Raw genomic sequence first — 246,486 nt, 5'->3', positions numbered from 1 at the left:
CATGGTAACAATATCCACCTACTAGCACCTCCAAAACTCACTTAATAACATATTACATCTTGTTTGTGTAATCTGTACCAGAACTGACAGGAAGTGAACATATTTTCCAAAATGTTTCCAAAATCTTCTTCTGTTCTTGCTAAATGAAATTAATTTGGTGTCACTAAATTCTCAGAGAACACTCACTGGTGTAAAGCTGATTATCATTAAGAAAATAACGTGTAATTCTCAAGAACACTGAGTCTTAAACTGGGGTTGAGGCTCTGGTATCCCAGAGGAAATAAATCAACAAACAACAGTGAGGGATAGCACCTGCAGGCTCTGTCTCCATGGCTGCGTGGGCTGAGTCTACTCACCCTGGAGCCCCTCGGGGATAGGTCTCCTCCTGTGGTCCTCTCTCCATGGCACCAGTCCACATCTTGTTTTCGTCTGGCTGTGCTAAGTCATCCTAGTTCAAAATGTACCACGACCGTCTAGGGACAAGTAGCTGCACATAAAACAGGTTCATCTCTGGCTGATCGGTTCTGGATTAATGGCAGAGCTGACTCCGAGGCTGTTTATTGTGAGCATAATCTGTGCAAATAGAGATAGAGACACCTGATCTCTGCATCAGTGTAGCTTTGAAAACAAACAACAAAAAGCACAACAACAAAAAAAGAGACGGAGAAGTCAAACTACTGGCTGTGTTATTTTTTGCTTTTTTGCTTTGATGTCATTTGAGGTAAATGTTTGTCAACTGTCAGAGTAGTTTTTGTGAATATATGAAACAAATGTACAAAAAAAATAACAAAAATGGAAAGTTTTATGGTTGTGAAAAGCTTTACTGAATTACTTTATCAATGGAAAAGAAAAGCAAGAGATAGAAAAGAGAATTTTACGGAAGCTCCTCCACAGAGCCGCTGTGTGATGGTGTCTGTATTTGTTGGCATTTCTGTTGATGTCCCTTTACGCCGAGGGATCCACCGGAATGGCTCGGAGTTTGTGAAATGTCCTTTGACCCCCCCATGTCCGAATGACCTTTGACCTGACTCTTCTGCCTCTGCACAGTACGAACAGTAATGCAGGAGTGAACTCTGAGGGACTTGTATCAGAGCGCAGAGCTGCTCCTCACAGTTTGTTTCAGCGGTGATGGAGGGTGAAAGAAGAGGACATGAAGCTGGGGATCGTGACTGCGATTTTGTCCCACCTCCGCTCCCAAGAGGCCTTTCTCCATTCAACATCCAGACATCACAGGCCTCCATCACTGGTTTTACTGAACTGCTAGCCTGGGAATGCACTATTGATTGGTAAATGAAGATCATGAATAAAGTTTCAAACTAAGAGCAATGCTGTTGTTGTTGTTGTTGTTGTTGTGTGGTCAGAACAAAGTCAGTTCAAAGGGAGTATGGCTGCATAGAAAGTTGAATAAAGTCTGCTAAAGTGCCTCAGGTGATGTCACTTGAGGCAGCGTCAGTGTGGAGTTAGAGACACGTGAGCTCGTCAGACCTCTGTGGCTCCTCGTCCCTGTTTGAGGCTATGTGAGCCGCTACTAGCATAACTAGGTCGAGTAAACATTTTTGACACTAGTAGCTTTTAAAGTGACACTGATACTAAAAGCGTACTTCATGTGATACCTAATACCCTAACACCGCCTCCTAACCCTGACCCTAACTGTAAATAATAATAAATAATAATAATAAATAAATCAGCGAAGGCATAGGCCTATGCGACCGGGGAACATTGTACCCTTTATGGTAAATCCCCCATGTTCCCCGCTCGTCTGCGAGTAAAACCATAAAAATCTATATTTTTTAATTGATCTGGTACAAGGATCGAATTAAGGTATTGTTTAACTGGATATGTTTCAATATAAGGTACTGAGTTATTTCAGTCGATACCTTAATAGCTATTGAATACGGATGCCCAGTCCTAATTGTGGGTTTGTGAAGGAAACAGAATCTGAAATGTTAAATCTATGTTAAACATTTATCCTTCTATTTTAAAGGCACATTCCTCTGAATTATATACATGAAGATCTTTGCATTTGTCAGTGTTTGAAAACAGTTGTAGGCAATAATGTCGTCTGTGGCCCTGGAGGAGCTGTCTGACAGAAAAGTTTAGATGTTTTTCAGGAGACATTCACTCCTGATATTAAAAACAGCAGATGTTCTCATCACATCACATCACATGATCTTCATCTGCAGATTTAAGTCACTGTATTTGTGGGTGTTCAAATTTTTTTCTGAGCACTTTAAGGACGCCTTGTGCGCGTTGAACACCCTACGTTTCCCATAATGCAACCAAAAACATCTTCGTCTGGACCTTATTGATCATGACCTAATCACTTCTGGACCTTTATTATTCTAAGTCTGTCGACATTTTCTCCAACGTGGGCTCAAGTTATTTTATCCTTAAAATACTTGGACAAAGAGAGTCCTTCCACAGATTGAAGGACAAACCAACTGGCAGACCATCTGGTTGGTTGTTCACTTCAAAACTGAACACACACCAACTTCTATCTGTCTCTTCTTTCATCTTGTGAAGTGACACCAACATTGTCCCCACCTGAATCTTCACATATCCAGAATAGGAAAGGAAAGAAAAGAAAAGTGTTGGAAAAACACTGAAGGGAGAGACGGAGCGAATAAAAAGTCTCTGCTGTTGATGTTTTGTGTGTGTGTGTTTGTGTGTGTGTGTGTGTGTGTGTGTGTGTGTGTGTGTGTGTGTGTGTGTGTGTGTGTGTGTGTGTGTGTGTGTGTGTGTGTGTGTGTGTGTGTGTGCAGCCCTTTAACACCTCTCTCTCTCTCTCTCTTCCTCACTTTGTTTTCAGGACCATCATCCCTTTTTTCTGCCTTTTTCTTTGTTGTTGCTTATAATAGCATCGCCATGGAAGTGAAGAGGGGTTGCTAGGTAACTGGCTGGCGTCTGGAAGGGCCTTTGATTGGCGGTCACACTGACAGACACAACAGTGGAGACTGTGCAGACTTGTGTGTGTGTGTGTGTGTGTTTGCATCATCTGTATACACTGCATGCACACTAGATTTTCATATTCAAAGGTTGTCAGTGTGAAATATCACATTTCGTTTGGCATTTAGAAGATTTATTTCCACTCTAACGCCTCAAAGTGAACTATAAAACCGTTGCTAACCGTGCTGGATGCTTGAGAGCACCTTCATCTGCCTTTCATGGTAACTGCAGAGTCAGAGAGCAACTATAGGAATTCATTACAAGGAGAAAAACAGCAGACCGGGAAATGATATGACATCATAGGCCTCAGTGGTGACACCTTGAGGACTTTGTCTGGTACTGCAGTCTCTTTGTCTGCTGGTGCACACAGGTACCCACCATGTTTAACTGCACTACAGTGACTCTACTCAAGTACTAGTTGATTATTTTGCTCCACAACATTTAAATGAGAGTCATAGTTACCAGTTACTTTTCCAATAAAGATTTCACATTAAAAAAAACACACAGTAAGCTCATGAAATTCAACACATTGTTAAAGATTTAAACGGTTGTTTTAAGTCTTTTTGACTTGTGGTCTGTTATAATAAAGCGGTGCCACGTTTCAGATGTCTGCGAGTTGTTAGCAGAGAATGAGTTCCCCTCAAAGATTATCATTTTAATCTAAATTAATGTTCGGGGTTCAAAAAAGGAACATTAAACATTAGAGAAAAGTCAGAAATATGACACCAAGTTTGTGTTTGTTTTGTTGTTTTTTCCTCCTATGAATCAACTTTAAACACGTCAGATTAATATTGGAGAAGTCTGCCACTTTTTTCAGGTTGGGGACTACCAAACTTTATATAAAGTAATTAAATCTAGCTCCCTCTTTAAAAGCTACAACGGTAAAATACTGAAACACTGATTATTAACGTTATATATAATAACATATCAGCCACAGGGGCAACTTTACTGCAGAACACGTACTTTTACTTTTGATGCTTCAAGTACATCTTACTGATAATTCTTCTGTATTTTGCTTGTGATAATGTATTTTTACATTCTTGTGTTGCTACCAAGCATTTTTTAAGTTATCAAATGATGTATTCTATAATGGATAAAATAAAAGCATAGATGTACTGACACTCAAGCAGCTTTCTTAAGATTTTTATTCGTCTCCCATTCATCACGTTTCACACTTATTCCTCATTGAACCCAGAAATGTCACAGGTTGAGACTGGAGACAACATGGATGTTTCCTAAGGTTTTTTTTTCCTGTTATATTAACAAATATATACAGATATCCCAGGAAGAGCATTATAATAACAATTAATCCTTTCCAATATTAACAATAGATTTAATAAATACTCAGTGTTCTTAACCACACGTGGAGAATGAGTTTGGGCTCACCCTCCTGCCGACGGGATTGTCACCATCCCATACAAATAATTACACACACACACATTCACACTCTCACACACACACAGACACACACTCAAACACACACACACACACACACACACACACACACACACACACACACACACTCACACACACACTCACCTAGAGAAATTTGCACTGTCAAGTAAAATACCACTCACAGCCAGTCAAACTGTGCGAAAACAACTCTGCAGATAAAAGTTGATTTGTCAGCTGCGAGTAGAGTCCACTGGTCTGCAGAGACGGCAGAGGAGAATGTGACGGTCCAACATGAGGTTGACATTGAAATCAGGGAGCATTTTCCCTCAGCCTTTCCTTCTTTTGCGTCCGTCACAGTGGTGTGAACAGGACCTATCCGGAGTGCTACTGGCTGCTAGTGAGGAATGTGAAATGCGTAAAAGAAAAACACAAGGAGATCTTATTTTGAAGAAGTGCAGCGAACCATTTGCGCGTAAAAACATGCACAGAAAAAGCACCAGCACGCAAAACAAACGAACCCATTTGGGTCTTGCACACATGTACGGTAATATACACACATTCACGCAAAGAGAAACACACCTGGTCTGCCAAACCAATAGAAAAACATTTTTGCCAACAGGTTGCGGTTGGGATGGTGCAAGCACTGAGAAAAAAAACTCTGTTTTGTTTGTTTTTTCCTGTCCAAGGCTGAGTAGTCCAACCAGTGCTGTGAGAAAAGGCTTTTCCCCATCCTTGCCTGGGAAGGGAGAGTACGATGACCCCCATGCAGAGAGATGAAACGTTTGAGGATGAAGGCAGAGTTTGTGGGAGATGTGCACTGGCAGAGCAGACAGCGTGCAAAATAAGAACAAAGACACTCTCTATTAAGATTTTTAAAACAGACCAGCTCCTGCTTTGTCGATGAAACACTCCTGAAACGATGGATGTTTAGGTGAAATGTGAATTCATCTTTTGACTTTGGAGTGAGACAGACGAGCAAAAGCAAATGAGTGGGAATGTAGGGTTAGAAAAAAGTCAAAAAAGTTGCTTTTTAAGTGCTTGAATGGCTTTTTGAAGGTTTGAGTGTGTCCTGGTCGTGGGGCACTAAGAAGCAGATAGAGGTGGCTTCTGAGGAGGGCGAGAGTTGTTGGGTAAGGTAGGTGGGTGAACACATTACAAGGCCTCTAGGACTCTTGGTGTCGTGCAGGTTAGAGAGCACTATCAGGGGTTCACACCTTATTAGGACACTAAAAGGACACATGAGAGGAATGGCTTCCAGTAAGTGCCTAAAACAAGACAAGAAGTGTTTTTGCAAACGTCAGTGAGTGCACTTTGCTCGGCTCAGACATCAGTGGGCATTCAGCCCAAGCACTAACAACCCGGAACAGGTTTGAATGCAGAAAAGTAGACTTGTCACTACAAGTACTGCTGTCCACACAGAGTGGCAGGCTGCCGCTTTCCACACAGAGGGACAGTGGGGTCCATATTCTGCCCCTCCACATCCATGTCCATCAGGTTGGGCTTCGTGGTGCTGGCGCCGCTATCCCCCGAGCCTAAGGGGCTGTCACAGCTGCTGCCCGGCGACGAGCTGAGGGTCCGGGAAAGAGAGCCCAGTTTCCAGGGGTCGGCTCTCATCCTGGCCGGGGTGGGCCGCGGCCGGGGAGCAAACTCCAGCGTCTTGGGTCTCTCCAGGGGGCTGATGAGGCAGAGAGGAGCCGGGTCAGGGATCGGTGGAGCGGGGGCTTTACGCCGATGGGGAACTGGGAAGATGGCGGAGGGGTCAGGGAGGCGGGGGATGTCCAGCGTGTCCTGTGTACCTGAGGGAGACAGGAAGAATGTAAAAATAAATGTTTCATTGTCGTTGATCAAGCAAAAAGTACCAAATATCCTCTGATTCTCAAGAATAGTTGCTTTTCTTATATGAAGGTAACATTAATATCTTTTGGTTTTGGATTATTGGTGAATTGATGAAGATGTCACTTTAGACTGTTTTGTAGTTTCTGATATTTTACAGACATTTCGCAGACTAACTGGTGATGAAAATAATCATCCGTTTTAGCTCTGTATCACATAATGACGTTTTAATGGTAAACTGTGACAATAATTATCATTAAAACCGTGTATGATGAACAGATAAAACAGTCTCGCAGGAGCAGCAACGTGAGTTCATTCTGAGTCACTGAAAACATGGCAGAAGGCAGTGACAGCGCTCAGCCCTCTAAGAGAGTCTAAGACTGAAGTGTGGATGTATTTGTTTTTTCTGAGAGTGCTGAGAGAAACTTCATTAAAGATCCTGTCTGCAGAACATGCAGCAAGAAAATCACTGGAAAAGTCTGTTATTATTCTAATGTTACTGTAACAAAAAGTGCTGCTGGTTTTATTTGTGGTTTTCAATATAAGTAAATATCAGTAGCTAATTTTAACAACAATAATACTGATAACCGTGATCATTTCAGTCACTGTAACCTGTATATTATAATCTGTTTCATCTCTAGTTGTGAGTGTCTGTGATGACGTTGTTTGTGCCACACTAAAATCACTATCATTGTTGCAGTAAATGGTTAAAACCTGGAAGACTGTAGTCCTTGCAAATAAGTATTTTTCACATTTACAATCCAGGACCGCAGGTTTTCCCACAAGCCTTGAACACACCACGAGAAAGGAGAGTTCAAAGCAGTCCCTGCGCTCAGCAGCAGCACGAGAGCCAGTGTGTTTTTATATTAAGTATTTGACGCTCCTGTTAAATAAATAATGTCTCTAAATGAGACTTCCTGTCTAAATAAAACATAAAAACTCTAAAATATCTCAACAAATATTGAATGAACTATCATTAAACTGAGTAATATGTCCCTGCAAAAAGCATGTTCTACGTCATATTAGACCTTTACCTTTGTTAGTAGAGAAGTGTGGCGCCCCCGGTGGAGGAGGCATGGGCATGCTTCCATCTGACGGCGTCCTGCGATGTCCCAGAGTTTGAGCTCTGGGTCGTATCGCCCCGTCAGAAGGGGTCCGTCTGTGTCCTCTGTTCAGGGCCATGGCTGCGGACACGTGAGTGGGCGTGAGCGACTGGTTGGGCTCTTTCTTGAAGCTCTCCGCCCGCAGGTCCAAGAGCGGGTTGAGTGCAGGAGCTGGTGGCACCGCCGGGGTTTTGACCCCCGTCATTGGGGTCAGGGGGTACTCGTCTGGGTCGGAGGGAAGAAGGGACTTGGTGGAGTTGCAGTCGGACAGAGAGGACAAAGAGAGGAGGGTAACAGAGGGAGACGGGTCCATGCAGGGGAGTGTAGAGTCGTGGTGTCTGGAGAGGGAGAGGGAAAGGTTTCGGCTGGGTGGAGAGGTGCTGCGGCGAAAACGCCCCGTCCGCTGGAACAGACCCTCCTTCTTCTTACGATGCTCTTCTCTGAGGTCCTGCTCATCCTGGAGCACCTGACGACAACATCAGGTCACATCAACAAGTTGTCGGACCACTGAGCAGCGGTCTCACTCAAACACAGTCAGCAGAAAAACACCACAACACTGAAACAACTGGGTAATCTGACCTGCTGTGATGTGCTTCTTTGAAACATATACTTACTTTATTTCTTTGATAATCACTTCCTCACCTTATAAAGCAAAGGATTGCAACCGAATCATTACTTTCATTAATCCTCTCTGTACACTCTGTATCTACTTGACAGCCGACGGAAATCCTCAAAACACAGAATGAACAAGGCGCTGGAACCCGTCCATGCAGACCTCGGCCCATGCTGACTCAATGTTGTCGCACGGGTAATTTGGCAGCTTGTTTTCTGTTTTTTATCTCATTTCAAAGGTGATCTTTTAGTCGAAGATGAGGAGACGACACCTGCTTTTTGATACACTGTGTTATCCTGTTTGAAACATTTAGTGTATATAAATCTGTCTGCAGGAGGAAGCTGTTTACTGTAAACAGGGCAGGTACCTAAAGGAATAAGGAATGAGTGAATGAGCTTACCCGGTATAAACAATAAAACCTCAAATACTAGCAATAAACAGAGAGAGTTGAGTGGAAATAATGCTCCAGTCAGACGGGAGGAAGACTACACCAGCAACCCTAAACGCTTAAAATTGCAAGTTTTGACAGCAATTTGGATCTACAATAAGGCAGTTGGCCTGCTTGGTTCTTTTGATGAATGATTGTGAAAAAAATTAAAATGAATATCATTCATTCATTCATTCATCTTCAACCGCTTATCCCGGGGTCGCGGGGGTGCTGGAGCCGATCCCAGCTGACATCGGGCATGAGGCGGGGTACACCCTGGACAGGACGCTAGTCTATCACAGGGCACATAGAGACGTACAGAGACAGACAACCATTCACACCTACGGGCAATTTTAGACTCATCAATTAACCTAACACGTGCATGTCTTTGGCCTGTGGGAGGAAACCGGAGTACCCGGAGAAAACCCACGCAGACACGGGGAGAACATGCAAACTCCGCACAGAAAGGCCGAGGTCGGGATGCGAACCTGTGACCTTCTTGCTGTGAGGCGACAGTGCTAACTACTACACCACCGTGTAGCCCTAAAAATGAATATGTATAATATAACTTGTGTGGGGATTTAGCTATGTTAGTGCCATAGCTCCTCCGTCTCCGCATGTGCACGTTTCACCAAAACAAGTCCCAAGACGATTGTGATGGTTTAAAGAAATACAAACAAGCCACAGCGTTTTGTAGGTCTGACTATGTGAGAGTAAGGTTTTGTAGATGAAAGATGTAACAGTTTTCTTTCTGCTGCTTCCTCCTCACCTGCAGTTTTCCCAGCTGCAGCAGGTCTTGCCCGAGGCCGACAGACGCGAGCAGAGAGGCACAACCCAACAGCAACATATCACTCTTCTTCCTCTGGCCGCAGCGACGGACCGAGTCCTGGTAGCCCGCCCCTGTCCCGCTCGTATTAACAATAGCAGGCGAGGCGTTAGGCCCCACGCTGCCCCACAGGGACCCTGAGTCCTCCACAGCCCCGTTACTGCTGGCGTCTGAGGGCAACAGAGACCCGGGCGACTCCTCAAACTCACAGCACTCCTCTGTTGAAGAGAGGGAAATAATTTTTAAAAAAAGAGTCAAGATGATTGATTCTTGTCACTAACTTCCAATGAAAAGTAAGACTCACCCATTTCGTTGAGGCTGGAGAAGCCACCGGTCATGGGTGCATGCTTTGGGGACTTCCCCAGATTTGGTGCACTAGACGACCAAACTTTGGATCCCTCACCGAGCGACTTCAGTCTGTGAAACAGATGCTATGATGTCAACACACCCACATAACAGCCAACCTCTAAAACAATATCTACTGTACACTGGAGATAGAAATTAGAGAACAAATTATAAATACTCGATTTAGTCAGAAATACATTTATTTTTTAGTGTTCAGAATTTGATAAAATACCCGCTGTGGCGATACCACTGTATAACTGTAGTGGGTTTCTTAGCCATTACTTTGTTGCCAAGGATTTCCCAGAGATTCTCTATGGGGTTTAGATCTGGACTCTGGGCTACCTGCCAACATCTGTGTAGGTTTGCGGTGAAAGGTTGGCCTCACAGCTAACCTGCTGCAAATTAGCGAATCGCAGAATTAAACAGACAGATTCATGCTGTATGAAAACAACTCGTGTTTATATTTTCTCAACTTTCAGTGTGTGTGTATGTTATTTTTGTGTTTCTATTGACTTTCTCTTGTGGTCTAAACACATCCACCTAATGACTCAAAATGGGACTTAAAAGTACCAAAAACTAATTTATACACCTAAAAAATAAACTCTTATCAACTTCCTCAGGTAAAACTAATTTTTACATTCATCACTGGTCTCGTAAACACATAGTGCACTTACTTCTCCTCCCCACCGACCCTCTCTTTCTGGAGGGTGGAGCTCGGCCCCCAGGTGCGTCCCTTCTTCTTGCTGGTCGACAGGTCCTCCTTCTTACACACAGCGCTGCGACCCCACGTCTTACTGCCGTCGCTCGGCGTCACTGAGAACAGTAGGATGACATTACACTCCTGCCCTACGTTCACTCTCTCTCACACAGGATGCTTTCTGATATTTGCGTGTTTTGCACTCACATCTTATGGCTCTCAGTCGGGGGATGACGCCAGGGCTGGCGGGCGGGGTGGTGCTCTCGCTTCCTTGAGTCTTCCTCTTGTCCACACTGGGAGACGCCTGTACTGTGATCTTGTGCTCGAAGCCTACAATTGAGCCAGAAGACAGAAGTTAATTCATAAATGTTTTTTTAATTCGTACAGATTTTTTTACATAATTTCTACCTTTGGGAACACACGCAGGGCAAGGTGCAGACTAGAGGAGAGGAGAGGAGAGGAGAGGAGACTAGGATGAGCCACACTGTATCTCTCTTATTACAATTCCCAAAATAATATATTTCAAGTCTTCTTTACTTTGCAACAATTATCCCATGCATGAAATATTGGAGAAATATTTCCATAAAACAGAGATGCTGTCACAGTGTTTTCATTTCACCCGGTCTCTTCTCACTGCCTCACACTCCTGCACTGCTGTTCTCCATCCGTCCACCAGATGGCCTCAAACTCTCACACATGTCCCAGTCACCTCACTCACATCCACCTGCTCACCTGTGTGCACTTCCCCTCATCAGCCCTTCACATATGTAAAGCATCTTTTCCACTCATTAACCGCTCGATTGTCAGTGTTTGTCAGCCTGAATGTGGAGCCTGGACCTGCCTGTATGCTCATGAACCTTCAATCTGACAATCAAACGTTTGCTTGCTACTGTGGATTTAGAACCTGACGCTGAAACAATAAGTCTATTAAACAATTAGCTGAAAGACAAATGGAATGTATAACTTTCCAATTTTGTCAATTAATGTTTTAGCAATTTATTTGTCAAGTAAAACTATGAGACACCTGCAGGTTAGAAAAATCTAAAAGCTTTCTTGTAAAAAAGTACAAATATCTCCTGTTTAGAAGAGAATAAACAGGAAAAAGTTGCTATTTTGAAAACAAGGGACACTCTGAATTTAATTGTATCGCCAAAATTTCGACCATATTTTGGAAAAACAAATGTAAAAGTTGATGATGCACTGAAGTAACTGGATCTTAATGTTTGTGGTTTTCCTCTCTTCGTAATAAAGGAGATTGAAGGGACTTTGCAGTGTATCTGCGTAGATTAACTTTATCACTGTTGTCTAATGTCCTACATTTCCACCGAAAAAACTCCATGTAGCAAGGAGCTCTGCCAGTTTAGTGCACCTGACTCAGATAAAAACAAAGTGAACAGTTCGCACTTCCACCCACCGGAGGGCAGACTGATGCAGTTGCTGTCTCGGCCGAGTTTTATTAATCTGCTCTTCTTGAAGTGTCCTTTTCTTTTCTTCACGCTGGGTTTCTCCTGGTACATCTGGTGGATGATGATGTTCAACTCCCGCTCAACAATGTCGATCTCCCTCTCCGCCAGCTCCTGCTCTCTCCTCCTCAGCTGCTCCTCCTGCTCCCTCTGCTCCTCTGCTGCTCGAGCCAACGCCTCCTCCCAGGACCTCAGCTCCTAAAGGAGAGGAGAGGAGAAGATGATGAAGGAGGAGAGGAGAGGAGAGGAAAGGATGATGAAGGAGAGGAGAGGAGAGGAGAAGATGATGAAGGAGGAGAGGAGAGGAGAGGAAAGGATGATGAAGGAGAGGAGAGGAGAGGAAAGGATGATGAAGGAGAGGAGAGGAGAGGAGAGGAGAGGAGTGGAGGAAGAGGATTAGAATGAGGAGGTTAGGTAAGGGGAGAGAGGACAGAAGAGAGAGGAGTGGAAAGGATGATGAAGGACAGGAGAGAACAGTGAGAGGAAGAGAAGGAAAAGGATAAGAGGAAGAGGATGGGAAAGGAGGAGTGAGAAGGAGAATAGAGAGGAAGAAGAAAAGAGGAAGAGCATAAGGAGAGGAGGTGAAGAGGTTGTCATCACAGCAGCACCTCCTCTGACACCTCTGTCGGCAGTAAGCTGGTTGCTAAGGTGATTGTGATTTGCAGAAACACCTCGAACAGACAGTGATGCGGTGCTCATCTCTCTTTAAATCTATATTTCTCTAAAATGACGGTATTCATCATATAATGAATGATCTCTGATAAGATGTGACTGGATGAGTGTTTTCAGATGCCTCACCTTCTCTTTGGCCCTGAGCTCGTCAAACATCTGCTGGATCTCCAGCCTCCAGTCTTCTTGTAAGGAGTGAAAGGACTCCAGAGGCATCTGAAACATGGCCGACTGCTCGATGGCCAGCAGTCGCCTCAGGATGCTGGTGAAGGAGGGCCTGCTGCGGGGGTTTGGGCTCCAGCACTCTGAGGGGAAAAGTGGACACGGAGGTCATACAGGCGTTATATAATGTTGTACATTATACATTACATTAATCTCACCTCCACATCAACAAAAGCTCACTGTAGTTTTTATGTATAGTCTTTGTTTTGACGCCTGTTATATTATCCAGAAACGCCCCACAAAACACCAAGTTTTACAGCTGACACTGCATTAAAACGCCTTTAACTGCACAGCGGGAGTTTCAGCTGACACTCTTTGTTCAAGGATAAGGCTAATGTTTTATCAATGTCAACAGATCCCATGAAAACACCAACACCGTCTAATCAATCTCTCTGATTCTCCACCCAGGCCTCACTCAGCCACGCCCGTCCGGTACTACTAGGTTTCAAATATATAGTTTCATTTTTCTTAAAACGGCTCAGCAATTTCTATAAACAGCAGTCTTTATCAAAAGTTACTCAAACAGGAGTAAATAGTGCATTAGTTGGGGACTTTTTCCTGCTGTGGATTAATACACAATTGATAATTTATATTAGCAGCAAACTGTAGTTTTCTCATTGTTCTATTCTGTGTCTCCCCATCTCCTCGTCTCCTTGTCTCCTCGCCTCCTTAGTCCTCCTGCCTGTGACACGGAAATCGTTCTCAGCGCACCAACTTGAAGGATATCTCAATTCCTAAAAAGCTTTTTGAGGGAAGAGGAGGCTTGGCAGAGGAAGTCTGCACACATAACTATAAAATAGGCGTGACGCACAGCTGGAATATGCAAACCATGGCAACTGCACCACACATCATATTTAAATGGCGTTTCTTTAAAATGGATGGAACTCTGAGGAATAAGATGTATCAGACTTTGTCCGTTATAAACAATTAAAAAATTATAAAACACTTTTCTTTGCATTAACCATGAATCTGGACATGATTTTAATTTTTTTTCATTTCCGGCAGCAGAGAAGGCAACAACAGAAGTGGAAGAGAACAAGATGGGACAGTATATGGCAGCCACCATGAGCCAAACCCTGAGTGACAGTGTTGCAGAAACAAGGTGCACACCTGCAGTGATCAGCACTAAAACCATCTACCAAGAGACACAATTTGTGCTGAGAAACGCATCAGCCATAGGCCAAGTAAAATGTTATTTAAGAGCTGTTTCCGGGGCTAAAAATATAGTTTATAGCAGGTGACGTTTATTTAATAGGTTGAATAACATAACATAGCGCAGAGAGTATGTGGATAAAAGTTAGAGAGAGAGAGAGATGAGAGTGAGATGATGACAGCAGTAAACAGAGTGTAGGGAGCAGTGAGGGACGAGAAAGGAGAGATTAACGGATGAACGTGGATAAGATAAAGTGAAGTGAGAGAAGACATGATGAGGAAAGGGGCTTTAGGAGCAGAGTGGGAGGGGAGTGAAGTTGTCTGACAGTTTGAGAAACCTCTTTTTAAAACCTGGCCCGCAGCTTACCCATCTGTATTTAAAAATATATATATATATATTAAAAAAGCTTGGGAATAAGCACATTAAGGCAGTTTAGATATACTCAAGTGAGGACCTGAACTGTGAAACAATAGCTGCTTCATTCTCCACCACTGTTAACAGAGTTGACGACAGATTATTGTCAAGGTGAAAAGGAGAAATCCGTCCCACGAGGATGTATGAAAAGGTAACTTAATGAAACATCAGATGGTCTTCATCCATTTTAACTCTTCAGTTTCCCGATGCAGAACAAAAACAAATGTGACCTCCAAACTTTGAGTAAGGTTGCATCACTTTAAAGTCAGTGGATGTGGAAACCCAAAGGGCTTTCTTCAGAGTGAGTTTCTGTCTCATCTGTGACATGTTTAACATCATATTTGATGTACGGTGCGGTTTATTTATTATTTATACTTAATATTCTGCTGCTAATACTCACTTCAAACAGCTGTCAACTCTGTCAACTAAGTTGCTATATTATATTTTATTTTATTTTATATTTTATTTTATTCTATATTTTATTTTATATTTTATTTGTTGTAGATAGTTCTATATCTTGCCTCCTTTTATATTTTATATTTACCTTTTATATTGTATATTTTTTGGTGGTTTCTGGAGCCTTGCAACGGAATTTCGTTTGTATACATGAAAATGTGTGTGAATGACAATAAAGTTTGTCTAAGTCTAAGTCTTCTAAACGATACAGCACCAGGGCACATAAAGCTCCTGGAGGTTTACTTGTCAACAGTGAATGAGTGAATGGGACAAGAGGTCGTATCATTAAAAAAAAAAACTGTCAAGCTGTTTGTCTCAGTTTAAATTGAAAACCCTTTCTCAACAAGGTCAGCAGTATTGACCTCATTTAAGAATCACTCAAGTGTCCGGGGCGGTCGGACTGCTTACCTCCCAGCAGCTGAGCGAAAGGTTCAGGGCACGTTGAGGGGATGGGAAGTGTTAGCTTGTTCATGGCCACCCCATAAGCGACCGCCAGTGCGTCTATCTCCCGGTAGGGAACCTCGCCAGTCAGCAGCTCCCACAGTAACACGCCAAAGCTGTGAGAGACAAACAAGGAGGAGAGTTATGTTTTTATTTATTTTTATGTTTTCATGTCAAAACCTATCCTTGAGAGTGACCACGGATCTGAGCCAACTGTACCCACTGATGAAGGCCATGAGATGCTGCTGAAAGCCTTCCAGTGGAGTCCAGTGTGCATGAAATTATTAAAACTTTGATGACTGAGTTTTTTAGTTACAGGCAGGATGTGAACAAAGGTCCGACGGCAACGTCAAAGTTAAATAAACGCGAGTATTTCTATTTCATTTCACTTTATACCTCTGTTTCACCTCATTTCAAAGAGACTCAGTGTACTTTTTACTCCCTTACATTTATCTGACAGCTGCAGTTACTTTACAGAAAAATATTTTATATGCAAAACACATGATTAATGTATAAACATAAAAATGTGACCTTTTCTGTACCAGGTCCAGCACTATACATACTATATACTGTATATACTGTATATCAATTGTGCTTAAGTAGAAGATCTGGATACTTCCTCAACTACTACCCAGAGTTCCTACAGCTTAAGTTAAATTCAAGACTTTTTAAGACTTTTTAATGCCACCTGGAATGAAATTTAAGACCAATTTCACAGTAAACCAAAATAAAAAAGTGTGCATCTTGTTTGACTGTTTTGTTGGTTCAGCTATTGCGGTGAGAGGCATTGGGTAAAATATTTCAAAAAACAAAATGTTACCAATTATTTGGACATTTCAGATTTTTTACAACATCCGAATAAATTCCCACTTCCCATGTGTTCACATTTTTAAGACCTTTGATTTATTTATTTGTTTTTAGATTAATGAATTCAATGCCTTTAAAGACTTTCCAAGGATCCGCGGGAACCCTGACTAACGCATACATTTACTTATTTGAATACGTTATATCAAGTTATCAAAATCTTTCAAATAGTGACATAGACATAATTAGATTTTATCCGACTTTACTAATATTCACAATTTGAGCTTGACTTTTTTTATTACTATACATTAAGGTTGTAACGACGTATCGGCGTATCAATACTTCAATACCTTTTAGTTCTGCTTGTTTAAAATGGTACTATATCCACATTTGATACTATCAAAGTATCAAAGCTATTAAAAAATGTAGATCTTCATTCAGATTTTCCACCCAGGGAAAAATCTTCTGAACAACTTTGTGTTGTTTTGTGTTCAAAGACTTTTTCTGTACCAGCACTGTGTGTTTCTTTCCTGAAGACCTATAGAGTATATCGTTTTTTATACTAGTATTGTATCGGAGTTTAAAGTTCTGGTTGGCCGACAACCTTACGATCCATACGTCAAAGAGTTTACGTGGTTAGTCTCCCTCCGCAGCCCACGCAAAGACAAACTGTGAATGAGGTGAAGCTCAGACACGAGTGCAGTACCTCCACACGTCGCTGCTCTTGGAGAAGAGGGAGAGCTTGATGACCTCGGGGGCCATCCAGGCATAAGTCCCCGCTGCGCTCATCTTGGTGGTCTGGTGCCACTCTCTGGCCAGACCGAAGTCCGTGATCTTCAGGGTCCTCCCGCCCAAGTCTTCCCGCTCCACCGGCTCCAGGATGAGGACTGAGGAGGAGCGGACAGAGATTTGTGTTAGAAGATGACAGCGCTGTGTAACACAGTACACATCAAACAGCAACATACAAACAAAAAGTGCTTCTTCTCTGAAAATATGTAAATGACAAGAGGTCAAGCTGCACCGACAGCAAAGAGAGCTCAATGAGTCAGGAACTGTTACAGTGCAAATGCTGTCCAAAAATGTACTGGTTTCAAGTTCTTAAATGTGAATATTTGCTGGTTTTCTTGCTTCTTTCTGATGAGGAATTAAATATATTTGAGTTTGGATTGTTAGTAGAATAAAACAGGCAGTTTAAAGCCCTCAGCGTGGCCTCGATGCACTTTTTTGAGTGTTTTCTGACATTTTATGAACAAAATAATCGGTTTATAGGAAAAATAATCAGCAGATAAAAATTAGTTAAACGTGTCTAACAAAAAGGATACTGTTAAATCATCCACACTTTTAACATACAGTCTATATTTAAATCAGTTTAAGTTATTTTGACTTCTGAGAGCAAATAAAAAAAAATTTAATCAAATTTCCGGTCCAGTTTAATACTCCAAATATCAAAATACACTGTGTCACGTTCAAAAACAACATGTAAAAAGTGCATGTTCAATAACAATCATGTTTACAGTACAGGTGTGGTCGGACCAGTGCGCTACAGGTTTCTGTCGAGGGTCACAACTAAAGGCTCGGGCCCAGCAGTGTGTGATGAGTGTATGTGTCCCACACAGTGACAGTCATCTTAATGTATCCTTGTTAACGTGGGAATCGAACCTCATGTCTCTCTCGGCCTCTTTTCTCTCTTCCATGTATGACTTCCTCCTTAATTTCCGTGTAAGGGCTGGCTATGGAAATATTTGGAGTGTACACAGTTCACAGGCACTGCGAGGCAGGTGGGGGCAGCGTCTCTCTGTCTCTCTCACTTATCTAGAGGCGTATGCAAAGGGTGGTGGAAAGAGACTACACACACACACGCACGCACGCACGCACGCACGCACACACACAGTGGTGTCTTTGTTTACACACACACATGCACTCCTGCACACGCACTCGCACTCGCACAAGCTTTCACGCGATAAAGGTGTGCCTCTCTGTGCCCGGCTCTGTCCACAAACTCGCTAAGAGACCATTTTCAGAGATAAAGAATTGATCTGAGACCAGTCTGGACATATTTCCACAGTCAGAGAGACGTTTACACATCCTTTACTTCAATACAAGTATGCCACACTGTGAAAAATACGCCACTACAAGTTAAAGTCCTGCATATCAGAGTGTTACATTATGATAGAGATGATTATTGATGCAATAATGTGTGAGCAGTATTTAAATGTTGTAGCTAGTTAAGGTGAAGGTTTAACTAGTTTATATTATTGCTGAATAAATCGGTTGATTATCAATTATTATAAATAATAATATAATAATATTGTAATCATTGCTTTAACTTGTGTGATTTTCTTTTTAATACATACATCATGAACATTGTTGGAGGGAGAATTGTACTGTTTTTTCACGAGTGCTTCTTGTAATTGTTGAGCACAATAAATAACTTGAAATTTGTTTTAAATTTGAGAAACATTAAAAAAATCATATAATGAATATCATATATTCAATTTAAGATTATTACATATCACATGTATACATTCGATTATTAATATATGTTTTTGATTTTCCTGTAACCCCAGTAATGACATGGTTTACTTAGACATTACTTATGTCAATGTCACTCCCGCTGAAGTTCTTCTTACAGCTTTTCTTTTGGTAACAGCTCTCCTGTTCCTGCATGTGTCAGAGTGTTTGCACACGGCAAAGGAAGGAGCCCATTGGTGCTCTGTTTTATGTGTAAGGACTCATGGAGGATCATGCTACTGCAGAGGTTTGGTGTTATTTTGAGCAATATTAGTGGTTAAAAAAGACATTTAAATGCCTTCACCATACTGCCTTGAGCTAATCAGTGTTAGCCACGTCAAGCTGTTAGCGACTCTCCCTGCTGTCTCTGTTTATAGTACGACAAAAAAACAGTCTCGATGCCTTAATTGATGTATGTAAATGCCGAAAAAGACCATTCAATGATTTTGCGCCAGACTTACACTTTAATTGACTGAGGATGTCTAATATCAGTCACAGTGAGATTACATTTTCACTATTTTCTGAAAGGCCAAAGCCCGAACAATGAATTGATTACTAGAGAAAACAATCAGATGATTCATCCGTAATAAAATTATTCATTCATTGCTGCTCAACTTTCAATAATGTTGGGATTAATGGGGTTTATTCTACAAAAAAGTATGAAGTCTTATTAGTTGATCACTTTTTTGGCATGTACAATTGTACAAATGTACAATCATGTGTGTATGTACACCTTGTGACTGTTAAATGTAGCAGAATAAAAATTTCCTTTAAAATGTAGAGAACTAGAAGTATAATGCAGCATAAAATGGAAATACTGAAGTGAAGAAGTGCTGTCTCCAGTCGTCTTTTCTGTTCTGACGCTGACGTCTCTGTAAGGGACAGCTGCCTCCTCGGGGCTAACTCCTTCTGTCTCTCTCCAGAGAGAAGAAGATGGAGTCCAGACAGACTCAGAGACATGTGAGAACGATGTGTTTGCATGCTTAGATGGGTGTGTCTTTCCTGGTTTGTTTGGTGTGTGAATGAATGTGAAGCGCATCCATACGGGAGACATTGTTGCCTGTAGGTAGAGGGCGGGGTGGGAACAGAGAGAGACAGAAAAAGAAGAGGCTGACGAGGAAAGACAGACACTGAAAGCCCTTCCACCTGCTCCCCAGCTTCCTCTTGATTTAATTAGAACATCACTGTGTTACTTTCACACTCCCTGCGATCATTCATACACTCATCCTGCCACAGGTTTTCACTACCGCCAGCATTTCATCCATACAGCACGTGACACGCCAAACACTAACATGTTTGTATTCCAATGGCAGCACAGAAACCTGAAGTGCAGCGATACACAAATAACACCCGCGAGGGCGTCGGAGGCAGCACGGCACATTTTATCACAGCGAGGGAGGAGGGAAAAAGTCCTCAAGGATAGTGTGGCTTTTACACAATGCAACGCTGCTGGAAATGTTATCTCAAAATAGAGTAAAGTGTACGAACGAGGATAAATAGCTGACAAGCTCCCTGGTTACTACAAAGTCCATAGCAACAAGCATCATGGGGAAAATTACTGGCCTGAATGTGTAATTGATTAATCGCACTATAATAAGTCAATTTTACTTCTAATCAACAAGAATAACTGCTGCTCCGCTGCTCTTAAATGTCATGATCAAATGATGAATTTAACAGTATAATGTTTACCATATACACCATCTTAACATTTTCTACTTAGCACTGAAGTGCAGCTGAAGCTGTTGGGAATGCCATTAGTTTTACAGGTATTTGGTTGTAAAGTATTGAAATTTTGATCTAATGGGAGAAGAAACATCAGGGGATTATTTAATTTATCACAAACCACCAGCAACCAAAACAGATATTCTGTCCCTAGAGCCACCAAAATCCAAAGCTACTCAGTTTATTATCGTATGTCAGAAAGAAAATTATTAAATTCTCACATTTAAAAAGCATGAAAACATCCCTAACATACTTAAATCATTATTCGATTATCAAAATAGTTGCCAATTACTTTTCTGTTGATCGACTTATCAATTATTTGACTAATTGTTGGAGCTCTACTGTTGATATGAAGGCCCTGGTTGGGTGTTTTTATGTCCATGTCCTGGATTGTAAAGGGATTCTACTCAGCAAAGATATCCAGATAATGTTGAAAAAACGCCCCTGGTCTGCTGTGAAAGTATATCGATACCATTTAAACCCATTAAGGACGGCCACACTGTGGGTATGCACCAGTCGGCCATTGAGTGCAGGGTTCAGGACAAACAGTGTGAAACGTTACAGTACGTCACTGTTCTGTCACAGCCAAATATTATTGATCAGCTGTCAGAGACACCTGCTGATTGTCAAACTTACAGCCCCCACAGAGAGTGTGATTAAGTGTTGATTTAACCTTTAAACTGCTCTTTCCTCCATCCTTGGACCCTGACCCCAGCTAAGTGTTGAGAAATGCTCCTGAGTCACTGTTCAAACACTTATGGAGGAGTAACCAGGAAGGATTTAGCCCGACTAATGATCTGCAGGCTGGTTAGTCAGCGCAGTGAGCACAGGTGACACATTAGCTCACAGCCCACTCACATATTTCCCCATAGAGGAATGCAATCAAAGCTCCCCTGAGTGGCAGTATTTCAGTCAGAGCCACTTACATCAAAGTTTATAACACGATAAACAAACATGTTTTGCTTGTGGTGTTTCTAATCCTCCCTGCAGAAGAGAACCTGAGACACGAGGATATGCAGTTAAAGGATACACTTTAGGCTTAGGATGAAAGATTTGATGCAGGTTCTTGCAGGTTTTGAACCCCAGGTGTGTATTTAGGGTTGAGCTAAAAATAGTTTTTGGAGAAACTGACCTTCCCTGGTCTGTTCCTGTTTAAACCAAAGTAATTTATCTCAGTACAGTGGCCTCTAAGTGCCAAAAAAGCAACAAGATTGTCATTCCAAAATCTATCTAATCTAAAAATGAGGCCGTAGGGATGGGAATTGATAAGATTTTGTAGACCAATAACCGATCCTTTATTAATTGCTGATCGATTTCCTGTGTGTGAAAAAAGAGTCGACCTGCACAGATTTTCAGCGTCAGCACGACTGTTTTATCATCTGCATCTGATCACAGTGTAGATTAAAGGAGAGAAGATTTGTACAGCTTTCTGTTTTATTTAGGTTTTCTGGTTTTTCAAAGTAATTCTGCCATATTTCCATTCCATAGTCTTTTTGTGGTTCAATACTTTTCTCCTTGAACTGAACTCCCGTCCATCCGGTAATCAGCTTCTATGGACTGCCTCTCAATATGAACAGAGCCTTCTGCTAAGGCTTGTATCATTGTAAAACACTCTTTTTTAATAAACTCTGGGTTCGCTAACAAAATTGTTGGCGCTTCATTTTATGTATAGGGACTGTTATCATTCTACTGTAGAGGTTTGGTGCTACTTTGAGCAATATTAGCGGTTTTGGATGGTTTAGTGCTCAGTGTTAGCCATTATTGGTGATAAATGGAAAAAACTGTCTCGATGGCTTGTTTGATGTATATCATTTATCATTCATCTTTAACCGCTTGTCCCTGCCGGGGTCGCGGGGGGCTGGAGCCGATCCCAGCTGACATCGGGCGTGAGGTGGTGTACACCCTCAGGACGCTAGTCTATCGCAGGGCACATAGAATCGAACAGAGACAGACAACCATTCACACCTAAGGGCAATTTAGAGTCATCAAATAACCTAACACGTGCAAACTGGAGTACCCGGAGAAAACCCACGCAGACACGGGAAGAACATGCAAACTCCACACAGAAAGGCCCCCAGTCGGGATGCGAACCTGGAACCTTCTTGTTGTGAGGCGACAGTGCAAATGAGCCAGAACTACACTTTACGTCTGCCGGCATGGCACCAATGTAACGCCTCGCTTTCCACCATGACTCCTATTTGATGCGAGTTTCCAGCAGCGTAGTCACAAGTTTGACATCACTGTTTTCTAATGAAAAACACGCTGGCATTGATAAAAGGAACAGATAAGCTCAGACTCATCCAATCCAGTTCATATTCCAATTTGTTACCAGTTCTCAACTGGAACCGATCTTCGACTCCCTACGAGGTAACACAATATGGCCCACTGATGAAAGCCTGGTATTACGAACCGGCTGTCTGTGGTGACATTCCCGAGGTCCCCAACAGCGATAGCGGAGAGGGTCACAACAGACTTGCACTTGAATTCACTTGTGTGTGAAGCAGCATACAGTTTTTGTCTCTGCTAGAACCGTGAGTAAAGCCGAATAAACAAAAAGAAGAGTGACGACTACTGATGATGAAACATCAAAAACAAAGAGACAATGGCCGCTTATCGCCACAGGAGCCGCCACAGAGAACAAAATCTTCAAGATTGTAAGTAAAGATTTTTCAGGACTTGACATTTTGGCTAAGAAATCAAATTCCCCTCCCGTCACATATAAGGGCATTCTGTGTTGCTGGACTTGATCTAGATTTCCTAACATACGGTGTGAGCCCCCTCATGACAGACTTAATGAAGCTATGAAAACAATCTTCAGTCTTTAGTCACCGTGAAAAGTGAATGACACGCAAAGCTCGACTGGTTAACTGTTATTGTTTTGTGTTATTTTGGCTCAGTTCAGTCTGCTGTGTCATTAACTTGTTGTTATGGTAACAAGGGCAGAGTTCACAGACCGAGACTCTGATGCTGGGAAAGAAGAGAAGGAAACCCTCATGCCTCCATGAGGATGCTTTGTTTTTCGTTTTTTTCCTCTCACTTAATTTTTTCTGTTTAAAAAGGGCCACTCCGCTGATTGTACACATCATTATGCAGAGTATTCTGTGAAAACAGCTGTCTAATGCCTTGCAAAATGTCATCAGTGTTATTTCAGACTGGGTTTTGGGATAACTCTGAAACACCTGTGTTATAAACTGACAGATTTGGTAGGGAGGCTCTACACTGCAACGGAAATGTTGGTGTCTTTGTAAACACATGAGGGTTGGGGACTTTATGTGCATGACACGAAAATAAAGAATTCAATCAATAATGCAGCGTCCAGAGCTTTTGGAGTTTGGCACTCGAGACAGTCAGGGTCAGGATATCTCACCATTTATTGCTTTATTTGGCCGTTCTTTCGAAATCTATCTTTTCCAAGTACGGCAACTTTCCAGGGAGTCCATTACTGAAAAGTTGTGAGTGTTCCTTTAAGTTTAGGGCATTCTTTATTGGGGCTAGAGCCTCAAAACAAATATTCAAGCTTCAATGAAGTGTAGCCTTGCAGGTCTCTCAGCCGGTATGTCAAAACTTTGATCCTCAGTATGTGAGGAATAAACACTAAGATACAGAACACAAACGGCTCAATCATCATTAAAACTATTTCTCTGAGTGTATGAGAGCACTTTTGTGCAGACATTTCCCTTTTTCTCTTTCCAACATCCTTCTTCCCTTTCCCCCCTATCAGTCATTTTTTCACCCTCCTCCTTTTCACAGAAACAGGTCTAGCCTGCAGGGTGGAACAGCTGTTGCCGTGGCGCTAAGTCAGCAAATCAGGTCCCGCCAAACTCCCGACAGAGTCTCTGATACCTCCCTCTGCAGCTCACAACACCTTCACAGCTTCTCACCCCCCTGCACGCACAGAGCTGCTGGTTGTTTAGGCACAACACCCCCGCCTCTCAGAGTGACAAATACAGAGCATCAACACAGATGAGATACAGGCCCGTGGGATGCTGAGCAGCCACCCCCCCCCCCCCCCCCCCCGCCCCGCCCCGCCCCGCCCCGCGGGCCCAGCGTCTCTGTTTCTGCTTCGGCGAAAGATCAAAACCATGCCAACAAAAAAAAGTAACCTCCCCCTCCAACCCTACTGCCTCATGACTGTCTCTTCATCTTTGCATCGCCTCTTTTCCCCCCATCATCATCCCCTCTTCCCCTCCCTCCCTCTGTCGTTGCCCACTGCCTGACTGTCTGCTGTTGCAGCTGTCGCCAGCCTGGCTACCATCACAACACACCGGGGAGAAGAAATTGAAGAAGAGACGCAGGGAAAAAGAGTGGAGGGAGTCAAAAAAAACCCCACAGTTACTGAGAGGTGGATTGTGTGTAGTTAATGTGGGGGGTGGGAGTGTGGAGGTAAGAAGATGAGGAGGCAAAGCGGGGTGGCAGTTTGAAGATGATGAATGGGGGAGGGGACACAGAGGATGAGAGGAGGGAAGAGGCAAGACAGGGACAAAAAATGACAAGAGGGAAGAGCTGCAGAAATGAGGGCAAGAGAGGAGAATGAAAAATGTTGAAGAGGCAGCTGAAAGGGGAGGAAGAGCCGGGGCAGGGGAGTAAGAAAAGGCAAGCAACAGAGAGCGAGATGGGGGAGAAAAGGAACAAGCACTGCGAGAAAGAGGGTAATAACGAGCGGATGAAAAGATGCGGGCTGCTAGAGGTAAAGAGAGATGACTGCAGGGAGAGCTTTTGTCATTTTCCTGGCAGCACATACCAGATGTCTTTGTATCTCAATAGGTCTCTCCATTTTCCTTTGGCTTTCACACATCTCGTCTCTCAAGAGATTTCAAGCACAAGACATAAAACATCTCTCTAAAATTACTTTGAGAACTTAAAAATCCTCTTTAGTTTGGATACTGTGTGCAAAAAAAATCAAACACAGACACACATATTAGATTTACAGCTTGATTTTTGAAAACGTTGTGAGGACGTTTAGAGCAACATTCAATTAAGGCAAAAAACTGATGAATGCCAGAGCGAGACGTGCAGGGAATCAGCGGGCGTCTTCTCCGCTCCCCTATGCTTTGATTTGGAGGTTGTAGTGAGTGTGCTCCCATGTCATTGATACCTTGGTTTGGATCCACTTGTACCACCACAGGCCATAGGGGCTCTAATCCTGAGCTGCGCAGTGGCACAGTTTCACCCTTAAGCCATTCACTTTGTCTCCACACAAACACAGCTGCCAGATTCGTGTGACCAGGCAGCTTCTCTCTCAGAAGAGATTGAGGTATTAAATGAGGCGGCCTTTTTTTACATGGAGTGTGTGTGTGTGGCATGAAAGCTGAGGAACTGCTTACTGTGTGGGAATTTTTAGAGGGCTTTTTTAAAACAGATTTTTACTTTTATAAAGCTCCTTTAGTTTGACAAGTTGCACAAACTGCTTTTGTCTGACATATATATATATATATATATATAGGTAAATATTGATCTGTATGTTACAACAGAAATAACAAGAAATATAGCCTTTAAATTTAAGGCTAAATTCAACTATTTCCAATTTACCTGTGGACAAAAGAGGAATCTGGGGTGCAAAAAATAACTACAACTTCGTTTCCTCAAAGAAGCTTCAGAACAAACGTGTTAATAAAAAAAAAGAATCACCTCATGTCTTTATGACATTGGGCATTTTATTAACAACTAACGGACAAAACTCTCATGAAGTCGTCACAACAAGACTCGTCAGTAAAAATCACCAAGATAACAAGACAGTGTTTCGTTTTTTTTATCCAGGAGTGACGCCTGTTTCCTCTATCAAGTTTGGGGAAACAACCTCATTCAAGTGTGTTTCACTTCTTCTTATTATTAATGATGCAAAACATGCACCCACAAACAAACAAACAAACACAGCTTAATTTGACAGTTCTTTTATAGTTCTTTTATAGCTTGAAAAATACTTGAACATTTCTACGACCAGGAGACTAGTTTTTCACTTGTTTTAAGATAAGTAGGACTGAAAATATAACTAAATCACATTTAAATGCAGAATGAGCGGGACATTCAAAGCACGCCCCCTGAATCACGCTGGACCAGCGGGTGAAAGCCAATCCCAATCTTTTTTATAGCTTCCTCTTGTACGCGTGCTCGTGCTTGCATTTTGGGCTACACGTCCGGTGCCCAAAGGCTGACGCCAAGAACATCCGGAGAACAACAAATGAGAAGAAAATCAGAAAATCCAGGCAGAGGGCAGGGTCTCTGCAGATACAGACACCACCACACACCTCTAGTGCGTATAAGTGGGGATTAAGAGGGATTACTTTTGTTCGTTTCGAGTGGATAAATAATTCTTGAGACTTTTAATGCTGATCTTTCTGAACAAGTGAAAAACTGACCAGTCACTGCACTATATTAACTCTCAGTGGGTTGTCCAGGAAAAAGCTCCACTGTACAAACATGATATGTTTACATGTAAAAACTCCTGAACATGAACGCTGAATTAAACATGGCTCTCTAGTATTGACTCTGTACACTTTATGTCTGTTGTCTGACTGAAGTGCCCTTTACTTGACTCCACTGTGAAAGTGGGTGATAGCCGGCTCGGGGGACACCCAGCGCCCTCTCTGCTTGGCCCGACTCCCCACTCTCCGTGCCAGGCTGCTGGCAAACAACAATGACCCTCTAACAGCAGAGTCAACGGCCACTGAACATACAGCAGTTCAAGGTTGGGCCAATGAAAGTGTGAGTGTATGACATTACTGTGTTTATCGCCTTGTCTACTGGAGCGTACAGCTTTGCCCTTTGTAGTGGTGTGAAACACAAAGTCATATTGTGCTTTATATGTAAGAGTGTTATTCTGCTGGAAACTTTGACTTAAAGTGGAATTCCGGTGGTACGAAAACAATACATTTGCGTTTTGCTTTTTTTTTTTTAAATGTTAGCTATCGAGTTATGGTTTCTTAATGAGTAATTCCAGCGCAAAGTCCTCCCGTGGTCTTTTTAGCACTTGCAGACATCAAATTAGCCATTGAGACAGTTTTTTTTGTGTAACAACTATTAACGGAGAAATCTGAGAGTCGCTCTAACACTGATTAGCTCGGGGCAGCACATAGAAGGCATTAAAACGTTTTTTTAACCACTAATAATCAAAATAACACCAAACCATGAGCATGATAAGTATCTTTATACATAAAATGGCTCCCTTCTTATGGATTGCATTTGCTAATCGTCATAAATGGACTTTACTACAAGAGGAGCTGGTAACTGGGCCAATTCAATTAACAGTGTCAAAAAAAAGTTATCTCAGGACACTTTACATAAGGAGTAGGTAAAGACCACACGCTATGACTTATTTTTGATTTACATAGACCCAACAATCCCTCCCCCCATGAGTAGCAACCTTGTGCACACAGTGGCAACGAAGGTCTTTCAAAACACTCTTTTAATAAACTCCGGGTTCACTAACTAGGTTGTATGTGCTTCATTCTAGGGACTCTTATCATGCTACTGCAGAAGTTTGGTGTTATTTTGAGCAGTTTTAGTGGTTAAAAAAGTTTTTTTAATGCGTTCACCGTACTGCCCCGAGCTAATCAGTGTTAGCAAAGTCCGGCTGTTAGCGACTCCCCCAGATTTCTCTGTTAATAGTTGTAACTTATTAGAAGTATGTAACTGCCGAAAAAGACCATGGGATGATTTAAGGCCAGTATTACACTTTAAGAAAAAAAGTAAAAAGCAAATGTTTTTTTTTTTGTACCTCTAGCTGATTGTTTCCCCCTCTGGTTATACTTCTTTGTCATCTTGACCTTAATTTCCGACGACCTCTCGTTCCGTTGCTTCTGAGACGCTCCGTCTGACTGAAGAGGTGAATTAGAGAATTAAATAATGAAGAAAGGCACTGCCTGTGGCGTTCAACGTGGGGTTTACTTCACCACTGTTTGCCTGTCTACTGACTCGGAGTAAAATAAAATACTTTTCAGGCCTGTTTTGCAGGCAGGGATTTAGAAACACTTGAAGCTATGAGCCTTCTGTCTGCTCATGCAAATACACTGCAATAATATAATCCACTGGAGTACAGTATGCCTGCTTGTGTGCATAGATACACTTTCATGATCCAAAATGTGACTAAGTCTTCATTTGAACATTGAACAGTGATCATAAGCAGCAAATCAAGTCACAGCCAATATGCTCTATACATCGATCTGCTGTGTTTATGTCTAAAACTGTTACTCCGCTGTATTATGCAATGCATACTGTAAAACAACATACAGCAGGAGGATGTGTAAATGTGTGTCAGTATGCTTGGCAAGTCCACAGAGAGCCTGAGCCTCACTGCAGTGAAAGAGAGTTAACTGGCCTCAAATCAACTTTTCATCGAGCAGTGGAGAAAATAATTGTGATGTGTGTGGGCGCACGCATGTGTATTCGTTTGCAATCATGCAGCCATTGACTGGGTGTCACTGTTTGGTTTAGTTGTGTCACTGTAACTCGGCTGAGTGAGACAGACTGAAACTCAGCAGTGTTTCCATCTGACAGCGAGCCGATACAAACATCTGTTAGCAGTGTGGCCGAGTCCACGTGGTGCCAGAGAACTGAACACAGTCCAAAGTCCTTCTAACGGTCCTGACACTCTTCACTGTTTGATGCCATCAGCCTGACTTTAGGTTTGTTATACGGTGCTATAATGTTCCCTCACTGTGACTCTTCAGTCCACTAAAATACACTTTTTTTTTAACCCACAATTGATGTTGCAGATGGTTGAAAGTCAACTCCATTGATCTCAACAGGACATTAGATGTCTCATCTGAATGGATATCGCCAACAAAAGACAAATGCAACAATAAATCACTGTCAAAAACAGGAAACCATTTCTGGTGGTCGTAGGTATTTTGGGGCGCTGCTTTTTTGGCTGAATTTGCTGCTTTAATGTAGCCTATAGACACACTAGCTGTGCTGTAAGCTAAAACCTAATGTCAATATGCTATGTTTACTTTGTTCACCAGCTAAGTTTAGGTTGTTAGCATGCTAATATTTGCTAATTAGCACTAAACACAAAGTGCAGGTGATGCTGATGTGAATGCCATTAGTTTTGCTGGAATTTGGACATACACCTCAGTATCAGAACAATTGATGGATGATGCCAGAATATGAAAGTTATGGCATCACCAAAGTAATTATAATTGATCCTCAAGTGGACATTCATTTTTGTACCAAATTTCATTGCAATCCATCCAATACTTCTGGAGATATTTCACTCAAAACCACAAATGTGAGTCTTCTAGTGGCGCTAGAGGGGATAAGTCAGGGGATCACCAAAGTCATTAGGATTCATCGCTGGGGATTATGTATATATCCAAATTTCATAGCAATCCATTTAATATTGTGGAGGGCCACCACTAGCTGCTAACGTGGCTAAAAGGAAACACAATGTAACTCACACTTACTCATTTCTGTGGGTCACAATATCACTGGAACTCATTTAAATTGTAGTATCATTTCAATATATTTACAAATGGTATATTTACATTATGTTTGGATGATTTGGTAAAGCTATGTGATCTACTTCAACTCGGGTTGTCGCTATGAAGAGTTTTGTTTCAGTGGTTACACTATGAGCTGTAAATGCTCAAGTTCATATGTTTGTTATGTGATTTTGACTTGAACTTGAAGTGTATTGATATAATGAAGCCTATAGTACAGACAGACACATTCCATATCATGAAAAACTGCAGTCTACAGTCCATCAAGACCGTTAGCCTTAATCTGTAGATGGCTCACTGAGAGAAAGAAGAATGGTTTGACCTCCTCTCAAACTGGCCTTATACTTTTCCCTATTCCTGCCTACATCTTTCCCTCCCCCATCCATCTCTCTATTTCCTTTCCCTACTGAGCCTCCAGGGGTTTCTCCACAGCCACTGCATTCCTATACCCATCCTGCCTTGCTTCCATCCATCTCTTCGCTCTGTCATTCGAGGCCTACAGTCGCCCCTCGCTGCCACTATCTCCCATCCTTTGCCCCCCATCCCCCCCTGCGGTGACTCCTGCCATTGTGAGCCCAGCTCTGTCTTGGGCTGCTGTGTGAGAATGGGGTCATTGTTGCCCTGTTTCTGCGTGTATGAGAGTGAGTACATGTGTGTGATAGTAGTAGGAGAGTGAGTCCTATGTCCTAGCACCAGCATGTTCTACTGTCCAACCTCCAATGCGCCCACAGGCCTACTTACTCAGCTGCACACACACCAAGCTTGCAGACATGCCAACAGAAATTAAAACAGCCTGTCGTGTAATCATTCTGTCCAAGAGCCTAATTTCCACTAGTGAACAACGTTCTCACTTTTTCAAAACGTGTTCCTAAACTGAACAACAGTTAAGGATGAGGCTGGAAAGAACGGTGAAACTGTAAATATACAAAGCAATCTATAAAGTTTGGGTTGCAGCTCTTCATAAATACAGTTCTTCTTTCTTTTCTAGACTGTACTTGTTTTCATGTTGAAAGATGAGGTGGATGAACTACTAGGTAGATAGGAAGGTTGCCGGGGATGAAGTGGCAGTTACTGTAAGTAGCTAGTTTCAAATTACTATGAAGTTAAAAAGCTGGTAAAGACTTTAGTAACAGGAAAAACACAACATGGAAAACATCTGTAGCCCAATCTTCGACTATCTATGAAGCAAAAAGTTTTAACTTCCAAATATTGATTTTGAAATTTGAGTGCTATTTTTGTGAAATGTCATTTAAAAACGTCTCACTTTACATTATTAACAAATGGCACTTTAATAAAGTACTAGGTCAGATGTGTTGACGGTCCACATCCTTTTACCCCTCACTCTAAGGGCGCACTCACACTGTCCATCCGTACCGTGCCCAAACAGGTTTTACGGGTAAAGCCTAGTTCCTTTGTCTGTTGGTTCAATTAGCTACATAACAGCTATTACCTGACAGTTACCAGGTGTAAATATTTAGCAAAAGTCAAGTAAAACATTTGACAATACCTGATGAAGATCTCTGTTAGATGAAAACATTGATCTGTTAAATAAAATTAGCTTGGAGCCATCAGTACAGTATGCAGATCATTTGTCTGCTTCAGTTTGTTTTTTTAAATAACACCTGTAAAGGTTTTTATTTATTCTCTGTAAATATTTGCAACTACTAATCCTTTGTTATAATAGATAGGCCCTTGTTTTAGCAATATTTATACATGGAGAATGTGTTTGAGTTAGTAGTATTATTGCAGTTTAAAATGAGAGGGAAATATTAGATCATGCTGAAGTTACTAGGCCATTTAACTTTAGACGTAAGTCACTGGCATCACAGTTTAAAATTGGTTTTATGTTGTTTTATTTTTGTGAAATGGGATTTTAAAAAATTCCCAGCTTGGATGATTATTAAACACCATTTTATCAAGTGTCAAGTCTGATGTGTTGACCAAATATTGAAACGGTCTTATTAGCAAGTGTTACCTTTGTCAGTAAGCTACGTAAAAGTTACATCTGGCAGTTATCCTACTAGCTGTGAATATTTAGTGGCGACTAATCTCTACATAAGACCATGTGTTGTTCATCCTGTTAGTATATTGATTCCTAGATCTCCACATATGTTGTTTACATATACATTTGAATGAACAGCCGGTGCAGCAGCTCCAAGTCCCCATCACTAAAACTGATTTTACTGAAACTAGTGCAGTAATAATACAGGCATTTCCCCCCCACCACCTTATCCGAAACTAACCTACAATCTTAATAGGAGCCATATCCACACAAATGCGTATCATTCCTCAAATCCATGCCCATAAAATACTTCAACAACTTAAGCTAAAGGTGGTAAAAGTTTTGTGCTGCAGTCGTATTGCTATAGCTAACACTCCAGTTAGTCACGGTCTCGGACTCCACTGCTCTGTCTCTCTGAGGGATTATCAACCGGCACTGGCCTCTACTCTAATCCTTTTCTCAACAGACTCACTCTTATATTCACACACACACACACACACACACACACACACACACACACACACACACACACACACACACACACACACACACACACACACACACACACACACACACACACACACACACACACACACACACACACACACACACACACACACACACACACACACACACACACACACACACACACACACACACACACACACACACACACACATACACACTAACTAACTAACTAGCTATTACGATTCCATGGTAGTTAGTTTAAAGGACAAAAAAAATGATTACATTCATTTGTCTTTTCTTGCTTTGTAATGTGAATACTCTATGAGCAAACAACATACTTGAAAAGCCGGCTTCAAGACACGGGGCTCCCACTATTCAGATGATTGTTGACTGTGTAAACATGACGGCCATTTGAAGCTACATGAGTCAAAACAACAGGTAATGTCATCGGGCTCTTTACTGAGTGTGCCCATTAGCCTCTGCATTCACAGTAAACTATCACAGAAGCTTCATCTGGGAGGACCATAACATTACAACTCATATTCACATTGGTTTTAATAAGAGTTGAATCAGGGTGTATACATCTTATCTAACAGGTGTTCAAAGGGAAAGGTAAATATTGGCTGTATGTATATAAACGTCCACAGTGAGACAGAGTCCAATTATATGGCGTTTACTGTATGTGAGAGAGCAGGCTGCAGACAGATATGAGCCGACCTGTGTGTGACTGCGACAGGTGATCGGCTCACCTGTATTGTATTACCTGCAGCTGACCCAAAGCCTCTATGGAGCTCTATATAAAGTGTCAGTGACGTGCATGTACCTTATAAAGGAAGCATCACTCAGTGTCATATCCAGGCAACAGATCAACTTAAGGTCCACTTACTCGCTGGTTTTGGAGCGTTTGACCATATCACACATCAGCAGATAGGGTCCTCAATAAAGTTTATGAATAAACTTTAATGAGGACCCTCATAGTATCTGTGTTTGATTTAGTTCTCACAATACCACTTTATTAATAAACAATAGTACTAAAAGAAATCCTTACTTGTTATATGGATAATTATTGCAGATAAGGTGGTGACATTTATCTCATTAAAGTACTACTCACTTAATTTTGGTTAATAACATTATATTAATTAATTGTTATGTAGCCTTACAATTATGAAAAACTAACACTTAGATCATATCAGGATATTATGAAATTTGTTATTTTTACTTTACTATTATTATTTATTTATTACCATGAGTATTATTTATTTAAGTAATTTATTTTTTCCTCTCTCATCCATCTCCTCGGACATACCTGCACGTTCCTCTGGTCACAGTAATCCATATATGACACACTTACACAACACACTTTTATACATGTAAAACAATTCTCCCCCCCTTACAAAAAATAACAAAATGTGCTATATTCAAATTGTGCAATTGTTCATACATCTCATGTTAATAATGTCTATATATTTTAGGTACACCATTGTCCATCTAACTTTTCACCTGTTTGTACTCTGGCACTGTCACACTGACATAAAGAGAATATTATGATAGCCATGACTTAATCTGCAACAACCTTTGAATGCCATAAATGCAGCTTCTTAAATGTCTGTTTTAAATGTCTACTATCTCTGATAGTAAACTGGATATATTTTTCTTTTAGACAGTTGGTCAGTCAAAAAAGACATTTAATGTGTCAAACTGGGCCCTTTTCAGCATTTTAACGACCATACAATTAATTGATTATTCAAAAACAACGGATTAATCGAGGATCTCACACAATAATTCCATAGTGATCAAGAGCACGTTGAATCTTTCCATTGTTTCTACTTTAATCCCACATGTCAGTCGAGCCAATCAGATAGGACTGGTGCCTTATGCTTTGAGAGACTGGAGGCTGATCCAGGATCAGAGTGACAGGTAAGGCGTGACCACAGGGGCCATGACCTGCCAACCCACAAACATGCTGTGACATCACTCTAAGGAGGTCACAGTAATCAGATTATCCCCAATACACAGACTCACTTTGGGCCTTGATTGACCTGCGTACAACACCCAGGTTAAAACATAGAATACACTCTCATGCACGCATCAGGACACGCCTTAAAAATCTTTAACTTGGCTGGGATAAAATTAGATGAAAGCATGTGAGCGAGCCAAAAATAAAATCCCTGAGTTGTGAAATGTTTGTAAAGCTTCAAACACACTCTGAGTCGATGAGCAGTGTCATGTTTTGCCTTGATGAATTCTTCTGAGGGAGGATGAAGATGGTGTGTTTACTCAGGAGAAAGAGCTGGCTAATGGGAGACAGAGGAGAGGCTCGGGGGCCTGAGCTACTCTGTAACCACAGTGATGCCAAGTGGTCGGCGGTTTGAAGAGGACACCTGAGACCGGCGCACCTGGACAATGAGCTGAGGTGTAACTCTAAACTGAGATGAACCGCTGTTTATCCCCCGCGCTCTCCTTCTCTTGTTCTGTCCCGTCAGTCTCCTCTCTTGCTTCATACATCTCCGCTCTCTCTGGTCCCCAAGCTTATTTTCCTTCCATAACCTGATCTATTCTCCCCTGTTATTCTCCCAATCCTTTGACTCTCTACTTCTCTGTATCTCTCTCTCTCCCTTTCACTTTCTCTCCATGCCCTTTTTTCCGGGCATCACCAAGCTAATGCAAACATCCCTCAGTACGGGTGTGAGTCACAGTCTAATCACATACTTAACGATTAGCACCCACACATTTTCAGCCATCATTCGGGGTAGAAAAACCAGGGTTTGAGCCCTTCGTGAGACATTTATGCATTTCTTCAGTTGCTATTTTCACACGGACAATACTCTAAATTGGGGGGCTGACATTTTGCGCAGCAGCTGACAGCGGCTAGCAGCTGTATGACTCAGTGACACAGAAGCGGTGCCCATGTCACCATGGAAAGGGAGTGCTGTAGTGTTGTTGCCAAGGCTCTGCTGTCTAATACGCATCTGATCCAACATCATTACTGTTATGAGCCACACAGGGAGGAGGGAGAGTAATGAGACAGGAACAGGGTTTGAATGTTTAAGAGTGAGACTCAGGAAGATGGAGTGAGGGGTTGAAGATTAGGAAACATTTCTGCAGATCAGCAGCGATGGGGGGTTTAAGCTACATTACTTTCTGCCTGTCTCCCTCTTTAGAAGGCCTTTAGTCAGCATCCTGCACACACTCCACCCATATTCGAACACTCCCTCCCTCTTCACTCATGTCACTTGGGCTAAACACAAACAGTCGGCCTGCATGAATACACACATTTAATGCTCTAAGATGCGCGCTGTGTTATTTCTGTGATGCACCAACAACTGCAACTGCGTCTTTAAACAGCAAGTAGCACAAAGGACCAAAAATAGCTCAGTGAGTTGCAGAGCAGAACTGCTCTCCTTGAAGAGGGGAGGAAAGAGGAGGAGGAGGAAGAGCAAGAGGAGGTGCAGAGAGAGATGACAGGGGAAAGATGGCAGAAGGAGCCCGTCTCTCTAGTATTTAGGCCTCCCTGCTGGGTTCATCTTAAGTTTCTCATCAAGTGTCAGCTCCCACAAACACCTCTTTATGATGATTTGTAAATGTCCACTTATTTGTCCTGGTGGATTTCATACAGGCCAATCAGAGACACTAGTAGATTTAACCACATACAGAAGACTGCAAACATGTCAATATTAGAAGTGGGACAATTAATCAATATAGCAATATATCACAATACACTGTTTATAATGGTTCATTTGGTTCAAGTAGGAGGTATTACGCTTATTTGATATTTCTAAGGTATAGTTTTATGCTTACAAAAACTAAATATAAAGTAATACAAAAGTAATCTGTCTCAATCATAACGTATGACCCATTAGAGGTGTGCGGTGGTGTCTGTATCTGCAGAGACCCTGTCAACTTCCCTCTGCCCGTATTTTCTTATTTTCTTATTTCCTTAGTAATTTGCCCTGGACGGGACGATTCTTGGCGTCTGCAAAGAGCCTTTGGCCCCACATGGATATTCAATGCCCTGCCAATAACAGTATGCAAGGAGTGCAGCATGTTCTCCGCTCTCATTCCCAACTGCTGCTTTGTCACGCCACTCATCCTCAGCGTCTCATACTGACAGGAGACTCAAATAACGAACCAGCTCCATCGGCACAGTGTGAGAACATGTCTGACACAGAGTACCGTATGTTGTGTGTTGCATGTGTGAAAGAGAAACTAGGAGATAGCCTAGCTTTGCTTAGTTTAGCACAAAGCCTGGAAAATCAAATCTTTTACTATAATTTCTAAAGCTCACTTACACATCAAACTCCATAAACTAAAAGCACTCGGACAAGAAATAGTCCAGGAAATAAACCTCTGTAAAACCCCAACATGCCGTTTTCTAAACTAGGTTAACCGCTCTCCTGGCTATAGTTCCATATTTACCGTACAGACATCAAAGTGGTATTGATCTTTTTATCCAGCTCTCGGTATTAAAGAGAATAAGCTAATTTCTCTAAATGACAAACTATTTCTTTAAGGGTTAAACATACATCCTTTAATGTATCACATACAGATACAGTATCCCAGACACCACTGTTACTAGGGGCAACACATTGTGATTACATTAGACTATTATTCCCACCTTGTGTAAATATCACCATCAACCCAACAAAACGCTGTTCCTCTAGTTGGTTTAAAACAGATGAGCTAGGCAACAACAACAAAAAAACTAATTTAAGTCATGTAATTAATCCTGCTTCATGTACGACATAATCTTCAGTTTTTAAAAACTATTTTTAAAAGTTTGACACCAACTCAAGACTATTGTTCTGGAGCTTTCCACCATATTACCGTTCCCATGTTGTAACATTTAGATCATTTTTTTCATAACATAAATGAGGGTTGACCACGTATAAGACACAACATCTGTGTAACTAATTAATCAGCAGCACAAACTACATCCTCCAACATGACCATAAAGAAGAATCAACACCGCTCACAATCAGTTTCAACAAACACTGAACATTATAACCTTTGTGAAGGTAGAATATATTGCGGTTGTATTAGACTGTATTAGTCCACACAGTAGAATGATTATGAGTGTACATATGTGCCTGGTGTTGAGCCTCTCAGCTGTGAGTTGTATTTATTTAAACAGAGGAGTGTCCTTTAAGGATCATTATTGACTTTGGCAATTATTGAACCGTGACAAAGAATATTTTAGTGCAAGGTCTACTTAGTGTAAATATCCTAGTCCGTTTTGGCCACATTTTGGTCATGTGATAACAGTGTTGCAGAGCACCTGTTATCACGTGTCCATTTTAGGTCACATGATAATGACTGAAACATCTCCATGACAACTGAGCAAACTCCATCTACTAATTCTCTCTGAGTGTCTTTGAGGATAAGTCTTACATGTTTGCAATACTTACTATTGCTGGACTTGAGGTCTCTGTGGATGATGGGCACGAATGCCTGGTTGTGCAGGTAGTCCATCCCTGTGGCAATCTGGACCGCCCAGTTCACCAGAACCCTCGGGGGAACCTTCTTTCCAGCAAGCGCTCGGTTCAGAGCCCCCCCTCTGGCGTACTCCATCACCAAGCACAGGTTGGGCTCCCGCAGGCAGACCCCACGTAGAGAGATTATGTTGGGGTGCCTGAGCATCCAGAACAGCCTGGCCTCCTGTCGAACGCTCTCTGCTGTGGCACTAATATCCTCATCTGGGTCTTGCCTGGCGGCCTTAACTGCTACTTCCTCTCTTCGCCATACTCCTTTGTACACTTTCCCAAACCCACCAGCTCCAATAACCTCCTCCAGGAGCAGTTCTGAGAAGTCTATTTCCAAGGGGCATGCGCCCACCCCGCCTGCCACCAGCCCCCCTGCAGTCAGCTGCTGGTAGTTGGCAGTGTCCCCTCTCGTGACATAGTTGCATGGAAAGATACCCACCTTGTCCTGAATTTTGCCTGTCCACCAACCCTCGTCCCCAGACACTTTGGAGTCTTTGGACAGAACCTCAAGGAGGTCCCCGCGCCGCAGGGTTAACTCCTCATCTGCTGTGGCCTCATAATCAAACACTGCCGTCCAATAAGTGTTGGGGTTGTTGGCACCACAGCGGTGCCCAGGGTGGGAGTCTGGGGAGCCAGAGGAGGAGAGGGTGGAGGAGTTCCAGCTGCTGCCATTCTCCACCTGCACTACTGGGGCCGGACACATCGGCGGTGGAGGGGTCATATTTGGGGGAATGGAGGAGGAGGAGGTAGTTGAGAAGGGGGGCCCGGGCGGGATTAGACAAGGGGGAGGCGGGGAGCAGCAGCCCCCACAGCTGGTGCAGGACAGGGGGGCTGCTGCGCTGTTCGCTCTGCCGTATGGGTTCATGGCAGCCTAACTGCTGTTTGACGCTGTAGGCCTGCCCTCGGTCAACTCAGGCACAAAATCCATACAGGGCCCATTGACAGAGACGAGGTGTCCTCGACCACCAGTGGGTGGAGGAAGGGATCAGAGGATCAGAGAGCTCCAACTGCTCTCCCCCATCACCACATCTTGCAGTTGAAACTGTGCCAAATCCTGTCACCAGTTGCTGCTGTGCTGTTGCTATGCAGTGTGTAAGTAACATGTATTCCCAAAGGCAAGTTCATTCAGGGACAATGTACATCAGGTCAAACAATGGCACTAAGCAGAGCAGACCCATGGGTGTAACCCCCCCTGAAACCTAATTGACTGTTTCCACTGTTGTGTCTTTTGGAAAGCTGCCACAGACGTGAATATGTGTTCATCTAAGAAACAGCAGGTCTGAATTCAGAAAGATGCCTTCAGTCTGATGAGCTCCTGATTCAGTGAGTGAATTCTGGTCTCTCAATTATTCCCTACAATGAACAAAACTGTTACATACTTAATAACAATGTCCTACATCACTCTAAACTAAATCTGGGCTCATGATTCATAGTTGTGAATCTTTTGCTTTAATAAACACAACCTCTTCTGAAGTTTCTATCAGCCCATTGAGAACTTGTGTCTTGACTCTGAGGGCTACAGAGACACTCAGGGGTGAGAATAAAACCACAGTTGCTGAATCTAAGTATTGAATTTGGACAGTTTAGGCTGCCAGTAAAAACAGCAGTTTGTGTGTGAGCTGAGTGAAATACTCTGAGCAGGGGTCCTCATTATTTCTCATCCAGCCCAGTGTAGATGCACCTCCCCCGCCAGCCGTCTCCATGACACGGGCTGTTTTCTCTTCTATATGCTGTGTTTGTGAATATCCGCGGATATTCTCCTTACATCCCAAACAAGCCGGCCCAGGCCAAATCCTACATGCATGCCCGACTCATGAGCCGGTTCAAAATCCATGAATAGCTTTTATCAAAAAGGCCCCTTCCATGTTAAGCCAGCTGGGGAATTACAGAAACAAGCCGACGGCAGGGCTGCAGGTAGGTATTCAGCTGTAAAAGTGGCACCATGTTCAGCATCCAGTCAAGTCTGAGCGCAACAAACGCGCGTCCGTCTCTGTGCAGCGGCCTGGTCCAGTCGCCTCTGCCGGCCTTACATTTGTGATGGTGACGAGTCCTCGGTGAGCAAAGAAGCTCTTCTTCACTGGAGACACTAAAGGGATGCCAACATCTATCATTATCCTGCTGCCCCGAGAGCGCGCATGGCAGCCTATAGTTTCAGATCATCAATCAATAGATCTTGTGGCGACGGATTTAAATGTCCACGACTTCTTTAGGAGAGACCGAAACCATCACACGGAGGCAACAAGGTGGCAAATATTGTCAGCGAGGGTTTGCATGGAGGCATTGCAGCTTTACAGTATCTCTGATTCGAGTGGAGGAGATGAAATAAGGCGATGTAGGCTCCATGTTTCCATTATAAATAGATCGACTCCATCTCAATGATAATAACAACAACAATAGCCTTATAATAATAATAACAATAATAATAATAATAATAATAATAATTATTATTATTATTATAGAAACGGCTATTTATTATGCGCGTAAAATGTCTAGTCCAAGCTTGCGTCTTCCGCCCCAAACTCCTTTATTATAAAACGTAAACAATTAGCGTCTACTGTAACCTAACCTGGACACTGAGGGCAGCAACATCCACCGACACCGTCGCATGGGCGTGTGGTTGCATCCGAGCAAAGAGGGACCATCCAGGTCAGTAAGCCAATTTGGCGACTAACTAAAACGCTCCCTTTACGTTCCGCTCATCCAGCCGTCCGGGGGTCCGTCGCATTCAAACAAGCTTTTCCTCCAGAGGGACGTGACATTTCGAGCGCCGATCTGTCAGTCTGTGGGCTGCCTTCGCATCCAAATACACCGGGGCGCAGTCCACATAGGTGGGAACAAGTGCTTCCTCCGTCACAGATCTACAAAACATAGCGATGGTTGAAGCACGCAGGCCGTCCGCGCATTCACTCCCCATCACGTGTGTGTAGATCTGGGCGTGCAGGGCGGAGAGGAGGACGCTTCAGTCTGTCGGAACGAGACCAGACTGTGCTGGTGGTGAGGGCGTGTTGTTGCATTGTGGGTAATGTAGTTCCCGCGGTTGCATCTTCTGACCTACATCACTGTGGCAGCTCATATAACTAAAATAATTAGCAGTGATATAATCATAAGGATAAGGATAAATGTCGTCAAAGATAGAGTTCAGTTATTTAACACTACTGTGCATAACACGCATGGTCATTGATTTGCCATTACCTAGGTCTACACGATTATGCAGGATATGCAACAATTATAGAGTGATTCTTTTCTCACAAAAAGGAGCTTCTTGTTTCCCCCTACATGATTGTTGTAGAGTCATAAGAGTGCCATCAAAATAATTGTGTAAATGGATGAGAACATACTTGTGAAAATATGAAGACAGATAACAATAAGTATAATTATTTGTAGTGTATTTTCACATGTATTTGTTCATTTACTTCATATATGACATATATATTCTTGTTCTTTTGCTTCTCCGTATTGCTTTTGCTTTCTGCCTTTATACTTTTTTTATTTTCTCGTTTCTCTCTGAATATTGAATTAGCACATACCTGAGAAAATCCTCCTCAGGGGGTTTTATTGTAAGCTAGGAGAGGATACAATTTAGACAAATTATGTCATCAGTTTTCTTGACATGCATAATATTTTGTTTCTTTAGGAAAAGACATTACAATGGCATGGTGGCGGGTCTGGGGGCACAAGATTTTGTTGAACATTCAAACAAAGAATACCCGCATAACTGTTGTAATGTGTGTCAGAATTTAGATTCATTTCAGAGCAAACTCAGTATACAGTGGTAGTATTCACACGCATCAATGTTTAAGCTATACTGACCCCTGGTGTCTAATGAGTGTAACACAGATTATTTAGTTGTGTTTCCTCTGCATATTCAAAAAATAGTGGTATCATGAGTTCTCTTCATCCGAGCAGGAGATAAAGTTTCAACTTTTCTTTGCCTTCTTAGTCCACTTGTTCCCATGTAATATCTGCCTGTTTGGTAAACTATCATTGCATTCTGCAGTGTCACAGTTTTACTCGTATGACTGTCATCCAATTATCAGCATCCTCCATTCTGAGACGGCTGAAGTGAGTGGTCCATACATAAAAAATACATTATTTTGCAATGTATAAAACTTGATATAGTACACACATTTGAGTCACGCCCTCATGCTGTCTGTCCATGTTGCAGACCTTCCACCTGCACCCACTCTGCCACAGGATGTCTCGTCGAGCTGCAAGTGGAACTTTAATTACAACATAAAAGAAAGATGAAATAGGTAGAAATGTGAGTGTGTATTGTTTTGTCAAAACCTAATCAATTGTAGCAATCCTGGTTTTAGTAGTAGGATTGAGTCCTGCATGTTGGCGATCTTTAACAATTAAACATCTGAATGTATTGCACAAAAGTTTTTAAAGCTAATTATATCTAGATTTATAGTGTAAACACCATCTTCATATCATACGCTCAGCTGTTTATTTTGTATATATCATCACGCACTATACATTTTAGCCTACTGCAACTGCGGCACATGTCCATACTGTATAACATAGCATATTTATATCATCCCCTACTGTTTATTCTATAGTCTACCTTTATTCTTTATGTTAATCTGTACAGTATTGTGCACTTTTCTGTATTTTTGCGATTCTGTTTAGATGCTAAACTGCATTTTGTTGTATAAGTACTTTTAGTTTGTTTATGTTTAATCTAATCAAATTAATGTGTCAAATACAAACTATCATACTACTATATACAATGTTTGTTAGACATACATTGTCTATTTACAAGTTTGACTTGTATATAAACATTGTATGTTGTTCATTGTTGCTTTATATATATATATATATATACTTTGTATAGCTAAATATTTATATGTTTACACACTTTTGTGTATATAATGTAATAGAATGTTTATGTTTGTTTGTATCTATTTCTGTGTAAGAACGTTGATAACACATTCCTTGTATGTGTAGCCTTGAATGAAGCTGACTGTCATACCAAAGGACTGATTCTATTTAGCAACCACAAGGTTGTGCTATTGACTAATTTGTGTGCAGTGCATGGGCTAACCAAAATGTGACCATGCAGCATGATGAATACAGGAGATAATGCTTCTCTAGTGTTTAATTCCATATATGTTTACACTCAGATGTAGTTTCCCGTTAATAGTTAATTCACCAGGTTTTCATTAAAACTATACTATGTGTGTGTGTGTGTGAGAGGGTGTCCACAGTCCCAGTGGTAGTAGTGTATGGAGAACTAAACATGACCTAAGTCTAAATAAATGTATAAATAAATACATAAATAAATAGAGGAGTAAATAAATTAATGCAGAAATAAGTAAATAAATGAAAAAACAAGTGCTAAAATAAATGAATAAATGCATATACAAATAAAATAATAATAAATAAATGCAAAAGATAAGACAATATAAGATATTCCTTTACTAATCCCACAAAGGGGACATTTCCTTTTTACAGCAGCAGAGTGGATAGCACACATACAAGAAACAATAAATTGTAGAAAATATAGAAAAAATATGAACAATATAAACACATGGAAATATAAATAATAAGAATAACAGGAACAATATATACAATCTTTTTAATATTTTAAATTAAGGCACAGAGGGAACATATTACATATGAATACACCTGAGCTAAGTATTTCACACTGAAGTGAACCCAGTTGGTGAACATAAATGTGCAGTTATTGTCATTATTTATTATTAGTTCTTGGTGTGTGTGGACACATGCATAAACGAATGTGTAAATTAATACAAACTAAATGCTTAACATGTATTTCTACGTTGTTGTTCACCTACATTTAGTTATTTCTGTATTTGTGCCCATGTGTTGATGAGGTAGAAGGTCCTATTTATTCATGCATTTATTTAATCATTCATTGAATCCAGCATGCATTTATTTGTTTATTTCTGTAAGTATGTATTCCTGTATTTTGAATTGATTTATTGACACTTCAGTCATGTTTAGTCCTCCATAGTAATGCACTGCCCCCTGTGTTACTATCAGTAGGTTGCGCCAAGCGGAGTCGCGCATGCGCAGTGAGTGTGCGGGCGCAGCTTCGCCGTGGTTTCGGTTGAGCATTCTTGGCAACGTCTCGCTCGGTCAACAGCCAGTCGACCGTCGGCTACAACGAGTGTTTCTGCAATGTCTGGAGGTTTATGTTAACGGAATAGGAGCCGAGCGGAAACACCGGAGCAGTGTAAGGTAAGGAGTGTGCTCTTTCTTTGGTTTCCTCTCAACAGTTTCAGTTGAACACAGTATTTGAAAGCGGTTAAAAAAGTGCCGAGTGAACTAGTTAAACGTTAGCGAGCAACGGCAAACGCCGAGAGGCAGCCGAGCCGACCAACTTCACTCACTGCATAGAACAGGCTCTTCACTACGGCTCAGTTAGTCTGAGAACCACCGGAAACCGTTTTCACCGGCTCCACGCTTCAGTCCGACCGCTCACCGGAGTAGACAGCCTACAATACGACGCCACCCGCAACAATTCATTAACTACTCAATATTCTACAACCTTCCTGATCATTAAGGCTCCAGTGCGCATGCTCACTGTGCTTCAAAATTGTAGTTTTTCGTACCTTAGTTAATCACAGTTGCGAGGGCCAAGAGAAAACGGCAAAACTACAAGTTCCAGACAATGGGAGCTTTGTTTGGGGGCTAGTCAGCTAGTTAGCCTTGGTTGGACGAGCTTTGAATTTCGAGTAGTTGCGCTGCAAATCGGAAGTTGCCTTGGCTGGAGATTTCAGAATGAGCTGCATGGGAAATATTTTGTCTGGGCGGGTACACACACGTATTTCTTTTTTTATATATAGGCCTGTTGCAGGAGTTGTAAATGCCACTGGTTTTCCCTGTGTAACATGTTTTAAATGTGATCATAAATTGGATAGTTGATCATGGTTTGACCGTGCAGACTCTGCTCAGCTGTCAAAATGCGTGTGCACAGTGCGCAGGATTTGCAAGTGCATAGTGGACAGTTATGTGTGTGTGTGTGTGTGTGTGTGTGTGTGTGTGTGTGTGTGTGTGTTTGTGCAGTCGAGTGTGTGCTCTGAATGGGGAGGTGATGATGTTTCGGCGTGTCTTCTCCCTTTCATAGAGATCCCCCCCGGTTGCTGCTGTATTCCCCCAGCCCTCAGGAAATGACACGTCGAGTATCAGCATGATGGATCTGTCGTGCAAGAGCAGCAGAGCATGGCAGCACTGCACATATTCTGGGCATCATTTACTCTGGCTCGCTCCCATTTGGAACTAATGCAGTAATTATTACTGGGGAAAAATCAGAGAATTATGTTTTAAATGTCTTACCCTGGTTATCCGACTGCTTAACCGCCTGTAAAAGCACCAGTGTTGAGCACAGCGCTGCCACTGTTTGCTGCATAATGGGGGAAATCCTGCATTTCATCATCTGTTTGAGAGGAGATCAGATTTGAATACAGTTCTCCACGTTGAAGTTTATGCGGAATTATAATAATGACACGGTTCTCCATATTGTTAATCCAGTTTCCTTTGATCAAATGCATCAGACTACAGAAGTCAGTTATACTTTGTAATACTAGTTTATAGTTTCCAATAAGAAATTCACATCCTTTTCATGGTTGTCTGAACATGTTCCACATCAACAGAAAAAACAAGTAGATTTGCTACTTATGACCTGTGAACCCATGTGTTTTAGCTGAAAATCCAGAGCATGTTGTGCCAGTAATGAAACTTTGAGAAAAAACAAAAAGCCATGAAATAAATGTTGGGGAAAAAGTGCAGTACACAATTCAGTATGATTTATTGCATCAGTGACTGCATCGGCATGTCCCTGCAAGTTGCTTTGATGGATGTAACTAAAGAAAACAGGACCTTGTGACTTTCAAGAGATGAATCAAACCTGCAGAAAGTATCAGGAAGTTAAGGCTGTGGTGTCAAGCTACTATTATGTGGGCCTTTATACAGTGGGGGGTGATGCTGCTGTAGGTATGGTGTATCCGTCTGTTAAGCTGTGACGTAACGTGCTTTCAAAATATGATATCCAGGTCCATAGAGCCTTGTATTTCTACAACACTACAGTGCTGTTTTCCCAGTTGTTTGAACCTATCTGAGTTTTTAAAAAACAACGTAATTGTCATTTTAGCGCTTTCTTATCGATTAAATAGATGTCAAACTGACGAAAGAGGTGATCGTAATTGTTCACATGTTCGGCAGTTGTTGTCTGTTTTGTTTCAACGGAGCATTTGGACCGGGAAATCGTATTTTGAAAGGTTGTAACGTCAAACTTAACAGCCGGATACACCCTTTTCCAAATGCTGTATTGTTCTCTCTAGGGCTGCCCCCTCGTAACTGTCGACAAAGGTTTCTTTAGTCGATCAGTCATTTTTTATGCCTTTAAAGGGGTGCTTATGCATGACTCTTTGTAGATAATCTCAGTATTACAAATCTGTCGTTAAAATCGAGAGAAGCTAGCAAGCCTGGTGATTGTGGAATTAAAGTCTAAGGTGGTGACAGATTCTAACTGATTAGTTCAGTTAGTTGACTAAGAGTTTCTTTATTGGAGGATAGGCCTATTATTTCACCAGTTGTACAGTTTGGGTCATGTGACTCCTATAAAGTCAATGCAAGACATCTTTAAAATCTCTGTCTTTAACTCCATGCTATTGACAGTAAGATAACTAAACCATGCAATATGTATGAACTCTTACTTTTGGTTTTGGTTGGAAAAAAATGTGTCAAATATGGACAGATTTCACCGTACCAATCAAACATTTTCATAAATATGGTTCATACCCTTGAGATTTAGTCCAAAATAGGCTTTGCTGACATGATTTTGGAATGTCCTGCAAGATCAATAATATCTTTTGTTTTGGTATTTTAACAATATCACTTTTTCCATGCCAATTTCTCTGTAACGTTGCATATTGTAAAGCACCTCTGGTGGTCTGCTTCTAGTTAGTCAGATAACAACTTCTTACAGTCTGTGATCTTGAGGAACATCTGATATTTTGTGCTACTTATTTCAGTGTTTCATTGCTCACAGCTGCAGGAACAAAGGATCCTGTCTTCAAAGAGAGATGAATGTGTGCCACCTGAGTTATTTTACCTGTAAATATAACATTGGATCACTATGTCGTATCTTGGTAGAGGTGACTCAGCATTGATTTTTCCCTGTTCTTTTATTCCCTGACAAGGATTTTAAAGAACTCACACACTCAGGTCATCTGTTGGGTGAACAATACATTTCCAAGCGAGTCTTTTGTGATGTTTTTGAGGTAGCAACGATTCTGTTTTGGCACCACCAGCTCTGGTTAAAGTTCTCCTTACCTAACCGCGACACTTGGCAACCCTCCTGTTGTTTGTAATTTTAGAACGAAAAGCCTCTTTCAAGGTTTCTATTTAATCCTCGGAGGCATCTTTTAGTCAAATAAGGGTTGATAATATCGAACAATTGTGTGTTCTTACAGTGTGCAGAAGAGCACACACACACACACACACACACACACACACACACACACACACACACACACACACACACACACACACACACACACACACACACACACACACACACAACATCCATCATAATCAATGTGTGTGTATCCTGAAAGGTCACAGAGAGGGAGGATGATACCTTAGGCTAAAGATCCCATCTGGTCTGTGTCAGGGTGCACAGTGATGGCTGTGTGGGTGTGCACAAGTGTGTGCTTTTAGTGGGTTGAACACGTAGCATTGTCTTAAACTTGAGCTTATTGATTTCAGCCACTGCTATCTCTCTCTCTTTATTGCTGACTGCTGCTGGTTGTTTATACTTCTTTTAAACACTGGGACACAGGATCAACCCATGTCACTGGTTAATCTGAGTGGTTAATCACCAAACGTCATCACAGCCTCCTCCCAACCAGGATTGAAGGCAGTTGGGTAACTGATTATTTAATAAGAAAGTAATTTATTAACAAATATTTATAACCAGCAGGAAAATCCCACAATGGAAGTGACCAGATCCTCTTTATACCTTACAAAATCTGCAAATAGTTAACGTTGTCACTGTCACATGGTAATCCAACTCGCATACCTAGATGCATAAACAGAATGATATAAAACAAAATATAGGCAAAGCAAGGCAAGTTTCTTTGTATAGCACATTTTCAAATACAGAAGCAATTCAAAGTACTGTAGGTTTTAAAGAAATGCATCACATTTAAAAAACGAAAATTAAAATAAAATCAATTGCAACAACATCAAATTTGATAGTTTTCATGTGAAAGAAAGAAAGAGACAGGGAGAGAGCAGCACAGAAGCAGTGTGGGCGAGAGCCAGCGTGGATGTGGAGAGAAACTGAAATTTTATCTGATAATTACGTAATGTAGTGTAGTTCTATGTTATTCCATGTTTAGCTGTGTGTAACAGGCTGTGACGAGAGTCTGTGTCAACAGGGATGGCCTCAAATAATGGAAAAAAATATCTCTGCACACCTGAATGTGTAACAGATGCATCAGAGGGCAGAACACCTTGAAAAATATTAAAAGCGTGTTTCCAAGTTGTCTTACCTATCGCAGCAGTTGACACAACTTTCATCCTTTAAATGAACACTTATTACAATTGTTCCCTTTTATATATTTCTGTGTAGATGCTGGGTAAATTCCTGGATAATTCACTCAACATCTATACAGAGTAAGGAGCTGATTATTGTTTAAACATCATAAATACACCAGCAGTAACTGAGGGAGTATGCAGGAGATTATTTTACTTCTATCAAGGGATTAGCCTACTTCAGCAGTCTCATGTAAATGTGCGTTCAGTAGACCTGCGTCATAGGTGTATTAGTCAGCGTGCAGGTGTTAAAGTTTAAGATTAAATGGCATCAGACCACCAACAGTATCTCACGTCCCCCCGCCCCCCCATCCCCACTCTCTTTGATGTATTGGCCTCCCTTGAGGGTCTTATCCATAAGTCAGCGTGCATGACAGTGTCAAGAGGTCAGAGATTTACAGAAAGAGGAGCACACCAATGTTTCCTGAAATGAGTCTATGCTTTATGGTCTTCTGCGCAGCTATAAAACATTTGCTAGGTAGGCAGTTGATCTATCAAGCCTCCCTCCTCGTTTCTTCTTCTCACTCCTGCAGAGGTCAGATTCCCTCAAGGTGTTGTTTACCAATCTGTGTCTTCTTCTCAGGGAACAGGACGAATCAGAGAAGCACAGTCCTGCGCATAATTGTCTAAAATGCGCTTGTATTCGGCTGATAGCGCTGACAGTGTGCAGTTTCTGTCTTTTACGGAGCGGCTAGGGTAAATATACAGAGTAGGTGTCTCAGGCGTAGCATAGGCTATGTCCCAGGCTACATCTTTCTTCTCATGACTCCTCTCTCCTTTGGGTATGTTTGACTGAGGTAAATATAGCCTGCTGGTTTTAGCAAGAGGATAAACACAGATGTTGAGGAGGCCTTTCTTGCCACAGGTCGGCCTGCATCCTCCCCCTGGTCAGCCTTGGTAGCAGAGGGAGCGAGTGAGAGGGAATGCCTCACCATCCATCCACACACTTAAACAGGGTCATAGGGCTTAACGCTAGGTTTTTGAAAGGGTTATAGGATGTATACATTTACTACATCCTTTAGACAGCCTGACAAAGTGCTGTACATAAAGAGTGATTTATGCAGGCTGTCCATTTAGCAATTTAAAGTGGAGGTCACTCAGTCTTACAAATGGATGTCCACTTAACAAAGCGCCTGCACTCAGCCTTGTTAGGTGAGGAGTTTAGACTTCAATCTGTGTTTATTGAAATGGAAGAGAATTTGAAGATTTTCACAAGAAAACCAAACATTGACAGTTTGGGTTATTTCTGAATACTCACACTGAATCCAAGGCCTTAAGGGGTAGGAATTTCTGCGATAACTGGCTGTAGGTCTGCTTAGTCCCTGAGCAGTACACATGTGCTCATCTCCATAACATTAAGAACTCTTATCTGTTACCCCCCCCCCCCCCCCCCCCCTTTTATAACGTTTCTCTCCAGCCTATATTCCTCTTTCAGAAGGAATGGATGATGTTGAATGTTTTTTCAGTTTGGCATGAAAAGGTTAAGGATAAACCGTGGTAAAACCCCCTGCTGGTTAGTTTTAATTTGGATTATCATTAAAACCGTGTTTGATTACCGTGCTCTGAAAAAGTCAAGGTAAATAGCATCCAGCATCACCCAACGTTGGCAACAGACTCCCAGAACCAGGCACGGCAACATGGGTTTTATTTTTGGGTCAATGAAAAAAAGGCTATGTTGTTATTTTAATGTGCACGCAAACTAAGTGCTGCTAAATAATTTCCAACATAAAACTTGTTGTGAATATGTACTTCTTTGAACATTTTCCCCACGTTTAACAACACTGCTATAATGCTGATAACCGTGATAATTTTGGTCTCTATAACCGTGATTTTCATACCGTCACATCTCTAGTTTCAGTGCTGTACTGTCAGAGACGGTTGATGATAGAAGCACAAATCATGCATTCAATCTCTGGCGAACTGGCTTTGTTGTAGAGACTTGCAGAGAATTCAGAGAGACATCTATTGATATGAATTGTCATCTTTGTCTCTGTAATGTCTTCATTGCCTTTATCCCCCCCGACTTCTTTTTTCTTGTGTCTTGGGAGTTGCTGCTTTAAGGACAAGAGTGTGTTCCTACACCTGCTTCGTATCTTTGCCTAACTGAGGCTTCACACATAGGGTTGACAGGTGGTGGGTGTGTGTGTGTGTGTGTGTGTACAAAGAGCTCTGTCATACACTGACATAGCAGTGATGTTCTGGAAAGAGGAAATCCTGCATGACGGGATAAAGAAACAGCTGATTCTGTCTCCATCTGTTTTAATGGAGTGTGGAGAAGTCAATTAACCCTAAGTGCCCCGTGTACACATGAGCTCGACCATCACACAACTGTCAAGTCATGAGTTCCCTTGCTATTCCTTATAACCCGAGCGGCACCAAAGAATCTCAAGGCTACGCTGCGGTTATAGTTGATCGATTATTTCAGTGATTATTTGTTTTCCAGCGCAGGGATTTGCTGTTTTTTTGGTCCTGTATGTCACTGTAAACTGAATGTCATTGGGTTCCTAACTGGTGATTGGATAAAACAAGACATTTAAAGACATTAACGGCTCTGAGAAATTGTCATGGGCATTTTCCCACTACTTTCCCCAGCCTCCATTTCTTTCTTCATCATGATCAACAACTGATTATTTTGTTTTCAATGAATCTGATTCTTTATTTAGTCTATTTTATGCCTTAATTACAATTAAATGTAAAATTTCCTCAAGATGGTTTAATAAAGTAGGCCTACTTCTGAAAAAAGGCCCATGACAGAGCCCAATTTGACTTCTTCATATTGGTCCAACCGACAGTCCAAATTGATATTAAGTTATTGGAAAGAAAAGCAGCAGATATGCACATTTGAGACACTGGAATGATGAATAAATGATTATTTGTTTGTAAACATAGTGGTCTACCAATATATATTGCTTATCAAAGATAAAGTTTTTTTTTGTTTTTTAACTGATAGATTTTCATGCTAGAATATAATGACAGGAAGTTTGAGCTTGATCAAGAACGTAATTGTGAATAAGGAAGTTTCAAAGTCCTTCGTGTCAGTAAATGGCCTGAATCACTGGAACACCACAAGGTTGTAATGACCAAGCCCACGATATCTGAACAGTGAGTCAATTCTTCATTGTGAAAGATGTGTGCATGACCACAGTTTTTGTGTCTGTAATAATAAAGCAATACAAGCGTTTTTTGTAGCCCCCAGACACCTCATGTGAAATTCCATCTGTATTTTATTTGGAGGCGCTTGTCGGCCTCTTTGCTCCTTCTGGCTCTCTGTGCAGTCTGTTGGAGGTCAAGCTGTTGAACAGGAAGTGAGTGTGTACTGAGGGGGATGCCAGTGTGTGGTTGAGATGAGTGTTGCTATGAATCAGACAATAGGCATCAAGGAGAGAAGAGGCCGTACACTGTAGAGATCAGTCACAAAGACGAATGACCAGTTCTCAGGACATCGTGAGTAAAAACATTCCTCCCAAGCTCAGAAAAATGTTAACACAATTTGTCTCTGGCATGCAGCTAGTATCCTGGACTTTATCTTGACACATTCATTGTTGGGTTTAGTATCAGCTCATCTCCAACTGCTGTTGAAAAAAAAAACGGTTGGAGAAAAGGGTGTAACACCAAACACCATCAGGAAACGTAGATAGATTTGCATGTTTCCCCCTTCCCCTCAGGATGTTTTGCCTTTAGTAACCTGTTTCAAACACACAGCGCCTCATGTAGGGCTGTACGGTATGGTCCAAAATTTATATCACAATATAATTTGAAGCATAAACAGTAACCGTGTTATATCACGGTATATTCATCTATCTTTTCCTATATAAATGCTCCTGAATTACTGTACACGTACTGTACTAAAGTACAAGTTTGAGGCTCTTGTTTTTTGTTTGAGAATTTCCTTTTAATGTTACTTTATACTTCTACTCCACTATAGTTCAGTGGGAAATCTTCTACTTTTCACTCCACTACATTTATCTGATAACTTCAGTTACTAGATACTTAACCAATTAAATTTTTTTGCTGCAGAGTAAACACAAGGCGTCACAGTGACAGTTATTAATACTGTATATACTTCTCTGTCCATTCGGTGTTGAATTGCCAGTTGTTTCACCCCGATCCTCATGTATGTGTGTGGTTAAGTGTCTGGGTGGGAATGAGTTTTAAAGATGTTTCTATTTTTATTTTTTTAAATTCTGTCCCATTGTAACATGTTTTATGAGACAATATCAAAAGTCAGCGTCTCTTTGTTTTCCCTCATTTTGTGGTATGTGTGTGGAGAGGCATTCATACATACGCAGCCATTCAGAGAGGCATGCGTCTGGTCTCTCTGTCCCACTGCATCTTCACAGCTCAGATCTCAGGCTACGACTGCTGACTGTGGAGCCATTGTTTTAATGCTAATTGAGTATAACGTGATCATTCCAGAAATGCCTCTTGGCCCAGTTTTTATGGTACTGTATCAAAATGTGCTTTTATTTTCTCCTGTTTTCCAAATCAGATTTGATACTGGGATGGGGGCAATTTAGCGGGATATTTCCATACAAGTTCAGTTGGTCTACTCTGCCCGGACAGTGTTAACATGTGTGTGTGTTAGTGTGTGTAGGTGTGTGTAAGTGTGTAAGATGAGAAGATCAAATATGATGCTGGAGGGCCTGTTTGAGTTGTAGATCCATTAGTTTGAAGTCATATTAGATGCCAAAACACTGCACAGCAATAGTAAATAGCTACTAGTCCACATGGTAAATCTTTTTTTGTATATATATGAGTATTTTCTAATTTTATTAGGAACTTTTGCAAAAGATAGTTAGTTTCAAAGTTAATTAATTTCAAGTGCTACATTGAATATTTACATGCATGCATTATACAGTAAATAGTGTAGTCTCTCATCTCCATCCGCATCCGCTTATCCGGGGTCGGGTTGCGGGGGCAGCAGCTTTAGCAGGGGACCCCAAACTTCCTTTTCCCGGGCCACATTAACCAGCTCTAACTAGGGGATCCCGAGGCGTTCCCAGGCCAGTGTGGAGATACAATCTCTCTACCTAGTCCTGGGTCTTCCCCGAGGCCTCCTCCCAGCTGAACGTGCCTGGAACACCTCCCCAAGGAGGCGCCCAGGGGGCATCCTTACTAGATGCCCGAACCACCTCAACTGGCTCCTTTCAACGCAAAGGAGCAGCGGCTCTACTCCGAGTTCCTCACGGATGGCTGAACTTCTCACCCTATCTCTAAGGGAGACTCCAGCCACCCTCCTGAGAAAACCCATTTTGGCCCCTTGTACCCGCGACCTTGTTCTTTCGGTCATGACCCAGCTTTCATGACCATAGGTGAGGGTAGGAACGAAGATTGACCGGTAGATCGAGAGCTCTGCCTTCCGGCTCAGCTCTCTTTTTCGTCTCAAAGGTGCTGTAGAGCGACTGCTGCTCAGACTCTCTGGCCAAACTCACGCTCAATCGTCCCCTCACTCGTGAACATGATCCCGAGGTACTTGAACTCCTTCACTTGGGGTAAGGACTCATTACCTACCTGGAGTAAGAAATCCACCGGTTTCCTGAGAGCCGTGGCCTAAGATTTAGAGGTGCTGATCCTCATTCCAGCCATTTCACACTCAGCTGCGAACCAATCCAGTGAGTGCTGAAGGTCACTGACCGACGATGCCATCAGGACCACATCATCTGCAAAAAGCAGAGACAAGATCCCCAGCCCACCGAACTGCAACCCCTCTCCACCAAGACTGCGCCTTGATATCCTGTCCGTGAAAATCACGAACAGGATTGGTGACAAAGCGCACCCCTGGTGGAGGCCAACCCCAACAGGAACGAATCCGACTTACTGCCGGACACAGCTCTCGCTTTGGGTGTACAGAGATTGGATGGCCCACAGAAGTGACCCCCTCACCCCATACTCCCGCAGCACCTCCCGAGGGACCCGGTCATATGCCTTCTCCAGATCCTAAAAGCACATGTAGACTGGATGGGCATACTTCCAGGCCCCCTCCAGGATCCTTGCGAGGGTGAAGAGCTGGTCCGTTGTTCCACATCCAGGAAGGAATCCACATTGTTCCTCTTCAATCTGAGGTTCGACTATAGGACGAACCCTCCTTTCCAGCACCCTGGAGTAAACTTTACCAGGGAGGCTGAGTAGTGTGATACCCCTGTAATTGGCACACACCCTCTGGTCCCCCTTTTTAAACAGAGGAACCACCACCCCCGTCTGCCACCCCCTTAGCACTGTCCCAGACTTCCATGCAATGTGGAAGAGACGTGTCAACCAAGACAGCCCCTCCCAACCCAAAGCTTTCAACATTTCTGGACGAATCTCATCAATCCCTGTGGCTTTGCCACTGTAGAGTTGTTTGACTACCATAGTGACTTCCGCCAGTGTAGTGTAAAAACAAAACCACAATCTTCAGATGTTCTGAGAAATTTGAGTTGGTTTTAACTCAATTTGTATCAGTTTAGAGCTCATAATTGTATATCACAAGATCACAATATGACTTAATCATGACGTGATAAATTGTCACAATGAATTATCGCACAGCCCTACACAGCAGTTTATAATACTGCAACAAAGGATTTTACAACTCTAGAAAGTTATCACTTTGACAGTAGTTTCATCCTCCTTAGTTTCATCCTTCAACGATCGCAACGTAAAGATTAGAGTTACATAATTAATGTACAAAGTAATATACCAGGAATAAGCACATATTTGAATAGCCAATGCAGTGCATAATTGCTTTTTTGCCATAGCACCCCACCGTGTCAACACAGTGGCCTCCCATAGAAGTAATGAATGGGCCAGGTTTTTTTCCCGGAGTGCTTATGTCCGTCAGAACATGGCCTTAATCCTCAGTTATATTTAAAAGTTCAGCAGACTTTCAGCAGGCTTTCAAATCAGACAAAGTCTTGAGTGTAGCAGGTTATAGAAACACTTCGAAAAAAGAAATGATGTGTTGATAGGTAACCCAAAAACTATAGCAAATAAACCCTAGTATCTTCTGGTTATTTCTGGCTTTCTTTATGAAGCTCAATTTACCAACATTTGAAAATAAAATGACAGTATCCATCTCCACATTAAGTCACGTTTGTAGCATCTCAAAGCAACAGCTGATGCCCGTAGCAGGAGGTAAACTGAGCTACTTCATGTGAGAACTTGTATGTCTTCCAGTGCTGTTAATTTAAGCGATGATTAAATTGTAATTTATTTAGTTTTACGTTTAAATGACTTCTATCTGCACAGTTTGCTGCTGCCCAGTTGTTTTCAGATCATGCACTGCACTGCTGTAAGTGATGGGTGACACTTGTGTATGGTAAATATTCTTTTGTTCCAGTCAAATGCATCAGTTATCAGTGTAATTATTTGCTGTAGCCTTACACAGTGATACCAGCTGTCTTACACACCAGTATGTGAGTGTTTTGTGAGTGCTTTGTTAAGACTGTGATGGCCTTGTTAACTGTCCCATAGGAGTAGGCCAGAGAGCAGCGGAGGGGAGAGGGAAGTGACACAAGTTTGGGTGTTTCTGCACACAACAGTGGAGGCTGTTATCATCGTGGGAGAGGAGGAGACAGATGAGCTGATAACTCAGAGCGAGAGACATGGCTTGACTGGGGAGGAAGGATAGGAGGATACAGACAGAGGGAGAAACTAAAAGGGAGCCCTGTTGGGAGCCCATGTTGTTCCATCTCCTCTTTCGCCTCCTTGATTTTGTCCTCCCTTTTCTTTCTCTGTTTTCCCCCATGACCTCTGCTGCCGAGCTCTGATTAGATAACGGTGTGGTTCAGTGTGTGAAGCGAAGCACTATAATAATGATAATTAAAAAAAAGGCAAAGAAGGAGGACAAAACACCTTGGAAATGATGGGCGTTAAAAAAAAGTGTAAATGTGATACAATTCTTCCTCTGGAGAGAGGGTCTGTTGTTTGGTTGTCTCTTGAGAGGGTGTGTATGTGGAGTGGATCTCCTCTCGCTGTGTGGAGTACGATTTAAGAGATGCAACACAAAAAACAAAAAAGGACAGTGGACATGTTGTCTCTGTGCTGCAGCTACCAGGTGAATGCTTGTGTGTGTACACAAGGTTACTGCTATACAGCTGTCACCACCGACCCCTCAATGAAACTCGCTTGACCCACTTTGTTGCCCGAAGGCACTCAAACACCCACAGCGTCTCCCCTTTCCTCTGCCTCAGACATGCACTTAGGCAACCTCATGAACTCTTGTCACTGCTCTCAGCCCGAACACCTCAGCACACACATGGCTGCGTCCATTAAGCACATTTCTGACATGCAACTACTGCAGACGCTCTTTTTTTCCCCTCCCTTGATGTGCATGTACACACTCACATGAACAGTTGTCTACAGAGGGCTGTTTTTTTCCAGTGGTTCCCACGTCTGAATTTGACAGGAATGTTGGCAGCCCAGTGGGGAGCCTCCAGACTGTGGATTTTTTTTCCTCCTATCACAGTTCATAAATAAATACCCAACATCTTAGGAAACATGCTTATTCACTCTCTCTCTACCAATAGATGAAAAGATCAATACCACTCATGTCTTTCTGTTAAATATGAACCTGAAGCAGGAGGCGTTTAGCTTAGCATAAAGACTGGGAACAGGGGGAAACAGCTAGCCTGGGTCCAAAGTTAAGAAAAACTGTCCTAAACCAATATGTAAAAATGCCGAGGTGTGGTTTCACTGAGAAATTACGTGCCATAGAATTTTTTTTTTTACCAAGCACAATGACCTCCTTGAGCCAGGTTACCTGTTTCCGGTCTTTATGCTAAACAAAACAATCCACTGTTAGCTCAAGCTCCAAGGGTAATGCATAGACACAAACGGTTTTCCCCTATGAAGCCAGGAGAATCAGTGCCAGACTTTGTCCAGAGATGCTCTTTCACACAGCTTACTGACTGAACGTAGTTCCTGAATCTCAATGTCCCTCCGGTTTAACCTTTTCGGTGTTGGTTGCAACGTGATAGAAATGTCATCAACACGCTGATTTTCTATCTGTGAATACAAAGGAGAATGAGCGTCTATACACACTGGCTCACTCTGAGATTAAACCGTGATTGTACTAGGGAGCTGGAAGAGTAAACTCTGTTTGATGCCCGATCCTACTGATTTGGACATTTATGTTCTTATATTTAGTCCCGCCTGGTAAAGTCTGGATAATTTCAGTTTGTAGTGCATGTGTGAAAGAGTGGTATTCATCTTGTGATCTAAATTTTGGCCCAAAAAAGTGAGTATGCATATTTTCCTGAAAGGTCAAATTCTACCTTTTAACTCTCTCTTGTCCTCAAACCTCCTTTTTCTTTCTTTTCCTTTAAGCTTTTTGTCATTAGTCAAATGTTTTCATAGCTGTCTGCGTCCTGAAAACAACTAGGCCAGTGCGTTTTTGTGAGCACATGTGCAGCTCAGTGTGGGTGCACATGCATGCCTGATTGCACGCATGGCTGTAGAACCACACCCTGGACTCAAGCCACGCTTTAAACCAAACACAGAGAGAAAGAGAGGCGACTTCTGGAGGGATTTAGCTTGTTGAGACAGTGCTCCGCACTGGTTTAGGCCCAGGACAGTGATGACTTTGGATCGCAGGATGTAGAATGAGCAAAGTGACAGAATTGCAGGCCTTCACGCCATTCCTGCTCCTGTAAGTTTAAGGAACAAAGTGATGATGGTGATACGCTGGTACAGTCCCTCTGTTGGAGTTTTTTTAGGCTGGTTGGAACAGACACACCTTCCACTTGGCTGTTATTACTGGCCAAATTCCACCTCAGAGATGCTGCTGTCGGTCCAGATGCCTGGGATAGTTTTGAGGGGCTGAGATCACTATTGGCGTGTAAAACTTCCTCTCACCTCCAGTGTTTGAATGATACAGCAACCTGAAACCAACAAGCATACATAAATGATCATTTCTGCTTCAGCATTGGAACCATATGCTGCTTTATTTAAAGTAAGTCTAGGTTGACATCAAGATTCTGAAGGAAAGGTGCGGACAGACTTTCAGCCAGATCCTGTGTCTCTATTTAACTTTACATAATGGGGTTCATATTGGCTATAAGGACACACACACACACACACACACACACACACACACACACACACACACACACACACACACACACAAAGGAGCCACACCTTTCTCCTGTAATCCTCTTTCACTCGGGACAAACCCCTCTTTATAATATCTTCTGAATAGACTGTTCACCTGTGCTCACCACCTGCCTCTCATTTCGTAGAAAGTATATTGTCTGTGTGAAGAACTTATATATGCATGCATGCATTTTTAGGACTTTTTTCTTTGCAGATTTTAATCTTAAAACAAACAATAGGAAACACAGGATGTCAATTATTGCAGTCAAATAAGAAGCCGCAATGCCAGATCGGGCCAGAGGTGTAAAGTGTTGGGGCAATCGCCTCTTCCCTACTCCCTCCCTCCTACTTATGGCTCCCTTTTTCGATCCACACCCATGTTCGACCTCAGCCTTCATATTAATCTCAACTACACACTTCTAACGTTTTGTGACTGTATCTTGTACGATTGTGATGCTATCACGGTGACAAAATCTGCCTGCAGACAAATGGAAATATAAACATTGACAGTTGACAGTGCATGTCCTATATATTGAAGGCTGAGTCCTTACTCTCTCTCCCCTACAGTAGGCTTCTCTACGACCGTGTTTTGTCATGATGACATGACACACGGAGCCTCAGGTGAAAAAAATAGCGCCGCTGTCACGGGTGGTAATAACAAATAAATAGATATGTAGGAAAAGTGATAAGTACATTTTCAAAATTGTGACAGGTTATGATGAATTAATGAAGATATAATGTCAGTTTTTTCTGCACATCTCAACACCATTCACTTCTACACAAGAAAGACCAAACTCAAAGTGAGATATCCAATTTGCAGTTCCTAACAGAGTGATTCTAACCTGTATCTGAGTCCTTATCCGATTAGGATTTCACTTTAGAAGGATTAGTCTTGACCCTGTTTGATTTTTGCTCCAAGCACATAGGTGCATCTCATACATGTGTATGCATTTTTACAAATATACACTATGCAGTTCCTTTGAGATTTACTGCTGGTGCTATTTGCTCTGCTGTAATTCCCTGGCTTGCTGGCCGCATGCTTTGTTTCTCTTTTCTCACAGTTTCTCAGTACTTTGTGCAGCTCTGTTTCAGCTCAGTCTCAATGGACCTACTGTACTGTACTCTGTTTGCTCTCACTAGGCAAAGTCCCACGCAAACAGTGCCCGGTCCCTCTGGGCAGAGCCAGGCCTACAGTTTCACCAAAGACTCACGTTACATGTGTGTGTTTGTGTGTGTGTGTGTGTCACAGTAATGTAAAGTTTTAGCTCTACACAAAGTGAGAATATGTCCTCACAAAAACAGACTGGGGAGGTGGAAACACTCGTTCACACATTACAGTAGGTGTGAGAGGAAGAACATCAGACCCTTGTAAAAGTTTACAGTTGAGTCCAGATGAAGTTGTGTGCATTTTGGTGCACGTCTTTTAGATTTAATCTAACTCCCTCCACCTCTCCAACTTCAAGTATTCTGTGGGCATTAAACTTGCTCCCCTCGGCTGGTGTTGGCAGATGGAGGGAAGAAGGAGGGAGGAGGATGGGAGGCCAGAGCGATTATGAGACTTGGGGTGTGCTTTAACCCACTTAACACACCATCTCAGGGTCTCCTGCCAAAACGGTGAGCTTAGTGCTTTTAATCCTCTTCACAGAGTGAGCTGATAGTTTGTTTCTTGCGGCTGCTCTCTTGTCTTACTACCTAGAAATGTTATCTGCGTGAGTTGTTTTTTATCCTCCCTTTATAATTCATATTATTTGTATCTGTGATGTTTTTACTTGTCTTATAAATGAATGCATATGAGTGTAGATCTGTCCTTCTAGCAGAGAGTTTGTGAGAGTTGTGTGTCTGAGTTGTCAGGCATTTTCTTGGTCATAAACACAACAGTGAAGTAGCCCTGCTGTGGTTTGAAGTGAGCCTCCCTGTTGGCCCTTCCAGCGCTCACAGCCAGTCAGGCAGACTTGTTTATTTGCCCCCCTCCAGACTGGTTTGTGCTGGGCTGCCCTCTGCCCCGGGGATCTGACTACAGTCCAGTTTGAGTCTATCCTCTTCCAGCTCACAGCCAGCATAACATGCCTGTTTTCCCCACACTATGCTGGACTCCCTCTTTTAATAAAACGGGCTCATAACGCCACGTTCCTTGCATTCTTTACATGCAGGCATCTCTCCTTTTTTTCACATGCGTGGGTGGGTTGCACTGTGAAATGCAGACCACAACATTAATGACGCCAATGTGCACAAAGCCTTTAATGGGAATGAATCTTCTTGAGATTTAGAGCTGTCTGTTTGCCAATATAGCGCATTCACAAGATACCAGATATCCACACAACATTCAGAGAAGTTTCCCTCTTTTGTGCAAGTGGAATTGCAAAGTGACTTGTAGAGATGGAGAGAGGAAGAGTAGCACTGGGGCAGAAGCAAGTCAGAGCTGATTCAGTTGTTGGGGGTGCGTTGTTGGAGCAGCAGCCCTGTCACTGTAGGTTTACGTCCAGACTCCCCCCTCCTTCTAGCAGAGTGGAGTCATGGTGGAATCGGGGTCAGCCACCCTTCTCAGTTGCTACTCTGTCCTTTATTCTGTCCCCCTTTCCCTAAAAAAACTCCTCTCTGCATCCCTTCTTACATCTGTCATCTGACCTCTTCTTTCAAATAATTCTGTCACGTCTTTCTCCCTCTCATACCTCTCTTAATATCCCTCCTCATCTCTTTCATTTGCTCTGTTTACTTCCCCCTTGTGCTTGTTAGGGGAAGAGGGCAGGGTGAGATTTATAATTAACAAAGGATGATTCTAGCACTGAAAGGCAGAGCTGTCTGAAGAGGCTGCGTATAGGGAGCACAGGCTGGGGCTGGTGAACAAATTGGACTTTTTATACAGAGTATCAAATGGACGCTGAAGAAGGAAAAATAGCTCATTGATGAGACACAATGAGTGATATGTGATCTAAAAGGGGTTGTTTGTGTTTTTGTATGCAAGTTTCTAGCCAAGTCTAAGCCGCTTAGCCATGGCACAACTCCACCTTAAGAGCAGTCTACAGTACGATGGTATGCAGTCTAACAGTGCATAAAAGCTCTGATGAGCTTGGCAGCCATGAAGACTCATTACCATTTCATGAAAGATCTTTGTCCCCTCAAGACTACATTATCTCTGGGGAAATTGCCACTAGTGCTCTGTGTTGTTGTACGTCCACAATACAATTACACACTGCTATATCTGTTTCTAAAGATCAGAGTTTATGACTTGAGTTTGATTTAACAAATTTCTCCCATAAACGCAGTGGAATTGCAGACTTTACAGGACAATGCTATAGTATTATGTTCGGTTATACATGCCAGGTTACTTAATCAAGGAAGGCAGTTTGAAAAAGGGAAAGCAAATGATATCCAAAACTAACCCTGTGCACCGCTAAAGAAGCAGGCCTGCTCTTAGGCTATAAGGCATGGCCTGGTCTGGCACAGTCTGGTTGGTTAAACAGATGGCACAGTGTAGGCCAGTGTACTGGAGATACACTCTTAACCATCTGCGCTCCAAGTGACACCAGGGCTACTCAGTACAACAGATACCTGCGACTGATGATGAGGTCTTATACCCCAATGGGAATTGAATTGATGAAATGAGCACCTCAGCTCACTAATTAAGATTGTATATTCCATTTATTTACTCTGTATAAAATGTGAGGTGTAATTGACATGGTTTGACTTGGCTCTTGTGCTGAAGGTTAACAGGCGGCTCATGGTGAAACAAGACTCCAGGAAGTCATGTAATAGCTCTGCACCTAAACCACTATAATACCACATTGTTGTCCAGTTATGTTTAACGCACAAATATGAGAGTTGTGTTGATTTTCTCATCCCAAAATATCAAACTATTAAACTTTCCCACCCTGAAAGAAATGTTTAAAAGCCCATAGCCACAGAAAATTGGTAGCACATCATCAGTTTCACTGCCAGTCGGTCCATTTGTCCCCAAAATATAAATTAACTTACAGCATAGCGTAGCCTTTGCAGGATACAGCTACACAAACTTGCAGCATCAGTTTGAACTAACTTGGTTAGTAAAGCATACATCTGCCAAGTCAGAGATCCTGGATTTGAATCCTGTTTGAGTCAAGTTAGAGACAAACTGGTTGGAGCTTATCAGAAATACGAGCTTGTTTGAACTAGTCACTGCTTGAATCACTGCTTTGACCTTCCCCATACGCGACGACAATAAGCCTTTTTTTTTTAGAGAAATGCGGAACAATTTCACCAGGAACAAAAAGAAAAACATATCTAAATTTTGTTTTTGAGTGAGTAAGAGGCTGAAATGAGCGATGTGAGTTTGGACATGTACTGCTGCGAGCCCAAGGTGATGTGGTGGAGCACAGAGAGAGGGCCCAAGCCAGCCCTCAGTCAATATTTGCCTCAGTGAGTGCCTTGCCACTGGCAGGAGAACAAACTAAAATGATCTGGCACATTTCTTAGACAGAGGTACAGAGTTTCTCTCAGAGGACTCAGCTCCTACAGCTGCCACCGAGTATGTGTGACACCTGTTCCCCATGTTCTCCAGGTCTGTGTTTATAAAAAGCATCAGAGCAAAACCACAGCTCTAAGTGGTTAGTGGGTGGCTGCAGCAGAAGCCTTATTAGATGCTCAAATGTGTGTGTGTGTGTGTTGCTTTAGCTTAACTTTTGCATTGTGAGCTGCTGTTGTGACACAGTGTCAGCAAACAGCTTGGACACAGGCCACCCACTGAGAACTGGACGCTCTGCTGTTTGTCACCCACTCTCCCTCTCTTTCTCTCTCTGCTCTGTCCATGTGGCAGCGAAAGAGAGGTAAATATACAGTAATACACAGGTGGTAATATCAGCCAGGATAACAAAAAAGAAATGTGACAAAAACACAGCAGTACATGAGGCAGATGCCAGGAACAATTAGAGGAAAACATCGAGGAGATAAAGAGATACTAATGAGCAGAAATGTGTGGACTGAGGGTAAAAGTGTGTGTGCGATTCTGCAACACATGCTGCACATAAAGATGCCGGCTCGTCTCATTAACCAGACCTCCCAGACGCTTAACATACCCCACCCCAAACAAGTAGATTTAAAGTGTATAGGACGTTGTACTATGGTAAGATCAAGGTTGAGGCCTTTGGTTTCTTCTCAGTATTTAAAAAAAATATTTTTTCCTTTTTTTTATGAGCACTGCACATTGAAAAAGTAAAGTAAAGCTGTCTTACAGTTTCTGTTTGTATTACGTCTGGATGGTATTGTGTTGTATGTAGGCCAACACACTGTCAGCATGACTGCCAAAGAAACAAATTGTTACTCCTTGTTCGTGGAGGTGTGCAGTGACTCATGGCGTAGTGAAACTCGATTGCCTGGTTTGCTCAAAGTCATGCTCGCTGTGCCATGTATACTGCCGCGACAAAGTTGTATTTCCTGTAAGGCCAGGAGTTTCAGCAACCGGCGGCTTTGTTTGGGGGTTGTGGGCTTGGGCTGTTTGAACGTGTTTACATGAAAATATTCCACAGGAGCGACAGGCATGGAGGCACACAGATGCATACACACAAAAATAGCTTGATTTTTCTTCACAGCAATGAGATCACCCTTGTAAAATCTTTCAAGGTCTATGCGAGGACCAGTTCCTCGCTCATAGCTATGTCACTGCCAAGAGGGGAAAATAAACCGCAGACATACCTATTATAGATTAATATTCAGTATGGCCTCACTGAAGAGCAAAATGGAAAGGGAATCAATCACACATCTTGTGGTCTCCATGTGGTATCACCACAGCTGCAGTAGCCTTAATGTCAGTTATATTTTAGAGTTGGTGCACATCAGCTCCAGCAAATCTAAAGAGCCTCTGCATCACCCTAATGTAGAAATTTATGTCTGGTTTAATGCAGAAAATACAAAAACCAATTATGTGTCTGAATATATATTCAGTACTAAGAGACACAGAAGCCCCTTTCACATATGCACTGCAACCCTGGACATGTCAAAACATTACACAAAGGAGCTGTATGTGAGAATGCAGATGTCTGAATCAGTTGGACCCGACATCAAACAGACTTTACCGTTCTAGCTCCCTAGAAAAAAGTCTGTGTACTCTCCAATTGAGTACATGTGAATAGAGGAGACAGGCAGCTCGTCTCTCTTAGAACATGATCACTAGTTTATCATGTTAACAAAACTACTGAGCTGACTGAACACAGCCCTTCGAGACCAGTTTTAGTAGAAAATGAACAAAGCCCCTCACAAAGGTGCTGTTTGGAAGTATTTAGCGTACATGCTAACGACCAAGGAATCATGCATAATATTAAACAGTAACGTTTATGGGGGAGCTAAACAGCTGACATCATCAGCCCTCTCCTAACGTTAGGAGATGCTAATTTAACATTATGACACAATAACGTGTCTGAAAAGTCAACCAGCAACGAGACAGAAACAGTGGCAGACTGATATACCAACTCTATTTAATCAGCAGTGATAATATGGAGCCATGTCAACAGAAACACAGAAGATTAACAGGAGTGTTGCTGAATACATTAGCATGGACCAGATCCCTGTTTACACTGTGGAGAAACCTGACTAACAACAACTTATTCACCTACTGAATCCATAGTTTAATCTTCTTTATGGACTAATTTAATGTTCACAGAAGTCCCTGAGCTATACAACACAATAAAGCAAAAAATATTATGTCATATATACATATACACATATACAGTATATACTGTACATATATACATCCTATAGTTATCTGTTTTCTTTCTTCATTTCATTACATCAGACAACTTTTTAAAAGTGTTATTAATGTTGTTTGTATTTTTTTGTATTGTATTGTGTCTCTATTTTAGAAATTACACCTTCATTTTTAAAAATCATTTTCTCCCTGTGGTATTGAAAATAGTATTGATTATTTTCCTTGGTATCGGTATCAACATTGAAATACTAGTATTGTGTAAACCCTACAGTTTTGTACATTAATGTTGGTTGTTCTAGCCTGCGTTCAGACCTCTGAATCTTCACTCACATCTTTGATGTGTTAGATATTTGTTGCCTTGTTTCCATAAGCTACCTGGCTACAGTCATGAAAAGTAGGCCACTGACAGAAAAAATGGGGTGGATGAGATCGACACATGCTGAAATAAGAAACTTGTAAGTCCACGTATTTTTTTTCCAATCATTATGAAAAATGTCAATTGCTCCTTCCATTTAACACGTTTTAGGTTTGTTACAATGCTCCAGATTGTCAGCAAATGTTCTGTATAGCATAAATCAGTTGAGATGAAAGGCACTCTGCTTGCTAGATTTCAGACTGAGAAATTTCAGTCAACCCTCTAAAATTTGCTTGAGTAGCTGTTAAAACATAGAGGATCATATTTTTGGGGGATTCCCCGATGCATTCCTCCTCCTTGTATTTTCCATGTTCTTCGCCTGTGGATTGTGTTCAGCATTTCCAAGACTCTGAACGTCTTTCTTTGGATAAAATCAAGCTGATCACAGAAATGTCTCACCAACCTTACCACAGAAGAGTCTACAGTGAGAAAAGTGACTCAGAGTATTATATATGTTTGTTCTTGGAGAATGGTTTTAAATTACATTTTAGTAAGTTTGGAGTAAACAGTTGTCCAGACTCGTCCTTTCATAATGTGAGATAGCAGTCCTAAATATAAAAGTTTTGGAACTATGCAGGTAATATTATTTGGCCACACTTAAGATGAGAGAGGAAAAGGGAGGTAGCTGCGTTTTTAATTTCCTCCAGCGGCTCTTAGCCTGCTTCTGCTGTTCTGTTGCCTCTGTCTCGAGTCCCTGTGGTGGATTAAAGGGGTCTGGGTCAGGATCACCTCGGGACAGGGTGGATGTGGTGGCTTTGGCCCGAATGTAGTCAAATAGAGAAGTTGGGGGGCGACAAGAGACGACTTGATTTCTCAAGAGTAGTTTTACAAATGTACACAATCCTGTACTCTTTCCTCCTCTGAACTTCTTTCCTCACATTACAGCAACTGTGAGTTCACTTAGCCTCATGTTGGCTGCTCTTTATGTTTTTTATTTACACCATGGAGTTCTGTTGTTCAGATCAAGCTGTTTTCTTCCTCTCCTGCCAATATTTGAACTTTAAACCGTTCTGCTCTCTGGTAAATCAGCTTTTTGCCAGTTTATAGTTGTTTGACGTGATGACACGTGTATATTCTGTATATTCTGCATTGTGTATCAGATACCATGATATTATGTTATACTACATCATTGTTCGCAACCTATTTTAATTGTATTAAGTCATTCCCTTATGCCGTACCATATGAGAATTAATTACACATGTCACTGGAATTATTGCCCACCTTTTAGTTACAAAAATATTGGTTTAACTTTTTTATTTCAAACAATTACCAGCAAATTACTAAATCTTGCAGCCAGTCAAAAATGCATGTATTTAGCTATGTCCTGTGAGAAACGTATGACTGCCTACGTATTCTGTCACATCTTCATTACGGAAATTGAGGTGAACTTGGGCTAAGTGCACACTTTGAACCTGAGTGTGCGTGAGATGAATTTAAAGCCTTTAACTGTATTACCCAGGCCAGTATATATGACTTCCTTCATTTAGAAAGCTCAAGCAGTCAGCATCAGGTTTTGCTAATAAGAGACTAAGCCTGTAAAACTGCTTCCTCTCTTTACTGTCCCTCATTTCATGGAGGAGAGATTGTACTGAAAAAGTTCCAAATTTGGCAGGGATTAAACCCTTTTACTTGTTCTGAGATTTGTTTTATCCTGCCGTATTACGCCCACAATATGCCAATCCTTTCCCACACTTTGTGTTGGCCTAACCACTGACCATGGTTCAAATCCAGTTACAGTAAATACAGTCTACTTAGAAAACCCCAAAGGAGTCCCTCATTTCGCATACATCAAAGAACAGGCGAGCACTATTATCTCTATCTGTGACCACTATCTCTCAGCCCAGCTACACACTCTCTCCCCACCAGCTGAGCCTATCTAGGCCATACAGCAACACAAATGCTGGGTGGAGGCAGCTGCAGTTGTAGTTTCCGAGCCCAAAATCAGGCAAAAGGCATGGCTCCTCATAAATCACGCCGTTATTACCGCCTTGATATGGGTGACGCTTGTTTATCCAAGTACAAACTCTGACCCCTGGTTTGTCTGTGTGAGTCATTCACTCTGGAGTGACAGTAACTGGAGAAAAATGATCTCCAACAGTCAGATGTGTCTTCTTTGGGAGCTCACAGAGTCTTCATACAATAAGGTCCTAACTGCCTCTTCTTTCAATGGCACCATTCAGGGAGAAAAATCAAATAGTGAGAGGCCAAGTGCAAAAAAGAGGGAGAGACTGGCAGGGCTGTGTCAGACACCCTCTTTGTTTGACTGCACTGTAACCCCATCTTACGCACGCACGCACGCACGCACGCACGCACACACACGCACACTCTCACACCCCTTGACCCTCTTTTGCTATTGTGGATGCATCATGCAGAGTAGGTTGCAGAAACGAGGACAACAGTGTCACTTCTCATTAATCAGCCGTGTTAAAAAACAAAATTGATGGCGATGTCACTCGATTTTACTCTCATCTCTTTTATGCTGCTTCTTTTAAGTGCTACATGAGGTTTTTCTCACATGTTATGCTGTCTGCAGCATTTTTTTAATTGACATCAATATTGTGTCTTCATTGAGCATGATGATGACGACCATGAGACACTGGGAATTAATGCTTATTTCTAGTTCATGTGTGGGATCTAGTTTATTTATTGGTTGGCAAGAGAGCTGTGTCAAAAACGCAGTCAGACCTAATGGCACAAGAAATTGTTGTCAGACTGCAAGGTACATCTAGGGGATGCAACTAATAGGGAATTTCAGGTTTTTTTAAACTCTTTGGACGGTTTCTTCCTCTCCGCCATGACTCCTTTTTGTTGCAAGTTTCCAGCAGCGTAGAGCGAGAGTTTGACTTAATTGTTTTGCAATGCTGTCAGAGAAACATGCCGGCATTGAGTAAAAGTAATTGATAAGCACGGAGACATACCAATTTGTTACCAGTTCTCAGTGGGAACTGGTTTTTGATACCCATCGCTGGTGAATTTGTATTTTGTCTATAAAATGTGAGAAAATAATGAAAAATATCTATCAAAGTCTATCATTGCTTGTTTTCTCCAACCAAAAGTCAAATCCCAAAATCTGCACACAAGGTGGGCTCATTGAGTGATGGCATTTTGCTTAAAAAAACCTGACAAGATTGATGATCAAAATAGTTAAATTGTCTTTATTTTTCTTTATATAAATGTTTGTGATTCATGGGTGTTTTCGTGCCAGAAAATGAGTGAAGATAGAGAGATGGTGAATGACATGCAACAAAGGTCTCTGACCAAACTAACTTAACTTGGTAAAAACTAGAACCCCAAGTTTTTTCAATCAATCGCATAATCGACTAATTGTTTCAGCCCCAAAGTCAGCACATATGCTCATTGCTGGAGTGTCATTGAGCAAGGCGCTTAGGCATCAGAAACCAATTCAGCAGAATCAGTCATCACTGTTTGTTTGTTTCTGACGTCACCGACTGCAGTGGTCTGTATTTGTTTTTGTTTTCAATGTTGCCAGATCCCCTCCTTAGCCTTAAATACCCTTTCTGGCTCCTTTCTGTGCCTGCACTGATTAAATAATCTGTTTTTACTGAGGTGCATGGAGGAATGCGCTTTAGGAATTCTATGATTGAGGCTTACCCCGTGCTTCACCCTCCCTGATCCGGTCACTGGAAGTAGGAAGATGGACTCTTAAGAGTGTTGGCGGTCTGATCAGGGGGGCTGTTGAAGGAGAGCCTACATCTGTATACATCTATAGACTACAGCAGCTTAGTATTATATATATATATATATATATATATATAGTACTTCAAGGAGGCCAAGCTATTAACCTGACCTCTGGCTCCCTTTTGAAGGATGGACTTTCTTATTACAATCAATACGATAACCATTACTTGACTTTCAGACACTTTCTATGTCTAACAGCTCGAACCGTGGCTCCCAGTTCTTATTGTAGATGATGAGAGCAGCTCCTCCCAGCCAGATATGGTGTTTCTATAAATGTAAAGCTTCCGGAGAAGAGCCCACACTCCCTCCCAGCTGTTTGACACATCGTCTCTTCTCCCCGCTGCAGGCCTTCTTTTCCTGAAGTCTCATCATCATTTAGCCTCATTAGTCTGTCACTGCTCTGATTCGGTTACAGGAAGAACCTTGAGATTGACCAGCAGTCCAGGCTCACACACACTTATACGTCGACACACTCCTTCCCCCGCTTCCTCTATGAAGGCGTTATTGTAGAAAACTGCCTACTCGTACAGATAGCCAAATCTTTTTTTGTATCCTTTGTTTAGTTAGTCTTTTTTTATATTCAAGTTAAGCTGTGCTTTGCTTTGCTAAACAAGCAAAATTCTCATTTTAAATCTAATAAAAGAATAAGTGAACAAGACTACAAATCAGCTATAGATGCTTAAAGGAATAGTTTGTAATTTTAGGAAATACACTTGTTTTCTTTCGTGCCGAGGGTTAGAGTAGATCATTAATATTTCACTCATGTCTAACGCTCACTAACACGATATAACAGTTTTCAATACTTTGTACTAAGGACACATTTTGGTTTGTAGCAAAAAAGCTAATGATGTTCAGAACCCAACTCTAAATATGCACGTTGAAATCTAACGTGTGGGAAACCTCGAGTCAGAGAAAAGACTGGCAAAGTAATGTGCAAAACACAACAGCTGCTACATGTCTGCCAGTCCACTGTGTCAGCTTCTTGGTCTTGGCTTAAGAAGAGAACATGATTTGTTACCTGTAGGCACTAAAATGAGTGTGTCCTGGGCAGAACCTCAGCTGATGGATCACGCTCCTTTGTATTTGTGTGAGATTTTGATCCAGTAATAGACCAATGATGACCAACCCTTTTATCACAATCAGATGGCTGATTTTTCAGGGGCATGTATAGTGGCCTCTGAACTCAGAGTGCAATCAAATTTTAGCAAACAGCTTTATAAATGCTAGATATTTCTGATTAATTTGAGAAAATTAGCAGTGAGCAACAAATTGCTTATCTGTTGCTGCCACCACGCCACACAGTTTTCTGATTGCTCCTGTTCTGCCTAGAAGTTGAGTATGAAGGGTCAACAACACCAGCTAATCATCACTATTGTGCTAGACAGATTGAAGATGAGACAGATGAAGGCTTTTACTGTAGCTGAATTGCACTCACGATCCCGCCCTCAGAGCTGTCAACTTCTCGACAGGTGAGCAAACGTATTTTACCATTATTCTCAATTATAAACGCATGTGTCACTGATACAGTGCATGGGCAGGTGTGCCCAGCTGTCGCTTAACAAAGCACTTTTTTACATAGTTCTGTCTGTAATGATTAACTAAAGCAGAGAAGTCTGTTTTCCAACAGCAAGAGGTGAACACCTTTATTGTTCCCTTTTTCAGTCATTCTGACATCAGTGAAATTGCTCTAATATGGATAATAAGCTGGCTGTAATAGCATGCATGTATTTTGCCAAGATGAACAAAAAGTACATGTCTTTCCATTTGGTTTCCAGTTTTGCTGTTTATTGTTTTGAAGCAAAATAGTGAGACGACTAGAAACTGGATTTAAGTTTAGTTTAGTAGCACAGTAATTCAGCCATCTATGCAAAGTGATAAGATACAGCTAATAAATTATTTATTTAGATAATAAATGATTCAAAAGTATAATACAGGAGTAAAAACACACAAAATGAAATCCCAAGACCATTTTCTATTGCTATAGAAGATGAGTACTACTGAATAATTTAATGAACGTTAAACTGAAGCTATACCATAATGGTGCATAATAGTGCCGTTGTAAACAAGCAGGCCTGCTCAGTTTGTGTGTAAATGTGCGTGTGAGCGAGTCCTTTCCTCAATGGTTCACGTGCACACCCTCAGGTTAGTCAGTGTGGAGCAGCAGTAGCAGTAGTTCTCTCTCTGTGGGAGCCGCAACAGCTGTGACGTTGTAAGTCACCCCGAGGACCCATTACCGCTACACACACACACACACACACACACACACACACACACACACACACACACACACACCGAAACACACTCAGTCTCAACACACACACATGAGGATAGAGGTCGCGGGCGCTGTAGCTTCCTTATTCGCTCTCTTCCATGTGTTTTTGTATTATGAGCACTCAGTTTCTTTAATATTATTAATTATGTACTGCTTGTATAGTCTAAGCTGTTTATCAGTGTTTTTAAACAATATAAAGATGGTTATTAATCTGAACCTTTTTTTCACATTTAAAACCAAGGTATAATAACTAGGTGTTTAAGGTGCAACTCATTTTCCTGCTTGTTATATCTCCTTGCCAGCCATGTAAGTTTTTTCAGGAATGTGCCCTCTGGCCTGAGTTTGGATCAGAGAATTACTGACTTACTCATTTTACAGAAAGAAGTCAACTGCTCTTGTGTCTGACCTGCATGTTGTCACTGCACAGGAATGCGTCTGGCAGTTTGTTTGAAAGTCAGATAAAACGTGGGCCTGGAATCCTGCACCCGCAACAGGTAGCCTAGCTAGCTGACAAAATCTAGATGATTATCGGCAGCCACCTGACGCCAGTGATATGCCATGAGCCAGGAGAATGGCCGTGTGTTGAGAAAATGTCTGTGGGGTGATGAACCCCCTCTTTCTGATGTGATGTCTACCAAACAGCACCTAGAGTCTCTAGGAAGTCATTGTAATTTACAGGAACTGTATAATGACAAATAGGGCGGTTTGTGGTTGCTTAATCTATGAACTTCCACTCATAAAGTAACTAAAGTTTACCCTTTAAACTCTACTAATCCTCCTTACTTACTCAGTCACCAAGTTCAGGCTTTGCAAATGTAATTGAAAAGCCTGTCATTACAGCTGGCTCTGGAGTTTAGCATATGGCTGCTTAATTCACCATAGATAGTGTCTAAGACAACCATCTATGGAAAATGCAAGGAATTTGCTAGACTGGATTATGCTATGGAAACAAAAACAAGTAACAGATGCTGGAAGTCTGCTAATGAGTGTACTTTTACGGCCCTGAGCTTTTTCATGTCTTTGAAGAGTTTAGAGTTCATTCTAACATGATTTGATGGTGGCAAGTAGAGAGAAAGCAAAAGGACATGGTCGGACTGATCGAACCAGAGAGGGAGAAGGAACCGATCTGTCGGATGGACGGTTTACAGATATAGAGGTAAAATGCAAGAGTGAAAAAGCTCCACTGCAGCACCTTGAAAGACCAAAGTTTAGAGATCAGAGCATGTGCTGTCTGTGTGTTGTTGTTGTGTGTGTGAGCTTTGCTGCAGTCTGCTGCATCAGACTGCAAAGGGACCAACTGATGGTGGTTATGTGCGTCTTATTATTTTCTGCACCGCTCTTCAGGTTGTATGTCCTGATTGCCCAGGGCCGGGCCGCCTACATTATACATCTTTTCGCCGGTGCACCTTCTCGTTCCTATGGCAACCAGCACCAGCATAGCGATCAAACAGCTACAGCAGCTATTCCGAGTGGTTTTTGGAGAAGGGAGCTCTGTGTATTGCATATGACTTCATCACTGAATTTTCCTCTTATGTTGCCCAGAGTTAAAGCGCACAGCCAGTGGATTCAGTCAAATATTCTTAAATGTCTTATTTTGAGTTTATTGTTGTTATAATGTTGCAATCATCAGTTTATATCAAGTGATATTAGAAACCGTAATAAACAAAGACCTACATACTTCCTGTGTTGATTATTTCTCAAGGGAGATAATTACAGTGTATTTTGATGGTTGGCAGTAAACGTGGTGTGTTTACTGTTTTTTGTTGAATTATTTCAATAGAATAATAATATACTGATTGTTGTGTTCTAGATGCAAACTGTGCACACTTACTTTGCAAGCTCATACTGGAGCATTGCAATAAGCGGATCATCAATCTCATATTTAGAATAAATGTTCACTCATATTGATCAATTACTGATCGATTAAAGGGGACTCTCGGCTTGATTTTCTTAAAGCGCACTCAGGGATATTTTAAAAGCACACTGTCTGGTTACATTCTCCTTTCCGGTGGTTTTCCCTGATGCGACACTCCCACTCCATCCTGATATCATCTTAATGAAGACCTTCACAGCAGGAAGCGGGGCAGCCACATGTCAGGCTTTTTTCTAAACACATCAACTGCTCTATTTCTATTTTGAATAAGACAAGGTGGCGAGAATCATGAGGGAATACGGACGGGCGTGCAGGGAAACAGAGACGTGAAAGGTATGAAAGTGTGGTGGTCTCCACCTCCCAGTGTTGAGTATGAATGGGGCTGCCCACCCCTCTCTGCAGGGGGTTCCCTCCCCCTCCTGCAGCATGTGCTCTCATTATACACTCCAGACTACAGAATAATATGTGAAGAGTATGGAAATGTAGACCCAATATTCAGAGAACACTGAAGTGACTGTTGCTTTATGTCAGACTGTCATAATGAGAAAGATACAGGGGAAAAAAGTTAAATGTTTTGTATTTTTGTAAACAGTGGCATTAAGCTGGATAATTCTTCCTCCATTTCTGCAAGCTTGAGAAGGATAATACTCCAAGATCAAATGCTTGTTGGTAATTGCCATTTTTCTTCAGTCTGTTAGAAGGGGATATATTTAAAATAGGGCTGCAACTAACCATTGTTTTCATTATCTGTGATTAAAAAAAAATCAGACTTTCCCAAGAAACAAGGCTGTCTTTCAAGTGCTTGTTTTGTCCAAAAAAAAACAAATACTATTTTGTACGATATTGATCATATTGATAATAATATAGATAGAATAGATTAGAAAGATGGATGGATATCATCACATGCATTAATCTGATTCCCAGAGCATCACAGACCAAATGAACATTTGGTCTGTGATGCTCTTCTTCAGCACTCAGTATGAGTAAAAACTTCAGTAGGCTGAACTCTGGAGGAGTACTGACAAAGCAAATGCTCTGAAATAATCATGCCTCAAAGTTGTGACGATAATCCCATTTTAATCACAACATCACAGCACTGATGATGAAGGCACAGACACAGATTTGCATGTCTTCTCTGAAACACCGTTAGCAGATGAATTAATTAATGTATAGAATGCTGAACTCATAGTCTTACTGTGCTGGAAACATACTGTATGTGCACAGAAACACACAAGGAGTACGCCAAAGTGCTGTGGCTGTATGACCGTTATTCTTTCTGGCAGGATTCAGAGACTCCATGACTAAATATACAGCAGACTTTGCCAGTCACACAAATGTACTTTCCACCAGGCCAGTGTAGACGTCTGCTCTGAATGCAGCTCTGCTCTCTGCACTAAGGTCCGGTGATGTTTGGATGTGTGGTGTTTGTAGAGGCTGCAGAGGTCACTTGTCTTCATCCTGCTGTTCATGGTTCCTCTGTTACACTTGTTTTGCACTGTGTTTGGAGACCATTACTGCAATATCAGGCAATCGTAGACCCGGTGGACTTAACAATGCTGTGTCAGATCCACAGCCTGCTTTGCTGACTAAAGAAGGGTTAAAATAACCCCCCTGAACTTTGTTTTCAGATACAGGTACTTCAGGAATAATAATAAGAAGAATCTCAGAGGTGATGATTGAACCCTGTGGCAGTTGTTTTGTGGTTTGTGTTTCTGGTTCACCAGATCAGTGTGACACCCTTCACTCTGTAGTCATGGTGTTGTTGATCTTCTGACCACTTTGCCCAAGTGGTTTGTGGCTGTGACTCGTAAGTCAGGTGTTGACTCGGCTGACCTCTGTGGAAACCTGTTAATGCCAAACCACATCCCCCAAAACACTTGCTTATTTTTTATATGAAAGCCAACACACAAGCTGCATCTTAACACATCGACTCGGCAGAGAAGCCGGTTCCACGTCCAATATGTGCCATGGGCATCAGTTAATGTTGTAACATAATGCAGCAGTGTGCTACACCTTCGTTTCTCACTTTGAGTTAAAATGTTTTTTTTTTGTTACTTTAGGTAGAAAACAACTACAAGAATTTGCCAAAGGCAGGAACACTTTCAAATGACGTGCAGAGTAGATTTCCCCCATGAGCTGATGTTTTGGCCTCCATCACAGCTCAGAGGAAAAAGCTTGGCAACATAGTATTCATAGTTTTAGGGGTAAAGTCTTCTGTATACAAAATATTTAGTGAACCCAATCCTAATCATTTGATTTTTAATACTTCCCACATGCTACTAGTACATTAAAGTTGGTATAATTGGGAGTAGGTGCCCTCTGATTGTAATTGATTCAGTTTTCATGAGGCGTTTTTATTAGTTTGCTCCAAATGTGTGTGTGTTTTAGTGTGAGTGTTTGCGTTTGTTGGAGATTTGATTTCAGTAACTTGATTTGTGTCCGTGAGTGTGTGATAACGGCCTCTCACAGTACCTTTTACACAAAAGCTGTAATACAATCACTTTGAGGCTGAGGCTGGGGGGTCTGTGGTGCAACGTCTGCCGTGGTTGGGAAGTTTTCACTTACAGTTTAATTTAATTTTCGGTCAGTGGAGTGAAGCCTGAGCCTTAAATCCATGCTGACGCTGCTGACTCTAAGGACTGGCGCTTTGCTATAGTAAAATAGACACTCACCCCATCACTGACCCCCATCCACCCTTGCCCTCGCCCTCTGCTGAAGACAGTGTTATTATGCTTGCCGTGGCAGGGTAAGTGGGCCCTGATTGATCAAAATTGATTAGAACTATATTTGTCAGACAGTAATGGGCCTCCCCCTCAGGACATTATGTCTGCTGATTCCCACCCACCCCCACCTCAAGCCCGACTTCACCCCTCTCTTTATGTCCTACTTCTATTTGAAGAGCCACCCCCTGCTTTTAGGCCCCTCAACCTCTAATCAAAGTTCACAGCCTCCTTCACTTTGCCCTCACTCTTCCTCATTTCCATCCATGCTCAAGAAGTAGCTGGAAGTCGTGAGGGAATGACGCAGAGGTCGATGGAGATGCAAATCAAACCACATTTTTGTTTCTGTACACTTGTACTACTGTAGTGTGCACCGAAGGAATGAGTTCATCAGATGTTTTATTGTATAATATTTCAGCTACTATTAAAACAGGATGTCTTTGCGGAGGCAAAATGCTGCAAATTCGACACAACATGGTGTTTGTGCGCAAGCCAGTATGTGTGTATGCAAACATGTTTACAGTACAGATGCTGTACAGAGAAACCGCCTCAGGCATCTTTGTTCAGACTCCTCACAAACAATAGGCATGTCTGTGGGGATGACATGATGAGCGTGGAACTGATTACAGCTGCTCTGCAGGAACACACATACACACCCCTCTGTTATAAGGCTACTACCACAAACGGATTATGTGACGAATCAAAGGTTAAAAACAAAACTTCACAATATGGCCGATGGGAGATTAGCATATAAAACAACCCCACTGATTCAAAGCAAAAGCCTTTAATCATCATAATAATAATTGTACCAAAGATTAGCCGTAGAGCAAGCCTCTTCCACGAAGATGTTGAGTTGTGACTTGGATGCATTTTAACAAGATCGAAATTTCTCTCCTTTTCTCCTACAGAGTCAAATTATGAGCCTTCCCTTCCTGCACAGTGACGTCTGACCACACACCTGCTTCACTGGCATACCGTACAGCTGAAGGCAGAACAAGCAAAGGTAACATCTGTACATGTTGCATGTGTATGTGAGTAATTGTTAATTTAGATTGTGTTCATTTTAATGTAAGATTTGGTTATGTAGACATGGCAGACAGTAACATTTATCTTACTTAAAACCAAACATTAGTATCTGTGCTGTGTGATCCGCTTTTCTTGACTTACCTGGATACTCTTAATGTAAGCGTTTTTCTTCTAATCACCGTAATCTGCAAGTTATTGTATTACATTGCCAGTATTTTAGGCTCTGGTTCTGATTTGTGTTTATTTCTCTCTCTCTCTCTCTCTCTCTCTCTCTCTCTCTCTCTCTCTCTCTCTCTCTCTCTCTCTCTCTCTCTCTCTCTCTCTCTCTCTCTCTCTCTCTCTCTCTCTCTCTCTCTCTCTCTCTCTCTCTCTCTCTCTCTCTCTCCTCTCTGTGAAATATTGACCTTTGTCATTGTTTTGACACTTATAGAGGTGCTCTCTTTATTCTGCTTTGATTTAACGTTGAACATAACTCGCTTCACATCACAGGATGTTTGGTTTTAAGAAAAGAGAGACTTGATAAAAGGCTAATTGACTTGATGACCTGGATATTTTTCTGCAGTGTAGGGGTGAGCTGTCTGCTTTTTGTAGATAAAGCGCTTCCTCATCTGCATTTTGTGTGATAATGAGAAGCAGGTCACCTGTTATATACTCTCTTCCATTAACGGCCACAGTCGTGACAAAACATCCAGCTTAATAAGGACTCCCACAATGCATTGTTCTGTGTGTAAAAGTGTAAAATTGCTCATCAGCACTTTCTCCAGATTCTCTCTCGTTGACATGAACTTGTTATCAGCAGCTTCTTCATTTTTTTACAGAACTGTTGTTTATTGTCTTCAGGAAACACTTTGACCCACCTCTTAGCTTTCTGTGCTAATGTTAGCCATCTATAACTTTAGTGTCAACGAAGGTGCTGGCCACAAGATCTGAAATGCTCATTAAGACAGCACACACACCTAGAGCAGTATCCCAAGGTGACTTAATTAAATCTTTTTTTTCCCAATCAACACTCAAAACCCAAATATATGGAATATATGTATTTTACCATGAAACCACACAGAAAAACAGATGCTGGAAGATGATGTCTTCATATTAGTCGGTACAGTTGCTTGTTAAACAGTTAAATTCTTTAGGTTAGAAAGTCTATCCTTGAACAAGACCTCTGAGGTTCATGAACCTTTACAGGCATGTCTTTAACTTGTTGAAGTGTCCTTGAGCAGCACAGTGAGTCCCCTCTAACCTCCTTTTCTCCGCTCAGATGAAATAGATTATTTCTGAAAATTAATTGGCAATCAGACAGATTGAAACATCTTACACGACCACAGCAGTATCTGAATATCTACAAACTCATCTCCACACCACCGCTGTCTGTCCTCTCCACCTCGTTTTCCACCACTCATCTGCTCCTTCTCCTGCAGCTTAACGAGCCAATGATCATGATGAATGTTGATGTGGGCTGCTATTCGTGATCCTCCTACTGGAGGCAAAGCGTTAGACTTGTTACATGAATGTTTGAATGTGTGTGTGAGTGTGTGGTCTTCCTCCTCTTCCTCCTCCTCCTCCTCTCGAACTGTGTCATGGAACAGCAGCCTGACAGACAGGCAAGCAGATAGAAGTGACACTAGCGACATCAGTGAGATTCAGTGAAACAATGTAGACGGCAATCAGCAGGGAAAATGACAGCGGGGTCGGGAGAGACTTAGAGGAAAAGACTGGGGAAGGAAGTTACAGCTTAGTTAAGTTCGAGTCTGAGAGGGAGAGATGTTGCCTCTAGATAAACCAAACACACTTACAAACTCAATATAGACCTGAGTCGGAGGCTTTGACGGTGTATTTCCTTCCAGCACAATGTTCTGATATGTCAGTGTTGTCCTGAGTGTTTCCTGTAGAGTTGTGTTGTTGATGGAGGGCTTCCGTTTGTATGACTCAAAGTTTTGTACTTCCAGGATCGCCGCAGTAAGTGTTGCACGTAAAGAATGTGTTGCATGAACAGTTGTGCCGCTACTGTTAGTATTTAGATGACTTTGCATTTTTCTTGTTTATGAAGGAAGCGACATTCCCTGCTACAGGGAAAGAAAACACTTCTCATACAGCACGCTTCAAGTGTCTCAGAAGTAGATCCCTGTAGCTCCATTTGGCTCGTACCGCGACATTAAATTTGTTAATTAAATCTGTTATTGTAGAAGGAATAGCAGGTTGGCTCTTCAATCACATCAGGGAAATGCAGACAGACACCGGTAGTCATCCTCTAACCGCTCTTCATGAGTCTTTTATAACTGCTCTCCACTCCAGAGCACAATGAAACATCCGGGCCGCTGAACTTCACTCATGAGCCCCGATGTCTTTCCATTTTAGACTATTGCAGAGCTGTTTTTTTGTTTTTTTGGGGTCTTTCATATGCAGCATCTAAGTTATCGGTCATTGCAATCTTTCCACCTGATCCTTTTGTGCCCCGACTACACTGTAAGAAAAGAGAACACAGCATCTGATTTTTTTTTCCTTTCAGAGAATTTATTAAGAGAATTTTAACTAAGACCAAGTCCTTTGCATCGGCCTAATAATTTAGAAGTTCAAGGTGAGTGACCCGGCGAGGCCTATAGAAGGAAGGGCAAGGTCAACGTGTGGAGGGCTTTCTAAATCTACAATTCATCCAGTCCACAGGGGGACTTTCTGCAGACTGATTTAATGACCCTCATTTTGTTTTTTAACCGGCAATTGGAAAGCTATTGTGAATATGTAAAACAATGACTGTATTAAAATAAGACTTGAATCGTGTACGCTAGAGATGATATTCCACCACATCATGGTAAAGAAATATGTAGAAGAACAGGCTATAGAGGTCATCAAGATGCATTTATTATTGCAGCCCCCCAAAACGTTGGTATTTGAACAGGTGGGGGAACGGTCGGTGAGAACAGTGTGGAGGAAACTTTTTTCAGTATTTCGAGTACAGCACCTTTAAGTCTGACTCAAGTTTGAAGCTCTGCTTTTTATTTTCTTTGGTTGATTAAACAGAAACAATGTCTATGTTGCCAACAGTACACGCCTTTCGAATTGTCGCACATGGCCTGAGGTTATTTTTATGTTTAATCTTTTGTCTTCAGTTAAATAATATCTCAAGGCTTTTATTTTTTATTTACCACATCAGCCGGCTCTTAATTCAGTAACGTTTCACATCTAATTGAGTCGATCGTCGTTCAGGCCTGACAGCACACCCTGGTCGCTCTGCAACCTCAGAAGCCATGGTTGCATGAATGCTGGATGTGCTGTCCCTGCCAGCACTGTTGTGTTACAGTGTCGTGCTCTACTCTGCTCCTGTCTGCCATCTGCCAGTCATATGTACCACCATCTGTTCTTCAAACCAGCCCATGATCTAGCTCACTCCCTGGCATCGTTTGCCTAATTTTAACACTTACAATAACTACTGCTGATGTTTGATGTCTGGAGAGTTTTTTCTTGTTTCGAGCTGCCTTTACAAAAATGACAGCAGTTTGTGTTTGTGTGTTTTGTTTTGTTTTTTTATATTTTAGATGCTTGTAGATTTACAGAAGCCTTTTGTCTTTACCTGTACATATTTTCATTTGACTTTTGCTTGCTGCCATACATCCTTGCTTCACTCTCAGATATAATTGGGCTTCTTTGTGTTTTGGCACCAGCACACACAGAAACATATGGCAGGTCTATCTCTATTCATCTCTGATGTTTGTGCATTTGTAGTGAGCTCTCCGTGCAGATCTTAGGTCTGCTGTGCCGGTATGACATACCAACAAGCAGCAACATCAGAGGGCACCCCCTCAACACAGAGTACACTCATTCCTCTGGAAGCTGTACTCTGTTAACTCTGTCATTACTACCATCTAACCAGCGTAATTACCAGCCTCGGTGTGTGTTCGTGGTGCATGGGCCAAGCCTGCATTATGCAGAGCAAGTCGGAGCGGGTGTGTAAAGGAGGAAGAGGGAAGGAGCATGAATGGGTGAGACTAGGAGAGTCAAAACAGAGGAGGTGCTTCCCAGAGCTGAATAATTATTGTGAGTAATTAAAAGGCATTACATGTCTGCACTTTATCTTGTGTAATCTGGGCCAAGTCTACTGTGTTGTATAGAGATACATTTTTTTCTTCTCACATGTTTCTGGGATTTTATATTATATATCACATACTGATACTTTTTTCCGCACACAACAACAATTGGCTGTTGCGTGTCTGCTCCACTGGCTTAAGAAGATTGTTAAATGTGGTCGAAAGCTCCGACAAAACTGAGAATATTTTGCCACACATATTGATAACTTGTCAGACAGACTGCCAGTCTATATTTCCAGTTTCTATCCATCGCTCTTTGGCTGTTAAAGGTAGTCAGGTATATTTCTCTCTGATGGGCTGTGTGCTGACAGAAGTCACTGGTGAAGATCAGACCATGCTCTCTCTCATCAGGACCTCAGACACATAATGAAGCCATTCTGCAGCTCCTGCAGCTGGGGCCGGATAATCTGGGATTGGGTCTGATCGTGGATCACAGGACAGCCCTCCCTGATGAGGAAAGACTCTGTCAAAAAGCATGATCAGAGCGGGAGCCTTTGGCCCGGAAGTGTCTGCGGTTGTCCACAAACAAAGACATGATACATTTGCGTGGCTGTCTGACTATAGGGGGATTTTGTTTGCTCTGAATTGAGTTTTGTGTGCGTCTGAGTGAATGAGTAATGCAGTCTAGAGGCCAAAAATGAATTCAGCGAGGACTCACAAAAGACACTGTGTGTATCATAAAACACACACAAACCACTGTGAGCTGCTTTGACACAATGAAAAGCTCAATCTTATGGAAATTGGACTTCATAACGAGATAGTCCACCAAGGAGTCAACGTTTGTAGAATACACAGAAACTGAGGCCACTGGAGAGAGACAAGCACACATTTGTTCACACAAGAAAAATGGTTTCTAATGCACGTTTTCTGCAACTATGCTCTGCAAGCTTTACTGGAAAGGATCAAATGTGTAGCTCCTCTTTTCAGGCAAGTGTTTTGAAACCCCAGTAAACAGCAGCATAAGTGAAAGGGCTTAGATTTTAATGTGGTTTGATGATTATACAGTTTAACATGGTGTGTGTGTGTGGGTGGGTGTTTTTCTACTTGTGGTTGAATCATCATTTGATTTATCTCCTGAAAGCTTTTGTCTGTGGAGTGAAAGTGTTACTGCTCCGGGCTGATTAATCACAGGAAAAAAGTTGTGAAATTTGAAAGGTCAAGTTATAGCGGTGAAGAAACTGCTTCAATAAGCTACGTGTTACGAAATGTGTGGTCGAATCACATCCGATACAGACAAACAGGTGGAAGAAAGAATGACAGGAAGGTTTGCTAGCTGACAGAAAGCTAAATGAATAAATGAAATTAGCAAGACGGAAACCTAACAATCACATTTTAAGAGGTAGATATGCAGATGATGTGCTTTAGCCCTCTTATGTAGATAAAGGAGCGTAAATCCAGAAATGGAGAGCTAAATAGAGAATGAGATTAAACAGAAACTTCAGAAGAGAACAGAAAAATCAGGGGGAAAGGAATAGTAGCAGTTTGTCTACAGCAGGGGGATGGAGATGAGATGTTTTTGGCATTGTTGCGCAGCTGAATATGCACGTTTTATATTGATAGTATTGTATCGGTAGACATATTATTAAGAAAATATGTCTGCTCGTATTAATTCAACTGTTTATATCATTGGACTTTCTGATACAATGCTTGCAACGACGTATAACATGTGCTAAGAAAATAGTAAGATACTCTGAAATCCCATCATACTTTCATACTTTGGCCGGGATTGGTTGTGAATTATTAAATTGCATTCTACTGTTTGTGGTATTTAAAAGGGTGAGTGGTATTTGAACTTAAACAGTGAACAGTGTGTTGTCGTACAAGGCTGTTGTTCATCTGCTTTGTCTTCACATGCATGTGGACCACTGCCTGCATAGCGTCACTGCTCGCTGTGTTCATAATGATGCCCATCCAGTGGAGTCATTACCACATCGTAATATTCTCCAATATGAATTCCCAGCTGGTCCCTCTGAACAACCACAACATTCACTGCCCAAAAACTTTTTACCATGACTAGAAGCTTTTCTCTGGACTGAGGATGACAGTAAAACAGCTATGAGTGCAACACTAGCATAAGTTTAGCTTTTTAGATCACCAAACACTAAGAAAACAATATAAAACCAAAATGCTCTGACTCTATTCCTGTGCCCGTGCAGTGAAGACACTAATGCCTGTAAAAGTCATTACGTAAAAACCTCCGCAGAGACATGGGATGCTTCTGAGTAAACAAGCGTCTTTACAAGGCTGGTGGGTTTTAGGACTTGATGCGGTGTGACTGTCATATTAAAGCATGCTGTTGCGGTTCACTGAGCAATGTACCGTACTCCTCCTTGCTCTTTCTTGACTCTCCAATCACTCTATTTCTAGATTTACCCCACCTCACCCCTCCAGCTGTTGGGTCACTTTGTGCCTTCGCTAAAGTTGCATTTGTTTGTTGTTTGGCTTCACTCTGTCGAAGAGTACAATAAAATAGGTTCTTTCTTAGCCACATGTAAGCGCTGTCATCTCTCCCCAATGAGAGACAAGGCATGAGTAGTGAATATGCTTCTACATTGATGAAGTGTTTAAATACTCCCCCTGTTTGAATCTGGATTTCTTTATAGTCTGATCATCTTAGCTGAAGTGTTTCAGTGGTTTTAATCTGCAGCAGAGCGGCCACAGCCTTAATGTCCTCCAGGTATATGCGTGTTTGTGTGTGTGAACACACGTGCACTCGAGTGTGTGATAATAATATCCCTTGTCAGCTTCCTGAAGATTAGCCTCAATGGAAGAAATCCTCTGTTACATCCCCTCACCTTATTCTCTCCCTCTCTCTATCTCTCTCTCTCTCTCTCTCTCCCTCTCTCCCTCTCTCACTCTCTCACTCTCTCTCTCTCTCTCTCTCTCTCTCTCTCTCTCTCTCTCTCTCTCTCTCTCTCTCTCTCTCTCTCTCTCTCTCTCTCTCTCTCTCTCTCTCTCTAGCTGTCTTATCAGTCTCACGTTGTTTCACAGTTGAGTGACTCGCTCTTTTCTAAATTCAGCGCTTAGTTTTTCTTTGTGCCTGTGGAGAAAATGTGGGTCACACAAGCTCTGATTTAAAAGATTCTGATTTTCTGAAGCTTATTTGTTGGAATGATTGTTTTTTTTCCTTCTGTTCTCAGATCTGCATTAGACTGAAAATACTCCAAGAGGAATACGACCGGTCCTGCTTCAAACTGGTCCTCGATTGACCAGTAAAATCTTTCCCACCCTGCCAGTTAAAAGCAATGTTTTTGGGAGCTGGAGGCCGTAGCACGGTCAGCAGAGAGTGTGTGGGGCCCCTGCGCTTCCTCTTTCCCAGCACCCCTCCTGACATGGGATGCCTGCCCCCTGCCTCCCTACCCTGAGCTCTCCTGGGGTGCCATGAACAGCTACAGAGACAGAGGGGTCACTTGCACCTCCTCGGACCTCCTGGATGGAGGAGGAGGAGGGTTGCCCCAGCACACTCCGTTTCGTCACACCCCAAATGGCCACCCGGCTCATGGTCCCACAGATCCAGCCATCCAGCCACGCATCTCCATGCCCAAAATGGGTGTTCGGGCTCGGATCGCAGAATGGCCGCCACGCCGCGCACAGTCCAGAGAGTCGCTGCTTGAAAATGGGCAAATTCGCTATGGAGATGACTGCTCATCAGTTTTGTCACCTGACTTTGGGCTCGTGCGGGGAGGAGTTGCCAGGTTGCCACGACGACGGTCCAAGGATGTTGAGTTCAGAGGAGGAGGGTTTGGCGTTGAAAGAAGTTCACCTTTTAGCCTGAGAGTGTTCCCTCCACTGAGGCAGCGCTCGAACAGCGAGGTGACGCTGAGTGAACAGGACGAAAATGAGGTGAGTCTTCAATCTCCAGTCGCTCTCACACCTGTAACGTGGTTTAAGGAAAAATGCCTTTTAGTCTGTAGCATGTTTGTGGTAACACAGACTTGGTACAAATATACCAAGAGACCACAAACAAACCTCTACCAAGTTTTGTCAACAGCTTTCACACCAGTCTAAACTAACCAAACTTTACAGGTAAACTCACCAGAGTTTTGTTTGACATGAAGCAAAAAGGTTACACGTGAAAGCACCCCAACTTTACATTTTTCCCGATATTTGTATTAAAATCAGAATGAATTTTTTTTCAATGATATGTCATCATAAACCGAAAATTCTCTGCCCTCTCTGCTTCAAGGTGGAGGTTCGTGGGGGTGTCGGGATGGGGAACATGTTCAGAGAGTATGGCAGCACGTCCTCCATCGACATCCAGGGTATTCCTGAACAGAGTTTCTTCGACATGCTCAGCCAGTTCCACCAGGAAAGGCCTGACCAGCGCAGCTCGGCACCCACACGCCTCGGAGAGCTGCTGAGCACTCAAGATTTACCACCAAGCGCTCCCCTCCCCTCTGCTCCCTCACCTGGTCCCACAGGTGGGGACGACAGAGGGACAGGAAGGAAAGACGGAGCTGAGAGAGTGAGGAAGAAAAGTGGAGGGACAGAATCGTCACTGGGCACCTCCTCTTTGTTCAGGAAACTTAGGAGCTCTAGTCGGGGCGAGCTGGATGGAGGGAAAGGAGAGACTAGTGAGGACGGAGGCCGGGGTTCAGCGGATGCCTCCTACAAACCGTGGGTGTGCCCTAAGAGCTTTGTCCACTTCGATGCTCAAAGCATCCTGTTTGACCTCCACGAGGCAGCTGCTCAGCGGGGCTATGCTGCCCAGAGGAGGAACACCGCCACTGGGGCATCAGCTGCGTCAGTGTCCCTGTCTGTCTCCAGATCCATGGCTCAGAGTGTGAACGACCCAGTTTACTCCAGCATAGAGGATCTGACCCTGAGCCTCGACCCCGGCACCATGACACCTTCCCTGGGCATGGACCCTCTGGACGGTCCCCCTGGAGCCCACAGCTCGAGCCCGCTGCTCCTCTGTTGCCCTCACTTCCTCAATGAAACCGGAGGCCACGGGGAGCGCAACATCAGCTTCCTCAGCTCTTCAGCGGAGCGAGACGGAGGAGGAGACGGAGCGAGGGGTTGGCTGAGGAGGAGTAACGCCAGCGTCTCAGTGCTGGAGGTGCCTATTGAACAGCAGGTTACGAGACTGGACAGACTGAAACTGTACGGCATAGAGCATGTAGACCTGGGGGCCAGGTACTACAGAGACTACTTCCATGGGAAAGGTAACACTGAGACACATTTACTGTGACGCAGATAAACAGTTTTTATTCCAGTTGGAGTGAAAATACCTGTACAATGAGAGCATACTTCTAGGGTCACATGGCTTTACATAAAACATAAAAAGGCACTAAGACAATATAAGTAGGTGAAATCAAACCCATGCAACAGGTAAACAAGTAATGAACAATAAGGCCACTGTCTATTTTCATTACACTTTAAGAAAAGCAAATCATTCTTTGTTTCCAGCTTCTTCAATGTGAGAATGGGTTCTTTTCTCTGTTATATCATTATATGTTATAGGACTTAGTGTTGGACTTAATCATGGGTAATATTGATGGGCAGATTAATTGATAATGAAAATAATCACCAGTGGTGGTTGTGCTGTTGAGCCCCTCTCTCTCTCTCTCTTGCTCAGAGTGCAAATCACTCTCCCTGCAGCTGAGTTCATTATGGTTGTTGATGAATTATTCCTTGTTCAGCTTGACCCAACATTACATTTCATTTTTAGTCAATAAAAGTGACGTTGTGTGACTCGCATCATGCGGTGCATTCAGTGAGAGGCAGCTTTTTTTCATGATCGAATATTCATTTTCAAAATGAAACGACTTTTTAAAAACATATTTTCAAATTTAGAATATTTGTGCACAGCCTTACAGTTTATACGCACTGATCCTATTTTCTACTCTGATTTGGGCCTGTCACTGTTATATGTCCATATGAATTAGACGTAGATCTCGTTTCTCCAGTGTCGACCCCACGTCACATTTTGTGGCTGTTAATAACCAGCTGTGCCTGAGCAGAGCAGAGTTGGCCAAGCTGGCAATGCTCCCAGAGTTTTTATAACACATTTACCTGCCACTGGACTGGTGGCATACTCTGAGCTGATGATACACCACCTGCCTTTCTACACCAACACAAGTACCACTTAACAATGGTCAGCCAGCTTTGCTTTACATCTGTTTTTTCCCCTGTCGGAAGTAACACCTAACTTCAGAGAGGAAAGATGTGTGTGTGATGTGCGCCTGTTTATACATGTGTCTCTTGGCAATTCTTGTCAACATCACCTCTTTAGACACCGCGGATGAAACTTCCCCCTGGCAAGCATCATCTGGCTGCACCCTAATTAGTGACAGATGCTGTTAGTAGCACATGTGTAAAAGCGAGCATGTGCATGTGTGTGAGACAGGCCTGCAGCCACACAGATAAAGGTTATCCTTCCGAAAATATGTTCATCTGCTGACTCCAGTTTCCAGCTTAGCTGTCCCCCAGAACGCAACTCTGATTGTGTGCGCGCTGTGTTATGTTGTGTCAGAAAACTTCATCAAAAAGCTGACATTTCCACCACAGGACATGGCAGGGAAGTTAAGCAGCCCTGAGTCTCTGAACGTGTACGCCATCCCTGTTCATTCCAGTCAGACGGGGGATAGAGGAGGACTACTTGTCAAGCTAGATTTCTCCCAGAGTGTCTTTTGACTGCTGCACTGCCTGTGGCGTTGGCATTACCACGGCTTAGCTGAGGAGCTCTAGAAGAAGACATGCAAGATGTTTGTGAAATGCTTTGATAGCTTTGTCCTGTCCCCGTAATGGATGAATTTGTTTTGTGCCAACACGGGTTACCATCCACAGAATATTAATTGCCAATTTTTGACATCACATTTTTTTTGTCTCTTGTATTTTTGACAGACAGATTTTTTCTTCTATAGTGTTATTGTTCAACACAGTATCGATTGTATTGTTGTTTATTGAAGTGACGCTCCTTCGCGACATCAAAAACATTTTTCAGCGTCTGTGACGACTACTACAGAATATAGACCTTTAATCATCACTTCTCTTTGGTAGCAGTTATCATTTCCTTTTGGTTATGCCTTGTGTTAGCTAAATTGATTCTGTAATTATGTGAGTATTGATTACTAGATGACGTTGTCTTAGTCCTGTCCTTGACTTAATGCCCCTTCTGCTTACTACACATATTTTAATGTCTTGAATGTTAAACTACTGAGTGTTAGGATTGAATGAGACTATATTTATGTTTCGGTAAAGTCTTTATAGAGCTGCTGGACTCAAAAGAGCATATAATAGTTTTGAAGAAAAGGTTTATGCAGAAATAAAGCCCACTTTAGTTTCCCAAACAGACTGAAAATATTATGATTTTCTTGTCTATAAAAGGTTTATATTATTTTCTAAGAGTCTATGAAATTATATATTTAGTTGTCTTCTTTGGTTCAACCAACAGTCCCAAACCCAGAAACATTTCATTTTATCACTAAAGTGAGAATACATTGATCTTTATCTCTCCTTGTCCTTTACCAGAGCACTCAAACTACTTTGGGACTGATGAAAAGCTGGGCGCTGTGGCCGTGAGCATCCGCAGGGAGAAACTGGATGACACCAAAGACCTGAAAGACCAGTACCAGTACCGCCTCATCGTTAGAACAAGCGAGGTATGAAAGATCTGCTGTTGGTATGTGTCAGGATTTCTGAGTCATGAGACACTATGAGTGTACATGCCTTAAGTGATAGTTTGAACTTTTTAAAATGGGGTTGCATGGGGTAATTATAAATTAGTCAGTGTACACAGTAGATGACGGTCGACCTGCCTCCTTAGACAAAGAAACATAATTTTACCTTGCAGAACAGGGAAGTTTATGGTTGACCGTTGCCTCCATCGTTAGTTTTGTTAGTTCCTAACACTTGAAACCAAAATCGCACAATAATGCAAACAAACTAATCGATAAAGGATCACCTCCCATGTTCTGAGAGGTATAAATACTATTTTTGTCAAAGGAGTTTGGTGGCTTTGAAGAGAGCATAGAACAGCTTTAGTTCCCATTCAGAAAGGGCTGTCTGACAGCAAAGCAGTGAAAACATCCTAAATATAGCGTAAGTTATATTGATTTTGGTGGCTAAAATACCTTTAGCTGCTGCCCCGTCCACAGTAGTGCATGGATTAGCTTCTGTGTCGGTACTCCTGCCTGCTTCTCCAAACTGTGGCGTGCCGATTGCCATCTACTGTAGGTAAAACACTGACTATGGATAAATACCTCATACAACCACACTTAAAAACATCACTATTCCTTTTATGTAAATTACTTATCTACTTTCACTTTGCTTCCCTTTGTGTTCCTACCTGTGACTCTACTCACCACTCTGCCCTGGTTTTAACCTCCCCCCTCACCCGCTCTCTGTTCTCCGCCAGTGGAAAATTCCACCTGCCCGGTCTCAGCCCAGCAAAGACAAACCAAACACTGGCTGCTGTGGCCAAAGCGCTTGGCCTGCTCTCACAGGGAGCACACCCAACCACTTTTCCACTTTGATGGATCAAATACGTGCAATGTTTTAAGTGATGGGCTGGTGGTCATGGAGAATTTAAGATTCTCCCTCAAACTAAGAGATTCTCAGAGATTCTGCTTCCAGAGCATCAAGCAATTTGAGCTCAACAGACAATGTATTTGCATTGTTTGAGTTTCTTTTCAAGCAAAGAATGGCAAATATTCACTGGGATTTGGACTGAAGGTTAAATAAGACAAAACATTTGAGGTCAGTCTGTGGGAAACTGTGATGAGCATCAGTTAATCAGGAATATAGTTGGCAGGTGAATCATTAGCTGCAGCCCTAGTATCAATCACTTAATAACAGTGTTTTACAAATATAATTGTTCTGGTGCTGTATTTTCTTAGGCTGCATTTGAGCGCTCTGAGGTCTGTATGAATAGTTAGTTTGACCTACTCAATATTTAATGAACACCTGTGAAGCATCGTTAAGGTCACTCAAAGAAACAGCAAAGTTTGCTTCTGTCCATTGTGTTCTTGTGGCCCGGCTGTGTTGTTTTTATTATTTCATGGCTGCCTGGACTCATCACCTTAGTTCTGGTCTAACAATGAAGCCTCTCCGCCATCTAAGTACACAGAGCTCAGCTAACAGACACCGCCAGCACACCCAGGCCTACTGTTCCCACACAGAAAAAAAAAAAAAAGAGATTGATTGCTGACTTTATTCTCTCATGCCGCAGCTGCTCTTAAATATCTATCCCCTTAAGTCTGTCATTTAATTCTGTGCAGCAGTGCTGACGCAGCAAGGTTGAGACACCTCCTCTCTCTCCCTCCATCACACATTTTTTCACCCAGCCCTCAGCATGTCGCAGTCACTCACTGCACTGTCGCACAGAATCTGACGAGTTGAAAGGAAACCTCCATAACTTCAGCTGCGTGTCAATCAGGTTTTATTTCTCTGCGGCACACCCAAGTCACCAAAGTTCAACCTTCTCTCCGGCCCCTGGCAGCTCCAGAGTCTGCTATGCATTTTTAATGAAGGTGTGCGTGCGTGCGTGCGTGCGTGCGTGCGTGCGTGCGTGCGTGCGTGCGTGCGTGCGTGCGTGCGTGCGTGAGTGCGTGAGTGCGTGAGTGCGTGAAGGAACAGCCCACTCCTCCCAACTGTATCTGAGGTTATTATAGCCTCACTGTTTTGAAGCAGGTCAATTTCCTGTCACCAGAGAGCAGCACTCTGTGGCAGCATTATACTGTGCAGAATATTAATTCATAGTACAGCTCAACTTAAATTCCCCACACAGACTGAGTAAGCGTGAGAGAAAGAGTGAAACTTCAGGGCAGTAGGACATTATTATGAGTAGTGAGACCATCACACATCGGATGGACCCACTTCAAGCTACCAAGCTGCTAATCATCCACCCATCCATTTCCAGAGTGTGGTTCTGTAGTCGACCTCTCGCAGTATAACTATCTCAGAATCCATAGCATTACTGCGTATGTTCTCCGCTGTCTTTCTTGTGTCACTGTTTGTCTGTTTTGTTTCGGTCAGCCTTCGCTATTTTTATTGTGTTTTTAAGTAACCCTTAAGACAGGAAATAGCTGAACACATAAATAATAAAGATGATTGCAATAATGATTAAAGGGATCTATGAAAGGTAAACATATTCAATCACCATTGTACTCTTTGCCCAAAATACTGCTGTTAAGATTTTAAATTAACACTTAACACACTTATTTTAAAATGTTCGATTTTAAATGTTTATATTCTTTAACTCTGGTAACCTTTTTTCTTTCGCTCCATTAAGCTTGTGACCCTGCGAGGCTCCATTTTAGAGGACGCGGTGGCTTCTACGGGGAGGCATGGTACGGTGCGGGGCCTGCCGCTGAAGGAGGTCCTGGAGCAGGTCGTCCCCGAGCTCAATGTCTCCTGTTTGAGACTGGCGCTCAGCACACCCAAAGTCACCGAGCAGCTCCTTAAACTGGACGAACAGGGGGTGAGTTACACGCCAGCGTCAGTATTTGCATTTTAATTTTGCACCTGTGTGATAAAAGAGATTTGACAGTTGACACCGGAGACCTCCATTGAAGCAGTGACCATAAGTCAGCCTTGACTGACTGCAAAGCAAAAAGAAAAGTGGCTTATGGTACTCTCAGATAGTGTGTATAAAGTGTCTGAAACATGTATACCTGATTAAGTGTTGGTGCAAAGTACAAAATTAGACTTAGGCTTGTGAAAGTGGAGTGGAGCAGGGCGTGGTGTGTTTGAAGTGTGTCACCATAAAAGCTTTAATGTTTAGCCATGTTATCTCATCTTTTATTTAATGGAGGGTGAAGTGTGAGGCGGAGGTGGTTTACTTGCAGTCGACCTGTTTTTGTTTGTGTAGGTGATTTTTACCTTTTAGATGAAGTGGTGCTCAAAGCTTAAGTGCATCCATATTTACATCGAGGTCATATTGTTATCTGTTATATCTGCTTTGACCTCAAGTTGCATTAAAAGCACTACAGGTTCAGACTGTTTCAGCTGTTTGTGATATTAATGTTATCTCTACGCTGCCATGTAGTTGAGTCAGAAGCACAAGGTGGGTGTTCTGCTGTGCCGTGCGGGCCAGAGCACAGAGGAGGAGATGTACAACAACGAGGAGGCGTCACCCGCCTTCTCTGCCTTTCTGGAGCTGCTGGGGGAGCAGGTGCTTCTCAAAGGATTCACCAAATACGCCGCACAGCTCGACACAAAGAGTGAGTCCTCCGAAGAGTCCCTTTCAGACTTAAATGCTGGTCACATGTCTGAATATGCGCCTGCCTCGTTTCTATAAGTCAGGGCAGTAATCTTAGTAATATTTTCACCATGGCACATGTCCAAATTAAATACAGTCAGAACGGCTGTAGCAGAGCAAGGTTAAACATGCACTAATTGTTCGCCATTTTATGTTCACTGTAAGAAATATATCACCAATTATAATCTCCTGTGCTTAGACAAATTAAATCTGTTAAATTCATTTTGAAAGATTGTGAATGAGCCAATTTTTCAATTAGTTTCAGACATTTATTAGGAGATTAATTATGAAGAACAAAAAACAATCTTCCTCCTTTTATCCTAACGACAATTTGCACTCCTGTTCTCCACCAGTGAGACCTTTTCCTCTCACGAGCATTGTGGCTTATTCCTTACACACAAAGAAGTGCCTGGACATAGTTTTATATGTTTGCCAATTCTGAGCTTATTCTTTCAGTCGGTATCAATTGGTTTACATCATGATTCAAGGGAACGTAGCCTTTTTTTCTGGTGCAGTGTTAAGTCACCATCAAACAGTACCTTTGTGTTAGCATACCGTATTTGCTATTAAAAGCAAACAATCCAAACAAACGTCTAGTGAAACAAACTTGTGTTTTGTTGAATAACTCCATTGTCAGCCATATATTTATATTTTGGTCAATATTGGTGGAAAAAAGACGACTCAATCTGATATTTGAAAGACACGCCTTCATGTCTAGCATAGCATCGGTGCTACGCTGGGCTTTTAAGGGTTAACAGTCCTCTCATGACCAAATAAAGCAGCCACAAGGAACATTTACACAAAAGACATCTACAAAGATGGATGAAGCCAGCATTGTTATTGTAATGGCCAGGTCAAGTGACGGTCTTGGCATCCTTATGATTTGAATGATTAAGACACGTTTTGAACATCACCGTGTTATCTGTTGTTAACGTTGTCTGACGTGAAAATTCTAATTTTTTCTCCAGCGGACTCTACTGGCACCCACTCCCTGTATACGACCTACCAGGGCTACGAGGTCATGTTCCACGTGTCCACCATGCTGCCGTACATGCCCAACAACCCACAGCAGGTAAGAGCTGATGAGCACCCTCGTATTATACTGTTGTGTCACATGTTTTTGTTGTGTGCAGCTGTAAAGTACATCCACGACTGTTCTTTCTGTCTGTGTTAGTTAGTTATAGGCTCTTCTGTTTGCTCCGGGTCGTAAACCGCAGCAAGATTTCATAAAGTGGAAACTTGTGACTTGTGTCACCCATTTCATTTCCCTTTTATTCAGCCTCTCATGTTTTATAGTCTTTGTTTTCTGTCTTTTCTGTCCTCTCTTTCTCACTAGCTTTTCCTTTTACCCTCTTTCTCTCTGCTTCTCATTCTTTAACTGGATCAGAGCTGGGTGGGGTTCAGTAGTGAGCAGTTTCTTTATTTTCTCCCTCTTCTTCTTTTTCTTTTTTTTTTCTTTAAATAAAGCTGCAGTCCTACAAGTTCTCCTGGGCACTGTGTATTTACAGCATGGACTGCGAGTGTCCTTGACATGTGTGTAAGATAACATTTTGCGTGTGGGTATTTTTAATAGTTTGCGTGAGAGGATCCCACGGGCAAACACCTGTGCTCAGAGCGGCCAGGATCAGTGTGTAGTGTCAGTGGTAAAGGCAATGGATTAAATAAGACACATTTACATGAATCAGAGGACTCTGCTTTTATTACCATACCCACAGCAATCTATTGTTTGATTTAAACAAGCTTCATCATCGTGTTAAACATCGTTTAAATGTTGAGTAGACAAGAAAAGGGAGAGTTAAACGTCATTTTAGTATCAACTCTTCAATCAGGAAGTGTAATTTTATAAATGGCACAAGAACTCCATCCAGAGGTTGAGAGACTGCAGCAGCAAGGAGGTTTACTTGCTCAGATGAACCTCTAGGTGGCAGCGTCTGACATTAAATCTAAGCTGCAGGGGACGAACGGAGGCAGGAAGAGGAAGATAACGTGGAGGCTCTTACATTCTGGAGAGAGAATAAGGGGAGCACAAGCTCACCTTGAAAGTAATAAAATGTGCAGGAAATACAAGAGGAAGTTTACATATCAACGGTTCCAAGTTGTATTTACAATGATTGCCGAGACAGAAATTAATCTAGATGTCGATAAAGAATACCCCAAACTTCTTTTCTCCAAATTATTATTTGTCTAATTTTTGTAATTACTACATCAAGCAATATTTGCAGTCTAAAGGATGCTCATGTGGCACCATGCTGGAGAATGTGTGTATCTGTGGCCAAATAGTGGGCTGGATTACGTAATTGGTACTTTCACACTTCCCTCTGCAGATGAAGAGAGGATTGGCAAGCACCACAGACACAGCCTGGACACCGTGCCACGTCTCTTACACGAACACAGATAGCGCACACACACACAGACACAAATAGCCCACACAAAATCCGAAAAAACAAATTACATAAAGAGCTGTTGTTGGTTGTCTAGTAGTGAACGTCTCAATCTCTCATTTCCTTTGTCAGACTCTCTATCATTGACTGAGTCAGTCGTGTCAATGCCAGTTATGTTATCCCATCTTGTTAATTTGTCATGTTTTATCTCTCCTCTCTTTGTCCTCAGCTCCTAAGAAAGAGGCACATAGGGAACGACATTGTCACCATAATCTTTCAGGAGCCGGGAGCGTTGCCTTTCACCCCTCAGAATATCCGCTCCCACTTCCAGCACGTCTTTGTTATTGTCCGTGTGCACAACCCCTGCTCTGAAGGCACCTGCTACAGGTTAATTTTTTTATTAGAACAAGTGCATGTTCATACGCGCACAACTGTGATAAAAAAGTATTTCTCACACTTCAACCCTGTTGCACTTTTTCTTTCAGTGTTGCTGTGACAAGGATGAAGGATGTGCCTCCTTTCGGCCCACCCATCCCCAGCAGCGTCACCTTCCGTGACCCAGAAACCTTTCGTAACTTCCTTTTAGCCAAAGTTATCAATGCAGAAACGGCAGCGCACAAGTCCGAGAAGTTCCACACCATGGCGACACGAACGCGGCAGGAGTACCTGCGCGACCTGGCTGAGAACTACGTAAGCAGCACGCCGCTCGACACAGCTGGCAAGCTCAACAACCTCATCTCCCTCGCGTCTAAAAAACGAGAACGCTCTAAGGCGAGAGAGGGAGCGGAGCTGGGAGCTGCCGGGGCTGTCGCCTGGAGGGTCCTGGCTCAGGACTTCAGTGGAGGTGGGACGGAGCTCCCCTGTGCCCTGGGTTTGTCGGCTGAATACATCCTTCTGACAGACTGCTCCACCAAAGAGGTGGTGTTTAACTGTTTCTGTGCGGACGTGATCGGCTGGACACCAGAGCGGCTGGCACTGAAGATCTTCTACGGCAGAGGAGACCACATCGCAGTACGGGTACCAGAGGGCGGTGCACAGGACGTCAGGGAGGTGGTGCAGAGGTTAAAGGTGAGATCTTAGAGCTTTTGCCAGTTCACGTGTAGAGGGATGGGGACCAGGAAAGCAAATCTCTGTGACCTTTTGAAGAACAGAGCTTGTCCTATTTGGGACCACAGTGTGTAGTTGGATGTAAACAAAGTTATATTTACATTCAATGTTGATCACAAAAACACATTCTGTGTATCCTCTGCCAAGGATCCTTTACCAAGTTAATTTGCATCTTTGTCTCTCCTCCATTTCCTTTTGTCTCTTAATCGGTCCTAGTTAATAAAGCATAGTTAACATCCTTTTTGTGACGTAAAATTCAGCCCCTCGGTGCAAAGGTTTATCTTTAGACCAATTAAAAGCCGCAATTATTCTCTGTGTTTTGTTAATAAGGTATTCATTACAGTGTGAACTTGAAAAATGGTCAAATGGGTTTCATTCCTCTGTTGTTCTGTTCTGTTGTTTTGGAGCATCAAACTCAGAGGATTTCAAGAGTTTGGATTGTTTTTTTCTTGGAAGTTTTCCTAAGGAGCAACTGTGAAGATAATTAAGAGACGTAGCGTTTGAAGGATTTTGAATTGCCCTGGACAGCTTGTCAGCTCAAAGATAAGAAAGTATTTCCAGGCCTATAAAACTGATATTTACTTATGAAGTCAAATATTATAGCGCATGAAAACCATATTAGTCACATTTTCACTGAAGTTGTGTTTCACTGGCTGAGAGGCATTTCATAATATGATAATCCCTGTAAAATTCAATGAATTAAATGCTGGGAAAAGGAGATTTCCGGGACTCCAGCGAGCGTTATATTAATCCATCAGAAAACCAAATACTAAAAAAAAGAGGTAATCTTTCTAAAAGTACCAAAAACATGCATAGTCCCCCAGTACTTTGTGTGCATATTGATATTATTGTTGATGGATTTCAGTGTTAAATGCTCTTCCTGCTCATTTAATTCCCCTTTCAGGCTGTTTTCTGATGTTTGCTTTATTGAGACTACATAAGAATGATGATACTGTAAAACAAATATGTATTTACTCACGTCATGTTTTCCCTTTGTCCAGTCGTTAACAGTGGGGTGTGAGACGGTGGATATGACTCTGAGACGAAACGGACTGGGACAACTGGGCTTCCATGTCCGTCTAGACGGCACTGTGGCTGAGGTACCGTCAGATGGCCATCTGCCACACCAGATCTCAGATACTCATCTGTGAAATTTCAAGCTGTGCATAACTGGCTTGTTTGAAGACTTTTTGGGTGTTTTTTTGTTTTTTTACGCAGGTGGAGGAATACGGCTTTGCCTGGCAGGCTGGACTGAGACAGGGCAGTCGTTTAGTGGAGATCTGCAAGGTGGCCGCTGTGACACTGACTCACGAGCAGATGATCGACCTGCTGAGGACGTCGGTCACGGTCAAAGTCGTCATCATTCCTCCGTATGAAGAGGGGAGGCCTCGCAGGTGTGTGAAAATGTCTTTGACGCTAAACTAACGAGAGTGATTCCTTTTCAAACAGCTGTAGTGAATACACATATTGAGACAGTTGGTGGCAGCAGTGGAGGGACGAGAGTGAGCCGGAGTGCAGGACACTCAAACACACAAAAGCATGGGTGAGGCAATGGCCAGACTCCAATGTTCTGAGAGGATTTTGTGTGGGAGTGTGTGAAAAGAGGAAGCGAGCGAACAGAGAGAAAGAACCACGGTGATTGGAGAGGAAATAGGCGGAACGAGGCATGGAGACAAAAAAAAAGAAAGAAGCATTTGTTTAATGGGAATTCACCAAAAAATCTGCCGTTCTTTGTTTATCCCTCCTTCATATCTCATCTCATCTCGCTCAGCTTACTGTCGTCTTGCTTCCCACAAGCTTTTTCTTTTCCCCGCCGTCATCCTTTTCCAACCTTTCATCTACACATACGGCCTTGACAAAGACAGAATAACGAGGCCTGTAGAGATGCTTATGTGGTGTTACAGAGGTGTAGAAATAACCTGTGTGTGTGTGTGTGTGTGTGTGTGTGTGTGTGTGTGTGTGTGTGTGTGTGTGTGTGTGTGTGTGTGTGTGTGTGTGTGTGTGTGTGTGTGTGTGTGTGTGTGTGTGTGTGTGTGTGTGTGTGTGTGTGTGTGTGTGTGTGTGTGTGTGTGTGTGTGTGTGTGTGTGTGTGTGTGTGTGTGTGTGTGTGTGTGTGTGTGTGTGTGTGTGTGTGTGGTTTCTGACTGAGAGTCAGGCCTGTTAAACACAGTAATCGTGGCTGGCTGTGTGATCGTACAGTGGTTAGATATCTTTAATGTTGGAGGCAGTTTAATTACACCAAGTTAAATCCCTTTGACACATGCACACACTCTCAAGTAGCAGCTGATAATTAGAGTATCTCTCTTGCTCTCTCTCGCTCTCTCTCTCTCTCTCGCTCTCTCTGACTCGTTTGCCATTGTGTGCCAGGCAAGCAGATTGCATGAGATTAAGGCCTGGAATCTGCAGGGAGAAAAAAAGGAGACTACAAAAAAAGAAATAAATAAACAAGTGGAATTGATTAATTAAAAATGCATGCCCTGTGCGAATCAAAAGGCCGGAAAAGAGGGAGGAATAGAGAGATGGAGAGAGAGAGCGAGGCACGGTTTGTTGGGTTGGAGAGGCAGAGAAGCACTTGGTGAGTAGGACGTGTGTCAACACCACCGGGAGTGAGGTGGGTGGAGGAGAGAGAGAGAAAGAGAAACTAGAGTTGGAAGTGTTTTTCCTTTCTGCTTTGAATCGCTGCTGCGCTCATGCAAGATGGAGGATTACTGAGGGGAAAAGGTGTTACGCTGTAGTGTGTTTGACCACATGTGCGTGTGTGTTTTGGGGAGCTCCAGTTGTGTTGCCTGCGCCAATGTGATGGAAGAAACGCTTCCTGTCAACACACTTAGGCTCTGCTCTCTCTAAGGTTTGTACTGCTGCTGTGTAACTGTATAGATGTTGTTGGTAGTATTCCTTTAATGATCATGTTGTGTTCATGTTCATTGATTTACAGCGACTTAACAATACTTAAAACAATGTCCCGTTTATTCAGAATGATCCAAGCTGTTTAACTTGTACAATTTGAATTGGAACTATTTTCAGGTGCAAAAATAGTGGTTTGTTGTTGTTCTCGGCTGTTTTTGGTTAGAGCTGAAACAAGTAGTCGATTAATCAGTTAGTCAATAATAAAATTAATCAACAATTTTAATCATCAATCAAAAAGTTTAAGGCAAGGCAGGTTTATTTCATTTAAAAGCACATTTCATAAACCATTCAATGTGCTCTACATGATGCATTAAAACATTAAAATCCAAATTAAAAGAATCAAAACCTTTTTTAATGGTGATGTAAAATGTGAAGAACAGAGACATAAATAAATAAATATATACCGGATAGGAAGACAAGATAGTTTCAGATGAGTTTTCTGGTTCAGTCATTTAAGTCAATTTTGAACAAAAATGCTAAAAGAAAATCCATAGTTTTAACCTCTCAAATATGAATATTTGACGGTAAATGAATATCTTTGGGTTTCATTCTGAGATTCAAAAATCAGGCTGTAATTGTGACAGACATTTTCTATTTTGTACGGCAAAACAATTAATCAAAAAAAGCATTCTGTAGATTGATTTACAGTGAAAATAATTGTTAATTGCAGTCCCAGTTTAAGTGAAAACATCCCACTTCTTCCTCGTTTCACCGCACTGAGAATTTTCGCCATTCTCTACAGTCATGGCCGCTCTTCTCTCTCTCGTCTCCTTCTCTCCTCCTCTCAGCATTTGTCTCGTCTTGAATACATCCTCTATGCATATTTGATGCCTCCTGTCCTCCTGTAATGTGAATGAAATAATGATGATGTGTAAAAGATATCTGCTGGATCCCGGACTCCAGGCTACTATGAGAACATTTTAGCTGTCTGTGTGTACTGAGTTGATCAATAAAGATTTTCTGTGCAGTTTTCACACTGTCAACTCGTTTTACTAAGCTGAAGAAGAAAATTTATGGATGAAGGCTAAGACATTTAAGTGTCAAGCATTTGATTCACTTGTTGTGCTGGATGTCCCTCTGTTTCTTTAGGGGCTGCACAGAGGAGTATGAGATGAAGACCATGGAGCAGAAGCCAGAACCTGAGCCTCTGGCGGTAGGCTACCGACCCTCCCCTCGCTCGACGTGGCGATGGGACAGCCCGCCCATTCCTCCAGGGCTCCACAGTGCCCCTAACCCGCAGCGCTGGGCACACATGGGTCCCCCACCTCCTCCCCTGCCCCGCACACACAAGACCCTGATGCCTGTTCCCTACAGGGAGCCCCAGCACCTCAACTCCAAGAGGTGAGACTCACATTACGTTACAGGGGAGCCCCAGTTGGGTCTACTGGTATTATCAGTCGCATCAATATTAACAACTTATTTATCCAAATGATCTGGTTTTGTTTATCGATTGTAACAAGTGTAATACTGTTTGTATTTTTTACTTTTTATTTAACTTGAACAACTCTCACTAAACAGGGTGCTCCACTGTCAAAACTAAACATTTAAATGTGTCAAAGTAGGTTATAAGTGTGTGGCTTTACAGTGCTTTGTTTAGTAATTACTGCAATCAGATCCTGACAGGGTCGAACTGAATTTTTGCAGCATGTAGTAGAATGGTTTCTTCTTCTAGTAGCAGCGTTACTCATATGCCTAACCTCTCTGTGGTCTGTTTTTTGTGTCCTCCAGGCCAGTGAGCTACCCAGAGAACCACTACAGTCTGTCTCCTGCAGGAGGCGACAGAGTTCTGCCCTACAGAAACCCCTCGGCCAGCTTCTCCTCTCCCTCCTCAGGTCTGGTCGGCCTCTCTACGATGGGTCCGCCTGGAATCACACCAGGCCCCTTTGTACGCTACAAACCCTCCCCCGACAGGTAGGTGTGTGCGTGTGTGCGTGCGTGTGTGTGAGTGTGTGAGTGTGTGAGTGTGTGAGTGTGTGAGTGTGTGAGTGTGTGAGTGTGTGAGTGTGTGAGTGTGTGAGTGAGTGAGTGAGTGAGTGAGTGAGTGCACGTTCTTTTGTTCTCAAAGCTCTCCTCCGTCACTCCTTCGATCTTGATTAAACATGTCCAGTGTTACTCGTAACAACCGCGCTGTGTGCTGAAGGTGGATTTTTTTTGTTCATAAGATGAGGCTGAATAATGTGTTCTGGTGTGCAGTTTGACGTGTATGAACACACTGTCTCCTTGAGGAAGAATCTGTTGTGTGGGCGGCTCTTCCTCACTGCGTGGAGGTTGATAACATCTCGCCCGACCAGAGAAATGTGTTTTATTCAACTGCCATTAGGATGCAAAACAGAAACTGAAATTCAAATCCAAACTCTATATTTTTAGGGCTTTCTTTTAATATTATTTTAGTGTATTATGTTCAGTCCACTTAATGTGTGTCTTAAATGTGTTAAGTATAGGATAACCTGCTGTATAACTACAGCACTTACCCACATATTATAGTTATTTCATATATAACTGATAGTGTCATAGATGTGTTTATTGATCAAATGCATGCCTCTTCCAATGATCCTGTGTTTAGATATGGAGCAGGACAGCGCCCCCTGCTGCCCTACGAGCCTCACCTCAGTGTGGACATCACCTCCAGTGGAGAGTCTTCCTCAGGCTTCACCAGTCAGGAAAGCACCATGGAGCGCTGCAAAACAGGTACACAGCCTTGAAAAAGCTGCATGCAACGGATGTGCAATGAATTGTGCACTCCCAGCATAAAGTTAAACCTCCGACAATCAATATTTTTATGTTCCCAACACCTTTTTTAGCACTTTATTTTAAATTTTCCAGCCACAATGTTATTCTTTCAAATCACTCTCACAGCTGTTATATGTATTTTCGGCAGGAGCAGGCAGCTGTTTTCAGCAAAAAAGCTTGTAAAACCCCACTGTACACTACCTGCTCAGCTGGACTGGCAGACCGACAAAGTTAGCGACTAGCTGGTGAACACACAGTAGTAAATTTAACAGCTAAAGATAGGGATATTCACCTCAGGAGTTTGTAGAGACCAAACACAGAGCTTAAAGAGAGTGAATTATATTTTATATATATATTATATATTCATCGGGTGAACGACTCCAAATGAATAATAATGTTGGACTTGTCTTCTACTACGTTCATGGTCTCTATATTGTGTCAAAGTGTTGCACAGTAATGTGGAGATAAGTGTGATTTCATACATTTGGTGAGTTGAGGTTCAGTGTTTAAATGTGCTATAAGTATTTAATCCTCTTTGCCAGCCATAGAGATTCAGTGTAATTTTCTTTAATCCTGTGAGTGTCTTTGTGTGTTTTCTGTCCAGAACCCCTCTGGCATGTCCCGGTACCGTCGTCTCGGGGACCGGGTGGTGGAGGGGGCCAGAGGAGACTAACCAGACAGGATGTCCCTGGGAAAGACTCTCCCAACAGAAACTCAAAGGTCAGGCTCGTCACTGCCCTGTCTCATTTGTTCTGCTTTGCCTCTCAGAGTGTGTCTAAGTGTCGCCCTCTCGTCCTCTGCAGGGCGAGACGCAGTACTCCAGCCACTCCAGCAGCAACACTCTGTCCAGCAACGCCTCCAGCAGCCACAGCGACGAGCGCTGGTTCGACGGAGGAGCTGGAGGAGAGCGAGGAGGCGGAGGTTGCCTCGGCGACCCAGCCGACCCTGACCCCGACCTTCTCAACAAGGGCGGGTCTAACGACAGCGGCATCGACGCCTCGACCCACTACAACAACACTCGCCACATGTCCAACAGCATTTCTCACAAGCCCATGCACTCCTTTGTGAGCTACAGCGGTGTCCAGGAACTGTCAGTGGGAAGGGGCAGCGGCAGCAGCGGAGAAGCGAAGAGACGAGAGTCTTCGCCCAACATACCAGCCTCAGCCAATCAGAACAAAGGGTACCGAACCAGGACATTCCCACCCCCTGGCTCCAGCGCTGATAAAATGGATGCTTTCAAACCCAGGTAAGAGACCGACTCACTGACAAGACGCGTGTTTCATGAAGCTAATATTAACTGACATTAACCTCAATGGCACGGCAGATCTGTGCTCGCGTTTATGGTGTCGTGAGAGAGTTGCGCTCATAAATCTTGCAGTTTAATGCTGCTTAGCTTAATGGAGAATGCGCATGCTTCGTAATAACTTAAGACCTATAACAAATTTTGAGGACTCTTTAGTGAATAATAACCCAAGCAGCAGATATGTACCACCAGATTCCTTTTTAACAATAGTATGATGCATGACAATCTATCTTTAAAATGTACATTAAGGATTAAAGAAGCCTAATCCTTGTGAAGCATACAGATCATCATGTGATCTTCTGCTGGTGCACTTGCCACCCCCACATCATAAGTGCATTCAGGCACGACACGCACAAACATATACAGGCTGCGACCGCTCTGTGTTGGATTAAAACAATCTGTGTTTAAACCCTGAGTGCCATCGACTGATATTACAGTCTGGGATGTGTTGGACAACCAACATAATAGACCTGAAATAAAAACAGAAGGCTTTAGGACACAGATGCTTCATCACAGGTAGAGTGAACAGTCTGACAGAAAGTTTGGTGCTTTGTTGAGGATTACAGAAGGTGTTATTTGTTGATAGATTATGGTAGTTCATAACTCTTCTGCTGTTAGCCTTTGCTGTTAATTGTGTTGTATCAGCAGTCAGTAGGATATAGTAGTATGTGCTGTGTGATGATAATGACACGACTTTAACGGCATACTCTATCTTCACTGCCTGATCAATGAAGAGGAGGAAAGTAAGATATATGCAACAAGAATGCATGATGCACAGACACATACAAGATTTTTACAAGGTAAAAAGAAAAACCTCTGTAAGCAAAACCAAAATGCTCTGATAACTTATTTCACATGTTTATCGTGTTGCCACTCAATCGCAATGTTTTCTTTCTTCAAGGAATAGTTGGACATTTTGGGAAGTATTCTTTTTCGCTTTCTTGTCAAGAGATAGATGAGATCAGTACCCCTCTCACGTCTGCTGCCACCTGCATATGGTTAGCTTAGCAATAAGACTGGAAACAGGGGGAAACACTTAGCCTGGCTTTGTTTCTGACCTACCAGCAACTCTAAAGCTCACTAATATCCACACTTCAGTAGTCGCCGACAGAAATGGCCTATGTCGATATTTTGAGAGCAGGGCAGCTGATCGCCGAAACATAATTACATTTCATTTAGCTGACGCTTTTATCCGAAGCAACTTCCATTCACACCCATGCACAGCACAGGGAGAAATTTGGGTGTTCAGTGTCTTGCCTGAGAGCACTTCGACATGTGGCCAGGGATCGCACAGCTGATCTTTGGTATGGGGAACACCCTCTCTACCCCCTGAGCCACAGTCGCCATAATGACGATATCATGTTGTTGTTTTTGGCATCTGATAGAATACAACAATTTAATATTAAGAAATGTTCAGTTGCAGGCTATAAATCGCAGCATATCTTTTAAAAATGTGACAATGTGTCGTTTTCAAAACATTCTGTTGTTGTTTGCAGACACCTAAAGGCTCATAGTTAGAGTGTCTTGTACTACAGACTTGGTACGGGTGACCAATCGTTTGTCCTGTCATTTTCTGTTGGGCATTTGTTTCATCAAATGCATGCCCTGTGCGAATCAAAAGGCCGGAAAAGAGGGAGGGATAAGTGTTGAGCAAGTGAACTGATTTCAGTGGCTAACTGTGGAAAATACCTCAGTTTTTCACGTTATTGTTTTACTACATTGTTGATGATTGTGATGCATTAATCACGTGTATTTCTGTGTGTCCTGTCAGAGCCTACACACCGCAGGGTTATAAGACTCCGACAGCTGAGAAAGCCCGGCCCGTCCGTGCCGCTACAACAACACCCACTTCAGCTCAGTTAAGCTCCATGCCTCTGTCCAGCTCCGCCCCCAAGGCCTTTTATGGGAAGAGCAGACAAATGGCCTGGCAGAACGACGACACAAGCCCGTCGCCTTCCTACGCAACCGCCACGTCCCCCTCTGACAATGGCAACAGCAAAAAGTAAGTAGAGTCAGTGACTGAGAGCTTACTTTTAGAAACATTATCTTCCCTAATCAACTCGGGGTTGTTGTTGTCACGTTTCTGACCCTATTTAGTTTTTGGTCTGCACCATTCAGGTACAATCTTACATTCTGTTTCTAAAATGTAAGAGATGTTTAAAATATAATGAGCTTACCGCGCAAAGTTCAAAAGTGCATCTAAATCTCTCCAATGCCTTAATCTTCATTAGTGACTTTAGTGTGAGGCTCAGCCTAAAATCATTATGATAAATATTTATCATAAAAATTGAGTGTTTTTGCTTGTTCTTCCAGTGCAAGAAAATCCCTCTTTATTGATTGATTTTTTTTTTTTTAACTAATTTTGTATAAAACAGTGGTTCCCAACCTGTTTGGCCCTTAAAACTGACCAATTCAACAAACTTGCTTTCAGCTCTAAAGGGTAAAATGATCAATTGGATGGCAAAGTCAATACTGCAACTTAAACAATGACGACAGTGGTGAACGATATTGCTGGGATCAATCTCTGTGCAAATTGATCAGAATCCACCCAAATGTATAGGCTGTAACATTTAAACTCTATATAATAAAATAATAATAAATCAAGTTTAGGCTGCTTACTGAAATCTTGATGTGGACAGCCATTAACTCTGCTCCCTCTGCTCTTCATCATCTCATGACCACTCTCTCTCCCTCTTGTTGGAGTCATGACCCAGAGGTTAGGACCCACTGTTATACGGGTCATTTTAAGTTACTGTAAAAATTGAACACATTAAAAGATATTAATAGAAACGTTGTGTCTTCAGCGACTGTGCTGGAAGTGTAAATGGTTAGTGTCAGTGTGGGGAGAAAAATACGCACTATCCATCGTGTTTTTGGTGCTCATGCCTCGTGTCTCCAGGCAGGTGGATACCAACTCAAAGAACGTCTTTGGACAACCTCGTCTCCGAGCCTCGCTGAGGGACCTGCGCTCTCCACGACGGACGTACAAAAGCACCATCGAAGACGACCTGAAGAAACTGATCATCATGGACAACCCAGGAGAGATGCCACAGAGAGATCCAGTGAGAAACACACCAACGCTGACACCGGACCATTATACCATTATACATGTAGCAGTCAATAGTCCAACCTTGATTAACACACACACGCACACGCACACACACACACACACACACACACACACACACACACACACACACTCTGATGTGTCACCTTTCTCTCTGCAGTCTCCCAGACGAACCTTGCAGCGCACCTTTTCTGATGAGTCACTGTGCAGCGGGCGCAGAGAGGCCAACTTCGCCAACTCTGAGAACCCGACCACGCCCACCGATGTACTTTTCACCTGCACTCTGCCCACACGCAGACATGCTGTCTCCTCCAATCACTTGCAGATCAAGAAGGGTGAGTTTAAACTGCAGCAACTGTCGTCACTATTTCCAGACTGGTGGACAAAAAGTGTATTCACTGCCAACTTTCATTCTGTGGGGATCCAAGTAGCTCAGTGGTGGAAGTAAGCCCATCATGATTGTTATTGTTATGAAGTTATTTGTTGTTCTACGCGCAGAGGTTTTTTTTTTACAGCTATTCTCCTCCTGTCCCTCAGTGCCTCTGTCTGCCTCGGAGTTGTCTCTCACAGAAGTCAGAGACAAAGTTCCCCCCCTGAGGAGGCTCGATCCTGGGCTGATGCCTCTTCCTGACACAGCCTGTGGACTTGAGTGGTCCAGCCTGGTCAACGCTGCTAAAGTCTACGAAGGTGAGGATGGAGACACTTCGCGATTAGGTTTGTTCAACTCAGTGTGAGATTCTAGATGTAATATGTGGGGTTTTCTGTATTTGTCTGTTATGGTTTGGTAGGAACATTTGAAAAAAAAAGAAATCTGTTAAAATGAGCCGAATGTTTCTTACATTAACTGCCTTCATATCAGATTAATGTATGGTTTCATTGGTCAGTTTAATGCTGAACACAATAGCTTCTCTGTTGTAACGATTTATTTGCAAGATAAAAAATGCATGATTCAGTAAATATTAACAGGCATAAAATCTTAAATCCCTGGTGGATGTGAGATATATTGTCTGGATGTTGGAGGTTGATCGGCTCTCTTTTGTCACACGACACTCCTGGGAAAGAGGGAGAAATCTGTGCGTTCATCTACAGCCACTGTTTCTTTTCTGGCTCTCTCCCGTCCCTCGTGTCCCCTGCAACCACAAAGACGATCACAGCGCTGACAAACGGGCTACACTCGAGTCAACACTTGATCCCTAACCTCCAGTGCTGAGGCGTGATTGTGTCGCGTATTTCGATGGACAAAAAAAAAAAGACAAATTTTTGCAACTTTTTATAATATAAATGTGTGTCTGTTGCAGCACAAAGAGCAGTTTCCCTCTTCTCACTGACTGAGACGCCGGTTGGAGGTCCAGACGTGAGACCAGTCAGCAGTCCAGTCCAGTTTCAGACTCCTCAGACGCCACGGACCACACCGACCTTCAGCGGGTAGGTCAACCTCGACCGAGAACTCCGCAACTCTTTGTCACTACCACCACCTTGTGGTAAATGTCAGACTGTGAACTGAATCCTCAGCTTGTTTTCTCACTAGGGCAAACACTTGGTTGTTTGAATTGTTGAATGCATGCACTCGCACAAACACCAGTCAAACCCGTCTACCCTAACCACCTACATAACCCGTGCAGCAGCGTTTTGTTTTGTTGGCTCCGTCTGAGTCATCTGTGCTTTGTGTGTTTCCAGCGACGAGGTGCCCAACGATTTGTCTGGCCGGCTCTACCACCTGGAAGTGATGTTAAAACAGCTGAACAATGATCTGGAGAGAGTGAGAATCTTTCTGTCCTTTATCGAACAGTCAAGAATAGGAAGGGCAAAATGTACACCCTGAACATGATTGTTACGTTGCATGACCAGTTTCTTCTTTTTGATACCCTTTCTATCTCAAGCTGTAGTAAATCAGCTATTTACTCCATTTTCTAGTTTATGTTGATGTTACTGTAATTTAAAGGAATAATTGAACCATAAACAAATCAAATCTTAAAATCTTGTTTAAATTGTACAAAAACAAAGTCTAAAAACAACAAGTTTAAGTTTTACAAGGTTGTCTCGTAGGCAGAATTATAATGCTATTGTACAGATCCAGGCTAGCTGTTTTCTCCTGTTTCCAGCCTTTTGTTAGGCTATGCTAAGCTAACTGTCTTCTGGTTGTAGCGTTATGTTTAGCAGACAAACATGAGAGTGTTATGTAGTTTCTCATCTGAATTAGCAAGAAAGCAAAAAAGAGTATTTACCGCAATGTCTAATTATTCATTTAAAGGTCCCGTATTATGTTGATTAGCAGGTTCATATTTGTATTTTGGGTTTCTGCTAGAACATGTTTACATGCTTTAATGTTCAAAAAACACATTATATATAGTAGAGTTGTGACAACAACCGTAAAGAAGTCCTGACGGCTCATTCAAAGTCACAGTTTCTGAATAACGTCTGCATTTCCTTGTGGATTTTGATATTTTCCCTGTATTTATTTATATAGCACCTCGGTCTGCTTTATCATAAAAAAAGACAATGAAATCTCACTTTTGACAGTATGGGACCTTCAATAAAAGTGAACATTAAAGTTCCATATGCTGTCCAGTTGCACATAATGGAGGAGCCACCATTTCTCTTCTCTCCTCATTTCTCTGTCTCTCCACCAACAGGAGAAGCACGATAAAGTCGTTTTGCTGGCAGAGATGGCCAACCTGAGGGAGAATAACCAGCGCTTGCAGGAGGAGAGCCACACAGCCAGCGAGCAGCTGCGCAAGTTGGGCAGGCTTTTCACCAACAACGACAAGACAGAGAGTGACCACGAGGCTAACTCCTTAACACACGAGACTGACTCAAAGAGGGAGTGATACCTGCAGAGGAAGAAGAAGAAAAGATTCAGGCCACAGAGAGAAGGGCGACGGTGAGAGTGCCTGTGATTCCTTGCACACAGTGGCGGCAGAGGTCACAACGACGTCACCTCACTCAACTTCCACTGGACTGCCTTAAATCGTAGAGCAAGCAAGAAGAAAAAAAGAAGATTGATGTTTAAAATGCAACTATCCCAGAAAGTCTCACGCAGCGTGCGCATAGACAGAGCAGAGACGCACCCTCTCTATACTCTAAGCCCGTTTATTTTTATAAACTCAAGTCAAGAAGTCTTATATACTTGTCATATATATGAATACATATGATGCTGTGCCAGAGGAGCGAGTAGGAGACTGTTTTAGAGAACACTACATCACCTGGAGAGGCCTAATACTGTTCCTGCAGCGAATCAGCCAAAAAAAACACTCATTACAGACTGCATCTCCCAGAATGCACTAGGAGTAATGGAAGCTCTACAGACATGGTACTGTAGATAGATGCTGTGTGGTACATTTCTCATGTATCAATATTACCTATATTGTACTGATATTGTCGTACTAAAGAGGTGTGTGTGCGTGTGTGTTTGTACGAAGCATTATGACACAACTGTGTTTGTGCTCGGGGCAAGATGCATTTTATTACCCTTTGGTGTGTGTGAGAAAGACTGAATGTGACGGTCTGTTATAGGACGTTCTGAGTGATGAACAAACTAGTTTACTGTAATATGAAAACTCGTTGGCCACAATACTTTCCTGTCCTCCGTTTACATGGATGAACCCGTGGCCCTTTAGATGTGAAGCAAGCATCAGCATTTTTCGAGCGAGTGTAAATGGTCGACGTCATGAAGCTCAGTGATTTTAACAGTATCATATCTAATGTAGTGCGTTGTTTTGAAGTTCGTTTTCACTGTTTTTAGCAGTGCCGTATCATCTCAGATCTAACTGTGCTGGATAACTATTGTAACCTTGAGTCGTCAGCCCAGTACGTCTTAAAAATGATCTTTCTTCTGATATCTAAAGCAGTAGTTTGATATTTTGTCTTTGCTTTATGGAGAGGCTTTCCGTTAAATAGAGACTTAAGCCACGCTAGCTTAGCATGAAGACTGGGTACAGGTGACAAACCCGGCGTTGTCCAAAGGTAACAAAATACACCTACCGGCATCTCTAAAGCTTGCTAATCAAAACATTATATCTAATTTGCCTAATCCCAAACCAAAACAGAGTTGTAAAGAGGACAATTCACTGTTCACGGACTATTTTTTTGGCTGAGAAAATATTCACTTCCCGATTTACACTGCGTTGCACTGAAAGTTTTCACACTGGCACAATCATGGCACGTTGCAAAGTGGGCTAACCCCGACTTTGGCCTAGGGCTTGCTGGTCCTGCTCTGGAGAAGGGTCAGACCCGAGTTTGTGAGGTCATAACCTGAAAATAGACGGAACCTGGGGCTAAAAGTGGCCAGTGTGAAATAGGGCTGAATAAGTAAACAATACAATTCAGTATGTTAACATGATTTACATGTTCCATCTAATTGATGACTCTAAAATTGCCCGTAGGTGTGAATGGTTGTCTGTCTCTGTTCGTCTCTATGTGCCCTGTGATAGACTGGCGTCCTGTCCAGGGTGTACCCCGCCTCACACCCGATGTCAGCTGGGATCGGCTCCAGCACCCCCGCGACCCCGGGATAAGCAGTTGAAGATGAATGAATGAATGAATGATCTGTTATCCGTTAACCCGGGCTAGTAGAAGTGCAGAGTGAATCGTATCGCTATTATTTAGATGTTTTTTTTAAAAGATATATTGTAAATTAGTGAGCTTTCGAGGTGTTGCTCGGTGGATTTTGTTACCCGCAGGCTAGCTGTTCCCTCATTTCCTGTCTTTATGCTAAGCTAACCATGTGTTGGCTGTAGCTTCATATTTAACAGACAAGAGTGGTGTCAATCTCCTCATCTAACCATCCAGTAGAAAAACGAGTAATCCTATTCCTTAAAATGTCAAATGTCTTCTGCTATCATTCAAAAATGAAGCTACCAGCAGTAACGTGTGCGTATGGAAAAAATTTACTGTACATGAAACTCACTCGCCAACACTGAAGCTCCTTCATATCAGAACCAGTGTGTCTGTGTGTATGAGAGGATCTGTCCCTGTGTTCTGTGATAACCCAAATGAACACAAACGACACTATTTATACTGCTAGCTTGTCTACTATATCTATTTTTCATACGGAAATAATCTTTGTGTTTTTGGACGCTGGTACTGAATGGACATCCCAGCAGAGGGTGACTCTTAATCTCCTGTGTCAGTTGATACATTGCTGATATAAAGTTGTACTAAACGATCATCTCCTGCTACTTCTCTCTCTCGTCAGGAGGTTTTTTCTTCTTCTTCTTCCCTGGTCTGACTGGAACTGTTGAATTTTAAATCCTCACTCACTCAGGTTCCTCAAGATGCTGTAAATGACATTAAACCATCGGTTAGGAGTGGGCGATGTGACGCAGTGAAGCCTGAGACGATGCAAGTTTGTGTTTAAACCACTGTAGTTATCCCTTTAATATCTCCGGCTGTATTAAAGCAGTTCTTACCTTTCTTTCGTTTCTCAGTTAGCGTCCCGCCCTCTTCCTCCTCCCCTGACACATGCGTTGAGAGAGAAATGCTGCGTTCAAGCGCCATGGGAAGTCCGAAGTTTCGGACCTCCAACTAGGCAAAGTGCACTGGAATCACCTTCAAAGTTGAACCTGCAACTATTTAATTCAGGGTAGATCGACGTGCCCCGAATTCAGGAGTAGGAGGTTCCACTTTGACAGTGAAACAGAGCGACGGATGACAGGCAGGAAGCTCTGCAAATCATTTTATTCTGACCCGATAAAATGATTGGTCCGACTTTTAATATATGAGCATTAAATATTGATGAGTTTTAACACATGGTGGCCATACACTAGCATTTTAGGATTACACAAGAAAAATGTAAAAATGGCAGAAAGGTATGAACGGCTTTAAGTCATTGTAGGCAAGGTTGCAAATCATTGAATTTGCATGATTTAATACTTTTAAAAAAGGTATTCATTCGTCTGAAACAGAGAAATATAAACACATTCTCTTCTTATAAAATGTCGTGCTGTCAGAAAATATTTTATCCGTATCGCCCACTCCTACTATCAAACTGCTTTTCTTTCACTGACACGAGAGGGAACGCGTGTTGTTGACAGAAAACTGCCATTTTCTCCTGCTTTCACGTCATCACTTCCTTTTGTCCTCTGCAGAACAATGGAACTTTGATCCCAGTTGGGTTTACAGAAATACTACTTATACTAGTCTCTCATAAATTCAGGTTATAATGAGGTCCCTTTCCTTCTTCGTTCACACTCCTGTTCCTCCTCCACGCAGCTTCGCAGGTGTAGCTGTGACTTAAGTATCGGCAAGTCTTATTAGTTCGCTTATGTAAAAGGGGCATGGTTTCTTTTTTTATATATATAAAGTGTACATGTTATGTATAATTTTGAGCTATTTATAGCAAACACAACATCCCTGTTGAACAAATTAATAATGCATTATGGTTAATGGTATTATTGTATAACTAGGTTTGTTTTTTTAGATGTTAAAATATTTTGATAATTTATTTTTTAACACATTCCCACTGTTGCAGACAATAGTGAAGATGAGAGGGTACTGTGTTTTTGTGTGTACGCCGTTTTACTTCTGATCTCTGTACAAAACTGATTCGTATGATTCCTTGTTTTTTATTTTCTGGCCTCTTTTCCCGTTGGTGCGCCGGTGCTTTCTGCGTGTGGCAGGGGTACGTGATGCGTAAGGCAAAACGTTTTGGTTGGACATTGTTTTCTTTGGGGTGTAATAACTTGTACATTTAAAAGTGTAAATTATGTTTTCATTATTTTATAAAAAAAAATTATTAAACTATGAGAGCAGTTTGATTTTCATTCTTTCTGAAATGTCAAATTTTCCCTCTGATGTTACAGAAATGGTGCTAAACTAGGGCTGCACCTAATGTTTATTTTCATCAGGCTAAAAATATTATTCCACATTTGTTGTGTATGAAACATCAGGAAGAGCACAATCCTCGAGCCCGAGCTGACACTTCACACTTTGTTCCAGACCCTAAAAGACTCAAGTTTGTTAAAGTCAAACCTCATTAAAAGTTGGACCCAGTGTTTCACATTTTTGCGTGAGCGGCTGATCTACACTAGAGTAGAAACCGTTCTTACTGGACCTTTTTTTTTTTTTTTTTTTTAAATCAACACACTTAAGAAATTGATTTTGTCACTCAACTAATCTGTAAAGTAATTTAAGCACAACAGCTAAATATTTGCTATTAGTTTAGGTCAAATAAGACAATTATCTATTGTGATTTTTCACTTTTAGTTTAATACAAACATGTCGTCCTGAGATTTCTTTTAAACGATTAAAACCTCTTGCAGTAGATCACTTGTTTTTGTCTCTGATAACGTTTCCTTCCCCCAACTCACACAAACACGATAAAACAACTTGCACATAAAAAAACGTTTTATTACAAAGTTATTTAATTTCCAACATAAAAAACATTTCGTTGTAAATACTTGTTATCTTTATATTTGACATAAGCGCGTTGACAGCACACAAAATTCTATACATCAGAGATTCATGTTCTTGAATGTTACAGATGCATTTACACGACAACCGGGCCCAGCAGCAGGTTAACGGAGAGACGGGACACGGTTAAGATCCACACATGAGGCAATCGTCTCGGTTCTCCAGAGAACACACCATGGCAGCCATGTTACGCTCTTTGATCTCCTCCTCTGAGGCCTTGACCGGCTCCTGCACCTCCTTCAGCTTCTCCTTGTTCAGGGTGAACTGGATGGGGTTGGCGGCCGGCTTCGTCCTCAGGTAGTACATCCCTGTCTTCAGACCCTGTGGTGAGAGAAGAGTGGAGTTTGACACGGTGTTGCATTTATAACAGTATAAGTTCTCCCTTCATCCGTCTGTGCTCACTCACTTGTTTCCAGCCGTAGAAGTGCATGCTGGTCAGTTTGCCATAGTTTGGCTCTGCGATGTGGATGTTCAGGGACTGGCTCTGGTCAATGAAGGCGCCGCGATCGGCGGCCATCTTAATTACAGTCTTCTGGGAGATTTCCCAGACGGTTTTATACAGTTGCTTCAGATCATCTGGAATCCCGTCAATCTCCTGTCGAAACAAAACGTTTGCTGGTGAAGTCTGAGCAATCGCAATTCAAGAGCTGCAACTGTCAAAAACCCTTTATTTAAGTTATGAATTACTTTTTAAGCAAAAATGCTGAACATTTGTTGGATCCAGGTCCTCAAAGATTTTCTGCTTCTTCTCCATACAATAGTAAATGGTATATTTGAGGTTTGGGACAAAACAAGCCATTTTAATGTCAGTTTGGGCTCTGTGAATAACGGTGGACAATGTTATCGTTGGTTGCAGCCCAACAATATTGGTACAATTAACTTTAATTCTCTCACCCCATTTCCGGTCTATCATATAATAAAAAGGCTCCAAGTCTTTGGTGCAATAATAATAATAATGGCCAGGGCAGAAACTGACGGAACCGTTTTACTGTCATTTATCACAAAGAAAATAGACTAATTATTGCAGCATCTTCTCCTACATACAAAACAACTGAAATCCGCATCCTAAATACATAAAGAATGTTTGGTTCCTGACAGGTGGCCCGGGTTTTATAATGATGTGGGCGATTACCTGAATGGACCCGTTGTGACCGATCAGCTGGTTCTTCATCTCCTCGCTCCAGAGTCCTCTCTCCGTCAGGTCTTTGAGCAGATGAGGATTGACGATCTGGAACTCTCCGGAGAGGACCCTGCGGGTGTAGATGTTGCTGGTGTAGGCTTCGATGGACTCGTTGTTGCCCAGGATCTGGGCGGTGGAGGCCGTGGGCATCGGGGCCAGCAGCAGACTGTTCCTCACGCCGTGCTTGGCGATCTTCTCCTTCAGCAGCTTCCAGTCCAACAAATCAGTGGGAGTCTTCTGCCACATGTCGTACTGCAGGATGCCCTTGCTGACCGGGGAGCCTTCGTACGTTTCGTAGGGGCCAAGTTCTGCGGCTAGTTCACAGCTCGCCTCCAGGGAAGCGTAGTAGATTGTCTCGAAGATCTGGATGTTCAGCAGCTGCGCCTCGGGGCTTTCAAATGGGTAACGCATGAGGATGAAGGCATCTGCCAGACCTTGGACGCCGATTCCTATTGGCCTGTGGCGCTTGTTGGACTTTTCCGCTTCAGGCACTGGATAGTAGTTAATCTCGATGATCTTGTTCAAGTTTTTGACGATTACTCTGGTCACCTGTGCTAATTTTTTAAAGTCAAAAGTCCGCTCCGGGGTGACGTACATGTTGAGCGCGATGGAGGCCAGGTTACAGACCGCCACCTCGTCGTGGCTGGTGTATTCAACGATTTCTGTGCAGAGGTTGCTGGATTTGATGGTGCCCAGATTCTGATGGTTGCTCTTCCTGTTGCAGGCGTCTTTATACAGCATGTATGGCGTGCCAGTTTCTGTCTGGGACTCAATAATGGCGTGCCACACCTGCTGAGCTTTCACTACACGTTTAACCCTCCCCTCCTTTTCAAAGGCGGTGTAGAGCTTTTCAAACTCCTCCCCCCAGCACTCGTCCAGCCCGGGGCACTCGTTGGGACACATCAGAGACCAGTCTTGGTTGCTCTCCACTCTCTTCATGAACAGGTCTGGGATCCACATGGCGTAGAAAAGGTCCCGGGCTCTCTGCTCCTCCTTTCCAGTGTTCTTCTTCAACTCCAGGAAGTCAAACACATCAAAGTGCCAGGGCTCCAGGTACATGGCGAAGGCCCCAGGTCTCTTGTTGCCGCCCTGGTCGACATAACGTGCGGTGTTGTTGTAAACTCTCAGCATGGGGACTAGCCCGTTGGAGTTGCCGTTGGTGCCTGCGATGTAGCTTCCTGTTGATCTGATGCAGCTGACCGCCACGCCAATTCCTCCAGCTGATTTAGAGATGAGGGCGCATTGTTTCAGCGTGTCATAAATGCCTTCGATGCTGTCGTCTTTCATTGCTAGCAGGAAGCAGCTGGACAGCTGTGGCCTGTTGGTTCCAGCGTTGAAGAGCGTAGGGGAGGCGTGGGTGAACCACTTCTCTGACAGCAGGTTGTAGGTCTCGATGGCCGCGTCGATATCGATTTCGTGGATCCCGACAGACACTCTCATGAGCATGTGCTGCGGACGCTCGGCCACTTTGCCATTGATCTTCAACAGGTAGGACCGCTCCAGAGTCTTGAAGCCAAAGAAGTTATAGGAGAAATCTCTGTCGAAAATGATGGCCGAGTTGAGGCGATCTTTGTTCTCAAGAACGATGTTGAGCGTCTGCTTGGAGATCATAGGGGAGTGGCGTTTATTTAAGGGGTTGACGTAGTTGTACAGGTCCTCCATCACGTCGCTGAACACCTTCTTCGTCTCTTTGTGCAGGTTTGAGACGGCGATCCGCGCGGCGAGGATTGCGTAGTCGGGGTGTTTAGTTGTGAGAGTGGCGGCGATCTCAGCAGCCAGCGTGTCGAGCTCCACGGTGGTGACGCCGTTGTACAAACCCTGGATCACCTTCATCGTGATCTGGGCCGGATCCACAAAGTCAGAGTTCAGTCCGTAGCACAGCTTCTGGATTCGAGAGGTGATTTTATCGAACATGACGCGCTCTTGGCGTCCATCTGAAAAAGACAATAACACTTCCGTTAATTGTTGACCGTGGTGAATGAGCTGCCAGCTAAACTAAACAATCAAACCAGTAAATATGGAACTATGAGCAGATATGCATCAATCAGGATAAATCCAGTCAGGTCTTTAATTTAAAACAGGTGATATTCCCCATTTTACATAACTATTAATGGACGTTTTACTCCAATAATGAAACCTGTCAACTATTATGTTTTCGTTTTTAAATCAAAGGTTTATTGTGCTGTAATGTTTGTGAAATACAGACAATAAATAAATAAATATGCAGAGTGAATTAATACTGGAACAAAAAAACCACAACACTCTTCCCGGCTGACAAGAGCCTCAATTATTTTTAGAGCACCGTTCAACAAGTTAATTCAAAGTACTTTCATAAAACATAAAAAGCACTGAGAGGAAACCCATAAAATTACATCAAGATAAAAATTAGGAATGAAAACAAGAAAATAAAGAAATATAAGCAACAATGCCGTATAAGCAGTTAATCATTTGTTTGCTACTGCCTTTCAGTAAAGAGTGTTTAGTTCTGGGGACACCGCAGACCTGCGCTGGTTCATAGCAAAGCAGAGGATCAGAAATGTATTTTGGCCCAACACCAAATTCATTTTCAGCGCCAAACCACAACAAAAAGTTATCCAAGACACTTTACATGAGTCGGTAAAGACCACACTCCATGACTTATTTGTGGTTTCAAGCCCCCACACTCGTGCACACAGTGGAAACGAAAACCACCCAGTGCTTTAGCAGCATTTCCTCCTCACTGACACTCAGGTAGGCCCGGAAATCTCATGTTTTGGCGCCAACTATGACAAAGGCTTGAACAACACACACAGACACACACACACACAGACAGCAGCCGAAGGGCTCAGAAACCATATTTTCACGAGTTCACGTCCATCATTATTCCGCCCAGCTGACACAATAACATGCGTGTGAACCTTAATGAGGTTAGTTTGGTTGCTAACACGCTGACAGTCTTTAAGCAGCTAAGTGTTAGCTTCAGTGTGGCCGGTGGATCCACAGACAGAGACCGAGGCCGTCACAGAAAACACAGCTCACCTCTCTTGATCACGTGCATGCTGGCAGCGCTTTGGTGTTACTCGTCCCCTGGAAACAGAAACAGCAGCTCTCCGGCCTCAACCGCGTCCTCTGCTCGGTGTCAAAGTGCGCGTCTGAACGGGACTCCCTCCAGACTCACGGGAAGAAAGCGCGAATGAGGAGAAACTCCCGCTAACGCTTCATTTGTACGGAAGAGAACCGCTGTGAGCAGCGACGGACGGGCGTTCTGACCAATCAGCAGCGAGAGGAGGCGGGCCTTCGTGTCCGAAGACCAATCACAACAGTTTGGAATGTCAGTTTCCTTTTCCGTTGCTTTTTTTCCCGGGAACAAAAAAATCTGGCGGGACAGAAGAAGTAGGTCAATAACTGATTTATTTTGTTTTTGTATCAATTTTGTTATTGATTTACAAAATACACTAACAGTGCATCAAACCATATGGTGAGCATCACATGAATAACAACATGATGACAAATAACATAACAAAACAACAACATAAATACATACATAAATAGAGATTAAAAGTATACTGATCATTTAGAAAGTTAAGATACACCAGGGGACATAAGCAAAGGGAATTTAATTGAATTAAATATATTAAAGTTGGAGCACAGATTAATAGTTTTGATAGCTTTCTTGTTATTAGCAGAGGACTTGAAATACTTCTCCAGTTCTGCCATGAAAACACAAAACACGTGTTTTATTTTGGCAAATTTACACTTGTGGGTGTAAAACTTTGCAAAATGAGATTGAATAAAAAATATTCTTTTTCAGCTGGAGCGTCACAGATCAAATAACTTGTTTTGTTCTGACCTGATGCAAGGTGACTGATTATCATTAAGATAAAGCACAACAAAGTATTGAATCTATCAACCTTTTTTTCTGGAATCTGGTACAAATACGCTCCCAGGGCATGCATCAGATTAAATTTACATATTCCTGCAATCTAAAGCAAGCCAGGGAACAAAAAGAGGAAGAACAATCAAAGGTATTTAATGTATATTTGTATTAACCGTTATTTAACCAGGATATTCCCACTGAGATTTCAAATCTCTTTTCCAAGGGAGTCCTGGCCGAGACAGCAGAATAAAAACAACACACAACTAAACATGATAAAACAACATTAAAAATAAATAAATAAACAGACCAGTGCTAAGAGACAGAACAAGTGCAAATTGTATTCAAAAAGTCCTTAATCCTGCTTTTGAATTGGTCCATGTTGATGAGGGATTCCAGTTTGAAATGATCCTGTAGTTTATTCAAAGATAAAGGTGCTAAATATTTAAAAGCACTTTCACCAAACACAGTGTTGGTTCGAGGAACATTGAACATAATAAGGCTGCCTGAGCGGATGGTGCAGGTTCTGGTGTTTCTAGGAGCCAGTAGAGGACACAGATAGGATGGAAGTTGATGTAAAATAGCCTTATAAAGAAACACACACCAATGCTCCATTCTGCGGGTGTGTAATGAAGATAGTCCAACTTTCTCTTACAGAGAATCAGAGATGAATGGTAAAGCAGCATGGTTCACACAATCCAGCATTTTTAAAGATGACGTATTTGCGTGCATGTACAAAATATCACCGTAGTCAATAACAGATAAAAGAATGGCTTTATTTCTATACAAAAAACAACTTCCCCCTTAGTTTTATAAGGCACTCTATGGTTTTTAAAAGACAGATTTTCCTCAAGGAAAAAGCCCAGATATTTATAGGTTGAGACTTTCTCAATCAGCTTATTATTGAGAGGAACAATCTGTAAGTTCTTTACATTTGTCTGACATACTACTGTCTTAAGTCTTGAGAAGCAGATCATTTTAGTTTTATCAACATTTAATACAAGTCTCAATCCACAAATAGGTTATTGAACTACATTAAAGGCAGATTGAAGGTCGGATGCGTTCAATACCATCCAGCCTGCCCTGCTGGGACGTCAACTGACGGTGATGCAGGTGGACCCTCCCCTGGTTTCCTGGATTACGGATGGACGGCCAGTAGGTGGTGGTATCGCCCCACAAAGCTGTTTGCAGACCACTTTAAAACCCTAAAAGAAGTCACTCCATTTCTTCCAGAGCCCACGGAGCTTTTCCGTCATGAGGAGGTTTAACTGTGCACATTATTATTTATATTTATATTATTATTATTATTAAATGGACCACTGCACCAGAAGACCTTTGACACGTTTGCAGCTGTGAGTGGATGACAGTGAGTTTTTAACCTGAACACAGCCGTAAACAGCAGCTGCAGAATGAATCCGTGTCCTGTGTGAATTATTATAATGTGTGCAGCCCTAAAGCAGGAACAACTCCTTCCGAGAACCGGTCTGCTGCAGATGCATTCAAGGTTTGGGCTCATGGGAGACCATTTAAAGGATGGATGTTGAAGCAGGACTGCAGACCGATGTGACAACCGTGTTGACAGACGAACTTCCTGTGTGAATATCCCTCCTACATGCTGCCCGAGCCGGTTGGTTTGGACACGTAGCTGTTAGGACTGCCTGCCTGCCTGCCTGCCTGCCTGCCTGCCTGCTCGACGCCGCAGCTGATCCCAGTCACCATGTCCAGGTCCAGTCGGCGGTACAAGCCCCTGCAGCAGAGCGCCGGCAGCGGCTCGTTCCCCGGCTGTGACCGGGTGCGGATGCCCCGGGCCCGGGTGCTGCTGCTCTGCCTCCTCGGGGTTCTAGTGCTGGCGGTGGTGCTGGGAGTCTACCTGTCAAACGACACCGGCGACGGACACGTGAACCGCATGCCAACCGCGGATCTGACCAAAGACCGGGTAAGAAAGATGCATAAACACAGACTCTTGAACTTTAACCTGTCCTCAAAGTGTCCAAGAGCTGCAACCACATCATGTGAGGTTGTCAAATTCATAGTAACCAGATAGACCTGGTGGTCGTGACTGAACTATGAACTTTGGCGTAAAGATGCATCGATACTCGATACCGATCCGATACATGAATTAACTTGTACCTTGCCATGTGAGTGAAGGCATTAGGCTTGACATAAACAATTAGCCTTGTTATAAAAAGGTAACAATTTACAGATAAAAATGTACTTAATATAATTTATTTACAAATAAAAAAGTGTACATTAGGTGTATTGTGTATGATATTAATAAAAAAAGAAATGACTGGATCTGAATGCTGGATCGGCCTCATTCATCCATATCCATCCCTGCATCTCTACTGTTTATAGCGCATACATTAAAGGACCAATATACGGCAATGTTCGTCCTGTAACTCAAACCTGGATGCTCTGAAAACATGTCCAGTGCTGAAACTAAAAGTTGATCAATCGATTATTTGGGATGGACGGAAAAAATAATCAACCGATTAATCGTCTGGGTCATTTTGGTAATCAACGCCAAATATTTCCTGCTTCCAGTTGTGACTTTTTGCAGCTTTTCTTCATCTCGTCTGATAAAAGTTAGTCTTTAAAAGAGCCCTTTCACAGGTGTTTTAAATATACTGTCTGATGTGTTTTTTACCCACAATAAAGTAAAATGACACCATTAAAAACCCCTAATATGACCTTCTCCCTCAGTGATGTCTTCTGCTTCACTGAAAAGTTGCATATTGAATCGCGCTTACCTTCAAAACAAGTATTGATGTCACAATACACTGAACTCAGATGTCAGCAGATGGGTGCGAAAACACCTTTTTTAATGCACCTACATCCTGGGTCAGACGTCCAAGTGAATCAACAAATACTTTGCTGACTGGAGGAGGACGTTTCCGACACAACAAGAAGTGGAGAACATTATAGTTAACGTTTTATATATACATATATATATACTGAACTTCAAAGTGTATATTTTTTTCACTATGTTCTATCATTTTATGCAGAAAACAGTTCAGAGAGAAAATAATCTGCACATCAATCAACATCAATTGTGATGTCTTGAGGTTAATGTCCCTTCACTGTTATCCCGTACTTTCCATTCAAGCTAAGGAGATTTTAGTCCCAAATGTGCTTCAGTGGCTCTACGCCCTCACTTCAGATAAGGAAACCTTGCACAAAAAGTGGCTTGAGGAATAGCAACAGCGGACAGTGATGCAAGAGGTGCCGTATAATAATTAAAACAACAACTTTTAGCTACCGCCAAGCACCTCCTCTGAACCGTAACGACCCGGAAAGAGGATAGATTGTTATTCGTTCTCTGACTTTTTGCCCACAGAGTACATTGTTTTTCTTGTTTTCATCAACATCATTAAACTTATCTCCCGTCCATCCAGTTGTCCCACAAACCCAGCAAGTGCTCTCCGGCTCAAATCCGCCGCCTGGCCTCTCAGGTGGACGGCACCCGCCTGTGGGAGACTCACCTGAGGCCCATTCTGATAGAGAGGCTCCCGGGGACACAAGGCAGCCTGGCTGTACAGCAGGTGCGTACTCGTATTCATAGTTTCCCCCTCTTTTAACTTTCCGCAGTGTCGTTGCAGTGACAATGAAGGCTATCTTATCTTATCTTCCCTCGCTCGTCTTCAAATCTGCCCTCTCTGATCCTCTTCAGCACATCACCTCCACTCTGTCCTCGCTGTCTGCCGGCTGGGCCGTAGACTTGGACTCCTTCCAGTCTTCGACCCCTCGTGGCCAGGTCACATTCACGAACATTGTCGCCACTCTGGATCCCTCTGCCCCTCGCAGGCTGCTCCTGGCCTGCCACTATGACTCCAAGGCTCTGCCTACGGACCCCCGGGCCCCAGAGAAAGTGTTTCTGGGGGCCAGTGATTCGGCGGTGCCCTGCGCTATGATCCTGGAGCTTGTCACGTCTCTGGACGCACAGCTTTTTTCGTTCAAACAACAGGTGTGTGCTCAGTTGTGGTTTTGTGTGGTGACCTCCTGACAATTTGCAGATGTTGACAGTCGTTTCCTATTTCCCGTGATCCTTGATGACAAAGAGAAAAGAAGAAGATGCTGACAAGAGTGGCTTCTCCGTTTTTTTTCTAATTTTGTCCCTCTGGCTCTGTGCCTGCAGTATAGGATAGAAAATGCTGACTCCAGCTCCTTGTTTTCTTTGCAGCAGTTATCTGCAAATAGCAGAATCTCACCAGAGGCTGTGATTTATGTAGTTAATGTAGGAATACACGCTGAGACATCACTGCAGGAAGAGAAACTGGGCCGCCAGTTGCTGTATTTTACTCTCTTTTTCCTTTTTTTCTCCCTCCTAGAAACTTCCAGTATCTCTTCAGCTGGTGTTTTTCGACGGGGAAGAGTCGTTCGAAGAGTGGACCGCCACAGACTCGCTGTACGGCTCCCGTCACCTGGCCGAGCGCATGGCCAACACGCCTCACCCGGCAGGCTCCACACACACCACCATGCTTCAGGCTGTGGTGAGGAACCGCAAAAATATACACATCCTTCATTGTCTTGCTCGCATCCTGGTCCAGACACACACTCTAAATTATGCATGAGCAGGCTGAATTTAGCAGACTGCGGAAACGTCCGCCTATTTAGAATATCACAATATCAGCAGGTCTGTCGTGCCTGCTCGGACTAGACCTCCTATTAAACGTAGGGATTTAGGATATGTCTGAATTTAAATGGATCAAATTTAGTGTCATTCTCTGTCACCCGTCATATAACTTAAAGGGGAATTTCTGTATTTTTCAATCTTGACCCTATTTTCCTGTGTGTTTCTGTGTGATTGACTAATGGCTACAACTTGTTTTGAAATTGGTCCAGTATTGAGTATGTGAACCGGGCTGCAATATAATCAAACAGGGCACCTCTGCACCATCAATGTACGTCAACCAAAAGTATTTGGTTTTTCTGCTTGAAATTGTTATCATTGTTGAAAGATGGAGAAGTCTCATCTGAAATCTCTTGAGATGACTTGTTGCCAGAAGGCGTCCACATGTGGAACCTTTTTTGGGGGATTTTTGATTTATTTATTTAGCACATGTTGAAAGAACAAGAATAAGAATAAATAAATGAATAAAGATCAGGCAAAGGAAACCCAGAAAACCCACAAGAGGCTCGGTTTGTTGGGATCGCTACAATTATTCAACAAGATTTACCATGATAAGATCTATACGTATACATACATACATATAAATAAAATTGAATAAAAATAAGAACAGGACAGAAAAAATAAACAAACAAATAAGGCGAGTAAATAAAATGTAAAATTATTTTTGTTTTTTGTTTTCTTTTAAATCAGAGAGGTTGCTGGCGGGGAGAGTTTATTAGAAAGATTAAGTTAAAAGAATTTAAATAAAAATAATGGTTCGTGTTTGCACACAAAACGTGGAGCTACAGTTTGAGCAGCTTTTATAGACTAACATTCCTGTTGGAGGCTGAAGCTGTGGTCAGGTGTGCTTCAAATGGATCCTAATAACTCTGAATACACCGAACCTCGCAGACCATCGGGTCTGCAGTTCGACCGCTAAGACACCTCCAAAGTCTTACCTAAAGCACATTTTCTTTAAAAACACAAAAAAGCTTTTTCAGCTGCAGACAGAGCGGACACAGGCTAATGTTATTAGCTAAAGTCACTATGTTGACCTGCACCGGTACCTACACACCAAAGCATGGCAGGATAACGGCAAATTCTCCATCGTTCAACAATGAAGTCCGACACTTATAACAATCTGAACCTGTCAGTGGCAAAAACAAATACTTTTACTGGACGTACATTGTCGATGCACAGGTGTCCCGTTCGATTGCGGCCTGGTTTTCGGTGGCCAGGCTGCAGCGCTTGCTCTCAATACTGGACCAGTTTTATAAAGAAATTTCTACCATTAGTCACTTACACAGAAAAACACAGGGAAATAGAGTCAAGGTTTAAGAATGCAAAAAAATCCCCTTAACACTTGTGTTTACATCTTAGCAACACGTTCTGTACTTTGACTGACAGGGAACGCAATATTCAGCAGCTGTTTTGTCTTTCTCTTGTTCTCTCCAGGACCTCTTTGTGTTGCTGGACCTGCTCGGCGGTCCTGATCCACTAATCGCGAATCACTTTGATAACACGGCACGCTGGTTTGACCGTCTGATTACTGCAGGTAAAGCACCGGCTGTAATGTTTTCATGAATATTTAAAATCCCCTCTGTCTGTTGTGGGCCCTAACTTTGCCTTCGACCCCCCTCCTCGCTCTCAGAGAAGAGACTCCACCGGCAGGGTCTCTTGACGTCTCACCCCTCAGAGCAGACGTATTTTAGGAAGGACGTGTACCTCGGACCTGTGCAGGACGACCACATCCCCTTCCTTCACAAAGGTGAGTAACGGCAGATAAGTCGTAAGTATATAACACATGCGGTCAGCCAGCCTCGCTTTCTCACTCTCGCTCCCTTCCTTCCCTACCTCCACACATAACAGGTGTCCCCGTCCTGCACGTCATCGCCACTCCCTTCCCACAGTTCTGGCACAAACTGGACGACACGGAGGAGAACATGCACCGTCCCACCGTGGTGAACCTGACTAAGATCATGGCTGTGTTTCTGGCAGAATACCTGGGCTTCTGAACACAAAACACGTGCAAATTATTTGTGGTGAAGGTGTTCACTTTCGACCTACATTGTTTGTCGCACTGATGACAAATAATCACTCAACGACCGGCATGAATCGGACCCAAATGCACGAGACAAGAAGCTGAAATGACTGTTCTCTTATGCGTGTATTGGGAAACCAGTTAAAAAAAAAAGACTTTACCAAAGACTTGGCCCCGCTGGACCGATGAACGTCCAAACGTCTGGGCGTGTGATGCGGATAGAAAGAGTCTTTATTAAAATATTAATAGTTTTTGGATCATGGTCGGAGGCAGCAGTTGGGAAAGGATGAATTTGTGAATTCATAGGCACTCTAAATTATTCTTCATTCCTGTGACAAAAAAAGAAAAAAGGAAATCATTGCCTTAAAATGTGTTTCCCCGTACGATGAGATGCACTAATGTCTTCTTAAAGACAGACTCTGTAATGAGTTGAGGCCTCTGAGCTGCTGTGAACACTGGGTCATATCTGTGAATTCACTAAACTGAGGATCCTCTTGGCCTTACAACCTGATGTTATTAATTGCTACCTATGTTATGTGGCTGTACTGCACATTTTGTGTCAGAGTAATTCTGTTATTGGAGTGAAAATCCAACATATGTTCATGTACACCATGTAAAAGGTGTGGTGAAAAGTCTGCAATAAAGTTAAGATGGGTTTTATTCAGTTTCTCTTAGACTTTGATGCCATTTTGGGAAGTCAAAAACACTGGAAAAAGCTGTTAAAAAAAGTCCATATAGGGAGATTTCACCAGTACACTCCCATCTTATCTTCCCTTTTAACAAGTTAAAGAACAATGCATGTTGTGGTGTTTTACTGACTCTAGAAATATAGATTTCAAGATGTTCAAAGAGGGGCAAAATGAATTTTAATGATATCCTATTAAAAAAAGAAACAGCCAAGTAATATAGCCACACATTAAACATTCAAATGAGGCCTCCACACAGGTGATGTAGAGGAGGCGGTGGGTGAGAGAGAGGTGGAGGTGGAGGGCAGTGGTACGGGGTATGTGGACTTCCTGGAGGTGAAAGGTCGTTGTCAGAGGAAGGGAGGACGTGTCCTGAGGTTCCTCCAGAGCTAGAAATTGGGAATGAAGAGGGAAAAATGCATCTGATCAACTCCACACAGTTGCATCTTTTAACCACAAGGGGGCGCTGCTGTTCTATTTAAGAGACTGTATATAAAGATATACATGTAAAATAAATCCTATAAATACATAAAGTACTCTTGATATTTAGGGTTTGATTTAAAAGGAGATCATTTATGTGTGCAGCATAAAGTTAAAATTGCAAACTTTTCACATGATTTGAAATCGCTCTAAAGTTTGGTTCTGTTGTTAATGTTTTGCAGATTTTCATGCGAGACCAAACTTATTGATACAAGAAATCAAAAACACTCCATGCATCAAGATGCGTCAATTCTTATCATTTTACTTTTTAAAAAACAGCTATAACCAGAAAGTGAAGAGAATATCACTCCGCGGTGATATTTCCTTCATGGCACGACATCAAAGGATTGACTTTGGTCATCGTGTATCCATCCGCTCCCTGTGGTTGTGGTGAGTGCAGATCTACTTTACTGGCTTGTAAATTGTTTTGATCCCGTTGGAAAGTTATTTTTTTTGTAAATTAACTTGCTGTTGTTACGCAGGAGGGCACTGAAAAAATACAATTCCCCAGAGAGCCACCTGCTGCCCTGGCCCGTCACTGACCCGGTACCGTCGGTGGTTCGGTCCCTCTGCCGGCGGTTCTTGAACCAGTTGCTGACCTGTGTGGTCGTGAGGCCGGTGGCCGCTGCCAGCTCCCTCTTCTCCCGGGTACAGGGATACGGTTTATGGAGGTACGACTCCCGGAGCACACGCCGGGATTTCTCCTGTTGGTTGATTAAATAAATGAATGCAAAGCCTGAATGTTATTAAAACACATAAGACATAACTGAGATCAATACTAGAGTAAACTGAAATACCCTTTTAAACCATGGTTAATGCAGGTTTTTTGCCATTCAGCAGTCTTTCATGATGAATTGTCATTTAATGTTGAACGTGCATGGACAAAATGTTTCACTTTCACCAGTGTAACTCCCCAATGTTGGAAAAAGTGTTAAGATTAGATGCATTGTATTAAAAACAATGCTCCATTACAAGTAAGTCCTTCATTGAAAATGTTGCTGAAGTTCAAGTTAAGTATCTCCTGCAAAACTATACTTAGTACTCATACTAATCATAGTAAAAGTACTGATCAGCCGCCTCTTATTAATATACTTGAGTCAGTATTTAAGATTTCAAGCTGGTAAATGTGGAGTAATGTTAATAAAGACCAACTTTTAAATCAATAACCCATAATCATGTTTTAGAGTATATCTTGCATGTAAATTCTGACTGCGAAAACTAATTCTAGCCTGATTATAGGTGTCAGATAAATATAGTAGAGCAAAAAATAACATCTATCCTGCAATGTGTCGGAGTAGAAATAAAGTATAATAGAATTCCCACAAAATTGTACTTAAAGTAAGTCGGCCTACAGTACTTGAGTTATGTACCTAGCTACTTTATGTTGTTCTTAGATCGTCTCCTTCACTGACAGTTTCACAGCTAATCAAAATTCAGCACATACCAGAAAGCTAAAGAACAGTTTGGGAGCACATTTAGGGCAAGTTAAGGTACCTTGAAACAGTAGCTGGTCTCCTCTCCGTCCCAGATGGTGTGTGGTAGAGGAAACTTCCTCCTCACACGATACTTCCCCACAGCTCCCAGGGGCCGGCCCCTCTGCCTCTCGGCCTCCATGTAGCGGGCTCTGAGCCAGAGCTGCTGCAGGAGTGGTTGGCTGCGTGGGGAGAAGGGGAAGCCCTCCAGCAGGGTGTAGAGGTCAGTGAAGTGGCCCTGGTGGAAAGCCACTGCGGCTTTAGCCTTCAGCACGCTCTCCAGCTCCCCAGGGCAAGGAGAGGAGGAGGAGGAGGAGAGGGAAGGAGGAGGAAGGGTGCGGAGGAAACCAGCAAGGCGATCCATGCAGCCGCTCTGCAGAAGGACCTCGCACACACAAGCCACCTGCTCAGCTGTGAAGATCATTGCTGCAGGAACAGCTCCCAAAAAAGTCCTGAGATATGTGAGTTGAACCAAAGTGTGTGTGAAGATATCTTCTAACAGCCTCTCTTGAGTTTGCACTGGAGCGAGCTGGAGCCTCTCGTGGTTTGTCTGTGGATGAAGCGAACGTGTGTGTTTATCATTACTCCTCATGCCCCGACAGAATCAAATCACAGGAAACCTGAGACCATCAGGGTTGGAGCAACACACCACACAACCCTCATTCTCTTGTACAAACACATGCTTGCACAGCATCACACACATTTTGGATGTGCTATTGTACTGGCACTCACCCACAGAGAGGATGATGGTTTTGCCCTGCAGTAAAGAAAACTCATTTGAATAAAAATTTTCTTGCCAAATTACAAGCAAAAATCCTCGGACAAGTGCGCTTCAGTGCTAACAATGAGTAGGAATTCCCAACTCTTATAATAAAAGTCAAACTTTTTTTTGTAAATGTAGTTTATTACAATGATATGTAATATAAAAAATAAAATGCATTTGAATACAAAAATGAGAAAACAAGAACTTGAATGACAAACACAAACAATCCCTTTCACAACTATTAAAAAAAAAAGCTGATTGCAATACATTATCTTTGGTTAAATCTGGAGTCATATGTGTCAGGTGGGAGAGAGTAAAAAACATATCCCAGGCTACAAACAAACAAACAAACAAAAACAGGTACAAATGTGCATAAGCCCACAGAGGCTTTAATGTCGACATACTTTGGAAAGAAATGGCTCACGTGAACAAACGCAGGCTACCATATTTTACATTTCCCTTTATCCCTAACTACTAATTCGAATTTCAGGAAGAAAATAAAATCAGACTGAAAATTGATTCGTCCAAGTCATTTAATAATCTACCAAAAGGTCATTGGGAACAAATTACCTAAACCTATATTTACGAGGTGACCTACTGTATTTGAAAGTGACCATCAGAATCAATTTATACCAGTAGACTATGATCGGAAAACCTCAGTCCGCACAACAATGTGACCTTCCCAGTGAAAATGAATATCATTTCCTATCTACGTTGTTCCACCAGGATTCATTTTCTTACTGATTGATACATGCTTTAAATAGATTAAATGTACAAAAAAAGGACAAACAACAAACATACTTATAAAACCAAAAAACAAAGGCCATTATTGTAACTAGATGCAACATTTAAGTGTTTTTTCGTGTACCATAATCGGCCAAAGGTTTTACCGTTACCCGTGTCATGACAGTGGAACGGTCACACGATGATGGACACTTTTTTAGGTTTTAATTAAAGGAGCTGTTCCATCAGGACATCTTTAACCCTTTCTGTAGAGTTTTAAAGTGTAATTCCGGCGCAAAATCCTCCCATGGTCTTTTTCGGCACTTACATACATCAAATAAGCCATGGAGACAGTTTTTTTTCTTGTATAAACTATTAACGGAGAAACCCCAGAGATTTGCTACTAGTCAGACGTGGCTAACACAGATTAGCTCGGGGCAGTACCGTGAACGCATTAAAACGTCTTTTTTAACCACTCATACTGCTCATGATAACACCACACCTCTGCAGCAGCATGAGAAAAGTCCTTAAACATTATACGACGTACCAATGGGCTCCTTCCTTTTGGAGTGACTTTGGTAATTGACTTGAAAGGACTTTACTATGAGAGGAGCTGGTACTGGGGCCAGTAGGTAAGGCTTTCAAAACACTCTTTAAATAAACTCTGGGTTCACTAACTACGTTGATGGTGCTTCAGTTAGTGTGTAGGGACTCTCATGCTACTGCAGAGGTTTGATGTTATTTTAAGCAGAATTAGTGGTTAAAAAAGACGTTTTAATGTGTTCACCGTACTGCCCCGAGCTAATCAGTGTTAGCCGCATTCGGCTGTTAGCGCCTCCCGGATTGCTGCGTTAACAGTTGTTACACGGAAAAATCTGTCTCGATGGCTTATTTGATGTAAGCAAGTGCCGAAAAAGAGCATGGGATGATTTTGCGCCAGAATTACACTTTAAAGTCCAATTTCTAAAAGGGTAGGACATGAGCCCAGCCACTGTCATAACAGCACGGCAGCGCAGCGTAAACATTGTGTGAATAAAAAGGTGCAAAATATACAAATAGAGGAGATCGAGCTATGACTATGCAACAAACACTGTTGCATTATATTGAATTCGAGATCAGACGCATAAATGTGGGATAATCCCAAAATTTGGTCGGGTGTATAGCACTACTTAGTTAAACTAAAAAGTCAAAACATTTCTTTTTTTTCAAAAACATCAAACCTGTAAGCTTTAAAATAAGGCACTTATCCATATCAACAAACAGAGAATGCATGATATGGATGCATTTGACAAACATATCACTAAGTGGGATCACAGCAAACATTTTAGTGTCATGCTTCATTTAAAAACTCAGTATTTAAAAGCCTTTTTTCCTCCCAAATGCACTGGCTTCAAACTCAGCCATTGTGCCACAGTGTCCTATAAAGAACTAAACATGCATTGCATAGAGTATAGACCCTTTTTATTTCCTGTGCTAAAGCTTTACCAATGGAGTCATTTGACTGTTTACTGATCAAATGCAGTTTAGCATCATGTTTCAGCCCAGACTTCAGTAACTTGCAGCAATAAAAAATACTGCTGTGTGGCCCTTAAAGCTATGATGTAATAACAGTTTAACATAAAACTCAGCCACGTTCTGTTCTTCACTGTATTCCTGGAGTGTTTCTCTGAGTTCTGGACAGGCAGACAAAGCTATTTCTAGATTTATGCCTTTGCCAGATAGTCCGCGGTATAGGTATTGTGGTAGCTCCACAACAAACTGTTTCTACTGTCGGCAAACACATCTTTTCCTAAGTACATTTGAACTTGGTCTGTCGTCCACAAAACTGCAAAGAAGGGCTGAGAGAATAGGCAGAGTCCCAACGCCTTACATAATATAGTCTTTTTTTTTTAACACCAGGACCTGTAACTGGGCTGAGCAGACTTAAGCCGAGTAAGTTCTTTCGTCTGCATCTGATAAAACAGATAAGGCACGTACGGATTTTTTGTAAAAAAACAAACTCTGAGACGCGTGAGAACATCCCATGTGACCCTGCCCGTCCATGTGAAAAAGAGCTGCGGAGGATTTATCTCAGAAGTGCCAGCAAAGACGATGACGGTATGAGGCCCTACTGAGAGAGCACCATTGTTGTACGTGTCAGAACCTGAACGTGTTGTAAAAAACATTTGGTTTTAGAGGATGTGGAATAAAGTCTTTCAGCGAGCACAGTCCCCGGTTCCTGTATATTTCATGCTTTTTTTGTTTTAGAGACACAGGGTTGTCCACCAGCAAGGTAAACTACAAGCCCAGGTCATCATCCACAGGGACGGACTGGAGCTGAGTGAGAATCTTGGAGTCCCCGTCCATCTCCCCTGAATTCCCCAGAGCAGAGTTGGTGTCCACATCCTGCTCTGGTGAAGGGCTTCCCAGAAGCAGTGACTCTCCTCCGGGGAGGCCTAACAAAGCCGGGTCTACAGGTAGGTCCCCTTTGCCGCGGACGTCAAACAGACTAGCTACAGCGGAAAGGGGCACAGGGCTCCAGGCGGGCTGGGACAGCTGGGTGTTGGGTGTCACCCCACTGTACATGGGACTGAGGGTAAGCATGCTTTCTGGAGTGAGAATGTTTGGCGTTGTGGTGGTGACTGAATGGTCCAGCACATGAGGGGAAGGGACGGCAGGCGTCCCAATCTCCGGAGCACAGTACGGTGGAGACGAGTTGATGAAGTTTAGGGGAGATGATGCGAGGCCACTGGGGGTCAGGCCCAGGGCGGTTGAGACTACAGGAGTGGTGGACGCGGTGAGAACGGGACCAAATCCATTAGCAGAGATGGGCGAAGCTTCAGGGACTGGTTTCAGGGGCAAACTGGTGAGTTGAATGCCTGCTGGGATGGTCAGAATCAGCTTGCCTTGCTGGACACTCAGGTAGGGGCTTCCACCGAGGAGAAGGTTACCTAGGGCGGCGATACAATAAATGATAAATCGACAGCAATCAGGACCCAGTGACATTCAAACAAGCATCAGTATGAGATGTAGCACCATCAAACATGGACGCAGGAAATGTATTTACAGAGCAATATCTATAATCATTTTTGTTTTAGACAATAAACGTTTGCCGTAATCAGGCATTAATAATGTTCCTTCTCTCTTGGCATTCTGTTTATTTTAATTTAATGAAATTAATGTGTATTACAATCTGTTTTTTAATTAAGTTTCTACAGTAACAGGTGCTCTATTTTGTGTCAGAACATATTTTTACAGTTTTTTGAGGCATTGTTTCTTAAGTGTGTTATGTTACAATGTTGTGCATAAAACAGCCTAGTGCACTAATTAACATTTGACAAACATTAAAGCATTTTTAAAGCTAAATCAATTAGCCTAATTGATAGAAAATGAATTGGCAACTGTTTTGATTATAATACGTTTATTATTATTATTATTAAGCAGAAACACCAGTATTCTGTGGTTCCAGCTCATCAGTGGTGAGAGTTTTCTGCTTTTATTTGATGTGAAAATAAACTGAGTATTAATGTAGATATTGAACTGAAGAAAAAACAAGTAACATGACAATACTGTGGGCATGTAAACGTTGAAGGGCACTTTTGTTATTTTCTTACATTCTATAGACCAAATAAATAATGGATTCATTGAGAAAATAACCAGCAGATTAATTGATCATGAAAAACAATTGTTAGCCCCACTTCTAAAATATTTAATTCTATTGTGTACTATTTCTGTAACTACAGGGTACCTAGCATTTACTCGTATTAAGGGACTCTGCATCAGCTAAACCATGTAATAAAATACGTGTTACTTAGTGGTTAGTTAAAAAACAACAATCAAGTACACCTTCAGTATAAAACACTAATAAAACCTATTAAAGAGTAACTATTCTTTTCATTGTTGATTAATCGGCTCATTGTTATCTCAGTTAGTCACTTAGTGTCTGACTTGTCCCAAAGATATTCAGTTTAACATCATATATAACGAAGAAAAACATCAATTCTCACATTTGAGAAGCTGAAAGCAGCGATTTCATTAAAAAAATGATAAAAAATGCTTAATTATTCTTCGTTTCCAAATCATTTTTCTGTCATTCAGTTGATGGTCTTGGCTCTGACTACTGCATTTACCAACAAATATCCTGTAAACTCATTGTACCTGGAGAAGCCGAGGGCAGCTGAATGATCCCGGAGTTGAGGAGCTGCACGCCAGGGGCCATGCTGGTTGGGGGACCCATACTCTGAATGGGCCTCAGCTGGTTTATCCTGAGAGGACCCTGTGCGACCCCTGCAGGAGCTGAAGTCAGGACCTGTAAGGGCACTCCGGCAGAGGGGATGGAGAGCGAAGGACTGGCAGGTACCACTTGGGGGAAAGAGATGGTGGAGGAAGTTTGGATGGGGGAGACGGGGACCAGCTGAGGCATGGAGAGGGGGACTAGTTGTGCTGGTGTGGTGCCTTTGACCTGGGGGACTGGGACTACCTGTGTCGGGGAAGAGATGGAAATAACTTGTGGGACCTGGATTTTGCTGGGCGTGGAGTTTGTGCTTTGGTCCCCCGGCTGGTGTACCGTTCGCTGCGGGAGCTGGTTGTTGTTGAGCTGCGAGATAGAGACTATGGTCGTGGCACCTTCGGGCAAAGTCGTCAAAGCGTCCTGCTGGTGTTGTTGCACCGGTCTATTGCTTGTGTTCACTGTCTGGTTTTGGAACTGGGGAGCTGGCGAGGTGAGGGGGGACACCGGGACCAACTGAGGGCATTGCGAGACGTGGGATCCCGAGGAGTGCTGGACCAGCTGGGATACAGGGATACCCTGGATGGAAGGCACAACCTGGGGCAGAGAAAAGACCTGAGGGGTGGAGCTGCTGGAGTAAAGCACGGAGCTGGGAGCGTTTAGGTGGGAGCCAGTCGAGGAAAAGACAACATACTCCCCTTGTTGACTGGAGAGAGGCACGGCAGAACTGGAGATTACCATGCCCGCAGACGACATAGAGGCTGGGAGGGTGTTTTGTGCTAAGACTATGGTCGGGGAGGACAGAGTCGGAGAGGAGGGGGATAGAGATGAAGAAGAGGAAGATACTGTCTGGAGGCTGTCCTCTGATTCAGGGACACCGATGAAATCCAATGCATTGTCGCTTTCCGCTTTGGTTTGCAGAGGGAGAGAGATGATGGATGGAGGGTTTGAGACTGGAGTGCAGTTAGTGCTAAAAACAACCCCTGGAAGCTGCTTGGACTCCATGGCCGAAACCTCCTGCTGTGACACAGAAACCACTTGCTGCTGCTGCTGCACGCCGATACCAGGTTTGGTTATTACCTGAGCCCCGTTCAGTAACAAAGGAGAGTTGGTCGCAACAGGACTCAGTGTGACTGTCTGGCAATCGCCCAAGCTTAGCCCGTTAATTATGACACCAGCACCAGTACTGGAGATCAGGGGATTCCCATTGAGCAGTAACGGCTGAGAGGCCGTGAGGAAGCCGCCGGACCCGTTGAGGATGAGCTGGCCACCCGTGCTGCAGGGGACGGCGGAGAGAGAGATGATGGAAGCCGTGGAGACGGAAGCGTCCTCCGGTTTGTCAGGGGTGTCGTCCATGGGGCTCGACTCGTCATCAGTGCTGTGGTTCCCGTCAGACTCACTGGAACGGAGGAAGAATAAATGAGTCAAATATAAAAGGGAAATGTGAGTGGTTTTAGAAAGTTGGGCACCAGAATTTATCAGTGCTCACACTTATTAACACAAGCCATATCTCACACACACACACACGCACACCCTTTGTAATCTTCTAATCCTAATCCTTTAAATGCGTTGATCTTATGACATTAGGTGATCTATGTGATGCCCTGATTTCTGTTCCGACCACATGTTTTCACAACTCTTAATGGATTATGTATTGTTAAATTTCGATTTTTTTCAAATTGTATGCCATAAACCAAGATAAGAGTCTGTTAAATGAACAACAGCACAATGTAGCTCCCAAACTTCATTACCCTGAAAAGGCAACATTTAAACCATAAAAAGTCTTCATCAGGTTTCATCAACATTTTAGAATAAGTAGGATTCAAATTCACAATTGCATTTTTTTCCTAGAAATATTTAAATACTGAATAAAAATGTAATTCACCCAAAGGAATATCTATTTTAAATGAAACATCTCTAGAAAGTACAGTAGAAATAAATAAATAAATGCTCAGATGAATGATAAACGTTTTATTCTAGTTTAGTTTGAGTGTTATACAATACGTGTTTTCAGTGGTTGACTTTGGATACGGCATGGATGAATCAATTAATTGTCAACTATTTAAGTAATTACCAACTATTTTGATAACCGATTAATCCCTTTGAGTATTTTTTTAAAGAAAAAAAGGTTGAAATTCTCTTATTCCAGCTTCTTTAATGTAGCTTAAATATTGTTTGTGGTTTCCTTACTCCTCTATGACAGTAAACAGGATATCTTTGAGTTGTGGACGAAACAAGACTTTTGATGACGTCATCCTGGGCTTTGGGAAACACGGATCAACGTTTTTCACCATTTTGTGAATCAAACAATCACTTAATCAAGAAAATAATGAACAATTCAAATAATCAGTGGTTGCAGTCCAAATACCAACCATCCAGTTACTATTATTATTATTATTGTTATCATTATTTATCCTTTGTGATCTTTTCTTAGAGTTGTTCTGATTCCGATACCAGTATCTGAAATATCTTCGATACTGCCGAAAATGCTGGCATCGGTATCGGCGAGTGCTTGAGTCCAGGTACTGATCCAATACCATGTAATTTATTAGAAATAGGAATCCATTTACTGGTTAGCTCTGTTAGCTCTGACACGGTTCCTCTTAATCTTTAATTAATCAGTTTAATAATTATTAGAAGTTCTTGTTAATAATTATTCTGTAAGTTGCTGTTGCACTTCTATCTTGTACCGTTCTATTTATAAATACATTAAAAAATGGCTTCAATTTTCTGTATTCATTCATGTTTTACAAAGGGTTTAACCTGAGCCAGGCCTTACCACAATAAGAATCAAACCACAGTCATGCAGGCGTAGTAAGATCTATTTTAACCCACTGGGACCACTATCTGTACTCGGTATCGGCCGGTATGTGGAGGTAAAAAATGGTATTGGAACATCTCTATCATTCTGGTCATTTTTACCATCTTATATCTACAAAAAGCGACTTTTTTTTGCAGTGGATCTGTTTAAAACTGGGAACTGAAACTCTGTTAGAGCGTCTACTTGGTTAATGTGTGTTTCAATGTATAGCAGCCTGGTCAACCATACAGATTGTCTTCCAGACCACCACAAACACTGATAAGATAAGTCTGCTGCTCTCTCTTATCTCCTCACACTTTACCTCCCCCCTGCTTGGTGAAATAGTGTCTGTAAAACTGAGATTTCAGCCCGTGTGAAAGCAACCTAAGACCATCTTTTAACCACCCACCTTCCCTGTAGGTAAAGTTTGTGTTACTGAGCCTCTATAACCCTGCAGGCCCTCGGCAGCGGTGCAGGGTTTCAGGAAACTTGAGCCACGTTGGCCGCCTGGATCTCACATTTCATAACAAAGCAACATGCTCCTGGTCTCAGACCTGTGTGGCTTGACTGCTGTCAGAAGTCAGAAGCTCCCCTGATCATCGACTTACTGGATGCAATGGTTTTTATTTTTAGTTGTTAATCTTGTGACTTTGAAGTTGCATGTGTACACACACTGTCTGCGCTGCCCTGTGCAGGCCTGCAGGTCTTTGTTTACCATTAAGGTCTGGTCCGGTTCTCTCACTCACTGTCCTGACTGGCTGTTCACATCTTTAAATACAAAGTAGCGACTCTCCCAGATAAACAAGGGAGAGTTCGAGACAGCTGTCGCCTGTTTAATCGCTTTTGAATCTCACCCAACTCCCCCTATAAGGGTCAGATACATGTAAATGTGCCTCCGGTGTTGCTGCCTACCTCTTGCTGTGGGTCCCGGACGGGGTCCTGTCCCTCTGCCTGCGGTTCTTGAACCAGTTGCTGACCTGCGTGAGGGACAGTCCGGTGACTTTGGCCAGGTTTTTCTTCTCGTCCGGAGTCGGGTACCTGTTGCTCTTGTAGCACTCTTTCAGCGCATTCCGGGACTTCTCTTTGAAACAGTACACGGTCTCCTCGCCGTCCCAGATGGTTTTGGGCAGGGGGAACTTCTTCCTGAGCCGGTACTTGTCCACTGCGCCCAGGCTGCGGCCCCGGGACCTCTCCGCCTCCTTGTAGCGGGCTTTCAGGTACAGGTCCTGCAGGAACCCATGGTTAGACGGGAGGAAGTCGTGGCTCTCCAGGATGGCGTACAGCTCCTTGAACTCTTCCCGGTGGAAAGCCACCAGAGCCTGGGCCTTCAGCAGGGTCTCGTTGCCACGTAGCAGCTCGGACGAAGGAGGTATGGTGGATAGAAATCTCCACAGGCGATCCACATTGCCCGCCTGCAGAAGGGCCTCGCAGAGACATGAGACTTGGTCAGTGGAGAAACTCAGAGCCGACTTTTGGAAACTTTGGAGCAATTGTTCCGAAACTTGCACCGGATCTTTCTCTTTTTTGGTCTCCGTTGCCGTCGGCTCCTCTGGGCTGCTCTCAGATTGTTCTGTAGACTCCAAAGACAAGGAAGCCATTTTTGACTTTAACTTTTTTTTTTTCCTCCACTAGTTCCTCCTCTCTCTCTCTCTCCCTCCCTCTGCAGCGCAGCACTCTCTCCCATTCTCCGCCACCCATGCGTCCACGCCCCTTTTCCAACACCGTCTTTGTTCAGAGTCGCGTTATGATAATTAGACATCTCTATATTCATATGTGCGAATATGATTCATTATGCACGTGTGCTGCTGGATGAAACTTGCTCCATGGCAATAATACGAAAGTCCTGACTGTGTGCAGTGGTGAAAGAGCTTTTACTTCACTAACAGTAGAAATGCATTCAAAATGTTCCTTAAGAAAAAAGTGCAAAAGTATCAGCATCAAAGTAAAGTACAAAAAGTAAAAGTACTCATTATGCAGAATTGCTTTCAGAATAATATATTATCAGATTATAGTTAATGGTAGATTAATGTAAATAGTGTTGCAGCTACTAAAGGTGGGACTCATTTTAATTACTTTATATACTGCTGTGTAACAATATATCCTATTTTATTTGTTGATGATATTTAGTATTAATAATCTGAACCTGTAAAGAAACTTAAGTTGCCAAATAAATGTAGTCAAAAGTACAATATTTCCTCTGAAATGTAGTGGAGTAAAAGAATAAAGTAGCATAAAATGGAATTACTCAAGTACAAATACCTCAAAATTGTGCTTAAGTACTGTATTTGAGTAATTGTAGTTGCTTTCCACCACTGCTAGTGCTGATGGATGAAACAGGTACAGAGATATTTCACTTAAAGAGTAAAAGGATCAACGTTTAAATGTCAAAATAGTCCAAGTAAAAGTCCTGCACTCATGATTTTTAAAGCTAAACAAACCCACAAAACTACTTAAAGAGCTGGACCAATTATTCTATTAATCCACTATTTTCCTTCCTTCAATCCTTTTTAAATGTGCAGCTCATTTTCGTCATGTGATGGTTAAAGAACATCTCTAGTCAGATAAATAATAAAGAAGCCTGGGACTGGGAAATTATGATCAGCGTCTACTGACATTTCATAGAAAAGAAGGATTAATAAACCAGTCGAAAAAATATTATACACTTTATTGTCATTGTACAAACCTCTGTATCAATGCTATAAGATAAATAAATAAGGAAAAGGGACAATAGGCTACATTCTGTTAATAATATCCAGCAGTATTGTTATAGCTGCAGCAGCTGTCCCTCAGATATAATAATAATTATAATAATAATAATTATTATTATTATAATAATAATAATTATAATAATAAGCAGATTAATCAATGATGAGACTTGTTAAGTAAATAAGTATAATAACTAATTGGGTGGCAGAATTGCCCCTGTTATACTGTTATATTATTGGTTACTAATGCATTACTGTGTAGCAGCATGTGAAGGTGAAGTTTATAATAAAAAGAATAATTATTATAATCAAATAATATTAATAATAGTGAAGTATAAAGTACAACTGAGACTTCCATACTGTTCACTGCTCAGTGGACTGGATATAAGTAATAACAGTGTAGGGATGCAACCAACCGTTATTTCCATCTTCATCATCCATCTATATGATGTAAATAATGTAAATGAGTGAAAATGGCCTTCACAAGGTCCCAGAGCTGGAACCAGTGAAGATTTATGAATTGTGGCAATAGATTTGTGACTTAAAAAATAAAGTAGCTTTGATTGATTGTGGGTGTTTTACACATGCAGACAGACATAACCTTTGTGATTAAGAATGACTGGTTCTTTGTCGTGGCAAAGGTTCTTGTAAAATACATGCCACAGTTCAGCGTGTGCGCTCTGACAGCTCCTGTCCAGTTAATAGCATGTAAAAGCGTGTCTCAAAAACTGCATCCTGTACTAGCTTCAACTTAACTTTATTTTCAGGGCATTTGTTGTGTGTACTGAATAAAGCCTTTGAAAGACAGCGTGTCTGTGTTTGTTTAGGTAAGTCTTGTTGTCATCCCAGTTCCCCAACCGGATTCCACATCTCGGTGTGCCTGTGGTGGTTTCCTACTGCAAATACTGTCAGTACAAACAAACACAATTAAGTCTACACTACCTCAAGGTATATCATTTGCATTTGTGAGTTGCAGCTTCATAAAAAGAGAGAACATCCATTTAGACTTCTGCAGTGTGTGGATGTTAAGGTTTCTCTTCATTGAATATATGAATGAAAACTTTAATTCTTTCTGTATGTCAGGCAAGTTAATTCATTGAAATGCAAGTTCAGAAAATAAATGACTTACCTAGATGTTTGCTCTCTGTAATAATGATAAAAACATAAATCGTATGCACAGGCCTGGACCTCAGATCTTAAAGAGAAAATGTGTGTCAGGCACAGAAATCTGAATGTTATTTATGATAGATGCGCCATACACATATGGGCATGACCTTCAGATAAGGTGTGGATGAGGCCAGGCGGGTTCGCAGACCTCCATCTCCATCAACAACCATAGGAATGTAAATCTTCACTGTGGGACTGTGTGCCTGTAGCAGCCCCGCTCTGCTCCTCCCAGTCTGGTGTTTGGTTTTAGCACTCAGCTTACTTTTTACTTCTCTTCTCTGCCCGTACATGCTCTCGTCCGTAGTCTGTTATCTGCCTGACAAATACTTTTGTTCACTGAGATATGTTCACGATTAAAAGAAAAGGCTAGTTTTCCTGTCAGGGTTATTGTTTCCTAATTTCTAAAATGTTCTATAAAACTGGAGCAGGACAAAATGGGATATTTTCAAGGGGTTGTCAAATGACAGATTATTCCTTAAAAACCAGCAGCAATATGATTTCCCATCCTAAACAGACAATATACTTTATTATGTGCGTTAATGTCATGCACAGACATGTAGGCTTAATGTACCGTACAGGTCTACATTCCTTATTAGTCTTTAACTTCTAAACAATAGGGAAAATGTCTAGTTGAATCCGTCATGTTTAAAATAGCCTTCATATAAACTTCATTCATCATGGATTAAACCATAGATGCTTTAAACTGGAGCATAGCGCTGCTGTGTGGCTGTTTCAACGGTCACGTTCAGCGTTAACTGCTGCTGTCTGATGATTGGCTTTCCATCGTGTCAATCTAACAATAAGTGGGCGGAACCCCAACCCCTTTCGTAACGTGATGTAACGTGATTGGTTGGCTTCATTTGCTCCCTGGTGTGATTGGTGTTTTCCAGTCTGGGGGCGGGTGGAACATTCTGGAGCTGTACTCACCAGAGACACCTGCTGGTCACCCTCGGTACTGCTTTATGTAAACGGATGGCCGTTATTACTTGGTTTAATCTGCAGTAATGTAAAGTCACGATACCTTTGAAATAGTTACTTTTTTTGTTTTGCAGCCTGAAATGTTAATACATGAAAAAAAAAAACATTTCAACCTGATTCAAACATTTTACCTTACAACATTCAAGTGAAAATATATATTTTTTTCAAAGTTTCTGAAATTAATTTCAAAAAATGAAAAACAAGCGTCTAGTTTTTAATTCTCTGTTATTTTTCAGTATTTGAAAAAAAACATTCACTTGAATGTTGTAATTCAAAATGTGTAAATCACGCTGGAAATATATATATTTTTAACGTATTATAATTTCAGGCTGCAAAACAAAAAAGTGACTATTTCCAAAGGGTATCATGACTTTACAGTGTCTATAGAGAGGTGCATACATAGATGCATAGATGGAAACTCTTAGTGAGAATGAAAATGGTCGGTTTGCTGACCAACAAAGCTTTAACTGAATTTAAAAAAACAGATACATTTAGAGAGTTTTTTGTTAAATACTGAGGACAAAAATCGGCGCGGGATTGTGACGTAGGCAGACGGGTCGTCACGTGATTTTGGGCGTGACGAAGCGAGGCATCGGTAAACCTCTTTTATTCAGTCTGGTCTCAACATCTCGCTGCTGTCCGTGTGTTTTTGAAAGGTGGACAACGTTACAGCGTCGAGGTCTTTTCTTCCAGCGTAACATCACCAGGAAACACACGTACTTGTGAGTAACCATGGCAGCCGTGCCGTCTGGACGACGGTGTTTGCAACGCAACTCTGCTGTTGCTAGCGTTACCCACACAGCTAGCGCTGTCGCAGCTCATCCAAACTCGCTAAAACACCGACGTTTGAAGTTAAACCGAAATTATTTCATTATTTAACAGGTTACAAAGTCTGTAAACATGAGAGGGAACGATGGTAATTCACCAAGTTAAACAATAAGCATTATCATTTCACTAGAATGTGCTCTGTAGCAAAACAATGTGAGAGAAAATGAGTTTGTGTAGCTCTTCATGGCCTTTACATCAGGTCAGTCGAGTGCTGACTATTATCATTTAAACATAAATATTCATCCATGTATATCTTCTTATAAAGGAAAGACAAGTGGTGGTTAATATATTATCAATAAATATGCTGCCAATAATATTTTTTTATAAAGTAAACATAACAGGTGATTAATATATTATCAAAAAAAGGCTTCCAATTTATATATTTTTACAAAGGAAACATAAATGTGATTAATATATGGTACATTTTTATTAAATATGCTGACAACAATTGATATTTTTTATAAAGTAAACGTAATTGGTGATTAATATACTGTACATTTTTAATTAATATGCTGACAATTATTATTTTTAATAAAGTAAACATTAGTGGTGATTAATCTATTGTAAATTATTAATAAATATACTAAACATAATATATATTTTATAAAGAAAAGGTAAGTGGTGATTAAAATATTATAAATTATAAATATCTTATAAATTATATAATTTATTTATATATTTATTATATATTTATATAATACTAATCATGGAGAAGGGTAGGGATTTAATATCTTTGCTTAAATTATTTTTGTATGTGTTTTTCATTTTGCTTGATCATTATTAGTTTTCTGCTTTAATTTTATTTACATAATATTCAAATTGAACATTTCATTCAATCAAATAAGAGATAAGTCAGATAAATATTTCGGAGCATTGCAACTTGACACCAGGTTGTTACATATTTTCATTGCTTGTGTGCAGCTGTGAGGTGTATCCATTTCAGACCTGTCTGCTAATATGGCACATTGTTTGTCCATTGTTTTTAGTGTTTTACACTACAACCAGCATCATGGACGGTGGAGTGACAATAGTGACCAATCCCACTGTTAATGTGCGCCTGACAAGCACCATCTCCGCCTTTGAGGTGCAGCGCAGGTTCAACAGAGGGATTAGTATAGCAGAACTGAAGGTGAGACGTAGTCATACATTACACATTACACGTCAAAATATGCACACATTGGCTCTACTGTTGATTTTTCCGAGACCTGCATAATACACTTTGTAGTGACATTTTTGGTAAAATGTCTGCATTCCTCATGTTATTAGAAACAATGAATACCTCAAAAATGTCATACTCTTACATGTACTATTATGTTTGTTTTGCCATTAGGGAAAACTGGAGATGGTTTTGGGTGCATCTCCCTCCAGTATGGATCTGGAGTTGTTCAGTGTCTCTGACAAGTTCCTGCAGAAGATGGACGACAATGAAGCTTTGCTGGGTTCTTATCCTGTGGATGATGACTGCAGAATACATGTAAGTGGCTGCTCGGTTCGGAAGCTCTTTAATATAGTGCTCAGACAACTGTCCTGCTGTAGTGAAATACAGGTAGAAACAGGTTTTAAGATTGGTCTTTGATTCCAAATCCAATTCTGTCTTCCTGCAGCCAAAAACAAACTTGCTTAACAGAATAATAACATGCATTTTTAAGTCTCTATCTATCTAAGTTGCATGTTTCCTTGAGACGTGCCTGGAAACTTTTCAAAGTTTGCAGTAAAACATTCAGTGGTTTTAAAATGAGAACATTGCTATGTAGGCAGTGCAGTGGTTAAGGGTTGATAAATTAATGATCCTTTTCATTTGGGTATATGGGTGAGTATTTAAGGTCACCAACAAGTGTGAGTTTCTTTGCAGCTTGCAACTGCATTACTATTCAACGATAATGTGATGTTGACAATAAAAGGTCATAATTGCCTTGCATCTCATCCTGAATCACAGGTCACTGATAGGAGTGGTCAGATGAACGAGTTCACTGATGTTTCCAAAGTGGAGAAGTTTGAACTCTCCGATGAAGCCTATGATAAGAAAACAGGTACAGTCCGACTCTCAAATTCATAATTTTTACAGCATTAAAAATTATTCCTATGCTTTTGGTATTAAAGAAAAACACTATTTCCCAAATTTCATGACCTAATGTGGCTACTGCAGCAGAAAGGGATTACATTAGTTGAACAATAAATACGACTTGTTACTGAAGCTGAAATGAATAGTTGATAAATGAATCCACTGAAAATTAACTACTGACTTCTAAAAAGGGATACAGAGACTAATTAGTAAAACAATCTCAGTCATAGACTAAAAAATGACAATACCTCCATCATACAACACCTGAGCTATTATTTGGAAAACAATATTTGTATGCTAACTTTTGACACATGTTAAGGAATCATCCAAACTTATTTAAAAGAAGATGCATTTAGTACAATGCAGCTTTCTTTCCCTCAGATTCTGCAAGGTATTTCATGAAGAAACATCGTGTTGGTCAGTTCAATGAAGAAGAAGTGGCCAGAAAGAAAGCTCAGAATGCTGCTCAGGAGGAGGAACAGAAAGCAGCTGCTGATGCCATTTCTGTGGGCAGCAGATGCCAAGTGCAGGTCACTGGGCAACCCGCGAAGCTTGGCACAGTCATGTATGTTGGTAAGTGTGGATAGGGTTGGCTGGTTTACTTTCTTTCCTACAGAGCAGCCTTTGTTGTTATTTATGGTGACCTATTACGCAATCTATGCAAGCAAAGTCATGGCACATTGACTTAAAATTTGACCTTACTTAATTGAGATAGGATGTGTCTAGCGGCCTCTTTGGCGGTAAGATGTAATTGTAATTGCAGGCGAGATTGTGTTTTCAGAGCCCTCTATCTTGTCACGTCACTGTGTGCTGACTTTATTTAAACACATTCACCTCTGTACTTCCGGTCCCCTATATATGTTACCTTTTAAATCCATACACACACATGTTCCAATACAAGCCTGACTCAGAAGTTGGAAGTTCCCTATTTCCGATTACACGTGAACGCAACATGACCGATCTTGGCTGACAGACTAACCGCTGTCAGCAGCGCCACTAACATGGTGGCGCATTTACATCTAGCGAGGGAATGTAACCACAGACATTCAGATTGTAATTCTCTGCAAAGAGGCAGGTAGAAGTGCTTTCATTAGTGGGTCATAGTAACTTAAAAGACAATTAAATAGATGGAAATCCTACTGAGTACAACTTTAACAAAGAAAGTGTGTTTTTAAAAGCAGTTAGTGAAGACTGAGAATTTAAAGAATGTTATGTTCAACGCAGGTACAGTAGATTTCAAGCCAGGTTCCTGGGTGGGTGTGAAGTACGATGAGCCCCTTGGAAAGAACAACGGAACGTAAGAGCACTCATTTTTTTTATTTTATAGTCATGCACAATGGTGATCACATTCTTGATTTTGCCTTTGACCCTGTCTTTTATTGAATTGTGTTTCCACAGTGTTAACGGGAGGCAGTACTTTGAATGTGAGAACAAATATGGTGTGTTTGTGAAGCCCTTGAGTGTGACCGTGGGAGACTTTCCTGAGGAGGATTACGGTTTAGATGAGATGTAGGACTGCGATGTGACAAAAGGGTGGAGGTTAGAGATTTTCCACCCTGAAATTTGAGCGTGGACCTCAAGCTGTTATCACTCACTAACCAGAGATGATGGAAAGTCAGTGTCATTGCATCAAATGGAAATCAAGTTTTTTGTTTTGTGCTTCTCTGGAGGGCATGATCCAAAGAGCGGTGTCTAAAGGTCTTTTAAGTTCAAGTTCTCGCTCACAAACGTCAACCTGATAGAGGTGAAGTTCAGGTAGTACATCTCTCGGTGCGTTAAATATTATAATAATAGTTGAGGATAATCACAAGGTTTGATAAAGGAGAGGGTTTTGTTGCATGTAAGGCAGAGCAATGAAGGTCTGTATGTGGTCCCTTCACTTCATTTGCTTTAGTAGTACTTGTTGCTTCCAGGCTTTCTCAACATGGAAATGTTCTATGTGATCTAAAAGTCTATATTGAGAGTTAAGATAACTTAATTTCTCCTCATTTAGTTTGTATCAGTTTGTACAAAGATGACTGTATATAACTATGTATAGTTAACTGTAGTCTTAGTCTTTTTGAATACTGTAAATTGATGAGTGTTTAGAGAAGGACCCCCCCCCCCCCCTAAATGCTGGATTCAAAAGTAGCATTGTACCTTGTATTCCAGACTAACATGGCCTCACATGCATTTGTGAGATAAGATGGAGAAATGCTTTCCAATCAATTAAAATCCATGCTTTAATGGTCAAACTCATTCGACTATTCAACAATACATCTCCACCAACAGTAGTCCCACAAATCTGGTTTGAGCATCGTAGGGGTACAATGTCTGGAATAAGGGTGTGAAAGTATGCAAGGGTAGATATTTCCTCTCTTAACAACTTTAAAGGCATTGCATTTCATTTTGTGTTTGTTTGTAATGTGTAAGACTCAATTGTTAGGTTTCCAAGTGGACATAATACGTAATTCCCCTTTACTTCTCTGTGATTGAATTCCTCTTGTGTGCACTTGAATGTGTTCTTATTTTCAACCAATTAAATAAAAAAAAATGTTTCAAGCTTCACATTTGAAATAGTAAAGCTTAATTTGACTATTTTTTAGATTTAAATTTGTTTGGTCAAATCAAAGTTATGTGTTAATAGAATACATCCAATAATTGTGGAGAGTGTTTACTGGAACACGACCAGTAAAGGTTTGTAGTGCTGGTACTTCAAAAAATTGTCCTTAGAGGTGTCTCAGATAACTCAGTCTGAACTGTGGAATCAATATTAAAATTGTACTCCCTATTTAAAACAATATTAGCTTTTAAGTCGAACTAAATGGGACTTTTTTTCCTGCGCATTTTTGTTTGTTTTGACCTGCAGCTCAATATAAGCACATTGAATTTAATTCGCACTTTCCATTTAAGTCCTTCATTAATCTTATAGTACTAGTGTTTTGTTCTGGTGGGCAGCTTAAGTAATTAATTTAGTGGAAATACTAAATTCTGAAACATACCTGTTTGTTTCCCATCTCTAGCGTTGGGAACTGTACTTACAATTTACCATTCTATGGATATTTGTGATAAGCTAGCAGGTTGGTCATCAAAGTAATCTTTGAAAACACAAGGAACAGCAAAACTAATGTTCACTCTCCAGTTACCGGCCTCTCTGTGTTATAATTACGACACTCAGCTTTTGAAAATGACTGATATGCCTTATTTATGCTTTGTTTTATGTTACTTGTCCGATACTGTCAGTGTGTTCTTTTGATCTAAAGTTCACAGAAGAATTGTTAATTAATTATTCGTGTGGTTTCTTTCCAGTGTAATGTCAACACCGCACCAATACAAATGTAGTCTTCTCTTTTTTTTTTCTTTATAAAAACCTCTGTTCGTCTCTAAGGTGCTGGTGGAACTATGTGCCAAAGGGTAATGCTTATTAATAAAAATGATTTGCCAGTACATGAGTGTATCAGATTGATTTGATGTATCTGCACATGTAATGTGACACAGACCATTTTGCTCTCTGCCACAAACTTCATTACCCTTAATATTGACTTAAAATATATATTTCTGCAATTGATTCGCAATAGTCTTTCTGTGTTTTAACACATTTTCAAGCCACATGAGGCAAATTTGTGTTTTGTAATTTTGCCCTCTGTTGATAGAACTGTCTTTACTAATAAAGAAGGAACGTTATGCCACAGAGGTATAGTTTGAGCATGCAACACATCTTGAAGGGGGAAAAACAACCTTAATTAATGATTTTACATATATTACTTGTTTTGCAGCAAAATCAATGAGAACAAGTTTAAATCCACAGTGACAAAAACTAGAAAAATATACTGGACACAGTGCCTTCAAGACAATGAGAAGCTGCTGTACAGAATACAGTAAGCAGAACACAAGCATTATCAGCAGAGTATACTTAAATGTCAAAAGTTAAACTCCTTATGCAAAATGGCCCTTTCTGATGTGATTATCTTGTTGGATTAATATTACTGATGGATTTACATTTGGGCAGCATTTAATGTTGTCATCTGTTGTTGAGGCAGAGCTGAAGTAGTAGCAGTTCCATTTTTGGTTTTTAGAAAGTTTTACTTTAAGTGACACATGCGAAGATTCATGACTAAGCACAGTGTTTTCATGCAGTTTTACCTTGTCAAAAAGCACCTTGTAATATATCTATATATGTATTTATTAACGGTTTTTAAATGTGCATTCACTTGTCAATTACATTCACATTGTCAAAATGTTGGCATATGAAACAACAGGATTCACAAGCAAAAAAGAACAAGAAATTAAGCCTGTGAATGCTCTCATGCGTCCAGGTCTTCGCTGTCCCCGATACAGGACATTAGTACAATAATACAAAATTATAAAATAAGACATTTAATATATAAACATTATTTGATCACAATCATGAACACACATTTGCCGAATTTGTTATGAAATTATAAGCTATGCATAAATTAATAGTTTTGGTTAGTTTTTCAATTAAATGGTTTTAAATTTGAATCTTATATATGTATCAGCCTCATCATCACTCCGCCTTAAGCCTCACGTCACTGCGATGACGCTTCAACTGTCCTCTCGCGAGGCGGAGCGCAGTTTCCCAGGCAGCAGCAGTGTGGTGTGGTGTGTGCGCGATAGAGACAAGGAAAGATGGCGACGCAGGAGAGCGAAGCGGCCAAAGCTACCGTGAGCAACGGCGAGGTAAAACATGTATGACACTCTTGTTGGCTTATGTACTTCACACGTCCAGGGGAAAGGGGCCGTTATGTCTGTTTGAGCGTTTAGTGTGGGGCCGTTAACCTTTAAACGTGTTACCGTTGGTCACACGAGCCTCAGTGACGTTGTCAGTGCCGGTTGGTTTTTAAAACGACCCCCTCTCTGCCGTTAACGATGACTGTTATTAGCGAGCAGATGAGTGAGAGGAGCGAGAGCGGTGTTTTATTGTGAAATTACACCCTGGAGACATGAAAGGACACAAAAGTGACCAGATAAAGAATTTCCTCCATGTGTGTCGGTGTGAGACAGCAGACTGCTGCAGTGTGACAGCGAGCTACCAGAAGGCCTGAACCTGAACAACGCAGCTGAGCGGTGCTCACCAGGCCACTCTGAAGAAACACACACACACACACACACACACACACACACACACACACACACACACACACACACACACACACGCACACACACGTCATATTTAAAGTTAAACGCGGTTATCTGCCTTTAGCTACAGTCATTGCATGGGAAACTTTAGGCACAATGTACATTTTGTATCTGGCTCATTTAGGTAACATTGTCCAGTTGGATGAGTCATATTCGGCTAACCCCGTAAAATCCTCTTTAAATTGCCATAATACCCGTTACTGGAGGCAATTAGGACGGTCTCTAGGCAACTAGCAATTATTTCCAGAGTGACAAATGTCACAAGTTACCAGAGGTCACAAGTTAACAGAGTGAATCATCTCTCCAGAGGCAAACCACTGGTCCCCCTTCAGAGTTTGTCTTTGGCCAAACAAACATTTTTGATGCATAATATGGATAGGATCAAACAAGCGTATTGTAAAGCTGTAGCAAATGTAACGACCAAGACAGACCATTCATTTTATCATGGGAGTTATGATGGATCAGTGATCTTAGCCCAAGTTCACACCTATCATGTCATTATCATTACAAACCCAACACGTCAAGACAGGTGGCTGACCTTCTCCATAGAGCTGGGTCTGTTCGAGGTTCCTGCCTGTTTACTGTATACGATAGATAATATCGTTATTGTGACTTGCTGCTGCTCACAGGGGAATTGTTGGGTCTCTGTAAATCATGAATAAGTAAGAGTGTGGTCTAGACCTACTCTATATGTAAAATGTCTTGAACTTTTGTTATGTTTTGGTACTATATATAAAAATTTAAGTGAATTATCACAACATTGAAGTCCCAGATCTGAGCATAGATATAGCAAAGATAAATCTGAGAATCACAGAAAAAAGGTTGAAACACATGTACTTTTTAAAGGCATTTTCAGACAAGCATCTGCATAAGACAATACTAATAGCAATTTGAGCAATCAGGTTACAAATCTTTTATTCTCATTCAGATTAAAAAATATGTATATGTCTCTTTTAGTATGTTGGAAATGCCTTCAAAACAGCAGTTACATGTTCCTAATCAATCAGGCCATCTTCCAGAATAACAGATGTCAGCTCTGTGATTAAAATCAAATTATAATAATACACAAGTAGCAGAAACTAGGTCAAGGGTACAACAGGCGCATAGTGTCTCTTTCTGTAATAAAATTGGTCTGTCAGGATGAATGTGTTATTAGTTTTAGATGAGGCAGTCATGTTTCTCTTGAGGCCTACTGCTTGTGATTCAGTTGAGTGAAATTTCTCTGGTATTAATCTAGGGAAAACGCTATGATACTACTAGTGCTTTGTATTGTCTCAGTTTGTTTTAGATAATTCTGCTGGGTACAGGTGTAACTGTATTGGCCCCAGCACACCCACTTGAATTTTTATTGTATTAAATGTACTCTTACTGTCAAAACACTATCTTTTAATGTTGGAAAACAAGCGTTGTAACACAGATAGAAAGCGTTTTTTTAACCATTAGCAACCAACACACATTCAACAGACTTTCCTTATTTATATACCTAATATTTGAGATTAGCCTGCTTCCTCTGGTTATCACCATATATGATAAACATTACCAGAGCGATCTTCACTTCTCTATGAACGACTGACTTATCTGGGCCCTTTTCCATTCAGACACACGCATCTCCAGTGTGAAGTGTTTACTCTGCACCCTGAGTCGGTGGTTAATTGTTAATCCTCAGTCAGTGTGTGTAAATTATTATCCTCAGCTGGAACAGATAACCCTGTTTCTCTTGTTGAGCATATTGATGAGCCTACCGTCTGTGTTATGGTTATTACGCTGATCCCTCCAGGAGACAGAGATCCATGTCTCTGATAATGGTATTGCTTCCATTTTAACACAACAGGAGAAGGCAGCAAGATGTAAAGCTGTATTTTGAGCCAACATATGGCCTTGAAATTCAGGTTGTGATGGTGCTAGGCCGGTGGCTTATCACAAACCTCAACATTTGCGATGTTCACTCAGTCGTTTCTTGGCACCTCAATAACCTGTTGAGCAAAAAATGCTTTTTACCTTCGAGTGTTGTTTGTTAATAGAGGCCAGCCTCTAGTCTCCCTTGTGTTGGTGACAATGGGGGAGATTAGATGTTTAGATAGTGAATGAGTCTTGTGACTTGGCATGCGCTCATGTATTGTGTCACTTGAATACAATGTGGCCTTGCTGGATGGATGAGGGGCTCGATGGACACGCTCAAGCAAAAATAATGATAGCTTACTTTATAGTTTAGTTTACTGATCTTTAATATGCTCATCTGTATGCTGATACTCACATATGAAGGCTATATTAGATCTAATGGTCATGGTAGTCCCAGTCCTTAAAAATGGAGTGCTGTCCTCAATTGAGGAACTCATACGATTTTCGATGATTACTTGATTTAATCAACAAAATCATGCTAAAGTACCACTTTACATATTGTGTTTATTACCAGAGATGTGGTCATAAGTGTCTTGGAAATAAGTCATTCATCAGAAAAAAAAGCATAAAAATTGATTGAGTTACTAAAGAAATCCTGGGCCATTTTCACAGATGAACGAGAATCAAGTCCAGACATAGTCCGAGATTCTCTTTCACGCATCGAGAGAAAATAGTAAATAAAATGCCTGTCATAGTTCTCCAGAGCCCTATGTTTTGTCTTCAAATAGCTTGTTTTGTCTGACCAGAGCAGTTTTAACTCCAATTTATTCCTTTCCCATATCTATAAACGGAGGGAAAACAGCAAATACTCATATTTAAAAAGCCGGAGTGAGAGAATGTTTGGCATTATAACTTTTATTTGGTAATTAAAATTTTTGCCAAGTAATTTGCAAATCTGCCATATGAGATACTTATGTCCCTTATAATTTCCTGCTTTGATTTTTAAAAGAATGTAAAATTTGCCTGCGTTACCTCACTTCAGCAAATGAGTGGAGTCTGAAAGTCTGAAATTTGTGTGGATAAGCTGCTTAATGGTCATGGGGCAGTTAATCAATTATGTGAGGTCAACACATAATAAAAGTCTGGGATTAATTGTATTTTTGACACCTTAGGTAAACCTTCAGTCCTTAAAGATGGACTATATAGCCCCGTTTTGACTGTAGTCTGGGAGTGAATCAGTCCCCCTTAGATTATGCTGTACCATTATATCACCACTTTGTGCTTTCAGTAGAGTACAATGAGAATACGAGCAGAACATTTTTAATGCCAGTGAAGCTGTTATTATTTATTTGATAAGCTGTTATTATTACATGCTGCCATTACTGCACCATCATTGTGACTTTCTTTGGCTTCACTGACCACGTGTCGTAGGTGAACAGCAATGGGACTGCTGCAACAACAGATGGCCAGGCTGTGGAGACAGCTGAAAATGCAGAGCCCCAGCAGCAGCCGCAACCACCACCTAATGCATGGCAGGTCATTAAAGGAGTCCTCTTCAGGTGAGTTCATCTTTTTGTCTTTTAGTCTGGCACGTTTGCCCTTTCTTCACAAGCGGAGAGCCGGCCCATAGATAAAGGCTTACTCTGATACTACTGCAGTTCTAAAAACTTACAAAATGCATAATTTGATTTATTATTACGGTGGTGTCAAAATCTATATTAAAGATGTATGCAGAGCCACAGCTTTCCTCATCTTTTTCTGTCCAAGACAAACAAGATAAATATTAAATAATGCTAGGTTATCTGACAGAAAATGCATTATTTGCATGTCTGTTCAACCCATATCTGCCACCAAAGAAGAAACTATAAACAATGACCAAAACCACAAGCTTACAAAGGGAGATTGAGCGTTATGAAAATCTAACCTATCAGTTATGCTTGATATATTTGAACATTTTGCAATATTTTCTTTGATTGCCACAGGGTACTGTCTTCTTCTTTCACTTCTAAGTTTGTCTCTTGTGCACTGTCACTGATTTATGATGAAGAACAAAGCACTTTTCTTGAAACATGAATGTAATGCAGTTTGACTGGATACCGTTTGATCAGATTAGCCTCCTTGTGGTTTCACTCTCCTGATGCAGCTCTTCAGATCTCAAGAAAAAAGGTCAAACTAAATACTTTGTCCCAGAGTTGTTTAATGCTAATATAACTGGTATTTGTCCATTTAGAAATGTGTTAATCCAACTCATCACCCCTACTGCATTATTGCATTATGTATTTGTTTTATGTTCTCCCTCTTATCTTTGACTTTAATTCCTTATTTCCTACCTAATTTTTGCTTACTCTGTTGTCACCCTTTTCTCCAGAATCTTCATAATCTGGGCCATCAGTAGCTGGTTCCGCCGAGGGCCGTCCACTCCAGACCCCAACACACCGGCCGGGGCGCCCAGAGTACCGAGCAGGAACCTGTTTCCCAAGGACACCCTCATGGTATTACAACTGTCCCCTCTGTCCATTGCCTTTATCTCCACGGTCAGCTGTTTTTAATTACATTGAAGCTGTTCGTTCTTAAACACCCCTCACTCTCTGATTCCCTGAAGTATTTAGACAGCAAACCAACATTATCGCTACATTACCGACTAACTCGCTCGCTCTCCCCTGACTCTGTCATATCATAAACATCTTTATTTTCTCACCATGCCTGCAGGACTTGTATGTCTACGTGTCCCAGGAGGAGGTGTTCTCAGACTTCAACAACACAGAAGCCCTGTTCTGGTACCACAGGGACCTGGTCTACGGAGACTGGACCATCGGGAAGAACGGGGACGGCTGTTACGAGCAGTATAAGGAGATGGACATCCCAGAGGTTAGGATGGAGGGGAAGTGCAATGTGTGAGATATGCAGTTGGAGAGAGAGGTTACAAATGGATGATGAGGGGGAACAAGTAGCAGTTTTTACTTTGTTGAAGCACAGGAACGACAAGTTTGTTGTGAATTTGACAGATTTCTAATGTAGATGTGTATTTGTCTGACGCTAACACTTCCTGTTTGTCGTGTACTTCCAGACTGTGCAGCAGAACGGTTCCCTTTACATGCATGTCTATTTCACTAAAAGTGGATTTCACCCAGACCCCAAACGCAAGGGGCAGTATCGCAGACTTGCAACAGTTCATGCAACACGAAGTAAGTGCATGTGGGGGGCGCAAAGATTGTAAACTTCAAACAAAAGTTGTAATAATAGAATATTATATTTAATCATTTCTAAGTGTTAACCTTTCTTGTTTACTCTTTCAGTGCTGAATAAATTCAAGCGAAGAAAGTTTATGAAGACCAAGAATCTGCTGACAGGAGAGACAGAAGCAGATCCCGAAATGATCAAGGTTGGTATATTTTTGTTTTACTTATTATTTTGTACACTGTAGAGGGCCAGTATAGTACATATATTAGCTTATTGGAGATGTATCATGTATGTGTCGGCATATGAATAAGAAAATAGGCATGAGGTGTGGGTTACCACTACATAGTTTGTCCACTGGACATCATTGATAAGCTTATTTTTGCATTCTTGGCACAATTACGGGAAATCAAAATTATTTGTTCATTTAAAAATAAATAACTACAGTTTGTTTTATCTAGTTTGCTGTATCAGTCTCAGAAATCCAGTGTCAGTCAGGCTGTAGTACACTGTCTGTAGTGAGCAAAGAATATAAATACATTTTACAAAATTAAATTAATTAAAATCATCAGAAAAAAAGAGTTGCCCTCATTGGATTTGACTTTCTGTTGGTCCTTACATTAATAGAAATAATAGTTGTTATAGCAGCTAGAGTTGCAGCTCATGTCAAATCAAATGTTTCCTCAGCGAGCAGAGAGCCACGGTCCAGTGGAGATTATCTCTCATTGGCACCCTAACCTCACCATCAACATGGTGGATGACCACACTGCCTGGGTCAAAGGCGCTGTCCCTCCCCCTCTAGACCAACGTAAGTTGACCTCTCACCTCTTTGCCATCTACTGCACATTGCTGTACATTTTAAAAGGTCCCAACTACAACAGCTGTTAAATGAGTCTTGTTCTTTTTGTGTCAACCCATCTTTGACATTTCCACTCTTCTATCTCTAGATGTTAAGTTTGATGCAGTAAGTGGCGACTACTATCCCATTGTGTACTTCAATGACTACTGGAACCTTCAGAAGGACTACTTTCCCATTAATGATACCCTGAAAACACTCCCTTTGCGCCTCGCGTACTGCCCGCTGTCCTTATGGCGTTGGCAGCTGTACGCAGCCCAAAATGCACGCTCACCTTGGAACTTCTTACCCGAGGACACCTACGAGCAGTCCGATGAAGACCAAGACTCTGTCAAGGTAAGGTACATCAAGGGTCACAGAGATGGTAAGCTAAGAAATAGGAACTAGTAGATGGGATGAGATGGAAGTGATTTAAAAAAAAAAAAAAGAAATGTTTTAATGTGCGACCGGTCACTGGGTTTTTCTTCCTTAAATCCCCACGACACCAGGCTGTTACAGTATAACCACACACACCTCTACACACATCAGACAGCTCAGTTACAAGACTCAGCCAGACATCTCTCTGTGCTTGGCTGAGATGGACTGCACAGCACTGCAGTGTTTCAGTTAGCCAACTTCCTTTGCTCAGAATATCACGGTGAATTTCAGCCTAAATGCACGTTTTTTTTAAGCCTAACATTGTTGAAATTGCAGGTAATACTGGTAGAGAGGGCAGCAAGTTAGCAGACTGCTAAGCTGCTCCTGTAGCTTCCTGGAAAAGCGTCCGTAAATGACAGCAAAACACTGTTAAAATTCTCACACTGAGCTGAAATGGAAACCCCGTGCTGCAACACACTTTGGTTTGGTTTATTAAAGACATGTTTTAAGGATTCTGTTATTCTACAGTTTTGAAAATTAAAAAAAGCCGAATCCCAAAATTCAGAACCGAATACCCGAATATTTTCAGTCCAGCCATGGCTACATCTGTAACTTTAAATTAAAAACACTCTCTTTGTACAGGTGGCCCTTTTGGAAACCAACCCATACCTGCTGGGTCTCACCATTGTTGTCTCCATCGTGCACAGCATCTTTGAGTTTCTTGCCTTCAAGAATGGTAAGGTCACAACAGCCGGTCCGTGTCGAGGACTTGACAATAATATTGTGTTTATTGGCCCTTCAGCTTCAACTTGCCACCGTCTCCTCCTCAGATATCCAGTTCTGGAACAGCAGACAGTCTCTCGAAGGCCTCTCCGTGCGCTCCATCATTTTTGGAGTCTTTCAGTCCCTGGTGGTGCTGCTGTACATCCTGGACAACGAAACTAACTTTGTGGTGCAGGTCAGCGTCTTCATCGGCCTTCTTATTGATCTGTGGAAAATCACCAAGGTCATGGACGTCAAAGTAAGTCACAGCAAGACTTGTTTTTTTCATGCGCATTATTGTTTAACAGTATTTAATTCAACTCTAAGCACCTGTCCACCATCCTTAAAAATATATTAAAATTGTCAGACCAACCTTCATGCCTATTTCCCTGAAGAGTTCATCTTCAGTCAGAAAAGTAGGAGTCACGCAGTGACTGTGTGGTAGTGATGATGGAAGTTTCCTTTACTAGATGGGCTTTAGAAAATGCATTTGATGATAACAAGTCTCATGTTTTTCCAACTTTCTTAATCCAATGCTAACCTTTTGTATCTGTGTATAACATGCATTTCTACTTCCTGTTGTGATGCCATTACCATATTCAACTTATGTTTGTCTTCCTCTAGTTGGACAGAGAGAACAAAATCCTAGGAGTGTTTCCAAGATTGGTATTTAACGACAAGTCAACATATGTGCAGTCTTCAACCAAAATCTACGACGATGTGAGTCAAACCAATCCTCAACTGCAGCACTCTTCACACTCTTCACACATTATTTCAATACAATATATATTTCTTGACAGACTCTCACTTCTGATTGTTCCTTAAGCTCTGGACTGTAGCTGAGTGTCTCTCTGTGGAGAAGAGCAAACTTTAATTCACATTTCTCTGTTGGGATTAATGAAAACTACCACGAGCATGTCATTAAAGCAAACCAATTAGTAATATGTTTTATATAAGTAATTTTCTTATTACTGTTTCTAATAAAGCCTTTTGTACTGTGAACAGATGGCCTTCAAGTACCTGTCGTGGCTGCTCTACCCTCTGTTTGGATGCTATGCGGTCTACAGTTTATTGTACGTAGAGCACAAAGGCTGGTACTCATGGGTTCTCAGCATGCTCTATGGCTTCTTGTTAACCTTTGGTGAGTATGTCTGAAGCATTTATATACTCCACTACTTATCATTTAGTCTTATGTGTCCTTTTTGTTGTTTGTTTATACTCAATGTCAGGAAATGAAAGTTTATGCATAGGCTGATTGCACATAAAAGGGATCTAATGTACTGGTAAAACAAACGTGTAGTGTAAATGTGAAAAGGAGAATGTTAACCATAAACAAATTATCTTGATGATTTTCCCAAAATTCATGACTGCCCATGTATTATCTAATGTAAATGGCTGATGCAGGGAACACTTGGTATCCAGCATTTTATTACTTTTAAATTTAAAGATTTTAAACTCTGTATAAGCCTTTTTATTGGAATATTTAGAAGTATAGTAAATCCCACAAATACAGAAGTTTAAAATAAATGATTGCACAAGGATGTCAGGAAAATATATTTAAAAAATATGAAACAAAATAAATAAATGTAAAGAAAAAAAAAGTGTCATTTATATCCTAAGAGATTTTGCAGCACACAGACACTTGTTTCATGCCTTTGTTAATATTCAACATCTTTTCTTGTAAACTCATTCTCATCTGTCCCCCCGGAACCTTTTTTGTATTTATTCTCTTAATGTATTATTGATTTTACTCTTTGCTGACACATTGTGTCCAACAGGTTTTGTTCCTGTTGAACAAGAAATCTATTTTAAAGGCCAGAGATTCAACTGATTACTATAACTGTCTCTCTTAATTATCCTGTCTCTAAGTGGATGTACATACAGATAATGTTTTCACACTTGCATCATGGTTACATATCCAATTCCCACTGGCCTCTGCTAATGTGCTGCATATTAATAGACTTCCCCAGTCATGCTGCCTGTTGTCTAATTTACTGCCTCTGGTGTGAAATTGTTTACATTTCCTAACAGGTGCCTTCCTTTCTATCTCTGTTTTTGTTTTATAGGTTTCATTACGATGACGCCTCAGCTGTTCATCAACTACAAAATGAAGTCTGTGGCTCACCTCCCGTGGAGGATGCTCACCTACAAGGCTCTCAATACCTTTATTGATGACCTGTTTGCCTTTGTCATCAAGATGCCCATGATGTACAGGATAGGATGCCTCAGAGATGGTACGCCTTTCCTGATCTAGATTTTGTATTTTTTATGAATTTACCAGAATCTGGGGAGTCAAATAATCATCTGACACTCTTTGTGGGTGTTAAAGCCATTTAACGTCCTTTTTAAAGAAGCCATTTTGAGTTTGCCATGTTATGAAGATCAGATGTGCAGTGTTTTGCTGTTAGTGGTTTCAGGTTCGAATTATTGCTCAACTTGGTGGCAGTTAATCCAGACAGATCAGGAAATATGTTCCTCCTTTCTGTCTGTAATAGCATTCTGTTTTTTTTATTCCATGTTAAGCAGAGCAACTTTCAAAATCACCAGGAGCCTTCGATGCCTGTCACAGCATCTGTTATAATTTATCCCCCAACGCCACCTAGTGTCAGTTTGCTAGATCCCGCTTAGGAGGCTGTTTTCCGCAATTAATTATGGTTGAATTTCTCCTCATCCTCTCAGAGAGGCTCACAGGCAATCATGTGTATAAAAGTTCACTTTACTTGAGTGTGTGAAGTGTGCCGTTGATGGTACGCTGGTGGAAAGTAACACTTTTTAAATGTTTTTAACAAAAGGTAAATGGCATTTTGGATCAGTTGTGGAAATATTTTTTTTCATTTGTAGGTCATTATCTCAGTCAGCCCAGCTCTTGAGCTGGATAGGTCTAGTGGCCTCATGTCATATTGTAACTGTAAGTGATAGTTCCCTATTTGTAAATTAGTAACTGGAAACACATGTTCTGAGCTCTAACCTAACCAACATGGATACCTCATCACAACCAAAATCATATATACACTCAAATTAAATGGATATATTGTCAGTACATTTTAACCCTGATGCAAACAAGTTATCCAGTGATGTGATCGCTCAAGTTATGAACAGGGTAATTTTTCCCATTCTTCCCATATGGTGAAGTGAAGTAGGGGTGTTTTTCATTTTTAAATTGAAAAGTGAGCTTTCAGTTACCAAAATTAAAGCAGTAACAATGATTCTTATTATAATTTTGTTGTCCAATCACAAAAAACAACACAGCTTAGCTTACCAGCCGCTAGCATGCAGCTAAAGACACAGGGTGCACTAAGTTTACCAGTAGCCTGCAGCTGTACTTTTACAGACACCATGGCCACAGTAGGAGATGAAAAATCCAACTGTTAAATTTTCCTGCTTCCCTGAGGTCACCAGTGTGGCAACCTTTTGCCTTTTCTATGAGATATGTAAACAAACAATGAACGGTTAAGTGTGTCGCCTCTGATGAGACTTTATGGTGCATTCATACGCCCTTTGTAAATTCATGGTGCATTCAGATGCACGTCTTTGTGGTGGCATAGTCAGCAGTGCTACATTTATTTATTCAAGGAACAATGCATTTCACATCTTCGTCTCACTGGACTGTGTCCTGTCCTGCAGATGTGGTGTTCTTCATCTACCTGTACCAGCGCTGGATCTATCGGGTTGATCCCAACAGGGTCAACGAGTTTGGCACCAGCGGAGTGGCCCCCACCCCGGACAACACAGCAGCAGGAGATGCTGCGCCGGACACAGCTGCCGCCATCACAGACAAACCAGAGGAAAACAAGAAGAACGATTAAGCAAGACCCCGCCCTTAACTGCCTCCCTGGCCCTCACTACTGGGGCGAAGAGGACTTGTGGAAATCCAGGCAGGGAGGGCAGTCGTCCTTTAGCTGTGATGGACTCCACTACAAAAAAAAATGCAGTTCAACTGTTCCCTCTGATTTCTGTGTGGATCCACAGAGAATCGTATTCAGTGTAGACTTGGTAAATTCTCATTTCTGTTCCCCGCCCTCTCGTTTTGAAGTTCAAGTGAAGTAAAACAAAACGTGATGTACTGTATTCTGTATGATTTTTCAGAGGGTAACAATGTCTCGGAGTAGAAGTTGGGAGGGGAACTGGTCGCAAATATACTACTTTTTTTATACAGGGGGGAAAAAAGAGGCCAAGTGCAGTTTTTTTGTTTTTTCTTTGTGAAGATTCCTTGTGAATTTTTCTTTTCATTCCATGTGAGCACCGTGTTTCGGATTGCCTGGAAACCTGTGAGTAGTGCTGGAGGAAACTGGAAAGATCCTGAGCAACGAAGGAGGTTGAAAAAGATCGGTGGTGACTGGAGACAAGATGGACGACACTACCCACAAGACAGTGACTACTACCCTTAATTTTAAACAAACGGTTAATGTTCTAAAGTTGAACATAAAAAAAATAACAGCCTTGTTGGTATTAATATAAATATATTAATATTGTCAATGACTTTTTGTTTTTCAGTCACTGAAACATTCTTTTTGTATGTCCTCAAACTGTACAGAATCTCAGCTTGTCATGTTAATAATACTGTCAAATCTGTCTATCAATAGCTAATTTGCAAGTCTAATTTTAATTTTACCCCCTCAGCCACAGATCTGATTTTCATATATTTCCATGTTCACACTCCACACCTGCTCGCCCTGACGGACACGGTGGAAACGGTCAGATGTGTGCTGGGAGAATTAAAGTGTCTCGTTTTAATTTGGGCTGTTAATCCTGGAAAAAGGAGGGTTCCATGTTGGTACATATTAAATTTTGATTCATTCATGTTTATAGTAAAATTCAAGTGTGATTTAAAATGTCTTATGCAAAGCTTTTTTTGATTTACCCTTTTCTAGTTTTTACATACCGCTCCCGGTTCAAGAACAATATTTTTGCATGAAAACTTTCAGTATTTCTATTAATGCGAAAAATTACTATTTTAATTATTTAAATCTTTTTCCCTGTTGAAAAGTTCTCGCTTTGACAGACAACTGTGAATGATGATCGTATTTCCAGGGCTCAATACGAGGACTTCAGATTGCTCATTTTGTCAAAACTAAAAATCCACAACTCAAATAAATTCAATTTACAAAGAAATACAAATGAGAAAAGCAGAGAATATTCACATTCAAGATGCTGAAACCAGCAAATGTTTTGTTTTTTTTGCTTGGAAATTGACTCCAAACAATGAATTATGAAAATAGTTGCACTAAATTTCAGTTGTGCTTGAGTTTGATTGTTGAAGTTTGCAGAATTTGACAAACCCGTTTAATACCACAGTCCAGTTTGTGTGCAGTAATGATGGCACAAAATGGCAGGTTGTTTGTGACTTTGGGCTCTGAGCATTTTCACCAAAGAGAGATGGGAGTGTTTTTACTTTTAGGAGTCCTAAAGAGCTAAACGCAACAGCATTTGAAATCTTTAAAGGTTTTTCCTCCTGTGAATCCTGTCCCAGGTTGGGAAACACTACTTTACTACTTCAACACGACTGCAGCTGAGATTAGTTCTTTTTTAAATATTCATTGTCTTGTTGCTGAGTCACTGCTTCCCCTGAACGCCTCAACTTTCGCTTTCAGTTTCCTTTAAACCGCCCGTCTTCAGTGTCTCCAGCAGGTGTCGCTGTTGCGCTTCACAACTTTTGAGCAAATAGAAAAGTTAATGGTAAAAAACAACTGCATCACATCCTATGATTCACGTCACTGTTTTTCAGGGCAGTTACTAGACGTGCATAGATCCTATTGGCGCGGTTTGACAGATATAATTATTCATGATAGAAATAGGAATTCCCACTTTTCCTCAGTTTGTCGGAAACAGGAGCTGATGCACCAGTGGCATGATGCAACCAGGATAAATACCCAGGGCGTCATCAATGTCATTCTCAGGGGAAAAACTGGTTTTGACTAGCTTGGATTAAAAGTGTATTAAGTGTGTGAGACAGAGAGAGTATTTAGAAAGCCTAGCTGCAAGTTGTTTTGCATATGCAGTGGAGCGCGGTACAAACAAAACACAATTACCTAATGGAAAAAAGAGCAAGGGAGTTGTTGAATATTCAGTATATGCAAAGCATTGATCCTACTGAGGGCTCAGTAGGGTACCTGCTGTCCCCGTGGGGGTAATTCCCTCTGGGAGGTGACGTGACGCTGAGGGGGATTTCCACCCTGAACCAGCCAATCAGAGCGAGGCTGCTGCGGAAACAACTGAAGCAAGCTGCACTTCAGACGCCAGTCAACACATGGCTTCAAGTCCGTTCAACACCCTCACAGGGTCGGTACTGTAGCCTGACAAGTGTTTACCGGAGCTGGTTTTTCCAAAACAAAATAAAAGAGACCCATTTTGACCCAGAACAGAGGACTTAATACCGGAAATAATCCGGTTTGGACCGAATCCAAGGACGCGACAGCGGAGTTGGTGGTCTCCAAGGACTCCTCACATGCGATGAAAGACATGGACATCTTCAACGGGACCTCTGGTAGGGTGTGTGTGTGTGCGCGCGCGTGTGTGTGTGTGTGTGTGTGCGCACACAACTTTTCGCGTGTGTGCGCGAGAGAGAGGGCTGACATCACCAGGCATGTGATTTGTCAGAGCAGAGCAGCCAACACCCATTCCCGGGAACAGATCACTCCTACCCGGCTCTCTCTCCCATGTTGCTGCAACACTTAGTGCAGGTTTATCATTTAACAGCTGATTTCTTTTTATTATTATTATTCTAATGCTTTCTGTTTGTCCTGCAGAGCCGCGGGGGCCGTCAGACTTTGGTAAGCGCAAACTCTTTTTTTGTCCTCCCCAAAAGATAAAGTCATGCATGTGTGGGGTGTGAGGTCTTTCATGCAGTTTGAGTGTGACCTGAGGCGACCTCAAGCAGAAGTGCTGCTTCCTCATCTAGTGTTGTGATGTTTGTCACAAAGCCTCTGGTTAGTGAGGTGACCCCGAGGTGCAAAACTAGACCTTATCATAAGACAAAAAAATATATAACACCTTTATTATGCATTTTAATAGATGTATTACATTTAAGGCTGTGACTTATTTCCATTATACATGAACCTACCTACTATGTACATTGCTCTGTAAAGCACTGTGGATGACTGTTACAGGTCGTTTTAACTGTGCTGTATAAATAAAAGTGAACTTGAATTACAAGTCTATAAAATGTCAGAAAATTGTTAAAATTATAATTCCAAAAAACGAGTTTGCATATTCAAAATGACTGATTGCAATTGCAGTTCAGAACCAAGAGATATTGAGTTTAAACCGACAAATATTCACATCTGAGAGAGTTGTTGTAAAAAAAATACCTAAATGATCAGGTGATAAGATGGTTGCTGATTAATTATCCGTCCATTTCCTTATAGATGAATCGTCTCTGCTTTGTTAATCTTTTATACATCACAGCTGCAGGAAAGTCTGGTTTGTTTGTCTGAAAAGTGTCGGACATGTTAGACCTCAACCACAGACATTTATTCAAATGCTGGTAACCGTAGCAAGAGTACTGAAGCAACTGTCTCTGGTGACAAACTCTTATGACACGACACATATATGTCTTGGTATAAAACAATAATGGACTTTTTGATGTCCTGCTATAATAAATAATGGACAGTGTGGAATAAACAACACTTTTAGGTGCATCGTATATAAATCAAACAGTCCCAAAGCCCTAAACAGACCTAATATAAATACAGAAATAAATACAAACATCAAATACAAAAACGCAGGGTCTCTCCCAGGAAATAGTTTTCTTGTCTTGTGATTAGTTTAGTTATTATATGACACCGTCAATGGAAGATATTACCTCTTTACGTGCAGGTTAATGTTATATTCCATAAAAATGTATAACGTTTTTATGCGGTTAGAATAAGCTGTCTTGAGAGACACCATTTATAAAATCTACCATGTCTGTTCATACTGATACGTCAGCGCAGCTCCTTGTTTATCCTGGAGGTATTATCATTTTGTATCCTTCTTGTCAAGATAATTTCACATAAGTTGCATCCCCACGTCTCTGACAAAAGCTGACATTTTGTTAATAGAGCAGTGTTATCTTTAGCTTTCACAGCTTAGTACTGATTATTGATAAATAAGCGTTTGACACAGACATTATTTCAGTTACACTGGCCATCTGAGACACCATGAATATTTTGTTCACAGACCTCATCGAGGAAATCATCACAGAGGACGGAGAACGCTCGTGTGCCTCCCTCCCTGGACCTCCCGCCCCTCCTGCCGACCTCCTCTGCCAGCCGCTCAGCCAGAACCACAGGATGCTCCGACAAAGCACCTCACCACCATCTCAGCCCGTGCTGGTGGCGAGAGGCACTGCATGTCAGGTGAGTTGGTACGCAGACATCTTTGGGTGTGTTCATACAGTGTGACTTGTACCAATGTAGTCATTTGTGTTGCTTTGGTTTAACTCCTAGAGGTTTCCAGAATGAGAGTTGTCAACACCCAGGTGAGACGTGACAGCTGACAAACACAGATAAAGTTTAATTGGAGAGATAAATGATTCTCTAAATTACTAAAGTGTTAAAGATGCTGCATCTGGGGCGGCTGGTGGGGCATTAATATTTATTAGATAGATAGATAGATAGGTAGGTGGATAGATAGATAGATAGATACATAGATAGATAGATAGATAGATACATAGATAGATAGATAGATAGATACATAGATAGATAGATAGGGAGATGGATATTTAGATAGATAGATGCATAGATGGATGCATAGATAGACGTACTATTGCATAGGAACAGTAAATATACATATTAACATTATAGAGCTTAGCATACTCTGTAAATATAAGATGTATATATCAACAAGATCTATACACAAATCTTGATCCTTAGAGGTGCAGTCAGTGTGAATCAGTTATGTGTCCACACTGCCCTAATGTTACCTCTGAAAGCTTATCAATAATAAACTCCACAACATCAGTCGGGCTTCTTCTCCGTCAGGATCTAAAAAGAGGAGCTTGCAGCTTTAGTGAAGAGTTTTTCTTTTAAGGATCTAATGTTGATGAAAGAGACTGCAGTGTAGTACACGTGTGACAGTCAAATGTTGTGTTGTTGTACTGTAGTATTCAGGCAGCCAGGCAGGTCGGGCTCTTACCATAAAGCACGTGATTTACAGATCAGAAGGGATTTGATCTGATAAGACTGCAGTGACGCTGTAGCCTGCACAGACCCATAATAATGTAGGGCATCGGAAAACTGCTGGAACTCTTTATTAGCAAATTAACTGCATGTTAGATGATACATTTGGGGGGGGGGGGGGGGGGGGGGGTTGTGTGTTAATACAGTTTATTAAAAAAGTGTTCGCAGCCTGTGATAGAGGATGACACACCTCCTCACCCAGCATGCTTTTCTGTGGGAGGAGGCTGAGAGGGAGAGAGAGAGAGAGAGAAGAGGAGGAGGAGGAGGAGTCGTCTCGTTGGAGAAACTGTAATCTGACTCCTACTTTCAGTTTGCCGTCATTCTGTTTACTAGCCAAACCCGCTGAGGGGTGAAAGGTCACATTCCTCGCCTCGCACCGCTTCTCCAATTGGTCGATCCTCGTCTGGTTGAGCTGACTTCCTATTTCCTGTTCGTTGGATCACACTGCTAGGTTTTTTTGTTTAGCTCCAGAGTTGTAAGGCTAAGACGTTCTTGACAACGGGCAGCCTGTGTCTCGACAGGATATCGTGGAACATGATCTCCTGCAGAGACATCACCCAAATCTCTGGAGCAACGGTTTAATGAGCCTAGATTTACTCCTTCACAGGTGACAAAGAGGTCAACATCTTCGCTTCTTTGTTCCCTGCAGGTTTGGTTATTCATCTGTCATTACAGCGATGCTTCAGATAGACTTAAAACTTGAGTGTGTTTTCTTTGTCTCTGGCTTTTTACATCACATGGAAAGCAATCAGAGGCCTAGCCGAACAGAAATTGAAGATAGACAGAGAAAGTAAAAGCGGCACAGAGTGAGATTCAACAACAAGAATCTGAGTGGGAACGGAAAAGCTCGGTGGTCTGATGGGGAAATAAGTTATCTTGCAAGGGGAGGAGTCAAATGAGCACACGGTTAACTCTATGCACTGATGGAAAGCACATGTATGAAGGAAAAAAAACATGCAGTGACTCAGTTTTGCTGCTTGGTTTCACTGCAGCCTCAATGCAGAATGCTTCACCTACTGTGTCATCTGCTGTAATGGATGACAGAGGTCCGGGTCTTTGTTTTATCCTTTCAAAAAGACTGGTGTGTTTTCTGATGCTATAATGAAGCCTATAGTGTCATGAGATGGTTGATGGGGGAGGAAAGAATACAAAACACAGTTCTGTAACAAATGTCTTTATTATATTTCTGGATTTTTACCTTTTTTGGTGTAAACATTGGATCATTTTACCTCTTTGGGCCTCAAAAAGAAATGTTTCTTTGGTGAAACTACTGAAACATGACATTGAACCCTCAACCCTTTTTTAAAGGGGTTGATGTGAAATCTTCAGATAAATGTCGTGGCTTTAACATGTTAAGTAGCAGATAATTACATTTTCCATCACTGACTTCAGATGGATGTTGCTACAGCTCGGGAGCAGATAATAGGGGTTGTTGCCTGTTACAAATATGTGTGGTGGAAGCTGTGTGGTGTCCTTTTGTTGAGACTTGGCTGGATCCTGGGGCGACCGACAGCGCCGTTCAACCGAGAATTGTACCTTGTCTGATTTTGAAAACCTTGTTAAGAAACAGACACCTGAGTTTGTTTTTTATTTCAGAAGACGGTTCTCTTTTGAAGCCAGGAGAAGTGAATGTGTTTTAAAGCCATTCTGTGCCGTTCATATATCATATATCTCTGCAAATTTTGTTCGTCCTGCAATCATTATGTCAGATCACAACACGTATATCTGCTGTCTGTCCCTAAAGTGAGGACAAAGATGGCACAAAGAGTTTTTCCGCTCCTGCCATTTGGGACATTTGTATTGTCGTTTTGGCTAAATAAAGGTTACATAATGTTGTTAATAATGTTTTTGTTTTTACACCACAGCCAACCTGCACCTTCCCTCAGCCCCAGCTGCCGTTGTGCACTTCCAGAGAGATGGCTCATCCTCCCCGGGCAGCCGGTTCCTCTCGGCGCGGTCGAGGTTCCTCGTGTTCGCTGGCCTCTAAGAGCTCTGGCTACGTTCCCTCTCAGAACCACGGAGGCACCGAGATGCTGGAGATGCTTCTGAATAAGCCCAAGCTGGTGGTGGTGGAGGAGCCAAAGGAGAGAGGCATGAGGTTTCGGTATGAATGTGAGGGACGCTCAGCCGGCAGCATCCTGGGGGAGTCCAGCACTGAAACCAACAAGAGTCAGCCTGCGATAGAGGTAGACAATTACCCTTACATTTGTGTGTGTGTGTGTGTGCGCGTGTGGGTGTTTGTTGGACCTTAAAGGGGGTTTACTTGCTCTCAGTGACAGTTAGAGAGGCTATAACCACAGTTGATTCTGTTTGGTGTGTACACTTGAACCCTGTGTCGACCGGTGCAGACGGGTGGAGCTTGAAGGATGTGGGTGGTTAAAGTCAATTAGAAAGTCCCCACAAATCCAAGCTCAAGTGTGGTCAAAGACAGGCGGTTTATCCCCAGCCCGCTTTCTAACAAACACTTCTACTTGTCATCTCCAAACCATCACAACACTTGAGGCATGTGGTGGTTTTAACGGTGAAAGAAATCTGTGGATTTCTGCAATCTGTGGAAATGAAATGTAGTTATTTAAGCAAAACCCTTCATTAACATTTTATTTTTGCCGTTTTTTAATTCTTCTCGGTGATCACTCAGTTATCATACGCCGCAAAAAGAAGGGGGAGCCATCAAATAAATAAAAAAACATTTAGTATGCTAAACAAATGCACAAATGGCAGCTGCTCTGAATAGCTTCCTCAGGCTACATATTTTCCAATTTAAGTTTGTCAAATATTCTCAATTTGGTGGCTCCCCTTCTTTTATTCTGTTAGAAGTGATTATATCACCATGCGGAAACACGTTTTGGTTTCCCATATATTAATGTGTTTATTATATGTTTAGGCCTTGTACTTCTCTGTCTCCTCCCTACTTCTCTATTTCATATTTCTCTGCTGTCGTCTCTTTCAGATTCAAGGTCCCATCGACCACTTAAAGAGGGTCACGGTGACCGTTTCCTTGGTGACCAAAGACCCCCCGCACCGGCCTCACCCCCACTGTCTCGTGGGTAAAGACTGCCCGAATGGTTCAGGGATCTGCGTGGTCACGCTCAATCCTCACAGCAATCGACGTCACAGGTGCCAATACCATCCCTCATTTATCGCCTCTCCCAACAATTACATTTTTTATTAATATGTTTTCCCTTCTCCTGAAACATCACAATATCTTTCTTGCATTTTCTAACGTGCAAAATGTGTTTTTTGCACCTGCAGCTTCGCTAACCTTGGTATCCAGTGTGTGAGGAGGAAAGAGCTGGACTTTTCCCTTCAGAAGAGAAGAAGCCAAAATATCGACCCCTTTCAAAGTAAGATGGATCCCAATGCACACACACACATACACACACACACACACACACACACACACACACACACACACACACAAACCTCTCATCAGAAGTTAGCTAACAATATCAGAGGATGATACAGTTTCCTTTTCTCCGCTGTTTTAATTCATCGTGACTTTCTTTTCATCCCTCAGCTGGTCACACAAAGGGCATCGAGGACATGGACATGAATGCTGTGCGTCTGTGTTTTCAGTGCGAGTTTGAGTCGGAGGACGGCAGAAAAGACTGCATCAGTCCAGTGGTGTCCAACCCCATCTATGACAAGAGTAAGAAAGAAACGCCTCTTATAACCCACTGTACTAACAATATGTTAATGGGTTTCCTGAGTCTTACACTTTGTTCCAATGTTTTGTTTTTTTCACAGAGGCCACGACTACATCACAGCTGAAGATCGGCCGTTTTAACCAGTACAGAGGTTCCTGCACCGGCAAGACAGAGATCTACATGCTGTGTGACAAAGTGCAGAAAGGTGCGTTTTCGTATGTCCAAAAATATACAGAGGGTGGACAAAATTAGGCTCACACAGCAGAGATCACATGGGACAAGCTCAGCTTTCACCGCATGAGTTAAGTGCATGAAACGTCCTCTGCTGGGTCAGTACACATCAGACCGAAGGGAGACATTTAGAGTATGATGATGATGATGAGACTCTCTTAAGCTCCCAAACTTGAGTAAACTGCTAATAAAACAAGGTACTGTTGATATGAAGTGAGACATACTTCTGTGATTTGTGTTTTTTAAGGCAAGGACACATTTTGTAAAGCTCATGTTTAGTTTCAGTTGTCTTTCATTCAGTGTTGAAGAGGGTCGTCTTCTGACGGTCTTTTGACCACGGTTATTCTTTTATTATAGCATTTTTCTGTGTTTTGGACCCAATGGTCTCTTTCTCGCTTCCCTCACTCACAACCCTTCCTCGCATCTTAGCTTCTCTCAGCTAGGGTGTGAGAGAGACATGCGAGAAAGAGATGTGAGGTCGGAGGGATGGAAGCTGCTAAATGAGAAACCATTGATACCATAGCGTAGGTACTCATGACGTGCTGCACAGCTGTGTCTGTCATGTAGAGGTGCCGCTTTTATACGTCACGCCACTTGATAAGACTTCTGCGTAGGACACCCCTGTGTTTCCTCGCTCTGAGCTGCTCCAACGGTCTCCTGCAGGTACATTTAAAGGATTGGAAGATCTTCCATGATGGGCCAAGAAGAAAAACTTTGGGTCATGGGAGGAGAGAGAGGATGCAAGGAAACATAAGATAGTAATGAAAATCACCCATTTTGAGACATTTCCTCTTGATTAATCATATTATTATCAATCTAATATTTAGAGGTATGTTTTTTTATTTTGCAGTCTTTATACCTCTCTAAGGTGCCTTTGAAACTCATTCGGTGCCTAGAATGTGTGTCAAACGAGTGTCATACAGCAGAACCTGTGATCGATGAGAGTAGATGCCATAATGACTGAATTGCTAACAAAGAAATCTGTATTTACTGCAGGATTTTTGCGAATGTACGAAGAAAGAACTGCAAAGAGGATATAAATAGCAGGCACATTGGACAACATTTGTCTGAAATTAGGATTAAATATTCAGAGGAAGTTTTTAAATTTTTATTGACATGGCTCTGCGTGCTGTCCCTGATCCACAGATGACATAGAGATCATCTTCAGGCGAGGGTCATGGAAGGCGAGCGGGGAGTTCGCCCAGACAGATGTGCACCGGCAGATCGCCATCGTGTTTAAGACCCCGCCCTACCAGGACCAGGACATCACAGAGGAGGTTGAAGTCAGCGTGGTCCTGCGTCGCCTCTCAGACCAGATGGAGAGCGAGTGTGTTACCTTCACGTACCTGCCGCACAACCCAGGTCAGTTAGCACTGAACTGTCTGCTTATCGATGGCAACACCAGCTTGAATGTCTGAAATGTGCTTGTTTTAAGACAAATGCAGCCAAAACATGAACAGCTGAGTATTTCTGACTCTTTTATAGATCCGTACGAGGTGAAGCGGAAGAGAAAGATAAAGTCAGACATCAGCTTCAGAGAGAAACCGTGTGTGTCAGGTGAGGCTCGGTCGTCTTTTCTTTGTTTCCATTTGATGTTTTCTTTTTCTTGTGTATCGAGGCAGTTAGCAGGTAGACAGATTCAATGTAGCAAGTAGCCTTTGTGTTTGTAAGACTGCTGTGTTTGTAATTGGCCCACTTTATTTTTTATTAATCTTCTACATTGTGTTAACTTACACAACTTAGTGTCTTTTCTGCACTGCCAGAACCTGCTCAGACTGAACGTAGGCACGCAACCCCAGATCTCTTTTGTCCATTCCTAATTCCAACAATGTTGACAAAAGAAAGACAGCATTTCTTTGTGCAATTCTACTATAAATGGAAGGAAAAATAGTTGTAAGATGCAGAAATGTAAAAAAAAAAGGAATTTATGCATCTCAGGAAATTTCTGTGCCCAAGAGAGGTGATAAACATAGTGAAATAAATATAAAGTAGTATAACTAGACTATATAAATACATATGAACATATGCAAAATACAAAGTAAAATCAGATATACATAAATACTGAAGTAGAATAAAATAAAGCATTGATAAAAGTACAATTCAACAGCACCACAAGCTACATCCTGCAAAATGATCATGAAGTTAAAATCAACACTTATCTAAAAACTAAACATTACAACCTTCACAGAGGAAAGATTTATTGCCAGACTGCTTTAGTGGACTGCATTAGTTTTAGGTAGGTGTACCTAATAAACTGGCAACTCAGTGTATGTTCTTATAATAATATATGAACATATTGTATGTTAAGTGGTCTTTGTTATCAATACACACACACAAGATTGAAATAATACTGAGGCTCAAATGTACATGATCTACCTAATAACAGACCAGGTATTAGTATTTTTTTGTAACATAATCCATTTCCTCTCCCGCAGCAGAAAGTACGCCTGCAGCGGAGCAGCCCTTCCACTTCCCGCAGCCTCAGACCATGATGTCTCCGGACGAGAGGCTCTGTGCTGCCCAGCCTGGGGCCTCCGCCGTAGGGGAAATATGTTACAACGAGCCCCAGGACTTAAACAATGGTACAGATGCGACGGCCATCCTTAATCAGCTGCTAGAAAATCCTGTACTATGGGACATGATTCAACTCGACCCGGGCTTCAACTTGTCCATGCCTTCATGCTTTGAGCCGGGGCCCGACGCCAACCCCACGTTTGCAAACATGGACACGAACTTAAACCAGAACTTTGGCTCCTACCCTCAGGACTTTTCCCAGTACAGCGACTTGCAGTTCAACATGCTGGTCAATGAGAACCAGACGCCGCAGGTAGAGGCGCAGGACAGCTCCTCCAACATGGTTCAGGTGAAGACAGAAGAGGAGCTATAAGGACGGGATAGTCAGGATTATGAAGCTGAGAATCATTTTGGGAAACGCTCAATACTATATTGTTACAAATCTTCTCATCTGAATATTTCCCATGTTGCTGAACTTTTCCCGTAACTCCTCTGGATTTAGAGCCAAACAAGATTATGCTGCTCCGACGGCTCGCACTGTGAAACGTGTTTGCCCTCTCACTAACACCATGTCTGTGTCTGAAAACCTTGCTGGTCAAGGCTTTAGCAACCAGGAGCAGGTTAACATTCCTAATTATGTGCCGCCGGTAAACGCTGCCAACATTTATCATCAGAAGGTAATTCTCACAGTCAGCGTGCAGCTTAAAAAGAGAACTCATGAACATCTGTATTTGACCTGGGAACAATAGAAACCCTCTCATGAATTGCTGTGTCGTAAATGATTGGTGAGTCATGTAATGTTTGTTTTGTTTGCGCCAATGTGCTTTTGAAAAAAAACGACCTGACTCAAAAGACTTACATGAAGTTGATGTATGTTTTAGTTTTAAAACACAGTAGTTTCAGATTTTCTCTTCACATTGTTCTTGTCTGTTATCACTCTCTGTTGATGTGATCGTCGCACCAGCTGCCTTGTTCGATATTTAATCAACTTAAACGCAATACACACCCATCCTCCTCTTACTCATAGTCCGGTCTGTGTCAGTTCTTATCGTTCTGCTGTTTCACTCTCGTGCTGAACATTCAAATTTACACAAACATTCAAAAGTCCAACTCCGCCCCCGCACTGTCGTATTGTCAATATTGCAGGAAAGAAACAATAAAAATGTCAGTCTGTGTTATTTCTGTCCTGTCGTTACTTCCTCTGAAACTGACAACTGCCTTTGTGATGACTCGTCAAAAGAAAAAGAAACAATTGCAGTGATAAAAAGGATCAAAGCACTTTATTGTGACCTTTAGCTCCCTGTCTGCCTACACACATTCCTGACATGATCACCTTGGCAACAACAAAAACAACAATTATTCTTTTCAAGTCTGAGCTTTTAATGCCAGCAATGTCACAAGACTATGTTGAACGAGTGTTTTGTCCAAGAAATGAGAGGGAAACGCTCAGGCGAAAGCTGTCCTTTGTTGTTTGTGGTTATCAGACACTTAGTCGTCCGTTTAGTCGCAGCGTCTGAAGTTACACAATGCATTTTCTTCCCAACCACTTGGCCATCAGGTTCTACAGTAATCCAGGATCAAATCTATTTCTGCTTTCAGTCAGTGGTTTCTGCTGAGTCTTCTGTAAAGCCACATGCTTATGGGAAACGTGCTACGCCACTTGAGGAAATTTTGATAGATTGACCCAGATTGGGAAATTAACACCACAATGATCTAAACCTTCCTCTTTGACCTGTTAGAGGTAAAAAAGTCATAGTACATTGAAAAAGGGGTTAAAAAATCCATAGTATAATATATTGAAAAAGAAAAGAAAGAAAAGAAGTCATGTCCAAAAGTCATAGTACAGTTTGTGGGAAAAAAAGTCAATCAAGTCAAGAAAAGTCACAGTATAGTGTTTCAAAAAATTAGCCAAAAAGTATGTTGAAAAAAGTCAAAAAATGTTGAAATATAAAATATGTCCCAAAAAAATGCTTATTTCAGTCATAGGATAGTGTGTGTTAAACAGCCATAGCATAGTTTGTTGAAAAAGTCAAGTTACAGTATAGTATGACAAAAATGTTGAAATATAAAATATGTCATACAACAGTCATAGCAAATTCTGTTCAAGAAAGTCAAGAAAAGTCACAGTACAGTTGGTTGTATAGTTGAAAACAGTTGTTTGTTCAGATTTTATTAAATTACTTTCTACAAAAAGTTCAACTAAGTTAACTTTTAGTTTCATGAAGTTTTTCACAAGATGAACAGTTCATTGGGTAGTCTTCCATTTCGTTCTGCTTTATGAAAAAGGTTCTCATCAATGAACAAATCTGGGAATCAGGAGGCAAATTCTTGGCAGGACATGGTGACAGAGGTTGGATTAAAAATGCGAGAGCAAGTCTGACCTTCGTGAGATAATGGGAAGAGAAATACTAATCGTATAGTATGTCCAGGGTTGGGCCACTAAAACAACCGCTGACCTATTTACATCTGGCCCGGGAACATCTCCACAGACAGGGATATTAAAATAATCAACAAATAATAATCAACAAAAAGGCAAGAAGTGTTTTTATTAGTGGGTCATATGATCAATCACCATTGTTTTAACTCACTCTTTGATTCATAAGAACTTAAAAGACAATTAAATAGACAAAACTCTTACGGAGTACAACTTTAAAACTATTATTATTAATGTTTGTCAATACTGTAAGTGGACTAATTGTTTCAGCACTCATCACACCCACAAACCTGTTTTCACTGAGCAGCAAACACACAGTGGCAGAAGAGGAGCTTCTATAGTTAACAGTCGTCCACCTGTGTGCCCGGTTACCTTGTGTGTTGCTGTTGGGTGTGTGCTGGTGAGAGCAGGTGTGCTTTTCTGGCTCTGCCGTGTTGATTTTACCAGCACGCACGCACACACACGTACACACGCGAGTGCGCGCACACACACACACACACGGCTCACAGCAGCTGGGAAACTCCACACTGGGCTGGTTTCCAAGGCCTCTGATCGAGTGGGAAGACAGGGAAACACAGTATTTCCTGTAAACTGGTACCAACCAATACTGCTAAGACTTGTCTGGACATGACCGCAGGACACTATCAGATAACATGTGGTCATCCGAAGAGTGGTGGTTAGATCAAGATTTAAATTCAGCTGCACAGCTGTAATGGATACAGGAAGTCTACTTAATACGCCGTGTATATTTATACATACATATATATATATATATACAGTATATATATATATATATATGCCCTGTCCACGGAGATGAGGCTTGCTGAATCAGTGTCCTATTTAGATAACTTCTTAAAACTAATTTTAATTTTTATTAACCAGTCCAGTTGCTTTTGACTGAAATTGCTTTGAGGATAACGATGACCTGGACGAATGAGAACATTCACAGGCTAATTTTTACTTTTATAAACCTTCATGTGATGCTGTCTCTTTATCTTTTTATCTCTTTCTTTTCTCTTCTTTCTTTAGAAGCACCTTAAATTAAATAAGTAAACATTGAACTTATTATTTTTTTGTTTTACTGTATATATGAGTGTATTTTGATTTGTATACGTCAAAGCACTTTGTAAAGTAAAGCATCTATACAAATAAAGATATATATATATATATATATATATATATATATATATATATATTATACTTCAGGATTTACTTTCAGGTTTATTTGTATAAATGTCTAGTTTTTGATCTGAGGTTTTAGTTTTACCCACACATATTTTAAGGAAAAGTACCGACATATTTGCTTTCTTGCTGAGCATTATCTGAGAAGATGAATGTGATTATCATGTCTGTACAGTAGATATGAATCTGAAGTCAGCTGAGCGACTGGAAACAGGTGGAGCAGTTAGTTTGGCTCCGTCTGTATATGCCAAGAGATAATCTGGCACATAGCACACCATGAATCCACACTTTATCACGGTTACAGCTTCACAAATGTGAAGATTTGTTTCCTTTTTTTTTGAAATTCAAGTTTTTATTGAATTTAAAAGGGCTGGAACAAACCCTTCAGATGAGACATTTCAACAGCCACTACCATGAAATCAATAACTGTCCATAACTGTGTCCATAACTGTAGAACAAGGAAATCCGCCCCAGAGAAGGTAAAGCACAGTTAGCAATCACTCCCAAAACGTTATTCAATAAACAAACTATAAAAAAAAGTTAGAATATTACTAATAGTAAGAAAAACAAACAATAACAGAGTGAGCTACAACCGCAGTAATAGTGAAAATAATAACCTGAAGAATATGCAGATATGTAAAATTAAATATTTAAATAAATAAAGAGGGTAATATTTAGGAAGAGATACAGAGCCACAGATATGAGTCCGGGTCTTCAGCCAGAGATACATGTTTCCTAAAAGTCCCCCATGTTGGTGCCCGAGTGTGGTTTCCATCATTCCTCCTGATCAATGTGGGTTCGTATGAGGCCGTTTGTATCATAAAGTTATATATATATATATATATTCCCTCCTTTCTGGGGGTTTGGTTGATTTACAGCAAGTAAGTACTGTTCTGGCAGCTGTGGTTAACCCAGTCGTAACCACTGAAAGGTCTTCTTTATATATATATATATATATATATATATATATAGTGTACTTGTGATTTGTTTCCTTCTTTAACTATTTAAAATGATTTCAGTTTATTTTGAATGACTCTGAGTTTTGGACTATTGGTTGGACAAAACAAGCATTGTGAAGACATCACCGTGGGAATCTCTGGGTAATCGTGTGTGAGTTTCTCCCTGTCATCAGATATTTTACAAACCAAACAGGCGATCGACTGATCATGAAAGTAATCATCAGATGAATACACAATGAAAACAGTCATTAGTTTGCAGCACCTCAACCAATTACAGTTTAACAAAATGGAGCTTTTTACATGAATGCACGAGTTGTAATACTCTAATACAGTAATATATAATAGTATAACACTGATCACGAAACCCTTTTACACTGCAGGCTTTAATCTCAGCTTTCAGTTCTGATGTTCGGAGGTGTCTGTTGGTCTTTCGAGACTCTGGGGAATCTGAGCTGACAGGGTGAGTCATGTGTAGTGGAAAATATCAAATATGGAAATAATGATGCATGCGAAGAGATCTTCTTTGTTTTTTGACCTCAAAAGTTGGAGGGTGGAGATGAAGTCATTAAAACAGGAGATTTCCACACAGAATCACACCCACTCTCACTCAGGTGACCACAACTGTTTACCAGGCACTTACTGGTTAATCATCTACATTATCTTAATCTTTAAAAATATATCATCATTTCTTTGTCTATTCATCTCAATCTCAATGTATTGGATGTCTTTTTTAACATTTTTTCTTTAATTTAAAATAACAACATGTCTGAAAATATACATTAATGTGAATCAAGTGTATTATAAGCAAAGACAAAATGGCCTTTATGTGAAAACTCATTTCATTTACAGAACACTGAAGACTTGCCTTCAGCGACTTTGCTCTCGATTTTCCGCTCAATCTTTGTTCCTAACCTATGGTCATGACCGTGAGAACGAGAAGGGTTAAAGTGGTTCATCCGATCTCAAAGCGTCCTGAGAGTGTTTTTACCTGAACTTAGTGTGTCTACTTGTGTTTGGATCGCTCAGACGACATGTTAGCGCTAAATGTTAACAGGTTAGCGAGTGATGAGTGAAGACTTGAAGTCTGACTGGCCTCGAGGTGAAGCCACTAAAGTAACCGTCCACATATACATATTCACTGTGCCTGTATGTTTAACATTAAAACATGATGTATACATATATGAATATGCCAATAATTATTATTGTCACAGTTTTCTATTGTATTGTATCCATTTAAGGTGCCCTACCAAGTTTGATATGCAATTTAAAATACAATTTCTGTAGTAGGGGGTCCATGCTCCATCGCTTTTTCAGCTAAGGGGCCCTTGGCCTAAAAAATGTTGAAGACCCCTGTACTGGAGGAAAATTCAGGGAATAATCAAATTCATTAGGATTCATCATATGGGAACCATGACTGTCTGCACCAAATTATATGGATATCCATCCAGTAGTGGTTGAGATATTTCAAGTGGCAGAATGACCTCCATTAGCATCCCTAAAGTTAAAAGCGAACTTAGTGTGATACACCTGACTGTTAAACCAATGCAAAATACAATGATAAATATGTACACATGTAAAGACAGATAGTGATGAGAGAGAAATGATCTGCAAAAGGAGAATACAGACTGAAGTTATTGGCTAATGATCAGCTGGAAATATGTGACACAGACACATGATACATGGGTCATGGTCACGGATGGCACTTTCACACAAACTGATCTGATTTAAAATGAAATATATTTAGTGACGTTTTAAGCCTCACTCCCCTGAGATAAGTAGTCAGATGTCCCTCTAAAATCACCAGATACGCCACTTCGTTTGTGTTCATTTGGAGGATTTGCTCCTCATGTGCACTACATGAACGGGGTAATTCCACACTGAGGTTGTATCTATATAAGGAGTGAAGCTTTCTTTTTACAGGTGCTAAGTATGTTTTTTTCCAACTGTTGCCAGGTTACAACACCCACGGGAGTCCCCGCACCAGCAGGGACTCCCCATCATACCATAATAGCACGCTGCAACCACAAAGTCTCACAACACCATATACAACCAGAAGTGTTGAAAGCAAAACCAGGCGAGAAACGGCTGTATTGTACAGCACCTTATACGGACGGCGGCTGCATCGAGTGTGTCTTTGCGGGCAGATGTGTGGTTAATTACGACACTTGTTTGTTTCTGATGGTAGCACTACTTACCATCTTATCATTGTTTTTGATGCTGAATCACATTTAACTGTAACATTATAGACTTTATTAATTCATTTCTGGAGTTGTTAAGTTGTAATTTGATTTTAATAAAACAAAGTAGGCTCACATAAATAAGCCAGTGTCTCACTCTCACTCTATTAAATGGCAATTTTACTCACTTAAGAGTATTTTGGCTCCATCTACTGGGGAATCACAGACATAACAGGTTTACTGTACATCCTCAAAAGCAATAAAACATATTTAGCTTGTACTCAAAGCAATTTCAGTCAAAAGCAACTGGACTTGGTTATTTGTCTAGGAAGACGTTTCACCTCTCATCCAAGAGGCTTCATCAGTTCATGTACGCATCTGACCAGGCTGGGACTGGTCCAACTATCTAGTGTGAGATCCAGGTATTTAACCTCTCACAAGGCCGATGATGTCACTGAAACCCTTCTTTTACTCCTCTTTCAAACCATCTGTCCTCTCTGTCCAAGATTTGGACGTTGTTGTCATCAAAGGAGTGGGCTTCTCCTTGAGGTGTAAGTGGACAGCGGAGTCCAGGTCTGAGGAGTTAGCTCTCCTGTGTTGGGCCATGTGTTTATGCAGTGGTTGTTTTGTTTCTCCAATGTAAAGATCTTTGCATTCCTTGTTGCATTGGACAGCATAAACCAGACACAGACTGTGTTCTGTCCTTATAAATAAAAGGAAATTGAATACTTGTTCATTAGTTTTGCATTAAGACTGGAAACAGACAGAAAACACGGCAAATCTCATTTTTAGAGCTCCAGCTTCATATTACTGCTCATACATGAGCGACATCTCTCAGCAAGCAAGCAAACATGCTTGTTTTGTCTACTAGACTGGAGTTATGCCTTCTAAAATCATGTAGTGAATGACATAATTAGTGAAGTGGTTTAATAATTATTGCACAGATGAGCAGAAACAAGGTTTAAGAAAAAAAGGGAATCTTTTATTTTGATCTTGTACAAGGGCCTGATATCACAGCTGGTCGGAGAGTATTTAACTGAGGCTTTTACCTTCATCCATAAAATGTCTCATGTATTGATCTTAAATGCAAGGGGAAATAAATAAGCGTTACTCCAACGTCGACCTATGTGTCTCTTTCTGTCTCACCCAGATGGACGTTCTCCTGGGTGAAAAAGTTTCAGAAACTCTGTGAATCCCACCACCATCTGGAGAATCTCGACAGTCCAGCCTTCTGCTTTTTCTCAGTCTGTAACGCTACCTCTGTCCCGTTCAGACGATTCAGAAAGTCACTTCTTCTCTATGAGGTGTGGCTCTGAGAGTTTTTGTATGCGCAGCTCCTCCACCAGCTTCTCCACACAGATCTTAAACAAAGGCTCCGGCTCCTGAGAGACAAGAAGAACCAAACTGAGGCTGAACCCAATGATACACTAAAGGCAAGGTCGGCCATCGCTTCATTTTCTTTTTAGCCATTGAGCTTTTTTAGCTAAAACAGTTCATAAATGTTTGTGTTATTGTTCACTTGCAACGGTAAATATCAAGTTGTTGAAAGTCTTGAGCTGTCCTTTCCCTTTTTAGGGACTAATACAGGCTAACACTGGAGAGGTGATTCCTCTCACGCAGGTGCAGAATGTACCTGATAGATGGCCGTCGGCTGTAGTGTTTGCGGTGCGTTCAAGTGTAACTTTTTTGGGCGAGACACAAGGGAGTAACAGTAGGCCTCCGGCTTGGTGCGTCCCTGCCTTTATGATTTGTAATGAATGTCTTCCTTATGAAAATTAGAAGAAGATATCCGCAAGGTTGTGTTTTTTTATAAATCATGCAGCCTTCAATAGAGGAGCATTATCTCTAGGGCATTCTGTTCGGTTTCTAGCTGTTGTGAACTAAGTAAGTAAGTGAGCTTCGGGCAGTTGTGTTTGAGGATGTTACCTTGTGCTCCAGCTGCCTCTGTTTCTCAACGGCCTCCTCTAGACTCAGACCCAACCACTCTGCCTCCTCCTCTGGGATCTCAAACTGCTGCTCAGACAGAAGGAAGCATAAAAAGAAACATGTCACTTGTTTTTTTTTAATTACAACGTTCACTTGTACATTAGCCGGTAAACATCACTCCTCCCCCAACACATTTAGGACACAAACACATCCCACCTACCTTGAATTTCTCATAGACCTTCTCTCTCTTGACGGGGTCAGAGGGGTAAAGCTCTGTGTTTCTGCGCGCCAGACGAAGCAACATGGCCCTCTTCAGGTCCATCCCCAGCTTGGAGTTCAGATCTTCCTTTGGTGTCTGATGGGAGTTGGACAATTACAGTCATGTAAAAAGGCCAGAAGGAAAATTTAATTTTGCCAAAGAGGTAGGGATCTCTTACTTTGAGAATATAGAGGTCTAATCCATAGGCAGCGTCGATGAGGTTCAGAGTGCGTGCTGTGACTTCGATGGTGAACTTGTGGTCGAGGATCTCGCTGTACAGCTCCCTCTTGAACAGCTGCGGCTTCCAGGTCTTCTTCAGACGATTCGACATCTACGGCAAGAGACAATTCAGAAATATGTTATGTCCACAGCTAGATTGTTATACGTCACTGTGGTATAATCATGTCACGTCTTCCTGGAGACTCACTTTGTCACCATTGGCGTATCTGTAGCCTGATACCCAGCCCTCTCCGCCCCACAGGCCGTACTGGGACTGTGGAGGGTAGTAGACGGGTATCGGGACATCCTGCACCCGTTCTTTCTGCCCTGTTTTGGGGTTAGCTCGGTTCTGGACTCCCAGGGGCCTCCAGTGGACAGGGGTGGGCTCTTTCTGCTCAAGGGACTGGAGGTAGTGTTTGGGGAGACGAGCGTAGATGCCCTGCTTCAGTTTCAGGGCCTCCCAGATTTTGGGGGGGTATTTATGTAATGGCATAACGGACTTTCTGTTAAAATCAAACCTGCAAGACAGAACAAGGAAAAAGTCAGGTTGAATCGTTGTTACTTAGTGAAATCGATCAACAGTTCCCTGCAAAACATAAAGCAACTGCTTGCTGCAAGTGATTAACTGACTTTGTTGACAAAACAATTCATTTCAAGGTATGATTGATTGTCACAAATAGCAACGATTTTCCGATTTTCTCAGTTTTGTTCATAAAACACTGAAAATGAGTGTGTGACGGAGCGTTATCGCAGGTCTTTCCTTCCTGCAGCCGTCAGACTGTACAACCATTACTGCTCCAGATAGACCACACACACAAAAAACAAAAAATATAAATAATGACAATAACTACACTATAATGTTCACCAACTGGGTTCACTTCATTGTGAAATACTTAGCTCAGGTGAATTTCAATCACAATGTGCAATAGTAATATTTTTCCTCTGTGCCTTAGTGTGAATTTAAAATATTAAAAATATATTATATATTGTTCCTGTTATTCTTATATTTTATACTTCCCTATGTTTATATTGTTCATATTTATTATTTATCTAGAATTTATTGTTTCTTCTGTTTGCTATCCACTTTGCTGCTGTAATATGGAAAATTCCCCTTTGTGGGACAAATAAAGGAATATTTAATCTTATTAAAAAAGAGCATCACTCTGGACTAACTTGTGAATGGAAACGATAGTTATTGCAGCCATATCACATATCTATTTTAGGACAATTAAAACCTACAATGCCAAAAAAGTCTAGGCGCCGCTTGCCAGCAGGCAACTACTTGCTTTTTTAAAACTCCCGTTGCAAATGACTTGTATGATTCAGTTTAAACAAATCAAATGTGCACCTGTCACAATAACACATTTTGTTGGGCGATAAACTGTCCTAGAAATTATTGCGAGAAGGGATAATATTGATGTTTTGAGACCATTTTCAACTGATACAATGATAACGGCATAATAATGCAAGTTCAAAGATCAATAAACATTTATTTCTAAAGAATATTTAACACTAGAACTCAAAGACATTTCAAATATCCAATAGACATAAACAAAACAAACAATAAATAAAATGAAATCTCATTTAAACACACTGGCGCGTTTAGTTGCTACTGTTTTATAACAAACAGGACAAACCGGGTCGCTCAGGTCAAGTGGTTCACCTGGGTCTGCGGTTTGAACCCGAAGAGCTCCCATACGGCCGCTGTGGCGTTAGGCTTTGAAACCAGTTACATCTTTGTTTTCATACCTCAGAATCTCAACATGAACATTTACACGTCAAATTACAAGTGACCTTGATGAGAGAAAACAGTAAGAACGACACTGTGGTTGTTTACATTAAAAATGTTAAAAGTATGTCATTTAATTGTGAAGGACTGAAATATGTTCCATTGCATCCAATACATTGATGTTAATTTGGACGACCAGCAGCTCCCAGTGTTTACGGCGAGGAGATCGAGGTGTCCAACTAGGGCCGAGAGGAGCATGCGGCTAATTCACAGGTGGTAGCGTCCTTTTGACCACTCTTGTAAACACAAAGCTAAACTAGGTTTATGGTTACAAAGATACGAAGTTAGACTCAAGTTTAACACCATTAAATAAATCAAAAACATTACACCATCATTTATATTTGTAGGTTCAACAGAAGGTTTGATAGAATTTAGACAAAAAATGTCCGTCTGGTGACACTCTCTCCAAAAGCACGATGAAGGAGGTCTGTGCCCAGTCTGCCCCGCACCTTTTGCTGTATATCAGGAGGCACAACCCTGAACACAACATGTTTTTATTTTTAACTAAGTAACACTGTTTACAGTAGCAGCTGGATCGCTTCAGGTCAGTGGAAGCTGCTCACGTTCTGCCACCTGGAAGTATCCTACTCCTGTTGTTTACAAACTTAATGAAATGCCATATTGGGGCAGAGGCCGAGTGATGAACACTGGTTCGAGGGGCCCCCTGTGAATTTTTGCCCACGGCCCCAACAGACTCTTGACTCGCCTCTGAGTCTCTGACATGTTTCGTGACAGTTATGAAGTTACCTTCAAACACAACCAGTTCACTGATGCTGGTTGCTTAGTGGAGTCTGTCTCTATTAATCGATAAATATCAATTTAACGCACAAGCGCGTGTTAACTTTCATAACATTGCTATCGTTAGTTAGCAGGAGGCTAACTGACACAGAAAAACAACACAGTTACACGTCGAAACACGGCCTCTACGACAACAATACACCGTTGAGAGCAAGTTCAAAAGACGGTCTTACCGCGTAATACGGAAATAGTGACCTCCACCAAGAAGAAGGTGAGTTTATGAATCAGGTTAGCTCAACATGAAGCAGGCAAGGGCATCACGCAGAGCTCCGCTACAAGCAAGCTTCCGCGTTCATCGGCTCCGCCCACACCGAGCGGGAACATGATTGGATGGCGGACCGGAACTTCTCGCAGATGATTGGCTTTCACAAGCCGTCAATCACCGTTTTCCGTTCAAAGCGGAAGTGGTTTCACAGCAGATTCTCGTTCATACAGACCAATAATCAAATGCATGTGTTATGTATGAACCTTATTTAAAAAATATACAAAATGCTCTTTTTAAAAAAAAAAAATTCATTAATTTTCACGACTGCTTTGTTTACGTAAACATAAGTTGTCTTCATAAAAATATAAATCTATTATCCATTCATATTAACTAGATGTACACATTAACTTTCTCTTCTTAAAAAATAATAAAATGTCCCTATGTTCTATAAGAGGATTCAAATCAAGATATAAAGACAAATGTATTTGATGTTTATTTATTTAATTTCTCATTAATATCACTTGCCTTTAAATATATATTTTATTAATATAACTTTGAACCGTCTTGTCTTCGATACCAGTCATGCATTATATTATTCATTATACATTTTGATTGATAAATTATGTGTTACAGCTAGTTCTGTTGTAGATGATTATTAACATCTGTGTGTCCTAGTTCACGTGACTGTGTCCAAATTATTCTGGAAAAGTCAAAGAAGATGTCAGTTGGTCACTTGCCCCCATGCCAACAACTTTTCAGGGATTAAGTTCATCCTGAATCACACAACGGTCACTTTTTACTGTTCTAAACTTATTTTCTTGTTCAGAGCTGCTGATTGTTCAGAGCTGCTGATTTTCTAACATCCTTTCAATATCCTGTACATATTGTATATTTTTTGTGATATCTCAAAAATAAAGCTTTATTGTGAAACAGAAAATGTTGCCAATAGTTTCTGTTTGCTACCTGTAGTAAAGGTTTACTTGAAGGTTTACTTACTCACCTTTTCTTGGGTAATATTTTAACTCTTGAACCCTAGAGTAATTTAGCAAACACAGCTTGACGCAGATGTACTAATCATGAATGAGTCACAAAAGAATAAAGTGATGTTGATATTTAAAGGTACTTAAAGGTTTATTGGGTTGGTCTGGTTCTTGACGTCCTGTTACAGAAATGGTACTTTGTTGGCGTGGCTGGGGCCTGGTTGGGGGCCCAGTGGGACATCTCTTCCCTCGGCCCAAAATCCCTGGCGGCGCCCCTGATTCTGTTGGGTAGTTTAACCTGCAATAATGTATATTTTATAAGATGCTCATATGTTTTGGGTATAAAATCTACAAAGAAATGGTACTTGTTATATAAGAGGTAAAAGTACCATATACGAGCAAATGTACTAAGGCATAGTCATGGATGAGGCTAACGGCACAGGCCCAGGGGCCATAAGGTCAGGGGCCCTGGCTCATGAAATGTCACTGAAAAAAACAACCCAAAATGATCACAAAGAGATGCTTAATGACCACAAGTTAATGCAAAACGACCAAAAATGACCACAAAGAGATCAAAAAAAAAATACTGTAGGGATGCAAAACCACCACAAAGACACAATAAATGATTTAAAATAGAAACAAAACAACAGCACATTGAGACCAAAAATTACGACAAAGATACAAAATGATTAAAAATAGGCGTAAAAACACAGAGAGAAACAAAACAACAACATAGAACGGAAAATATAAAAAAAATAGATGCAAAACCACCACAAATACACAAAAAATGACTTTAAATGGTTAAAATAGGTGTAGAATGACCAGTGAAACACAACAACAACATCAAAATAAAAAAGATAGATGCAAAACACCTCACAAAGGTGCAGAATGACTAAGAATAGATGCAAAACAATCACAGAGATAAAAAAACAACTAATATCGACCTAAAATGATCACAAAGAGACCCAAAATTAGTACAAAACGACTAAAAGTAGACTTTTATTTGTCTTGTTCCTACATCGACAGAGTGGGGGCCTCTTACATTTCTCATCATCTGTCCATTCACTTTATTAAAGGAAGAAAAAGAGCGAATAAAACAGGCTTTATGTAGTTGTATTGTGGAGAGCTGACAGATAGTAGATTAAGTCAGTGGAGCGAAGTGGTCAGGGTATTTTCAAGGCTGTAGAAAGTGTCAATAAAATCAAATCCGTAGTGGAAAGTATAACAATTTGCCTATTGAACTCATAATTACACATGGTTGAGAGATCTCGCCCGAAAGGTGGAATTGAACCACTCTGCCGCTAAGCAGCTACAGGTTTGAAGCCTGCACCCCGGACCACCGAGGCTCATCCGGGCGTTTAACTGTCCTCTGTGAGGTGGATATAAACCTCACACCGGCCAGAGTCTTCTGAGTCAGGGTGTTACTCTAATTACTACCTTCAGTTGCACACCTCAAAGCTCTACACTACGTATAATCACGTACTGGATGTTTTAAAACATAATTTTATGAAATAAACATAAAAAAGGGGGAAACGGAGTCTGGTTCGTGCTGTGTTATGCTAAGCAGACGCATTTTGATTGGCTGTCGGGAAATAAAGAGGTGGAGCCTCGCGGCATCGTCACAGGAACTAAGGGATATATTAGAGAGGAAATTCATAACATAATAACAATGGCTGCATTGCATTTAAGTGCCGGTCGTTATTCCGACACTTCTTTATGGTTCGGCTGTGGCTTGGTGACAGAGTGGGTCGTCCTCTGTTCGAGAGATTGGTGGTTCGATCCTCATCTCCCCCCGGTCCACATGTCGAAGTGTCCTTGGGCAAGACACTGAACCAGTACTGCGCATGGGTGTGTAAATATGGTGTGAATGGTTAGATTACATGGTATTTAAATGGGTGAATGTGACAGACACTGACACAGTAGTCAGATGACTAGAAAGGCGCTATATAAGTACAAGTCCATTTACCATTCGGCGGAAGGTGACTGGGCTGGTACAGGTACACGCACCTGAAGCCCGGTCACTGGCAGCCCCCTCGCTCTAACATCTCTCCTTAATTGCATCTGTCAAACCTCGAAAAAGTCCTCCAGGTCCGCCAGGTCCAGGTATTTACTCATTTGATCTGCGACTATTTAGCCTGAATATTAGTATTTCATTAGTAATAAATAATTAGTATTCATGTTTAGCAGATACAGTCGTGTAACAAGTATTAAGTAAAAGTAGCAATACAATAATCTAAAACTACTCCATTACAAGAAAGAGTCCTGCATTTTAACATATTAAAAGCAAAGGTAGGCCTACTCTCTGTGCCCTATCAGTTTTAATATTATTATATGATTGCATGGTTATTATTGGTGTATTAATATGTACTATATTATAATCTGTACTTTGATGTTGAAGTTGGTCGAGGTGGACTTAATTTGAACTACTTCGTACATAGAGATTCATACAGTTGTGTAGCTCAACGCATTTCATTTCTGATCACATGTTTTTGCATTTAAAAGCTTAACCTGTAAAGTATCCAGTAACTATAGCTGTCAGATAACTGTAGTGGAGTAAAAAGTACTATATAAGTGGAGTAAAAGATAAATTGCATTAACTTGCATGAATATGTTTTGTTACTCTCTACCACTGGGTGTAGTCTCCATAGTATTAAGTGGGTTTCATTTATCATGCATACAGTATTCAATATGAATCTGTTCTTGCACTTGTGTTGCTGTGACACTGGTATCAATACACTTTATATGATCTTAAAATGAAAAGAGAGACATTTTTATTTGTTTTATTTCAGTACATACATGGGAGAAATACTGAGGTTCCAGGTACAAATGAAGCAACACGGCCTCCATTTTCACAGAATTGAACTTGATATTGCATAAAAATCTTTGGTATAGCACCATGTTAATGTCCCAAACTTTTACTTTTACATATAATGTGCAGTAAGTGTTTTACACTTTCAAATCGGTTTATTCCCCTCAAGAGCCATCATCTTTACTTTGACATTAATTCATTTATTCTCAGTGCAGCTCTTTCAGTCAGAGGAAGGTGTTCTCAATGACCAATGTCTGCGGCTCTTCCTTTGTTTCCTCAGCTGCTGGTGCCCGCAGGCTCCTGGTCTCCTCCTCTAACAGAGAGCAGCACATATTCCCAGCGCAGGCCTTTCCACAGGCGAGGCTGCAGGTCAGAAGAGGAGGCAGGGAGGGGTCCGCTCTGTGAACGACGGGCGAGGCATCCCCCTGACTGCCTGCAGAGGACGCAGAGCAGGAGGCAAACTCTGGCTGTACGGTGCAGCAGCTCACTCCTACACTCTGCAGCACCTTAGTGACCCCAGACATCAGATCACCACACCTAGACATGTGTGAAATTGTACTGCATTAATGAAATATATGGTTTTTCATCTGTACAAAAACATAGTTATGATAACCAGCCAGTAACATCCCCTACAATCTAAAAAATGAATGTCAGTATGATTAGCGTGGACCACACCTGCAGCCCAAAGTCAGCTGGGACTGGCTGATGATGCTGCACAGGATAAGAGGATATATATGCAGTAATGGATGCATCCCAAGAATGAAATAAAACTTAATCAAACTGTATAAACCCGTCATTGTCATTTTTCTCAACTGATACAAATGAGCTTTAGATAACGTTAAGCCTCACTGTTGCATGCCTTTACCTACAGTTTGGTTTAGAAAGGCAAACAGACACGTATTAAAGGTGTCCGGTTATACAATTAAGTTACAAAAAAAATAATCTGAACCCTCCAGCCATTCAGCATTGACAAATCCAATGGTGCAAACGTCAAACTTTTCCACTTCACCTGTGCACTGGAAACCCAGCATGGCAGTGTACATGGACAGAGGCCACCGTGAACGATTCAGTCAACTGCCAGACGTGGAGGTCGTGCACTGCCTGCACCCCAGGGACGCTCGTAATCCTCCGTCCAAGATCAGACACACAAATGTGCGGAGGTGTGGCCTGTATCAGCAGCAGTCCATACCTGTGCACCTGCAGAAATTTACAAAACAATTACAGATGTCTCTGTTCAATGCATATTGCACACCTCTCTTTACTTTACACTTAAAAAAGCTTACAGCGACTTCAGGTAGCTTATAATGATGCTATGAGAATATTACTTAAAAAAGATGGTGTAGTGCAAGTGAAATGTTTGTGGCTGCAGGAGGCAATACTTTTAAAACCTTTCTAATATATCTTATGTACAACACTGATTTTTTATTTTTTGTTTTTAAGCCATGTCTTGTGCTTTTGTGTAATTTATTATGTGTCTTTGTCTTTTGTGCGGACCCCGAGTCTGTAATAAAGTATTGATCGATTGATTGATTGATAAACACACAAAGCCTGACCTGTGGCGCAGCTGTGGCAATCAGTGTCATCAGAGCCAGCAGGGAGAGAACAGGGTCCAGGTAAACCAGGAGGACACAGGGTCCAGAGCTGTGCAGGCACTGTGGGCCGATCAGCAGCATCACCAGGCCGTTGATCAGAGCCAGAAGGGAGGTACAGAGGCCCTGAGCGACAAGGACAAAAGACAGGAGACTGACCGGCCCCTGGCTGCTTGGTACGGTCCTCTCATCATGATGTGATGACTTGCAGACGAAGGAGGTATTAGATGTATTTTGACCGTCTGAAGGGGGAGAAACAGTAAAAAATCATCTTCATATACGTAAAAAACAAAAGTATGAATTTAAATGGAGCAGCCTGTAGGGTTTAGTGGCAAACAACCTAAATACTCCTCTGCTCCCTCCTCACGTTCTAAGCGTGTAGTAGAATCTATGGCGGCCTTCAGGTAACGGAAATACACAAAAGGCCCTCTCTAGGGCCAGTGTTTGGTTCTGTTCTGGGCTACTGTACGAAAATCGCAGCCTTCATGGCGGTCTCTGTAGAAGACGACCCAGCTCCCTATGTTGATATGAAGGGCTCATTCTAAGCTTACAAAAACACAAATAGAAACATAATTATGAATATTATATTCAGTTTCTGACAATAGATCCCCCTAAAAATGAGTAATAGGTAGTAAGTCATTTGAATAAGGTTTTAATGGCAATTATTGAACGTTGATAAATGAAACCAACAACCTTTGTTCCATGTAAAAATTGCAGTTGCACCTGCGAAAACGCGAATCACCCATAACAAATCTCAAAATGACTGAATACATATGAAAACCAAATATTTTCACATGTGCCTTGAATTCAAGTGTTTTATTTTCCGTGTGACTCTTTCTCTAAGTGAGGAAGTCTTCCAAGGAGCAAAACTCTCTCACCGAGCTGTCCCATGCAGGTGTTGTCTTTAGACATCTCTGTGATGTCTTCTGATCGTCTCTCACACCTGCGAACCTTCATCTCTGCACCATCGCTGGCTGCTGCTGCTGCTGCTGCTGCATGCAGGTGGACTTCTGGCTGCCGTTGTGGGGTTTGAGAGTCGGTGTCAGGGACGCTGGAGGTTCCCCGGTTACAGAGGACGAGCGCCCCATTGTGGAGCGAGTCTTCGATGGCAGATTGGACGTAGCTAACGTCATCCTGGACTCCTCCGGGCTCAGCCTGGCCTTTGGTTTCCTCTGCAGCCAAGACTGTGGGAGTCAAACAGAGGAATGAAAAACAAACATGGACATTGTTTGATGTTAATCTTACAGCTGAATATACACTTGGCAGATGCTTTCAAAGGGAACTCTGTCAGAGCCATAGTATCACCTGGACAGGCACACTAATTCTTCTGTAGTAAAAGATCATTGTTACATAACGGCAGTATAAGTATGTGCTTTCACATGACAGGACGTGAGAGGGGCTCTGCTGCAGTATTTAACCAGATCCATGCATCATTTTGAGCTGCCACAAATTCCATATTCCCAAAATAAATGCCAGAACGTGTCTTACACGACATTTGCAACACTTTAAAATCCTTAAGTGCAGTAAAGAGTGTGGTCATCATCACACATGAAACAACTTACTATCACAGATTTCTGTTGTGAATTAGCTGAAACCGAGTGCCACATGTCCAGACTCCAACTATAAAAATCACATTATACCTTTCTCATGCCTGTATGGGAAATGTGAAGCTACAGCTAGCATTCTGTTAGCTTAGCGTCAAGATGGATAACTTGGGGGAAAACACCAGTCACAACCTGGCAACCCAAGTGTTCTTATGAATGCCTTATCACTTATTCAAAAAGCACTTCTTAGTGATTTATTCACCTTTCATAAAAGCTAGTACTTAATGCCTTCATCTGCCTTATCAGAAAATTATAGCACATGTGTTCATACTGTATATTTGTGATTATGTACCTCTGTGGTTCACTTCAAGGTGAGATTCGGTCTGTGGCTTCCTGCCGACCCCGGCCCTCTCATCCTGCAGCTGATCCCAGTTCCACCAGACCACCAGCATCTTATGCAGCAGACTGACAGCTCCGACCACCACGAGCAGCAGGGGGCGCAGCACCGGGTGTGGTTCCAAGGAAAAGCTGATGATCTCCATGAAGTAAGAGAGACACAGAAAGGTCAGGAGGAGAGCAGAGATGAAAGCTCCCACAGGCTGAATCCTGCTAGCGGTGAAGGACACACCGCAGTCCAGAGACCCGTCAGACCGGGCCCCAGGTAGAGATTCAGTGGAGGAGTCTGCTGGCAGGGTGGAGGGCAGTGCTGCTGAGGAGGAGGAGGAGGAGGAGGAAGCATGTGGAGGAGATGCAGAGGAGTCCAAAGGGGAGAGCAGAGGTGTTGTAATGGATGCTGTTTGAGGAGGAGGAGGAGGAGGAAGAGTCATGCGCAAGAGGATGAAGAGCGTGTGGAAACCATCCACTAAGGTGATGAGGGACTTGCACAGCTGACTGACGGTGACCTCGCACACCAGCAGCACAATGGTCACTCCCAGCATGCACCAGTGTAGCACCCTCATACCTGCAACTGAGAGCATAAAGAGCACACGAACATACTTCATATATTCAAAAACACAAACACGTTCTTATAACCTTTATTATTTTCATTGTTTCTTGTCACTGTCTATTTCTAAAATCCTTGCCCCAGATGCGCAGTGGTCCGGATCTTCCTGAAGAAGGAAACATTCCGACCTTGACTGAGAAATCATTGATCATGTGCTTAATGTGTAAAATCCTCCTCTGCAAACTAAAACTGTACTTCCTAAGTACACTGCTTGGGTAAATGCACTCAGATGCTTCCCATCTCAGCTTTTAACATTCATTTAAAATCAACTATACTGGATTTTCATTTCAGAATTTTGAAGTACTTGTACTTGACCTAATAAGTATTTCCATTCCTGCAACTTTACACATCTAGTCCACATTAATCCAGAGGAAAACATTGTACTTTTTACTACCCCTACATTGATTCGATAGTGTAGAGGTGCAGATTAATATTAAGATTATAATGCAAAATAGAACCAACAAATAAATCACCATGTATTACTTTAGGTGAAGATAAAACTTGCACAAGCTGCCCAGCAGTATATATATAAAATTATAAAAATGAGCTCCACTTGTTCTAGCTGTAACATCAAAGTAATGAACACAATAATCCATCAATAGTTAATATGCAATGATACAGTATAATCTACATAATTCTGAAATGGACCATTCTGCATAATGAATACTTTTACTTTTGGTACTTAAAGTGTATTAAGGTGCTTGTATTTGTATTTGTACACTGGGGTATTAGCTGCTACTTTTACTCAAGCTAAAGATCTGAGTACTTCTTCCACCAGTGACAGTATTCTAAGTCATGCATAAATCAGAGTATACACACCACAGACTACCCGCACAAGCAACAAATAGACAAATGCAACAAATGTTGACAATCCACACTTTTTCTTTTCAGTCTAAAGTTGAATTACCCCAGAAAAGTTGACGACCCTCGGCCTGCAATCAAAGACAAGTTCTTGGTTGTGATCTGTGCGCTGAAATCAGAAAAATGTCACTCATCGTGCTCCCCATCTGTCCCTCTCTGTGTCCCACCACACTCCTCCTCTGCTGTAATCGCAGTCATGTGAGCTGAGGCGGAGGAGGAGGAGGAGGTGGAGGTGGGTGGTATCGTCCTCTCCTCAGTCATCCCTGTTTGCTTTCCCGCCTCAGCTCATTGGTGGGAGAAAATACATCCAGTGGGCCCACCACACATCCCACCCACCCTTCACACACTCTCAGAGCAGAGCTGGTAAAGCCACTTTGTACTAATTAAATTCCCATTGTGCTGTCAGGATTATATAAGCACATCATACGGTTATGCCTTAAAAATACTTGATATAGTGGAAAGATCAGGCAGCTTAATGTATAAAAAATGTAAAAAAAAAAGTTCTGAGTGAAAACATGAGAGGTACAGCCTACCATGAAGTCCAGGCTGTCACATATTTCTCAGTAAAGCTGTAAAATAGATCAGGAACCTCTGATGTTCCCTTAAACATGTGTTATTCAGAATATGCCATAAAAAAAGAAACACGAACAAAGGAATAAAACAGGTGCTACTGATGCAAATAATGTACGTGTTAGAGTAAGTTTAATCACAGAACAGCAGGCCTACGTACTGCATAGTATTAAAAAGACTTTTTAACTCTGGTACTTTAAAGAAGCCTTGATTCTGGACTGAATTCATCAAACCTTAATATTTCCAAAGGTCAAAATGCACCAATCTACAATGAATTCCTTGAAGGGGAACCACGCCCATTTTCAAAACTCATACTTGTTATTCCTATGGTTTAAAACAAATGGGGACAACACTACAGTAGAATAAAGCTCACTTTGGTATAAAAAAAGCAAACAAAGACCTTTTACTTGCTCTTAATTAACACAATCAATCTAGTTTGTTTAGTGAGCTTAGAGGAGCTGGAAGGGGAAGTCTCTCCCCATCTCCAGCGTTTTTGTTCAGCTGTAGCTTCACATTTAACGTAAAAACAAAGAGTGGTGTCAATCTTCTCATCTGACTCTCAGCGAGAATGCGTATAAAGCACTCGTGACCCCACTGATGATGCTGCGATCCCCGTCCTGTGCACCAGTGTGCAGGGGTCTGTTGCAGTCCACTGGACTGCGAACCAACAGGCCAGATCGGGGCTGACACCTGGGATAAATCCTCACTGTTCTAACAGCGTGCCAGCACATTCCTGAGGCACGCCCACGCCCAAGGAAAGACCCGGCGAGGAAGCATTTGATCACTTGCCACTGTCCCCCGACAGACAGACACAGTGAGAGAGGCCACAGACCCAGCAGCCTGGATAAACCTCCAACACCTAAAAGCTCTTTGTAGTTATGAAGCTCCGCCTGCTCATTTATCTCTGGAGAATTTCTTTACAGTTATGACTGACTCTTCTTGGACTGACATCTCATCACCTTATAAAGCTGTCATGTCAAACATGTCAGCAAACACTTGCATTTTCGCTCTCAACAGACATAATGGAGCATCAACATTGTATAGATGTTGTTACAAGTTTTTTGTATTGTTTTTTTCTCTCTTAATTGTTAAACTAATTTAATGTTGTATACTTTTGTCTTCTTTTTTTGAAGTGTCTGAAATAAATTCAATTTAAATTCAATTCTTCTCATGCTGTCTTTTATCATCAAATGTTTACTATCATTGAATTATAATTGGTTCATTATCATTTTAAGTATGTTAATGTGACCGTTTGAAGTGGAGCAAATGACTTTATACTTAATAAACAATACATAAAATGACTTAGTCTGCACAGTAACCATGGTAACTAGGTGACAAATAAATGTAGTGAAGTAAAAAAGCACAATTTGAATTGTGGAGTAGAACTAAAAAGTAGCATCAAAAGACTCAAGCACAGAACTCGGCTCCACTTCTGATAAATATGCTAAATACTGACTCCATCTGCTGATGAAGGCCAAGCGACGTGACTGAAAGCTCCAGAAGAACAAAGGAAGTATGCTGTGATAAGACTTGTCAAACTAGAATTGACCATAAACTCAACAAATGTTGGTATTATTGCTTGAAAAGTACATTTAATTGATCATCAAAATTGTTGCTGTTCATTTTTCTATTGATTGACTAATTGATTAATTGACTAATCATTTTTAGCTTTAGCCACCTGTAATTTTCAGTTTCTTCTCCTGACCGCCTGTTTGATATTTTGTAATCTTTTCATGTGCTCTTGTTCACACTTCAAACATGAATTCCTTCCTTACTGTTTTGTCTCTTGTTATTAGTTGCTGGTGTTCTCTTGTTTCCAAGAATTTCCTTTGCCAAGTTCCTGTGCAGATAAAACATATATTCCTTTTTAACCCTCAAAACCAGAACACGTGTTGTGTATAACCAGTCAATGTTTATGAAACAACATACCTGATGCTGCTCCAGGTCGACCTGACCCGCTGAGAATCAGTCTCAAATAAAGTCCAGCGTCTTCTTACCTTAGACTGAGGAAATGAAGCCGTCTGTGGATTTAACAAAGCAATTTCACAGGAAGAAAACTCTCCAGCCGGTCACCCTGAGGTGCTCAATCACATGTTTCATACTGATGTGGACCGACAGCGCCTCAGGACTTTCTCTGCCATATGACGAGCCTGAAAAACAGACAACAGGAGGCCAACAGAACATTATATTTTAACCAGAATTGCACAGATGCAACTGTAGATGCAATAAAAGCAAAGCTTTATGGTGCTCCATATGGAGTTTCAAGAAGCCAGACCTTGATCGCTCATCGGTGTCACAATGTTTCTGTGTACACTGGACAGAAAATCTACAGAAAGCCACAGAGAGCAACAGAAAACTACAGACACTGTATGTAAGGTTTGTGTGTGTGAATACAGCCATTATGATATGAGACTTATCTTTTACAGTACTGGTTATTGTGCATTCTTAAAAATAACTGCAGGGTTGCGCATCAATAATTCAAAACTACTCACAATAACAACCTCAGCAGGAAAAAAGAGGGTGAGAAAATAAAGATCACTTTGAATTACATTTACTGTGGTGGGGATTGTTTAGCAATAGTTCAGTGAAAATAGACATGTTTGGATTTCCATGGGCCCAAGGATGAATATAAGACACTTGGATAATACTGCACAGGACTTTCAGGACGTTTTTCAGACATTTTATAACCTTTTTTGCTATCTTTCCTTAGTCTGACTGCAATTTTTCGCCACTCAAGGCACTATATACACCAGGGATCAGAGTAAGACAACTAATTATTATTTTTAAAATAACCAAGATATATAGACTGGCATCCTGTCCAGGGTGTACCCCGCCTCACGCCCGATGTCAGCTGGGATCGGCTCCAGCCCCCGCGACCCTGACAGGGACAAGCGGTTGAAGATGAATGAAAGATATATAACAAAAACCTTTATTTTGTGAAAAAAAAGCAGTGAGCCAAATTAGAGAACATTAACAATTGTGTCAGAAAGGAAGATTTCAACAATGTTTTCTTTTATAGGATTAAAAAATGAATAGGAAGTGTAGAGGCCCTTGCTTTGAATGACTTCAGCACATCTGCGCCCACAGGACATCACTAGTTTCTCACACTGCTCTGGTTTGATCTTGGTCCATTCTTCTTTCAGTCTCTTCCACAGTTCGGTAACTGCAGTGGGTTTCATTACTTTGTTGTCCAGGATTTTCCAGAGGTTCTCTATGGGGTTTAGATCTGGACTATGGGCTGGCCATTTCATTGCTTCAATATTCTTAGCTTCAAGGAACTTCTTAACCTGTTTGGCAGTGTGACAGGGGGCATGTCTTGCCTTGCATTAAAATTGCAGCTGATTGGGAGACAGTTGCAGTGAAGGTATTGCATGTTGCTGAAGGAGGTTCACATAAAAATTTGCATTCACCCTGCCATGTAGCTGTAAAAGGTTCCCAACTCCTGCTGCAGAAAACATCCCCGAAAAACGTGACACTTCTAAAGTTCAATTTATTTGGGTCTGATGGGAAACATTATGTTCGTTGACAGACTGGGGAAAGACTAATCCCAAAGTGTATAAAGAAGTCAGCTAAACATGGAGGAGGTAGTGTGAGTGTCCAGATCTAAACCCCATAGAGAACCTCTGGAAAGTCCTTGGCAACAAAGTAACGAAACCCACTACAGTTACTGAAATGTGGAAGAGACTGAGTCTGAATGGACCGAGATCAAACCAGAGCAGTGTGAGAAACTAGTGATGTCCTGTGGGCGCAGATGTGCTGAAGTCACTCAAAGAAAGGGCCTCTACACTTCCTATTCTTTTTTAATCCTATAGCCCGAAGAAAACATTGTTTAAATCTTCTGACACAGTGATTATTGTTCTCTAATTTTGCCGTTGAACTGTTTTTTCCCCCAACAAATTAAAGGTTTTTATTGAAGTGCCTTGGTTATTTAAAATACATGCTGTACAGCAGTGGTATAGCCATAGTTGATATTCTATCAAATTCTGAACAATAAAAAATCAATAATTAATCGTTTGATCTCTAATTTTGATCTCCGGTGTACAGTTTATATTGTTTTTGGGTGAACTATTTCTGTACTTTTGGAAAAGTTTAACATTTAACCAAAACCCCAATCTTTACCTAATGTTAACTCAAAAAAAATGCACTGGCAGTGAACGTAACCCAAGCAGTATTACATTTCCCTGTACCAAATGACTGTCAAGACAAGTGAGCACATAAAGGCTGTTCCCAGGGACAGGGCTGCCTGAGTAGACTGCTTCATTTCGAGGGGTCCTAACACAAAAAGGCCCCGTGTTGTATATCAGAGACGTTTGACCGACTGGGGTTGCCTGAGAGTGTTGAAGGGTAATTAAAAACACATTTTAATAACTTCTGACCGTCTCACGATCTCCTGTATTATTGCAGTGTTACTGGGCGGTAGTGGATTAGTGCAGTGTGGAATTCCTCACATACAGAGCGCTCCCACCCTTTGCTCGACCCCCTGCCAACGCTACACACCCTCACTCCAGGAGACACGAGGGGTTTTCTTTGTTTCGTTGGAATTCATTTTCAAAGGCTTAAAACACAGAAAAATGATCCCAAATTACCGCGAGACACAAAAGCAAAGGCTAGAGAAACTTTTGAAAATTGAACATTATTTTGGGTAGCAGAAACATATTTTCTCTTTTCTATTTGTTTTTTTTAAACCCTGCAAATCTTTCTGGAAAGAGATGTTGCTTTTGAATATTTTACATGTAGTTTTATGCTAGCAATGACTCAATTTCGATTGAAATATCTCAATCACTGTTGGAGGGAATGCCACAACAATAACATTCCCTACAGTCTCAGTTGTACTTAGTTGAGAACTAAGTATTATCATGTTTTATCAAATATTTGAGCATACTCTTTAAGCTGTCACTGCGCATACACTCTTCAATGGAACAAGAGATACATGAACAATGTCACTGGGATTAAAATTTAGGAAATGTATTTTTAATTTCATTGTCTTAATGTCCTAATGCCGTGTTCGTGTCATACGTTATACGAGTATCCAGCTCATAGTGCTGGCATCAGCATCAAAGCCGTTAATTTGAATAAAGAATTGATCAGATTTTCCCAAAAGCTCATGTATTATAAAGTGTCGAGTTGTGAAATATCTAAGTACCTGGAAACCAAACAAATATGGACGTCTCACATCAACCAACCAATGTAGTTAAACCCAAATTAAATGGAGATGTGCAGTATTATAATCCTCATACAATAATGTTATCATGCAAGCATGTTGATGATGTGAAAGTCAGTTTCCTGCTCTTCTCTACCATCCATCCATATGAAGTAAACTGTAGACTGTTTTATTCGTATAATCCTCCGAAATGATAACGTGAAACCAAAGCAAACAGTGAAGGAATGTCTGAAAATTTTAATTTTGAGATGCTGCCTTTTTTCTTTAACCACAGGTTGCAGTGAGGGGCTATTCATTTGTGCCAAACTACCTGTCTGAGGTGTAATATAACAAAACACGGTGGTCATTTTTAATGTGCCCGTAAAGTACTTTAACCCTTTAACCTGAAATCACAGCAGCTGTAACAGTTGTCTTTTTAGTTCTGATAGACAAAGTGAAAGCAGAACCCACTTTTATAGGGACTGTACTTTTAAAGCTCGAATAAATAACAGACCCCCTTTTTACAGAAGTTATGTATCGACTCCATTCCCTGCACAAACGTTTTCGTATTTCAAAGATCACATGTTTGGAAGAGTCACCAGCTGGATCCAAAAATCCCAACCAGACTTGACCTGAACACGTTTTCATCTGCAGAGTTCTTACATTGAAACATTCAGTCACATCATTTAGTCATTACATGCATTTATTTGAGAGGAACAATTTTCGCCATACATATCTTTGTGATTACCAGCACATTTCAATTAAGTTAACAAATTATTATTAAAAATTTCTAAAAATTAAAGCATAACAAACAGTGGGGGCAAACTATCTGTTGGGTCGAGAGGAGCAGGAGGGTTGAATGATGCTCCTTTTAAAGAAGAAAAGAAAAAACCCACAAACACACCTGCTTGTGTCTGCTTCAGGAAATAATCAAAGCAGCCTTCTCCACATACATACATGAAGTTGATATTTCATGTAAAGGTTTACTGCAGTGCTCTGGGACATTCAGTAAAGGAGTTGGACTTGAGCAGAGACTTCAGCGCCTGCAGTGTGTTGTACATGATCCTGTTCAGACTGTGGTGTCCTTAGACTTCCGTCTTCTCTGTGGGAAAACACCACAACCACCAGTGCCCCCTTGTGGCCACAGATTCACCCAGCAGAGTAGTGTTAAAACAACAAGGACTTTGATGAAAACTAATGTTTACTGCTTCCCTGTGTTTGCTTTCATTACTGCACCCCGGCTGCTACCGTATTCAACCATATTTACCTTTCCTTCCAACACAGATTACCCTCCCACCAAAAAACAAAACCAAATATTTGCTCTAGTTTGAATCTGAAATATACAGACAAAATTGGGATTCATCGTTAAAAGCTTCCCCCCTAAATGGAAAAGAAAGGATAAAGTGAGGATGGGGTTGAAGCAGGAGGGGGTGAATCAGAAAATGCTGATATAAAGTAAATAAAGAATAACTGATTGCTCAAAGCAGCCCCCCCCCCCTGACAAAAAACAAAACAAAGACTGAATTTGAAGTAGTGAGTTTTGAAGGCAACATGGATGATGAACAGGAGTTGGGAGATGGAAGTGAGAGGGGAGATGAAGAGAGACCGAGCTGCTTTTCTTAAAAAAAGTTTAACACAACAATAACTGGGTGAACAAAGGAATAATAGTGTCTGAAAGGTGCAGAGTCGAGGGGAGAATTGGATGAAAAGAACTCAACCTAATGGAGACATCTTGCTTTCTGACATTCGCAGACGTTCTGTGTGACGGACTTTCAAAAAGCGCTTTTCTTTGTCGCAGTGGAGAGACAGTTGCAGCTCCTCCAAATCAGATCTGAGGAGACTGACAGGAGGGGGCGGGGGACGCTGATTCCTGAGGGGCCAAAGTGAGCAGAGACAACAGACAAAGAGGGAGATCACTTTGGCAGAGGTCCCTTAAGAGTTTCTTTCTTTTTTTTTTTTTTTTTTTACGGTCAGAAGTGGGGACACAGACATAAAACGTTTAAACAGACACGTTAACATCTTCAGCTTCTCCGGATATAAAAGCCTTTGACAGGGACAGTTTCCACCTCTAGAACAAGTGCTTAAAGCCAGAAGGTTCGCTCAGCAGCGCTCGTCACTGTTCTTTTGTCTTGTGACTGCGCCATTAAACCAACTTTTCTCATTATCACCGGTATGTCTTTGTGTACGTATGTTATGAAAAAAAAACAAAAAAAACTTTAATTGCTAGTTATTTCACCAACTACAGTGGAAATCTACACAAGAGAGCGACAAGAGGGCTGTGAGAAAGGTCTGTGTTCTGTCTTTGGTTAGTGTTTCATCCCGCAGCTCTCTTCTTTCTCTCTCACAGGCGGCTGCTTGTGTGTAAAGATTGCAGATTGACAAAATGTAGTGATAACAGGGTGATTTTATTTCCCCCCCCATCCCCCCCCTCATAATGTGCATATGTATGTGTGTGTAAGTGGTTGGTGTAGTGTGGATGTAGAGGGTTCCTTATTTGTCACGGTAAAGCTCCAGAAGTAGATTTTTGTCCTTTTGTGTCTTTCCATAATTTGCTTGTATTTTCATGTATAGAGCTCCGACTGTAACACCAGGTCTTCTGTCCTTTACGGAAAAGGTTGTGTTGGCGGTAAAGTCAAAGAAACGACAAAAACATTGTAGGGCAACCAGTCATGAAGTAGAGCCAGAGAAACTATCTGAGTGCTGTTTTTTCCTGTCCTCACCGTCTCTGTGGAAGAGAGAAGAATAATTAGCCCCGAGTGCAACAGAGAGGATTTGTGAAACCAAACTCAATAACAGCAAACCTAATTAGACATGATTGATAAAAATCTTGTTGGAGGAAAAGCCTTTTGATTAATCTGCGCACACTATAGTGTCGGAAGCCATTATGGCACTCAATTGTGGCACAAAAATGCTACTGAGGATCCTGCCAGCCTTACACCTCCCAGACAAGGGCCGCAGCCGCAGCCGCAGCCGCAGCCGCAGCCGCAGCAGCAGCAGCAGCAGCAGCAGCAGCAGCAGCAGCAGCAGCAGCAGCAGCAGAAGCCCTGCTTCAGTGTCTATAATAGATGTATTCAGCCACAGTACTGCAGTGTTGTCACAAGTGTTTTGGCAACTCCCTCAGGTCAATATAAAATCACCGTAGTTGTACATGCAAGTCGGCAGAAAACGTGCTGATCAGGTTCCGAAGAAGCCATCACTTTAACCCGTTAGGCTACCACTTTATTTGGAGGTAAAAACCTCAAGTGAGCAGCAACAGTGGAGCTAATAAATAATCAGCCATAGCACAGAAAAACTGTGCGCACACATAAGAACAGCACAAGTCCCTGAGGAACGGAGCATCGGAGATGTGCCGAAATCCACCGATGCTCCGTTCCTAGAGGACAAACACAGTTCATCTGAACACAATGCCCACGCTGACGTGACACAGACCTGGAATAAAATTGATAAAGAAATCTATTTAAATGCTTTTAAAGAAGTAGCTTCTGCAAGGTGGTGTTTGTGTTTCATGGAAACTTTATAGTTATCAACAGTTTGATCTATTGTACATACAGACAGATAAATGTTTCACTCACAACCTCATGGTGCTTCCCTCCCCGTCTCCAAACTGGCTTCTAGCAGCAGCTCCTCCAGGTCTTGTCCACAGCTGACACTCACTACACAAGTGACACAGAAACAGGATTTTCACACCTAAAACCAGCTGCACATGTGACTTTATTTTTCTAAAAAACCCAGCGGAGATCAGTGATAACAGCGACTCACCGTGCTCCATCACACAGCTGCCGGGCTTGGGGCTTTCAGCGTCGAGAAGATGGAGGGAGAACTCGGGCTTCAGGCCGTTGGGTAGAGCTGAACCGACGATCTCCTCCTCTGAAGCCTCGGCAAAAAACTCGTCCTCGTCTGCAGAGCTCTCATCGGGTGAATCCTCATCATTGACTGGGGAGACAGACTCAGTCGTGGCAGGTTTGAGACTCTTTGAGGCTTCTTCTGCTGGAGGATTTAACTCCTGAGCTCCACCTTGAGTGACAGATGGCTCCTGTTGATCAGTCTGGACGGAGAGAACAGGCTCTACTGCCTGTTCATCTGCCTCCATTGGCTGCTTTGGACATGGTTCCTCTTGGGCTGGCTGGCTGTCCTCTTTCTCTGTTAAATTTGCTGACGAGTCGGCTGGTGCTTCCTGCATCTCCTGTAGTGGAAGTGCCTCCTCTTCTTCTTCCTCCTCTTTTTGATTTGCTGACTGGGTCTCCTCTGACGCAGATGCAAGTTCATCCTGTAGCTGTTCCAGACCAATAGTGAACGGCTGTTGTGCTTGTTCTGCAGGGATACTAATCTGTGTTTGACTCAGTTCATCTAACAGTGTACACTCTTCTGCTGTGCTCACCCGTCTCTCATCTTCTAAATGACTTCCGTCCTCCTCTCCCTCCTTCTTTCCTTCTACACAAGTGGGCTCAGGTTGGGGGTCTTTGATGCCCTCTATTACCTCCTCAGTAGGCTGAAATGCGGAAGCCTGCACTGAAGATGAATTTGAAGGCAGGGCTGGTGCTTGTTGACTCGGATCTGTCACTTCTTGATCTAAAGTGCTAGCTGTCACATCCTCTGTGGGTTGACTTGTAGACTGTGGCTCTTGTGTAGTATTTAGTGCGGGCTCCAAGTGTGCTACAGGACTCAGCTCTGTGCATTTACAGTCTGTTGATGGAGCAGGTAAGCTCTCCTTCGCGTCCTCCTGTGTCAGCTGTGTTTGAGACGAGGGCGGTGTCTGCTGTGTCTTTGACGTGTTCACGTCTACAGGCTTCTTTAAGGCTTGTTTAGCCTTGTTGGGAGCAGCGTGTGCGCTCATCTGAAGTTGTAGCTGCTGCTGTTGCTCAGGGGGGCTCTCCACTCGAGTTACCATGAAGATCTTGTGACCCCTCCCTGGACTAGAGACAGATATACAGCGACCAGGAGACGGAGGGGTGCCGGGAGGAACCGTGGATTCTGTGACGGTGATGCCGGAAATGACACTCGGCCCGCCAGCAGGTGAGGCAGATGGGGGTGAGGACGTACAAGAGGCACTGAGGAGGGGCTGTGCAACAGCTTTCTGCGTTTGAGGAGCAGTCGGGTTTAAGCTAGTGGAGGAGTTTGTTGTGGAAGAGGACTTTGTTACCACCTCCTCTTCCTCCTCGTCCTCAGTGTCTGAATCCGACTCCAGGATCATTTGAGGAATGCTCGTCTCAGTGCTCTCTTCTGACTGGCTGCTTGTCTGTCCTTCATTTCCTGTTTTTTCTGCTTTCTCTTCTTCTTTCCCCTCTTTGTCCCCTCTCACCTCTGCGGCTGGTTCTTCCTCTTCTTCCCTGGTCCCATCCTCTGTGGCGATTTCAGCCATGGATGCAGACTGCCGCATATTCTGCTCTGTTTCCTCCTTCTCCTTAGCCAGAATGAAGTTCCTTTTGCAGCCATTCTGGATCTCAGCCAGCAGGGCACGCTGGGTCTCAATGAAGCTCTTTACCTGAGAGACAAAAAAATGTGTCTCAAACATGGAACGAAAACCACAACAATAATATCACAATAAACATGACTAAATAAAAGCAATTCTTACAACCTTTTTTGAGGCGGTCCTTTCCTTCAGGCTGCCGTTTTAGTGGGGTATAGCTTCATTTCAAAACAAAATTTTCTTTAAAAAGCTAAAGCTCAATCTTAACTATAGCGTCTTGTCAGTAACATTGAGGAAAAACCCACTGCAACAGTGTGTTGCAACAATGTATTTAAATATTTTCTGTTTCCTTGTAATTGTTGTGCACATAATAATAAAAACAGTTTAAACAGTTTATGTCACACCTGGCTCACACATATAGAAAAATGTGAATAGTAATCTTCACATGTCTTTGAGGGTCTGTGTAAACTGCCCAGCCCAGAATTTATGACTGCATCAACTGTACATGCCAAAAAATATTTCAATGTAGGGTAAACATGTGCATTTTCATGTCCGTTTTGGATTATATTCAGCCCTTTACTTCCGCTCCTCTTTTCCCTTCCCCATGCTCACAGTTTCTTTCTTGGGCTCCCGGTCAAGGTCAAGACGCAGCAGAGAGGTGTTGACTTTTAGGGCGAGCGACAGTGCCATCAGTCCGCCTGTCTTGATCTCATTCTCTCGCAGGTCAAGACGCAGCAGTCTGGGGCTCTCAGCAATGAATTCAGCCACAGCCACAGCTCCTGTAATGCAGATTTAAGAAAGAGGAATCAAAAGACAGCAAAAATCCTCCAAAAAAACAGAAAGGCACTAGTTCCCACCTTCGCAGGACAGTTTGGTGGAAGCGAGGCCCAGTCTGAGCACAGAGCGGTTGGAAATCAGTCCGTCTTTCAGTTTGTGGACCCCTTCGTTACCGACAGAGTTATGGCCGAGGTTCAGAGTCTCCAAACTCTGGGTGCATGGCTGAGAAGGGCAGAGAAACAACAAAGATATTGATGTTTAAAATATATAAACAGTTGAGTGTTTCTCCAGCAATGGGAGAGTGCAGTTAAGTTTTAAGAGCTGGCGTTTGTCGAGAGAGTCTTGAATAAACTTTTCAATAGAATGATTAGCCGAGACTATGCTGATATTAAGTGTAAAATGTCCAGAATGTGTTTGATGGTGTCCATGAAACTTGTGTATTAGGATATGAGCAAGACATTTTTAATAGACTGTAAAATAATAGATGTTCTGTAAAATACAGTATATGTTCATGTAGTAGCTTTTCTATATAAAAAAATGTATGCATTTGGGATTTTTTTGCTGTGTCTTTTTTGACATAAATGAGAGTCACTCTGGATAGATTACTGTAGACTACAGACTACAGTTTATGATTTAAATGAGCTGAATAAAACTAAATTATCAATTATCAAAAAAACAATTATCTTCCCTGATAGCTACAGCTAAAATGTGAGTGCCAAAGTGGTGGTGCTGCTGGTTTGAGATCTTGAGACATGCACTTTAATTATTTTTCACTATGTGAGAAATCTCTATTAATTTCGTCAGTCTATAGGCCTTTTCAATCAATCAACATCCTTTGTTTAACCAGGTAAAAAAACCTCATTGAGATTAAAACCTCTTTTCCAAGAGTGACCTGGCCAAGATGGCAGCACAAAAGTATGGTTACACACAAAACACAAATAAATTAAGATTACAAAGTGCGATGAAAAGATCCGATTGATCTTAGAATTGTCTTGAACTCCCCCAGAGTTATGAGATGTGTCAAAAGTCCTTCTTCACATCGTTCCAGGCAGACGGGGCAGGAAATTTAAAAGCCTTTTTGCCTCGTTCAGTTCTGACTCATGGGACCTGCATCTGATGTCCTGAGAACGCGGGCCATATTGGCTGCGGTTTCTACACATGTGTAAACACAAATATGTGGGCAGAATTCCAAGAATAGATTTATAAATAAAAGTTAGCCAATGAGAGAGTCTACGGACAGACAAAGATGGGCAATGTGCTTCTCTTTATAATGGTTGAGTGCACTGTGGTTATGAATCAGTCATGGGATGTTCTTTATCAGTATTTTTTTGTCTGTTCTGCAACATCTCAAACGATCTCCCCAGACAGATTTCTTAGGAGAAAATGCAGTTCTTTATAATCGAAAAACACAACCATCATGTGTTTCTAATAATAACAAGACTGCTGTTCTCTAAATGTTCTAAATATAACAACACGTGAGATGCTAGATGGATTTGTTTGTTTTTGTTTGGGAAAGTCTTTAAAGCTCTACCTGATCCGATAAAAAAGTTTCCAGTCGCTTAACTCAAAGTCCTGATGATCACTTTTATACAAATTTTACCAAAACTGATATTAAAGAAGCTTACCCTGCAGCTCACGATAAATCCTACTCCATATATGACACTTATTGTTCAAACACAAACATACACAATCAGTGATACATGTACTATTCAATTACTGTATTTTTCGGATTAAAAGTCGCTCCGGAGTATAAGTCTCACCGGCCGAAAATGCATAATAAAGATGGAAAAAAACATATATAAGTCGCACTAGAGTATAAGTCGCATTTTTTGGGGGAAATGTATTTGATAAAATCCAACACCAAGAATAGACATTTCATCTTGAAAGGCAATTTAAAATAAAAAATAGAATAGAGAACAACAGGCTGAATAAGTGACGTTATGACGCATAAACAATGAACTGAGAACGTGCCTGGTATGTTAACGTAACATATTACGGTAAGAGTCATTCAAATAACTATAACATATAGAACATGCTATACGTTTACCAAACAATCTGTCACTCCTAATCACTAAATCCAATGAACTCCGCCAACTCCAAGTAGCAGGTAGCATCTTTTTTTTCCCAATGCACTTTTTCTATTGTTTGATATTTTACGGTAATGTGTTAATAATTTCACACATAAGTCGCTCCAGAGTATAAGTCGCACCCCCGGCCAAACTATGAAAAAAACTGCGACTTATAATCCGAAAAATACGGTAATATTATATATTCACTTACTCACAATACTCTGGTTTGTGAAAAACTATAATTGTAATGAAATATGCAGCTAAATTAGGGGATTAACAGCTCATCTTTCATGAGCAACATTCATAAATGGAAGTTGTGGTAGCCACTGCATTGGGTCAACAAAATTCATCTTATTTTATATAGATAAACTGGGAATAAAGTGAGCAAGAACAGTGATTCAATTATGGTATTTTATGTCGTGTTTGTAAAAAAATCTTTGGTTTGATTAATATGCTGAAACAGTAACAAAACGTTTTAGCATTAAAAACAAAAAAAATGAAAGTTTATCTTACTCTGACTAGACGGAGGCAGTCATGACTCAGTGGTGTCTAAATGTAAACACTGTAGTACTGAAACAATGAGTGTGAAGATAAGGACACTATCACTCAAAAACAGACATGAGAACAGTGACTTTGGTAAAGGATTATCCATGCCAGACTGCTGTGAAATCAAACCAAGATAAACTGAGAGAAATGGTACGGCATGAGTCCCGAGCTCACATCTGTTCACTGAGCGAGATATGACTGCACAACATGCCAGTTGTATTAATGAGGAGCCTACGTGGAAATGTCCTTTCAAATCAGACGTCATAACACCTCTTTACACATTACATTAATCTCTCACCTACACGTCTGTAAATCATAAGTTTACACAAAGAGATCGTTAAGGCGATTTCTGTAGTGAAATGCAAATATGAGTCATTCATCTAACAATGTAACAGTTGTTAATCTTATTTGTTTTAAACAAGATCCTTGAAACCCTCAGGAGGTTAAAAAAGCTGCATGATCAAATTATTCATTCAAATCTCGTCTTTATCTGATAATCCTCACTTTCTCGCTGAAAATGAGCAGAAGAGGAGAAAAAAGGAATAACGAACGGCAGAGCTTTATTTTGATAACTTCTCTAATAGAGTAATGAGGAGATAATTGAATTATCCTTGCCAAAGCTGTTATAAAATCACACAGCCAGAGTTCCACTCGTAAAATCACTGATAAGTGTGTGTGAGTAGATTTATTATCCCACTGTGTGCGCGTGTGTGTGTGTGTATACCAGTGCAGCAGCGAGGTAGCCCATGCCATTGTGTGTGAGCTGGTTGTTCCATAGCACCAAAGTGACGAGGCCCTTCCTTTGCTCTTTAAGTCCTTCGCACACATAGGCCAGACCTGTGACGACAAACAGACAGAGTTGGTACGTCTGTATTTAACTTAAAAAATGTCACAATTTTAACAAATTCTGAATGAAGATGTCTAATTTGAGTTGGTCTGGTGCATTAGCAGCAGCTTGTTTGCATAGCATTTTCTAAGCTGTCCTAGAAGCAAACTTGGAAGTGTTATTATACAGGAGGAAAACAACATATGTGGATGAATTTATCCTAAGAAACATTATCAATAAGCCTCAGCTACACTCTCTAGGAGCGTAATGACAACAACATCACATTGTGTGTATTTGCATCTGCTCAGTGCTGGGACAAGTTCAGTGTTGTGTGTGCATATATTAATCAAATAGATATGAAATATAATGAGTCTATTGGTGGAACACAAATAACGAAACACACAGTTGCTTTAATAGTTTGTACTAGCCATCATGCCACATACAGTGTTTAGAGAATTTGCTTTAATTCTACGTAATGCTTTATTTTGCATTAGTTCTACAGCAATTAACTAATGTCCCCACAAGGATCAGTAAACTCTCATCTGAGTTTGAGAAAAGCTATTGATTTTCTCAATAAAAAAAATTGTTTTTAACACGATCCAACCTTGAGAAAACACACAAGAGTGTAAAACAATCATGCTGTGTACCAGAGTCTAGGATGTGGTTGTTGCGCAGGTCCAGGATCTGAATGTTGTAGTTAAACTTGAGCAAGTTGCCAAGTTGGGCTGAGTCCTGCAGGCCGTTGAGCTTGTTGTCTGCCAGGTACAACTCCCGCAGGTTCATATTCATCTTCAGAGCCGTGGCTTTCCAGAAAAATAAATTATAAATGAAGGCGAGGGGGAAACAAAATGTCAGGAATAGAGGACTTAATTCTTGAATTGGAAGTCTCTGAAAACGAAGAAACTGCTCTGCCCATCTTACCCAGTAACATGAGCGGTCTGCCAGACAGACCGGCGTTCTCCAGGTGGAGGACTGCCAGGCTGCCACTGATCCTGAGTGCTCGTGCTACAAACGGAGCCGAGTGGTCCAGCAGAGGAGTGTTACGTGCATCGAGGTACTGCAGAGAGCTCGTCTGGAGGCAAACACCAGCAGAGATACGGTTAATTTGGTATGCACAGATTAAAGTGCACACACAATTATATCCTCATTATTATGATGAAAACTATCTTTGTGTGGTTCTGAAGTGCACATTTGTAAAGGGAGCGAAATTATACAGGATAACTTTGGATATTTTTGAGTTGACAGTAGATGACCCATAACATCTGGCTAACCCTCATAAACACGTTTCCTTTGATCTTTAATCTTACTCCTGTAACCTCTCATTAGCTGTGATTATAAACCGATGAACACCAGCTAAGAGCTTCGTCAGACGCCATACATAAAACATTACCCTCAAATGAGCAAATGTAAATGACAAAGATGATGTGTGTACGCACATTGTTGCCCACATAAAGGCTTTTCAATATTGGTTTTCAACTGCCTAACCCCAGGTCTCACCTCAGGGGTTCACGGACACACTCTTCAAAGCATTAGTGCGTTAAGGTCTATTGGACTTTGCTGAAATTAGCTACTGCGACTTTTTATTGAAGAGCTACGACACAAACCATCTACAGGCTGGTGTCTCCAGACATTCTTCATTAATCATCAGACACTCGAGGCTTGTAGACAAGGGAATGCCTTTTACAAACACTTATCAGATGAAAAATTAGCTTCCCACACAGTCAACACGACTGCAGTGCTCATACATTTGTGTAAACACAGTTCATGTGTCATTAGTAACTGTGATTAAGAATTTGTTTTTCCCTCTAGGCAGATAAATAATGAACTGAATCTTAAAAAATATATAATAAAAAGGCCTGAACAAACAAAAAAGACTGCAAAGTAAAAGTTTGGCAAACAGATTAGTGTTGTTCACTGTGGTACACAACGTATTATAATATACCAATTGTTAACTTACTAAATTTGGTTTAGAATATATATTTTGCATGTAATATCTCATACCTCATTTGACACCTTCATCTTTCATACAGTAAAGAATTATACAAAAACAACGGTATGCAATTTGTTTTCGTAGAGTGGCTTCACCCTCACTATTTCTCTGACACACAATCAACGGTTCCTGACTAAAGCTCACCAGCATCTGTTCGTAGACGTGTGTTTTCTCACATATATTGCTTCAAAATTGCATTTTGGGAGGTCACGGTGACCTTATCAGTTCATCCTTTAGTCCCAGTAGAGATTTGTGCCAAATTTGAGGAAATTTCCTCGAGGTGTTTCTGAGAACAACTTAATACTACTCACATTTTACTGTCTTTTTACTTGCTGTCTGTTTTTTTTCTTGCTTTTGGAAAAAAAAGCTCCCACAACGTGTTATTCTTTGGAGTGTTTTGTCGAACCATGAATAAATCAAATACTTTCCTATCCCCAACCTGTCCTATTTCTCTGCACACATTTTCCACTGCAGGGGAGGAGGATCTCTCACCTTTCTCATCATGTGAGCAGCGGCCTGCCATCCCCGTGTGCCGATGTGCTTGTTGAAGGAGATGTTGAGATGTGTGGCTGACTCGTAGTATTCGATCATGTCAAACAGAGCGGATGCACCCTGAGAAGCACAGACAACAAAGATAGGAGACCTGTATTAACCATTATGGCATTTCAGATTATTTAAACAAGTCTCAGTGTCAAAACACTGAAAGAGGTTGTTACAGGGTATGTCGGGAGCAGCTGCAGTTGCCACAGTAACATCCTCTCAGAATAGGTGAGACCTGCTGAGGTGTTAAAGGGTCTGGACTACTGTCTACAGCAAACGTGTGAAAATAAACGTGTAAGGGCTCCTTTCTTCTAGATTTACTTCTGCATTAATTCGATTTTGAAGTAAGGCTGTAACTGAAGATAATTTTCATTATCTATTAATCTGCTAATTATTTTGTCTTTAAAATATCAGAAAAATAGTTGAAAATGTGGTTATAATTTCGTTCTTTGTCAGATCAACAGTCCAAAATCCTAAAATATTTCTATAGTAAAGTTTACTGTCATTTATGACACATAAAAGCTTTAAATTCTCATATTTGAGAAGCTGGAACCAGCAATGGTTTGGCATTTTTACTTAAAAGTTGTACTCCGTAAGATTTGAATCTATTTAATTGTCTTTTAAGTTGCTATCTATCACAGAGTGAGTTAAAACAAAGGTCATTGATCATATCACCCACTAATGAAAGCCCTTCTTTTTGCCTTTTTGCTGAGTATTATAGTCTGAGTGGCGACATTCGCGGGCCAGATGTAAATAAGCCGCCATGTTAGTGACGCCGCTGACAGCGGTTGGTCTGTGGCCCAGCTCGTCATTCACTGTTATGCTACTTTCACTTGTACTTGGAAATCGGAAACTTAAACTTCTGAGTCAGGCTTGTACTAAGGGCAGAAGTGCAATAGGAATGTGTGTGTGTGTGTATGGATTTAAGAGGGTAACATATAGGGGATGGGCTGGATGTGTTTCAAAAAAGGTTTACATAAGAGCAAAAAAAAAATTGTAAACACAGTGACCGTGACAAGATGAAGGGCTCTGAAAGAGCAGCCTCGCCTGCAATTACATCTTAAGGGGCCTCTAGAAACTAAATATCTCAATTCTTATGGAGTACAACTTTAAACAGGACTTTAATATGCATTAATTGATTATCTAAATATTTGGCATTAATTTTTTTGTGAATTGACTAATCAATCCTTGCAGTTCTAGATAACTGTGACTGTAAATTCATTTGCAGATTATTTTCACAATCTGCTGATTAATAGTTTGTTGTTTGTCTAACCAACAGTCAAAACAACTTTACAATAGTACAAGTAGAGACATTTGAGATGCTGAAATTATCAACAATTTGGCGTGAAATAATGTAAATAAAAAATAAATAAGGTTAGTTGAATAAAGACAGTTGCTGATTCATTTTATGTTTAACAAGTCATCAGTTAATTGTCATTTCACAATGATCTACAGATGAGGTGAAAAACCGTATTCATTTCAGGCATATAAACTGTGCAAATGAGCATGAACCCCTGTGTGGTAAAGGAACAGATGAAGGACTAAAGTGAAATGTCAGGTGATGCAGCCAAAGAGCACTCGTGTTAGAGTGAGTCATGAGAGTTTTAATCCCATTTTGGTTTTGGTAGTGCTGTGGGGGTGCATCTCTGTCTTCTATCACCGATATACTGCCTAGGTGTTGATGACACTGCAGTGGAGGTGGACGGCTGGTTAATCTGCTTTTCGGTTTTTATTTGACAATATATAAAAAAAAGCAGATTCCTGCAGCAATCAGTTTTTCTACCCAAGGCTGCACAAATGAAACAATGGGGAAGTGTTGTGTTCAGGGACTTTTACTGTACTGTGTGAAGGTTAAGAAAAACTAAAAATAAATCTTATTTTGTGTGGTATTTTTTTTTTTGCTGTGGTATCGAAATAAGTGTATATTTTTTATACTAGTGTTGTACCGAAGTTTAAAATGATAGTACTGTGACAACTTTGGTTAAAAGTAAACTTAGATGCCACCAGAATCAACAGCCAGTGGTGAATTTGCTCCTATGTGCAGCCAATTCCAGGATGTGACCAGCAGATTAAAACCAGTGTGAGTGTGAGTTTATCCTTCACTGAGACTGATGAGAAGTAACAAATCAGACAGGCTTGCTGCATAGCGTCTCACAACCTTTTCCCCTTTGTGTGTGTATACTGAGAGATATTACCGAGTGTACACAAGTGTGTTTATCTACAGGGTGGGGAAAGATGAGTCACATCCAGTCCAATAACAGCCAGCCTGTGTTAATGATCCCCATGCCTGCTCTGCCCCACGCTTCTTAAAACATCTCTCCAAAAATGTTTTCTTTCTCTTTTCATCTCCCCATATCATTCCCAACAAGACGCCACTACTGGGGCTCTGCCAAAACAAGCTGCATGTCTCTCACTCCCATCTTCTGTCTGACCCATTCGATTCCTTTTGTATCACGCCTTCCTTCATTCTCCCCTCGACCTCCTTTTCTCCTTTTATCGTTTCATTTCATCCGAGCCCAAGGCAAAACACTTGTCTCAGACTGAGATGCTGCTCTATGGTGACTCAGTCACTGACTCATTCAACCACTTCACTCATATTTCCGGGGCAGAGCTCCATGTTGGGTGTAGAAGTGCGTACATCACTCTGCATTTGTTTGGATTATATGAAGCTCTGGTTTGTGTGTGTGGTTTCTAAAATGACGATTCAAGTATGAGTAGAATATTACTGTGAATCCTCACAGTTTGTTCTGTGTATTAATGAGAATGATACTATAAAACCAAAACAGAGTTGCCATTGTTCGGTGACAGTTTAATTCTTTCGTGTTTGGTTGCAGGTGAAGTAAAATTACACATTAAATGATAAAGAGTTCATCTAGACATGGAAACGTGGGGCTGGACCATGGATGTATAAAGAAAACTGGATACATCGTTTCTATCAAAGTTGCTTTGTGGCGAATGAAGAAAGAAAGAAAAAAAGCGAGCCAGCTACCTTTGGTTTAGGGTCAGGGTCACCGGCTGACTTGAATGGGGATAAAATGATTTACTTCAAATGCTATCAGACTGAATGGATCAAATTCTGGTAATAACACATATAATTCCTATTCAAATCACCTTCTGAAAGTGAAGACTTGTTAGCTACTACTTATAGCTTTTGCCATGCTTGCTTAAGCTAACAGTAAGCGACAGAGTTAAGCGATCTTTTAAGTTGTTGGGTGGAGTTCATTAATTTAGAAAGTTGGAGAAACTTGGAATAAACAAAGGAAAGCCTCACCAATACAAGGAAAAGATGCACTCTCTAAACAAATTAGCTGGGGACACTTACTTCAATTACTCATGCTACACTTTACAATAGTGCTTTCCATTAAGACACTGTTACTGCCTGCTGGTAAATTATATGATGCAATTTGATGGTTAGTAATTAAAGCTCAGGCATTTGTTAAACTTCAGTTTTATTAGCTTAGTTCAGTTTTATTTGCTTATGTGGGTTTGAAGCTGTTCGTAACCCTTAAAGTCTAAACCCTAAAAAGCTACCAGTGGAGTTTTTAGGTTACGTTTTACCTTCATGTTTCATGTCATACTTCAAGTCTATAAGGACTAACAAATGTGATGAAACATAAATCTTTTGAAGAATTCATATCATACATTGTTTACATTTATGTTAACTTGGTCATCATCTTCCTTGGCTTTGTTCATGAATTTCTACACATTTTAGCATAAAACCACCTCCAACTGTCGATCAATGGAATACTAAAAGACAAACGGCAGTGGGTATCTGGGTGTTCTTGTGCACATTCACATGAAACAAATGATGGGGACGTAAAGAAATTGCTCCTTAGCGGTACTAGGGGTCAAAATACTCTACAGGGTACCTTTAATTCGCATTCCAGCAGAAGTAATACTTCAGTTGCTCAGATTATCCTGAAGTCATCATGCTTCTCAGGACTACAATTATCACACCATCTACAAGTCTGCTGAAAAACTGCAGGAGATTGGTGCCTAAATCAATTCTGTGGTTAAAGAGCGAAAGTAATGACAAGACTTTTCCAGATGGGAATAAAATAATGAGCAGTAATTAAAGTGACCTAAATAAATGTATCCTATGTGGCTCTGGCTAAAAGCAGAGCTTGTGTCTGTGTGTGATACAGTGAATTTGAAGCTGTGTGTGACAGGAAGTGGTCAAGGCCTGTGTCACAATGCTGTCTAGAGCCCAAACGTCCCTAACGGTGTTTATACGAGTGGACATCTGGAGTAATCAGAAAACCCATGACAAACACTCCGTATCCTGCCAGTGCAGTGAGAGTAAAAACAATGATCGTGTGACTGAGGTGTCACTGAGGGCAGAAACCAACAGTGAAAGAGAGAGAGAGACAGGCGTGAATTTAGGGTGAAAGATGGAAGTATGCTAAATGCACTAAGAGCAATGAAGGATAGGAACGGAGACAGCCTTTAAAGGCAGGAGCTTACATCTTCATCCAGGTTGGTCTGCTCCAGGTCTATGACTTTAAACTGGACCCTCTTCAAAATCTCTTCCAGAGACTCACATGCTTTGTAGTCCAGCTTCTCACCTGAAGACATACGGCCATTAGGTTGATCAAATTAGTAAAATAAAAAAAATAAATAACAAAAAAAAAATGAATTCACCAATATGAAAAACTCTTGGTATCTGCTGATACCCTCAAGTTGAATATATAACACAACTGTCAAGCTGCTTACCTTTTAGATCGAAGCACTCATTTCGCTGAGTCAGGTCTTTCAGTTCCTACAGAGACAAAAAGAAGCAGTGTCAGTCAGAGTTGAGTTTGTGTATTACCCCATCATACAGGCAATTCAATACCATGGTACTGGAGTTTAAACAAAGATTGAGTATTGACTAAGATAAACCTTTGCTACAATGCAAAGCATCTGAAAGATATGTTTGCTCAACTCACGTCTGCTGTGTTTTGCTATATGAATGTGTCACTGTGCCTTTGAGTTCTGGCACCATTGGTAAGTTTTGCAAAGTACTGAATGTGAATACTTAGCAAGTCCCGACTGATAACAATAATATAGGACTGCCCAGCAAGGGAAAAGACGTTGGTTTGTTGTTGTTGTCTGCAGCTTTTCATCTAACATTGTGGCCGTTTCTACCTGTACTAATCTTCCCTGTACTAATTTAAAACAGATTCGCTGACCAAATTGTGCAGAAAATGTCCATATCTGTTCTCACAAATACTTTTACCAATTATCGAGAATAGTGCCGCTAACAAAATGCTGTTAACTTGGTTACAAATACATTGCATTCCCTACAGCTGCATCACAATAAAAACCTCACGCTGGTGGATTTGGTTTTGGAAATAGTTGGTTTGCATCAGCAGTAATCTAACAGAGCTCTGACACAACTGAGAGCATTCAATAAATTGAAAAATAGTGCTGATATCTTAAGTATGAACAGGCATGTCAGAGTGAAACTAAACTCCAAGCCACAGATTTAATTAAAATGTATAAAGGTACCAATAGACGAATGCAATAAAAGTTTTACACTTTAAAAACTTATTTTTTTAAGCAAGCAGTGGAAACAACATGTATTCACGACTCTCTGCAGCTCAGCACAATTTAAGCAGGATAACCCATGTTGAGGAAAATCGAGCCTAAACCATCGAGCCTAAACCATTTTATGATCCACTTGATTCTTTAAACCTGAGCATGTTACCTGTCTGTCTGTGTTCAACCTGACCATATCATTTATTCTGTGATGTAGTCTGACACCAAGGCATCACAGATCAAAAGGTGGAAAGGTATTTTGCCCTGGTAAAACATCCAACCACCCCAACAAACAGGACGAAAACATACAGAGTGGTGCCCTCAAAACTATGTACCAGCAAATCCCTCTCTCTAGTTGAGTGCCCAGCCCATTCAGCATGAACTCAATAACCTCTGCCCTTGTGCAACACTGCCATCACTTATCCATGTGTGTCTGAACATACTGATGATGGTTTAGTTGTACAGAGGGTTCATGGCCTCCTGCTTGACTGAACTGGTCCCTAACACAGGATGATGTTATGTGACAAATGCCACATCTAAAGCTGTCTGTCATAATACAATCAGCAGGAAACACTAAATAACACACTGTAGTAACAAAGATAATTACTTTAGAGAGCATTTTATGAAGAACTATAAAGGGAAAATGTATTTTCTCTCTATGTTTTGTGAAAAAAAACCAACAAAACAACAACAAAAAAATATATAATACTACAAATAATATGTATATATAAAACCTCTAGGTGTTCTAACCAGATGGTGTTGATTATGTAAACACAACCAGACACACATTTGGGGCAATTAAACAGCAAGAAAATCTTCACTTACAAATAGCACATAATACAAAATGGGGCACCTGTCAGTGAGAATGACTTTATCATTGTAAATAACTCCCTGGCAGCTGCCAGAACTCAAAATAGTGCATGACGCATAGTGTGCCTCTGCACCAGTGGTGGTATTGATGGTGTGTGTGTGTGTGTGTGTGTGTGTGTGTGTGTGTGTGTGTGTGTGTGTGTGTGTGTGTGTGTGTGTGTGTGTGTGTGTGTGTGTGTGTGTGTGTGTGTGTGTGTGTGTGTGTGTGTGTGTGTGTGTGTGTGTGTGTTTTCCTGGTTTGAAACCCGGCTGGGGCCCTTCTGTGCGGAGTTTGCATGTCCTCCCCGTGTCTGCGTGGGTTTTCTCCGGGTACTCCGGTTTCCTCCCACAGTCCAAAAACATGCACGTGTTAGGTTAATTGATGACTCTAAATTGCCCGTAGGTGTAAATGGTTGTCTGTCTCTGTTCGTCTCTATGTGTCCTGTGATAGACTGGCGTCCTGTCCAGGGTGTATCCCTCCTCACGCCCGACGTCAGCTGGGATCGGCTCCACCCCCCCCATTCAGGGTTGAAGATGAATGAATGAATGAATGAATGAATGAATCCTATTAGCCTGAGTATGACATCTGGAGGTCATATAGAAAATGACAGTTGGAGATGAGAGAAAACCTTCCTGTGACCATATAGTTAAGTCTAAATCCATGGGCTGGATCAGACATATTGGTCCTCTAATCTAACTCTCAGTCAGAGAGCAAATCTTATTTCCCAAAAAAGTTTAACTTCAGCTTCACACATTTTGTTGTCTGCCTTTGAAATGCTTTATCAGTCTGTTCACAAATTTGCGCTACAAGACTTCAAAGGGACCAGCCCCCTAAATTGATACCATCCTTAATTAGAATGATACACTGTGCATAATAGAAGTAGGCGTCACGTCTCAAAGTGTTAATGCACATGTGACATTTATTTTACCCTTAATTTAACATAGATTTAAAGTATATTCTCTGCAGAATTAAACAACCGAATCCTAGATATACAGAACCAGTCTAGAGAGAGCATATTCTTCGAAATCAAGTGTGCACACTGGCTGGGTATGAGACATAAATTACATAATAGGGAAACCACTTGTTTCTGGGGGCATTGCTGCAGCAGAAATGTGACACAAGGCTACCAAGTGTCCAGGGCTTAAGACTCTGCTAGGAGTAACTGCAGGGCAGGCATTCAACATACAGCTTCTAAATAGCGACCCTCATAAAACGCACAGATACACAAACAACTAGTCAGAAATGTACATAATCTGTAGGGGGCCCCACGTGTACAGTGCAGTTGGACTTAATAAAGAAAGCATTTAGAGTGGAAGGAGAAAAAAACTGTAAAAAGGCTGCGCTCCTCTTGCAAACCCCTTCTCACTGGTCAGCCGTTTGGTCTGACTGGCTTGTTTATTTGGGTGGTTACTGCAAAGATGACTAAGCAGAAATGAGAGGGGGCGGTAGTGGACCAAAAGACTACAGTGGCAGGAAGGGATGGAAAGAAGCCAGTCATGAGCTAGTGAGCAATCACAAAAAAGGCAGAATATGATGGAGGGAAGGAGGGGAGAAGGCGGGACACCCCCGTGATGACCATCCCAGGTCTGTGAAGTCCCAGTGGAAATGTACTCAGACTGTAGGACTAAATGAAGCTCACAGCAAAAGCTTAGCACAGTGATGTGCATTTCCACAAGTAGCTGAGATGTTAACCCAACTTCTTTCTTTCAGCTGACCTGGTGTGTGGGGATTTCTTTGCAGAGTCTCTTGAATCACAAATGTGTTTCCATCTGGGGATCACTTTGCTTCAACATCATCACTCACACATAGGAGAGACACACCGGCAGGTACAAATGTGCAAAGATCCAATGGAGAGGCCCAGTTAAGGGTTTTATGAGTGCGTGCTGCAGCGACTGTACAACAATAAAACAGGAGAAAGTGCTAAAGTGTCCCTGCTGCAAACGCTAGCACTGCCAACTCCTCCGTCTGACTAGAGGGGAAATGGTTCGGTGACAGGCACATGTATGTTTGCATACACAGTTTTTAAGCATCAAAATCATCAAATTTATTTTTGGGGCTGGAGCCCCATTTCTGAAAAATGAAAAAAAAAAAGTTTAAATAAATATTAAAACACACAAAGCCCTAAATTGTTTGTTTTTTTTACCCTGATCAAGAATTATGTGAGTAGGCCTTGTCATGCTAAACATAAAAACAAAATCCTTTATGTAGCTTTATCTAAATCATCAAGGATTTCTTTCTTTAAATGCTTTAAAATGGTCAGTTTAACTGTTAAGTTTCCAAAAATGTATTCTGGTAGAAATTTCGCCCAGACCTCCATTCAGCTTTGGATTACAGAACACAAACATTGAAAATGTTTAATAGCTAATGGCCCTGTATCATACAAGAGAAAGAAAAAAGGAAGCGTTTATTGGCTCCAAATAGGAACTAAATCAAAATATAGTTCTACATGTGCGTTGGGAGGAGTAGCCAATAATGTTATTTATGGGTTAATTAGTAAATGTAATGTGATCCATTCTCAGAGTAAGTAGTTACAGCCATGCTGTTGTTTTGAGTTCGGAGTGAACTGTTTTGCTGAGCAACCTGCATCCAAGCAATAAAACATTGTTTTCCACGCATAGACTTTAATTGGACGGACCGCCATGGTATATTATCAGTCTGAGAGAACGACGCTGTCCACGATCGATTTACTAGTGGACGATCTCCCCTCGCCCCTCCTGTACTTGGTGAAACATGATCATGTGTAGATTAACTCTGATAAAATAGTCTTGTTCTCAACAACAAAGTACATGTACTGGCACCCTGTTCATAGCTAATGACAGCATCGCAAAATCCCTGTTGTGGCAGAACTGTATATCTGGCACTTTCAAGCATGAGGGGAAATATAACTGATTGCTCTCTCAGTGTATTGATTGATACATGGAGGGAGACAGAACTCAGGCAGAAAATTAAGAATTGTATGTGACGGCAAACAAATCGATGTCACGTGCCGATGCATATGAGAACTGCTTCGCATGAACAGAAAATAAATACGTCATGTTACATTACTTCTGCTACAGAAGATTTATGTGATTAAATAAAATGTGATACTTAAAATTTCCAGGATTTTATGAAATTTCTAGTACGATTTTATGAAATTCTATGACTTTTCAAGGAGGACAGCAATTAATGTCTGCCTGAGAAGGAGGTTAGAAAAGGCTATTTTGTTTTCTTAGCCCAGTCATTTATATTTCCTCTCCATTCTGCTCTCTGACAAAAACTCGCCTCACATTCAGTAAAAAAACTTCCACATAAGAAAACAACAACTATTGCTATACAGATGAAGCACATGCACCAATTCAAAAGGCACAAGGTAGGCAGATATACAACAACAAACAGCCCTGAGGCTTCCCCCACTGGATTCGAAGAACTGCTTATGCAGAGGGATTACGAGACACATGACTGTGTTGGCTAACCCACAAGAGAAAGCAGAAAAAAAGAAGACTTCTAACACTCGTCTGCCATTGGGAGTAACAACCACCACTGCTGGAAAAGGAAAAAGGCCCTCTACTGGATACTATCATAACACTTTTCCAGAGTCGTGCCATGGTGCATCATGCCGTGCCCTCAAACCACATTAACAGACTTTTGAAGTGTTTACACCAACAGAAGAAAAGGTTTAGGATGTAATTCTTGGAACAAAATTTTGTTCCACCTCACGAACAGGAAACTTCGCAATTACAAACAACTTTTGGGTGGAGCTACCAGGACCTCCTAAGTGTTCCCAGCCAGATTGTCCAGCTCCTGGTTGAACAGTGCAGCCCAGCGCTGCCTCAACTGTACTACTTTCTATCATTATGTAAAGTCTAAAGTGGTAAACGTAGTTATTTGTACCCTAGTGGATTTGAACAGCAAGTACTCAGTCTGTGCACTTGATGTGATCGGTAGACTACTGTGTCTCCATCTCTGTCAATACAAGACAGGGTTTTCCCCAAAAAAGTAGCAAAGCTTGTGAGGAGTGATTCATCACCATGCTGAGAATGGCTGGTCCAACTTAACTCGGGGGACTAATAAATATACCCCTGACTGAGCCTTAAGGTGGACAAAGGTGGTGCTGTGCAAAACATAGAGGAGCGGCTTGTCGCTAAAATAAGAATAGCTGGTCCACCTTAGTAAACCTGAGCCAAAGCTGATGGTAGCTTTGGGGCTAACGATAGCTGACTTTAATTAGTATTAGTAAGCAAAGACAAAGGGACTTGGCTTTGGTCTTAAGGAGCTGTCACATTTATTTACCAAAAGATAAACCGTGCACACACTGCACTGCTTTGGTCAGTTACACAACTTCATACTCTCTCTCACACGGTGGTTCTCACTGTTGCTGACTGAGTGTGTGTTTGTGATAAACTCAGACACAGAGGACAGTTTGGCACTGTGAGCAGGAATGACAGTGCTGCTCTCTGATCTTGTTAGTGTTTGCTGTTCTCTTTTCATCATTCTCTCTCTTTTTTCCCTCTCTCTCTCTCCCTCCCTCCCTCTCCATCCCTCTCTCTCCAAAAAGTCACTGACTTATTCCTTGTCAGTTTCGAAGTCTATTTAGGCCCCGCGTAGATAGTTGAGGTTTTATTCTTAAGTTCTTTGTTTAGACAAAATGGCTAGACGTTCTTAAAACTTTAACTTTAGTGTTCAAATTACTACACCGACTATTTAGAGCGGTTCTTATAAAAACTGTATTGTAGGCAAAATAAAGATAATTATATCTACACTTATCTATAGCTACAGCCAACAATCATTATGATAATTGATTCATTTGCAGATTATTTTCTTTTTTCACTGTTCAAGTGATTTGTCTATAAAATGCCCATTAATTATCTGACGCCCACGTTGTTCTGACCACCAGTCCATAACAAACAAAACATATGATTAGGGATGGGTACCTTAACATAAGAGTTTTGATAAACAACCAAACCAATAAGGCATATCTATAAGAGTAGTAGTATGGATCAAATCTTAACGATGACCAACCCTACATATGATAGAACAAAATCACCAACATCTGAGGAAAACCTGTGAATTGTTTTCATTTTTGCTCAACAATATGTTTTTGTCTTTATAGGTGGGAAGCTGGTGAGGGATCTCTCCTTGTGACCACACTAGTGGTCTTTTGGGGTATCAGCGGGGTTAGCACAAACTTTTGAGCGCACTACACTCTCCTGTTGAAGCTTTTGCCATCGGTTGCAAAGCAGCGGTTGGCAGCTCCATGACAGCTATGTTTGCAGGGACAAGGACTGCAGTACAGGGGGATAAGCCACATCAAAGTGAAGTGTAAACGGGGTTAAAAGAATGAGCTCAGTAGGCTGAGGGGTTGTGATGGCTTACCACTCTGCAAGGGATTAAAGAGGAGATTATGACGTTCCACTAGAGGTGACAAATAAAATAATTTCAAGTAGAAACGTCCCTTCTCGTTCACCTTTTCTCTGACATTGTTTTCAGCATTTAAGCACTTCCTCATTAGGTGAAATGAAGATTTTTCATTCCCAAAAGCAGACTGTTGAGTTAGCGACAAAACAACCGAAACTAAGACTTAATAGTTAACTACATTAAACCGTTTCCAGTTTATTTAGTGCACCTAAAACTAACACTAAAACTAATGCAGTCTAATACAAAATAACAGCAATAAATCTTAAAGTTATAATGCTCAGTTTGTGGTTTGTGTACTGTTCTAGAGAGCCGTGCGTGTGCGTGTGCGTGTGTGTGTGCGCGCGCTTGTGTGGTTACGCTGATATGTTCGATAAACCTCACCTGTATCTGTTTGAGCACTTTGGGTATGGGTTTACAGTTGAGTTTCTGGCAGGCTTGTTTGTAGGAAGAGAGGATCTCCTCCACCGTCACATTTTGAGCTGCAAAATACAGACATTGAAGAAAGTTAGGATTGCTTTCATTGCTTGAGGAAACAATACATGTTCAGACACACAAGAGAAATAAAATACAAATACAAATTTGTGTCCAGAAGATCATGTTTTTTCACTGTATCATTTAATATGATCTTATATGTTTATAATCATCGCTCACTTACCAGCAGTAAAGCTAGTAATCAAAAGTAAATGTGTGACAGCTGAAGTGCATGCCAGTTTTCTTCTGATGGTTTCCTATTATATTTCATATGAGTCAGGAAGGTTCGGACAAGATTTAGAAAGCTTTTCTTTAGCAACACTAATGTTCAAACGCACCACAGTTGCAATACGACCCTAAACACACATGCATAATGTTTTTAATCCATACTGGTTTGGCTCACGTCGCTTACTTACACACGTTGTTATAATATTAGGTTAACTGATGCTTTATTTTGTGTACTCGCTTGTGATGCCGAAGTGCCTGTTTGAACAGTGCAAACAAGTGAAAGGGTGATGTTCTGACATAAAAATAAAGTATCTGAAATGGATTGCACTTCAGCTGGATCTGTCCTGATGCCGACCCTGACTCCTGCAAATGATAAACATAATGAAATCTAAGACTGGGACACACTTGGAAATAGTCTTTTTTATGTGACCTGTTCCTGTTCCTTCCTAAGGGAGCACTCTCTTGACAGAGAGGATCAGAAATGGTAGCCCCCTTTAAGGGCTCCCCTACTTAAGTGAGCAAAAAGGACGTATTGTTCTTGGAGTGTGTGTGGGTCAGCCGCTGCTGCCTTCCCAGACTGTTGCGGGAGCTAACTTCAGTCAGATGACTGGGCAACATTCAAACCCAGTGTTCTGGCTGAGAGACTCTGTTGAGAGATGAAGTGAGGCACTTTGGGAAAGACAGAGATAATGACAATCAAAGAATAAAGAAGGACTAAAAAAAAAGCAGGAACTCCGCAAGATCCAGACAAAATTAGATTAACCCAAACAGGATGCTATGCATTCTATCTGGCTTATTTTAGACTGTGTATACAGACAGATAAATACATTAAGTTATTCAGACATTAGCAGTTCATGTTGATATGAACAGAAACTGTCCCTTTGCGTCTACTGTACTAACAGTACTGTACACATAGGGATAGTGTGTGTGAATCTCACTTTGTGCTGCAGTCAGCATTTTGATTTCTCAAGCCAAGGTGACAGTTTCTCCCCTTTGTCTCCCACAGTGTCCCCCATGGGTTTGACTCAAGTTCATCACCCACCCATCTGTACAAGGAAGTGGCAGAACTGACTGGGTCAACCACCATCCCTAAAATATACAAAAGAATATAATAATAATAATAATAATAATAATAATAATAATAACAACCTTTATTACCTTTATACCTTTTTATACCTTTAGTTTCAGCATAAAGAGTTGGACAGTTGACTATGTCTGTGTATAAGCATGGGTCAGAATGAAAAAGCTGCTGGTGGGACAAAGAGGCAGCTGTGCATGTCTGAACAACTTTGTTTTTCACCATCTCAATGAAATGTAATGTCAGACTGTGGATGAAAAAACTACAAGAAATGCTAATGTGGTGAGTCTGAGGAAATGGTGTGCGTGAGACAGATTAAATTAAAGGGCGAGTTAGTGCCACTTCAATACGATGAAGAGAACAGCCACAACACATCTTTCGCTTGTTTTGAGACCCAGACCAAACAGCCACTCGAAAGGAAACCAGCTGAATCCTGCAGCAGGAGCTGAACACATGTACACGCATAAACACTGGTTAGATGAGGATATGATGACTGCTACGTCAGTCTGGAGCCAGACTGATATTGGCCTATTACAGGCACACTGGTATCTATCGATATCAGTGTATACATCTTTCAATATGCGCCAATATGAAAACCTTTATCAGAGAACATTTAATGCAGAAAACAATGCTTGGGGTGATTTAGATATAGTGTAATACAGCCATTTATTCAATTTTTATTCATTCTTTATACCGTAATTTCCGGACTATAAAGCGCACCTGACTATAAGCCTAACCAGCTAAATTTAGGGGAAAATACAGATTGCTCCATATAAAAGCCGCACCCGACTAAAAGCCGCAGGCGTTTTGATGTGTAATTACCGTAGTATATAGGGGTTCCTGCTACCACGGAGGGGATTGTCGGGACAGAGATGACTGTTTGGGAACGCAAAGCGTCCCATTTATTAACAATAAATCTTTCAATCATTCAATCAAACGTTCACATCTTTGACATGGCGAACAGCATTCGTGCAGAGTACAAATAATACAACGGTGCAAAGTAATACAAAGTGCTCGCCTGTAACACGGCAGTAAAAGTGCAGTCCCGCGGCCGTTTACGTTATCAAAATAACCAGCCATTCATTGATGTCAAGGGTACGTGCAGCAGCTCTATTTCCTTCTTTGACAGCCAGATCGATTGCCTTTAACTTAAAAGCAGCATCATATGCACTTCTCTGTTTGTTTTCCATGTTGAGGGTGTTTGCAAGAACACTTCCTTCGCGCAAACTGTCGCTGACGCTCTCCTACTCTTTGTTTTGCTCTCGTTACCTGGCGCCAGATGTCTGCCTCGGTCTCGCGCATCCTCGGTAGTGCGCGCCCCTGGTTACCGTAAGCCGTAGAAAAGCCGCACCGTTGTATACGCCGCAGGGACCAGAACGAGGGAAAAAAGTAGCTGCTTATAGTCCGGAAATTACGGTAATTTCTTCTATCATTTATTTATATGATTTCTAGAATTGGTTGACAATAGGTGTTTTTACACTGGAAAGACTAAGGGTGCACTCACACTAACCATTCGTGTTTTACAAAAGCCCACCTCTCCCAAACAGGCCGCGGCCAGCAAGATTGCACTCACACTGGTCAAAAGAACTAGACTTTATCCGTAAAGCGTGCTTGCTTGGGCATGGTACGGATGGACAGTGAGCCAACCCTAATTTGGTGCGCAAATTCAGACCGACCAAGGTATATTGCTGGCCTGATTTAGCATCCTAATGTGATGCTTCAGACCCTACACATATTGGCGGCTCGACTTCCAAGTAAGTAGAGTTGGTTCGGCTTCGCACAGACATGACTTGGGCAGAGTTGCGATGGGGTGAACTGTTGTGACCCACAGCCAGAGTTTTAAAAGCTAAAAAGTTTAAAAAGGAAACAGCTGATCACAGGAACGAGAGACAGCCAAATACCGACCGCTTTGCTGAGCAACTGGAAACCCTGTGAAATCCGTGAGATGCTGATCATCACGGCAGAGAAAGCCTTGAATTATCAGATGCAGAACTTTGTGCTTCACGTCACTTCATGTTTGCGCCTATCCCAGAAAGCCAACTTTTGGGAAAGGAGGAATATTACTCCTTGGTTTTAAATTGACAGGACGTCAAATTGCAGCCTATAATAATGTTAATTATTCTTTCTTAACATAATTTCTTTAGCAATACAGCCTCTTGGGTACCTTTGCAGAGTCATATTGGTGCGCTATCGACATCAACTGTTTACATATAAATGTCTGACTGCTCCACAAGTCTTAAGACATGTTAAAGAACAGAAAAAAGAAGTGGAATTTCATGGAATGTGAGATCAAAATGTGGGGTGTAGAGCTCTACCCCTCCTCCATCTGCTCAATCTCCTTTTACTCTGCATCCCCAGTATCAACTAGTCCTTTAATTAAAAAAGCATGTTAATAACTAGCTGTGGTGGTTTCAAGATGAGGCTCCACAACATTCATACCAGCGTCCAGGGTTTAATTGGAAGCTGACGCAGTTATTATATTTAGAAAATCAGTTGTAATTAAGTGCCACTCAATTAATCAGTATAAAAAGTATTTGTGAACACAGAACTGTGGAAATGCCTCTGCGGTCGCTGTGTGAGAGTGGAGTCTTTTAAATCCGTACAGCACAGTGTGTACGTTCCAGTGAACACTGTGTCCTTGGAGAAGTGTTATTGTGCAGAGCTGCTGTGGAGCAAGTGTGTGTGTAAACACTTCCTGAGGGAAGGGTAGGGGTAGAGTTTGGGAGGGTCTCATGCTTTCTACACAGTATTTTCACACATAGCTCATTAATTAAAGAAAGAGAAGGAGAGGTAAGCGACATGGTGGCTGAATAAAAAAAGAACATGTTCTATATAGGCTAATCTATCACTACTAAGTTGAAAAGCACAGAAAGCGGTGTAAGTAGGCTTAGATTAAACACGTCAGCGAAAATAAACTATGAGTATGTAAAAGTAGGAAATAGTAAAAAAAAGAGACAAAGAGAAAACTAGCGCCAGTGAATGCTTCGGGAGTCAAATGCTTGGTGTTAAACAGAAGATGTGAGCTTCAGGATCCCTGCAGGATCATTAGACACTGAGCTACAGCTGTTGCCTGCATTTCTGCTGGCTTTGTCTTGGTTTTATTGCACTCCCTCCAGTGCTGCTGGTACATGTACAGAGGGAGTGGCGATGAGGAGGTACGCAGAAAGGGGAGAGAGGGAGGGGAAACGACAGCTCGAAACAACATCTTTGAAAATCAGGTTACAGGAGACAAGACATTTAACTACCAAGATAAACCACTGATCACTGAACATATCACTGCCAACAGGTTTAGGAGTAGACTTCAAATCCTCACAGTCTTCATAAATCCAATTTGGCCTGACCATCCCTTCAATAAACAGAACCTGCTCTTCATGTTGCACTGAAGAGAGACAGCATAAAGGGAAGGGCAGCTGCTTTAAAAACACCTTGGATTGAGGAGAAAGAGACAAATGAGTGAAGGCAACGTGTGCATCTCTGCTCTGACTCAGTTAATCTGTTAAATGACACAAACGAGCAGCACGCCTCTTTTCCCCTTGTTATTGTTGTTGGCCACCGTCCACTGTGCGACAACACACACTTAATCACTTGCTGCTGCCATTGCTGAGCAAAATATATAAAAAAGCAGCATCAAGCTTGCTGACTCAGATCAACCAAGGTAAATTAAGTACTGTGGACTTAATTGGTTAAGAATGATGGCAATGAGCTTTTGACCAATGTCTTGTGGTGAAAAGCAAACATTTTGAACACTGGGATAAACTGTGGGCTGGCGTTAAGTGAGATAATCACCTAACTAACATGTCAAAATGATATTGTACTACAATTATTACCGGCCTCAACGGCAACCTTGTGAGTTTGTCTGTGTGTGTCGTCATGAAGTGGCCTACCCTCAGTGCTTGACACATGAAAGCCTGCATAGAGTTTGCCAAAAAAACAAAAAAACACTTTAAGGACTCCCAGACTACGACAAATAAGATTCTCTGGTCTGATGAGACCAAGAGGTTTCCGTCGGGCCCCTTGGCCATAAAGCCCCGATTGATGGATGTCTGCAGTTATGGTTGACTTTCTAGAACTTTCTGATATCTCCCCACTGCATCTCTGGAGCTCAGCCACGATGATCTTTAGATTCTTCTTTACCTATCTCACAAAGGCTCTTCTCCCCCGATTGCTCAGTGGGGCCGAAACTTCTTCCATTTAAGGATTATGGAGACCACTGTGCTCTTAGGAACCTTAAGTGCAGCAGAAATTATTTTGTAACCGTGGCCTGATCTGTGCCTTGCCACAATTCTGTCTCTGAACTCTTTGAGCAGTTCCTTCGACCTCATGATTCTCATTTCCTCTGACATGCACTGTGAGCTGTAAGGTCTTATATAGACAGGTGCCTTTCCTAATCAAGTCCAACAATTTAATCAAACACAGCTGGTGGGGGACTGAATACTTGTGATACTTGTGCCATGTGATATTTCAGTTTTTGTTCTTTAATAAATTTGCAAAAAAATCAACCATTCTGTGTTTTTCTGTCAAAATTGGGTGCTGTGTGAACATTAATGAGGAAAAAAAATCCACTTCAATTAGTTTAACAAATGGCTGCAAATTATAATACACAAAGAGTGAAACATTTAAGGGTATCTGAATCCTTATCGAGATATGAAATTACCTATATCAGATTAGATATATATATATATATATATATATATTCCCTTGCCCTAGTCTAGTGCTTTGTAAATATACCAAATGTAGAAACACTGATTTACCTTTCCTTAATTCTTCCATATATTGCATCTATTTCAACTCTAGCAAATTAAGGTGCTGTTGCATTTGTGCTTCAGGACACATCCATGGCATTGGATTAGTATCTTGGGGCGAGGAAAAAACTGCAGGCAACAAGGGACCTGCCATAAATTATAGATCAATTACTTAAGATGAAAAACCGGCAGAGCTGCAACAAGTAGAGGCACATGAGGAGAGAACTGTACTTAACAGTATGTCAAAGCTTTCTAAAAAAAAAAAAAAAAATCACTGTTGGGGATTAAATATGAGCTGATGTTCAGTCACCTGAAACCTGCTACTTCACTTCAGCAACTTAATTACACTGAAACTATAAAGCACAAGGTGAGGTCAAGGCTTCAGTGAAAAATTAACACAACATTTTACTTCAACAAAAGGCAGGCAGGTGTCAGAGCTGTAACTTCAAACAACATACCTAAAGTAAGGCTTAATCTCAGCCTGAAGACAATTGGAATACTGCAATATTCTCACATTTTGACTGTCATCAATTTCTGTGATTCTTTGTGTCCCATGAAAACAAATCTACATCACAAGTGTAAAACAAAGGAGAAGTAATCGTCTGTGAATTCATGTGCTAATAAAATGCTGCATAGCAAGCTTCTTGCCATGGAAGTATGACAATCAACCATAACTGATCACATTTTTCCATCCAACCATGATGAAATGCAGCAGCTAAAAATATAAGAATTCTCCTTCCCTTTGTAGATGCACACAATCATAACAGTGGTGCAGTCAAAGCCTCTGCCACCGCCCCCTAAAGGCTAGAACAGATTGACCCGCAGACTGCCCCCAGTGGAAGAGTGGGCTTTAGCACCTCAGTTTGTGCTAGTCTTACTGGGACAGATGAGTGAACTGGTGTATGAATGTTCCCTAAACTCTTACCATAAAAGGCTTTATATGACATAAGTTTATTTATATATCAAGCCCCCACAACAGCGACTTCCTGGTTGATCCAATACAGAAGTGCCAAAAACTGCAGTTCTCCGGAGTAGTCTAGGAGTAGTTTGCACAACAGAGCAATTTCTCATTGACCCCCATGTTAAACAGGATCACTTCGCGTCGAAGGCTTGTTGTCAGGATTAGCATGCTAACTCCGTCATCTCGACCTGGACTGCAGTCATTCATGTGGTGGTGTTACCATAAGTGACAAGACGGTTTGAAAGAAAGAATGCCTTTATTCGTCCCGCAAGGGGAAATTCAATTTTTCCACTCTGTCATTATATTACTCATGTTACACACACACACAGGCCCAAAATACACACACATGCACAAACAGGACCTATATACATACAATTTAATGGAGAGATGTCAGAGCGAGGGGGCTGCCAATGGATCAGTGCCCCGAGCAGTTGGGGGTTCGGTGCCTTGCTCAATAGCACCTAGGCAGTGCCCAGGAGATGAACTGGCAACCCTCCAGCCACCAGTCCACACTTCATTCATGGTGCACCCAGGGACTCAACGTATCTCCCTCCCCCCCAACGTCACATAAATGCCCTTTTTTGGTAAGAGGAAAGGAGTTGGAGTCAAAATCTGACTAGATGGCAACTCTCAGAGGCGAATATGATTGGATCAAGTTGAGAGAACGGACCTTGACGGAGAGGCTTCATCCATTTTTTATACAGTCTATGATATATATATATATATATATATAAATATATATATATATATATATATATATATATATTGACCTTTGACCTCCAAAATCTTATCAGTTTATGGACTTTTGTGCCACATTGGAGGACATTTCCTCCAAGGGGTTAAACATTTCAAAAAGAAACATGTAAGGACCCTAACTGTTTTCTTATGACGTTCTTTGCGCTTGAGGTTTAAAGGTAATTTTAAGGGCCTGTATAAACATGTGCTAAAAAGAGCTAGCAACTCACCTACCTAGAAGCTGCTTTGATATGAAGGCACTGAATAAATCTAGACAACCATCATCTTAGCACAAAATCATCCAATGTCAGCACTTGCACCCCATTTGTTCAACAAATGATCCTTTTCAGAGATGCCATTTACTGCACTCACGGATAAGTAATTATTGGGAATGCATTTGAGTCTGACCCAATTTCTTTACATGTCAGTCTGTTTATCCTCCTCAGCCTTGCCATCTTTGTGCATCCATCATTCACTCTTGTTCTTAGTTTAGCTGACAAGAAGCAAAGTGTAAGCACACAGTCAACAAGTGATGCGTTTTCTACCCTCACTCCAGCAACAGGGAGGAAACAAGCAAAGAAAAGTTTGCATGTGTGCAGAGGAAGAGGTGAAACTATTTGTGACGAAAGTCCGACAATCAACTAAAAAACTTGGCACAGGACTTGAATTTAATTGATTCCATTTACACTAGTCTGCACAGTCTGGTTTCACTAGTTAGGAGTGATATAGTACACTCTGTGTGTGCCGAGCTTTAGAAAAATGTTGGCAGTAACTGGGAATGTGGTGAAGACTACCAGCCTCAGTCAAGCTACTGCAGAAACACACCTGACCTGCTGTCTGCACACATCTGGAGCTTCAAGGACAGCAGGGGTCTCAGCACAGAATCATGTTAAGTTACATAACAACAAAAGGTAGTCAGCCTGTAGTGTGACCTAGTTTATTCTTGGACAAATTGTTACAATATGTAGCAGCTAAAACTACCCTACACCAGCTGATGTCCAATCTTAGCACATTGAGAGGAGGGAATTCTTAAACGATCGAAAGTGTGAGGTGAATTGATCATTTTGACAACATTTATCAAGCTAAAATGTCTGTAATGAAAAGGTTATGACAGAGAAACCATTAACCACCAAGTTACATGCTTCAAGAGGAAATTATTCCCAGCCAGCAAAAAAAGTGCTTCTATACAAGATTGGACGCAGACCACTCAGCAACACATGGAGGCCAGGTGTCCAATAATCCACTGAGTTTCAGCTGAAGGCCAACATACTCAGCATCGGATGGGATTTGTTATCCTGTTGACTTAAACCATTCTAGTCTGCGGGTGGGTTGCACTGTTAGGCGGTTTGGTATTGTACCACTTGTATATTGTTGCTGTCAGATGAAAATCTTGTATATTTAACATTTCCAATTATGCTTATTCACTAGTTTGACACCCATTATTAGCTCAATTAAACTTCTAGAGTGTGACCATTTCATTAAAAAAATCAAACCATTTAGTCATTCAACTAAGTGCTTTCATATCATATCATATATTCATATATATATATATATATATATATATATATATATATATATATATATATATATATATATATATATATATATATATATATATATATATATATATATATATATATATATATATATTCATATATATATATATATATATATATATTCATATATATATATATATATATTCATATATATATATATATATATATATTCATATATATATATATATATATATATGAATGCATGATATGAATAAACTTAGTTGAATGACTAAAGGGTTTGAAGGGTATATATATATATATATATATATATAATACATCTTCTCTCTGTTTTGGCCTTCTTTTGGTGCATTTTGAATGTGTGAAGACACAGTCTGGGCTTTAAGACTGGAAGGGGAAAATACAATTATGACAACAACAGTCCTGCTTACTATCCCACCTTTAATGAAGGTTACATAGTACAGTTTTTTGAATAAACTGTCATTTTGGAGGACGTAGTTTGTGGTGCTGTGATGTGTATTGAATCACACCAAGAGGTTTTACTGTTATTGAGCCTATCCTAATTGATAAATAGGATGGACAAAAGAGTAGTAACACTTGTCTGTATAACGTAATACAATTCAAAAGCAACATTTATTGCAGTTAGACTGTATTTAAATAAACTCCTTACAGGTATTCACAGAGAGAAGAAGGCAGAAAAGAGGTTTAGTTGTTTTCCTGTTGTTAATGCGGCTCTGTGTGGCTGGACAACTACTTAGAACACATCTAAATAACATTAGACTTAGACGTAGTCTACAGTGAAAACATGAAAATCACCCAAATTTTAAGGTGACTGGGTTTTCACAAGACAACAATGTATGAAATAACATGCCCAGCCTATGGGCAAATATCCAGAGATAGATGTGAGTATGTTGTGGGTGGAACACCAAAGTGCTGCCAGCTCCTACTTAACATGGACGTGCCAGTGTTCAAAATAGACCCCCTCTCCCAGCCTCCAGTCCCGTTCCCTGCCATTTCACACTGCTGTGCGGTGGATGGTGACAGCAGCGTCATTCACACATGACAGTTGGCTGCCTGGCTGGTCAGAGGTGGGGCAGAAAGGCAGGGATTGTGCCACTGCTGCAGCTAGCCAGCATCAGTTTAGATGACAAGATGGCACCAGTGTGTAAACACACAGAGAGAAAAGTTCAAAGTTTAGAAGAGAGCAACCTTTTGCTTAAAACTTGAGCTTAAAAACTGCCACTTAAACCCATTAACTTAACCTAAATAACACTGTATCAGCACAGGTCTGCACGAGGGCAGTGGGTCACAAGAAATCAAAGTAAATGTGACTTCACATTCTAGTTATTAGACCTATCAGCTGCTATTGGCTAATCACAGACATGCAGACACAACAACTAAAGCTAGACAGTAAATAGTATCCCAACAGGTCTATGATGACTTCATGCCTTTAGTGATGGAAGACTAACTGTGCAACAACAGCAGCCTCTCTTTGTATGATGTCTATGATGATGATTAAAAAGAAATCTGCAAGACCAGTTGGAGAGTGACATGAGCAAACAGCAGTTGTATGCTCTATTCTTAAATGAGGGGGCATTTTGTGCAATGTGTAGGTCATATTTGTCACTTCCAGCCTCCCATGGAGTGAGAAGAATGAGAAATCACTCGATGCCCGCCACAAGATGATAAATTCCACTGAGACTGAAATGTTCTATGTCTATTCTACCTAGAGATGCACAATCCAGTTCTTTCCGATCCAATCCTCTACTCGATACCGATCCCATCCTACTGTTGAATGAATGAACCGTATACCCTGCCATGTGAGTGAAGGCTTCAGGCTTGACGTAAACATTTAGCCTTGTTAAAAAAGGGTAACAAATGGACACAGAAATAAATGTACTTAATATTATTTGAATTTAAGTGACTAGATCGCTGTAACTATATTGCTGTGTATGATATTAATAAAAAAGAAATGACTGGATCAGAATGCTGGATCGGCCTAATTCAGCCAATTAGTCAACATGGGAGCCGATATCCGATCTGGGTATCGGATCAGTGCATTTCTAATTCTACCATTTATTTATTGTATTCTTTTCTTTCTTTGTTCCGTTTTTTCTTAATAGCTAGAGTCGTTTTTTTGTATTGTCTGTCTAGTTTATTTCATTGAATTTTGCATTTGTTAATGGTGAAGAATGGGGGTAGGACTGGACAAACCTAGGCTTCTTCCTTTCCCTTTTTGAATGAGTCAAATGTATATTATACTGATATAGGCTTATATTTTTTTTTCTCCATTGGTTTTTTATTCATTTTTAATTGTTCAAAATAAAGATATCATTCATTCATTCATTTATTTTCTATCAGCTGTAGCTCTGATCATGGTTTAGGGCTTCACATTTCTTTCTCAAAGATAAACAAAGCCGCACGTGTAGCATTGACGGCCAGAGATGCATAATAGATGATGTACAAACAAGAACTGTTCCACAGAGCCCATATTATCAGCAAGTATTATCATCGTATCACAGGCATCATTGTGTATTGTTGGTTAGGAAAAATATCCCAACACAGAAAAACTATTTAGAAACAGCAGTGTCATCATTATATGGTTTATCAAGCAGACACTAATATTGTAATAATCTAATACTGAGTAGCTGTTTGGCAGCTGAACTGAGTCAGTCTGCTGACAGGTAGGGATGTACAGTACCCTCAAGTTTACTGTGTTTAAATACCAAGTTGGGATCAAGTATTTGTAGTGTTATAAATTATACAACTGCACTAATTGGTCTGCAATTAAATGTTCCTACAACGGTTTCATTCATTTCGAAAAACTAAGCCAAAGTCATTCAGCTCTAAAGAGATAAAGAATATTCATAGGAATAACATGCAGAATAATTCTTTACTTTCATTACAAACTTTTTGCCTTGTTAATGTCTCGTTTTCTTTTTTCCGTGCGATATTTTGAACTTGAATCTTTTCATGTTTTTATGGAAAATGAGGTGTTTATAACACTTATACGACAGCTGGTGTTATCAGCTGACATTTGAAGATGTTAATTCAGCTAATTTAACACACACAGGATGAGAAGGTGCTTCAGATAATATAGAAAACTCACAACGTTTATGAGGCCTTTCTTTCCATTGGCCTTGGCCCACAAAAAGTTCCAGTACTGGTCTGCCTCTGAACTAACTTCAAAGCTTTTGTCCATTCTGTACACTGAAAGCTTTGATTACCAGTATGTTACTTGGTTCACAGCCACAACGCATAACATTTCATGGGTCACAGAGCCTCTAATAACCCGGTGCCAAATGGGCCTTGGCTCTGATGACATGAGATGGAGCTTACTCATATGCCAAAGAGGCAGGTCACTTATAAGATAAACAGTCGTTAATGTGAACAAATTGTCTGCACTGCAAGTAGCAGGCTGTAACTTATTTGTACAAAGCTGTATTACAAATTATAGTTCTCTATTATGTTATATCATTTTCTATGGTTGCATCATGACTCAACAATAATCTCTCTGCATCTAAGAGTGTTTGCAGTGACCTATAACAACAAAGTAATGAAACCCACTACAGTTACTGAACTGTGGAAGAGACTGCAAGAAGAATGGATCAAGATCAAACCTGAGCAGTGTGAGAAACTAGTGATGTCCTGTGGGCGCAGATGTGCTGAAGTCATTCAAAGCTGTGGCCTCTACACTTCCTATTCTTTTTTAATCCTATAGCCCGATGAAAAATCGTTTAGATCTTCTCTTCTGACACAATGGTTACTGTTCTCTAAATTCGCTCACTGTTTTTTATCCCAAAATATAGGTTTTTGTTGAAGTGCCTTGCTAGGAGAGCAGAGGTATAGCCACAGAATAAGTATTTCAGAATATATCAAGTATTGATAATATGTTCTCTAATTTTGATCTCCAGTGTAAGCCTCAGCTGCACCTAGACTGAATCGGCCTGCCAGGGAGAAGGAGAAACGGAGGAAGAGAAGTGAAGGGAGAAGGGGAAGCAACGCAGTATGTTGGGAAGTTCAGGAATCTCAGGATATGATGCAGTATTTGCCCAGGCCTGGAGGGGAAAGAACAGGCCTCCCTCAAGTCTCGACAAGGAGAGGGGAAAGAAAAAAGCTTTAGGAAAGCTATTTTCTAACTCAGAACAAAAATGACTGACATATTTTACCACAAAATTAAACTATTGAGTGCAATACCACATAGGTAGTTCCCAGAAGCACCACTGGTCTTTTAAGTATGTATTCCAGCCTCACACATTTCATTCTTAGCTGATGCCACAAAACTGGACATCAATTCTGGAAAAAGGTGAGTGCCATGAAGACGCTGAAATATCACACATCTGGCTACTACTGTCACGCCACTTCTGTTAACTCCTGAACATCGGGTGTTTTTTTTTGAACGGCAGCTTTCTAATCCTGTTCACAGGCTCATTCGTGACAGTTATTAAACCAGATATACTGTATGTTGCTTTGCAAACATTCAATACCCATCTAACAAATTCTTCTGTCTTCTCTCAGAGAACTAACTCATACTGTGCATGGATGAAGCTCCAGGCTCTGTGAGAGGAGGCTCACTTCACGATTATGTTTCTGACAGATGACATAAGACAGGGAACCAGAGAACCTGACACCAGATCCGCAGATAAAGGGTCTGGATGGATCATGGAGCTATTGTGGCACAAAGTATGAAGAGCCTTAGAGTGGAGGTTCAGATACATTTAATTTCCTGGACTTTGACACAAACACACACACACACGCACACACACGCACGCACACACACGCACGCACACGCACAAACACACGCACACGCACACACACGATGGGAGAAGCAGAACAAAGGGAAAGATTTCCAGGTGAAAGGAAAGGTTCACAGAGTTCACCAGCGACTAGGGCTGGACCCTAATCTTTGAATATTCGTTTGTTGGATAGGTATTGGGTTTTTTAATTTTTGGATTGGGATATTTGTTTTTTATTTTCAAACTGTAGTAAAATAGAATCCTTAAAAAATAATACCTTCAATTAAACTGAGTTTCCTGATGCAAATGCAATTTCCCAGCTTGGGATCAGTAAAGTATTTCTATTCTATTCTATAATGCCTACCCCCTACCCTGACAACAAATATCTGAATATTTGCTGTTGATTAGTGCTGAAGCTCAAAAAAGTATATTCAGCACACCCCTAGCTTTGACCAACTGGTAGACTAATCTAGTACTCAGTAGTAGAAGCATTTCTAAATGTAACAATTACATGACATATAACATAGGCTTTGTTAGTTGCAGAAAGCAAGCAACGATGTTATAAAACTATCTTAAGTGGGTGAGAACATGTTTTCCCGACTTGTTAACATTTAACTTGTATATGCTGTAAGATATTAAATGACACAGTAGCACATTCAAACTGCAATTATCAAAAATGATCTTAATAAAAAGCTGATACATCTAAATAAACAGGAAGCAGATTGAGTCCACAAAACAGATCACTAAGGATGTTTAGCTTTTTCCCCAATATGTTGATCAGTAGAAGAACCCCAGTAATGCAGGTCTCTGCCTTGTTTTCATGCTGGGCTGTTGTTAGTCTGAATGCCCTGGAGAAGGGGGTCCTGATGGATCCGATGTACTCCCTGATGATTACTTTAAATTGACACAGACAGTACTGGATGCTAGGAGTAGTTCATATTTACCATGTCAATCGAAGAAATATGCTGATTTTAAAGCAATTTTCTATATCGACTTTTGTAGCTTTGCTTTTTCTTCCAGCTTGTTACCATTTGCGCTGGCTCTCAAACAGGAACATAACATCCCTTAATTCCACCTAGAAAGCTGGCTCAGTTCTTTTTCAAAAACAGGAACGTGCTGTCAATAATTGAACACAACCAATGACATATTTGAATTGGTGAAAATCCAATGGTCTGGAAGCAATCTAACACAATTCACTGAACACAATGAGAAGGAAGATGGTAGGCATGTATGAAATGTTTCAACACCTACAGATGATCCACAAAATCACTTAAATCTGACATCAAAACAACCATAAATGGACTGAAATCAGCAATTTTTTGGGGATTCAAATGGTTGTATTTGTCTGATCCATTGGACTTAAAATAGTTCTAATTAATGTCCCATGCTCTTATATATTTGCCTACATTAACAACAGAACGCTGTATCATGTGATGAACTTCCCCACCATATCAAGGGCACAATCAGTTGGACCTTTGGAACTTAAATAAACTACATGATAAATAATGTGAGCCACAGATCATTACAGTCATCTAGATACCTGACTGTTCACAGCGCCAAGTGTTTCATAAGGTCCCAGAAATCCTGGCTAACTAGTCTGGACTTTGCTCCTGTGGAGTTTGGCTGAAGATATTTCATGTCCATTTAACCATCAGACTGGCTGCCGGGCATGTGCACTGTAAACTGATACAGAAACATTTGGAAAAGCAACAGCTTTATGATACAAACAGCAACAAACATGTTATTTGTTTGAGTGTGTAGAATATAAATTACAATAACATGCCGGTAAATGTGTGAGGATAAATAGGGGAAATCATAATCGTCTTTCTGAGTGGCTGTCTTAAGAATCGCAGGGGTGTAAATAAAACCATTTATATTCAGCTGAACATGAGGCATGCATCTTAACCTTGGGGCTATTTGGCTTCTTTCTACTTCTCCTCGCCCATATTCTGGACATCTCACATCACTGACCCTTCCTTTGGCCTGGCCTACATTTTTGGTTTTATCCACTAAGAAAAAGAACTACAGGGCTCTTATTGTCTTACCCTGTAAAACTACACGTCACAACGACACTCTCAGGCCAACAGTGTATAGCCCAAATTAAAACAAATTTAGCACCCTCTCAGACTGCTCAATCAAGTCAACTGTGTAACTATGTTGCTTGCCGACACAGATCTGTAAGCACACAACAGTTGTCACACTATGACTGCAGGTCTGTTTATTAAATGATGCCCATTGTTCACATTGGATGAAGGAGCGTGTGCGTCATGGTCAGATCATGTGATTGCTCCAAAAAAACAAAAACAAAGTCAAATTAAATCATGAAACTTCTGTATACTGATTCTGCAGAAGAAGAACTAGAAAAGCAAAATCATAGACAAAAATAAAATAAACAAATAAGTCCCTTAATTGAAATATTATTAGACTTGAATCAGGACTGGGGCCAAAAATAAATGTATAAAAAAAACTGTAATTTGGGAGATTTCTAAAAATGTTTTTACTTTGATAACTGGTACACAGCAAGTCGACCAATAAATGAATAAATATTCACATTTATTGGTATATGTCTGTATATTATTTCCCTACTTATCTGAATCCTGTTCCTATTTTCTTTGTGCTGCTGTCGTGCTCAAGTCACCTCCTAGGGGTCAAAATGTTCAACATTATATATATATATGGCATTTACTGTAAAGTATAGGCATATAATCTCATGGATGTTAGTGGAAAAAGAAGACAAAGTAACTTCTCATTTTGTTACCTATTTTTAAAAGATTGGTTCAGATCAACACAGTGAAGGTCATGCCATATCCTGCATGAGCTTCCTTTTGCCATGTTTTCACTGAACAAACAGGAACCTACAGTGGTAAAACGACACACCTCAAGGAGCGGTGGGATGCAGTCTCAATACTGCATACAGTACAGGCCTGGGCCTACATTTAGATATGTGAATGCTCTCTCGCTGCTGGGGAAAAAAGCCAGACTAAGCTATTATGTTATTTATTTGACTATTTAAAGTAAGAAACGTACTTGTGTTTGAAAAAAGGGTGGGGGTACAGGTGCCGCCTGAGGACACTGTAGGGATCGTGCAAGAGATGACGGGCTCACACAAAAGAACATTCCACAAGAAACGGCACACTGACACACCTCTCATGCATCAATGTCAACTTATATCCACCAATCGTGTTTATACCAACCAGACATAGAATATGGGCCATGAAAGGGCACATTTTAAACCCAATGTGAATAGAGTGAACCGCTTTTTTGATATGGAGCTGAATCGACATGTTCACACAGGCACAACAGACGAATAGAATTAGAAAATCATTCACACATACGGGCAGGCAGCAACAAACACAAAGTATTACCATGTCTCCAGGGGTCCTTGGGCTCAACTGCTCCAGAGATAATATCCTCATCTGAGGGGAACGTCACCCTTTTGCCACTTGGTTTGTGTTTATCGTCCCCCTCTTCCACCAAAGGGTAGAGTCCAGCCGGGTCTGTGGCAGAAGCTTCTGTGCTGCTTGTCTGACTTGCATCTGACGGGCTCTCTGCCATGCTACCAGTTGGGACATCCTGAGAAGTGAACTCTGAGTCTAAAGTATTGTCTGAGAATGATCTGGCATCTGTCGATTCAGCCTCCAACACCCCACTCTCATCGAGGCTCAGATCCACACCTATGTCCATGTCCCCACCGTCATCCCCTTCTTCCGCAACCAACGTTGCAGCACCAGCGTCCTTCTCTTCCTTCATTTTCTCCACCGCAATATCGTCCTTGTGCTGCTCATCATTAGAAAAGATCAAGTCATTGGGATTCACAACTGCAGGGCTATCTTGAGCACTGCTTTTTCTATTTCCATTGACTTCATCAATTTCCAGTGTGTCTTGTGCCTGGTGGTTGTCCTCCTCAGCTGCCTGAAGGTTGTCAGTGAGCTGAGGCATCAGGTATGTTTCAGCAGCCTCTGTGGGAACAATGTTTTGTTTTTCTGTGTTACTGTCCGTCATCAGTTCAGAGATCCGGGGGGTGAGCCCTTCTGTGTTGTTGGTAGTGTTGTGATCATCATCCAGATTGCTTTTCGTCTTGACATTGCACAAATCTAGACACTGCTCTTCGATATTCATGTTTTCATTGCCAGTGAAACTCAGTGTTTTAACTGTGCCAGACAGCCTAGATATTGGGTTAAACAGTAACTAGGAACCAACTTACATGGATAAGACTGTCTCTGGCCTTTTGTCTCGCAAAAATACACGTAAATGTGCACCTACCCTGGTCCTTAATCGAGCAAATTGTATTCAAGTGCTAAGTGAAAAGTATACCTATATATTTTAACTAGCTTGTACTTGGGTTGATTTAAGTTATAGTTTTCAAAAAAAACAACAATTCACAGGTGACTTTGGTGCAGCCTTTAAAAAGAGCTAATTAAAGTGCAGTGTCACACAAATATTAGTATTAGAAATATGTGATATCTATGTGAAATAGATGCTGTTTCCGTAATTATAATGCCAAAACCAGGCAACTTTGCTAAACTATCCCCCGGGTAACAGGTAACCGTGTCCAACTGCGCCAACGTCAGCGCATTGCCAGCAGTATTTAAGAGGACCAGGACAGTCAAATGAAATGAACAAGTCACTCAGGGTGCCTCCATTACGTTAGCAGAGCGAGCTTACTGCCCGACACCAAACCGATTCATTTGCATGAATTTCAGCTAATGTTAGCTGGCTTGCTAAAGTTGTTGCCCAACAATGACGTCCAGGCCCGGGCACGGTCGCACGCCAGCTTCTTTACGTGAGCCTGTCGTCTGTTTCTCCTCGACAAAGTCCATTCTTCAGTGTCAAGAACAATATTTTCCGGCTGTAGCTCCTCTCGTCTCACCGTCTGTCGTGCTACTCGGCTCGCATCACAACCCTCGACCAGCGGCAGCCAGAAGAAAAAAAACAGGCGTCACACTCGGAGCAATGAGCATGTTCCGTTGGATAACATTAGAGCCGGATAAGCTACACCTGCCCGTACTAAAGGTGTGGATTATTACGAGATTATAATAGAGATTCGTAGGTGCCCCTCTGTCCGGGAGAAGTCAGTTGAACCTGTTTTTGTCTGTCGATACCTTCGCTAGCTTGTTGAAGTCCAACAACTGTTTGTTGTTCACATGTCTTACGTCAGCACGTCGTTGTCCACAGGGGCGCGTTCAACAGCCGTGGTGTTACAGACTGTTGCAAAACAGTATTTGTAGGGTCTTCAACACGGGGTTCTTTCAGTTACTACATGGGGTACGCCAAATTTTTGATAATCTTTCCAACGTTTTTTTTCTTCCATAATATGTATGAAAATATACATTTACATGAACGCAACGTATTATTAGCTAAAATTAATTTGTGAAAAAATAAATACTTTTACACAAACTTGATGACAGGCTTACTCTCTTATAAGGTAGCCACTAAGATAGAAGCGCACAGATACAATTGAGCTGAAGGATTCATCATAACGTATGTTTAACATAAACCTGTGATGTATAAATATATTAATATGTGCATAATGATCATTGTAATATCTTCCTATAGTATGTACCATGATGAAGCTGTGCGTGTAGGCTTCAGGCCACCTTAGCTGTCAGGCCTAATTTAATATGCAACTCAATTTAATACAATATTTGTCAAGTGCGGCCCCTGCTTTGTCTCCCTTTCAGCTAAGGGGTCCTTGACCTAACACGTTGAGGACCCCCTGGTTTAGAGCCATATTAAGGGTACAGCAATGTAGAAAATGTCAATGACTGTGTTGATTTTATTGTAATTCCTCCACTCCAAAAATGTAATTGATTTAATTATAGTATTGGTCTAATTCCACATAAACAAGACACAAAACGTGTTTAACTCTTTCCCCAAATTTCAAGTATTTATTTTCTATTTTAGTTATCTAATTACAAGGAATTCATGAAAGCAGTTACCAGTGAAAAGTTGAGATGTCAGATTGTGACGCATGCTTTAAGTAAATCTAAGTGTGGTTTGAACCCTAAACCTTTTAGTTGGCAGGTAGCTGTTGTAAATTTCGAGATAATCTGTGCACTACTGGACACATACAGGCCAATTCGACTTAGTGTTTAAACTGTATGATTCTCAGGTTAAAGTTTGCTTATAGAAGAGTGAGTGCAAAATGAGCTTGAACTACAGTATGTACAAGGGTCGCACGCGTTGGCATGCCTACAATGTGATTTGACATCAGAACTTATTTGAACTGAAATATTCACTGAATTTAGCATTTTTAGCACAAGAAATGTCAGGGGATAGCTTAAATATGATAGGAATTATATGCATTTTTATGAACAACTTTCATTTTGAAAGTTTGAATAAAAAAGGTTTTATTCAAAATACTGTAACTGAGCCGATTGCTTCCACATGCTAAAGAAATCCAACTTTTAACGGCCACATGCATGAGCAGCTGTACAGAAACAAAACATGTGATTACAATGTAGCCCTTGAAGTCCCGTGATATATTTTATCATGTGCACTAGAAAAAAATATAAAAATAGGGCTCTAGATAACCGACTTATTTCTCAGCCAAGGACCCCATTACTCCAATCTTTAAATAGCAAATATTTGCTGCTATATCAACGCTGTGAATTTTGAGTAGGCCTTCTGTAAGACTATCACAAGTCAAACATAGGCAACCCTTTTAGTTTAGAGATAGGAAGTGACCAACTGCACTGCCAGGACAGCTTTATGCTGACCTTTGTTACCAATTTCCAGACTGAATATTGCATTCAGCAATTATTAAGCATGCCCGCTTTTGCTGCATTCTTAAAGGCCCAGAAATGGTGGCCTAATAGGGGTTTCCCAGCAGTTCCCACCACTTTTTATAAACAGCAGGTGAATGACAAAGTAAACAGCATCAAAGTCAAATTATAAACAGTTGTTTCACCAGCATGTGGGTATGTGGACATCTACATGTTGAGATGAACCTGCACACAGGAGCAAAGCCAGTGTGTATATAAAGAAACTGAGCAGCGATAGTTATCACTTCAGATTCCTCAAAAAAAAAATAAAAAAAATATGACATTTACTTTGCTACAGGAAGTAGGAAATGAAGCACATTTCCTTAGCATCCAAGACATTTGCCCAGATCTCTCCAGTTGCCATCAAGGAGTCTGAAGTAGAGCATTTTCCCCAGAGGAAGACTACTGCTTCCATTTCCTTGCTCAAGTGTGAAGTAACAAGACGCATTTATTTTTAAAAATCACTTTAATATAAAATTTGCAAAAAAACAATTAAAACTCTTGAGACTCGACATCTTTGGCTGAACTGTCATCCCTGGGCACCTTGGTTTTCTTGGGGAGAAGGCTTGCCTGGATGTTTGGGATGACGCCACCTTCTGAGATCGTGACCCCTGCCAGCAGTCTGTTGAGCTCTTCATCATTTTTCACCGCCAACAAGATGTGGCGAGGGGCGATGCGGTGCTTCTTGTTGTCACGACAGGCATTACCCGCCAGCTCCAGGATTTCAGCACAGAGATACTCCAGGGCGGCTGCGAAGTACACAGCAGCGCCGTTGCCAACTCGCTCTGCATAGTTGCCCCTCTTCAGTAACCTGTGGATTCGGCCCACGGGGAAAGTGACTCCTGCTTTGGCAGACCGGGACATCTTAGAGTTTGGTTTGGGTACAGCTTTCTTTCCACGGCCAGACATCTTTACTCTGAGTTGAGACATGCAAATGAATTCAAATCAATGTAATATAGCTTAACTTCAAACCAGAGAGAGCAAGTCATTAAACCGCCTTCACATCTACTCACCAGTACTGTGCACTTCTTTCAAGTTGAGACAGCAGCTACACATTGAGACAGAACACTGCTTTTTATATGAGTCGGGCAGTGATTGGCTGATTGCTGACATCTGGCTGCATGGAGTTACTTTGATCATCTACAATTGACAGCTGTTCTCTCACATACGTTGCACTGAGTGACAATGCAAGTGGAGACTTTTGTTTCTTGATGCAAAGGGGTAGACTGTGCTTTTCTGCACAGGTAAACGCTTTAATGTGGAGAGGGACAATACCAAACTATATCACAATCATGCCAAGAAGTAGCCTACTAATTGTAGTGATTTTAAGATTTTTACACCAGGAGTGGCAGTGGGATTACCTGTATGTGCTGATAACATAAGTGTGAAATGAAAAAGAAATGTTTTTAAAAAAAAACGAAAGTAGAGAGGGATGTTTCGGTGGCAGTGAAGGGTATTTAGACAGAGCAACCTCCTAGCAATCACAGATCAGAGCTCCAAAATTGAAAGTGACAGAATTGATTGAACGCTGATAAGATTTGTGTCACATAGAAAATAAAGATTTTTAGTCTAAATTAACACTACCAGAGCAAAGAGGGGGGTGTACTGTAATATAGTATTTACAGTGATCTGCATTGTAACAATGTGAGCAAGATGTGTAATAGGAAGTAGTGGTACGTGAGTGAGGAAATGTCGAGGCCCTTGTACTTGAATATTTCCATGTTATGCTATACTTTATACCAATAACAAAATATAATGCCCTGCGATAGACTGTCGTCCTGTCCAGGGTGTACCCCGCCTCACGCCCGATGTCAGCTGGGATTGGCTCCAGCGGCCCCCGCGACCCCGACCCCGGGATAAGCGGTTGAAGATGAATGAATGAATGAATACTACAGGGGTGTTCTCCTGCATATTGAGCATTTTTCCTTTTGATATTAATATTTTTCTTCTTGTACTTAAAGTGTGAAGAATAGAAAACTGTTGAACTGACAGCAGTTTCATTGTTTCCTTAGTGTGCTGAAGTGAGCACAACAATTAAAATCTGAAAAAGTAACTATATTAGTAAAACAACAATATATAGTCTTAGTTGCTTATTTTCTGGTGCAAAGGGTGAGATTAATGATCAAATTGAAGTAGCCTACAGTGTGTACATTTCCCTACCTCTGTAGACAATTGGTTACTCTTGCACATACTGTCCCTGATAAACAAAAATATTTGTTTAACAGTTCTTATACCCTTTTCAGAAACAAATGCATCTGACCACGCTGCTCATAAAACATGTATTTTTATAAAATTGTTGCATGTCATCTTTTCCAGACCATTTTAATGAGTTTCATGATGTGCTGAAAACCCTAAACAGTAGATGGCAGCACAGACCTTAGATTTAATATGCAGTGTGTTGCAGTTTGTCTTTGTAGTTTTTTACTCAAATGACCTATTCTTCATGGAGGAGCATTTGTGAAATGACACTTAGTGGTGTCATGATCCTTCACTTTATGATGGTACTTGACTGTGCCTTTCTTCCTGAGTGCCTGATGTGCTTACTAACTAACTGCTTGGGGGTGACGGGGAAGACGACGACGACGATGACTCATATCTTACCACTGTGTACAACTCAGTTGCATCACTCTCAGAGACGGACAGAAACAAACAGGGATTTATTCATGTTTAAAGGTCTCAAAGGCAACTCAGGACCAGTAACCCAAAAGTGTTCTCATACCAGTATTTTGCGGGGTGATTGTGGGGGGAAACACCGTTTAAACGAAGCATCAAAATTAATTTTTGACCTTATTAGTAGTTTGACAAAACAATCATGTTTTTCAACCATCTAACATGGTACTTTAGCTCAGTGAGCTCAGTGGCTACTTTCTTCCACATAACGCATATTACCTATTTCAGCAACTATGTAGACTCGCTTTTCAATCGATCCGTGACATCTATCTCCATCTGTTGATGACTGAATGGACAGAGTAAAACATTAGAGTAAAACATATTTCTTAATCGAGAACATACTCAGATTGTTGTACGAGTGTGATAATTCATATAAATCTTGATTGATTTAGGAAACACTGTCAACCATCTGAAATGTTTCAGTATGGGTTTCTGAAGGCCCCTAAAGCAGTTTGAGTCTGCACCGAACAAGGATTTAAATGTCCAGCGGCTCACATGAACTGAGCAGAATGGACAAAGAAGACCTCCCCTTACTGAGCTTAAAGTAAATACTTTAACATTACACTGGAACAACATGTTCTTTTCTTTTTGCTTTAATGCAATGACTGGTGGCTGTGTCAATATCATTGTCATTGTCAGTGTCCTCATTGCCAAATTTGAAGGCGACCAGCTTCGTCCTTTGCAACCCGTGTACCTACAGTGAGAGATGGAGCAGAGACACAGAGAAAGACATTTTGACTGTTCGGATTCACTTTAAAATGTGGCAATAAGCCAATCGCAGAGCAGCAGGAAGACAAATTAAGAGAGGACCTTCCCAGCAGGTTGTCCTTGGACAGATTGGATGCGATTCTGTTCAACCTCTCAACATCCTCATGACACGAGGAGGACAGGACAGGGACTCACAAGCTGTCGCAAAGAAGGTCCCGGTGCATTTCTCTGCAGCCAGACTTCCAAGTATGTAAAGTGTAAAGCCAGTGCACACATTGAGCTAGTTCCTAAGACAATTCCTCTGCACTCAATGGGGACTAGATCAGTGTATAAGCTCTAGTTTTTCATCATGT

At 41.4% G+C, this 246,486-nt stretch overlaps 13 protein-coding genes across 18 annotated transcripts; 5 read left to right on the top strand and 8 right to left on the bottom strand.

Annotated features, from left to right (window-relative positions):
• Positions 1-5,228: 5,228 nt before the first annotated feature.
• On the bottom strand, positions 5,229-38,355 carry map3k10 (mitogen-activated protein kinase kinase kinase 10; the record flags this gene model as incomplete). Its single annotated transcript, XM_083914476.1, is given in 12 exon segments — positions 5,229-6,137; positions 7,209-7,743; positions 9,087-9,361; positions 9,448-9,560; positions 10,163-10,301; positions 10,393-10,515; positions 11,600-11,846; positions 12,447-12,622; positions 14,971-15,119; positions 16,514-16,694; positions 37,353-38,298; positions 38,302-38,355. Coding segments are annotated over 12 exon segments (3,339 nt in total). The 3' UTR covers positions 5,229-5,736.
• A 5,165-nt stretch (positions 38,356-43,520) lies between these two features.
• On the top strand, positions 43,521-112,249 carry sipa1l3 (signal-induced proliferation-associated 1 like 3). 2 transcript variants are annotated; one of them, XM_083913911.1, is made up of 24 exons: positions 43,521-43,634; positions 76,625-76,719; positions 83,962-84,664; positions 85,008-85,986; positions 88,295-88,425; positions 91,056-91,244; positions 91,812-91,986; positions 92,993-93,096; positions 94,635-94,792; positions 94,891-95,473; positions 96,514-96,612; positions 96,731-96,906; positions 99,509-99,760; positions 100,148-100,330; positions 100,983-101,107; positions 101,754-101,869; positions 101,953-102,395; positions 104,224-104,454; positions 105,352-105,514; positions 105,680-105,854; positions 106,057-106,206; positions 106,818-106,944; positions 107,197-107,278; positions 108,153-112,249. In XM_083913911.1, the coding sequence occupies exons 3-24, from the start codon at positions 84,203-84,205 to the stop codon at positions 108,345-108,347; spliced, it is 5,298 nt and encodes a 1,765-aa protein (XP_083770037.1). In that variant the 5' UTR covers positions 43,521-43,634; positions 76,625-76,719; positions 83,962-84,202; the 3' UTR covers positions 108,348-112,249. The 2 variants fall into 2 exon arrangements, with proteins under 2 accessions (XP_083770037.1, XP_083770036.1); XM_083913910.1 differs by having other exon boundaries at positions 106,057-106,233.
• A 596-nt stretch (positions 112,250-112,845) lies between these two features.
• Positions 112,846-117,249, bottom strand: LOC310947488 (ribonucleoside-diphosphate reductase large subunit). The gene is made up of 4 exons (XM_083914303.1): positions 117,128-117,249; positions 114,062-116,043; positions 113,336-113,524; positions 112,846-113,250 (listed from the first exon to the last, which is right to left on the bottom strand). The coding sequence occupies exons 1-4, from the start codon at positions 117,144-117,146 to the stop codon at positions 113,056-113,058; spliced, it is 2,385 nt and encodes a 794-aa protein (XP_083770429.1). The 5' UTR covers positions 117,147-117,249; the 3' UTR covers positions 112,846-113,055.
• Positions 117,250-119,244: 1,995 nt separating this feature from the next.
• Positions 119,245-125,142, top strand: qpctla (glutaminyl-peptide cyclotransferase-like a). Its single transcript, XM_083913748.1, has 7 exons — positions 119,245-119,898; positions 121,358-121,504; positions 121,633-121,926; positions 122,291-122,452; positions 124,027-124,126; positions 124,223-124,339; positions 124,441-125,142. The coding sequence occupies exons 1-7, from the start codon at positions 119,680-119,682 to the stop codon at positions 124,584-124,586; spliced, it is 1,185 nt and encodes a 394-aa protein (XP_083769874.1). The 5' UTR covers positions 119,245-119,679; the 3' UTR covers positions 124,587-125,142.
• A 394-nt stretch (positions 125,143-125,536) lies between these two features.
• Positions 125,537-127,674, bottom strand: six9 (SIX homeobox 9; the record flags this gene model as incomplete). The annotated part of the gene is made up of 3 exons (XM_083914219.1): positions 125,537-125,687; positions 126,322-126,482; positions 127,273-127,674. The coding sequence occupies 3 exons, from the start codon at positions 127,672-127,674 to the stop codon at positions 125,537-125,539; spliced, it is 714 nt and encodes a 237-aa protein (XP_083770345.1).
• A 2,003-nt stretch (positions 127,675-129,677) lies between these two features.
• six5 (SIX homeobox 5) lies at positions 129,678-137,474 on the bottom strand. Its single transcript, XM_083913609.1, has 3 exons — positions 136,656-137,474; positions 132,874-134,342; positions 129,678-131,666 (listed from the first exon to the last, which is right to left on the bottom strand). The coding sequence occupies exons 1-3, from the start codon at positions 137,339-137,341 to the stop codon at positions 131,014-131,016; spliced, it is 2,808 nt and encodes a 935-aa protein (XP_083769735.1). The 5' UTR covers positions 137,342-137,474; the 3' UTR covers positions 129,678-131,013.
• Positions 137,475-141,163: 3,689 nt separating this feature from the next.
• tbcb (tubulin folding cofactor B) lies at positions 141,164-145,578 on the top strand. The gene is made up of 7 exons (XM_083913835.1): positions 141,164-141,315; positions 142,408-142,550; positions 142,752-142,895; positions 143,358-143,451; positions 143,865-144,056; positions 144,708-144,780; positions 144,882-145,578. Exons 2-7 carry the CDS (start codon positions 142,431-142,433, stop codon positions 144,994-144,996), a joined length of 738 nt encoding a protein of 245 aa, XP_083769961.1. The 5' UTR covers positions 141,164-141,315; positions 142,408-142,430; the 3' UTR covers positions 144,997-145,578.
• A 2,491-nt stretch (positions 145,579-148,069) lies between these two features.
• On the top strand, positions 148,070-160,443 carry clptm1 (CLPTM1 regulator of GABA type A receptor forward trafficking; the record flags this gene model as incomplete). Of its 2 annotated transcripts, none has more annotated exons than XM_083913716.1 (14): positions 148,070-148,163; positions 151,893-152,020; positions 152,830-152,953; positions 153,171-153,329; positions 153,529-153,646; positions 153,758-153,843; positions 154,326-154,446; positions 154,586-154,830; positions 155,494-155,587; positions 155,682-155,872; positions 156,238-156,333; positions 156,619-156,754; positions 157,680-157,847; positions 159,238-160,443. In XM_083913716.1, the coding sequence occupies 14 exons, from the start codon at positions 148,113-148,115 to the stop codon at positions 159,417-159,419; spliced, it is 1,899 nt and encodes a 632-aa protein (XP_083769842.1). In that variant the 3' UTR covers positions 159,420-160,443. The 2 variants fall into 2 exon arrangements, with proteins under 2 accessions (XP_083769842.1, XP_083769841.1); XM_083913715.1 differs by having other exon boundaries at positions 148,113-148,172.
• A 1,441-nt stretch (positions 160,444-161,884) lies between these two features.
• Positions 161,885-172,275, top strand: relb (v-rel avian reticuloendotheliosis viral oncogene homolog B). 4 transcript variants are annotated; one of them, XM_083914100.1, is made up of 11 exons: positions 161,885-162,097; positions 162,360-162,383; positions 163,771-163,949; positions 166,637-166,957; positions 167,722-167,888; positions 168,024-168,115; positions 168,289-168,420; positions 168,519-168,623; positions 169,796-170,011; positions 170,135-170,206; positions 171,088-172,275. In XM_083914100.1, the coding sequence occupies exons 1-11, from the start codon at positions 162,064-162,066 to the stop codon at positions 171,534-171,536; spliced, it is 1,791 nt and encodes a 596-aa protein (XP_083770226.1). In that variant the 5' UTR covers positions 161,885-162,063; the 3' UTR covers positions 171,537-172,275. The 4 variants fall into 4 exon arrangements, with proteins under 4 accessions (XP_083770226.1, XP_083770225.1, XP_083770227.1 ...); XM_083914099.1 differs by having other exon boundaries at positions 171,085-172,275; XM_083914101.1 differs by lacking the exons at positions 161,885-162,097; positions 162,360-162,383; positions 163,771-163,949 and adding an exon at positions 165,233-165,378 and having other exon boundaries at positions 171,085-172,275.
• A 6,618-nt stretch (positions 172,276-178,893) lies between these two features.
• mrpl28 (mitochondrial ribosomal protein L28) lies at positions 178,894-183,197 on the bottom strand. Its single transcript, XM_083914430.1, has 6 exons — positions 183,080-183,197; positions 180,528-180,837; positions 180,279-180,431; positions 180,062-180,196; positions 179,842-179,928; positions 178,894-179,297 (listed from the first exon to the last, which is right to left on the bottom strand). The coding sequence occupies exons 2-6, from the start codon at positions 180,810-180,812 to the stop codon at positions 179,202-179,204; spliced, it is 756 nt and encodes a 251-aa protein (XP_083770556.1). The 5' UTR covers positions 180,813-180,837; positions 183,080-183,197; the 3' UTR covers positions 178,894-179,201.
• A 3,927-nt stretch (positions 183,198-187,124) lies between these two features.
• LOC310947430 (proton-coupled zinc antiporter SLC30A1) lies at positions 187,125-190,998 on the bottom strand (the record flags this gene model as incomplete). Its single annotated transcript, XM_083914218.1, has 5 exons — positions 190,386-190,998; positions 189,368-189,673; positions 188,454-188,731; positions 187,910-188,097; positions 187,125-187,437 (listed from the first exon to the last, which is right to left on the bottom strand). The coding sequence occupies exons 1-5, from the start codon at positions 190,990-190,992 to the stop codon at positions 187,125-187,127; spliced, it is 1,692 nt and encodes a 563-aa protein (XP_083770344.1). The 5' UTR covers positions 190,993-190,998.
• Positions 190,999-198,314: 7,316 nt separating this feature from the next.
• ppp1r37 (protein phosphatase 1, regulatory subunit 37) lies at positions 198,315-241,106 on the bottom strand. The gene is made up of 13 exons (XM_083913692.1): positions 239,357-241,106; positions 221,908-222,005; positions 214,476-214,521; positions 214,227-214,327; positions 209,715-209,834; positions 208,154-208,304; positions 207,880-208,035; positions 207,131-207,243; positions 203,872-204,013; positions 203,627-203,793; positions 201,367-203,089; positions 201,180-201,260; positions 198,315-200,332 (listed from the first exon to the last, which is right to left on the bottom strand). The coding sequence occupies exons 1-12, from the start codon at positions 240,108-240,110 to the stop codon at positions 201,184-201,186; spliced, it is 3,648 nt and encodes a 1,215-aa protein (XP_083769818.1). The 5' UTR covers positions 240,111-241,106; the 3' UTR covers positions 198,315-200,332; positions 201,180-201,183.
• Positions 241,107-243,247: 2,141 nt separating this feature from the next.
• LOC310946825 (histone H2A-like) lies at positions 243,248-243,664 on the bottom strand (the record flags this gene model as incomplete). The annotated part of the gene is made up of 1 exon (XM_083913383.1): positions 243,248-243,664. One exon carries the CDS (start codon positions 243,662-243,664, stop codon positions 243,248-243,250), a length of 417 nt encoding a protein of 138 aa, XP_083769509.1.
• Between the last annotated feature and the right edge of the window lie 2,822 nt (positions 243,665-246,486).

This window comes from Echiichthys vipera (genome assembly GCF_963691815.1).
Source record: "Echiichthys vipera genome assembly, chromosome: 5".
In the NCBI taxonomy this organism is placed as follows: Eukaryota; Metazoa; Chordata; class Actinopteri; order Perciformes; family Trachinidae; genus Echiichthys; species Echiichthys vipera.
The sequence above is the reverse complement of the archived record's forward strand: the minus strand, read 5'-3'. Positions and strand labels throughout refer to the sequence as shown.

Excerpts from the sequence above, each read along its gene's own strand:
- mrpl28 (XM_083914430.1), bottom strand. The coding sequence starts at position 180,812 with ATGCCATTACATAAATACCCCCCCAAAATCTGGGAGGCCCTGAAACTG. Across the intron at positions 180,432-180,527 it reads GATACGCCAATGGTGACAAA|ATGTCGAATCGTCTGAAGAA; the intron begins GTGAGTCTCCAG and ends CTCTTGCCGTAG. Across the intron at positions 179,929-180,061 it reads AGGTCTATGAGAAATTCAAG|CAGTTTGAGATCCCAGAGGA; the intron begins GTAGGTGGGATG and ends CTGTCTGAGCAG.
- tbcb (XM_083913835.1), top strand. The coding sequence starts at position 142,431 with ATGGACGGTGGAGTGACAATAGTGACCAATCCCACTGTTAATGTGCGC. Across the intron at positions 142,896-143,357 it reads ATGATGACTGCAGAATACAT|GTCACTGATAGGAGTGGTCA; the intron begins GTAAGTGGCTGC and ends CCTGAATCACAG. Across the intron at positions 144,057-144,707 it reads TGGCACAGTCATGTATGTTG|GTACAGTAGATTTCAAGCCA; the intron begins GTAAGTGTGGAT and ends TGTTCAACGCAG.
- sipa1l3 (XM_083913910.1), top strand. The coding sequence starts at position 84,203 with ATGAACAGCTACAGAGACAGAGGGGTCACTTGCACCTCCTCGGACCTC. Across the intron at positions 102,396-104,223 it reads ATGGATGCTTTCAAACCCAG|AGCCTACACACCGCAGGGTT; the intron begins GTAAGAGACCGA and ends GTGTCCTGTCAG. Across the intron at positions 105,515-105,679 it reads AGATGCCACAGAGAGATCCA|TCTCCCAGACGAACCTTGCA; the intron begins GTGAGAAACACA and ends TTCTCTCTGCAG.
- ppp1r37 (XM_083913692.1), bottom strand. The coding sequence starts at position 240,110 with ATGAATATCGAAGAGCAGTGTCTAGATTTGTGCAATGTCAAGACGAAA. Across the intron at positions 208,036-208,153 it reads CAGACCGCTCATGTTACTGG|CCACGGCTCTGAAGATGAAT; the intron begins GTAAGATGGGCA and ends TTTTCTGGAAAG. Across the intron at positions 207,244-207,879 it reads CAACCACATCCTAGACTCTG|GTCTGGCCTATGTGTGCGAA; the intron begins GTACACAGCATG and ends TTGTCGTCACAG.
- relb (XM_083914099.1), top strand. The coding sequence starts at position 162,064 with ATGAAAGACATGGACATCTTCAACGGGACCTCTG. Across the intron at positions 167,889-168,023 it reads CACAGCAATCGACGTCACAG|CTTCGCTAACCTTGGTATCC; the intron begins GTGCCAATACCA and ends TTGCACCTGCAG. Across the intron at positions 168,116-168,288 it reads AAATATCGACCCCTTTCAAA|CTGGTCACACAAAGGGCATC; the intron begins GTAAGATGGATC and ends TTCATCCCTCAG.
- LOC310947488 (XM_083914303.1), bottom strand. Across the intron at positions 113,525-114,061 it reads GTCACAACGGGTCCATTCAG|GAGATTGACGGGATTCCAGA; the intron begins GTAATCGCCCAC and ends TTGTTTCGACAG. Across the intron at positions 113,251-113,335 it reads ACTTCTACGGCTGGAAACAA|GGTCTGAAGACAGGGATGTA; the intron begins GTGAGTGAGCAC and ends CTCTCACCACAG.
- qpctla (XM_083913748.1), top strand. The coding sequence starts at position 119,680 with ATGTCCAGGTCCAGTCGGCGGTACAAGCCCCTGCAGCAGAGCGCCGGC. Across the intron at positions 119,899-121,357 it reads CGGATCTGACCAAAGACCGG|TTGTCCCACAAACCCAGCAA; the intron begins GTAAGAAAGATG and ends CCGTCCATCCAG. Across the intron at positions 121,505-121,632 it reads GCAGCCTGGCTGTACAGCAG|CACATCACCTCCACTCTGTC; the intron begins GTGCGTACTCGT and ends GATCCTCTTCAG.
- six5 (XM_083913609.1), bottom strand. The coding sequence starts at position 137,341 with ATGGCTTCCTTGTCTTTGGAGTCTACAGAACAATCTGAGAGCAGCCCA. Across the intron at positions 134,343-136,655 it reads TCCGGGACCCACAGCAAGAG|TGAGTCTGACGGGAACCACA; the intron begins GTAGGCAGCAAC and ends CCTCCGTTCCAG. Across the intron at positions 131,667-132,873 it reads GCTGCCCTCGGCTTCTCCAG|GTAACCTTCTCCTCGGTGGA; the intron begins GTACAATGAGTT and ends TCGCCGCCCTAG.